This window comes from Phlebotomus papatasi, chromosome 1 (genome assembly GCF_024763615.1).
Source record: "Phlebotomus papatasi isolate M1 chromosome 1, Ppap_2.1, whole genome shotgun sequence".
Lineage (NCBI taxonomy): Eukaryota > Metazoa > Arthropoda > Insecta > Diptera > Psychodidae > Phlebotomus > Phlebotomus papatasi.
The window spans coordinates 54,205,431-54,493,788 of record NC_077222.1 but is presented as its reverse complement, the minus strand read 5'-3'; the positions used below and the strand labels follow the sequence as shown (position 1 = coordinate 54,493,788).

General features: G+C 32.7%; 10 protein-coding genes and 1 long non-coding RNA gene across 23 annotated transcripts; 6 read left to right on the top strand and 5 right to left on the bottom strand.

Annotated features, from left to right (window-relative positions):
* The first annotated feature begins 2,233 nt into the window (after positions 1-2,233).
* On the top strand, positions 2,234-47,152 carry LOC129806975 (uncharacterized). 2 transcript variants are annotated; one of them, XM_055855915.1, is made up of 8 exons: positions 2,234-3,197; positions 21,946-22,139; positions 22,583-22,690; positions 34,056-34,221; positions 34,288-34,340; positions 34,682-35,683; positions 44,634-44,763; positions 45,300-47,152. In XM_055855915.1, the coding sequence occupies exons 2-8, from the start codon at positions 21,987-21,989 to the stop codon at positions 45,659-45,661; spliced, it is 1,974 nt and encodes a 657-aa protein (XP_055711890.1). In that variant the 5' UTR covers positions 2,234-3,197; positions 21,946-21,986; the 3' UTR covers positions 45,662-47,152. The 2 variants fall into 2 exon arrangements, with proteins under 2 accessions (XP_055711890.1, XP_055711881.1); XM_055855906.1 differs by having other exon boundaries at positions 34,056-34,340.
* A 4,900-nt stretch (positions 47,153-52,052) lies between these two features.
* Positions 52,053-86,144, bottom strand: LOC129806937 (proline dehydrogenase 1, mitochondrial). 3 transcript variants are annotated; one of them, XM_055855811.1, is made up of 11 exons: positions 85,007-86,144; positions 73,496-73,617; positions 69,753-69,839; positions 69,401-69,579; positions 64,491-64,555; positions 64,200-64,378; positions 58,897-59,071; positions 58,661-58,822; positions 58,383-58,574; positions 52,913-53,090; positions 52,053-52,802 (listed from the first exon to the last, which is right to left on the bottom strand). In XM_055855811.1, exons 1-11 carry the CDS (start codon positions 85,424-85,426, stop codon positions 52,597-52,599), a joined length of 1,965 nt encoding a protein of 654 aa, XP_055711786.1. In that variant the 5' UTR covers positions 85,427-86,144; the 3' UTR covers positions 52,053-52,596. The 3 variants fall into 3 exon arrangements, with proteins under 3 accessions (XP_055711786.1, XP_055711794.1, XP_055711802.1); XM_055855819.1 differs by lacking the exon at positions 73,496-73,617 and adding an exon at positions 73,684-73,805 and having other exon boundaries at positions 85,007-86,137; XM_055855827.1 differs by lacking the exons at positions 73,496-73,617; positions 85,007-86,144 and adding exons at positions 73,684-73,805; positions 74,011-74,118.
* A 65-nt stretch (positions 86,145-86,209) lies between these two features.
* LOC129806974 (uncharacterized) lies at positions 86,210-86,907 on the top strand. Its single transcript, XR_008752217.1, has 2 exons — positions 86,210-86,268; positions 86,345-86,907. It is a non-coding gene; the product is annotated as an uncharacterized LOC129806974 (long non-coding RNA).
* Positions 86,908-92,174: 5,267 nt separating this feature from the next.
* LOC129806922 (carboxypeptidase D) lies at positions 92,175-130,462 on the bottom strand. Of its 2 annotated transcripts, XM_055855790.1 has the most exons (8): positions 129,789-130,462; positions 123,945-124,180; positions 115,960-116,287; positions 115,729-115,880; positions 115,504-115,595; positions 105,069-106,689; positions 98,178-99,340; positions 92,175-93,164 (listed from the first exon to the last, which is right to left on the bottom strand). In XM_055855790.1, exons 1-8 carry the CDS (start codon positions 130,260-130,262, stop codon positions 93,049-93,051), a joined length of 4,182 nt encoding a protein of 1,393 aa, XP_055711765.1. In that variant the 5' UTR covers positions 130,263-130,462; the 3' UTR covers positions 92,175-93,048. The 2 variants fall into 2 exon arrangements, with proteins under 2 accessions (XP_055711765.1, XP_055711774.1); XM_055855799.1 differs by lacking the exons at positions 92,175-93,164; positions 98,178-99,340; positions 105,069-106,689 and adding an exon at positions 109,784-110,488.
* Positions 123,198-132,892, top strand: LOC129806956 (uncharacterized). 3 transcript variants are annotated; one of them, XM_055855855.1, is made up of 5 exons: positions 123,198-124,011; positions 130,935-131,040; positions 131,126-132,061; positions 132,132-132,394; positions 132,465-132,892. In XM_055855855.1, exons 2-5 carry the CDS (start codon positions 130,960-130,962, stop codon positions 132,811-132,813), a joined length of 1,629 nt encoding a protein of 542 aa, XP_055711830.1. In that variant the 5' UTR covers positions 123,198-124,011; positions 130,935-130,959; the 3' UTR covers positions 132,814-132,892. The 3 variants fall into 3 exon arrangements, with proteins under 3 accessions (XP_055711830.1, XP_055711813.1, XP_055711823.1); XM_055855838.1 differs by having other exon boundaries at positions 123,418-124,011; positions 130,938-131,040; XM_055855848.1 differs by lacking the exon at positions 123,198-124,011 and adding an exon at positions 129,441-129,516.
* Positions 132,893-133,008: 116 nt separating this feature from the next.
* Positions 133,009-139,026, top strand: LOC129806971 (rho GTPase-activating protein 15-like). 2 transcript variants are annotated; one of them, XM_055855880.1, is made up of 5 exons: positions 133,009-133,208; positions 136,414-136,808; positions 136,881-137,053; positions 137,159-137,409; positions 137,489-139,026. In XM_055855880.1, the coding sequence occupies exons 1-5, from the start codon at positions 133,150-133,152 to the stop codon at positions 137,670-137,672; spliced, it is 1,062 nt and encodes a 353-aa protein (XP_055711855.1). In that variant the 5' UTR covers positions 133,009-133,149; the 3' UTR covers positions 137,673-139,026. The 2 variants fall into 2 exon arrangements, with proteins under 2 accessions (XP_055711855.1, XP_055711844.1); XM_055855869.1 differs by having other exon boundaries at positions 136,414-137,053; positions 137,489-138,090.
* A 1,627-nt stretch (positions 139,027-140,653) lies between these two features.
* On the top strand, positions 140,654-155,405 carry LOC129806911 (cytochrome P450 4d1-like). 2 transcript variants are annotated; one of them, XM_055855768.1, is made up of 7 exons: positions 140,654-141,457; positions 149,815-149,905; positions 150,783-150,968; positions 153,753-153,822; positions 153,897-154,240; positions 154,671-154,819; positions 154,881-155,405. In XM_055855768.1, exons 1-7 carry the CDS (start codon positions 141,182-141,184, stop codon positions 155,295-155,297), a joined length of 1,533 nt encoding a protein of 510 aa, XP_055711743.1. In that variant the 5' UTR covers positions 140,654-141,181; the 3' UTR covers positions 155,298-155,405. The 2 variants fall into 2 exon arrangements, with proteins under 2 accessions (XP_055711743.1, XP_055711751.1); XM_055855776.1 differs by lacking the exon at positions 140,654-141,457 and adding an exon at positions 143,132-149,732.
* Positions 155,406-157,203: 1,798 nt separating this feature from the next.
* Positions 157,204-161,874, top strand: LOC129806904 (cytochrome P450 4d10-like). The gene is made up of 7 exons (XM_055855755.1): positions 157,204-157,534; positions 157,618-157,708; positions 158,592-158,777; positions 159,663-159,732; positions 159,800-160,143; positions 161,128-161,276; positions 161,336-161,874. The coding sequence occupies exons 1-7, from the start codon at positions 157,256-157,258 to the stop codon at positions 161,750-161,752; spliced, it is 1,536 nt and encodes a 511-aa protein (XP_055711730.1). The 5' UTR covers positions 157,204-157,255; the 3' UTR covers positions 161,753-161,874.
* Positions 161,875-170,446: 8,572 nt separating this feature from the next.
* On the bottom strand, positions 170,447-187,953 carry LOC129806884 (sex-lethal homolog). 4 transcript variants are annotated; one of them, XM_055855717.1, is made up of 7 exons: positions 187,644-187,953; positions 187,444-187,489; positions 186,818-187,072; positions 186,621-186,728; positions 181,007-181,188; positions 175,467-175,624; positions 170,447-170,918 (listed from the first exon to the last, which is right to left on the bottom strand). In XM_055855717.1, the coding sequence occupies exons 1-7, from the start codon at positions 187,682-187,684 to the stop codon at positions 170,869-170,871; spliced, it is 840 nt and encodes a 279-aa protein (XP_055711692.1). In that variant the 5' UTR covers positions 187,685-187,953; the 3' UTR covers positions 170,447-170,868. The 4 variants fall into 4 exon arrangements, with proteins under 4 accessions (XP_055711692.1, XP_055711702.1, XP_055711717.1 ...); XM_055855727.1 differs by having other exon boundaries at positions 186,818-187,054; XM_055855742.1 differs by lacking the exon at positions 175,467-175,624.
* A 313-nt stretch (positions 187,954-188,266) lies between these two features.
* On the bottom strand, positions 188,267-188,908 carry LOC129806881 (NADH dehydrogenase [ubiquinone] 1 alpha subcomplex subunit 7-like). The gene is made up of 4 exons (XM_055855701.1): positions 188,746-188,908; positions 188,594-188,682; positions 188,439-188,534; positions 188,267-188,382 (listed from the first exon to the last, which is right to left on the bottom strand). The coding sequence occupies exons 1-4, from the start codon at positions 188,809-188,811 to the stop codon at positions 188,328-188,330; spliced, it is 306 nt and encodes a 101-aa protein (XP_055711676.1). The 5' UTR covers positions 188,812-188,908; the 3' UTR covers positions 188,267-188,327.
* Positions 188,909-197,707: 8,799 nt separating this feature from the next.
* Positions 197,708-287,448, bottom strand: LOC129806868 (GAS2-like protein pickled eggs). 2 transcript variants are annotated; one of them, XM_055855680.1, is made up of 10 exons: positions 286,719-287,448; positions 281,383-281,561; positions 235,631-235,827; positions 230,751-230,869; positions 230,311-230,570; positions 214,805-214,912; positions 212,336-212,523; positions 208,882-209,056; positions 208,034-208,403; positions 197,708-199,650 (listed from the first exon to the last, which is right to left on the bottom strand). In XM_055855680.1, exons 2-10 carry the CDS (start codon positions 281,554-281,556, stop codon positions 198,680-198,682), a joined length of 2,562 nt encoding a protein of 853 aa, XP_055711655.1. In that variant the 5' UTR covers positions 281,557-281,561; positions 286,719-287,448; the 3' UTR covers positions 197,708-198,679. The 2 variants fall into 2 exon arrangements, with proteins under 2 accessions (XP_055711655.1, XP_055711663.1); XM_055855688.1 differs by lacking the exon at positions 286,719-287,448 and adding an exon at positions 286,557-286,576.
* Positions 287,449-288,358: the final 910 nt, after the last annotated feature.

Here is a 288,358-nt window from a genome sequence, read left to right as displayed (position 1 = left end):
ACCAGAATGTTCTATATAATTTTGCCGTAGAACTTGAACTCATCGATTACTCAGAAGCCAAGATAAGCGAGGTTTTTTGTTTCTTAACTCGTTTTTTCATCCAGAGTGCCCCAAGTAGTCATTTGTTGAGCTTCAACTATATCAAAGAATTGTTGTATTTTGTGGAACTTTCCATTTAAAACCATATTTTAAGTGTCTTTGTGGAGTAGAGGCAGTCAAATTGGCATCTGAGTGATTTCAAAGCGTTATTATTGGAAAAATCAATTTTTTCACACTTAAACGGCAAAATTGGAGTGATAGCGTAGTCTGAGCGGAAAATGATGTATAGACGAAATGTAGAGACAAATGTGTTCTACAATTGTGTCGAAGTAATCATCAAAATCGGTTTAGCGACAGTCGAGATAATTGAGGTTATGTGATATTGAAATTGGTTTTTCGACTGTGGCGCCCCTGGTGTTGGTCCCACGAAGTTCAAATATTCTAGAAAGTTGTAGCATTTGGTGAGATCTTTCGTTTAAGCCCTCATTCATCAAAATCGGTCACATAGAACCGGAGATATGATTTTTTGAATTTTGTGAACTTTGACCCCTCATATCTCCGGTTCTGTTTTAACCACAGCGCGCATACGCACCATTTTGGAAACGTCCTAGACTGGACTACAACATACTAAAATTTCATTAACTTGCACAATGCCGTTTTTGAGAAAAGTGACTTTGAATTTCGATGAATTTTGACGCTATCACAGCGCCACCTGTGGTGACTTTTTGAACTTCCATCTGAAAGTGCTCATTGAGACGAAACCAAAAAGGTAAAATTTAGGTCGCTATGTTAATTAGAACCTAAGATAGAGGCCGGTCAATGTTCGAACTTTGACCCCTTATAGCTCGGGTCAGGGGTTATGGATCGACTTAAGGTTTTTTTTGTTTGATAGGTATAATCAACGGCTACAACATACTAAATTTTCAGCCCGATGCACAATGGAATTTTTGAGTTATTTAACTTTTAAGATTTAAAAATTTTCTTTTTAAAAAAAGCGCCCCTAGCGGTGGTTTTATGAACTTGCGATGTTAGAAAGGGAAGTGGCATTTCACGAGAGCTTTCCAAAAAGCCCTCACTTTTTAAATTCTGACAATTAGAACCGGAGTTATGGCCATTTTAAGAAATTTTTTTTGGACCCTTATAGCTCGGGTCAGGGGGGTCGGGGGACCTTAAGTTTGGTATTGATGGAAAGCTCTAAGGTCCAGCTATAACATACTAAAATTTGAGTCCGCTGAATGCCATAGGGGCGGAGCTATTGAGAAAACAAAAAAAGGGGGGTCTTCAAAATGGCGGAAGGAGGGGTGGGGGGTGGGGGGTCTATGCACCAAGTTGCAATTTTCACCCGATATATAACCTTTGCCGAAAACCGCAAGTCGATATCTTTTTTAGTTTAGGAGCTATTAAGCTCCAAAGAGCGGCCGGCCGGCCGGCCGGCCGGGAACGTAACTTAGCCACATATATATTCGGAATCAGGAAGTGGCGAAACACATTTTGGCCAAATTTGAGGTCGATCGGACGACATGAAATTTTGTTAGGATTATAGTAGGTGAGATTTTGTTAAGAATCTCACCTAAATACGTTTTTCATTTTGGGTAGACATGTGGACAGCGGAATTTTCGAAAAATCAATACCCCCTCGAGTTTTAGCAATAAAAAATCTTACATGTAGATAATTTTTGGGTTTTCCAAATGAATATTTATAAGAAAGCGAATCATAAATGATTTTAATGACGAACATAAGAATCATGTCTCTTGTGAGCTTCGCAGGATCTCTCATCCACTTGAAGCACACACTGTACCACTCTTCACATTCCGCCAACACACTATTCTCAAAATTTACAGCATTAATTTGAAAATTCAGAGTATTGTGATGTATAAGTGGTGGAGTCATCTTAAAATGCTATGACTGAGGTTTAGATTAATGCTAAAAGACCAACAAATTTTCCAATCCTCAATTTCTTGGCTATACATCAGTATGTGTAAGAGACAAGTGATACATATATCAATCCCAATTTATATTGTTGCGAATTATTTATCTCCCTTTTGCCTTGCACGGGGGAGAGGAGAGAGGATCTATACTGTAACCATATAATAGACAAATCTATGGACATGCGCTATATGCGGAACTCCCAAGCTGGTGGTCTGATGAGCTTTTTGTATGAAAGCCCAACGTTCAGTTGGCTTTCTGAATTCGTCCTGGAGAGCTTCATTGACTCAGTGACTGGCAATTCGTGTGTTGATCCTCTGGCATTTTATATTTATACTGGTGCGACAAGAAGTTGAGTGAGAGTGTGAGATTGTACCTCAAACAGATTTCTGTCTGCAGCAGACAGTCCAAAACTTTTTGCCATCAATACATCAAAAGTAGATAGAGAAAAATGATGAGATAGTGTTGAGCACAGGATATTTGCATGAAAATTCTCTTGCAATACTATACACTCAGTTTGTCTGTCAAATCTGTCTGGTTTATGCCTCGCCATCCATATCCCCCTATACATTTGGAACTCCAAAAGCCAAACCTAAAGACACTTGTGGTAAAAAAGGGGATGTTCACAGGGGAAAAGGCACAAATCAAATAGTACTGTGAAAGCTTGTACAGTCATTTTCGCAGTTGTCGACACAATAAAAACCACCCTCGGAGCATTGATGCTTGCTGGATTCTATGGGAACGGGGAGTAAAGTCGAGAGGATTTTCCTGTGAAGGCAAAGGAAAACGCAAAGCACAACACCTCAGTGTGACAAACATACTAGAGAAGCATTTCATTGATTTTGTGTATTTTTCCCATGTTCACCGCCCCATTCATTGGCCTCTTTTCAACTGCGACTTCATTCTCGGTGGCAGAAGTGTATCAAGTGCTTCTGAGGTGGACACATACAAAAGCTCTGTCATAGCGTCACTATTGTTGTGTATGCGTTTTTGCCACAAAAAAGCAACAATGCACAGAGTAAACACTATTCTCATTTACTGATCACCCAAAGTCAATTGCTGTGAATAAGGCCAAAGGTGCAGAATTGAGACTCTCTGTGACAAATAAATCCAAATATATTGCCTCAAAGCAGAAGGATACCCACAAATGGTGGGTAAAAGCACAAATTGAACTTGGGCATCAAAGCAGCAGCGAGTTAATACTGAGCTTCATGCAGCTTCTCGTCTAACAGGTGAGATGACGAGTCCTATTCAACTCATGTGCTCAAACTGCAATCTACTGTGAATAGTCCCATATAAGCCATCAGACATCCATGCATACCATTTCAAATGTAAATTGGGAAGCTCGATCTTTTGCTTTGAAACTCCCAGATGATGTTGTATAGTGACTTATGAACTTAATATAATGATATTAGATTTTTATCAGCATTAAAGGTGCTTCACCAAAGACTTCACTATAGCGTGTTATAAAGTTCTATAGGAAATTTACCATAGCTAATGTAACATAATTTGCGAAAATTAACTTATATATTTTCCATGTTATTAAGGCCAACGTTAATAAATTTTACTAAAAGGTAGTATATTGTTTTATAGTTTTTTTAGCGTGGTTTTAGGTTTCAATAAAGTTATCATTAAACATTTAGTTAATATTCAAATTAGGTTAAGGGTAACTTAACAAAAGAAAACAACATCAAAATATTTATCATACAAATATTTAAAATTTTGAATAATATATTTAGTAAAATAGGACAATTTTATGCAAATACGTTATCTTATAATTTCAACTAACGGGCAATCCAATTTAAATTGTGCTTTGGTTTAATTAATTTTGACCGTGTTATTATTATTATGAAAGGGAAAGATTTTTAGTAATGTACACATGGAATATTTAAAATATCCTTTCATGGAACAGTTTTCTATTAGTCTGTTAGAGTCTTATAATTGAAATCTACCATGTACGGGGAGACCGGGGCAGACTTATCCAGCGAATAAAACTTTTCATTGCGTATAATTTGTAAAAAAAAAATGTTTGTAACAGGCTGATAAATATTTCAATGAATAGGAAGGGATGTGTTTTCTTCGAATAAGTAGTAGTTCCTTCAATATTCCTTCTACGGCAGGCTATAACATCCCACTGTCTAATACCATGCGTGGCTAATTCTGCTCCGGTCTCCCCTGGAGTGGCAAAGCGTCCCAGGCTTTGCGAAATGCTCGAACTCGTGTCTTAGATGCTATACCTCAAAAGTAGTTTCGCATCATTTACCGTTTACCGGTACACAACCGATTTGAATCGATTCATAAATCACTCAATAGATTTCACAAAATAGTTTAAAGAGTAATAAAAATTATATTCGAACAAAAATTGCTTACCGGTAAATATTTGGATCATTACCGGTTCACAACCGATTTGAATCGACTTATAAATCACTCAAAATATTTCCCAAAATCACCTCAGGAGTAATTTACTTGAATTTCGTATAAAAATTATTTATCAGTTATAAACCGGTTCATTACCGATTCAAAGCCGTTTTGAACCGGTTCAGTTTTAAAGGAAATTCAAGATCTTTTTAACGAGTCCAAACATGAGCCCATTCGCTTGATAAATGCGCACTCTAGTGCCTTTTTAATCTTTGACTTTGAAAAAGCGTTATTAGGAATGATTCAACGGTATTTTCGAAGAGGACGAAAACTCCGCCGGGATAATCTCTAAAACATATCCAAAAATGAAAAAATCGCACGACGCGTTTTCGAGCAATCCCAAAAGAACATGGTTTTGGAGGAGAAAGGAAGGGGTGGGGGGAAAATGAGGGGAATGTTGGCGATCCTTGGGTCGACTTATGGGAGGGTCCCCCGAATTTCCCAAGTCGCTATCTCTAACCGTTTGGCCTCAGGGAGCTGGCGACAGCCGGACGGACAGACGGACAAACAGCGTGACGACAAAAAACTCGAAACTTCAGATTTCCAAAATTCTACCAAAATACAACTCTTTGGGGGGTAAGGAGTCAAAATATATATATAACTCAAAATCGAGGGATTATACTGCTCTCTCCGTGGAGTTCGAGCAGTAAATTACCATAAAGCACATAAAATCATTACTATATTAGAATATACACTTAATCATTAACTGATAAAATTTTCTATTTATCGGTTTAAGACGTTAGTTTGTTCCACTTCTTTTTGATAAAATATAATATTTTAAAACTAAGTAAAAGTATGAAAAAAATAGTGATAACTGATTCATATATTCGCTTCAATCCTCTTATACATTATATTCAATCTGTACGATTTTTGGTAAATTCTTTCTGCGCAATTGATATTAGAATTGCTTCCAGGGATGTTTTTTTTTTAATTATTTTAATTTTTCAATCACGGAGAAGTGAGAAAATAACTCGACAGAGGTAAAAACATATTACCGATTAAACAAAATATCTTGTTGAAAATGAAAAGATTTTACGAGAATCCCTATGGTGACAGTGGTAGTCAAATATCTTGTTACTTTTCCATATAAATCTAGGGGAAGTGCTTATACTTTTGGACAGTCTGCATATAAGCATCGATATCCCAAGTTTGAAGTGCGATATTTTCAATACTAATTGACTTTTTTTTGTTACTCTCTTTTCAGAAGGATTGTTTAGAAACTTGGCAAGCTATTTATCATCTCATTTTTACTAAAATTAGTTTTAATACGTTTAAAAATGAATTGATATGTAGAGGTGAATTTGACTCTTATTTTGGACAACTTGTTTATTAATTTGGCCAACTTGTCTGTAAATTTGGACAGATAATCCGCCTCAACAGGATGCCCATTGTTCTTCATTTTATGAACCAATCTTACCAAGTCCTCTTCCTGTTCATGTAAGGGAAACGTAGAATGTCACAGAAGCCCAGAAACTTCCCATATCATTCATTAAAGTGAGTTGACTTCGATACTCCAAGTACGTGCAGATTCGCTCATTCCCTGACCTTTCCGGGAGCCTTTCAAGGCATTTCTCGCTACATCTCTTTCGTAGAGATGATGCTCCTTTGTTTCTCCAGGCATTTGTCCAACCTAATCATCACAAAAGCTAAAACTTCACGAAATTTCGTGAGAAAAACACCTGTCCAAAATAAGAATCATCACCTCACTGGTGAATGTCTTAAAAAATTTCCCATTTTTCACACGAAAAATATAATTCACAAGGCAAATCTCACTTCAGGTCAAATGTACAAATCATCAGTAACGTGAATCAACACAATATTCAATGAATATTCAATAATATCACTCAAAAACAGCGAACAAACTTTGTTAGTACTTCACCAAAACTAAATAAGACTGAAGTAAGCCACGAAGTTCTGTCATATTTCTCGTAAGCAATTGCTCACACTGAATTTTCAACAAAGCAATTTCAACTCAAATCATATTCAAAATTTAACGTATTTAGTGTCAAAATCTTCCAAAAAGAACAAATATTTAGATAGAATTCATTTTTCATCAAATATTAGAATAAAAATCCATCATTTTAATCAATTTATTTTTAGTGTCCAATTTTACCCTCAAAGTGTCCAAAATAAGAAACTGGACAAAATTATGAGCACTTACCCTATTTATTTTACAATTTTTTTATGGGATTATTTATGAGATATTTTTATAAGAGACGAATAAAACTTTCTCAGTATTCAAAGATTTTTCAAATGTATCAAAACTTGTTCTGGGTAGAATAAGAAATACTTTTCAATTAGTTCTTTATTCTATTAAAAAATGTTAGAAAACAGGTTCGATGTTGTTTTACATAAAACACGTTAAACAAGTTATTTTGCAACCTTTTAGGCAGATTGGATTTGCCTACCCATGAAATCTAAGGAGTTACCTAACCAATCTATAAATATTTTCTGAATTTGTGATTGATTTTTGTAATATTTGGGGTTTGTAGTACCCCTTTAGCAACCTGACTCTGAATTTTTGGAACAGAGATCATTATCAGAGATGCCTATAATACGGTTATCAATCCACAGAGTCGAAACCCTGGGCCTGCCAGTGGCATTTTCGAAATGTACTTGTGTGTAATTTTCATAAACTTTGACGCTTTTATCTGCTGTAGGGATTTCCATAAAATTATACAAATGACAACAAAGATTCTTTCCGGTGCTATCTCTCTGGACGATTTCCTTTGTTCGATTTTTTGTGAATTGCCATTTTAACCTAAATCAAAAATTAACAAAAATTACATTATTTTTATTATTATTTATCATTTTATCATCTTTTTTTATGAGTTTAAATGGATCATTGCAAACTTTAGAAATGTGCAAACCCACCATTTGTCTCTCAAATGATCTTTCTCTTTCCAAAACATAAGAGGATTAAAAGAAGTTAGCTGTCCGTATTTGACTGAGTCACTTTTGGAAAACAGTTATTTTTTTATATGAAATAAAATGAATTAAAATTTTTTAAAATACATAAATAACATCTATATCGATTACCGGCAGCTCATTTGAAAAAGAAAATTAAAAAAAGTATTTTTTCCACTTGATTTCTCGAACATAGATTTGTCAAGAAACTTTTGGCAGACACTGTATATCACTATTTGCATAAAACGTTTCATATCTATATTTTTAAATTTACCAATTTTAATAATTGTTTTTGAATTACTTATTGTATATTCGATATAAAAACATTTTCTACTTTTTTAAACGAATAATAACCGTAGATTGAAACAATGTTACGACCAATACAAGCAATGAGCTTTTATCTTTTGAATTGTTTGATAACGGGAGAAAGATTCAACTAATGTAGTTATGAATCAAATATTTATCATGTTAATTTATGCAACCGATGATGACAAATGTATTATGATAATGTCTTAAAAATATTACTTTACGACTAATGTTTCGGGTTTATGTTTCTAGGTTTATTTCGATAATGCCAAACTTTTCTACTTTTATTGATGATACTTATGATACTACTTATGATATAATATTAAAAGAATTAAATTTTCAATGTCTGTACACAAATATAGTCCTGTGACTTATAATTTATTAATAATATTTGTGGTTAAAAGTACTTAACATATGTTACACATTTTCTCATTACAAAGCTTCTCTTTCTCTTCCTCCCTGTGAAGATTTTATAATTATTCTTTGGTAGAGTCAAGAAACAAGAAAAACATTCATCTCTTCGAACTATTCAGAACTTTTCTAAAGATTTTCCTACACGTGTACCTATATATCATTGATATAGTCTTTACTCTCTCTGGAAGTGACTGAACATGAGTATGGAGATGATATACAAAGGCCACCCATTAACATTAAAACATTGTTCTTGTATTTATTCTAAACAAACCAACTATAGAGGAAAAAGTTGATCCTATTGTTAGCTTGTATACATAGATTCATCTTCTGTCTTTAGGAAAATGAGAAGTTACATAGGGATGAAACAAATGGTGAGGCACAGAACTGGAAAACAGGGAAAATCTCTTTAATGTGCATGACTTTAACTATATCCTCATCGCGAACAGTGACTGAGGAGAGCTTTGTCGTGTAGGTACATACATTTTACCACAAAGCGTACAACAAAAAAAAATGCCAAAGGGAGATCTTTCACCCTCAACTGCGTCCTGCTAATTATGCCAACTTTTTTTTTGTACAACAAGCAAAGAATCTTATCATTTTCTATCAAGGTAAAATTAAACACGTTTTGTGAAGACTTTGGTCATATTTCTTTCTAAATACAGGGTTCTCAGTCTCTTGGCTTTTTAACACCCACACTCCCTCGGAAAGCTTTTAAAATGCACTCTCTCTTGTTCGCGCTAAAAAGTTAAACAAGACGACAATAAATTATAAACATTTTATGTTCAAGTGTGCATTTTATACCACGATACATGACAGTCTGTAGCATTGGATTGTGATCTCACATGGAGATCGTGAGCTTTTGGGGACTTTTGTGAAAGACACCGCGCAACACGAGACTTTCAAGTTCAGAAATGTGTTGATTTATTAATACTCGATGGTGTCTTTTATTGTTAGATGAATTTGTGACCCCGCTTATGACTCAATTAAATCGTGAATTGCCAATTAACGATCATTATCGATGTTTCCCACATTTTTCTTCAATCTCATGATGTTTTCATCAATTACATCCTTCTCGTGACATCAATTAAAATCAGATCACCATTTGTTATGCTGAACACGTTTGGTGTCGAACGGAAACATATTGAAAACATATAATAAGTCTTTCTTTTTTTATTGACAATATTTTATCTGACTATGCGGAAGAATTGAGAACAGAAAGAAAAAAAATTAGGAATATTGAATTGATTGAGTATAGAAATTATTTGTGCGTGTTTAATTTGATATTTATCTTGAAATTGATTAAAACTTCTCAAGGAAATAGAATAAACACGGTGTCTATCTAAAAGAAAAGCCATATAGCACGTTTGAATATGCAGCTTTTCAGCTCCATAAAATGTATTGCAGATAAGATGTTTTCGTTTGACAATATTTTCCCTAAAGATTATACACCTCTAATTGAGAACACACATATGCATTAAAGGTGACAGTCAATTAAATCTTAATTTGTGGAAAGTTTCAGGCATTGTAACATGTTTACAATAAACACTGTTGTACACTCGGAATATTAATCCCGACGAATAGTACCAAAGCAATATCTCGAAAGTGAGTTTTGTCACGTCATATTGGGGTCCCTTTTGCAGGAATATTTGTATACAAATACCCTTCATATGTGGGATGATTTGGGTGGAAATCTGACAACCGATGAGCGACACACATCATCCATTATTTTCATCCCCACGCCCTTCCATCTAAAAACCATAAATGGCGGGAAAGCGCACGAAGGAACAAGACAAAGCGCCCCAGGGAAGAACTGCTGGTGAATGACTATGCTGGTGTGGCCAGGTGCTCCAAATATGAACGAATAGTCTTGTAGGGTTGTCACACGCTTTCATATTTTGTGGCAAAGACTACAGAGAAAATGCGTAAAAGGGCTCCAAAGGTGTGCTGGGGATACTCCGAGCTATAAAGAAAAAAGCACACATGACTCAAAGAGCTTCACACAATTTGTCTTGGAGCTCTCATAACTTTTCACAAGAAAGTATATTTCTATCGTTTTATATCCATGCCTCGATATCGCACGTCTCTTAACGCAGAGTGAGTGGTTTCTGTACTCAATGACGAAAAAGAGGGTGGCAAATGTCGTGGAAAATTTCGCAATATTTCACGCTTAGTTTAATTTTGTGCAATTTTAGAACGATTTTCCGTTAAAACCTCTTGAAAATATGTCCTCCTTCCGACACGCTGTTTTTAAAAAGATGAAAAATCCTTTGAAAAATATTACATAACAAAACTTTAACTATACGGCTTAGAGAATCGTGAAGTATTTTAAATTTTGTTTTTAGATTTCTAAGTTAAATATACAGAAAAAATATATGTAAGATAAGAGCGCCAAATTCCGACCAGCTTGCAATTCCGGTCACATTTTTTGTTCCTCAAATTTCCATGAATTTTTATTTTTGTATACTCCAGAGATTATACAGTGGAAAAATATCAAAAAATATCACTTCGGCGAGCAAGATGATCTGAAAAAGGCATTGGAAGAATTCTGAAAAGGCAAGGAACTATGAGAATGAAGGTGGCCGCAATAGGCCACCTATGCTATGTCTACATTTTTATTCATTTTAAAATGTTTTAGGAATGATTTTAGAGAAAATAAAGACGATAAACTGTCTACAAGGTTCCAAGCAACACTGATTATAAAAAAGTAACAAAAAAAATCATTTTGTATTAAAAATATGTGTCACATTTCAAACTTTAGACTTTGGCGCTTGCACGCAACTATGACGAAATTTGGCACACTTACCCTAACAATTACATGTAACATTTCTATATCGTTCGGGATCTTATATTACTTTTCATACAGCAGTTGGGCTTATGGAAAACTTTATTATCACGCCATACTGCTTTTTACTCGAAATCTAAGAAAAATATTTTATGCACTTTAACTGACTTCTAAAGAATATCATTTTGATTCTATCTGAACCAATTTCATTCTAAACCTCGATATTTTCGATTAAATGATTGTTCACAGAGATGAATATCTTCCTTCAGTCCTTCTTGTTTAACTGTAAGATTCTCTTAATTTTTACTTAAGAAAGTTCTAAAATTGAATTTTTTAAAGCTACATATTTAGTTGAGATGGGATACAAGTAGCTAAAAAAGGTTTAAATTACGTTACTTTTTTATAGTCTCAAATGGCTTAAGTGTATTTTTTTTTTGAAATAAATGAAATGTTTTAGGAATATTTCAATCTTTGATTTCAATATTACGTATCTTTTATTACCAATGAGATCTTTTTCAGCTCATACACAGAAATCCTCCATGGAAAACTTTATTTTGCATGCTTTAAAACGGAATGGTTTCCAATTCTGTTTACAATTCACCATTTGCAATTTTCGCTGATGTCTTCTGCCTTAACTCTATCACTAAAGCCGTCTCCCATTTTTTCCTAGTATATTAGACAGCTTAAAAGTAACTTTCGTTACTCTAATAACATCAAAGTCACGAATTCAAGAATCTCACAAAGCTAAATTGATCTACCACAGGTTACTTATCTCAAATATGTTTTATTTTAATGCGTACTAAATCATCATTCTGAAGAAAAATTTAATTTAAGAAAAAAAAATTAAGAATTAGATCAAACTCCTGTAAACATTTGGATTTAAATATTTCTGCATTTGAACATTTTTTTTGTAAATTTTCAAATAAAATATTAGAAGTCTATTATAGTAAGTTTCTTTTCATTTTTGAGAATTCACTTTTGAGGCATCAATGATTTGAGTTTCAGTCTAAAAGAAGATTTTAAATTTATTTTTTAGACATCGTTAGTTTCTTAAGGACACATTAATTTTATTAAAATCATGGAACATTTCTAATGCCCTCCTAGAGAGGCATACGGCTTAAGCCGCGAGACGGCTTGGTGGCAAGATAATAGGAACGTAGTCTAGGGGGAAGAGACCTACCTTCGGACAACTCAAGCTTCGGACAAACCAATTTTTTCTCTATGTTATGGATTTCACCCATAGCTCTTTTCTAAAAAAAATTGAGGCATTGGACTATCTATTAAAATATAATATTATAACAGGCCAAATTCATATAACACATTGAAAAAAATGATTTGTGCGAAGCATAAATCGTCCGAAGGAAGCGCGCTTTCCCCTAATTGTTATTTTAATTATAATTAGGTGGAAGTGAAGTACCTTTGAATTGGGGCAGCTTTGAAACTGAGCCTTTTTCTTCTAGTTTTAAATGGAATTAATCCCTATCATGATGTAATTTAGCTTTGAAATTAGTTTTTTGAGCAAAATCATATCATAGTAAGGTCCACTTTATTTAAAAATAGGTGAAAAGGCCTAATTTCAAAGCCGCCCCACTACCCACAACGTTAAGCTGTCTTTCGACTTAAGTCGTAAATGTGTCCAGCACATAACAATCTTAAAATATATATTTTTTAAATAATTTCCCTTCACGTCAAACTAGGTAACAATCCTTAGTGTTTAAAAAATATTTAAGTATTTTAATAAAATTTCTGGTTAAAATATTACACTTTCGAAAGTGTAGGTATGTAGGCCCTGATGAAGATCCTAACTTAGAACCGACATTCCCAATATAATAATTTATTGAAGAACAATTGACAATTGACAGTTCTAAGTTTTGCGGTCTCCTATCATTTTTTTGATGCATCATTGAACCTGTGTAGGATTTTACAAAAATTTGAAGTAGGAGGAAGTGGCGTACCTTTGAATTAGGACAGCTTTAAAAATAGGCTTTTCTTCTATTTTTAAACGGAACTGGACCTTACTGTGATATTATTTAGCTTTACAAACTCATTGTAGCTTTACAGACTCATTGAGGAAAAAGTCAATTTTTAAAGTTGGATCAATTCAAGGGTGCTCCACTTTCCCTTAAATAACATGGTACGTCTAATTCTCAAGGAATAAAACCCATATTAACACAACTCAAAAGGCACTGAAGTCGTTATGGTGGAATGAATACTGAAAACCACCCTTATTCACTAAGGGTCGAGGAGACCGATGGGGTTCTACAGATTATGTTATTAATTTGTATTAACTCAAAATACTGTAAAATCTTTTATTAGAGATCTCTGATGTTTTGAATCTCTTGAGCACCATAGAGAAAGTCCTCAAGTCCTCGGGAACTTTTGTGGGCCGAAAATCGGTGAAGATATGAAAAAGCGTTCGTGGAACTGGAATGAGGAAAAGTTTTGTGTACCATTGTGCGTCACATTAGGGATGATAAAGTTGTTAAGAAGTGTGAAAGGCAAAGAAAAAGAGATCAGATTGCGCCAGGTTTCTCGGCCTAGTGTTGATGATGGTAATAAATAGGTAATTTCTTTCATTCTTCCCCTGGGTCTCGGATACTCGTATTGACATGTTATTGAATTTACTTCGAAAGTGAGGTGTGAAATGCATCTCTGAGAACCATAGCTTTCATCAGCAATGGTTGTAACTTACCCGGCCTGTAAATCAGCAATTCTCGCATTTTAATGTGGAAATACTTAGTATAAAATGAGCTTCTTATTTAGATAGCGAGTAAGTTATGACAATTGCTGATGCAAGCGGTGAAACATATATTGAATTTATTCCACCCCCTTTGATATAAGTGCTTTTCTGCTGCACCTGCATTAGACGCACAGTAAAAGTGGTGTACCCATTCAATTTTCCGATCAGGCATTTGATTGTCATCCCCATATTTCTTTGTGAAATGTTGCAAATGCGTGTTCTTGTGACATGAAGTGATGTATTAAAGTTTAAAAAAATTGGATGTATTAAGAGGAAGAGGAAGGGTTTTGAGGGAGTGAAAAAAATATGAATGCTATTCATACATGAGTGGATATATTCTCCGTGTCGTGATCAGATTGATTGAAAATTGTGGCCACGACGGATGCTTTTTATACCCGTTCTTATTGTCTACCTACCTGAAAAAAGTTATATGAAAAACTTTCCATCAATATTAAGCTAGAGTGCTGTATATGGAGATAATAATCGAAAATATTTTCAATTATAAACATTAGGGCTGACTAAATTGCAATTTTAACTTTTTAGCTCATTTGTATGTCTAATAAAATTCTCACAAAAAAAACTGCAATATTGCGAAAATTCATAGAACAAGTTTAGTAATTTAACAAACTACATTAATTAATTAATGAAAGTAAGTGTAATGAAGAAGATTTCTTTTAGTTCTTGCCCATCTGAAGTTTTAGCTGAGATTCTTTACATTTTAATAATAATAGTTTATTTTAATTCACAATAATAGGGTCATCCCTCTTACAATTGTGAAAAAAGAAAAAAAGAAAAAAAAATTACAAAAAATTAATACATCAAAATGAGAAAAAAAATGAAAAATAAACAAAAAGAAAAAAAATTTAGGCGATAATTTCTCAAGGCTCAGCCCGAAAATGCCGCCGAATAGCATTCGCAGAGTTACGGCTATTAGCCGGAATGGAGTTGTGAAGTACTATGCCCTTTACAAACAGTGTGCGATAAAGGCAGTCACTGTTAGATTTAGGTACTATAAGTCCTCGAACCCTTGCCGAACCCCCCCTAACCAGAAGATTCGATAGGTACTCAGGACGTCCAAAAAGCAACAAGTTGAACAAAAAGAGCACTGCTCTCATGTTCAGAAGAGAAGTCAGGTCACAACCAACAAATACATTGCGATGAGGAGTAATGTGGTCACGGCGATTTAAGCCGCAAATATACCTGACACAATTATTAAAAGCGACTGTTAAGCGACGAATTGTGTCACTATCCGCCGCGAAGAAAAGCTCTGCACCGTAATGAAAAAAAGGAAGAAGAAGCGCTCGCGCGAGAATCAAGCGAGTATCATAAGGCGTGATGTCCCGGAATCGTCTGAGGGTATATAGAGAATAGTTGACCTTGCGGCAAATGGATGTGGCATGATCAGACCATGAGAGGGTTGAATTGAAGATGATACCAAGGTTTTTGACCTGATCAACGTAAGGGATAATCTCTCCGTTAAGGAACAAGGGATAAGAAGTAGAGGATAATGATTTCTTTGAGATAATGATTGCTTGAGACTTTTTGGGATTCAAAATCAAGCCGTTTTACAGCTCACCCTGCACCTTAGTGCCTTATAAAAGTGAATTAACTTGCTTGCCAAAATTTTTTTGTTCTAACAAAATTGAGGAGAGCCAAGAAAATTAGATTTTGTTTTCCTTCCTTCCATTTGTCCATCAAAACTCATCCCTATAAATACTCCAATATTTAACGCAATATATTGTTTATAAATAAATGTGAAAATTTTTCTCGCTAAAATAAAAGGAAATGAGGAGAATGCGTGAAAAAAATGTCCAATTTTTTGTCCTATTTTTCAATAACTTCCGATCTCTAAATAAATATAGTCATGCTAAATTGAAAAATTCAATATTGATGGCCTTTACGCACCAGGAAAATTGTGCGTAGTTTTAGTGAATAAATAGGCAGACTGGTAAATTTTGTGATTTCAATTTAAAGTCGTTTAAAGTTTCATGTTCAATATGTCAAATTTTAAGTACTCCCATAGTTTAGTTTTCTTGTAAAACTCTGGTTATTTTTTAGAACCCTTTATTATAAACATAACAACTATAAATATTGTAATACTTAAATTCAAGAGGACTCAAATGGGCTGATATTGACTTACTAAAATGATTTAAATATTCACTGAGAATTTCAAATGTTTTTAGTGTTTCATTATTTTAAATTCATGACTATTATCGGTTTTATCAATAATATTTAGATAACATTTAAAATTACCACTTTTTGTGGGCTTCGAGACCTAGAATCTCAGTAAGTGAAGAACAAAATACTATAATTTGTATGAAATAATTTTATTTAAACTCATTTTAAAGTGACATTCAATAATTTATTGATAAATTTGGTAAAACCGAATAGGAAGTGAAGCAAGGCAGTGATTAATATAATAAATTCAAGAACACATAATATATTTCCGGATGTAGATGCAAATATTGGTAGATGTTCAAATTAATTGAATCACTAATCCGTTCGACTTTCTAAAACGGAATGTGCAAATTTTACATATAATTCCAGGAAGTCACTTAGGGATGTAATTGAGGGCATACATAACTTCCGGCTAGACAGTAATTTGGTATACATATAGCAACACGCAAAAATTGAGTTATTTTCATGGATCTATCTTAACGTTTTATCTAGACGCTGTGCCATTGGGAGCATTGTCAAAATGCTCATACCAATTATAGGCATGTAAAACACGATGCATCAATGCGGAAAATCCATTGAGTGTTTTATGGGAAGTTGCGGTTATGTTATTGGAGATATGAAATACTGTAAATTCATACAATTTCTCGCAAATTTTCACTACAAATCAATTTTGATTCATTAAAAGTTGTCAAGGTCTCTCCATCTTAGCTTTATCTACAGTTTTCAAACAGTTGGATGCCACGGAAAACCTTGTCCCATTTCATTACAATTACACATTCCTTGCAATTCACCTGAATTGGAGTAAAATATGAATTTTCACTGCATGTAGCGAAAATACGTGGAAGTCATCTAAGTGCTGAATACGCTGAATGATGCATTCGACTTGAAAACGATACCATATCACAGAAATGTTTTCCCAATAAATAAACATAATTATATAACATCAATTTTTGTTAAAACTTTTCTGTGTTAAAATGGAATTGTTATGGAAATATGATTCTGTTAAATTTTATATAAATTATTTTGTTTGCAAATAAATTGTCGCAAGTTCGTTTTCCAAGATTGAGTAATTTCTGTAAATGTTCATAAAAATGTTCATAAAATGTTCATTCATAAAAAAACACAAATATTGTTATATTATAGTTTTCTAGAGTTTCAATAACTCAAAATATTTTTATCCATCATTTCATGTAATATGCTTAACGATGTTTACAAAAAAATAGTGTCATACAAATTCCCTTTTCAAAGTTTCATATTACAAGATCTTATTAAAATTTTCACTATTTACTGGTTTTAAAAGTGATTAGTGATAAAACTTAAAATTAAAAACGCTAAGCATTTACAAGAAATTTGATACATATTTTAAAAATGCAATTACGAATCAGATTTGTAAGGTTTTATAACGTCAAAATTTTCCTCAAGAATAATGCCCAACGCACAATAACTTTTGTTTGTAAACGTGTTTTCAAAATTTCCTGTGAGAGAGAGCGAGATGACGAGATCTCTGTTTCATTCACTCTCATTGATATGTCAAAAATATGTTTACAAAACAAATATTATTGTGCGTTGGGCATAATGGAAATCTATTTCCATAAATGACAGGTTTTCCTACAAAAGCATTGGTAATTTGCTTCAATATGGACATAAATTGCTCTAGTGTGTAGAGCCCATTCGATTGTGGACGGATTACAATGATTATTTTAAAGTATCAAAAGGTGTGACTACATTACAGTGTCATACTTAAACTGTACATAGGGGAAATGCTCATAATTTTGTCCAGTTTCTTATTTTGGACACTTTGAAGATAACATTGGACACTAAAAATAAATTGATTAAAATGATGGATTTTTATTCCAATATTTGATGAATAATGAATTCTATCTAAATATGTGTTCTTTTTGGAAGATTTTAACACTAAATACGTTAAAATTTGAATATGATTTGAGTTGAAATTGCTTTGTTGAAAATTCAGTGTGAGCAATTGCTTACGAGAAATATGACAGAACTTCGTGGCTTACTTCAGTCTTATTTAGTTTTGGTGAAGTACTAACAAAGTTTGTTCGCTGTTTTTGAGTGATATTATTGAATATTCATTGAATATTGTGTTGATTCACGTTACTGATGATTTGTACATTTGACCTGAAGTGAGATTTGCCTTGTGAATTATATTTTTCGTGTGAAAAATGGGAAATTTTTTAAGACATTCACCAGTGAGGTGATGATTCTTATTTTGGACAGGTGTTTTTCTCACGAAATTTCGTGAAGTTTTAGCTTTTGTGATGACTAGGTTGGACAAATGCCTGGAGAAACAAAGGAGCATCATCTCTACGAAAGAGATGTAGCGAGAAATGCCTTGAAAGGCTCCCGGAAAGGTCAGGGAATGAGCGAATCCGCACGTACTTGGAGCACCGAAGTCAACTCACTTTAATGAATGATATGGAAAGTTTCCGGGCTTCTTGTGACATTCTACGTTTCCCTTACATGAACAGGAAGAGGACTTGGTAAGATTGGTTCATCAAATGAAGAACAATGGGCATCCTATTGAGGCGGATTACATGTCCAAATTTACAGCCAAGTTGGACAAATTAATAAACAAGTTGTCCAAAATAAGAGGCAAGGTCACCTCTACTTATCAATTCATTTTTAAACGTATTAAAACTAATTTTAATAAAAATAAGACGATAAATAGCTTGCTAAGTTTCTAAACAACCCTTCTGAAAAGAGAGTAACAAGAAATGTCAATTAGTATAGAAAATATCGCACTTCAAACTTGGAACTTCGATGCTTATAAGCAGACTCTCCAAAATTATGAGCACTTCCCCTATATATTTTCTTACAAAAACGAAATCGTGATTTTGTCATTGTATTTTAATTTAAAAGACTCAATCGATCACAAAGAAATAACTTCATTCAAGAGCTTTAAAAATATTCTGCAACATAAACAGATGTTATCAATTTTCAATAACTTTTTGAAGTATTTACTATTTTGTTACATAACCCAGTCCCCCTGATTATAGATAAATATTCTATTACATGAAAATGTTATTTTTAATTTTTTTCATTCGAAAGTTCAAAGGGATGCAAAGCGTCTCAGTTTAGTTAAATGCTCGAACTATAATCAATACTAAATATAATCCCAAATGTACTTTTTAGCATGTTTATTAGACAATTTCCTTTTAAGCTGATTTATTCAAAAGACAAAACAAAATAACTTAAGAGAAATAACAATTGAAATTCGAAAAAAAGTGATTCGTTTAACTCTTTAAGGACGATTGGGTCACCCGTGACTTATAGAGAAAATAATTTTTCCTGACTACCTAAATCTATTTCTTTTAAATGTTTGTTCATAATTGTTAAGTAAGAAGATTGTAGGAATCAGGAAAATCTTTTGCAAATCTTCAACTCTTTGCTTATTCAAACTCCAACTTATTAGTAAATATTTAAGGTTCACATTGATGCGAAGTTTACAACATTAATTTATGATTTTTAATATTATTATATTTCCATTTTTTAAGCAAACCCCTTTTGGGAATAGAAACTGCAAGACTCAAATATAATATTTTTCATTTATTGTGTAAAATTGTCATTTATATTGGTATTGTCAGAAAAATGTGTTAGAGTTTTCTACTATTTTTGTCCTTATCATTCATAAAGGCAAAAAATATACAGAATCAGACTCTGTTGGATTTTCTAAGGTTAGATGTAAGATATTTCACTGAGTTTGTTTATTGGTTTCATTTTTATTGTTGGTTTTCGGTCAGTTAAAAGTATCTCGTCCTTTAACCCTTTAAGGACGATTGGGTCACCGGTGACCCAAAAATGAAACTTTTCCTACACACAGAAAAATGGAAAATTCTTAAACAGAAACACCCAGGAATTTAATTTCAAATCCCATCCAATGAATGCCAATGCCTTAATTCTAAATCCTTGATCATTTAGTTTTAGTTGCAATTTGAAAATCCGTAGACATTTTTCATTTTCCAGCTAACGCAGAACTTAAGTTCCCGATCTCTTAACTTGAAAGAGCTAGGGATTCTAGCCCATTTCTTTCGCACAGAGCTTCTAAACTTAAACGCCTCGGGGATTCACGTCCAATTTAAGTTCCCAGGATCTTATATATTCTTAAATTTAGAGTCAACATTTTTCTGTGTGTACAGCCTTCTGAAGTTGCGTTTTGCTCTAAAAAGTCATAAAAAGTGATTTTTTCTGACCCCCGATTTTTGACCCTCTCGTCCTTAAAAAGTTAAAAACTGTTTATGAACCGTACATTCATATTCACCGTATATTCATCCTATTGGAACTGTTTCAGACTTATAAAACATTCCACACCATTCCAATGAACCTAAACTTGTCCACATAAACTGAAAAATATGCTCTCCAGGGTAGCTTAGCCAGGGTAGCCTTTAGCTTTGAAAAACTGTTATGAGGAACAACATGAGGAGTCGTATAATTGTTTTCAGATGAAAACTATTTCTGGGTTCATAATCGCTTCATTACCGGTTCAGAACCAATTTGAACCAGTTCAGACTTATCAACAATTCTAAGACTTTTTTAAAGAGCCCAAAAGGCCCAAATATTACAGCATTTGGTTGATAAATTCGCTCTCTAGATCTAGAACCTTTTTACTTTTAGACTTTGAAAAATCGTTATTACGAATGATTTAACGGTATTTTCGTATATGGACGAAATGTCCGCCGTAAAACATCCAAAAAACATGTTTTTTTTTTTGGGAAAGAGGAGAGGGGGAATAAGAGGAATGTTAATGATATGGAGGCCGACTTTTGGGGAGCCCATTAAAGGTCCAACCCCAAGTCGCTATCTCTAACCGTTTGGTCTCTAGGTGTCTTAATAGACAGATGGACAAACAACGTGACATTAAAAAACTCAAAAGTTTAGATTTCCAAAATGCTACTAAAAATATGACGACACCTTAGGGGGTAACAAGAGTCTGAATATATACATATAAAGAATATTAATATATAATAATTAAGAATGGAGGAATTATATAGACTGCTCTCTCTGTGGAGTTTGAGTAGTAAAAATCGTAAATAATCGTATGACGCGTTTTGGAGCAGTCCGAAAAATGTAGGAGAAATACATTATAAAGATCATGATAATAGTCCAGAGGTCGACTTTTGTGGAGTGAGTTCCCTAGGATTCCAAAAGTCTCTATCTGTAATCGTTTGGTCTCTAATCAAAAGGATAGGCTGACAGACGCATGAACAAACAGCGTAACATAATTTCTCAGAAATTATCTGATTCGCAAAGATAATGCTGAAGTGGTCCATGGAGACTGGAAGATGAAAAATTTGGGGGGTGCAAAAATCGTGGGATTCTATATATTGATTTCTCTCTAAAATTACTAAAGTTACTCACATTTTTAATCGGTGGTAGTTGTAATTGTATACAGAACCCTAATGGAAATAAATCGAATTAGTGATATGGATTATGACAATTTCGGGACTAATGTTAATTTGATTTTCTCAAAACTCACCCACTAATAAGCTTTATTGCGTATTTGTAAATGGTAGATGCAATTCCGCATGTTAATGCCACGATAATGAGCCTAATTCAATAATATCAGGACAACCAGTGCTCATTAAGTTCTTTAGTGTGAACATACACACACTCAATTCACTGGAGTGGATGCTCGGAAATTATGTTATTTAGCTGCAGAATTTCGTAAAGTCTACAGTTTCACTGAATCAATACATTTTCACAGAATATTGCACATATCAAAAACATATTTCGTTAATATTTAATAATTTTTTAAAGCTTACGGTGTGTATACAAAAACTCAGCTAATAAGGAAAATGAAAGCCAATTATCTCTTGTTAGTTTCTTTATTTGCATAAAATTCTACATCAAATTATTAATAAGATCTAATGAATCGTTTCATTTTCTTAACTTTTATTCTTTTCTTATTGTCATTTCAATGAGATTAATTTTAAGTTATACCTTTTTGGAATTTTTGTACCTTCTATTTCTCTTTGATTCTTCTGGCATCTTATTTGCGACAATCAGAAAATTTGATTTCTATGCCTAATGAGGACAAAGATAAAGTCCTCAGTGACGTCAATTCCACCCACACTTTTTAATGTTACCTTCGTTCTCTTTCTTCTATCATATATTTCTTTACCAATCTCTATTGTACAAGTGATACCTTAATAGCCTAAATACATCATTCACGTGAGACAATTAATCATAATGGTCCTTCTTTTTTTCTTACTTCTAGTGGAGAACAATTGGGTCCCCTTGTGGAGAACTCACCGGGAAATGGGTAGTTTGCCGAATTTGAATGATCTGTACCGGGAGAAGGAGGAGAAGAAAGCACGGGAGAAAGAAAGAGAATTGGCTAGAGAATTGGCAAGAGAACGAGATTTTTCCAGAGACAGAGATCGAGATCGTCTTCCTACATTTACCCATCAGGTGAGTCATTAAATTTTCACATCCCCCCGACAACAGCAATATGTATTCCCTTGTTTGAGGACATCCCTTAAATTATAATATACTGGAATTCTCAATTCGCACAGCGTGAACTGTATTGCAAGAACCTAGAGATTTTCCATGTAAAATTAAAAATCACAGGTAATATGCACGGGCAGTGATTTACGGGTGTTCCATTTTGCATAGAACATTCATAAATTTCAGTAAGATGGAGACGCCGGGTATTTGCAATTCACTCGCGCCACAATATATGCTGAAAAAGAGAATAAATGGTAGAGATGCTCACAGGGTGTAGAGAAAATAATACTTTCACAATCTTTTACCATAATTCAAAGGCTGAACAAATATTTTTTTTCTTATCTCTGAGGGTGTGCTATATTTAATTCCTCTGCCTTGATTAAATGAAAAATCTTTCCCCATTGCAGGCACCACTTCCGAAGCAACACCATAGACATTCATTAACAAGCAGACGGGTTCTACGAACACGAAGCTCAGGTGCAACTTATCACATTTGGGATGATCCCATGATTGAGGTGAGTCTTATCTCATGCTTAACCTTGACACTTTGCTCCGTTTTCCATTCGCTACATCTTGAACATATGTGTGGGATATATTTCTCCCAATAAAAGTATATATACCCCTTACTAAACACTTGACGAAAATGCACCGTCATCCCTAATCTACTGACGCTGGCAAAAAAATTGCCCTTGTCAGAGGGATGAGTCTTCTCTCCTTGTAAAATACAGCTCTAAGCTTCTTTTTTGTCTAAAGCTCGATTTCACGCAAAATTCTTAGAATCCTCACCAATAGATCTTAAGAAATTTATCGACTTTCAAGAAAAACGTGCAAAAAGAATCTCATCTGTGGCTTTCATACCGCAATTACGAACTTTTCCCGACTTTTTTCGCCTTCTTGAGAGAATGGGGAAAAATTGTGATTTTCTTATCGACAGTTCAAGGAAGAAAAATCTTTCAGTGTTAGAACTTTAAGACAAAAGCTATCTTATTCCACGATTTCAAAATTCATGAATTCTTCAGTTTGAGAAACTATAGTTAATCAGCACCAGACAGTTTCATTCAGTGATCTGAATTTGTTCTGGAACAGGATAAAATAGTAAAGCAATCTTCTAGCTAAAATCAGGTCCAACAGATTTACTAGAATCGCATAAAATTACTATAAATAGCGAAAAATACTTGTGAAATTTTCGAACTCTGATTTTAGATTTCAATCATTAAAATCTAAAAACTAAAATAGCAACGGTGTGATATACTCGTACATACACGTGGATTTATAATACGATTGATCCAGTCGCTCATTATTTGATAGATTTTTAGATTTCAAATCCATTTGAAATTGTTCAATGATATTTTAATATTGAATTTCAGAAATTTTCAAATATATATATGTTTATTAACATCAAGGAATAATTCGAAAATTTTAAGCAATAATCAACGTGTAAAGTACACTGAGAAAAGGTTGAGTCTTGCAAAAATACGAAATGAGTGTTATAACAATGTAAATCCAACAATTTATTGATAATAATCCTGTGATCGTCGGATGGGAAATTTCAGCCTAGAATAAAAAACTCTTCTTCCCAAAGCTTTCGGTGCCCTACGCACCTTCTTCAGTGGTCGAAAATGTCAGGTTTTTGGGGCTTTGTCTCTCTTGGGGGCCAAAGAGATTTCTTCATTGGGTACATGGATTCCGAATCACAACACTTCATGAACAATTCTACAGCGATATTCTACTTTTTACAATAATTTCACTGCACAAGTTAAACAAATTAAATGAAATTCTTTCTTTGGCTAATGACTCTCTTTTTCTAAATCCAACAGTCTAATCAACATACCCTTAAGGCGCCAAAAGTCTCAGGCTAATCCTTGAGTCATATTTAGCCTATAAGTTGGTAGTAAAAGATTAAGTAAAGGAAATTTATGCAAGGGATCTGTAATCGATGATACTGAGCACTCAGTAAGGTAAAGTACCCTTACTCGACCGGGTTCCTCTATTCGACTGGTGGGTAAATTTTTGAATATTTGATGGTAAATTTCATCAATTTCTATGAATTTGTCACTGATTCGTATTATTTAAAGAATAATTGACCTATTAATGTTAGATCATACACAAAATATTATAGCAAATATAATTAAATTGAATAAATAAATCTACCGGTCGAATAGAGGAACCGGTCGAATAAAGGGTACTTTACCTTATATGACAGTTTCCGATAAATTTATACTGTCAAATTTTTCAGGCCAAATATTCTCACTAATCAGCCTGAGTCTATTTGGGCCTTTAGATAAAGGTTAGGACTATGCTCTGGGCTTGTATCAACCCTCATTGAGCACGAACCCTATCCCAAGAATGGGAACTTGTTTCAGCATTTAAGTGAAGTATTTTTTGTTAAAATGTTGTTTTTTACAGATTTATTTATTATTTAATTTTCAATACATTGTATTATATTTTTTTCAGTTTCTTTATTTTTTTCTTTTTTTTAATTTCATTTTTCTTTTAATTTCTTTAACTCAAGATTCTTAATTGTGAGACACTTGCATATGCTGCACATGCTTTTATGAAATACACTTAAGCATACATATTTCTATTTGATATTTACGTGCGAATTTTGCTAAGAACGAAAATTATCTCGACTGAATTATATTCTTAAATCGAATACATAACTTCAGTCGAGAGTCAAGATGAAATTTTACATTGAGGTTAATAAAAGTGACCCACTGACATATTTTTAATTTAACATTAGGCTCATTATGTAAATATGAGGCTCGTACTAACCTTCACATCCTTTGACATAAACATGACAAACGTTCAGATAAGTCTTGTTGAGACCAGTTATGTCCTATGCACACTTACGACTTAAGTCAAGAGACGACTTACCCTAATTGTAATAAAAATACTCATTTGAGTAAATTCCTATCAGTTTCCGACTAAACTAAGCCGTCTCTCAGCTTAAATCGAGCGACGGATATTTGAGACGGAATAAAATAAATTTTGATTCAACATTCAAAAAAAATTTTAAGTGTAATATTAAGTCTCATTCCGTACGGAGTTTCATTCCTTTGAGGACATTCTCACAGTGTATAGACCTTGACAGACCTGAGGATTAGTCGAGAGACGGCTTAGCGTAATTATATTAGAAATAATGCTTAAACTACATTTCCATTATTTTTCACTAAGTCATCTCTCGGCTTGAGTCGTTAGTGTGTCTAGGACATATGCAAGGATTAGCCATAAAAACAATTAAATCCTTTCCAGAAATTTTTTTTATTTTTCTGAGTTATGCGGAGGATTTAAATTACCTAAAGCCTTTCTAATATTTTTTATTTGACCTTAAAATATTTTTGTAACAAACCTCCTAGCCGTTTGGTTGGTATTTTATTTTAAACATTATTTTACTTATGAGAGAAAGTGAATTTTCATTAACCAACTTTCAGTAAAACAGTTACAAAGCCAAAATTTAATTTCTTGGTGTGGACCTGTCCCATCCTTCTTTGTATAGTGGTTTTCTAACTAATATAAACGAAATGGGTGTGCTCTTGAAGAATAGGAGTACGATTAATTCCCATTGAAACTTCTTTTGTCCTTTTTATGTTCCTCACGTATGAAAAGTTGGTAAAATCCACATAATGTGTCATCATGACCTTTGTAGACATTTTCAGATGTGTATACGTGTGATGTCGTTTGTTTAGAAAAGGACCAAGAATTGAAGTAATTATTGTGTCTTATACTTTGTGTTTGAGGGCGTAGATTAAACTAGACTAGACCATTTTCATTATATCTCCTTTGATATGGAGGAATTTTCTTACAAAAAGTGCCGCCCAACTTGTCGCCTTTTTCTTCTTTCACCATGGCAATGTTTGTTATATATATATATATAATAAGCAAATTGGTGTCCTCACATAGGAATCATCAGTCTCAAGGCTTCACTTAATCCCACATCACATATAAACTTGTATCTTGTGTTCAGCATTATTTACTCTGCCTCAAGAATTGTTTGTTCACCGCCAAAAGACTTTAGAAGAGGCTTTATACTATCACTTTTGGATCACTTTCGTCTCGTTAAACTTGTGCGTCCAAACACATGAAATAGATATAAGAGAAAATCACTTAAGTCGGGCCAGAAGGGTTAGAGGATATTAATTCTGTGTGTAGAGACGTGACTAATAATTTCTTTTAGTTACGCACAGGCAAAGACACCAAAAAAACTTTCCTCAGCTTTTGCATTTAGTCGGAAAAATTGACTCTGGAATGGGACGAATGGGGTGCCCTAAATGTTGATGTTGCAAAACAGAAAAATATAAGACAAGTGAAAGAAAACAAATCAATGATAATAACAATTTTATTTAATTTTCCCATTTTGTCACCATCGAATTCAACCACACAAGAAATGATGCCAGCAATTCATTTCCTTACCCACATTTTGTCGGTTTTCCACGAAACGGGAAAGCTCTCCCCAATCCACAAGCCATGTCGCAATCGCCATATGAAAGAGAGAATATGAGGATGAATTTTCCACACAGTAAAATTTGAATATGTCCTCGATCTCTTTCACCGAAGCACTTTTTGGGTGAGTGTATCATTTTGGGGAGTATAAATGTGCGATTTAAAGAAAAATTCTCCATGATCCTACAGAGATTTAAATATAAATAGGATCAATGAAGACGAGTATAGACTCAGGCTTAAGGATTCACGAATAAAGAATTTCACAAAGTCTTTTTCACTGTAATATTTTGTTTTTTTTCTCATCAAAACGAAATAAAATTTCTCTTGAAGAATGGATTACAAATTCATTTACCGCAGGCAATGTTATACACTTCTTTCATATACCTAATCAGTTATCCATAATTCAAACACCTCCAATTTTCTCGCATATTTCAATGCTCTCTGGTGTATTCACGAAGTAACATTTTATGGACCAAAATCCCTCGAAGCAGTCTTATTTATTAATTCTCTGTTACATGGGAACAAGAGTAATGATGTGTAGAGTTTTGCATATCTAGAGATTGCTTGAATTTTTTAACAACGTTTTCTTCAAAGGAAAATCTCAGTGCTTGGATTTTCAGTGAAAACGCGTGACTTTCTATTTTTGGGATTCCTAGGAGAGTGATATGACGTTTTCCATCATTTTCTGAATTCTTATCCAATTTTAAAGTAATTTAATATGAACTCAGTAAAGTGTAATTTACACACAAATTCCTTACCAAGTAGACAAGGTAAAAAAGACTGATTTATGAAATATATATAATATTTTTGAAATATACATACACCTTGAAGTTATATCCGTGAATTTCAAATACAATTTAACTTGTTTCCTAAGAAAATAATTTGGTTTTATAAATATCTAAAGCTTTATCATTTGTACATATTCACTATAAATTCAATAGTAGTGAAAATTAAATTTCTTCAAAAGGAATTGCATTTATGTTATTTATTTAATTCTGTATGTTAACTGTATGTTAATTAATTAAATTCTCAATAGCGTCGCATTTATTTATATCCTTCACCTATTCTGGGTGATATTTTGCTTCCTTGACAGAATCTTGGGAATTTGAGGTTTAGGAAGATATAACGTAAAGACCTTCTTATTTATGTTGCCTTTTACGTCTTTTACATACGTAGAGATCAAACGGATAAAGACATTAACCCTTTAACGACGAGACACTTTTTACGGACCGAAAATCAACAATAAAAATTTAGCCGATAAACAAAATTAATGAAACGTCTTATATCTGACATTGGACCATCCAACAGAGTCTGGTTCGGTGCATTTTTTACCTCTACGAGCCATAGGGGCAAAAATAGCCTAAAAATTTAAGTAATTTTTCTGACTATACCAATGAATCACTCTAATGAAAAATATTATGTTTGAAGCATTAATTGAGGAGAAATATATAAATTGAAATTGAAAATTGAGTATTGTAGTTTCCTTTTCCAAAACGGTTTTGCTTAAAAAAAATTGTAAAAAAAAAAAATAATTAAAATACTTTTTCAATATTAGAATTTAATAATACGTCATTTTTAAGATCAAATATTTACTTTATAGCAAATATCTGTTGACTTGCAAAAAATATCCTAGATTCACTTAATCTTCTACTTTGGAAATATGTATAAACATTAAAAAAAATAACTTTAGGTAGTCAGGAAAACTAATTTTCTTTATGGGACACCGGTGTTCCAATCGTCCTTAAAGGATTAAATCTGTTTTTCTGTAATACTCCTCATTGATTGACATTTCAAAGAAATAGAATTTTGCTCCACACTTATAATGCTTTTTTTCAAAATTATCAGATTTATTTTCAAAAACGAATTTGTAATTCTGCTGGTCATCTAGTGAATATAAATATATGGGTCCCGGTCAAAATCCCAAAAGCCAAAATTCCTAACGGGTCAAAATCCCGAAAACCAAGCCCGAATTCTTAAAAGTGTCTTAGCTACTCTTACGATAGTACCCCGCGCTTGTTGGAGACAAAGGGAAATTTTCTGTGTCTTGGAAAATTATTCTGCACATTATCCTCCATATAATTTCATCCTTTTCAGGAGTTTGAACATTCGAAATTTTGGCTTTCGGGATTTTGACTTTCGAGATTTTGGTTACCTCCGATATATATACCTGTCGAACGCCCCCATTCGAAAAAGAACACTAAAAACTAAAAAAAGAACTCTTTACTTAGCTTTAAAAAGATACGCCAAATACAAGGTTTCAGAAGTAAGATGTTCGTTGATTTGCTTCTTCTAATAAATTTTAAGGCTAGGAATCCTATCTCAATTCTATTCGAAGAATTACTAAATAGACAGACTTATTGCTTAAGTCGAGAGACGACTTTTTTGGGAAACTGATGAGAATGTAGCTGTCTCTCGGCTTAAGTTGTAGGTCTGTCTAGCACATTTGTTCTATGCTTATTTGGTCAAACAATGTCTATAGAAGGTCTAGAAATCATACATAAATTACGATCTGTCTGGAATCGATAAAATATACACATAACTATATTTTGAAAAGCTAATTATCATGCTTAAGTTTAAAATTTGATTTATTGAATAATTTAAGTTTGGCAATAGGGGCGGTACATATAGTTAAATCAAGTCAAATCAAGTCAAATCATGTTCATTAATGTTTGTATGACCACCACTGAATTCTTATTTTTTGTACATCATAATAATTCCATTTTGTATTTAAAATCTTGAAGACTCATTATGAGTTGAGAATAAATTAAAAGAAGTTGACATTTTTATCGCCTTCTGCACTTAGATCAGTTAAAAGGGAGAAATTGAGAGAAACCATTAATGAACCACAAGGAAATGGTGATCTCATTGTTCTTACTATTAAATCACAGAGATCTTGAGCAGTGGCTCAAAAGTTATATTAAGATGTAAAAACACAATTTTGGACAGAATAAAGTAGACATCGAAAGAAGCAAGAAGTCTTCTTTATTTTCAACTTTCTCATTTCCCCGCTCGGAAATCATAGGGTAAGTGTGCCAAATTCCGGCCAGCTTGCAATTTCGGCCACCTTTTTTGTTCCTCGAATTTCCATGAACTTTTAGATTTTACGTACTCTAGAGATTATACAATGCTAAAGAATAACAAAAAATGTAGCTTCGACAAATGAGATGACGTGTAAAAGATATTGGAAGAATTCCCGAAGGGTAAGGAACTATGAGAATGAGGGTGGCCGAAATAGGGCACCAAAGCTATGTCTACATTTTTATTCATTTTAAAATGTATTAAGAATAATTTTAAAGTAAATAAAAACGATAAACTGTCTACAAGGTTCTAAGCAACACTCCTTAAGTAGAAGGAATAAAAAAATCAATTTCTATTAAAGATATTACATTTCAAACTTGAGACTTTGGCGCTTGCAGGCAACTATGCCGAAATTTGGCACACTTACCCTAATTATAATGAAATCTATTGGTAGAGTTGAATTCGTGGAATAATGATATTATAATGAGATGTCGGTGATTTTTTGCGCCACTGTTTTCTATGTAAACGTGACTTATACTTTAAGGTAAAAAGAAGTCAAATAAATAAGTAGATTTGATCAGTAAAAAATATAATTCGTCAGTAAAAAATTAAATTTGGTCTAGTAAAAATTTAAATTTGTCATAATGTCTCTGGCATAGCTTTTAGATCAAGTACAATGTCATAAAACTAAAATTCACAAAGGCGTTTTGAATATTTCTATCCCACTCTTTAGCACTCAAAAATAGGTTGAACTAAATTGAAATTGGTGTTATGTTCAAAAAAAAGAAGAAGAGTATGAAAGAATGGAATAGACTTACGAAAAATTTTTGGTGAAGAACGAGATGGGAATTTCGATTTCATAAAAATTTTTGCCAATCTAAACACTGCTTAAAGTGTAAAAATTGAATTTGATCAAAAGAACATTAAACTTTGGTCAGGTAAGATGAAAACTTAGTTTTGCTTTGTCAAAACTTACATGAAAAGGAAACAGCTTGCAAAATAAAATTGAGTACCGATCTAATTTGATTTTTATTATTTGAAAAAAAAAAAATTAGTGTGGATAAATAAAATAAAATTTGTCTTTTGGAAAAAATCCGCGAAGGACACTCCTTGATACCAGACAAGAATCCACATAAAGTGAATTGAATTAGTGTAAATGAGTGCTATCAATTTTATTAAAATGAATGACAAGTGAAAATAATGTATTTAAAAATTGCAAAAACCAAATTGGTATTGAAATTGTTCATTTAATACTCTATCCCACGTATCCAACCACAAATAATGAGATCAAGTATTATTGCATAAGGTATATATAGTATAGTTTTTGAAGAAACAGAAATTGAACAGATGGACAACTAAATGTTGGTTATTGCAAAATAGATTGATTTCTGATATGCTCTTTATTTGGAGAACACTATGGGATGAATTTGAGAGAAAGACAAGAATGTGATATGAATGGTTCATAGAAAGGGCATTCTCAACTTTATTATTTGATCCCTCTTTTCACTCTATTGGCCATTGGTGATTGAAAGAGAATCCTCCATGAGATTAGTTTTCACGCCCGCTTTCAAATAAATAGTTTGGTGTATATTGTTGTTTTCCCCAAGAGAAATCTTCATGCGATTTATTTGTTTATCTCATATATGCTTTTTCCTCTTTGGGACCAATCGCTTTTTGTTGTAGATATAAAATTCTAGCATTATTCAGGAGATTTCTAGTCCCAAACCTCCAGCGTGGAGATTCAGCCTTCTGGCAATTGACAACAGAACAATTCTCCTCACAACCGAAATCTTGATTCTCTCAAACCACAAAAAAAAACATTCATCTAGGGTGAATGACTGGAATATTATATATTATATTTCAAAAGAAATCTGAAGGGTTTGGGGGAGGGGGGAGACAACCCTATGATATGGAACACGTGATAGATGAAAACAAAAAAAAACACTATGATATGATGTGTGAAGGCAATGCCTCGCATACAATCCCATTCTAATATGAAAGGGACAGATAATCCTAACCGGCTTATGTAGGTGAGATTCTTAACGTGAGCTAGCTCGGAGTGCATGCAAATTCGATTTAGAGCTGAAGTTGGGAGACGCCATTCAGTCATCTTGAATCAAATTCGTGAAATTATGCAAATTTTGTATTTAAACCAAAATATCAAGGATTTGGATGAACTGACAGAAAAGTGTTATATGGGAGAAATGTAGACCAGAATGTTCTCTATAATTTTGCCGTAGAACTTGAACTCATCGATTACTCAGAAGCCAAGATAAGCGAGGTTTTTTGTTTCTTAACTCGTTTTTTCATCCGGAGTGTCCCAAGTAGTCATTTGTTGAACTTCAACTATATCAAAGAATTGTTGTATTTTGTGGGACTTTCCATTTAGAACCCTATTTTAAGTGTCTTGGTGGAGTAGAGGCAGTAAAATTGGCATCTGAGTGATTTCAAAGCGTTATTATGGGAAAAATCAATTTTTTCACACTTAAACGGCAAAATTGGAGTGATAGCGTAGTCTGAGCGGAAAATGATGTATGGACGAAATGTAGAGACAAATGTGTTCTACAATTGTGTCAAAGTAATCATCAAAATCGGTTTAGCGACAGTCGAGATAATTGAGGTTATGTGATATTGAAATTGGTTTTTCGACTGTGGCGCCCCTGGTGTTGGTCCCACGAAGTTCAAATATTCTAGAAAGTTATAGCATTTGGTGAGATCTTTCGTTTAAGCCCTCACTCATCAAAATCGGTCACATAGAACCGGAGATATGATTTTTTGAATTTCGTGAACTTTGACCCCTCATATCTCCGGTTCTATTGAAACCACAGCGCGCTTACGCACCATTTTGGAAACGTCCTAGACTGGACTACAACATACTAAAATTTCATTAACTTGCACAATGCCGTTTTTGAGAAAAGTGACTTTGAATTTCGATGAATTTTGACGCTATCACAGCGCCACCTGTGGTGACTTTTTGAACTTCCATCTGAAAGTGCTCATCGAGACGAAACCAAAAAGGTAAAATTTAGGTCGCTATGTTAATTAGAACCGGAGATAGAGGCCGGTCAATGTTCGAACTTTGACCCCTTATAGCTCGGGTCAGGGGTTTTAGATCGACTTAAGGTTTTTTTTGTTTGATAGGTATAATCAACGGCTACAACATACAAAATTTTCAGCCCAATGCACAATGGAATTTTTGAGTTATTTAACTTTTAAGATTTAAAAATTTTCTTTTTAAAAAAAGCGACCCTAGCGGTGGTTTTATGAACTTGCGATGTTAGAAGGGGAAGTGGCATTTCACGAGAGCTTTCCAAAAAGCCCTCACTTTTTAAATTCTGACAATTATAACCGGAGTTATGGCCATTTTAAGAAATTTTTTTTGGACCCTTATAGCTCGGGTCAGGGGGGTCGGGGGACCTTAACTTTGGTATTGATGGAAAGCTCTAAGGCCCAGCTATAACATACTAAAATTTGAGTCCGCTAAATGCCATAGGGGCGGAGCTATTGAGAAAACAAAAAAAGGGGGGTCTTCAAAATGGCGGAAGGAGGGGTGGGGGGTGGGGGGTCTATGCACCAAGTTGCAATTTTCACCCGATATATAACCTTAGCCGAAAACCGCAAGTCGATATCTTTTTTAGTTTAGGAGCTATTAAGCTCCAAAGAGCGGCCGGACGGCCGGCCGGCCGGCCGGGAACGTAACTTAGCCCCCCATATATTCGTGATCAGGAAGTGGCGAAACACATTTTGGCCAAGTTTGAGCGCGATCGGACGACATGAAATTTTGTTAGGATTATAGTAGGTGAGATTGTTAAGAATCTCACCTAATAACAATTGGTTTAACTCTTTAAGGACGATTGGGTCATCCGTGACTCATAGAGAAAATAATTTTTCCTAACTACCTAAATCTATTTTTTTTAAATGTTTGTTCATAAGTGTTAAGTAAGGAGGTTGTAGAAATCAAGAATATTTTTTGCAAATCTTCCGCTATTTGCTTATTCAAACTTCAACTTATTAGTAAATATTTGAGGTCCAGATTGACGAAGTTTTAAAATATCACATTAATTTGTTTTTTAATGTTTTTTTATATTTCCATTTTTTAAGCAAAACCCTTTTGGAAATAGAAACTGCAAGACTCGAATGTAATATTTTTCATTTATTGTGTATAATTGTCATTTATATTGGTATTGTCAGAAAAATGTGTTAGAAAATGTGTTGGCCGGCCGGCCGGCCGGCCGGCCAGCCGGCCGGCCGGGAACGTAAAATAGCCACATATATATTCGTGATCAGGAAGTGGCGAAACACATTTTGGCCAAATTTGAGGTCGATCGGACGACATGAAATTTTGTTAGGATTATAAGTAGGTGAGATTTTGTTAAGAATCTCACCTAATAAATATTCATATTTATGCATCATTTTATTCAGCACATGACTGCCTACTCGCCCATTTCATCTCGAAGTCATCGGGTTGGACCACAAATTCAGCCACCTCTGGGCGGCCTCGGGGGCGTTGTGAATCCTCGGGCCCGCCGGGAGTCCATCAACAGCTCAATCGGTGCCAATTCGGTACGACGCCTCCTGACCGTGAATCGTGGGTGTCGTCATAAGATCCCAGTTCACGTTCGTGCCAAAGTAATAAAGAATTTTATATTACTAGTTATCGCTCATGGATTAACTACAGCTGCCTTAGTGCCTCTCATCGGATTACAGGTGAGTGTCATAACTCAAATCCCACATCCCCAAAGCATAATCCCCTAATACATTTTTAAGTCACCTAATTTGTGCCAGAAACTTTTATATCTGCAGAGTTGGAGGCTTTAGATGAGATTACTTTTGTAAATTATTCCATATAATTTCCAAATTTTATATGGATTCTAGTTAAGCCACCATCCATTTGCACAAATCTGCAAAAACAATCTTAGGCATAATCTATTTAACATCCAACTCTGCAGACTTGGGTATGAGAGATTCATTTATAACATCAGCCTAATTCACTTTTAAATGCCCACAAATGTATGTGGATTTAATTGAGTCTCTTCTCCCCAAAACAGGGATCCAGTTCAGCATGGTTTGAGCAAAATTCATGGATCTATTTCGGACCAGACATTGGTTCAATTTTGCTTAGCCTGAGTTTCTTCATAACTGCAGGCATGTGTCTACTAGCCACACGTCTCATCCGAAGGCTAGGTTACTTTATTGTGATCCTTGTGAGCTATTCCGGACTGTGTTTCTACTTGGCCACGCATTTCTTTCCCTCCATTTACGTACTCCTCCCAGGATATATTGTTCTGGGAATTACACTAGGACCTGCATGGGTTGGGAAGCTGAGCTTGGTGGTATCCATGGCAGGAAAGTTAAGTTGTGGTCAGCATGAGTGTTATCCAGCAGATGCATATGATAGTGGTGAGCACAGAAATCTATGCAGTAGGGAAGAAAATGTTCGAAGATTGGCGAGATGGTATCATGCTGCTCAAGACTTAGGGATTATTTTTGGAGCCCTTCTGGCCTCTACAATACTGTCATGTGTCTCAAGGAATGAATCTGGATGTCTCAGTGGAGCAAATATGACCAATGCTTTCGTTCCGTTCCGAAATAGTCTGGAAATGTCAATGATTCGAGTAATGAATACGACAAGAGCTCCAAATGTTAACGATTCCTCCCAAGTGACGAGCCTGATGAATAGCACAAGTGTCGAGAAATCTCTGATATTCCCACCGGAAGGCTTTTTGGATGCCTTCTTTAACACGAATGAGCATGGAGAGAGAATCTGTGGAGCGGACTTATGTCCCGTTTGGCTCAGACCAACACAATATAGCAATGCCACGGAAATCCTTAGTGGGTCATTTGAGTTGCCCATTGGCACAAAGACCATCATTGGTGTTTTCCTGGGTATGTCACTCCTTGCTCTAGCACTCAGCTCCATGTCAGGTCACATCGATAGCCATTTACGCCTTGAGCCCATCCGTGGAATCTCTGATACACTTCTTTTTGCTGGTCCTATGGCCTATTTTATTGGCACGGAACAAGGATACATCCTGTCGGATTATATGAAGGTAAGACCAAGATTATCTCTGGGTGTGGATAATACACTTTTTGCACCTACTACCCTACGTGATGAACTGTTTGTCCTTGGACAGTGGTTCAGATTGAAAGGGATTATCATTGGAAAAAAGAATGATACACAAATTGCGAAAATTTATGCAAATACCATAATCTTTTTTATAAAGCATTATTGAGAGGGCATTTGGAAATTGAGGCACAAAAGCGATATCCCAGAAATTCGTTCCATTTCCTCAACCACTCTCATGAACTCATGAACATTTTAACAAAGCATTTGAAGGAGTATACAAGAGCTTTTTGGGATCATTTGCAGCATTTGCATAATTGACCAATGTTCTCATAGGAAGGTTCAAAAATTTAATATTCTTATGGGTAGGCTGACTGGTATTTGTGAATTTAATAAAAACTTTGAAGATTGGAAGACCCAACTACCTATGAATATAACCACTACTTCGGCCTGAAAACTTCTGCTTAGAATTTAGGTAAACTCAATATAGGGTAAATGTCCTAATTCAAAACCATTTTCAGACGCTTTAACTTTGACAGAAGATTCAACATATTAAGTTGATATTTTTTCTGAAGAGAATTACATAAATTTGCTCCTTGACTCTTCTAGAATGTTACTGTTCAGTGAAAATTCTTTAGATATAATTTGAAAAGTTCTTAAATACAAGAAAAATACGCGAGCATAAAATGCTTCAATTGGAAACATATTAATCCAAATGAAGACAAGGGAAAGTTTCTAATTGGAGACAAACAGTGTAAGTAAAACCGCTACGAAAGGCTTCCAAAATCTTGTTGAGTTGCTCCTGAGTGCAGGATTTCTTCTTATTCCTAGTCTTTTCTCCTTTCCCATCTAAAACAATAAGAAAATCTCTCCAAAAAAAATCATATTTCCGAGGTTTCCTATTGGAGCATTTGCAGACACTTCAGAAAAACCCTTTTTGTTTACGAAATAGGTAATTATTTCATTTGAAAACCTCATGTATCGTTAACAATAAAGATTAGCACTTAATTTAACTAAAATTAGCCAGAAATATTACATAAATGTTAAACAAAACGAATAAACAACAGTCACCTCATTGTGTTTTTCATTGGAAAACATGGTCTATCAATGAAAAATTCGATAGTGAAAATGTACACTTTAATTTTTTTCTGAGAAATTAACAAATTAAAATTTGTGAATATGAATGGATTTTCGCTTTATTTGTAGCAAAATTAACTAAATAATGAAACTGTGGTATAGAAAATATATAAATATAATAATTTAGTGCTGTATTTATCATAAAAACAATGACGTTTCCATTTGGAGTAGCGAAAAATTCCATTTGGAGCAGGTTTTGAATTAGCTTAATTTACCCGACCAAGAAGAATATTTTAGGCCACAGTCTTAAAGGTGATATAATACACTAAAAAGACATTTCATTTAGTTTTTATTTGTAACTCATTTTTTTATAGAGATAAAAGTATGTTTTAATCAAATTAATATTTATAAGATAAATGGCAAAGAAGAAAAGATTTTGTAAAATGCTCAAATTTGTAAATTAAATGCCATCCCTTGAGATTTAGTTTCGCATTTTTTGTTTCTAATTGAAAGTTTCTTTTAGGTGAGCAAACACATATAATCTGAGATAATCAGATATTCGAGTACTTCGCAAAGTATTTTCCATTTGGCCATTGCTGTATCTACAAATTCACAAGTGATTCAAGTCACTCATAAATCATTGGAATGGTTGCGCTAAATACAAAGTTAATGCTTTTGCCAGATCTCTTTTATTACTCACTAAATTGAATAAAATTATGTCTTGAAAGGGGTAACAAAGAGTTCTTGAACTTTGCAATGTGCTCGAATTCAAGATTTATAGATAGGGGGAGATGGGGCTACTTTGAGCTGTGAGGCTACATTGTTATAGGATTTTTTGCATAGGAAACTGGGTTTCCTCTTGATCTAATTTGAATAGACAAAACAATTGGGGACTTCATTTAGAAATAAGCGAAAAATCGTATTACAATATAGCCCCACAACATATTTTTTTATTAAATAATGACTATTAAATAATAAAAAACTATGACTATTAAATAATGATTATTAAATAATAAAAAAGTTATCTCAAACCATTTGGCCTACAGTAAGTATTTACGGGCATTTAAGCAGTACGATACCATTTTTGCGGAAGTCATATGATTTGCAAAGAAATGTTAAACTGCAACCCTATAGTGGAAGGTGGAAGTTTTGAGAGGATGTACACTGTACACTATAGGGTAAGTGTGCCAAATTCCGGCCAGCTTGCAATTTCGGCCACCTTTTTTGTTCCTCGAATTTCCATGAATTTTTAGTTTTTACATACTCTAGAGATTATACAATGCAAAAGAATAACATAAAATGTAGCTTCGACAAACGAAATGACGTGAAAAAGACATTGAAAGAATTCCCGAAGGGCAAGGAACTATGAGAATGAAGGTGGCCGAAATAGGGTACAACAGCTATGTCTACATTTTTATTCATTTTAAAATGTATTAAGAATGATTTTAAAGTAAAGGGACAGATAATCCTAACCGGCTTATGTAGGTGAGATTCTTAACGTGAGCTAACTCGGAGTGCATGCAAATTCGATTTGATGCTGAAGTAGGGAGACGCCATTCAGTTATCTTGAACCAAATTCGTGAAATTATACAAGTTTTGTATTTGAACCAAAATGTCAAGGATTTGGATGAACTGACAGAAAAGTGTTATATGGGTGAAATGTAGACCAGAATGTTCTCTATAATTTTGCCGTAGAACTTGAACTCATCGATTACTCAGAAGCCAAGATAAGCGAGGTTTTTTGTTTCTTAACTCGTTTTTCATCCAGAGTGCCCCAAGTGTTCATTTGTTGAACTTCAACTAAATCAAAGAATTGTTGTATTTTGCGGGACTTTCCATTTAAACCCCTATTTTAAGTGTCTTGGTGGAGTAGAGGCAGTCAAATTGGCATCTGAGTGATTTCAAAGCGTTATTATGGGAAAAATCAATTTTTTCACACTTAAACGACAAAATCGGAGTGATAGCGTAGTCTGAGCGGAAAATGATGTATGGACGAAATGTAGAGACAAATGTGCTCTACAATTATGTTGAAGTAATCATCAAAATCAGTTCAGCGACAGTCGAGATAATTGAGGTTATGTGATATTGAAATTGGTTTTTCGACTGTGGCACCCCTGGTGTTGGTCCCACGAAGTTCAAATATTCTAGAAAGTTGTAGCATTTGGTGAGATCTTTCGTTTAAGCCCTCATTCATCAAAATCGGCCACATAGAACCGGAGATATGATTTTTTGAATTTCGTGAACTTTGACCCCTCATATCTCCGGTTCTATTGAAACCACAGCGCGCATACGCACCATTTTGGAAACGTCCTAGACTGGACTACAACATACTAAAATTTCATTAACTTGCACAATGCCGTTTTTGAGAAAAATGACTTTGAATTTCGATGAATTTTGACGCTATCACAGCGCCACCTGTGGTGACTTTTTGAACTTCCATCTGAAAGTGCTCATCGAGACGAAACCAAAAAGGTAAAATTTAGGTCGCTATGTTAATTAGAACCGGAGATAGAGGCCGGTCAATGTTCGAACTTTGACCCCTTATAGCTCGGGTCAGGGGTTATGGATCGACTTAAGGTTTTTTTTGTTTGATAGGTATAATCAACGGCTACAACATACTAAATTTTCAGCCCGATGCACAATGGAATTTTTGAGTTATTTAACTTTTAAGATTTAAAAATTTTCTTTTTAAAAAAAGCGCCCCTAGCGGTGGTTTTATGAACTTGCGATGTTAGAAGGGGAAGTGGCATTTCACGAGAGCTTTCCAAAAAGCCCTCACTTTTTAAATTCTGACAATTAGAACCGGAGTTATGGCCATTTTAAGAAATTTTTTTTTGACCCTTATAGCTCGGGTCAGGGGGGTCGGGGGACCTTAAGTTTGGTATTGATGGAAAGCTCTAAGGCCCAGCTATAACATACTAAAATTTGAGTCCGCTGAATGCCATAGGGGCGGAGCTATTGAGAAAACAAAAAAAGGGGGGTCTTCAAAATGGCGGAAGGAGGGGTGGGGGGTGGGGGGTCTATGCACCAAGTTGCAATTTTCACCCGATATATAACCTTTGCCGAAAACCGCAAGTCGATATCTTTTTTAGTTTAGGAGCTATTAAGCTCCAAAGAGCGGCCGGCCGGCCGGCCGGCCGGCCGGGAACGTAAATTAGCCACATATATATTCGTGATCAGGAAGTGCTGAAACACATTTTGGCCAAATTTGAGGTCGATCGGACGACATGAAATTTTGTTAGGATTATAGTAGGTGAGATTGTTAAGAATCTCACCTAATAAAGACGATAAACTATCTGCGAGGTTCTAAGGAACACTCCTTAACTAGAAGGAATGAAAAAAATCAATTTCTATTAAAGATATTACATTTCAAACTCGAGACTTTGGCGCTTGCATGCAACTATGCCGAAATTTGGCACACTTAATGTTCTCTCCACGGAGTTCGAGCTATGAAAATTGAGTGTCTTGCTACCTTGCCAAAACAGATTTCCGCGTGTTATAAATTTTTTAGTGGAATCGCTAATATAAGAGTACAGATCTTTTTATTGGATCCTTAAGAAAAAAAAAATCTACAATTTTCTTTCATTTTATTGGATTATTATTTTAAGACTGATTGAGCTCGTAAAAAAATAATTATTCATAAATCTATATTTTCTAACGTTTCGTATGTGAGAAATTTGCTATATTGCCAAAATAATAAATTTCTGTGTGTTAATAATGTTTTTTTATTGGAATCACTATAAGATTGCAGAATTTTTTTATTAGATCCTTAACGGAAAATTATACTTATGATTTTTTCCTTTTATTGGATTATTATTTTAAGATCGATTCGGCTCTTTAAAAAAATATTCTAAAATCTGTATATTCTAATTTTTAAATGATTGAGATTCTTCGATCATACCATATAATAATTATATATTTGCATCCCTGTATCATTCAAACAAAAGGAAATTTTTTCTCGAAAGCATTTAGTTTAGAAGCTAATTGTTAAAATTGAAATCCTTTTAGGTAAATTACTTTTCTCATAATTTTATTTATTGCTTTTATAAATTGTGAAGGAGATTGCAGATAAAAGTCGTAAATTAAGTGGAAAAAGGCACTTATTTTTATTAAACGGCTTTTGTTGAGTCTTAACAGCAGAATAATTGTTGGGAATTAATTCTCCTTATTCAGTTAGTGTCATCAATTTATTTGGTATCAGCCCCTTGATTGCGGCAGACAGGGTGGAAAGTGTCTCGATCTCCGCAACGAGGATGTTGATGGTAATTCCATCGCATTGCTATTCAAGACACCAGCAATGGAAATGCGCGACAATGAGCTTTCTGGGGTGTGTGTGCAAAAAGTTTTAATCAATGTCAAGATTTCGTGTAAAAGTAAACTGTCAGCGTGTTCGCTTGAGAAAATTTCTGGGGTTTGAGGAGAAAGGGGGTAGAAAACCCCCAATGGTGGGGTTGTTTGTCTCGCCTACACAACAAGCCCGACAAGGGAGAGAAAGAAGTGTGTATGTTCTTTAAACTTATGCTCTCCCCAGTTTCTACGCACCCATTGTTGCACTGTGATTGTATGGCTGGAAGAACAATTTAAATTTTCAATCTTCTGGTTGTTCTTTTCCTTTCAATACTGACTTTAATAATATTAGTGTGTCATTTATACTCCACAATGACGACGATAAATACGTGAAAATTTCATGTATAAACAGCAATTTTTGGGTTAAAATGGTTCTCGATGGAGTGACTAAGGGTGTGCTAAGGGTGGGAAAGTAAGCAGTTTGGGTGTTTAATGGGCAATACAGAAAATCCCCAATGACTTTCTGTCTCTAATAAAAGATTGAGTAGATTTGTAAAAGGGAGCTCTAACATGGGCATTATAGAAGGGACAATAACTATATCAAAACTCTTGTCCCTGGTCGTGAGAAAGTTCCTTTCAATCCTTGTGAAATGATTTCGTGTGAAAGGAACCTCTCTTAAGTGTAAAAAAAATTGTTGCATATATCGGAAAGGTCAAAAGAGTCATAAAGTTTTGTTACTCAAATTCAATCGTCAACTTTGAATCCTGAAAAAACTGACCAAGTGAAAAATACTATTTAAATTCAACTTTTAGAAAATTTGAATATCTTTTTCTCAATAGTTATCTCAGAGTATTTTTTTCACAATATCTCAACAGTTAGTACCCGTTTCCGGACAATTTTTTGTTTGATTTAAAATTAAAAAGTGAGAAATTAAGGAAATTTCACAATTGTTAACCCAGTCGATGGACATAGACAATAATTCACATCCTGTATTCTTATGAGATTCTGTGCCGAGATTCTTATTCATAAGCGGGAGCTCAAGGATCCTAGTAATTTATTTGAAGCAACTCCTTAGGACAGTTCAATTCGATGAAGTTTTTAGTTAATTATAGCTTTCTATCTTTCAAACCTCTTAATATTGATAAAGTGAGCCAAAAAAGAATATAACTTACATTTTTTCCTCGGATTTTTTCAAAATCAATAACAAAGATTTTTTAGATTATCTTGTAATTTATTTGGAATAAATTCTATTAATCCGAAAGATTTTGGAAAAAATGAATTTCATCAATCATTTAATGAAGTAAGAAATCGATTATGCTAACTGTCCTAAATTTCGACCATCTTGCAATTTCGGCTACTTCTTTGCTCCTCAAATTTCTATGATTTTTTTCATACTCTAGGTAGAGATTATACAATGCTAAAATTATCAAAAAAAAATGTCGCTTCTATGAACCAGATGATATCAAAAAGGTTTTGGAAGAATTCCGGAAGGGTAAGAAACTATGAGAATCAAGGTGGCCGAAATATTACACAAAGCTATGTCTATATTTTTATTTATTCTAAAATGTATTAAGAATGATCTTAAGACGATAAACTATCTACAATGTTCCAAGAAACACTCCTTAAAAATAAGTAACAAAAGATTCAATTTGTATTAAAAATATAGACTTTGCTCTGTGTGCAATATCAGATACAACTTATTTACTCTTTGGAAATTCTTTCAGTTCCGAGGTTTTTTCTTTAGCATTGTACTACCATACTACAACCTTTAGAAAATTTTGACAAAAAAAATTAAAAATTTTGGAAATTTGAGAAATATAACAAGTGTCTTGAATTGCAAGCTATTTCGAATATGGTACATGTATCATGTTTATACAAGGTATAAACATATCTGCTCAGTAATTTAGCATTTTGGCCAGTAAAAAAATCAAATCGGTTAGTAAAAAATTCAGGTTTGATCATTGAAAAATTTTAAGTAGGGGAGACTGGAGCAAAAAGTCACAAAACTTTTTTATAAACTACTATAAGTTTTTATAAACTACTCGAACGCCCCAGAAATTTATAATTAGCGCAGTTTTATAGGAAATTTTCCGCTCTACAACTTTGTGATAGTAATTTTTCTCTATTTAGTAAGGAAATATATTTATCGAGCCGTTTTCTAAAAGGTAATTTTGTGACCATTCTCAAACATGCTCAGCTCATGCTGGGGCAAATAGTATCAGGCATGGGATATTATCATATTTTGATTTGGTTTGTTACGGGATCACATAAATTTAAAAAAAAATACCTAGGTAACATATTTTCATAGGAAATTTATTCCTCTACACCTTTGTAAAACATTGTTTTCTCTTTCTGAACGATAAAACGCTTTTCAATGTATTTTATAACAAACATATAAAAAACTGCAAATCGTTTGACCAATGCAAACAACAAGCGGCGACACATGGCATTGAGGTTTTTTTTGCCATGAGACATCATAAATTGTTTCGGTTTTAGCTGAGATTCTTTACAATCTCAGCTTTTTCTTACTTTTTGCTCCATATCTTTTGTTACTTTTTACCCCAAGTGGTCGTTCTTAATAAAAAGATTTCTTGAGAGAAGAATCTTTGTAAAATTCTAAAATAGATAGCGGTTTCGTATTCAAAGAATCCAAATTATTTAGGAAATAATCATCAGTGCATAAATTTTGAATATAAGTAGGTAATAATTGATATATTTTTCAAGGAAAATATTTCAAAAATAGGGCTAAAAATTTTGATATTTTTTTATTTCCTAAATTCCTTGTTCAAATTCTAAGAAACAACATCGAAGAAGGTCTATGTAAGCTATCTATGGAAAAAATTTTAAGCTGCTATCTTATTTATCTTGGAAGATATTCAATTTTGAAATTTTCTATTTGTGATTTTTTGCCCCAGTCTCCCCTAATCCAGAAATCTTTTTGTATCCATGCACAATGCCAAGACGACTCACAACTTCTTATTTACCTTTTGATTGCAGCAGATTGCACAGAACTTAGGTAAAAATGTTCAGTAAAAATATCAGTAAAGGGCTCAGTTCTATTTAAAAATAGGTGAAAAAAGGGTAATTGCAAGAGTGCACCAAATTCAAAGGTGCCCATTCCACCTACCTTTATCAATGTTTTCTTCTTACCAGGGAAATGTTTTACATTCTTCCCATTTTTAATGAAGCTCCCACTTCATATTAGGCGCGGGCATTGCGTGCGATCCCAAAGGAAATTTCATCTTCACATTTTCTTTCAATATAACGATCTCAAGACATCAAATTTAAGCATGATTAATGTGTTCAATTCATCTTTTTCACCTATATATAAAGAAATTTTCAATGGACCCTGGGTCAAAAGGAACTCTTTTGTGTTAGCTAAATACCCCCTTTCTTGTGTCCTTGGTCTATATGGGACAGTGGATGGAGGGAGAGAGCCGTTAAGGAGTGCTCTCGTGAGATGTGGAAAGAATGAAAGTGAAAAGTGTGTGAATTGATTTGATTTTAATGCTCAATCTTGCCTGTCTGAAGGGAATATTGGCGAATAAATTTAGTTGTATTTGCTTTTTAGGCATTTGTATCGTGTTCCTTGGGACCGCATATGGTGGCTGGAGCTCTAGTTGGTATGGGAATAATGCAATCGATTGCTTCCTGTACCCTTAGCATGTTGCTGAGGCATACCAAACGGATTGTTGTTATCGGTGAGAATCAGTTTTCATTATTTGAATTTCAAAAGTTAGGGGGAAATGGGGCACCTTTGGATGTGGGGCAGCTTTGAAATTGGGATTTTTCACCTATTTTGTATAAAATTGAGCTTTATCGTGATATAATTTAGCTGCACAAACAGATCGAGAAGCTAAATTACATTATGATATGGCTCAATTCCATTTAAAAATAGGAGAAAAATCCCAATTTCAAAGCTGCCTCACATTAAAAGGTGCAGCACTTAGGGGAAACTGGGGCACCACCAATCATGGGGTAGCACCAAACACTAATTTTTATTTCTAGACTATTTGGTCTATCCTGATCATTTCTTCAGTGGACAAGCATCCCCCTATAATGCCTAAAAATTTCTATAAGTCTTGTCCTCTGAAGTCGAATATCCTATTAAAAAATTGTAGTGTTTGGTGCTACCCCGTGTTTGGTGGTGCCCCAGTTTCCCCTACCCCTAAGTCTACTGCTTTTGAAATTCGAAGAATATCAATGGTGGAAGCTAATTATTTTTTTCTCACTCCAGTGGCAGGATTCTTCTTCCATGCTTGCCTGTTGCTGGTGCTGTCTCAATGGAAACCCTCCAGCGACGATAGTGCTCTATTCTATGTCATCACAGCCGCTTGGGGAGTGTGCAATGCCGTGTGGGAAACTTTAATTTTTGCCCTGGTTTCCATTACCCACACCAATCACGTGGCGGAAGTAACATCACCACTGCAGGCTCTTCGGTTCCTCGGACTTGGCATTACCTTTGCTGCCCACGGTTTCCTATGTGAAAACCCTAAGATTCTCATTCTCTCGGTGCTACTGGTCGTTTGCGTGCCACCGTATGCGATGCTGGAAATGCGCCTTGAGGCACAGCGGAAGTCTCAAGCGCCCCAATTGTGACGCTAACCTTCTGCCAGGAGCTCGTCTGCGCCCTCGCTCCTGCAGCCAACCGGTAAAGTGCGCAAAATTCGCGACAAGTCCACTTTTGCTCGTCTCTGCATCTCTCCATCTCTAGCCCTGTATTACTACTATAACTCATTCAATATGCGATAGATGTTGTGCTAATTAACTCTTTCGCGTCCATAGGGTCATATACGACCCGGGGAAAAAAGTTTCTTTTTGGCTATTTACATTAATTGAAATCTAACTGGAGTCTTGAGAAAATGAGCCAAGAATCTTACATCCTTCTATTATGATGTCGTGCACGAACAGATAGATTTCAATTAATGTAAATACCCAAAAAAAAATTTTTTCCCCGAGTCATGACATTACCATATGGACGCGAAAGAGTTAAGAGGCTCCCAGTGTGATCTAATATTGCTCATTTAGTGTCTCTCCCGGGGGATGTTCAGCTCAAACAATTCAATTAATCATACACAAAAAATGTAATTACACTTTTTAATTTTCCTTTTCCACATATTGTGACAGTTAAAACTTTTTTATTATTTGTTTGATGGTAGTGGAATAATATTTTTTTCATTTAAAGTGCAACTTTTAAATTGATATATAGATAAAAGGGGTATAATTGCGCACCAGAGAGATGTAAAAGCATATGAATAATTTTTTTCTTAAATTCAGTAATGAAACAGTGTTATTTAATTAAAAAATAAATCATAAAAATGATCAAAATTGTAAGGCAAAATTTTCAAAAACAGAAAAGTGCTAATGGCTCAAATCAAAGATATATTGCTGAACATTCCTTAAATTGCTCCCCTGATAAATTGACGGTATTTGAAGAGTTAAGGAAATAAAACACTGTTTTAAATGTGACTTTACTATTAGGTGTGATAATGAGGTGCAAAAAATTTCCTGCCTATCTGTTTTAGAATATCAGGAAATGTTGATTGTTGAGATATTAAGAGTTATGCATGAAAGAGATATGGACCTAAAAGTGGATGGAACTGTATCAAAAGTTCATAGTTAACAACATTTTATAAACGAGCGAAAATCCATTAAATATAATCTTGGAGATGCTTTTCAAATATGGGAATTAAATGTGATTAACATGAAATCATACAAAAAAATATATATTTCTCTTTTTTGAGCACGCTCAGTCCATTTGGCAAAATTTGCTATATGGTATTTCAAAAGCATTATTAAAGTAAAATTATGGTAGGAAAATCAAAACTACAAGTATTATTTTACATATCAAAGAAGAAAAAAAACAAGATTCATACAATTACTATGATACTCAATTAACATGATAGCTGTATAGAGATAGAAAAATCATTAGTTGTGTACAATGAACGTAAATTATTTGAATGGATTCTGTGTGAAGAGTTTGAATTTAAAAAAAAAATGGCACAAAGTTGTTAACAGAGAATATTGTCGTAGATGAATGAAGAGTTGAAATAAATATAATTAATTGTTGAATTCAGTATATAACGAAGAGTTTTTTCCAACATAACATCACCTGGTATTCCTGAGAAAGCAGAATTATTTCGTTCGTATATTTACATAAGAATTGTGGAATAATTCAAGGTTCAAAACAAATAAAATTGGACAATAAATTAGAAGGTAAGAATAATATAAAAAAAGAACCAAAGGTCTTAGAAAAATGTGTGTATATCGGTGAATCCACGGCTCAAATTCCAGGGTTTAAGTTTGAAAGAGTTCCAGGTGTTCCAGCTATAATAGTTTAGTATACCTGTTTTAAATTCTCTTAGTAAATCATTTTAAAATTAATTTAAATAATATACTTTTATTGATAGAATAATTCACTGATGCTTCTGAATTAGGGGTGACATGATATCTTTTTTTTTTCGATAGTGTCGATTGTCGATTCTGAAAAATTGTGGTGAAAAATGTTTTGTAACGAATATAAATATTTATCAACAGTGACATTCTTTTAAGAATGATACGATAAATTGCTCAAGAATGTTTCAAAATACGTCATTTAATAAATTCAAGAGATACAAATTTATCGATAATATTGATTTTAGAGTATCAAAAAGTTATCATTTCACCCCAGACTACTTCAGGTGATTCACCTTTTTTTGGGTTTACGAGTATATCGTTGAACTCTCCCTTAAGAGTGGTTAACAAATAATATAATAATCTTAAAATCAAACAGATGTTACGTTTATTAATTAAATTAAGAAAAATTGAGTTTTGTGTTTCTAATGTATCAGTAATTTTACGAATCCTTTATCAATTATGACTGATGCAGCAGTATTGAACATTTCATGGATTTTTAATTGAGAAGTTACGTGATTCTTGAAATTATAAAAAGAATTATTTCTTTAACAATTTTGTGGAAAATTCAAATGTTTTTTTGACTTCAGATGAATCTACTATAAGTAATCGTATTTATTGCAAAGATTATTTGTAAAAGGGGCATTTGAATATCAGGCCCTAGCCGAACACTCCGAAAGCTAGAATCCAGAAAACCAAATTCCTGAAAGTTAAGATCTCGAAAAGCCGAAATTCCGAAAGCCAAAATCCCAAAAAGTCAAAAACCCGAAAACCAAAATCCCATAGGCCAAAAAAGTAATAAGTATGGAATATTTCATGAAATTCATTTCTGTGAGGCAGTTTTCTCATGAATGAAGCAGGATCTGATCTGTTCTAGAGGAATGTGAAGGAAGAAGCAGTTGAAATCCAAGAGAAAAAGATTTCCGGGATAGTAATCTTTTCAGGCTTTTCAGGATTTTGTCTATTCGGTAGTTTGGCTTTCAGGATTTTGGCTTCTCTGGATTTTGGGTTTCTGGGTTTTGGCTTTCGGGATTTTGGCTTTCAGGATATTTGCTTTCGGGATTTTGACGTTTCCGGATTTTGACCGATTCGGGATTTGGGCTTTTCAGGATTTCGCCCCATTCGGGATTTTGGCTTATAAGATTTAGATGGTTCAGGATTTTGGCTTTCCGGATTTTGGATTTCGAGAGTTTAGCTTTTCTGTATTTTGACGATTCCGGATTTTGACCCCTACGGGAATTTGGCTTTTCGGGATTTCGACCCATTCCGGATTTTGGCTCTTCGGGATTTTGCCTTTTCGAGATTTTGGCTTTCTGACTTTTGGTCGGCACAGATTTTACCCCGTCAAGGACAAGCGTGTCCAAAATTAGAGGCCAAATTTTTTTTTTATATTTAGAAAAGAGAATATTACATGGCTCTAGCAAAAAATAATTTTTGTCTTACCGTTAACCAAATCGTCCAGGATTATAAACGGTTCGCACATTTCTGATTATCTCGATGTTTGGAAATTGACAGAATATAATGTCGTTCATATACAAGGCTATGTTTATGTCAGAGGGACATCCAGGTCCTGCAAGTTCATTACAATTTTAATCACTATTTTATAACAATTCCGTAAGGTTAAAATTAATCTGCTTTAGATAGCCTACTGCTAAATCGATTGGGATATGCTAGGATCCATTTATTAAAAAAAATCTTTAACTATTAATTTTCTTATCTACTTATTCCAAAATGTTAAGGTTGTATGCTAATAATATTGATAATTTTTAATAAATTTATCTGTCTTGTAAAGTTGAGTCAGACGGGTATGATGGTTTAAAAGTTGTAGATTTTTTAAAATTAACATTAGTTCAAGACTAAAATTTAAATCTCTAACGTATAAGGTCTTTTGCAATTCTTTTCAAGAGAGTAGGGCTCATCGCAATTTTTGTTAGAAGATGATTCCAAAAACCAAAAAATGCGATGCGTTAAGTTAAGGCCATAAGTAAAGACAAAGGTCATAAATAATGCCGCAACCCTATCTTTAGGATAGAACGATGTTCTGTCCTAAAGATGATCGTTTTTAGGGTTTTACATACGAATCCAAAACATTGGATAAAGACTTAGCCCTGTTCTAAAATGTTTCAACAAATATTTAAGTTTTGAATGAATGTTTTTTTTTACTTTTACAGTTCAGATTAAGATTTCTTCAAATCCTTCGTTTGTTTAAAAATTATAGATTTTAAACTTAAACCTTTTAAAACCTGTTAGTAAGCGTTAGAAAAGCCTTTAAATTACATTCACATTTGATTATCGCTACATTGATGCGGTCGAAAGTCAGTATAATATAGTGAGTGTAGCCTTCATTATATTTTACTGCTCGAACTGAAAGGGAGAGAGCAGTTATGTAATCGTCTTTTTTTCAACTTTTGACTGTTCTGGAGCTTAAACGGTAAGAGATATTGACTTCCAGTCTTAGATGACCCCCAATAAAAAAACAATATCTCTCGACGTTTTATTTCCCTCCCCACCACCCCTCTCTATCCCCTCCAAAACCATGTTTTCTCGGTTTTTTTATCCTCGCTTGCAAAATTTATATAAACTCATTTTTTTAATGATTGCCTTTTTAATAAAATATATGGTGGTTTGGGTACTCCACATTCATGTCAAATGCAGTGACTGAAGTTGATTAACTAGGAAAAGGGCTCATCTGGCAATTACTATACTTTCAATGTTGAAAAAAATTACACAATGTCATGCACATTATTTGCATACATATTTAATCCGATGTTCATTCAACATATTTCAATTTTATCACACAAAAAAAAATTAAATTAATTCGAGGATTGTGGGAAAATTGACGGCAGCAATAAGTAAAAAGAATTATTAATCTGTCTTTGTAACGATTTCATTTTATTTCTGTAATAATTAAATTTTACAGCCATTGTTTCACTAATCATCATGTAATATACCTAATTTTAATTGAATTCGTTTGCATGTAGGTTATCTCTCTTTGCCTCTCACATCCACTGAAATCCTCAGTTTTTTCTTTCTTTCATTCATGAGATTTTCCTGCAATTTTGAAACATTTCGTTTTTATTCATCTGTTCAATATCAATGACTTATCTTTATTGAAAATGTACAGTAAGATTGTTCTTTGAATTTTTGTTTTGTTTTTTGTTCTTTTAACACATATCAATAAAGTCACTCGAAAAATCAATTATCTCAATTTATTATTTGTTCCAACTTTAATCTTTTTCAACTCACCAGCTTTTCCTGCTTGATCATCTTGGACAAGGAGCCAACGAATAATTTCCATTTGAAGTGGATAAGAAATTGTCAGCAATTAAACATATCAGTTTAAGCATTTGACTTAATGTCCTCTCACGAGAGTCAAATTAGCATGTGCTATGAGTTTTTTTTTTTAATAGAAGGGCATTAAGTGATATTATCCTGTTTTTTTTTTTTGTTTTCTGTTATAATTCAAATTTAACTTTCACATTGATTAATTTGTTACCGTCTTTCTTGTGTTCATCGCACGCATTCTTTTTAATATTTTTTTTATTTTTAAAATTTATATTATTGTCAAGTGGATAAATATTCATTTTTTCTATCGATACATTTTTTGTATTTTTTCTTTTCATCATATTTTTTTTTTAATTGCTTAGCGCAAACAGCACATCTAATATATTAGTTTTAGTTTACTTTTCAACCCATCATCTGCTCCCCATTTGTCTGCAATATAACATGTATTTTGTATATCTTTTCATCAATAATACGTTAGCATTGTGTGTATTACATCATATTTTTCATCACACTTTAAACTATATATAATTTACAATTACATTAATGGACATGATCCGATGTATACAGCTTGTTCGCTGATGTCTTGGGGTATAAAAGCCATTCACTGCATTCTTCACCATTCACTTTTTTTTATGATGTTTGCGCACTCACTTCTGCAGTCCCGCCCTCAGCAACAATCTTCTTATGCTCCAACTAACCTCTTCACAAACTACCCCTTAAGCTGTCTACACATATGAGCATTTTTTAAAAAAATTCTTTAAAAAAATTTTTAAAAAATAAGAATGGGTCGGTTTTTTTCACAAAATTGCTTACATACTAGGCAAATTTCTGTAAAAAATCCATTTTTTTACAAAAATTTTCACTAGTGTAGAGCCGATTCTTTTTAAAAACCTTTTTAGGGTTATTTTTTAAAGAATTTTTTTAAAAAATGCTCATAGTGTGTAGACAGCCTTACTCAGAGTATCCACAATTGCGAGTTAATTCGTGTTACATTTTGTCAGTGGAATTCCGTGTTGGATGGAATTACAGAGTGTCCCGGAAAAGTGATAAGAGCAAAGCATTTAATTTAGTTAGAGTATAAGCATTGTATTTTTTTTTTTAGTAATTTTCTTTAGGCTGTACTTTTTCCATCAATTCCAAGCCTATCTATTTTACTGATATGCACAAAACATTCAAATAATTTAGGCGCAAAAATTACAAAATCTAAATAAATTATAATTTTTTACATATCTCACAATACCTTGCATTTCGAGCACTTTTACCTGAGACACAATGTAGAGTTTGCATGTGGAACAATTTAAATATAGTAAAATGATAGAGAAAAAACCCTGGATATATTTAATTTTTCAATTTTACATTTTTTTGTTGTTGTTTTTTGTGCTTATAACTTCCATTCAATTGATCTCCTGATCGTGGTGTAAAAAATATTAATATCATCCATCAGATTCAAGTGAGTATAAAGGAGGAGGGTAAAAATAATTAAAAATAATAGATGGAGAATGTGACATTCAAACAATAAACAGAGTCTACAATCAATTTGTAAAAATCACAAAAAATACTCTACAACACTTCTTGATGTTACAAAGTAAGGTTTATAAATAAGAAAAAAAATATTTCCTATAAAATGAAACATCTGCTTCTCTGATGAAGATTGCGGTCTTTTTTTTTCTTTTTTTTTCACACCTATCAGACTCTCTTACTTCATACCTTTACAGATTTACACTTATTATGGTACCTAAAGAACATCCTTGTGTTAATTTGTTTTTCGTATTTTTTAAATATTTTATGTTGTTGTATTTCTTTCCATCCCGTCAATTCCAAGAGGTACATTAGTGTCTATAGCGGTGTAGCGATTTTTAGATTGGAACATAATTTCCTTTCGGTGTATAGAAGAGCTTTCCACTGAGGAGTCTCCGTACAATCTCTGCCCTTAGGAGTTGCTTTTCCTTTTTGATCTTCTTGAGAACACCCTTGTTCTCTTGTGCACGTCGCGATAAATACGGCAGCACCTCTTTTACTGGCCCATAAGGGATGTACTTGTATGCAGAGTATCCAGCTTGACCTATAACACAAGTCAAATAGGAAATTAATCCCAGTTAATCCCATAGTCAAATCCCCAAAAGCACAAATAATATTATGTAATAGAAAAAAAGACATCTTCAATGAACATACCAAGTGGGAATGTTATATAGTCACACATTCCGAGCAATTGACCAAAGCAAATCACTTTGTCCTCCGGCAGGATACCAATCTCTTTCATTTTCTCAATGGCAAAACGTACAGTGTCCTCATTGTGACTTGCCACCATTATTCCTATTTTCTTTGCATCTTCGCCAGAGTCCTTCAAATTCTGCCAGGAAAAAAGAAGAGATAGAAAAAAAAGAAATAGAATCAGAAGAATGAGGTGAATCAACATAGGAGGATTAAGTTAAATGAGATTTTTCTTCATCTATTCTCAATGGAAAGAATCAACAAGAGAACCTGCCTATAAATTAAGAGATACCATTCTATATGCGGAGTATTTGGATTACTCATTGTGTTATATATTCAATATTTCTGATTGAATATGAAAATCAATAGGAATTGGCATTTGTTTTCAGGCTGGTATTCTTCTTGTGGACTTTAAAGAAAGGATTATGGGATATTTTTTTCTGACTTACAGATGATATTAATTCAAAAGTTAAGTACCATTGTTTCATTTAATCGGAAAAAAATCAATTAGTTCTCTCAGAAATACAGAAAACTGTAGTTCTATTAATTTACTTTATTGCTTCCTTAAAATTGTCTTTCATCAGATACTTCATTATATCCATTAGGTACTTAGTTTATAATCTAATGTTAATATTATCTTTCCTACACACTACTAGAATGAAAATTTTCACTATCTCATCATTCTCTGTTTAACTGAATTCTTTTGTCAACGTTCAAGCGCGCCTTATGGTAATTCACTGTATAAATTTATTCTTCTTTAGAGCATTACAAAAGAAAAACTTCCCTCAAATTAAACATTTCAGCAGTAAAATTTAAAGTATGCACATATTAAATAACAAAGAAAAGAGACAGAGTTGAGTAAGTTTAATACAATCATTAGAGTAAAAATGGAGTAGTACTTCACAATTTCCATTTTTGACTCTATTTTCCAAGAATATGAAAATTCTAGGAAAATGTTGCATAGCTTATATTTTATCCTGGGGTATAAGCTTTGCATCGAAACTAATCAGGATGCTGGGAAATAACTTGGTTTCTCAGGAAAATAAAATTTGTCTCACTGTATATTTTAGCTCAGACTCGTCATTGAATATCCTGGAAGAAATCTGCACAGTTCCTGAGGCTGGGCTGATATGAACATATTTTTTGTTCAATTCCATCCAATTTAATTTAGTAATGGATGTATAGGACAGACTTGTCTCTGTACAATGGAAGTCCTTCTTACACAGATAATAAGGGACACGAGAAATTCCTGGTAGTTACAAATATATAAGAATTATCTCCCTCTTCCCTTCGCGTATAAGCAATTCCAAGTAGGAGTTTTCAGAACAAAAGGGAGGTCTAACAAAGTACAGATACTACCTTCTGCAAGCTTAATCCAGCTATAAGGTAGTGGCATTACTTGTGGTCTGTTTTCACTTATGGCCTCATTGCAATTTTTGTGAGAAAATGATTCCAAAAAACTCAAAAAATGTGATGTGTTACCATAAGGCATCAAATATTTTTAATTTTGTGATTTCTCGAAATCATTTTGTGACATTGTAGTATTTTTTGCGAGGAGACCATAATAAGTAATTACAAAGGCCATAAGTAATGCCACCACTCTACCATAAAGTTCGAGCAGTACTCAATAATTGGGAAATGAGTTAAATTAACATCACTATTCCCCAAATAAAGAAAGAAAAGGAAGATCAATGTGATTAAATTTTTGTAATCCAAAGAGATACCGCACACTGAAATTAAATGCCCTGTTTAGTCAACCTTAAGGCTTCAGCCTTGACACTGAAATATAGTTCAGCTCTGTAGGTGATTAGTGGGTGTATAAGAGCCAAAATAAATTCAGGCTGATCATTAAGAATATTTAACTTGTAAAGTTTGGTAATAAGAGATTAGATATTTAAAGGAAATGTATGAAAAGGATCTTTAATCGATGATCATAAGCCAGTGATTCAGTGTGAAACAGTTTGGAATATATCTTTGCTCTCAAATTTTACAAGCTAAATATCCTCGAGGATAAGCCTAAGTCTATTTGAGCCCCAAGCCTGAAAACATTTGACTATATGTAATGTACGGAAAATTTTCCAGTGAACTTTTCCTGCATTATCAAACTAAGTAATTTTAGACGTTTTTTACTATTTATAATTATTATTTTAAGAAAATATTTAAAGAGTATTTCTCAAAAAGAAATAAAAAATAATAATAGATTGCAAAACGAACATATTTTTCAATAGATTTTTTTTTAATTCATTGTGACTCTCTTTGGCTTCTTATTAAAAATATTTCTTATTCTAAGAAATTAATATACAGCGCTACCAAAATTATTCGTGGTAGAGAATATTTTGAAATCTTACAAATTTACCGTTTTTCTTTTGTATTATAGTATTTAATATCTTAAAAATTGGTATGAAAATTATCTGTGCGATTATGCCCCAATAAACACTTTTATCTTATAAATTCTTTAAAACATGAATTTCAATTTTTGTATACATTGATAATATTCTGAAACATGTAGAAATGAACTGAAAATTACATTTTAATTATTTTTTAATTTTTAATTTCCCTGTAAAATACTAAATGACCGAATATGCAAGTTCTCATCATTTTAGGAGATTTTTTTAAATTATAATTTACGTGGAAATACACATATTGTAGAGCTTAAATTTCCCACCTTATAGCAATAAATGCTCTGCTGAGGCAACCCTAAATATTCGAGACGCAATGTCTCCCTTCTAGGCCAACGCCTCTGGTGATGGTGGAGACGACTGTAATTGTAATAGTTTAGTCGATCGTACGATCTCAGTGAGTACGGACGTGAGTTCGTCATGAGTCGTACAAGTTATAGGACATAGTGCGGAGAGCTCGCGGCAGTCCGGAGCCCACACCAGTCGATTGCATAAGCAGGTCACCTCCTAAGTATATTAGATTTAAGAATAGATATTGCTTGCCCCCTATAATATATATAATTTCATCGGTGAACACGTTATCAGTTAATATGTACATACAGTACTCGTCCTTTTGAATTTTATATCTGATGAAATAATCTCAGTATTTGGAACTACCCCTATGCCTGTGACGATCAACACCATTTTGCTTCATACATAATACCTAATATCAATAAAGTAAAATTATAAATTACGTCCATTTTACTGCTCAAACTCAAAGAGAGAGCAGTATATAATTGTTTTTTTCAACTTCACACCGTCCTAGAGCTTAAACGTTAAGAGACATTGATTGCCGGTGTTCGATGACCCCAATAAAAAATATAACATCTCCAGAATTTTTTTTTGTTTCCCTCCCAACCCCCCCCCCACTAACCCTTAAAAACCATGTTTTTCGGTTTTTCTCAAACTCGCCCAAGCTTTTTCAATGATTTTCGGATATGTTTTAGAGGTAGTCCAAGTGAAAATTTCGTCCAAGGATATCTATAACCGGAAAATTTTTCATTTTGAATTATTGAAGGTCAAAGTTCAATCACTTTGGAGCGTTCATTTTTTAACCGATTTCATTGAATTTGGATTTTTTGGACAGGTATCGAAATTTCAAACCCAGCTGCATCGATCTTAATCGGTAATGAATCGGTTTAGTATCTGTATTTTTGATTTTCAAATGCTGTTGTGATTTATGAAACAATTTAATCTCTAGTAAAGCAGTAAACAGCAAAAGATCATGAGGAAAACTAATTCACGGAGAGCTCTATCTCGTGAGTTCGAGCATTCTGCAAAGCTGAGACGCTTTGCCATCTCATTTTCGTACGATTTTACACTAATTTTCTTATCCGTCGGGATAAATAGGTTCTTTAATCGTATCAATCAATTGAAATAAACGTATTAGTGCATTCTTGAGATAAGTAAAATTAAAACTTTATACTGGAATTAGATTTTTTTCTTTAAAAAGGTTTAAAGGTAATGAAAAATTAGTTCGAAGTGGTTAGTAAAGTAGGGGATTCTGCACTTGCTAAATCAATACTTTTGTAGTTGTCACTTGACGAGTTTCAAGATAGTCTACAAAATGTCTGTTCTATCAGCAACTGGGCTATCTGCTTTTCTTCTATATCTGCATTTGTAGAAAATGACTATGTAATGAACCGAAGAAGTGTTAAAGGTGATCCATGATTCGAAAAAAAATACTATTATTTCAATAGAAGACACACGTGTAACTATATACGTTAAATTTCTCATCCATAGACTTCTCAAACAAATAGAAAAGATAACATTTGCTAAAAGAATTATATAGATGTCAAAAAGCTGATTGGAAAAGTAGGTGTACGTTTAAAATTTAACAAAATGTTAGTAGTAGGGGAAAGTGCCCATGCTTGATACGACTGGAAGCTTCGTAATGACTAAATTTTTCCTATGTTTCTCAATAAACATGACTCCACAATATATCTTAAAAAACTGGCCACTTTCTCATAGTTTTTAAAATATGGTTGCGATGAGTCACATATACATATTGTGAAACATAGAAAATTTAGTAATTACGAAGCTTCCAATGGTATCAAGCATGGGCACTTTCCCCTACACGAAATGAAAATTCGCTTATTTGCAGTACTAATTGCTTAATTAACCGTTGTATTTGTATGATTTGGCTTTCAGAGACAGCTACCTTTCCTAGCATTTAAAGCAATTCCTTCTTTGAAAGCTTTTTCTTGTTCAGTAAAGAAAAAGTAATTGCAACCGTCGAAGGATATTTTACAAAACTTTGAAAAACACACTTTCTTGATGGAATAAAATTCTAGACAGTCATTAGTTCACGCATTGAAGTCAAGAGAGATCACTTGAAAGAATAAAATCATTTTTGGATTCTGTTAGTTTTTCTTCGTTTCCAGTTTACGGATTTTTATCCTAACTATACTTTGAAACTTTCGTAATTTAATTTGAGAGGGTCTAAACAGTATTAACTTCCAGTATGGAACTATTTATTATAGATAATTTGAACTGTTATCATAACTTCACAATAGAATATTGTAAAGAATCTAAGCTAAAAGCTATGAAAATTTATGAGTTTGTGAGTTGTATTTGTAAATATTAGACATATATTATAAACATAAGAATCGTAATAATAGTTTACGGTCAACAACTTTACGATGTAATAGAACTTCATATAAGCTGAAGTAAGCAAAAATAATTCTATTGGGATGCATGGAGTAGTTTCATCTATTTACGACTGTGTAAATTCTTTTAGGATAATAAATTTATATATGAGAAATATATTAGATAATATCTCTAAATAGCCTACAGAGAAAAAGTTGTAATATGTGAAACAGCTCCACTCTTCCCTACAAGCAAAATGATTACCCTAATAAATTTGGAATGTCTAAAACTTCTGTGAAATTTAATCAAATGCCTCCACAAAGATATAACTTTCCAATGATATGTGTAGAAAGATAGTTGAATATTCAAATGATTCTGGGATATCATAAATATGAAACACTGACCTTGATTCGCCTAAGGCATTCAGTAAGAGTCTTATGATACATCTCTGTGGTAGCTTCAAAGTTGGGATTTGTAGGATCTGGATAACCCAGGGCAGCAGCACGTGCCCTCTCCTGCTCAATGTAAGCTCCCCTCACCAATTTAGCGCCAAAGTAGAAATTCTGACGCTTGGCTTGTTCCAAATCAGTCGTAACCTGAAACAAATTCAATTCATATCGTCAATTGTAACGAATTCATCACGAAATTCATGAAAAATTCATACAAAGGGACAGTTATTTACCTCTTGAAATGCGTCTTTCAAGTAACATTGGTAAGTATTGAACACAATGGCTTTCTTCGTGTTGTACTTCCTCATCATTTCGAGGGTAATGCGAGAAATTGCCGGTTGGAAGTATGTCTGTTCAGCATCAATCATTATGCGGACATCCAATTCTTCAGCAGTCTGTACAAATATTAAATTGAATTTATTCATAAAAAAAAGAGAAATAAGTTATAAATAAATTTAGACATTCATACCTTAACAATAGTATTTACTCTCCTAATCATATTTCGAAACATCTCCTCTTCTTTGGGTGGAATTTGTGAGATCAGTCGCCTCATTTGGCCAGTATGCGGATCCGGAACACGGAAACTATCGCTCAATTCGAAATTCTCATTTATAATGCCAGACCAGGGGAAGAGATGGAGAATTCTATGGTGAAAAGATAGAAATAAGAGTGAAACTTCAATTAATTATTCAAATAGAGCGCACCAAAATATCTCGATGTTTTTCCTTATTCTACAACTTCATTCATATACCTGAATAATTAATTAGGAAAGTTAAAGAATACTCCATAACAATAAAGTTTATTCAAGTTTAATTTTGAAAATTTACTTTATTCAAGAGGAGAGGGAATAAAACGTTAATACAAATTAAATAAAGATTATTGGATAGCATAACAATTCAGAATAATTTCCAACTCTCAATTTGAAAAGTTTTATAACTTCATTTATTATTATTAATAGCTTTTTATATTCTGAACATAAACATTCATAGAACTTTGTATGTTTTTGAATAAATTTATGATTAATTTCAACAACAATTTCTTTTCAAACTTAAGAAATTCACCAAGACGAATTTATGAATGACATTATAGAAATAATACCCTTTTCAAGTTACAATACTTTACAATTACAGTTTCTGTGATTTTAAATAAAACCTAATCTCGTCAAGTCAATCTATATTTTTTGTGAAAGATTTTTTCCTAATAGAAAAAAAGGGACAGATAATCCTAACCGGCTTATGTAGGTGAGATTCTTAACGTGAGCTAACTTGGAGTGCATGCAAATTCGATTTAGAGCTGAAGTTGGGAGACGCCATTCAGTTATCTTGAATCAAATTCGTGAAATTATGCAAATTTTGTATTTAAACCAAAATATCAAGGATTTGGATGAACTGGCAGAAAAGTGATATATGGGTGAAATGTAGACCAGAATGTTCTCTATAATTTTCCCATAGAACATGATCTCATCGATTACTCAGAAGTCAAGATAAGCGAGGTTTTTTGTTTCTTAACTTGTTTTTTCATCCAGAGTGCCCCAAGTAGTCATTTGTTGAACTTCAACTATATCAAAGAATTGTTGTATTTTGTGGGACTTTCCATTTAAAACCCTATTTTAAGTGTCTTGGTGGAGTAGAGGCAGTCAAATTGGCATCTGAGTGATTTCAAAGCGTTATTATTGGAAAAATCAATTTTTTCACACTTAAACGGCAAAATCGGAGTGATAGCGTAGTCTGAGTGGAAAATGATGTATGGACGAAATGTAGAGACAAATGTGCTCTACAATTATGTCGAAGTAATCATCAAAATCGGTTCAGCGACAGTCGAGATAATTGAGGTTATGTGATATTGAAATTGGTTTTTCGACTGTGGCGCCCCTGGTGTTGGTCCCACGAAGTTCAAATATTCTAGAAAGTTGTAGCATTTGGTGAGATCTTTCGTTTAAGCCCTCCTTTATCAAAATCGGTCACATAGAACCGGAGATATGATATTTTGAATTTCGTGAACTTTGACCCCTCATATCTCCGGTTCTATTGAAACCACAGCGCGCATACGCACCATTTTGGAAACGTCCTAGACTGGACTACAACATACTAAAATTTCATTAACTTGCACAATGCCGTTTTTGAGAAAAGTGACTTTGAATTTCGATGAATTTTGACGCTATCACAGCGCCACCTGTGGTGACTTTTTGAACTTCCTTCTGAAAGTGCTCATCGAGACGAAACCAAAAAGGTAAAATTTAGGTCGCTATGTTAGTTAGAACCGGAGATAGAGGCCGGTCAATGTTCGAACTTTGACCCCTTATAGCTTGGGTCAGGGGTTATGGATCGACTTAAGGTTTTTTTTGTTTGATAGGTATAATCAACGGCTACAACATACTAAAATTTCAGCCCGATTGCATAAGGAATTTTTGAGCTATTTAACTTTTAAGATTTAAAAATTTTCTTTTTAATAATAGCGCCCCTAGCGGTGGTTTTATGAACTTGCGATGTTAGAAGGGAAAGTGGCATTTCACGAGAGCTTTCCAAAAAGCCCTCACTTTTTAAATTCTGACAATTAGAACCGGAGTTATGGCCATTTTAAGAAATTTTTTTTGGACCCTTATAGCTCGGGACAGGGGGGTCGGGGGACCTTAAGTTTGGTATTGATGGAAAGCTCTAAGGCCCAGCTATAACATACTAAAATTTGGGCCCGCTCGATGCCATAGGGGCGGAGCTATTGAGAAAACAAAAAAAGGGGGGTCTTCAAAATGGCGGAAGGAGGGGTGGGGGGTGGGGGGTCAATGCACCAAGTTGCAATTTTCACCCGATATATAACCTTTGCCGAAAACCGCAAGTCGATATCTCTTTTAGTTTAGGAGCTATTAAGCTCCAAAGAGCGGCCGGCCGGGAACGTAAATTAGCCACATATATATTCGTGATCAGGAAGTGCTGAAACACATTTTGGCCAAGTTTGAGGTCGATCGGACGACATGAAATTTTGTTAGGATTATAGTAGGTGAGATTGTTAAGAATCTCACCTAATAGTATTATCATGAATATTCCCTAAAAATAAATTAGTTCAGTTGACCGTTAAACTGCTTGATAACAATTGGATTTACCGATAAAATATATCCCATTTCCGAAACGGCTTAGAAAGGGGTTTTGGTGCCCGAGGAGGTTATTTTAGCTAGTGCTTCTCCCAAGCGAAATATATTATATTTACCAGAATTTTGAAAATTTACCTTTTCTGTTTTGAAAGTTTTATACCACAATGATATGTTAATTTGTTAAAAAAAATATATGCCAAAAAAACATATAAAACTTCCTTCGTCAACTCTGTTCTTAAATTTTAAGAACGGAACCTAAACTGTGGCAGAACCTAACCTGTTAAGAACCTAATTTCTGTTTTTTTATAATCATTCTTTATTTGTTTACGACGTCATAAATTAAAAAGAATTATTATGAAATTTTAGTTCTTGCTTATTTGTTAAAATAAGTAGCGCCTGTGTCTTGTATTTTGTTTAAGGTCTAATGCAAATTTTTATACCAATATTAAAAAAAAATGTATAAAATTGTAGAAATTCTTTTATAGAAAATTAATTTATTATAATAAATTGGTTGGTTACAAAAGTTCAGTTATAAAACTTTGAGATTTTGCTGAAATATTATATTAGAAAGAAATGGAACGCAAACAATAAATATTTTTTATAGTCCCCCAAAGGTATTGAGAAATTTTTACTTCGATTAGTCTTATTCAAAAATTTTCTCTTCTTTAACATCGTTTAAAATCATTTTTTCTCCATCTCAAGAGAAGATGATTTTTCGAACAATTTTGCAAAAGATGATTTAAACGAAATTCAGGAGCTGAGCACTTTTTAATTGGAACACGTTTAAAAATAGAGCATTTTTCTTCTACTTTCAATGGAAGTGAGCCTTATCTTAATGTAACTTAACTTCACAATTGATCGATTTAATTAAATTATATTATGGTAAGGTCCAGTCCCATTTAAAAATAAGACAAAAAATCCCTATTTTGAAGGTTCCCTATATTCTAATTTCAATCAAAAATATAAAATTTTCAAACAAAAAATTTGGATTGTGAAAACTGTTCTCTCTTGGAGTTCGAGCAGTTAAAAATCGTAAGGACTTGTATGAGGTCTATATGGGATTCGTAATAAGAATACGTTATTGTAAGAATCATTTTTTCATCTTTCAAGATTTTTTTCTAGATTTTGCATTAATTTTTCTGAAAATACAAATTTTCATAAATTTCTAGCATCTTCAAGATTCTAGTAAGGCAAGGACCCTAGTCTTCATAGCAATAATTTTTTTTGGGTAAAATTTTTAATATTTTTAAACAGATTTTGAATTTGTTTCGCAAAAGTATAATTGAGGAGAAATATAAAAATTGAATTGAATTGAAAAAGTTCGTGTAAAATTCTAACGCGGCATTTCAAATCTTTAAGCAAAATTACACAACAAACCTAACGAATAGGTACTAAGCAGAAATTCGCTTTTATAAGCTTCATTAAATTTTAAATGCTTGTTTTAGGAACCTTTCAAAATTTTACTTTACATTATGAAAATTTTCTAATACTATTATTTTATGCCGGGCTTTCAGATAATTTTTCCTTTTTTTGTTAAAATAATTTCTAGAAGGAAAACACTTAGAAATATCTTAAACGGACAGTGGATTCGCATTTACGATTTCCTAATAAATTTTAATAAATCAGTTGTTCAAAATTTACATTTTGTGTTAACATAATATTACAAAAAACAACTCTAAAATGTAATATTTTCTATATTCCTTTTATCGTATGAAGAATTTAAGAAAGGTCTTGTACGTTGTATGTTGCAAAAATTTAAAGCCTTGTTTTCTTCATATCTACGACTTGTTGCATTTTACATCTAGTTCGTAAGAGCCCAAGCTTCGTAATGACTAAATTTTTCTGTGTTTCTCGATAAATATGACTTATCGCACCCATATTTTAAAAACTTGAGGAAGATGTTCAGTTTTAAAATATATTTCCGAATTATATTTATTCAGAAACATAGGAAAAATTTAGTCATTACGAAGCTTGGAGTCGTACGAAGCATAGGTACTTTCCCCTATAAGTAAAAGGCTTTCTTGTTTTCAGATTTTCTTGGATTCTAAGTAAGAAAAAATCCTTAAAAAATTTACGATTTGTATCGTTTTTAGTCTGTGAAACTCATTATTTCTCTAAATGAGCGACTTTTGATTTCTCATTACATATTCTTTTTATAGAATATTTTAACTCTTTCCGGACCACAGCATATTCTGCAAGCCAATTTCACCATTTTTTAATCAAAAATATATAAGCTCAGGAATTAATTGAGCTCCTACAAAAAATATCTTACATTTGGACATCCTTATAGTTTGTAATCATCCAGAAGTATAGGATTTTTATCAGTTCTGAATAATTAAAAAACATTGTTTTTCACAGAACATTCATATGTTGCTTTGGGTACTCAGAGTCCCAAAAGAGACGAAAGAGTTAAGCAATTAAATTTCTCTTTCATTCCAATTTAAGTTTTAAAAATCGTTTCATGCTTTTATCACTAAAATTTGATAGGAAAAAAAATTAACTCAACCTTGAAAATCGTCAGCCTCAGAGTGATTTTACTGTGCGAAATTTAGAATGAGAGTACTGAACATAAATATCGATTTTATGGGGCTATAAAGCCCAAAAAAGATTATGTTTGTTTTCGCCTAAGGCTACCCCAAATGCTATAATTTATGTAAATTTGCAGCTTAAAAAAATAAACATCTTACCCTTCCTTATCAGTTGTCATATTCTTTAAGAACTCCTTAACATCTTTATTATCACTTATACCGCTGTAATACTGCTCGAGATCCTTAATTGTTTTGTGGTGTGTCAAAACATTTCCGGCTCCACCACATAACTCCAGCATATACTGTCTTGCTCGCATAATTACTTCGGATAATTGTAGCTGTTGGGCAAATAGAAGAAAAAAAACATTAGTTTTATTATTGGCATTAAGTGAAATCCCCAGTAAAAGGGCAATTAAAATCAATCGGGAAAGTTTCATCCTATTCACTCACCAATAGCTGTGGCCTGCCCAGGGCAGTTAGTTTGATTGCAGTAATACCAGTTCCGAATGTAGCTCCTGTTGAATAGTTCACAGTTCACGAGAAGTGGATAATACAAAGAAATAAGATATAAATTTAATATCAATATATTACAACTATTTTATGGTACTATTAAACTATTTTATGCTATCATTTCATATATATGGCCAATTGATAAACAGCTTTATACAGTGGATAAAGGAACTTAAAATTTAAACATAGCCCAAGAAGTAATTTTGTTAAATCATGCATTTAAACACGCATATTTCAACACATCTACTAACATTGACTTGATTTTCTACACAAGGCAAAAAACATAAGGTATAAGGGGCCAAATTGAAACTTAATATAAAAATAAAGAAAAATTAAAATAATATAGAAAAAAAATATCGGGTAAATAATATATGGAAAGTAACTACAAATATGAACATCCCATATTTAAAGACATTTAATCTTACCATCAGGCTTGGGACTATTCGACTCTCTGTCATATACTTCATTATTTATCAATTTATTTGATTATAGTAGGATTAGACACATTTTGATGGTTGGTTAGTAGAACAGTATTTTGATATTTTTGTTCATTGTTTTTTTTTTGTTATTTGTATGCAAAAGAATTTTTTTTTGATTATTTTGGCAACAAGAACCCCATTTGGAAATTCATTTTTGATTTGGCAACATATTGTTTTAATGTCACAGCCATTCGTCGGTGGAACACACAAGAATTAACAAAGGAATTGAAATGAAAAAGAAAAAGAAAAAAGACAAGATTAAACTGAAATCAAGAAATATTTGTGGGCATATTCAAAAAGGTAATCTACAGGAAAGTGACACTTTTACAATGGAAAAACAATAATATCATGAGCAAATATTGCAATGATATTTGTGAAAAATTAATTGGATATTAACCCTCAATTTTATTGTATACTCTTAGTTCATATATAACTCATATATGAAGCATATATTTATATACTTCATATTGAATTATATTGCGATTTTAACGTCATTGCCAATCATTAAACACAAAAATTAAAAAATGAAATAAACAATAATAATTTGGCTTAATTTAAAAATATAAGAAATCCTAAGAGAAGATTCTAAATACGAAAGTGTAAAAATCAAATCCAGTTTCTAGATTTTCATTTTTTTTTAGATAAGCAATTGAGGGTTAATTGATATTACGCAAGTGAAAGCTTTATTTTGAAAAAATAAATAAACTTTCTTTCAAATCTAAATGAGAAAATTACAGCTTCAGTGCTTCTACTTTATCTGAAAGTGGTTGCAAAGGCTAAAATACACAGTCAGACTTTATATCAAACTCTCTGATACGCACAACCGGAAAATGCGCGTGCAAATAGTATTTGATATGAGAAGCATGACCATGACGTCAGGAACAAGCCTCCAAGAAATTTTCTGGCGCACATGAGCCTCTATCGATCGCGCAGATACAGTTGGTCTAATGGGTGTGAGGGAGATGAATACTACGATATGAATTACGTAAAAGCTCTCCACGAGAGAGACATTTTAATAAAAAAAAAAAATCAACACAGTAAAAAAAGAACGTAAAAGAATTATTTGCATTCTTTCGGCAACCCATTTTCGATGGAAATATACTTTTTATTTACTTGTACTCAATATAACCAAATTAATTTAGAATGTTTTGCCCAATTAAATTCCCTCAAGACAAAGAAGTAGCAAAAAGGAAAAATATCAATTTAGAAAGTCCGCTCTTGTGTGTTGTTTGTTTTTTTTTTTTTGTACAAGTGTGAGAAAAATCATGTCTCATTTGAAATTTGGCCAAAATTTCATTTCACATGTGACACAGAATTAAAGAGACAAGAAGCAAGTGTGAACTCAAATTTACTCATCTACCAGTATTATTTTTGTTTAGTGGGAGTAATTTTTTTCCGAAGCACAGAACATTCTTCGAAATGACAAGTGAAAAATCTTGTTTTGTCTAGATCATACTAGATATTTAATATGTTTATACGTTTCTCAGTCTTTTTTTTTAATATAAATTTATCATTGTAATTAGAACACTTAGCATAGTAAATTTCAATGCCTATTAGAAAATATGTAATAGATTCCACATTAGGTGGAATATAATCTCCTAGGCAAGTTGAACCTATAACCCATGCCCACTTTAGAATTTATTCTATTGGAATTAGTATACGGGAAATTGGAGTACTACCGAACACGGGATAACACCGAACGCTGCGATTTTCTAATTAGAGTTCATTATTTTTTTAATTAATTAATTTACTAATTAAAAAAATAATTTTAATGAAGAGAGGACGAGACCTGTATGATTTCATAGATATTATAAGGATGCTTATCCACTGAAAAACAATCATCACAAATGGTCCAAAAAGTTTAGAAATTACACAGTTTTCATTTTCAAAATCGAATCACTCTTTGGAAATTGCCAACTCGGTTTTTTTTTACAATTTTGAGATTTTTATAAACTAAAAAAAGAGAATTTAATAAATTTTCAGATAATATGAATCACTAAATTTCTTTGCTTATGTAATTAGTTTCAAGTAAACGAGTATAAAATATATTTTTGTCATTGCTGTTTTTGTGAAGTACAGTAACTAAATCAAGAAAAATTAATTTATTATCGTTCATATTTTATAAATGTTTAAACAACATTTGTAATTACAGGAAACCATCTCTAATCTTTTGTACAAAAAAATTATTCCGAATGATGACCGAAAAATGACCAATTTTTGTCCTAACAATTACGGAAGATAACAATTTAATTAAGAAAAAATTAAGAAAAATTGCTCAAGTTGAGTTGGTCCCCTGTAATTTCCAAAAAGAGACAAGCAACAAGGTCTAGGGATCGTTTTTAACAGAATCATTTAAGATAGATTTGCAACCTAAAAGCAATATGTAACAGTTTAAAAATTGGCAAAATCGATATCTTTTAACATAAAAGAGACTGAGGTTTAACATTTTGACCATAAATAACTAGCCTTTAAAAACTTCCTTAGACCCACAAAGTTTAAAGAGTCTAACAAGTATATTGAAACACATATTATTCCTGCCTATGTTAATTTATTTAAAGCATTAAAGCATTTTTGAGAACGTCCATATTCTTAAAAAAAACCCTTTAGGTCGGTAAATTTTCTCTCAAAATTTGGTCGGATTCGAATTTCTCATTTTTCTAAAAGTTCTTGAAAAAATAAAATATTCGCTTTGTCACACTTTACCCCAGAGTCTCTTAATATGTATACGGAGCGGTTCAAATGAACTGTGTACCAGTAATGCTTAAAGGAATGACATTATGAATTTTATTTATTTAACCCTTTAACGACGAGACATTTTTTACGAACTGAAAATCAACAATAAAAATTAAATTGACAAACATAATCAATGATAAGTCTTACATCTAACCTTGGAAAGTCCAACAGAGTCGGATTCGGAGTATTTTTTGTCTCTATGAACGATAGGGACAAAAATAGCCCAAAAATTTAAGTATTTTTTCTGACAATAACAATGAATAATAATTATCGTTTTAATGAAAAATATTACGTATGAGTATTGTAGTTTTTATTGCCATAAGGGTTTTGCTTAAAAAAAATTGAAAGTATGAAAAATAAATAAAATCCATTATGAATTTGAGGATTTAAAAATTCGCCATTTTTGAGCTTAAATATTTACTACGTATGCAAATAGCTGGAGATTTGCAAAAAAATATTCTAAATTCCTTCAACCTTCTACTTTACAATTATGTATAGACATAAGAAAAAAAATAACTTTGGGTAGTCAGGAAAAATTATTTTCTTTATGGGACACCGGCGTTCCAATCGTCCTTAAAGGGTTAAACAATGTTCTGGGCAAAAATATCTTGACTATTTCACAGAGTGCTTTTTATTTAGCCATCCTTATGTATTTTGTAATTTTTAAGCGTTATAAGGGCGTGGTTTCTTTTGCCTTAAAACAATTTAAATTCCTAGCAATACTAAAATTTATTTGTTACAGTCATATCACTTTCACATGAAACATTGTAATTTTATAAATGTTAAATTCAATAGTTAAAAAGTCTCAAAGGGGCATATTCTAAAGTTCAGTACATCTGGAACTAATTCAAAAGGTTAAATACTTAAGTGAGCACAACTCGAGTATTCCTAATTTGCTTATCGGACCATAGTAAAAATAGAAATCTATTTTTCTAGTCATTTGCACAGAGCAGTTGTCAATTCATGTGAAATGAAATTTCAATGTTAATTTTATGATGCAATAAGTGTTTTCGGTGACTAGAAGTCTGATGTAGGATATAAGATAAAAATAAGCCAGATACAATACTCCAAGAATAATTTCAACTGAGCTGATTCTGTCTTCTGCTTTTTATGCAACAAATTTGCAAACAATTGCAATTAGATCATGCTATAAATTATATTCAACTGTGAATCCGCTTTAAACATGAATACATTCTAACGATCAATTAGACTTAATGCTTGTTCTTTATAAACCCATCAACTACGAGAGGAAGAGGTGGAAAATAGAAGGAAAATGAAGATATAAAAAAATGAAATAAGAAGAAAAAAGACATTATAGACAAAATCGGCACAAATTGTATAATTTTGCGCTAAGAACTACAAAAAAGTCAAGAACCCAAGAAAAGTAAATGATCATTCAATTATGCAAAATAGAATGCATTAGAACAAGTGGTGAGAGCATTTTTAAGTCACTAACAGCATTTCAAAATCAAGAGAATAATGTGAGCATGGAAGTTCATTTTTTTTCAAATTGTGGTTATAATAAGGTAAAGTGGCGGTATTTTCTTTCACTCTGATTTTTTTTAGGGCAATTCTTGTAAATTGCTAAACTTACAAAATGAAAATAAAATTCATGCTAAGAGAAATAAATAAATTTACCAGAAACTGCCTCGAGACATTCAATAAATGTCTCCATATTCCTCTCGCAAGTGGCTTCATTCAAGTAGAAGTATGTCCTTGCACTCTGCACTTTGTATCGTCGATCAGCAAAGGTCCTGTCCACTTTATACTGCGGCAGGGTGTTACTGTCCTGTGGCGTGAGCTCAGACACTGACGACCTATCCGTGCGACAAGGCAATCACCAAACGGATTAGGGTACAATGGGATGAAGTGAGGGGGATGCAGAAAGTGACGAAACAAAAAACGAGAAAAAGAAAAGAAAAATTCCTAAACTAAGATATACTGAATAGATAAATTTGACACAAGCTAAAGGTGCCACAAGAAAACTCACTCTACTTCACGCTTCTCTGCCTCCTCCTGCGATATATCCTCCTCCACAGAGTAATCAAGAATGGGCTTAACACCGAATGAACGCAATCTGCAAAGGATGGAATTATCACATTTGTTAGATTTACACATATAACAGCATTTATTGCATCTTTTAGCGAAATTCTTTTTTTTTATAATGACAAAATTAACAAACACATCCAATCATTGCAGTATACAGTGGCATAATTCTTTTTGTTTGTAATGCTTTGCATTGTGGACAAAAGTTATGGGCAATTTAATCGATAAAATGTTTTAAATATTTTATTAAATTCGATTTAGTTTATATAGTGGAAAAAATTAAGAAAATAATGTGCACTTTGATTTTTTCCTATAAAAATCCCATATTTTGTAAAAATAGTGCAGTTCCTCCTAAATAAGCTCGACCCAAAAATAATTTTATATTACGATTCATTCATGAGGTATTGCCAACTAAAGTTGAATTCTTAGAATTTCACTAGTTAACAATGGGATATTTAAATACCACACAAACAAACACAAAAGCCCTATTTTGTGTTGAAATAGTGAGAACACTTTTATAAAATCCCGAAGAGAAGATAATTAGACCACGCCCCCAAATAGATTAAACCAATTAATAAAATTATAATAATAATTTCGAGAAAATATGCCTCTGTAGAGAATTCTAATAATCTTATTAGATAGAAGAAGAAATACAAAGAGCTTTAAGCGGAACTTTACTTTTTACTTCCGAGTGGGCGTGGCTTCACATTAACATTATTTCCAATAGAACTTGAATAAAATTCGATACAAGGGTATAAATATCCCGGTCTTAGAAAAGCTCAGTGAGCTTAGAAGTTGGCAGTAAATAATCGATAGAAGACGATACAATTATTGAAAGGGGGCGCGGTCTATTTTTTTATTAACCCTTTAAGGACGAGAGGGTCAAGAATCGGAGGTCAGAAAAAATCACTTTTTCTGACTTTTTAGGGCAAAATATACTTTTAGACGGCTATAGGAAAAATTTCATTTTTGGGTCACCGGTGACCCAATCGTCCTTAAAGGGTTAAGCGAGATTCTTCCTCAAGCTTAGGTTAATTTTGAAACCATCGAGGTTATATTGTAACAGCGCCCTAATAATAATAATAATTTATTCGCACAACTCTACATTAATCCCACCCATATCATGCGCCCGCATGGCAGGGTTGGTGAATACTTCGAAGCTAAATGGCGGAAATTCTTTGTCTTTGGGTAAATACAATTTTAAGACTGCAGTGAGGACACAGGTTCTTAAAAAAACAAAACTGAAACTAAACTAAAATTAAATTGCAATGAAGTAAAATTACATATAGTGAAATTAAATATTTAACATTAGACGCCACAGTTTCTTGACCGTATTTTTTTGGGTCGAACTTTTTAAGATGTTCAGTGATACCTTTGTACAAAAATAAAGATTAAAAGAAAGTTACAGTTAGTTATAAGATATTTCATTAATTCTGAAGGTGCTCTGATAATTAAAGTTTTTAATATACCGATGTTTTTTTTAGGTCAATCATAAAAAACTTATTTTTATATAAATTTAAATAGACTATTTAGGGCAGAGGTGTGCAAGAACCATTTGAAACCGAACAAACGTTAAATGAACCTTTTACGTCAATGGTCAAATTTCTTTTGAAGTTTATTCGGTTTCAAACGATTCTTGCACATCTCTGATTTAGGGTATCACTTTAAAGATGATCATGTTTTTATGAAAATGATCTTGTTCTACTACTTCAAAGTATTACTATTTTTGTTTATCTATATTCGAAGCAAATATTCATTTTAAAGAAAAATAGTTTAGAAAAATATATACCCAATCAATTCCTTACCAGCCGTGAACCTTATGAAGACCGCGAAATTTTTAGCGAGAAAACAATTTTAAAATATAGAAAATATCTAATATTGTAATACTCGATAATAGGTTTGATAAGTCTAAAATTAAACATTCAAACAAAATACTGCTCCCGATACATAATCTTTTAAAAATATAGAGTTGTCTCAGACAGAGATATTAAATTTAAATAATATTTTAATTTTTCAAAATAAAACCTTTAAAAAGTTATGGATTTTGTTTATCAATGTTAGTTTTCCAGCTTTTGGGGTAAAAATTAAATATGCAAATCATTGAGATTTATTTTAAATATTAACAATAATTAAAAAGTCCTTTAATCGTTAAAAACACTAAAAACCCTGATTAGAGTTCTTAAATTATATATTTTTTTTTAAATTGGATTTCAATTAAATTGTTGCACACTATCAATTATGAAGAAGTGAACTACACGATACGATTAATGTTCACTTATTAGAGCACGATAAATTTTCGTCATTTAAGATACCAAAATGAAATATTCTATCGATGACTGAGTTAACAATTGTCAAATAGGTCAATATAGAGTTTATAAGAAATTCATATAAAAAACCCTCATAAACATCGGTTAGAAACTTTTCTTTTTAGAGTAATTTTTCCACAAAATGAAATATAATTTTAGTTCTTGAATTTAAAATTTTGGGATTAGGGAAATAACATTTACGTTTATAATAATTATTTTATGCCACTGTTACTAGCAAATGAAGACATCACATAGATTTTCTTCTGTAGAATTTCCACGAAAATTGCTATTGCTCCGTCTATTAAATATTGAAAAAAAAAAGATAGAAGTAGTCCCACTCAAAATAACCACCAGTAAGAATTACATTAAAAAATTGGGGACTTTTTAGCAATTCCTGTGCAAATTCCACTGATCACAAGCTTAGCAATATGTTAAACACACGAAAATGTACACGAGATGTATACATTAAATGTATATTATGTATAAATATCTTTTTAGAAAATGCTCTAACAATAGATTTCTATGTAATGCCTTTTAGAAATATACATTTGCATATCTTCCAATTAACATTAGTATACAGAACATGTTTCAGACGAAATAGAAAGAAAAAAAAAACAACAGAAAGAAGAATAATTTAGGTGTACATAATGTATATGACATATGAATTTAGACGAGTTCTTTTCTTGACATTAAATGTAAATCATCGAAATAATCCTATCGCATGCGACATACAATTTTTAACTTGTCTGCCTCAATCTTTCGATCACCCTGAAGATTGTGATCGTATGGGATGTTGTCCCTTGAAGAGACTATACACACATTATAATTGTGTTGAAGTATATCAGAGGCACGGAAAATTCCCATATGAATGGTACAGAGAGGGATATAAGAGGGTGAAATTCTTTCATGAGAACAATTTAGAAATCCCACAATTTTCAACATCATTATTAAAAGTTGAACACTCACATGTCTCAGCCAATTTCCCTACAAAATGCTCAAACATGAAAATTGACTCTAAAGCCACAGAAAATGCGGAAGTTAGTCTTTTTTCATTTCAAGTACATTCAATTTTCATTTTCATTGAAAATTTTTGTAAATTTAGCCAAAATTTGCGCGCACATGACAAGATTTTTTTTTTAACTTTTGCAAAAGCTTTTTCAATAACAATGTTAGTTTTGCATGACATTTGATAAATGTAATTTAATAAGACAAAAAATATAGAATTTTAATCGCAAGACAGTGATTGCTTTTGAAAATTAGACATAGTGTGATTAAACAATCATAGTGATATGTTTTCTTTTTTTTAATTAATTTCTAGTGCTTGCAAAATGATTTTCTTTTCACTTTTAGTTGATCAAAATTTTGTTTTGTTCAAATTAACCTCTCCAAAGTGGGTACGATTTTAAAACGATCTTCTCCAGCAACGAAATGTCCATAAAATGTTGACTGCATTAGCCAAACGAAGAGTTTGTCACCCAGTAAAGCTTTTGCCAATTTCATGAGCTGTTGATAAAAAAGAGAAACAAAAAAACTACATTTTAACAATATTCTGTTTAAAAGGGAAATTACCTTTCAAGAGTTGGAATAATGGCTTTCTGATCTTCACCAGCGACAAAATGACCGTAAAACGTTGATTTCATCAAAGCCGTGAACAGTTTATCGCCCAATATAGTATTCGTCCATTTCATAAGCTACATACGCCGTTATTTTAAGTTTTTTTTTTGGCAATATTTTTTTGCATTTATGTGGGATCCCCATTGGAAGATAAAAGAGAGCAAAAAAGAGAGATAGAAAAAAGTGGTAAGTCTTTTTGAATTAAATAAACTTACATAAGATATAATACATTTCTTTTTCCTTAAACAAAAAAGGGATTGATTGTAAAATGAAAATTATTACTCAAATTTTCGGTGATTGCACGAGCTGTTTAAAGCCCATCCCTCTGAAGCCCGCCAAAACCACTAAAACTCTCGTACAAAAATAACCATGAATTTTACCATGTAACCATCACTTAATATTCTAACATACACAACTCAAAATAGAATATTATATTTTGTTTGCTCATTGTTTCGTGTGGTATAAAATCAATTGAAATTGCTGTGATATTTCCTTGGTGCAAAAAATAAATAAATTGCAATATTATTTATCTTTGGCTTATTTGCAAAACAAGAAATAAAACTGTTGCATAATGCCCAACATCACTCTTCGTAGTTTGGAGAGCAACTCTCAGCAAAAGTTCCTCCAAAGAGTCAAGCTCAAGTTCAATCAAATAGAGTGACACAACTAAAGAGCCTTGACAATACCACAGTCTGTACAAGCAAACAATTTTATGTAAACCAAACGATTCTCTTAAATTTAACGTACACATTTGCATTTAAGATGCTTAGGGCAATGAAATGATTACTCAACACTTTGTGATTAATGGATATAACTTCCAGTGATTGAACACGCGCGACAATCTGCCTTCCATTTTGCCTTTTTGCTATTTTCGATTGAATTTTGGTGTCTTCTGCATAGCTTTAACTCAATATTAACTAAATATCAAAATATATCTATAGATAACAGACTAACATAAAATATGTATTCTGATAAGTTCTAAACATCTTAAAGTTGTAAGGATAGCATAGGGACCCTAAAACGAATAAAAAACTTATTAGATTCCTTTTCAATTTCTGTTAAAATAAATATAGGGGTGCGTGGGGCACCTTTGAAAATGTGATTTTTCACCTATTTTTAAATAAAATTGAGCCTTGTCGTGATATAATTTAGCTGCACAAACAGATTGAGAAGCTAAATTACATTATGATATGGCTCTGTTCTACTTAAATATAGGACCGTCTTCAGATTAGAGGTTTAGCCCAGTTCCCGAGGGTCTCAAAACCTTAAACAGTAACCGATTTTATTGATTTTTCAAAATGTAATAGGTCATTTCCCCTTAATAATCCAATCCTAATTGAAAATTTTCCAAAAAATCTTGACTGATAAGATATTAAAGAAGTTAAGCCATATGGCCAAGCCTTAGGTCTGAAGCCCGTATAGGGCAACAATCCCAATTTCAAAGGTGCCCTACTTCCGCCTATTCATTTATACCAAGTTAATTATTAAAAAAGTGTGTATTCGTTACCGCAACTAAAATAATTTACAATTTTTAAATAAACTTATTAAATTAAAAAATTATAATAAGAAACTCTAAGGGGTGTGACTTATTTATTAGGGGCAGGACTTTTAATGATTCGCCAACGATCGAATTTATAGAGACGGCTTGTTTTGAAGGTTCCACAATATACCTGTATTGAAACAAACTATTAAATATGTAATCCTTCTATTTTTCAGATTTACATTGAATTTTGAATTTCGTATTCTCCAATTTCAAATTCTCCAAAAGTCTAAAATATCTTTAAATAATAAAATAATTATGATACAACGCTCTATAAAGAAATTAGATCTTCTCGCAAGCAAGTATTTCGGATCACATAATATTATTTTTCTTTCAAAGATAGTATTGTCAGTCCCATGCCTAGTAAAAATCAAGTGCAGTAAAGCTCATGGGATGCAATTCAAACACCTAAAATGCCAGAAAAATTCCTGGTGTCTTATGCCGGCTTCAGACTGGAGGTTTAGCCCAGTTCCCGAAAGTCTCAAAAATCTTAATAACAAGCAATTTTATTGATTTTTCAAAATCTAATAAATCCTTTAGTCTTAATATTCCATCCTTAAAAACAATATCCTAAAAAAAACATGCTTGATGAGGAATTAGAGGAGTTAAGCCAGATAGCTAAGATTTAGGTCTGAAGCTCGTATTAGGGAATTTGAACCCGAGCCAACTTGCATCACGAATGTTTGATGCATGGAGTTGAGTGTCCCTCAAAAAATCTTTAAATGAAGCTTTAAACAAAAACGAAACCAATTTCATAATTACTAAGCTGAAATGGTAATATTAAACTTTTAATTTGTATTTAATTTCAAGAGGTTTACATATATATGGATTATAAAAATCTTCTTTTAGAACATTGTATGATTATTTTCCCGAATTTAAATTCAATCAGAATATAGTTCTATGATAAAGAACCTTAAGGAATTGTCATTATTAATTACAGCGTGTAAAAAGCGGAAACTTTAGTCACCATTTTCATTCAAAATCATATTTTAAAAATTTGATTTTACAAGGCAAAGTAGTGCAAGTTTAATCAAAAGTGATGGATTTTTGAATAAAATCTTTCGAAAAAATAAAATTTTGACTTTTCAAAGTCCTCTAATTAAAATCGGGGAATTCTCAGCCATAAACAGAAAATATATTTTTTTTAATTGTAGATAAAACTATTATGAATTATATGCTAACAACTACAAGGATAGTTCTTTTCCGTAGGAGTCTCCAAAAATCAAGTATGAACAGTTTTTTTTTGAAAATTTTTATTAAAACGTTATTTTATTTTATCTTACTACAAATCTTTAATAAAATAATTCTGTAATTATGTATTAAAAATAAAGAATACTTTTTTAGTCTCAAAATCCTTTGTAACGACTTAAAGATCTTTTTATGATGTGGCTCATGTGACTACTTACGAATTTAAAGTTACCTTGCAATTATAATGAAGTTTTATTAACTCAGAATAGGAAATTTGACTGCTCGAACTCCACGGAGAGAGCAGTATATATAATCCCTCGATTTTTTCACCCCCCCCCCCAAATTTCCACCTTCCACTTGAATCGGTAATGAACCGGTTCATAACCGAAAAATAATTTTTATCTGAAAATCAATTCTATTACTTTTAAAACTATTTTGGGGAATCTTTTTGAGATTTATGAATCGGTTCAAATCGGTTGAACCGGTAAACGGTAAATGATGCTAAAGTAATTTTGAGGTATAGTATCTAAGTTACGAGTTCTTTAAATTTGAAATTAAATATTTAATTTAAATGTTCAATTCAATTCAATTTATTTAAAAATACTTAGGACAAACTGTCCTCTAAACAAAAATGGGCCCTACACTATAAGTTAGAACGAGACGTTAATAAAGGCAAAATGTCCTAACTTTTCTCAAAATTAAGAGGATCATAGAAAATACAATAAGAAGTCCGAAGTTAAGTGGGTCTCGAAAACTAAGCGGCAATTTTTTTTTAACACAACGAAATTAACATATAAAAGTCTAAGACTAAAAGTATATTTTTCAAAAACTTCACTTTTAAAATTTTAAAAATTCTGCCATTAGGACTAGATTTCTGAAGACAATGTTGAAAAAAAAAACAATGTTTGCGGTGATCACGTTTCCTCATATAGTAGATTCATTAGAAGACAAAAAACAAATATTTTCTGTAAGCAGATGAACTATAAATTCGCGAACGATAGATCTAAAAAAAAAATGATTTTGGATTTTTGGGAGAATTTAATACAAAAATTACACTTTTGATTGTGTGACACAATTTTTCGTCTTGTAAAATAAGTTGTGACTAAGGGGTTTAAAAAAAAAATCCATCGTCCAAGTACTAAAAATTATTCTGTTTAGAAAATGTTTGTAAAATTTTAATGAAATCGCTCTTAAAAATCTTGATTAAATGATATCAAAAATTGAATTTAAGAAAATGCAATTAACGTTAACGTTTCCTATGGGTAACCCATAGAAATTTCTTAATGCTCTATCACATGCAGAGTTTAATTTCGCATGGCCTTTGCGAACTTTGAGAAAATATTCTTGACATGTAAGTACCATTATGCAAAGATATAAGAAAGAAAGAAGATATAACAAAGGGCACTCGATGGGTCAAATGGTAGAGCACTCGCTCTATGATGCAAGTGTCCCGGGTTCGAATTTGAATCGCCTTTTTAGGTCACCAGGAATTTTTCTGGCGTTAAAGATGTTCGGATTGCATCCAGTGAGCTTCACTGCACTTGATTCCACGGGGCATGGGACTGACAATCTCATCCCGTACAAGAAAAAATAATAATGCATATCTAGAAAATCCCCTTGCGGGAAGGCCTTGTTCCTTCATGGAATGTTGCGCCAGCATTATTTTTATTATTATTATAAGAAGATATATTTCTTTAGGAAAATTGTAAGCCCCACAAACCCCTTAAATTAAACTTTAGCAATTCTGCATTAAATTCTTAATGCATTTTTTATGGAGTTATACAAGCCTATTTGAATTTGGTACACTGATACAATTTTGGCATTTTGCTACACAAAATTCTTCCCTTATAGCGACAAAAAAAATAAATTGCCATAGAAAATTATTCTTAAAGGTCATTTAATTAAAACGACGAGAAGAGCCTAGCCCCTGCACAACACCACCAATTACGTGGTTTTCTCGTGTAATCCCATTCAATATCACTCAAATCATCATAATAGTCCACTTTTGCAAATAGTATACATCAATTTAATCCAACTCTATTGGCACGCTAAAACTATTCCAAATGATTATCCCCACCCCCTCAAAATACATTGTGAACTAAAGTGCCCGAGGTCACAGAACTTAATGATCTTTTGGACTCGATGTCTCCTTTATACCAATTAGTCGTCAATTTGGAGATGTCCCAAATACACACGATCTCTCTACGCTTATATACAGAAATCTCTTGACATTGGCTTCTCCCATAGCATTAAGAAACAGACATAATTATTTAGCTATGGCTAAATATTTGAATTTGGTGTTAATCACTGACCAGCCAAAATCGACTGACAATTTGTTCCGAATTCATCTCATTTTCACCTCTGCAAGAAGTGCTAATACTTTGGCTAAATATAAATTTCTTTTTATTAAATATATTCCACTCCCTGAGATGCTGAGTCTTATTTTTTTTGGGTATTTATTGCCCGCGCAAAGAAGAAAAAAAAACATGCCACGTTCTTGAATCACAATCATGTGTTTCTGATGAAACATTTCTGTTTCCACGAAGCCGGCACAGGTACAATTTTACCGGTGTAGCCAGACGGCAATTTTTTGCCGTGTCTCCTCCAACTGCTTCTCCCATATTGGAGATTTCCATATAAAATGGCAAAAAAGAGGTGTAAGAAGGGGAGGGAAAGTCAACTTTTGCGTGACTAACTTAAGCTAGAAAATACAAAAAAAAAGAAAACTTCCACGGGGAATCATTTTGAATATTTTTGAACTCACGGCAGAGTCGCAATTGGGAAATAACCAAACCAACGTAATTTTGGGGGTGTGTCCAATGGAAAAATTGTATTATAAAAATAGATTTTATATATGTAATGTCTTTAAGGAATTTTCCTCGAGGCTACCAGCAATGCAATTAAACAAAAATACCACTCGATGCGTCTGCGTGCGCGAGAAAAAGTTGAATTCTTAACGATGGGAAAGGTGATAATTGCACCCATTTAGATAACATGAAGTTTTTGGACCTTATATACCAGACACACACGGGGAGAGGCCCATTCATTCAACTTTTATCCACTTATTGATTTGGCATTGAAAGAATTTTCCATGACAATCTTTTGTGCGGGCTGTTTTTGTTGCCGATTAAAAATATCCCGCGTGGTAGAGAACTCGAGACATGTTCCCATCAGACAGATTTATACACAGCGTAAAAATGCAAATAGACGGAATCAAAGAAAATATACATTAAAAAAAATAAAAACCGAGGATGAATGCACTTTCTGACCATTTCAGAATGTGCTTCTTTGGCTTCTCAAAATTCTCCATTCGACAGAGTCATCTTAAAACAGATATATGCACTAAAACTTGTTTAAGTGGCCCCTCTTATAAAATATATAATCGTGAAAATAATTATACGATCGTTAATTAGTCACAACAACTTACAATAATTCAAGGTTCTTCCTTAGAATCATGTAACACCCTCTGAATTTTAACAATGTTGCAAGTTGAAATAGGGCTCATCAAAATAGATTAAAACATGGGCAGGTGGTTCATAAGACGTTATCCTAATATCCCAGAAAAAAAAATCATAGATTAATCTCTCTGCAAACTCCTTGAATATGTTCAGAGATAAATTTTGCAAGTAAAGTCATTAAGATTATCACTATATTTGAGCACATGCGACTGCACTAAGCTAATTAGACATATCTTAGCAAAACGGATTTAGGCAAGCACCCAAGAAAAAAAAAGAATCAGGAGGCAACCATAAGTAAAATCCGCAAGAAGTGATGCAAGAACTCTTACATAAAAGGTGCCTCTCGCAGAACAAACAATTTCTGTAAATTGTAAATCATTTTAGTGCAATATATGAAACAATTTCCAAGTTAAATTAGCACTGTGTCAGTTGACTCTTCTACAGTCTGTAATTTGTAGAGTAAATCTTTCAAGATATTAACTGAAAGAATGGAGAAAAAAAAATCACCTAGACATGCGAGACTGTCTGAAGAATTGCGCAAGTATGAATATTAAAGATATAAAGAAATAAAAATCATCATAGAATACTTTTTCAACAAGAAATAATCGACGAAAATGTATTAGTAACACGTGCTCTGGGTATTTTGTCCTCCAAAGCGAAAATAGATCGTGAAACATGATGAAAATGCTCAAGAAAAGAGATCTCACGTGAGAAATTTTATGTTTTTTTTTTCTTACTATCACAAGCCACACTATGAAAGTATGAGTTTTTTTATTGTCCGACGTCTGGGATAAATTTCAAAAACTTGAGATTAGAGTTGGAGCACGTGGCAGATCAAGATATCAGTAAGATAGAAAATATTCTATTGAAGATATAAGGAGAATTTTTAACTTAGCAAAATGTTGCAGATATTTTACTTTTTAGTTTCCTAATTCTTTTTACTACTGAAGTTGGAGATCAACAACTGGATATCCCAACTAATATTGGTGACTAATTCCTTTTAGTTCTCACAACTAATGCAAATTGATGAGCCTATAGGGTAAAGTGGTACAAGTTGGACAGTGGTACAAGTTGGACAATGGTACAATTTGAACAGCGCTTTTTGTCTTGATAAATTTAGTACTTCATTTTTATTTGTATATTTTTAATGCTTTAGTTTTATAATTTGGTTCCTTGTGCTTCAAAACAAATTTTGTACTATATTTATCAAGAAAAAAGCCATGTCCAACTTGTACCGGCGAATTGTCCAACTTATAACACTAATTCCAAATTATACACTTTACCCTATTTCCATAAAGTTCTGACAACTTTTTCAATAGTAAAGAGTGGTTTTTTACTTATGTGTTGAAGCTTTTTCGAGCTATATAGTAACCACAACTAATATGATATTGTTATTAAAGCCAATAAGATGGGTATTAACCACATTTATATAGTTACTGGAACTATTATGTGCATTATGTGTTATAGTACCCGATACTAATCTAATTTAGTTATGATAACTAAATGAAAAAGATACTGTAACTAATATTGGTCAACTATTTAACTTAGTTACCTTAGCTAAATATATGGATGGGTCTATGCTTACTATATTTTATAGTTTCCATAATTGTATATGAGGTAGTTGGGTCTAAATTTTTCTAAGAGTGTACTTCTCACTTAGAAGTTTAGAGTCTATAGGTCAGTACTCCAAGAAAATACCAATCAGGACCTATGCCGTTGCCTTAATTTTTTGCAAGATCTCTAACAAAGGCAGGATAAAATTGAAAACACTTCTTATAGCAATTAACGATAAGTAACATTTTTCAAGAGCAAATCTAAATCATTTTTTTTAATTATAATATATTATATATAATTATAATATAATTATAATACACTAATGGCCAAAACATTAAATACACCCTTCGTAAACTTAAATACACGTGATTTGGACCGGGAAAACGCTGTAATATCCAGTTCTATTGACTGAAATAGTTTCATATATAAACTTAAGAACAGTTTTAAACAAGATTTGAGAAAATACATGAGCTACAAAATTTATAATTTGAGGATGAGTCAAAAATTAGCTTTTTGGAAAAAAATGCAAAAGTAGCCCCACATTCTAAAACTGATTTAATCTTTTAATAATCATTAATATAAGCTAAATACTATTAGTAAATATTATTAAGAGTCAGAAAAACTGAAAATAATACCGAGGGAATATTTTTGGTACGGATTGTGGTCGGTTTCCGGTGTGATGTGTTCTGAAAGGGGTTTCTTCTTTGAATATTGAATTTTTCAGCCCAAATTCTACTTTTTCATATATTTTTTTTATTATTTTTCAAATTTCTTCTTATTATTGTTGCAATTTCATTTCTTTTACTTCATTATTTTATTTAAATAAACATAAGGTGTAGAACCATTTAAAAAAAGGAAAAAAAGTTTAATTTTACCTGGCGTTCTTATAGATTGCAAAGCAAATAAAGAAATGGAGTTTTATTAATTAGAATTAAGAAAAAATACATATAACTAAAATAAGGTAAAGTACCCTTTATTCGACCGGTTCCTCTATTCGACCGGTAGATTTATTTATTCAATTTAATTATATTTGCTATAATATTTTGTGTATGATCTAACATTAATAGGTCAATTATTCTTTAAATAATACGAATCAGTGACAAATTCATAGAAATTGATGAAATTCACCATCAAATATTCAAAAATTGATCCACCGGTCGAATAGAGGAACCCGGTCGAGTAAGGGTACTTTACCTTATAGAAATCCCAACTTATATATGATATAAACGAAATAAGAAAGACTACAAAAACTACAAAAATTTGTAAGAATAGTCTGCAAAAATCATATATTTGATTAGATAATTAATATGGAAATTGAAAATCTTGAATAATTATGACAAATTCTTGGCAAAGGGTAAGTTAAACAGTATTAAGGATTTCTAATCAATTTTGTGTTATTTACTAATTGTTGTTTTTTACTAAGTTTCGTACAATTATCATCAGGAATATTATATATCTTTAAGCATGAAATAAACTTAAAATTACACATCCACTGACCGAAAATATTTGTTGTAACAAAAAATACGTAATTATTGCCTAAGTAACAAAATGAAGTCTGAATAATGTTATTTTGTATCACTTAGAGTCATGGCATTTTTTAAGTATCCGCACGTTATATTTTCGAATGGCGGAATAACCTCTATGTCACAATGAGGTAAATATTACAATAAGAATTACCATATATTTTACTTAAAAAATAACCATTTTTTCACCTAATTTAAGCCTAAGTCATTTGAATGGCGTTTGAACAATGTTTTCATAAGCTGAGCAAAATATCAAAAAAATACTCTGGTGAAGCATCGGTTACGAATTTGTAAATTTTTAATTTCTAAAAACAAAAGTTAATTAATTTCTCTTTTAAGAAGCTTAAGAATTAGATCAAATTTAAATAAAAAGATAGAGTTTCTAAAGATCAAAAGCTAAACTAATTTTAAATTTAAATAAATTAAAGAATTAACCCAAGTAGCAATTTATGACACTCGATGTAATGCAATACTGTCTTTAGACCTAAGGATCCATATGGGTTAACTGTTCTAATTTTTTAACTGACAAAATGTATGAGATTGTTTTTACGTAGGATTGTTATGTCAAGGGTAACCCATCTATCAGTTCTTGAAAAATCGCTGCAAATACTTGTTTATAATTTTAAGACCTAGAAATAGACTAAAAATGACTAAAACTGTGATCTGAATACCGTTGAATGCTCAAATTTCTGAAATTGATGGTAATGCGTTGTATTTTGGTTTCTCCAAACGAGTTTAAATATAAAGAATGAAAGGTTATTTAATTTCTTTAAAATAAAATAGTGTAAAGATACCTTTGAAATTGAGTTTCCCTAGGCTTAAAATTGACAACCCTAACTAACCGATACTGGTAATTTTTATTAAGATTATTAATAAAAGATCATAAGTCTTTAAATATTAGGGATTAGAATATGTATGAAATAAAAATTCACTTGTTTACATCAATAAAACAGTTTTAAATGAGTTTTGACATGACGCTTAAAGAATATAAAAATCTTAGTACAAATTTTGTACTTGTTGTAAATACTACTTTAAAGTGTTTTCTTGGTTTTCAAATTTTCATATATTTTGAATAATTTTGGAATTGGCGAAAAATAGTACTGAGAAGGCGAAAGGAAGTAGTTCCACGCAATATAATAAAATAAATTATAAACCTATTTAGAAATATAAAAAAAAAATGTCTATCATCTGACCACATTCCAACTCTTTCTCTTTCACCAAAATCAACACACGGGAGTCTTTCCGAAAATACCTCGATGCACCTCTGGTTGAGGCAGCTGAGATGTGAGCTGTTTGAGTCTCACGTTCGCGAAATTTCACTGAAATCATGTGTGACGTGAATGTGGGTGGCCGGGTACCCTACCCCTCGGTCAACATTATCGATTGCAAGAGGGAAATGTGCGTGCTCCATACACCCCACAGCCATCATCAATCACGATCATGGATGTGCGCAGACGCGGCGCCTCTTTTTATGCTTCCTCAGCTATGTGTGTGATTTCTCGCGGAGATGAATGGGGGACCGCGGTGGGTAAGGAAAAAAAGAGGTCGTGCGCCGTACATAGCACACTCACACACATGGACTGAAGCACAAGAGGAAAAATCGATGACGAAAGTATTTTCACACTGACATCCCCGTGCACCTCTTAACCGGGCCAGAAATGCTATGAGGGAGCCTCGGTAGTCTCGGTTATTTTATATGGACACTCCCACGCGATGGAAAAGGTTTATGGAATGTGAGACTTGGAGGAGTTTTTCGGCGGCCGAAATGGATGCCGCAATTTGTTGATTGCATGCTTCCCCCTTTTAGAATTTCCATGGTTCTGTCGCCCACAGAAGCTGTTCACACAAGAGATTGTATGAGTAATGATGAGGTAGCGGGGTGCAGAGTCATCACACAATTGTGTGGAGTTGTCGATTTGGTTACATAACACCCCATCGAAGACACGTTCTAGATGGAAAGGCAAATGGCGGGGAACGCGGTGCAATCACTGGACGGACCACCTCAAAGTGTGTACCTGCATGTTGTGCTCCACAAGATAGCTGGATGAGCAGGTCAAGTAGACAAGGTAGGCGCGGATGAGCTCAAAAGTCGTCTTACTCTTGAATGCAGCATGTGGATCGGAAAATTTTACGTCCAGGGGATCCCTCTGAGGCTGCTCCTCCAAGTGTCCCGCTGCAGCCACTGTCGAATTAGTACGAACACCCTGAACATCCTGCTTAGAATCTACCTGACCAGTCCTGCGTTGGCTATGATGACGAACAAATATGTCCTTAGGGATGGTGCGCTGCTCGAGGATGGAGAATAAGCTCAGAGTTACAGCTGGGGTGACATTGAGACACTGTCCAGAGAGGAAGTCCAAGGCAGACGCTTTCCCAGTTACTTTACGCGTGAACAAGAGATGATTGTAGCGAACGGCCGATCGCAAAAACGCCATTACACAGTGCACAGGAGGACTATAATTTCCTGCCCTATTCACACAGTGCACCAGGTATATCTTCTTTCTCTTTTTCTCCCCTTTTTCACCACGTTTATCTTTCTCACTCTACAACTTCCTTGGCGGAGCGACTTAACTTTAACTTCTTGAGCTTTCCTTCTTGGTCACCAAATAAAAAAACCGTATTCGTGCTTGGGTGGGGGCCTCAAGAGACTTTCTTCCGAGAGTCGATCGACAAAAACGATATTATATATATAAGAGCAGTCAAGTCGTAATTGGGAACAGAGAAAAAAACCACAATTGGCCTTTTCCTGCGTTCTATCTATGAATTTTCACTGAAACACTTTGGAAAAATCACTTTTTTCTTCTTAAGCAATATGGGGATTGATGACACAATCCTCAAGAGAGTGCCTATATATATTTTTTTCCAGAACGCCTCACAGAGCTCAACTTTCTCACCGAATCACCGAGAAAAAGTGGGCAAAAAACCGCGAAATAATTCCAGTGGTCAATTAATGAAATGGCTTTTCTCAATTTAAAATGCCTTATTCTTCTTCTCTTTGCTATAGAAACCCGTAGATTAGATTTTTTTTTATTCAATTCTTCTCTCCAGGTCACAGAGAATAAAAGAACACACGACAAAAATTGAGATCTGTCTCAGTTCACTTTGCTGCGCACACTGCGATACTCAACCGACGAATGAGTCGATGCCGAGCATTGAACAAACGGGTTTCCCCTCGTCAGCGCAATTTTCGCCCCATCCTCCGCCTCAGCTCACACTACCCAAGCATACTACACAGCTACTGGCAATGATGATGACTGCAATTTTGGCCTGCGCGATTGTATGTGTTATACTTCTCGGATTGCCGGCTGCCTCATCTCACTAATTTTTTTACTTTCCTCTGAACACGACTATAGACACTCATCAACAGGCTACGCAGCACACTACCCGAATGCTACCTGACCAGCCCTCATACGCAATCTCCTCGAAGGGATTCACAACCAGAGAGGTACTTATGAAAAGTTTTCTGAGCAGTAAGGTAGCTTATCAGTTAATTTACCACGCTCCATAGAGCTCTTATCAGCAATAAAATTTTAAATTTTCATTGAGAATTTTATAACTTGCTTCTGACTTGACTGAAAAAAATTATGTCGATTTATGCTGCTTGGGGTGCTAAAGACTCAAGCACGAAAGGCACGAAATGTGATTTTGAGAAGATCCAAAGTGTTTCAAAAAAAATTAGATAAAAATGTTCTTACATCGTTCTTTGTCACATCAAAACCCTCGAAGAATATCGTTAATCAAAAATATATCAAAACATTTAAAATGTTCTGCTTATTCATTGAACTTGATGGAATGAAAAGAAATCGCAACACTGTTCGAGAATCACTAAAATTTTTGCATAATTTTCACTGCGAATTTTGCTACTCACTTTTCCAAATGAAAAGATAAAATAAAAAATTATATTTGTTCACCTGAACTACTCTGTTTAATTCCCAATATTCCTTGATAAATTGATAAAATTATTAAAACAATTGTAAAGGAAATTAAAAACCGGGGAGAAAAGCGATTGGTAGAATGGTATAAAATTTTTCTCATGCGTTTTCCAGAATGAAAACTTCGTCCTTCATCTTAAAAATTGAATCACAGCGCATCTTTAATTGTAAACACGTAAAAATCTAAAATTTTAATTTAAAAAAAGTTGGATGAAAGATGCCATATTTTTTAATTATACCTTTATTAAAGCAAAATCTGAAACAACTTTTAACGAGCAAGTTTGCAAGTTACTAACGACACAGCTACAGGTTTAGAAAGGCTGCAGCAACACAATCACCGAGTGATTTTCTTTATTAATTTACTTTTTATAGTACATTAAAGGTGATAGATAACCTCTGGGCGCTCCTAGGAAAGGTAGAAAAGTTCAAATTGATTTTTTTTTTCTTCATTTAAAGCGTTTGTTTGAAGGACTATCTCAAAAGTGAATAAGTCTTGACATAGGACCACCAAAAAAAAATTATTGCAAGGAGATAAATATAAAAATTAACTGTTTCAGTGAATATTATTCTGAGAAAATAACCGGAGAAATGAACCCGAGATGACTTTTCTTGATATTTCTCTTGATATTCTTGATTCTTAATATTTCATAACGTTTAGATTTAAAAGAATTATGTCCTCTTTAGCTGGTACTATTTTTTTTTTCAATTCAAATCCATTTATTTTCATCTCATTTCGTCTTTTTACCGTCCATCCGTTTTAAAATGTCCCTTCATAGGCTGTATGTTATTTCTATAATATCATTGTTACAATATTGCTTTGGGAATAGGCCAGACAGAATTATTGAGAGAGGAAGAAAAACGACTTCCTAGCCAAAGGCTGTTTGTAAAAATGGGTGCTTTTTTATACAAAAAAAACTACAAAAAAATGTAATGTTTAACACTAAACCTAGCGACCGTTTTTGATCGTTTTTCGGTCAAATGACAAACCACGGTAGGGTAGCATGCTCAACAAATTTGTCTTGGAAAAGAGCAAAAAATTATTTAGTATTATTATTATTTATTATTATTATTTATTTAATTTCAAAAAATTAAAATTTAAACACTGAAAAATAAATTACACACATATTTTAAGAAATTAATAAAGTTTGATATAGTGACCTTGCACCATTTAAATTTGTGTTAATTTTAAACCGGTCATTTTGACCTGGTCTTGGTAGGTTTAGTGTTAAGAACTACTAGCTGGTCAAACTAATCACCACACAATAAATAGGACCATTATAAAAACCACGTACAAACATGAAATAGTTATAACTGCTATATTTGGACTAAGATCACATATGTATATGTTAGATCAATGAAATTAGGGGACAGACAGAGAAATTCTTTTATATTGACATTTTATGAATAAAACATCCTGGATATGCCGTGAAAATTAAACAAAAAAATCAAGAAATGATTTTCGGGCTTCCATTCCTGTTACATACTTTAGTTTAGACCAAAATCATTCAAAATGGATCTTAGCACATCCGAAAACCATTGAAATTTCCAGCAGATATTAAGAAGTTAGGGAGGACAATTAAAACAAGAATTTTTCATGTTCACAATTTCTTACCGCTTTGAGGACGATGGGCCAAATCCTTCATGCTAGGGGGAAGTGGAGCACTTCTGCATTAGAACTTTTTTCTCTTATGTTTAAATGCAACTGAGGCTTATCAAAAGGTAATTCATAAATATAATATACGCAGCTATTTGGTGAAGCTAAATTATATCATAAGGCCCAGTTCCATTAAAAAATATAAGAAACATTTTTCAAAAATTCCGAATTCAAAGGTGCCCCACTTCCCTTTACTAAAGAACCTCAACCGCAAATATCCATTAACCCTTTAAGGACGAGAAGGTCAAAAATCGGGGGTCGGAAAACATAATTTTTCTGACTTTTTAGAGCAAAACACAATTTTAGAAATCCATATGAAAAATTTCATTTTTGGGTCACTGGTGACCCAATCGTCCTTAAAGGGTTAAAGTCAACCTCATAAATTTGTTAGTTCTTTAATTTTATAAACTGCATGAAAATATATGAATACGCAACTTTTCAGGATTTCCTATGTTTTCAGTAATTTCCGTAATTTCAGAATCACTGTAATTATTATCTATTGAAGATATAATTACAATAGATTTTTTGTAATGATAAAGAATTTAGCTTTCAAAGTCTTTCAAAATATTACTTGAAAATTTTGCTTTTAGTTCTAGTAGGAGGGACAGTTCGAAGGAGGCCCATTAGGTAGTTTCTGCATAAAGCCAGTACTTAATTGGTTTTACGAGTAATTCTCCCTAATAAAGTTCGAAGCAATAATAAAGACATCTTAGACATTTTTTTTTAAATTGAGAAATAAACAACACGATTTTCTTTTTGATTTTCTGACACACAGGAAGGACAGAGAGTGGTTGGATTTAGTAATTCTTATATGACCAATTCGCAATCTGGTAAAGGTAGTAAATTCTTTTCTCGTTAAGGTTGCGAGAATTTGGGGGGGGGAGGGGAAGGAACTGGAAAAGGTTTTTTTTTATGAATCCTGACACTTTATATATAAACCATTTTTCTTTTTGATAGTGCGGAAATGTTTTGCATAGTATTAAGACATTTTCAAGGAAATATGAAAATCGGTGATATGAGATAGTTGAGATGCGATTTTAACCCATTCAGTCAATGTACCAGAAATACTTAAGATAGAATGTTCATATTTTGGAATTAGTTTCCTACAGATTAATAGACGATTTTTTTGAAAAGAATTTTTTTACCTATTATGGTGGCGCGGGGAGCCCCTGTCAAACATACGTCTTAACGGTCACCGAATTTAAATTCAGTACATTAATTCATTATAAAGTGTATTGCTTTAGATAGAGTAACTATCCAAGAAAACAAATTGGCAATCAGAATTCAAATCAGGAAAGAGGAAAAAGGCCAATTTTAATAATTTCAACGGGATGTCGAATTTCTCGTCCGCCATTTTGATCAAAAATTTTGCATGACCTTCCGCGAATCCAGAAAACAATAACAAAATCTATTTTCATATCTGTCGGACTATTTTTGCTAAGTAATTGAAGAACTAAAGTTACTAAAAATCCATTCCCGACAGCAATTTGAGTAGGGTAAGTGTGCCAAATTTCGGCATAGTTGCATGCAAGCGTCAAAGTCTCAAGTTTGAAATGTTATATTTTAAATACAAATTGATTTTTTTAGTTCTTTCTTTTATAAGAGTGTAGCTTGGAACCTTGTAAAGAGTTTACCGTCTTTATTTACTCTAAAATCATTCTTAATACATTTTAAAATGAATAAAAATGTAGACATAGCTTTGGTGCCCTATTTCGGCCACCTTCATTATCATAGTTTCTTGCCCTTCGGGAATTCTTCCAATGTCTTTTTCACGTCATCTCGTTTATCGTAGCTACATTTTTTGTTATTCTTTAGCATTGTATAATCTCTAGAGTACGTAAAATCTAAAAGTTCATGGAAATTCGAGGAACAAAAAAGGTGTCCGAAATTGCAAGCTGGCCGGAATTTGGCACACTTACCCTATCAGTTGCCCAGGAATAAATCATATAAAATCACTCAATTTGCGTATGATGTATAATACCATGGTAAGAAATGGGTTAAGAGGACATAATTACATATAAGTATACTTCGCATAAAAAATTATGCAAGCCATTATTGTGAGGAGGCGTCGATTTCGAGCCAGACCTAGGACAAGGTGGCTGAATCAAATTCACAACCTTGCCTTGGAGCACCTTGAGACCGAACCCGAACATTAGGGTGTTTCAACAAGAAAAAATTTTTTTTGGCAATATTCTCAGGGTCCTGTATTTGATGAGACAAGAAAGTTTTTCTTCGACGACCTATAATCAGACGCCGTTAAGAGGTGGCTGAACGACCCTCTCTGTAGTGTAAAATCAGAAATATATTCTACAGAGAGGGTCGTTCAGCCACCTCTAAACGGCGTCTGATTATAGGTCGTCGAAGAAAAATTTTCTTGTCTCATCAAATACAGGACCCTGAGAATAGTGCCAAAAATTTTTTTTTCTTGTTGAAACACCCTACCGAACATCTTCCTGAAATGGTGGAGGACCGACAAGCGTGAGCTGCTAATTTGGATGTCTTGGGCCCGCAATCCCAATAGGGATAAGCGGTTGAAAATAATGATGATACTTAGCACAATTTTGAATGATAAATCTTATCTAATTTCTATAGCAAAGGAAAAGAAAGATAGCATTTTGAAAGAATGTTCATTATGGGAAAGTCACTGAAGCCCAGAAGTTAGTATATATTTTACCGTTTGCACGCAGGCTGGAGACAAGCTGAAAAATATGAATTAATACCATGTCCAAATAGCCTATATTTTTGTAAAATGCGTTTTCAAAAACTTTAATTCGAGTTTAATGTCTGGATCTTCCGTACCCTTCCCTACATTTGCCCTTGTTATTCCAATTGTACAAAAGAACATAAAATTACAGAATATTTAACATAAAAAACATAAGTTAAGCAAAAATATCTGAAATTAGAAAAAAACGGGGTAGGGGAAGTGTTTTAGGCTTCGCACATACTCTGACTTCAAAAACACTTCATATTTTTCCCATATTCCTTTTAGACCTAATTTTTTATGTAATATGAGACTTAATAATAGTTATTAAAATATATTTTCACTAGGTCAGATTCAATAAAGGAATATGGGAAAAATATGAAGATGGAGAAAGAAAAAAAAGAAGATTAGGTCCTAAATTTACTTTCTCGAAACCACAAATTCAACAATCTTTTTCTTCTAAAAATATTGAGTTTAAACTATTCAATTTTTAAAGTCTTGCATTACGTCTTTGTATAATCCATAAATTTTAATATTTTGCGTAATTTTCAATGTCCATACGCGCAATTTATTTACAAGCCACTTGTTTTATTCATGAAGAAAATTTTCCAGAATCAATTTGAAGTCTCCTTCTCACTACACGGCTCTAAAATTTGCAAGTGTCTTAAGTTTCCATTGAAAAGTGTCGCCAGTTGCTTGCACAAGAAGCCATAAAAAAGTAAATTAAAATGAGGAGAGACAGTCCGGTCGATGAACTTACTCTATAATTAAAAAATTCTATAAATAAATTGATCTTGGGCAAGTTTCGCTTTTTTTTTTAAAACAAACTCAGAAAAGTGTGATGAAAGAGATGTGATTGATATGGTCGATTCCTTAAATCCGATTGAAAAAAGGGCTTTTGTAAAAAGAAAAACTTCTTTATTTATCTCACTCGCATATTTCATTTTCAACCATTACACGTTATACTTTTCAAATCTCTGTACAAATTAGAGGATAGTTCTTTTTTTTTCTTAAAAATAACATCTCTTATTATTCTCTGTCATTGTGGAAAAAATTCTTTTTAGAATATTGTGGAATATTTTGGGTGGAATGTTAAATGCAGTGTTGTCTTTTTTTTTTAATTGATTCATTTTTTTCTTATTAATCTGATATGATGTTAGAAATTGCTGCCGTAACAACCACTGATTGGTTTCTATATTCTTCCTCTAGAGAAGAAGATATTTTACCTTCTTTGTCTTTTTTTTATTTTTTGCACATTAAAATCACAGACGACAGCCAATGTCTCAGGGAAAAATAATAATTTATCTCTTCTGTATTTTGGTTTCTGGACACTTTTTTGCCATTACCATTAATTTTTATAACCATTGGCCCACAATGTCTTTTGTTTCTTCTCTTTCCATCTACCTGTAACTCTCAGGTGTAACATTTCTAGTAAGTGTTAACTGAATAATATCCTTAAGTACACACTATTTGACTAAAAAAATAAAATGTTAACAAATAAATTCTCTTTTACTGTATAAAAAATCATCTCAATAAAAAAATTCTTCATTAGACAACAATTGACAAATAGATTACTAAAAAATACTACAATTATTTAAATTAACAAATGTTAAATTAAAAAAAATCACAAAATTGTGGTCAGACCTTAGTAAATAAAAAAAGAGGAAATATTTTACCTAGCTTAAGTGGTAATAGCATTAAATTACATCGCCGCTTTCTTTCCTATACTTCTAACGCAATAAATTAAGATTCAAGGGTACATGATCATGATCAGTCACGATACTCACTAGCAGTGTTTAGCATCACAATCTCATCCTCACTTCCGTCGTCTGTGTCTGTGATGGGATCCCTCTCGTCATCGTAATAGGGTTGCACTTTCATACCTTCTGCAAAATACAAAAAAGAACATTGTTCCAAACGTGAAAAAAAATCAATCCAAAGATGAATTAATTTCAGTGAAAATTGATATTATTAGGTTTCGTACATTTTACCAAGGTGCGTAGAAAATTCACGCAATGGAATTGAAAAATAAATAAACAATATGATTCTAAAAATGATTTTTATATCTCTAAAAATAATATCCTTTCGCTTCAAACAACTCGGCCCAATGAATTTCCAATAATGCTGTTCCATCGCGCGGAAGTGTATTTCTGGAAGTTCTGCAAAATATTCTTTTATAACCATTTTTCTTATTCCGATAAAAAAAAATGTTTTCCATGAAGAAATTGTTTTTAAGCGCTATAAAATGATTTTAGTTGAGGTTCTTTACAATCTAATTTTTCGTTGGGATAGATATTAACAAGGGCTTTCAGGTTCTTTATTCTAAGGGTATTTTCTGACGACACTATGATAAAATCATGCCAAGATTCGCAGATATCTTAACGCGGAAATTCTTAACTTTTTCGTATCTTTTGGGACTCTTGGTATACCGGGTATACCCAAGAAGAAAACTTTAGTTTTTAATCTATTTAGAATTATAAAAATATTGTTTTTTTTATGGATAATTTTAATAAAGGAGATCCAAATCCAAGATAATTTTTGCGAGCACCTAGTTAAAGTTTGCAAATGAAGACATTTCTTCAAGATAAGCAATTTTTTCAGTTTTCACGGGATGCATGTGTCACAAAGACCAAAAAACAACATTATTTTGTCTAATTTTTTTTCAACATAATAAAAAAAATAATTTAAGCTCTTAAGCATATGTATTCTATAACATTTTAACTATATATTTCTGAAATTTTTATTTCAAAATGTAAAAAAAATCAATGTTAAAAAGAAATCAAGAACGGATTTTCGAACAGCTTTTTGAATCAAAAAAAATTACTTTGGGGTAGGCAAGATTACTCAAGCAAATTCACCAATTTTTACCTGGTAGCAAATGAGTTAAACTTCTTTTTGAACAGAGTTTTTGAAAAAAATATTTTTTACAAAATGTTAAACATAAATTACCAAAGTTATCATTTTCGGAGAATTTTATACCACATTTATGTCTTTTAAAGAAAACATAAAATCCTTGGTTTGAGTTTGTTTCTTTTGATGAAAGGAAATATTTGTTTTCGTTTTACTTCGGATGAAACAATTAAGGAGTAGCCTTGACCACTTGAAGGTTTTTTTTTTTCAAAAAAGATCTCCGAAAATCAGGTCCGAAAGCCTAAATTTTCAAAATTTTTTATCTAAAATTCCAGAAAATATAATGTAACTGTTAAAGTATGTATGCAATTATTTATTTAAGTAATGTCATATTTTAGCTTTCGAGCTTGAATTAAATACTTTTTTTATTCTGATGAAGAAACAATAATTGTTTTTGAGAAAATATGCTCTTTTTCGGTCTTCGTGATCCACGTAACTTGTTAACACAACCAGTGGTATTTCGTGGAAATTTTCAAGTGCTTTTAATCTATGCTTTTCATTAAGTATTTATTAAACCATGTATATATTAGATGAGTTCATATATTCTGTCAGTAGAAGAGGTCGAAAGTTTGGAGTGGTATATCTCAGCTCCTGATGAACATAATTGGATGAGTGAACTATTGTTGGAAAGCTTTGTTCATTAGCTTTTAGAATCTGGTATATGTAGTCTGCTATGAGTAAACCATGGTTATCCAGAACCATTTATGTCGAAGATGACACTTTTTGCAGCGTCATTTTTGACCATCTACTGCTGGGACCAGGAGTGACCCACAATTCTTGCACTTGGACTGTTCGTTAGAGGAACTCAAAGGGTATAATTTGTAGAAGAAACTTTTTTTTTGGACATCTTACTTTTTTTTATTCATCGACTTTTGCAAGAATTTTGAAGTGTTAAGCGCAAGGAAAAAATTACAGAAATCCTAAAAGAGTGGTTTCTGGAGGGGAAGGATAGACGTGGGAATGAAATTGATGTGATATTTGGATTCCTTGGATCAACTTATGGGGGAGTACTTAGAACATTCCAAGTCGATATCTTCATTAGTTTGTCCAGAAAATGAGATAGAAGGATTTCTGTCATTTTTTCTATGCGTGTAAAATGTTAAAATTCTTGCAAAAGTCGATGAATAAAAAAAAGTAAGATGTCCAAAAAAAAAGTTTCTTCCACAAATTGTACCATTTGAGTTCCTCTAACGAACAGTCCTTGTGCGATAATCGTGGGTCACTCCTGGTCCCAGCAGTAGATGGTCAAAAATGACGCTGCAAAAAGTGTCTTCTTCGACATAAATGGTTCTGGATGACCATGGTTTACTCATAGCAGACTACATATACCAGATTCTAAAAGCTAATGAACCAAGCTTTCCAACAATAGTTCACTCATCCAATTCTGTTCATCAGGAGCTGAGATATACCACTCCAAACTTTCGACCTCTTCTACTGACAGAATATATGAACTCATCCAATATAATATTTTTCATTCTATAATGGCCCTAGACACACTTACGGCTTATGACCAGCGCACAATAACTTTTGTTTGTAAACATGTTTTCAAAATTTCCCATGAGAATGAGCGAGATGACTAGATCTAGATCTCACTCACTCTTAATGAAATGTCAAAAGCATGTTTACTAAACAAAAGTTATTGTGCGTTGGCTATTAAGTTGAGAGACGGCATAACGTAATTAGAATCAAAATATTAATTTGACTAAATTTCCATCAGTTTCCCACTAAGCCGTTTCTCGGCTTAACCCTCTAACAATATTTTCCTTAATATGCGTAAGAAAAAGTTGTAAGAAAATGTTTTCTTGGATAATTATGATCAAATAAAGTCGAAAAAACCATATATTCTTTATTATCTATTTTAGTTTAGGCGCTAGGTGAGAAAATATAATTTTTTTCAAACTCTTTTTGCTTCTAAAATTCACATTTTTACTTTTTTCAAAAAAATTTAAATAAAATACATAAAGTAGAACGACAGAACGACATATCTTCCAGTAAAAAATAAATTTATTTCAGTCAGACTACTTTAAACCGGTATTTTTCTTATAATTGAAAATGAGCTTTTTTTGCGCAAATAATTTTTGTTGGTTTTTCTCCAACCTGTCACACGAAACTGACGACAGCAACCAAACGAAAAGTCTAAATAAACTCAAACCTTCAGAAAAAATATTAGTAAGACTGTGACTACGGGCACTAAAGCATTTTTAAATAAATTAAAATTTTATAATCACAGTAAATGTGATTTTTGTGATGACCATCTTGAGATGGTCTTACCTGACAGAGCATTAAGGTCTAAATAGACTCAGGCTGATCCTCCAAAATATTTAGCCTGTAAAATTCAGCAGTAGATATGTATCCCAAATGTCATACATTGTGTGCTTAGGATCATCAATTAGAACTCTTTTGCATAAAAATCCTTTACCGGATCCTTTACTGCCAGGTTTTGTATGCTAAATATTCTTGAAGATCAGAATGTATCTAAGTGGACCTTTAAGCAGAGCAATGGATTAGTCAAAATCTTATGAAAATGTTATCTAATCATTATTAACTACTCGAACTCCAAGAGACAGCAGTTTTAACAATCGTTTTTTATTATAATTACGTTAAGCCGTCTCTCGACTTAAATCGTCTAGGGCATAACTTTTTAGTAAGGGAATTAGGCATATGAGACGTATGAGGCCCTTGTAAATATCACGAATATAGGGCTGCCTAGAATATAGGGAAGCCTATATTCGCTGTCTTCGGGCGGTAAAGAGAATCACTCATTTATTTCAAATGAGGAACGTAGCTATTCGTGCCACCGAAGTTGTGAGCTCTCAAACCGAAGAAGGAACTCCTCGACTCTTAGCTCCTCACGAACGGCTACGTTCCTCACTCGATCTCGACGAGTGATTCCCTTAATCGCCCGGAGGTACCTCATCTCTGCAGCTTGTACTCGCGATCTTATACTTTCGATTGATGATTTATAGAAAATGAAATCGTTTTCAGGACAATTGGAATATTTATAAAAGCTTATCAATTAAGTGCGACTTTTAAATTACAGTACGACTCCGATAGAGTCAACTCCTAAGAACTTGAAACGCCGTGAAAACAATCTGTAAAATTCCAAGTTTAATGTTAAACTTTTAAACTAATTTTGTTAAGCAAGAACTTGAGAAAATTTTTAACAAGTGAAATAGTATCTAAAACAATTAATAACTTAGAATTTTGCAGATATACAAGAATAAAATGTGTAGACCTTATCGGAGTCGTACTGTCCTCCTAATTTATTTACACATTTTTTTAAGTGAATATGCGTTTGATGATAGAATCTAACAAACCCGTGATCCCACAGCCACAAAACTATTTTTTGTTCATGTTAATTATTCATTTGAGACAAAAAATAATTAAAATTATTTTGATTATTTGTTTTTCTAATTACTGAGTCTAAACTCTGATTGATATTTATTTCAAGTGACATAAAGTGTGAATCTTTATTGTTTTTGAGCTTTGCGACTTCATGAAATTTTTGTTTAGGGTAAATGTGCCTAATTCCGGCATAGTTGCATGCAAGCGTCAAAGTCTCAAGTTTGAAATGTAATATTTTAAATACAAATTGATTTTTTTTATTCTTTCTTTTGTAAGAGTGTTGCTTGGAACCTTGTGAAGAGTTTACCGTCTTTATTTACTCTAAAATCATTCTGAATACATTTTAAAATGAATAAAAATATAGACATAGCTTTGGTGCCCTATTTCGGCCACCTTCATTCTCATAGTTCCTTTCCCTTGGGGAGTTCTTCCAATATCTTTTTCACGTCATCTCGTTTGTCGAAGCTACATTTTTTTGTTATTCTTTTGCATTGTATAATCTCTAGAGTACGTAAAATCTAAAAGTTCATGGAAATTCGAGGAACAAAAGAGGTGGCCGAAATTGCAAGCTGGCCGGAATTTGGCACACTTACCCTAATTGCAGTTTCATTTTATTCTAAGAATTTCTTTTAAGAAAAACTTACTTTTAATTGGAGACCTGAAGAGTTCCGTTTCGTCATTGTCATCATCATCGTCTTCAAAGAGCTTCTTGCTATTATTTGTCCGCAGCAAAGAGAAAGAATAATTTTGGTAGTTGTTTTTCCTATTTTGCCAGGCTGTGATACAAAAAGCACCACAAGCAATAGCTGCCACACATAGAAATCCCGCAAAAAGGACAAAAACCATCCTTGGCATTCCCATAACATGTTCATCAATTTCCAATCGGAAAATTATATTTTTTGTCGGTGTAAAAGCTGCCACATGAACCTTTCTGGAGTCCTGGATATGCCCAGGAGCATTCACAGTAATTGTAATGTCTCCAACAGGAGCCCCTGAGATTTTATAACCCCCAATGGAATCCGTAAAAGCATGGAAAGTGCCTGCAGTGACTTTGGCATTTGCAACTGGATGATTGGATGTATCGAGAACAAATCCAGAAATTTCACCATTTTTCTCCTCTATACTCTCACTTTTGCCAGTCAACTGAAGCTTAACATCTCCCAAATTACTGACTATACCCTCCTTGACGGTCACAGGAATTGTAGACTTCCCATGGGTCTCACAGTAAACATCCAACTTATAATCTCCCGGAGGTAAAATAATGCGAAAGAAAGCAAGATTAGCCGTAACTTTGTGCGTTAAATCTGTCCCTTGAATCTTCACCATAGCCTCTCTGAGTTCCTTCCCATTGACATCCTTTACATATCCCATTACTCCAGTATCCGTCAGATGCAAAAAGTTCACCATTCGCTCAAGATGACCCCTCCATGCCCCAGCAATATTTTCGGGCATCTTGCAGCAGGATACTTGGAGAGTGAACAAAGGCACATCATAGTAGTTGTACAGGAGATTTGTCAGTTTCTCAGACACCTCCAATTGATGCTTCCTGGCTTCAGTAGATGGACAACTAAGATTGATCACTTGCCTCTTTGTATTATCCACCCGTTGGGCCATGCGAGCGTAAATTGGCGTTTGATCCTTCAATTTCGGATACTGCGTTTCACTGCCTCCAGATGTCAGAGTTACAGCAAGATCAAATTTCTCATCCTGCAGCATCTTTATCAGCATATCGCGCTTCTTATCCGACTCGGGGTTCAACAGCTTATCGGCAAGTTCTTCTTTGGCAGTCGGATCGCAAACAGAGGGGCTGGAAAAAGTTGAAAAAAAATCCGATCATTTCAAGTCTGTATCGAAAATAAATAGCAAAGTAATATGGATATAAATTTTAAACTGGAATTTGGAATTGGAGTTCTTGAGTAAAATCTCTTTAGGATTCAAACGCGTAATCACGATTTTAGCAAGAAGGGGACTAAATTGGAGGATTACCTCTCAAAAACGTTTTTAAGTGCCAAGAGCTTTTTTTCTTGGAAAATCGAAAGAAAATAATCCAGAAATTAATCCAAAACTTAGAACTATTTGGGAAAAATCCCACTTTACTCTGTTCTTTGAGTAATTTTTGCACCAATTGTAACGAGTATTACTAGTTTTACGGTTAAAAGCTACAAAGGTACTTAGTCAAAAATATACAATGAACCGACCGCTCAGAATAAGAAAAGAATAACTCGCAGTAGGCAAATTTTACAGAAGAGCGATTTGAAGCTCAGATTTTACATGCAGAGTATAGGATTTTTGAGATTTAAAATCTCTATAAGTTTGAAAATAATTATCTTTCAAGTATAGCGGAGACTGGGGCAAAAAGTAACAAAATCGATATTTTATTTTTTTACAAGCCACCCGAGCACCTTCAAAATTTTTAATTAGCACAGTTTTATAGGAAATTTACCGCTCTACAAGTCTGTGAAAGTAATTTTCTTCTATTTTGTAAGGAAATATATTTATCGAGCCGTTTTCTAAAAGATAATTTTGTGATCGTTCTCCAAAAATACTGGGGCAAATAGTATCAGACATAAGATACTATCACATTTTGATTAACTTTATTACGAAATTCCGTAAATTTAAGTAAAATACCTAGATTACATATTTTCATAGGAAATTTATTCTTCTACACCTTTGTAAAACACCGTTTTCTCTATCTGAGCGAGAAAAGCGCATTTTAAGCTATTTTACAAAAAAACACACAAAAGACTACAAATCGTTTGACCAATGTAAACAACAAGCGGCGACACATAGCATTGACGTTTCTTTTCACCGTGGAACATCAGAAATTATTTCGGTTTTTGTTACTTTTTGCTCCATAGCTTTTGTTACTTTTTACCCCAAGTGGTTGTTTTTAATAAAAGGATTTCTGGAGAAAAGAATTTTTGTAAAATTCTAAAATAGAGAGCGAATTCGTATTCAAAGAATATCCAGATAATTTGCGAAATATTCACCAGTGCATTAAATTTAATATAAATAGCTAATAATTGATATCTTTTGCACGGAAAATATTTCAAAAATAGGGATAAAAATTTCGATATTTTTCATTTTCTAAATTCCTTGTTCAAATTCTAACAAACTTACGACATTGAAGAAGACCTATAGAGGCTATTTATGGAAAAAATTTTAAGCCGCTAACTTAAACTTTAAAAACTTTAAAATTTTCGATTTGTGACTTTTTGCCCCAGTCTCCCCTAATATTCACTGGGAAGGTAGAGGGTATAAAGAAGTATCCAAAAAGCAAATAAAAGGATTTTTTATAAAAAAAAAATCAAGTTGTTCGTCTTATATTCTGAGTAGTCGAAACGTTTTCGTGGATCTGCCTACTTTTTCATTGAAGGAAATTGTACTTAAACATGAAAAAAACGTCTCAAAAGAAGTGTTCTTAAATCAAATTGGCTTTAGACTTTACTTCAAAAAATGGGATAAATCCTATATTAATTTGATTTGGATTTTTATGTCATTCAAATTGCTAAAAACTTTTCATTATTTTTCAGAGTTAATACTAGCTTTATTCTTATTTAAAAAAAAATAATTTTCGCAATCTCAAATATTTGTAAAACCGAGAACATTTACTAATACAATAGAAATCTTAAAAGTCCACAAACGTAAACACGTTTTTCATACACTTTCAGTTCTTCGCACAGAACGGAACTCAAACTCACAACTGCGAAAGTAGAGTCAGGTATTCTTTCGCCAAAGAGCTGATGCTCTTACCTAATGCACCATGAGATCCCCGAATATTAAAAATAAGCAAAAGAAAAAATCGGAAAATTCAATACTCTCTCCGTTTACTCTTTTACCTTAATATTCCGTTTTTCTTACTTAAAATAATTACTTTATAACTGACCCTAGACATATAAACAGTCTTTTAAAAATTTTGCTTGGAGAACTTAAATACTTTTCTTCAGGGTGGGTGTAGGGGAGGGTGGGGCAGTTTCACGCAGAAGAACTTTTCTCAGAACTTAATTGCTAAACGAATATGAATAAAATTCAGGCTATGTTCCGTTAGTTTTTTTGAGTATGAACTATCTGAAAATATACAGGACAATTGCTAAATAATCACAATTCTACTTAAAAATGTTTATATTTGAAAGTAACGCATGCGTGAAACTACCCCATCATCCCGTAAGAGTAAGCTTGTCGTCTATAAAACATAAATTTTACAGACTTGCAGTCTTCTATCGACCTCTATTATATTTTTTTCGGTCGAATTCCATATTTAATTAAAATTAATATGACCATATGAAAGCGTAGAATTGTTTAGTATTAAATTCTGTGATGATTTGAGAGGACTTAAAGATAAAAATTGTTAAAAATGAATTTCCTTTGTACTGAGCTTTTATGAAAAAAATAATTATTCGAATGAAAGACTTCGTTTTGTTTTTGGTGGTATAAAAATGAAAAATTACGTAATACTTATTATATGGTAATTTTTATTAAGATAATTACCACACTGTAATATTGAGATTATTCCCTACTTCAAAATTATGACGTTCGGGTACGTATTTCCTACACTAAGAAAATAAAACTGTAGAGTTATAGTAACTCTATCGCAGAGTTGAATTAACTCGAAGGATATCGATGTAATTGTTACTATTTTTCGTTGTAAATTTTAGTAAATAGAATTGAAATAAACTCTTCGTGCGAGTTGAATTACTTCGCCGGATATCGATGTACTTATTACCATTTTTCGATATAAAATTTCATCTCGACTGAAGTATATGCTTAAGTGTTTACATTTTAAGAATATACTTCAGTCAACAAGATTTTCGTGTGACAAAGTTCATATGGAACATCAACTAGAAATATGTCTAATATCACGTCCTTAGCGGTGTCATCAAAGGGATAATTAACTACCAGAGAACCTCCATTTAAATTGGCCGAAAGTACATGTGCGTGCATCATACAGTGAGTGTCAATAGTTTGTTGCCTAATGGATGTTTGAGAAATCAAGTGAAAAAAATGATAGAAAAAAATACTTTTCCAAATTTTTCTTTTTGCAGATGAGTTCCTTGTAATCCGTAGATATTATTTATAGTTTTCAAAAAAAATAATTAATTTTATTTCATATCAAAAATAATTGTTTTCCAAAAGTTGGTCATTTTTGAAAAATCAAAAGTTTGTTGCCTCATTAAAAAAAACTAATTCAAAATGGTGAAAACGTGCAACCAACTTTATGTAAACTGGTTAAATTTTGAGCTTATGTCATTTGATAGGCAAATGGTGGATTTGTACATTTTTAAGGCTGTCAATGTTAAATATATAGGTGTAAAAGTGATGATAAATAACAAGAAATAATCAGTTTTTTGATAATTCTTAATTTAGGTTATAATGGCAAATTACAAAAAGTTGAAAGGTGGGATATTGTCCAGAGATACTGCTAGAAGGAATCGGCGTCACTTAATTGCCAAATTTTATGGAAATTCATGAAAAGTTATACATAAAATAGTCAAATATTATAGTTATGAGGCACGAGTACATCTGAAAAACGCTACTGGTAGACCCAGGGTTTCGACTCAGAAAGTCGATAACCGCATTCTAGGTATCTCTGATAGTAACCCCATGATGTTTGCTTCAAAAATTCAAAGTCGGCTGGTTACAGAAGGCATACAGGCTTCAAAACCAACCGCAATTTAATGAAAGTGGTAAGAATAATTACTTGGTTTGCAGGTTTCCATTGGTAAACAAAACCAATCTGGTTGAAAGGTTGTAAATTCACTTGGAGCATGCTAAAAACGTAAAAATACAACCTCTTACGCAGTTTGGTTTTGCTTACCAATGAAATCTTGCGAGCCAAGTACCTATTCTTATATTTTCTTTCATTTTGAGTTTGATTTTCGAAGCATTTGAAGCCTGTATGCCTTCTGTAACCAGCCGACTTTGAATTTTTGAAGCAAACATCATGGGGTTACTATCAGAGATACCTAGAATGTGGTTATCGACTTTCTGAGTCGAAACCCTGGGTCTACCAGTAGCGTTTTTCAGATGTACTCGTGCCTCATAACTATAATATTTGACCATTTTATGTATAACTTTTCATGAATTTCCATAAAATTTGGCAATTAAGCGACGCCGATTCCTTCTAGCAGTATCTCTGGACAATATCCCACCTTTCAACTTTTTGTAATTTGCCATTATAACCTAAATTATGAATTATCAAAAAACTAATTATTTCTTGTTATTTATCATCACTCTTACACCTATATATTTAACATTGACAGCCTTAAAAATGCACAAATCCACCATTTGCCTATCAAATGACATAAGCTCAAAATGTAACCGGTTTACATAAAGTTGGTTGCACGTTTTCACCATTTTAAATTAGTTTTTTTAATGAGGCAACAAACTTTTGATTTTTCAAAAATGACCAACTTTTGGAAAACAATTATTTTTGATATGAAATAAAATTAATTATTTTTTTTGAAAACTATAAATAATATCTACGGATTACAAGGAACTCATCTGCAAAAAGAAAAATTTGGAAAAGTATTTTTTTCTATCATTTTTTTCACTTGATTTCTCAAACATCCATTAGGCAACAAACTATTGACACTCACTGTACGTGGTATTTTGCTCGGAACATAGGAAACTTCAGGTCAAGAAAATATGAATAAATAAAATGATAAAATTAAAAAAAAAACATAAAATCGCAAAAGCTATCCACTTTGAGATTTTAAAGTTATTTTTACTCTAAAAAATATTTTTTTAGCTCTTGAAACGAGTTATTTTAACACTTAAAACGAGCTCTTTACACTCTTGTTGTGCCATGTAAATTTTAGGACAAAAAAAGTTTAAAAAAAACTCTTCCGAATATTACACCTAAATAGAAGTAAAATCAACTCTAAAATATAAGCTAATAAATTCTAATAATCGAAAATCACAACGAAAAAGGGTTAATTGAACATCGATTCGAGTATGTTTTACTCGATTATTTTTCTGAGTGTATTAATCTGGGTGACAAACTCAATTCCTAAATGTTCACATTTTCAACCCTTGACAATTATTTTAGGCCATGCCCTCTCGGAAATCACATCTATCGGTTCACACCGGTTTATAACCGTTTTGAACCGATTAAGTCTAATTCCAGAAATTCCAAGACCTTTCCAACGACCCCAAACATGATACTATTTGGATCAGAAATACGCTCTCCAGAATCTTTTAAACCTTTGACCTTGAAAAACCGTTATTAGGAAGGATCCAACGGTATTTTCATATAAAGACGAAATGTTCGCCTGGTGTAATCTCTCAAACATATCTAAAAATGAAAAAAAGCAGCACGACGTGTTTTCGAGCAATCCCAAAAAAATGGTTTGGTTTTGGCCGGACGAACGGACCGACGGACAGACGGTCAAAGACGCGAAGAAATGTTAAGACAGGTGGTTCCTGAGGTGTATAAGACAGATATTTTCGGTGGAGTTCGGGTAGTAAAACCTAGAACTATCCAGCTAAGTGATTAAAAATAAAATTTCTTATATAAATTAATGGAAAAAACTTACTCATTGTAGAACTGATCATAAACATCATTGAAGTTCTCCATTACGGGCACAAAGTGAAGAACTGTGTTATTGATCAAGGTTTCAAGTGGTGGTTCTCCAAGGGCATATCCCTTAATCACATGCCTAGCCAAATTGAGTACCATCTCTCGTCCAATGGGTGCAGAGTCAAAAAGAGATGATAAGACCAGGATGTGTAATTTCTTCTCTTCAGGCGATCCCATGTCCGCTGTGACCTTTAGTGTATGATATTCCATGCTGACATCATTTTCTCCGGCATCGAGACTGGCAATCTTGAAATTGGCTACCTCGAGCTTCTGAAACTCGTCATTGATCTCGGCATCGCTGTGATACTGAACCTTGACAACATTCTCAATAATTCGATAGTCATAGGCCGATGACCAATGTTGCGGATCATCACGCATCAATACGAAATCCTTGACTATTGAACCATTTGCAGGAACTTCTACTTCCTCAAGTATCGCCTCAAAACCATCAGCTTCGATGGTGATATTGTACCGTCCGGGAAGCAAGAGTCTCCAATAGTCACCATCTTTAGCACTGACAGTAGTATGTTGCATTCTATTGACATATATCTTAGCGCCAGCTACAGGATGCCCAATACTGCTACGAATAAATCCATGAATACCAATATGAACTTGCTCGATGTACGTTATAAGAGCCTCTCTATTTTGCTCCCAGAAACCCTCCAGTTCCGTACTAGGTGGGAATTTTTTGCAGCTGACCTCGAGGGTCAATTCCATAGCACCACCTTTCAAATATGACCAATCCTGCATGCCACCTGTAACACTGTACCATGCCGCTCCATTGGTAATACCCTCCGGAAAGTATTCAGATTGAAAATCTACGCAACGAACAGCATTGTGCATGGTGGTGTGAGCATTGGAGTACGTTCGAGCCAGGTACTTGAACAATTCATTCTCCTCAGTTGGATTTTGTTGTGTTCTCCTATCACTACCAGACACAAAGTCCTTGGCGGTATCATCAAATGGATAATTAGCTACTAGAGATCCCCCATGCAAATTGGCCGAAAGGACAAATGGAGTAGATAGTGACCACTTCATTACAGCCAAAGTTTCTGGTTCTTGCTTAGCATTGAACTTATTTGTGCCATATTGATCAGGGAAATTTCTATTGAGATCCACTCCATGAGCATTTGCTCGTCCATAAATCTGCAATCTATCACTATCTCTTGCAGCTTCATACCCATCTGGATTCATACTGGGCAAAAGATGAATCCTTGTACCATCAATCAATTTTGTAATCCTCTCATTGCTCCCATAATTCTCACATAAATATTGTGCCAGCAAGAGTAACAATTCCCTCCCAACAACCTCATTTCCATGCATATTGGCAATGTACTTGAATTCTGGAATACCCGGTGTATGAACTCCTGGATGTTGAGTAATCTCCAACACCCATAAATCTCTTCCTTGAACACTTTTTCCAATGCTATACAAATTTGTAATATTGGGATAAGTACTATTGAGCTCTTGAAGAAATACCACCATATCCTGATATCCATGATGCCTGAATTCGGCTTCTAGGAGAAAATCCTTTTTATTGGCTTTCTCTCGAATGGTCACCAAGTGACGATATGGGCCTGCAAAAATATTCCCATATTTAGTAAAATATCTCATCATACCAAAGGGAAGTTCAATAAATGCAACTTTTAATCGATATTAAAAAGATTATGTGTCATTTACAAACCCCATTATCTCTTTCGTCAATAAACCACAAAAACCACAAAATAAGCACTAAAAACGAACAAAAAAATCATTGTTATATACTCTGAAAATCTCATAGCATGATCATGTACTTCTGCTTTCTTCCAAACTCGAATCGGATGCACTCAAACCAAAACCATCATTTCCCAAAAATGCCTCACATCCTTCATAACAGAATTGGTACAGGAAATTAGTGGAAAAATTTCTTCTTTATAGACCAATTAATTTACAATGAATCTAATTGGATAAAATTTTTAACTTAATAGAATAAGGGAATTCATACACTGAGAGAAATCCGAAAAAGTTAAAATAACATTCCGGAAATGTTAATTTTACCTTGCATTATTGATCCGAAATCGGTGTAAATATTACCCTTTTTAGGTGTATTAGGGGTTAAAGTGACCCTTTTTCATGTTAACTTTACACTTGAAAAGTTGTAAAATTAACATTAAAAAATGTTGATATATTTTTACACACTGAGAGAAATCCGAAAAAGTTAAAATAACATTCCGGAAATGTTAATTTTATCTTGCATTATTGATCCGAAATCGGTGTAAATATTACCCTTTTAAGGTGTATTGGGGGTTAAAGTTACCCTTTTTCATGTTAATTTTACCTTTAAAAAGGTGTAAAATTAACATTCAAATTGTATTATTATTATTAATCGTGGCGAAATTCCTCCTGATATTAGCTTGATGTAAATTTTACCATAAAAGAAATATTTATTCCGTTGCAGTCAAAGAACGGTTTCTAATAGTTCAACGTCCTAAAAAATAGGCCACGCCCTTTCTAGGATATCTATATAGAGAAATGATGCGAACCAAGCTCCAAATAAAATTTATTTTCAGCATGATCTAGGATGAGATAAATTAGATTGATTATTATTTAAAAATATATATATATAACCTCTGATAGGTTTAGCTAAAATTTCTTGTAAAACAAACTAAAACACTCGGACTATCTAATTCTACCCCAGCTAATTCAGCCCCAGTTCAGTTAAAAAATAATTTCAAATTAAGCAAAGAGAAATTTTAGCCACGCCACGCCCTTGAAGAACCACACCCATTCTTATATTTTTTTTGTTTTTAAATAAATCCTTAACGATTAAAATTTAAAAATTCTTATATCTTAACTTTTCGACTTTTTTGTTGTGAAGCTTATTCAAATAATCTATATTACTATCTTCTTACAAAATATTAATCAAAAAACTTTGACTTTTTTAGATCCGCTATGAATTTTTGCCAATCAACGGTTAGAAATTTATTAGAAGTTTAAAAAAGCGCTGAATCTAATTTATTGTTATCTTCTTGAATCATACTAACAGTGAGAGAAATCAGAAAAAGTTAAAATAACATTCCGGAAATGTTAATTTTACAATGCATTATTGTGATCCGAAATCGATGTAAATATTATGCTTTTTACGTATATTATGGGTTAAAGTAACCCTTTTCATGTTAATTTTACACTTAAAAAGGTGTAAAATTAACATTAAAAAATGTTGATATCTTTTTATACCTAAAAAGTGTTAAAGTTACGAAGAAAAAGTTAATCGCACCCCCTTTTTTTCTCAGTGAAGGTTTGCAACACAAGGAGACGTTCGATAAATTTTCACAAAGTGAAAATCACAATATTTTGCACAAAATCGTGTTTTCAGCATTTAAAGAATGCCCAAGTATGGAAAAAATAAATGAATTGTCTGTAATAAGGACGACAGGAAGGTGATAATATCGTCGGTTGCATTAACGGTTGTCGTATTTCCATTTCATTTGTCTCAGCATTTCACACAAGAGGCGACGTCTGTACTGTATTGTAGCTTACACCAAATGCAGATACGACAATGGTCGATGTAATCGACGTTATAGAAATGTTTAAGTTGAATTTAGAAGAAAAACTACGGAAGGAGCAAATAGGGAATTTTGCAAACACGCAAATGAGCCATATTCAAAAACAGAAATTGAATCAAATTTCCATAATAATCGTGTAATTTTTATTGTTTTTAAGTGTAAATGATTTTTTTCTTAACAGTCCGTTAAACCAGAATTTTTTAAAGAACTCAAGTGTCTTGCGATTCGTACTGAGAATACTTTTTGGAATGTCTGTCATCTGCCAGTCATTACAAAAATATGTTTTTTTTATAAAAAGGAATGTTAGAGGAAGCTGGGGCAAAGTATTACAAACTAAAATGTTCAAAATTTGATCTGTTCCAAGACAAAAGCAGACTTCTAATATTTTTCCTAGTTCACCTTCGTGAATCAGGTTAAACGTCCAAAGTTTTAATGAACTCGAGCATGGAATATGATAAAAAAGTTTTTACACAACCATTTTGATCAGACGAACACGAATACGTTCTTTAAAATTTTCCGAAGTAATTTTTTTTTCATAAAAAAAGATCATTTGGGGTAAAAAGTGAGAAAAATCTACAGAGTGTGGTCAGATTATAAATCGCTCAGGTCTTGTAAAAACCAAAAAAAAAATAAATAAATAAATAAATATCAGTTTTGTCGCATTCTGTCTAGGGGTTTCCTGAGACATTAAATTGATAACGATGTATATCAAGAAGAAAAGGTGAGTAAGAACAGCTGTTCCAATGTCGTATACAATATAATTTCCACGTTTTCGTAGCAAATACAGGAATGATTGAAGATCAGAAGTTTGAGAATCGGGACACAGGTTTGAGCATCGCGCAAAAAATTTATTTAAAAAGAACTAATTTTGTATGAAAAGAAGACTTTTTATTCGAGTGCCCTTCCGTAGTATTCTTCCAAGAAGTTGAGCTTCGGTGGCTTGCAAACGTAATTTCATCCACCTCGAGTTATTTTACGTTAAATCTTCAAAAGAAAAGAAACATGATCCAAAGAAGAAACTTTTCCAATAAAAATTACAAAAAAAAAAAAAAAGAATAACAGGGTGAAATAAAGAGATAAATAGAAAATAAATTAGTAAACTAAAGCTTATGTGATAAAAAAGATATTTACAGAAAGTTTGCAATTGCTTTATTCCTTTCATTTTTTTTCTGTCCATTTAATTGAAATATATTTCAGTTTATACTTTATACCCTTTTTAAAACATACAATAAGTTTCATATATATGGATACAGTATTATTTTAAAATTATACATCATTTCAAAGAATAGATAACATGTATTGATAAGAGATATCTGTAACAGTAACTATAGATATTTTCTTTCTATTTTATTCTTTGCACATCTTGCAAATTTGTGATTTTTTACTTCCACTAACATTTGATATTAGTAATGAATGAATTCTCTCTACATATAATAGACATGATTAATTTCTTTTGTATAACATAAGCTTTAGATTTTTTTTATCCCTTCTATCCACCACATCATCTACAGTAAAAGGATTACTTTCTATTTTTGTTCATTAATTGCTGCAAATGAAACCCCTGAATCTCTAAATTGAACCAATCACAAATTAATGTTACAAAACAAAATATCCTTCTTGTTTCTTTCTAACTAAACTAAATAAATTGTTAACAAAAAAAAATATACAGATCCAAATTGTGACTAGAAATTTGTCATTTTACGTTATTCAAAAATTTGATCGAAAATTAATCACAACCAAGGATAAATCAGGAGTTCAGTTTGTGATATTGAATATGCTTAATATGGGATTTATTTTAACCATCTCTAAGATGCTTAGTTACTAATCCAACCTGAAAAAGTTTAAGCAATTGTGTCAGAAAATTACTATCTTTTTTTCTTAAATATCTCATAAAAGATCTTTCATTAACCTTCAAATGGGCTCACCGTTATGCAAAGAAACAAGGGGCTCCATCATAATTGATTCTCAACTATAATCTTGCTATCCAATTTTAATTGTCAACTTCAGTAGGCTTTCAGTAAGATAAAAAAATCAACGTAGTGATTTATCAAAACAATAATATAAATTTAAATAATATTATCACATGGTTATAATATTAAGAAAGTTTGGATTTGAAGCAAATTGGTTCAACCCCGAATTAAGTATTCACTTATCAAATTGCACTGTTTTGTTTTGAAGCTGACCAGACAACACTAAGACGGCAGTGGACGCTATTACGTATCACTCTCGAAAAATCTAATATATGTAAGTATATTTATTTTTAAAATTGTTCTCAATTTCACATGTTCAAAAAGAATATTTTAAATAAATTATAAAAAAAATCAATGCTAAATAAATATCGAAATAATTCATTTCTCTTCCTAAAATGTTTGAGAGTTCTTTATTTCATGCTTCAAACGAATCTTTTTGATCAGGAAAATAACGTGAAATCAAAATTCACATCCTGTTCTTTCTCAATCGTCTTGTGTATAGTTATCATACTCTTTTGTCTTTAAAATCGGATTGAATTAAAATAAATTTGTCAAAATAATATGCAAAGCAAAGCTTTTAAGAAAGAAGGGGATGTAAATTTTGATTTCATGAAATATTCTTGAAATGATGGCGGAGCTATTAAAAATAAAATTAATTTTATAGTTCAATAACATTAAGAGTGAAATGGTCTTCGGATATAAGATTTATCTGGATTTATCTGTATACCTTAACTTCTTTACTTTCTGTAAAAACGATATTTTCGGATTTTTTTTTTACTTAGGATTAAACTAAGGGCAAATTGACCTAATAAATTTCGAAAAATCTTTTGAATTGCTTATTGATTAAAAATTAAAATCATTCGAAAATAAAGCTAAGACTTCAATCATTAAACCTTATTATTCAAATTCTTGATTTATTGATATATTTTTTGATATTTCAATTGGACTTCTCCGTTTGATATGAGCTTTAAATGCAACATAGACGCCGCGCCGTTGAGGAGCCATTTCTGCAACCCTATCTTAAAATAATTAATCTGAATATAATAATAATCTTTTTTTGATCCTACAGAGCGAAAATAATCCCGTAATGAAAGAGCATGGAAGTGACAAAAACATAAACTAACACGAGGAAACTTCAAACTCGGTTCAACATCTGGGAATTCAGGATACCGTGCAGAAATTCATAAAAAATTAATAGTGGAGCACAGACTGTTTTCCCTCACGTGAAAAATATTTTGGAACTCCTCTGTGTTGCTTCCTCTTCTCCGACAGATGCTGAGAAGAGTTTTTCATTATTAGAAAGAATATAAGAACCAGCTCCATATCTCCTTAATCATTTTTGTCTGTGTATGGGATTTTAAATTAAATTCCTGGGTATTTTTGTTAAGGAATTTTTCATTTTTAGCTGAGATTCTTTACAATCCTAGCTTCTGTGGTCCGAGATGAAATGAGATTTCGTCAGATCGGGTTCAAAATTGACATGTACACTGTACAGATTTTGACTCATAGAACACGAATATTCGCTATAAACCGATTTTCTTGACCGCCCGTCCGGTTGATTCAACGTAGTACAGAATGCTTCTAGCGCGAAAACGAAGAGATATGGACAAGCCATTTTCGGCAAAGGTTAAATATTGGGTGGACGACACCAAGTTGATAATATCAGATCCATCTCCCTACTCCTAGTTCCGTCATTTTGGAACACCCACAATTTCATTTTCTCAATAACTCAGCCCCTATGGCATTGATCGGTCTCATAGTTTAGTATGTTATCTCTTTCGTCTCTTTTGGGACTCTGAGTACCCAAAGCAGCAAATGAATGTTTTCTAAAAAACAATGTTTGTTTAATTATTCAGAACTGATAAAAATCCTATTCTTGTGGATGATTACAAACTATAAGGATGTCCAAATGTAAGATATTTTTTGTAGGACCTCAATTAATTCCTGAGCTTAGATATTTTTGATTAAAAAATGGTGAATTTAACTTGCAGCTGTCCGAAAAAAGTTATAGCTGGACCTAATGGTCTCTATACACACTAAAGAAATTTATCTCCATATTTGACAGTTTTTCCTACATAAATGTAAGCAATTTGCTTCAATCTGAACATATTTTTTTTTCTTTTTCTAGTGTGAAAAATGACGATCCCTGAGTTATAAGGGGTCAAACAAAGAATTTTAAACTGACCATATCTTCAGGAATTTTAAAAACTTTTGTGATTTGGAAAGCTCTTATGAAATGCTACAACTCTTCTGAACACCCCACCCACCTTCATATGATTGAATCAAAGGTCCGATTAATAGAAAAATTGATTTTTGAAAATTTTATGTCAAATATCTTGGGACCTCCATTTTCAATTACGATGACATTTTTATATGTCGTAACTTTAGGTCAAGAGCTTTCCGTCGCACTTTACCTTCATTCTACCCTGATCTGAGGTATAAATGAAAAACTTGACCGGACCATTTCTTCAGTGTTTATAAAGCAATTTCGATGATATTATACTACCCTACTTTACCCCGGCCCTTACTATATCCAAATTGACCGGACTCTATCTCTAAAGTTTAAAAACCCGATTTCAATAAAGTTTTTTTCTCTTTTGCTGGTCTTCCTCACTCAGACTACTTAAAATAAAAGGGTGACAAAGCGTCCAAGGCTTTGCGAAATGCTCCAACTCTTGACATAAGATGCTATACCTCAACAGATTTAAATGATTTGTAAATCAAACGAAAGATCCCACAAAATAATTTCAAGAATAATAAAATTGATTTTCGAACAAAAAATACTTATCGGTTCATAGCTGGTCCATTACCGGTTCAAAACCGATTTGAACCGATTTATAGATCACTCAAAACATTGCCCAAAATAACTTTGGTCTAATATAATTGAATTTCGAATGAAAATTAGTTATCGATTATGAATCGATTCATAACTGGTTCAAAACCGATTGGAACAGATTCAGTTTTGTCGGAAATTCCGAGACCTTCGGACGGACAGACGGACAAACAGCGTGACAGAGGGATTATATATACTGCTCTCTCCGTGGAGTTCGAGCAGTAAAAATTAGTTATCGGTTATGAACCGATTCATTACCGGTTCAAAACCGATTGGAACAGGTTCAGTTTTGTCAGAAATTCCAAGACCTTTGGACGGACAGACGGACAAACAGCGTGACAGAGGGATTATATATACTGCCTTCTCTGTGAAGTTCTAGCAGTAAAAATTTGTTATCGGTTATGAACCGATTCATTACCGGTTTAAAACCGATTGGAACTGGTTCAGTTTTGTCGGAAATTCCAAGATCTTCGGACGGACAGATGGACAAACAGCGTGACAGAGGGATATTGTATACTGCTCTCTCCGTGGAGTTCTAGCAGTAAAAATGACCAGTGATAAGTCCATATAAGCTTATGGTAGCTGAGATTCTTTACAGGCCTTGGAGTGCTTGCAACTAGAAATGAGTAAAAAATCGTTTGAAAGTTGAATTTTATGAGTAATCGGGTCGACGCAATTTTATCCATTTCGACTGCCGAGAAAAGTTTACTTAACGCGCTTCTTTACCCCCAAAATTCAACTTACAATCGAATTTTCACACTATCCGAATTGTAGGCATTCCGAGGCTACCTGTAAAAAGTCTCAACTACACTGAGATCCGAAAAAGTTAAAATAACATTCCGGAAATGTTAATTTTACCCTGCAGTATTGATTCGAAATCCGTGTAAATATTATGCTTTTTAGGTGTATTAGGGATTTAAGTTACCCTTTTTCATGTTAATTTTACCCTTAAAAATGTGTAAATTTAACATTAAAAAATATTGATATATTTTTACACCTAAAAAGTGTTAATGTTATGAGAAAAAAATGTTAATCGCACCCCCGTTTTCTTTCTCAATGTACCATGAGCTTATTTGGAGTTGTCTGGTTTGAAACTGGATTTGAGTTACTATGTCCTCAAGATTTTTCGTCTAGACACACATTTATCCGTTCATTTAGGTATTTTGTAAATATATTTCCATCTCTTCCTGAACTCATTTTTAAAAAGATTTGTTACTGCAATATTCCAATAACTTTGAATATTGACCTTGAAACTCTAAATACAAAACTAATAATTAATAGTTTATAGAAATTTTTTTTTAACTTTTCAGTTACTTTGTGTAAATTCTTATATGATTTATCAACCGGTTTAAATCATAAAAAAAACAATAGGTAAAAATTAAAAAAAATATATATATTCAATTCTGATTCGGTTTTGCCCAGTAAACTTATAAGTTATCGGCCACAGTTTAAATATTTTCGAAATATTAAACTATTTCGTAAAACTTTGCATTAGTTAAACAAGTTAAGCATTTTTTTTGCAGGATTAGACCTTTAGTAAAAAGATTTCTTTTTAATTCAAAAATATATCTTATCGAACTTTTGCATTCCAGTTTTTCCATTTGAGGGTTTAAAACGATAAATCGTCAGTGATTAAAAAAAAATAACTTAATTATATTATCGCTCTTCATGAAAGACCCTTTATGAGAATTAACACATATGAAAGAATAACAACGAATAGCAAATAAAAAAAAACGTCACATCAGGCTTTGCTGAAAGTCTAAATAGACACACATGTTTTGCAAATAATATTTCTACTGTTATAAAAATAAATTGTGTAAATGTATTGTTATGTACTTTTACCGTGACAAAAAATTGAAAAAAAAAACACAAAAATAAGCATAATCGGGTGAAATTTGAAATTCTACAGAGTGTCAGGTGCAATAACTGTACAAAAATTTTCTCCCCAAAAAAAAGTGCAATGTGTTAGAAAAAACATAAAATCCCAAAACCACACAAGTACAAATTAGATCACTTTGTAGAAATTCTACTGTACAATTGTACCTTCAGTGTTATCAGATGGTTTCAAATTAAAATCTACTCTCTCAGCACTTCCATTGGTAACTAGAACTTCCTGTATGGTGCTGGGTTCATAGCTAAAAAAAAGGCAATGGAAAAAAAGAAATTATACCATGAATTGTTGAGCAACAATGGGAATCACTCGTTTAGAAAATTCTTCAGAGCTTTAACCAAAAAAAAAAAAAAAAATAAATTGTCGGTGAAACTCACCCAAAAGCTGCAGCTTGTATTTGGTAAACTCCTGGCCTCAGAAGACGCCAGTATTCACCACGTTCTGTCGTTTTGATGGGTTTCCCTGCGTATTTCCGAACAAAAATCTCAGCATTTTTAATCGGGTACCCATTCGTATCTTTGACAATCCCCTAATGATGCAAATAAACATAGAGAAAATTGTCAAACTTGACCAAAATTAATCTTCTAACTCGTCTGCCTGTCACTCACCTTAACACCAATATGCACCAATTTCATGTACTCCAGCAGACTCCGCTTATTCCTTGACCACTCACTGGGCAAGAAACTGGCTTTGGGAAACTTGCAGCAAGACAATTCGAGAGTAACATCGAAGCAATTCGAGAAGACATAGTTAAAATCCTGCATACCCCCATTCAATTCATACCAATAAGCCCCATTTGTAATACCACCCGGGAATGTTTCATTGCAATTGGAACCAGTTTTCATCACAGGATGATTCGAGGAATAGGTGTGTGCCAAGAGCTTGAAAACATCATCATCAGGTGTCAAACTCTCGGAACAGCACTCATGTTGATTGCTAGAAAAAAAAAGAGAAAACCCAGCGAGTTGAAACAACAACCATATTGTTTCTTTTCCTTCATTTTCACTCATGCTTTCTATGCACTTATAGCAGCACTTCAGGTGCGGAGAGACAAATTATGACCAAGCCTTTACTGACATCATCAGAAAATGCGTTGAATTGGCAAGGTCAGTAGAAAAAGTCTCAGCATGTTTGCAAAGTGTTAAAAAAAATCACAATAATTGCCATATTATTTCATTATATTCTAAATGTTGCAAAAAAAAGCGATAAAACAGCTGAAAGAATAATTAAAAAATCATTTTCTTCCAGTATTCTTCCCTCTTCGATCTTTATTGAGATCGAATATAGACCTACTGAAAAGGAAATATCTTTTTGAAAAATAAGCTCCTCGTATGAGAAAGAATTTTTGAAACAGAATAAATATTGTGATAAGAAATTAAAAAATTAACACTTCTCAATTTTATTTGTGGTCACGCACTTTCAACAAAAAAATTAGTAATATGATCAAAATGATAGTTTTACACTTTGAAATTGATAATTTATCTCATTGTTGATGAGATAAATTATCTTCCTATCCAATTTTGGTTTCATAAAGAAATTTGAACAGAAGATTTGTGTCTCGAATTAGAGCAACTTAGTAAACACAATAAGCATGAAATGAATATCTGTCTATCTATTTATCTAAATAATAAAAAGAACGGGTGGCAAAGCGTCCCAGGCTTTGCGAAATGCTCGAACTCGTGACTTAGATGCTATACCGCAAAAGTACTCACGCATCATTTACCGTTTACCGGTACTCAACCGATTTGAACCGATTCATAAATCTCTCAAAATAGTTTCAAAGTAATAGGTTTTATCTTCAGTTAAAAATTTTTCTATCGGTTATAAACCGGTTCATTACTGATCCAAAACCGATTGGAACCGGTTTAGTTTTGTCGGAAATTCCAAGACCTTTCCAACGATGAATCCTTGGGTCGACTTATGGGGGGGGGGTCCCCCGAAGGTCCCAAGTCTCTATCTCTAACCGTTTGGCCTCTAGAGTTGGCGACTGCCGGACAGATAGACGGACAAATAGCGTGTCGACATTTTTCAGTCAGAAATCGTCTGAAACGTGAAGATTTGTTGACAAAAGTGGTCTCCGGGAGGTAGAAGGTGGAAATTTGGGAGGAGTTTTGATGCGACGATGACCCAAGGTCACTTACGAATGCGATTTTGATACAAAACTATCAGCACATACCCAGACAAAACAAAAAGCATGGTTTTACAATCAAATTTCGGCGGAAAAGTCATTTTATCCACTGAAAAACAACACTGTTAGAGGCAAAAAGTTCGTTTGGCCTCTAACAACAGAAGACTTTTTACCCTTGTAATACCTTAAGAGGCATGCATTGTGGATATTATTGAAAAATTTGACGATTATCTGATAAGACCTAGTCATTTTTCTTAGTTTCTGAAATCCATCGCCATCAAAACTTTAATTTTTCCTTTATTTTCGTTAGTTAAACATTTTCCTCATGATATTTGAACAAAAATTAATGCAAAAGTTTATAAAATGGAATTTAATTTATCAATTATTGTTAAACATAAAATTATTGAAAGATATTAACCTTAAATTGGTCAAAAATAAATACTCTAGTGCTAAATTTATTGAGTGGAATTATACTTATTTCCAGCCTAAAAAACAAAATTCTAATATAATTCTAAAAATACTTAGAATAAAAAATCAAATGTCGATTTTTATGTTGGCATGAAAGGATGTTATGATCTACGTATGACTTTTTTCGAGACTTCTTTTCTTGTTGACTTTTTATAAGGATAATGGGGTGGAATTATACTTATTCCCACCACTGTATACTCATATTTATTTTAAATTTCATGAACACCCCTTTATAATGCAAAATTACATCATAACTAAGACAAACCATGGTAAATTTAAGCATATTTGCTTTATTCGATAATAATAATCAAACTTGAAAAATATCAACAAATTTTTTACAAAATTTAATTGTTGCCCAAATTAAACTCAGCTAAAAGTAGCCCAACCTTAACCCTTTAAGGACGATTAGAACACCGATGTCTCCAAAACAATCTCTACGGCTTTCTAAACTTGTGGTTTCCTCTAAATATTCAAAAAAAGTCATTTTTTCTTATCATCAATTTTTGTTTTGACCCTCTCATCCTTAAAGGATTAAAAGAGCCGAATTAGTGAGAGTCTACTGTCATACAAATGATTTTCGATCAAAAATTTTTTATCGGTGCATAATCGGTTTATTACCAATTCATAATCGATTGAAATAGGTTCAATCTTGTCAGAAATTCCAAGACCTTTCGAACTAGCCCCAATATAACCGAATTCGGTTTAGAAATGGCCCAGTCAGCACCAAATGCTAACCAATTTCTAATCAGCTGAAAACACATTTATTTTCTTTTGAATTCTGCTAATTTTAAAACGACACTAACAAGGCAGTGCTATTACTATATATTTGGTTAGCACTTTTTTTCGAGAACTGCTGACCGGTTCAGAATATTTTTGCTGATCAATTTAACAAAAAAAAAAAACTGAAAACGCTGCTTTTTTTAGCTAACTATGCTCGCTGGGAGGTTCCCTGTAGAGCCATTTTGAATTGCTTATCTAAAATCCGTTAATAAAAAAGATTCAAGGGTGTTTTTGTATATGAACGAAGAAATGCCCACCTAAACAATTTCCAAAGTATATTCAAAAATGAAAAAAAAATCGCACGACGCTTTTTTGAGCAATCGAATAAAACAAGATTTTGGAGATAAAAGGGAAGTGGGGGAAAAATATTTTTTAGATGAATCAGTGAATTAATTGATAAGATTTCACATGTATCAGGCTTACTGTCTAAGTAAACACAGGAAAGATTAAGGGCAACAGAAACAATTGATAAAATCATTGAAACATTTTTGCAGCTATTTCTAAACAATAAAAATCAATCAGTAATTATTGAAGAGTGGAGAAGTTATTTGTATAACATTTCAACCAAACAAAATTAGAATTGAAATAAGTAAATAAAATTACTAGAAAATTAACAAATTTCTTATCTTAAAAAAATCAGCTAAATTAATGTTGTTGGCACTTTATGATAATTAATTGCGCTCAAGTGCATTTCTCATGAAATCTGTCACAATTATATTTCTCTACTAAAAAAATTGGACGATGGGAAAATTTTTTCTATTTAAAGAACAGATTTATAATTCATAATATTGCATCAATGATCAAAGTGTTCTTATCTATATTCACTCTGAGAAAATTAAAGAAAAAAACACATTTACACAAACATTCAAAAGAGATGAAAAGCACCACAACGGTTCCAGCTTTTCAGATTTTCAGAATTCGTGACCTATTCAATGCCATAAATTATCACTTCTTTAGACAAATAAAATTGCTAAATTTTACAACACTTTGTCGGTTGGATCAGCAAAGTTGATTAGCAAAACAAATGTAGTAAGCAAAGTTGCTGATCCAACAGACGAGATGAGACGAATTTGTTCGATAAGTTAATGTGCTAATATTATTCACAAATCATTTCCAGTACAATGTAAAATTTAAAGAATATAATTTCAAATAATAAAAAAGCACCTAATAATTATCGGATCACAATTATTTGAAACCTATTCCAATTTGTCCAACTTCTAAGGAGTCTCTTGAATTCACCAAGACGCTATCTATAACGGTTTGGCCATTGGCTCTGGTAGTGATAGATGGACATATGGACAAATATTCGAGACGATCGAGGCATTATTTTCGTAAAACGTCAAATTTTAGTTTTTTTTTATAAAATCCCGAGGGAAAAAACTAGGCCGAAAAATAGTTAAATAGAAATGTTCAATTTCAGCATCGTTGTCGGCAGATCAACGCAGAATTAACCCATTCAGTCAATGTACCAGAAATATTTGAGATAGAATGTTCATATTTTGGGATTAGTTTCCCACAGATTAGTAGATGAATTTTTTGAAAAGAAAAATGTTTTATCTCATATGGGGGCGCGGGAAGCCTCTGTCAAACACACGTCTTAACGGTCACTGAATTTAAATTCTGTGCATTAATTCATTACAAACTCTATTGCTTTAGATAGAGTAACTATCCAAGAACACCAATTGGCAACTAGAATTCAAATCAGAAAAGAGGAAAGAGGCCAATTTTAACAAATTCGACGGAATGTCGTATTTTCCGTCCGCCATTTTGAGCAAAAATTTTGCATGACCTTCCGCGAAGCAACAAAATAATTACAAAATGTATTTTCATCTCTGTCGGACTATTTTTGTCAAGTAACTGAATAACTAACGTTACTAAAAATCCATTCCCGACAGCAATTCAGATAAAAATTTCCCAGAAATAAATCATCAAAAATCACTCAATTTGCGTATGATGTATAATACAATGGTAAGGAATGGGTTAAGAAACCAAACATTGTCAAATAATAAACAAATAGAATCAGAATATTTAGCAAAATTTTTAGATCTTCCTGACTAAGATAAGATAAGAGATAAGATTTTGCCAGGGGTCAGTTCTCCATTTCGGATATTCCGATGCATCCAGGCCACCAAATTGGGCCCCTTATGCTTCCCCACTCCTATTCTATCTTATCCCCCGATACGGGTAGCCGCTCTATATCGCAGCTCTGTGTGGACAATCAGTGCCGTTACTATATCACAGCATCCCTTCTCGGTGTGTGTTTGGGATCAGTGACAGCGAATACTTGTATCGACTGAAGTACCACTTTCACATCGAAACTCGTTCTCGTACCAGCCTCTATTGTTTAGGCGGTTCACTTTTTTGCCAATATGCACCATTGACATTACTATTCATTCATTCACTGGACGAATTCGAAGCCGATATGGCATGAGAAATCTTTTTCTGCTGCCGCTCAGCCACGAACCCACGACCTCGCAGTCACAGAGCCACTGCTCTATCCACTGACCCACTCGAGGCGCATCTTCCTGACTAAATATAAACGCTTTTTTTAGCTTCTAAATATACTTTAAAACTTTTAACAAAAATAACTAATTCACATGATTAATCACTGTTCATATCGAGTGGACCCTTTTCCTCTGGAATTTCCACTTCCTGACGTGGATTTTGAGAGTTACAATTACAGTCTAAATTAGTCTAATAGCAAACATATTACAAAAATATTTATTTTTGTCATATTGCTGTCACTGTAGAATATTCCATTAAGCCTTTTATACAATATTTTATGCATTTTTATTTTTTAGAATCGATAAAATTCCAATTCTTGTGGAGGATTACAAACTGTACTGACCCAGCGAGTACCAAATGCTAACCGATTTCAATTCAGCTGAAAATATATGTATTTTCAGCTGAATTCAGCTAACCTTAATACGAGACTCGCGAGGCAGTGCCTTTGGTTAGCATTTTTGTTCGAGAACTGCTGACCGGTCAGCATATTTTTGCTGTGCCGATCAGCAAAAATATGCTGCACTGCAAACGCATCTTTTTTCAACTGACTGTGCTCGCTGGGAATCTCCAAATCTGGAGATAGATTAATACACTGAAATCCGAAAAAGTTAAAATAACATTCCGGAAATGTTAATTTTACCCTGCAGTATTGATCCAAAATCGGTGTAAATATTACCCTTTTTAGGTGTATTAGGGGTTAAAGGTACCCTTTTTCATGTTAATTTTACCCTTAATAACGTGTACAATTAACATTAAAAAATGTTGATATATTTTTACACATAAAAAGTATTAAATTTCTGAGGAAAAAATGTTAATCGCACCCTCTTTTTTTTCTCAGTGTACCTGCATTAAAATATTTTTGATCAAAAAATTGCCCATTTGGTTTCCTGGATATTACGGTGTTTCAACGGTTTTAACAAGGAAAATTTTTTTTGACACTATTCTCAGGGTGCTCTACATAAATCAGACAAGAAAAGTTTTTCTTTACTTTCTTTTTGTTACGATCCGGAACGGGTTAAAGGAAATCGCCTGAGTAGAGGGAAATGATAAATATCCGTCAAAATTACAATTTTAGACGAAATTTCACTCGTAAAGGTATTTAAACAAAATACAGACCCAATCAGACTAATCGCTGCTATAATTGTGAGTTTTGCTTAAAATTCAGCAAAAGCAAGCCAAAAATTTAGCTTATTTCCGTTAAATTTCTATGGCTTAGTCAAACTTTTTTCGTTTTGATCCATAAAGACACAAAACGCAAATTTCGTTGTTTTCAAAAAAATTATAATGTTCTTTCCCAGCAGATTCAGCAATAAAAAGCCTTAAAATTCGACTCATATAAAACTTAAAATTGTATATGATGAATTCATTGTAGAGAATTTAATGTTTTTGCCCTAGACAAATCAGCATAGGAATGTTGTAAAAGCAATTTGTGAAATATGCAAATATATAAAACTCTGCTAAATTTTACATATAAAAATATGCACATAATGTAGTTTCCAGACAGAGCTTCAAGTTTAATCCAATAGTGTCTATAAAAATGTTAATCACAAAAACTATGAATTATTTAATACTACTCTTGCTTTTATTCAAACAATTTAAAAGCAAAAAATATGATTTAAAAGTCAGATCCAATGAACCTTTTAATGAGATATTTTATCACTGGAAAAAAATAAATTAATTTGACCCAATTGTGAGAGATGGGAGAGATGCATTTATAAGAAATGACTCATTGGCAGAATATATTCTTTAAATCGACCATATAGACTTTTCTATCCCAGCTGTGATTTGAGAGAGAGAGAGAGAAAGACTGAATGAGAAGAAAAGAAATCATCTATGAGACTGGGTCAACGAGTTTACTATCACACATAAAATGAATAAATTATTAATGCATTTTGCCCCACAGAGAGGCCACATGATTGCATGGAATATTTATCCCTGCTGGGAAAAAAACTGCTGGGCAAATTTGCCACAAGGCACAAATCCAGCAAAAACCCCACAACACTCAATGTTGGATACCAAAAAGAAGTGAATGATAGTGTCTGCTATTGACTCTAGTGCTACTTTCTCCCCCTCTCTTATAGCAGCACACATTTTGTACTACCTGTAGATGCTAAAAGAGAGACAGGTATTATGTAATAAAACGAGTTTTTCGAAGATCTGTCTCCATCGGTTCTCCTCAACACCACAATTTTCATAATCATTCTGCTCAGATTTTGAAGTGTGTAGGTCTTTCTCTCTCTCCTAACCAAATCTTCAACAAAAAAAATATCATACTTAAACCTCGTGTAAGAACGTGCTGCATTTCTCAGCGTTAGAACAAATTTTTAACCGCGAAACAATAGCCGGAAAAAAATTATTTGAAGCCTATAACACTCTCGTGCATTTTGATTTACGCGAGTGATTGTTTCCCCTTTATTGGTTTATTGTTAACTTAAAAGAAAACAAGGCATTGTAATATAAATAAGACAATAATTGCAATTAATAACACCAACACATTGCTGCATAGGCATATTTTTCTTTTCCTGCCCAAAAATATATGAATGAAAAACTTAAATTTGTGTGATGTGCCGACAAATTAGAAAGTGCATTATTGCTGACCACATCGACCAAGTAAAATTGTGACAAGTAATTTTAGAGTTATTTGTGGCTTTGGACCGGGGAGTGCCTCTGTAATAAGTGCAATAGAATGCAAAATTTGGATTATATACTCACACAGAATTGTCATAGGGATAGCTAGAGACGACAGCACCACCGTGCAAATTGGCAGAGAGGACGAAGGGTGAGTTGAGGATCCAGGTCATCATGGCCACTGTTTCGGGCTGGCGTGTCATTGCCCTAAAATGCCTCATGAGCGATGAATCAAATCGATCGGGAAAATCACGATTGAGATCAACACCTGCGGCATTGTTGCGTCCAAAGTAATTTTCAGGTGATTCGCAGCTTCCTTCCTGCAAAATGCACCATTGCACCATAGAAAATTGCCCATATTTTTGCACACCATAGAAAATCAAGGGAATATATTTAGTTAAGACTCTCTCAATCTGACGCAATTCTCTCTTCATCCAGTGAAAGTTGATGATGGGCATCTCAATTACAGAGTCGTGCATTATGTCGTGACGCATTACAACTCTTTACAGTTTGCTAAAGAGTTTATTTTATTTTTTTTTTTGTGAGAAATGTGCTCAATTAGAGAAACGCGCAATTACTCTTTATAAACATCCACGATTTATCAATGAAAAAAAAATTATAGCTATCAATTTATCTCGTAAAAATACTAATAAATTAACGCTTTTTATTTAGAGGCTCATTTTAGGACTTGTAAATTTCTCGCACGGTATAATATTTCAATAAAATCATCCAAAATTGTCAGAAGCAAATTTATATCTGTTTATCGTTCAAATATTGGGTCAATTTTTTGAGAAATAACTTGACATACTGTATAGAATTCTGTCAATATTCACAGAATATTAAATAAGTTTCATAACTCTTTACGCGTGATTCAAAAATTAGTGAATAATTTAGAATATGACCAAAATTAGACTAAACGGAAGAAATTGTCAGAAGAATATACTCATCAATTCTTTAATTACTTAAACCCGAAGGTTTAGTTGAAATAGGGAAGACCGGGCAGAATTAGTCAGGAAAAGATTTTTTTTTCTTAGCGTATAATTTATGAAAAGTAGTTTATTCAATTTTTTTTTAAAGAAAACATCATACACGCTACACCCCACTGTCTCATTTTACCGCTGACTAATCTTCTCCGGTCTCTTCTATTTAGTCTCAAAGTTAAAAATTCTGAGTTTATACAAATTGTCAGTAACTTACGTCAAAACACAGTATTACTAAATTATACTGAATTGTTTGTAGAAGCCTTTTAAGGCTAATGACAGCTCATATTCAAGTCAACTTCAAAAGTTTTAGAGAAGTCTTCATAATTACCTAAATATAGTGAATCATAAAAAAATATTTAAAAAAAATAGTTTTACCTTCAGCTCTTTGGTAGCTTTTTTTACGTTTTAACTTAGAGCTTATTAAAAATACAAAATCATTATCGTAAACGTTTTATTATTTTAGAAGATTTAACTTAAAATTTGGATTTTTAATATGTCGTAGACCCAGTGAGCATTAAATATTAACCCTTTAACGACGAGACAGTTTTCGCGGACCGAAAATCAGCAATAAAAATGAAACCGATAAACAAAATCAGTAAAAGGTTTTACATCTAGCTTTAGAAAATCCAACAGAGTCTGATTCGGTGTATTTTTTACCTCTATGAACGATAGGAATAAAAATAGCCCAAAAATTTAAGTAATTTTTCTGACAATACCAATGAATGATAATTTTCACTTTAATGAAAAATGTTTGAGTATTGTAGTCTCTTTTTCCAAAACGGTTTTGCATAAAAAAAATTGGAAACATAAAAAATAATTAAAATTAATTTTCATTATGAGAATTTAAAAATTCGTTATTTTTAGCTTAAAAATTTACTATATAGCAAATAGCTTTAGACTTGCAAAAAATATACTAGATTCCTTCAACCTTCTACTTTGCAATTACGTACAAACATAAGAAAAAAATAACTTTAGGTAGTCAGAAAAATTTATTTTCTTTATGGGACACCGGTGGTGTTTCAATCGTCCTTAAAGGGTTAACCGATTTCAATTCAGCTGAAAACATAGTATTTTCAGCTGTATTCTGATAACCTTAAAACGACACTCGCGAGGCAGTGCCATTTCCATTCAGAGGTTAGCCCTTTTTGTTTGAGAGCTGTTAACTGGTCAGCATATTTTTGCTGACCGATTCAGCAACAATATGCTGAAAACGCTGTTTTTTCAGGTGAATTAGGGTAAAATGAGGTAATTTGGAACTATTTACAATTTGGGACATTTAAGATTTTCTCACTGTTTTAGAGATTCAAAAGGAATAGAAGCTGTTCCTTTTCTTCTTAATCGTCTTTTTCTTTTATTTCGCGGCCTTTGTTTTCTCTTTGCTCATCTGAAACAATAAGAAAATCTCAAATGTCCCAAATTGAAAATTTGGGAAAATTTTACCCAACTGCGTATTAACAAATATTCAACAGATTACCGATATGACCGATATACTGAAATGAATTTTAACATTGAGCCCTTCTTATTGTGTACTTACAATAACATTAATTTAAAATATTTATATCTGAATTTATGATAAGCTATATATATTTAAAAAAAAAAACAAGATAAGAAACTTGTTAATTAAAAAACAATTAAGACTTGAAAAACGAAAAATGACAACGCGACAAATGAAGCCGCAAATGACGATTCATTCTATAGAGAATGGCATAATTAGTATTTGCTTCACAAATAAAACATTATTAATCAATTGAAAAAAGCGTTTGTTTTAAGATACTTCAATATGAAATTTTGCACATTATGTAATGAAACTGGGCAAAATTATTAATGGCTATGAAACAAAAAATAATAATTTAACAAATTATTTCTTTCAAAAAAAAATAAATAAATAATAGTAATTCTTAGTTGAAAATTTTCTGCATAAAAAAAACCTAAAGATTATACGTTCCTGATCTTATTGATCTAATAAAAATGAAAGGTCACAGAAAATATGTGAAACAAAAACAAATAAAAATGGATTGTGACTCGTCACATCAAACAAAAATAATAATTTGTTTTCCAAACATCTTTTTAATGCATATTCATTATTAGTGAATCTCAAATAAGATTTAACCCATTTGAAAATCTTTAAAGCATTCAAAAAATATCTTAACTAACTGTAAAAAAATCGTAATGAACCGGTATGTAACTTTTATTCGAAAATTCAGTTTTCAAATAATGTCATGCACTAATTCTCTCTTCATTGACACATAAAAGTAACAACATTTTCATTAAACTTCTTTTTCATATGAAAAACGAAAATTGCCATCTAAAAACTTATAAAAACTCTACAGAAAAGGTTTATAAATCAGATGGAAGATAGAACTTAATGAAATGATCAAACTATTAAATTACCCAAATTATTTAAACGTGAAATAATTGATTATTGAAAACAAGTAAAGATCCATTAAGCCTTTGGATTTTATGAGCTGTAATACCTCTTTAAAAAATTCATGATTCAAAAAAAAATTTGAACGAATAAAAAAATAGAAAAAATATGTATTTAGAAAATACGAAAAAACTATGTGATATACTATATGTAGTATTTTACCGGATTTTAGGAAGTTTTGAATTAATCAATCATCGTCCCAATTCAGAAATAGAGGAACCTTAAAAGTTTAAGTTTTAGTGTCAAAATCGATAATTTAATATTCTGAGATAAACGCTAACGATCCTTCATCTAATCAAATCCTAAGAACCTAAATAGACTCAAGTTGATTCTCAAAAATACTTAGCTAGTAAAATTTAGATATAAAGGATTAAGTAAAGGAAATGTAGGCAAAGGACATCTAAGTCTATAAAAACCGTCTAATAAAAACAGTCTTTAAAAAATAAGAAAATCGTAAATGAGTTTGATACTTCCATTTCAGCTTCGTTTTTTTTTATTCAGCATAGCAGCTTTAAGAAATTTGACATCCTTTTTATCGGATGAAAAATATGCACTGAAGAGATATTTATTCAACTCTTAAAACCGTCCGAACGTATGAGTCAAGATCTTTAGCCTGTTTGGAAAAATATGCCCTTAATGGACTTTGAAGTTCATGGAAAATGCAAAAAAATTATTAGAAATCCATTTTCAAATTAAGCCAAAAAGCGTCTTTGGAACGCGAAAAATGAAATTTACGTTAATATAAGACAGTTAAATTTAAGAAACCCTCTTGCAGATATATCTTACTGTTTGACCTATAAAAATTTGATAAAAAAAAAACAGAAGAACGAACATTGTTTAATCAGAGTTGGAAAAATTCGGTATATCAGCCAAAATAAACTGGGTACTAGTTTTTACGCATCTTAGCATCTTAGTTGTGCTGCGTCCTAATTATCTAGTTCATTGTATTTTCTCGTTTCGTGGATGGTGATATATGTATTTTCTTGACCAGGGTGCCATTTGTGTCGCTCTGTGAGTTTATTTTTTCCGTTTAAAGTTAAAGATGTTTGTCACTTCAAAAAATTTTCTCATCAATGTTTCGTGTAATTTCTTTGTACAGAGCCTGAGGAAGTGATCAAATAAATCACGAAACGTCGCTAAGATGCGTAAAAACTAGTTCCCAGTTTATTTTGGCTGCTATACCGAATTTTTCCAAATCATATTAACCACAGTCGTCATTCTCCAATTACATTGTTTAATCAATTTTTGCAAATCTCTTATATTCTCAAAACTAAAGCAGTCTTTAGACTAGAGATTTTGCCCAGTTCCGAACGGTCTCAAAATCCTAAATAGCAACTAATTTAATTACTTTTTGAGAACCTAATAGGTTATTTGTCCTTAATAATCCAATCTTAAGTTAAATTTTTCCTAAAAATTTTGATTGTTGAAAAATTAGAGCAGCTAAGACATTTGGCAAGTCTCAGGTCTAAAGCCCGTATAAGTTATACGGGCTTCAGACCTAAGCCTTAGCCATAAGGCTTAACTTCTCTAGATTCTTATCAGTCGAAATTTTTTGGAAAATTTTGACTTAGAAATTGATAATTAAGAGAAATTAATCTATTTGAACCAGAAGAACAAATTAAATTGGTTGCTATTTAGGATTTTGAGACTTTCGGAAACAAGGCTAAACCTCTAGTCTGAAGATAGTTTTAGGATAAGATGAAGTAATTCAGAATCATGTCTATTTTGGAATTTTGAGATTTTATCACTGTTCTAGATGGTCAAATAGAAAAAGAAAACCACGAAGAAGTACAAATCTTTACATCCGATAGTGCTTCTTTGTTGTTTCTTTTTCCCTTTTGCCGAATAAAACCGTTAGGACATCCCAAGATTCCAAATTAGACATAATTCCAAATCACTCCAATACGATTTTGTAATTCAGTGTTATATAAATTCTATTTAGATTAAGAACCAAATTTTTTTTCAAATTATTTTCTAAATAAATAATCCAAAACGAGTAGGGTTTAAATAAATTTATTTTCTTTATTCCCCTGAATGAAAATTTAATTAAATTAAAACGAAAAGTAAAACCAGTTCTGTTTTAAAGCGTCCAATATGTTTTGCACTGCTCTGTAAATGGAGATTTCGCATCTCTCAGTTAAACATTATCTATTTCTGGCGTCAATTGCCCGGAGGAAGAGATAGTGTGGCCCCTGGGGAAAAAGGTGGCCCCGCGACATGGCATTGTGCAAAAGTTATCAGGGACCAAGTGAGTTTGGAGAAGAGGCAGTTATTGATTTTTTGTGTGTTATCTCTTTTGAGTGAGAAACAGACGGCAAGTGTGGGGTTTTTGTGACGTAGGCTGTTGATTCGTGGGTGGATTGAATTGAAGATGTGGATGATTGCTCGGAGGGAGCATTTAGAGGTAGTCAGAGGGGGATCTATTTGTTGGGATGGATGGGTGTTGTAAATGAAAATATGGTAATTGGGGTAGTTTAGAGAGAGTAACCGCAGGTGGTTGAAAGGGAAATTGTTACTGACCTTAGAACGTTCATAACCATCTGGATTGAGGGATGGCATAAGGAAGATGTCCGTGGTATCTACGAGTTTGGTCACTTCTGGCACAATACCGTAGTTTGTGAGCAAGTATTGCGCCAAGTAGACTAGCAGCTGTCTACCAACAGTTTCATCGCCGTGCATGTTGGCGACATACTTAAACATCGGCGTCAGCAGTGATCTCTTGCGAACGTTCTTGTTAATCTCGAGCACTGTGAGCTCCCGTCCTTCCACCGATTTACCAATTGAATGCACCCTGGCCATCGTGGGAAACTCCTTCTGGAGGTGTGCAAACAGATCCTCAATCTCACTGGTGGTGTAGTAGTGTGGTGTAGTGAGGAATTTTTCAGTTTCCAGGGGAAAACCCTGCCCAATACTCTGGGTATAACCATTGCAACACAGTATCCAAAATGACGTGCACAGCACAAAATTGAACGCACTCAATCGACTAAATCCCATCGTGTAGTGTGACTTTTTATTTCACTAAGATTGACCACCCCGGGTGGCCTAAACACTTTGCACAAGATTTCACCCCGAACACGGATGGGATGGTGGACAAAATCGGGGGATGATTACCCTTTCATTCACTGCAAGCAAATAAATAAAAATTGGAGTCGCGACTTGACGTCTCGCACTCTGGTGGTTGTTTTTTGCAACGCAAACTATATAGTTCTGTTCATCACCACGAATAGCACCACCAACACCAAGTGGGAAATTTGAATTTAATTTGTAACGGATAGAGGAACGTGGGTGAAACATCAATGAAACATTATCAAAGAAAAGCTATAATAAAAACTCGCAATAACTTTTGATAAATATTTTTAAAGAAATAATATAAATGTAGAACTAAACAAACTAAGATTATTAGATTATATTAATTCTCAGATCCGCAAAAAGACTTAATCTATTGCAATATAATATATACTATATTTCTAGTGCTTTTTTCTTATCTAATATTGACATGGGTTGAGGTATAAAATTTATCATATAAAATGTGCTATTATCGGACGTATTTCTGAGTGCCCCACTCAGACACTGAAGCCACATTGACCACAAGAAAAAGCACAATTTTCTCACAAGCCAAATCACACTCTGTGAGGAAAGCAATTCACAGTTCAATTTAACTCTCAGCAGGTTGGTGTGAGCTCAAGTAAAAATGCTGGCCGATGAGGAGAAACCACCGTCAGTGGCTGATATCAAACGAAGTCTCTTTGAGCGGGGATTGACGGATCATCAGGTAAAAATACCTTTTTTTATCGCATATGCTCTACAACGCATAAGTTTCTTATCAACACCTGACAAACACCTTCGCACTTCCACAGCTCCTCAGAACAGTGCCAGAGAAGAGGACCTTAGTGTTGGAGAAGAAGCGACGAAGTCGGAGTTTCGGAGACATTGTGGATTTTGATCAGCCCAAAGAAATTCAGCGAAATGCGAGTTTTCGCATCCCGAAGCCAGTAAGTCTGCAGCAACAGAAGAAAGATCTTCTTCTGGAGATCAAAGTGCGTCTAGGAGCACGAAAAGAGCGACTAGAAGATCCACCGAAGGAGGAAGAAGCGAAAAGTGAAAAGCTTGAAGAGGCGGAGGGTGATAAAGAGGCCACTAATGTGACATCACCTGAGATAAGAAAACGCTATTCGCCAGTGTACACAAGAACACGGAGTATTTGTCGGGCATCCGACACTTCATCCACATACTCCAACAATTGGCGAAACAGTGGCAAGGAGGAAATGCATGTGCCAGAGAATACACCTGAACAAGTGCCAGAAGACTCCCAAGAACAGTCCAATCATGTTGTAAAACGAGAATCAAATAATCCCGCCAGGAAGTCTGTGAAGAGTCTCTATTCACCCAGTGAATTTCCCCATTTGGCGGGATTTCAATTTGATGTGATCAAGAGGAATTCTTCAGTGCCAAGACTCTCATCTCATCGCAATACTTACTCTGCCCATCCCAGTCTGTATTTTATTGAAATTGACGCTGGAAGTGATTCGTCGGATGTGGCCAAATCCTCATCAAATGTCAAGATCAAACGACACACAAGCCTCAGGCAGACAATCAAGAAAAAACTTCAGAAGACTTTTAGTCAGCATTCTGTACCAACAACCCTGGAAAATGCCCAGAAATCCCCTGGAACAAATATACCACAATTTGTGGTGTCTTGCATTGAGACACTCACGAAGAAGGATCTTCTCAAAACAGAAGGTATCTACAGATCATCACCATCCCAAATGGAAATACGACGAGTTATGAAACAGGTAATATCATTGCAAATTCTCATAGAACTCAGGAAACATTTTAAGATCATTTTTCCTGTGCAATTTCCAGACACAAAAGGGCAACTTTAAAATCCTCGAGGAGCTCAGTGATCCTGCCCTTTTGGCAGGACTCCTCAAAAATTTCTTTTTCACCATGAAAGAGCATTTAATCAGTGAACAAACCTTCGAGAGACACTTTTCAACCCACACAGAAGATTTCCCAAGAGATTTCCTGATTGAGGAAGAATATGTGGATCGCCTGAAGGTTCTAATATTAGATTTGGATGACATTGCATACGATACACTGTCCTATTTGATGAAGCACCTCAAAGAGTGAGTAACATGCTTTGGGAAGTTCCAAAAACATAGATTAATTAGTGATCTAAAATTAAATTCATTGCAGTGTGGAGGATCAGAGTGAGAGTAATCTGATGAAAGCATCGAATTTAGGTGTTGTCTTCTCACCCTGCCTCTTCACCAACAGCGAAAAGAATTCAAGCACAATGAATGTGGAGCTACTGAACTGTATGGGAATCCAGACTAAAGTCACGGAGTTGATGATTGTCAACTTTGAGGAGTTATTTGGCGAAGGAACCACCCGAAGTCTCCCTGAGAGTCCAGTGGACATCCCGTCGTCAGTGTCTGTTTCAAGGAGAAATTCCGAGAAGGTCAATGGTGAAGCTGCTCAGAAGAAGCGCGAAAAAATCAAGGCAAAGAGGATACGCAGCAAAACTGCTTGTGTTCTAAGTTGATATTTTTTTCACCATGAACAAATCTGTAAGAATTCACTGTACATAGCATAATGGTTCAATTACATTAGCAAAATGTGAATGTTTCTTTTTATCACCCACACACATTGAAAAAAATAAACCCCAAGATCGCATTAACTGAATGTGTATCATATCCACGCCACTGATAACATATCACTCAACCAACTTTGCGAATGAGTAACTGAAAAGTATAAGCAAGTATTCCTTCAGTCCTCATACTTTTACGATACGTTGTGGATATATTTTTTTTTATTTCTGTGATTTTCCTAGATTTAATGACAAAGACTTGTGGTAGCTGTGGTACCTTCTGGTTATACAATGAGTGACAACAAACCGAAGAAATTTGGCGAAGTATTTTCACGTGGAAATTCATCAAAGTGAGTAATATTTAACGCTTTTGTCAAAATCTAGAAAACTTCTATGTACAGGAATATTTAGAAAATTTGTAAAATCATAATAAAAGGTGTCGAATTTTCAAATACGGCCAGAATTCTAAAAGATTGTGAGCTAGAGCATATGCAGGCTATGCAAGTTAAAAAATTGATGCAAATTGCATGGGGTAGTGGAACTATTTAATACTACTTTTAATAAACTGGTGTTTTACAGAAATCATTACGATGGTTTTTGATGGGTATTATCCGTATTATAAAATAAGATTAATTATAAATACTTTAATTTTGCAATAAACAGTGCTGAAATATTGATGTGCTACATTAATACAGTACGATTTCAATATACCCATTGAGTGCTCGAAATTGTGTTGGTCCTAAGCTATTTCGAACGATCTTTTAAGTGAGTTTTAAATATGTTTAGATCGATTGTGAACCGGTAAACGATAAATTATGTGAAAGCACTTTTAATCCTTTAAGGACAAGACACTTTTTACGGATCGAAAATCAACAATAAAAATAAAACTGGTAAACATAATCAATGATAAGTCTTACATCTAATCTTGGAAAGTCCAACCGAGTCTGATTCCGTGTATTTTTGCCTCTATGAACGATAGGGACAAAAATAGCCCAAAAAATAAGTATTTCTTTCTGACAATCCTAATGAATAATAATTCATTCATTCATTCATTCATTTTCAACCGCTTATCCTTATTGGGGTCGCGGGCCCATGACATCAAAATTAGCAGCCCACGCTTGTCGATTCTCCGCCACTTCAGGAAGATGTTCGGGTTCGATCCCAAGGCGTTCCAAGGCAAGATTCTGAATTTGATTCAGCCACCTCATCCTAGGTCTGCCTCGAGGTCGACGCCTTCTCACAATGGCTTGCATAACTTTTCTGGGGAATCGCAATGAATAATAATTTTCGCTCTAATGAAAAATATTACGTATGATAAGGTAAAGTGCCCTCAAGTTGACCGGTTCCTCAATTCGACCGGTGGAGTTATTTATTCAATTTATTTATATTTGAACTAATATTTAGTGTATGATCTAACATTAATAGGCCAATTATTCCATAAATAATATGAATTAGTGAGAAATTCGTGTAAATTTGCCATCAAACATTCAAAAATTGACCCACCGGTCGACTCGAAGAACCGGTCGACTCGAGGGCACTTTACCTTATTGTAGTTTTTATTCTCAAAAAGGATTTTGCTTAAAAAAATTGAAAGTATAAAAAATTAATAAAATGAATTATGAATCTGAGAATTGAAAAAATCGTCATTTTTGAGCTTAAATATTTACTTACATAGCAAGTAGCTAGAAACTTTCAAAAAATATTCTAGATTCCTTCAACATTCTACCTAACAATTATGTACAACATTATAGAAAATAACTTTAGGTAGGACACGTGTACCAAATTTCGGACAGCTTATAATTCCGTCCACTTTTTTGGTGCTCAAATTTCCATGAGTTTTTAGTTTTTGTATACTCTAGAGATTATACAATGCAGAAAAAGTAACAAAAAATGTCGCTCCGACAAACGAGATGATGTGAAAAAGATTTTGAAAGAATTCCGGAAGGGCAAGGAACTATAAGAATGACGGTGCCCGAAATAGGCCGCCAAAGCTATGTCTACATTTTTATTTATTTTAAAATGTATTAAGAATGATTTTAGAGATAATAAAGACGATAAACTGTCTACAAAGTTCCAAGTAACACTCCTTAAAAAGGGGTTATTAAAAAATTCAATTTGTATTAAAAATATTGCATTTCAAACTTGAGACTTTGGCGTTTGCATGCAACTATGCCGAAATTTAGCACACTTACCCTAGTTAGGAAAAATTATTTTTTTTATGGGACACCGGTGATCTAATTGTCCATAAAGGGTTAAGGTAAAGTCTCTAATGTCTTAAACCCCTTAAGCACATTCACGACTTAAACCGAGAGACAGCTTGGACAGCTTAATGTAATAAAAAAAAAACGTAATCAAAACCCATTAAACCATTTAAGCAACAACGGTTAAACTATTTTCGTAAACTAAGAACCTGAACGAATTTGTCACGAGTGAACTATTACTAAAACAAATTATAACTTAGAAATCTGCAGTTAATACAAGAACTAAACATATTCACACTATTGGAGTCATACTGCAGATATTACAAATAAGTTTTTAAAATTCAATGTTAAAAGAAGAAAGAAATGTTAAGTATTGAAAATAAGATTAAAGTATTATTTAAAACATTCATCAACTATTTAGTATTTAATTTTCGAATGTAAAGATTTCTTTAAAAATTCATAAAAAAAATAACAGCTTTGAAAACTATCACTGAAAGTTTTTTTTTAATTTTTATTTGATATTAATTCAATTTAGCAACAATACTAAACGATTATACCATGCTCCGTTATGCAAAATGTAATGTATTTTCAAAAATGTACAAGTTTTCTTGAAAAATTTCTAAATTGAATTACTGTTACTTGTGACTTTTAAGTGACATTAGTTAATTTGTAGTATGAACAATTTTAAGTAATATTTTGTTTTTTAAGAAATAAAAGTTTACATATTTCCTCTTATTTATTTATTTACTTCTCACCGTAAAACTATGTTTTCTTTGCAATTTTTGTTTTATTTATTAATTTATTGTTTTTTTTATGTTTGATAATAAAACCAAAACGTTTATAGATTTCGTAAATTGTCTATTACTATTATTTATTGATTTTTTTTAAGTAAAATTCTTTTTTGAAAAATTAATATTATTCTCATTATTTTTTAATGTAAAAGCAATTTAACGTTTTAAGTCAGTTTAAGCCAAGTCCAAGTCTTCCTTTTTTTACACATTCATCCGCTTGCATTATCGTTAGCAACAACAATTTTGTGAATTATACATTGAAATTAAAAAAAAAAAAACAAGTGTATAATAGGTATATAAGAAAATTAAAGACGTGGCTATTTTTTCGTAAAATATGAACTTTTTTGTGTATGTGATATGAATAATGTCAAAATTCATCTTTTTAATCTGGCCTTACTCAGTAACACAAATCTATTAAACCTAAATTATTTAAATAAAATTAAATAGGATGTCAGTACAAAAAAAACTTCTGAATTCGATTACATATTTTTTGAATATTCTTGTATTTCTTGGAAGCCTGATAAGTGTCTAAATGAGAGCCCTATCTTATCCTAAACACACAGACGTTCAACCAAATCTTATCATCGTAACAACGACAGATACAGCAAGGTAGATGACAATGCTTCAGTCCGATCCTCAACATCCCACCAAAACACAAACAAATACCTCCAATTCTTGGAGCAGGAAAATACGCAGTACAAGAGAGCCAGTAGTGATTTGCAAAAAGCCCATGAAGACCTAAAAAGGGAGTGTGAGTTGTTAAAGACAGAAAACGAAAATTTGAGAAAATTGCTTGATGAAAGAGACGCAGAAATCTTCGATATGTCCCAAAAACTAAATGAATTACACAACAGCAAATTCAAACACTCCCGATTTTCCAGTATAAGGCAGAACTTCCAGAACATCTTCCAGAGAAGGAAAACTAAGGAAGAACTTGTGAAAAAGAAAATACTTCAAAGTATTCCAGAAACTGAAGAAGAAATCCAACATATTGAGGTGTCTAATGGTTATTGTACTATTTATTCAACAGATGAGGCCAATTTTAGGACAACTCTGGAGAAAATGGAAAAAGACGCAGACTTTAAGAATGTACCACGAGTTCTTGTTGAAGCTGTTAAAGTTTTGGAAGCAAAATTCATGAATGTTATCGGTTTATACAGAGTATCCGGGAATTATGCTGTAGTCCAGGATATGCGATTTCATGTAATATTTTTAAAATTCTTAGAAAAAAATTTAATTACAAATATCATACAACTGATTAAGAAAGACAGGCTGACTAATTTCTTGCATTTTTCTTTTCATATATAGATCAACAGCAATAATTTTGAAGTATTACGGACACAAAAAGATGCTCACACAATAACTGGGATTATTAAACTGTTGTTCAGAGAATTGGAGGAACCTATGATATCCCTAAAGCATCTTGACACTCATATCGATGATAGCAACTTTTTGGCATTGAGTCAAGAATATCAAATAATGCAGGTGCAGAAGCTAGTAGGGACTCTCCAACCAATTCACAGAGACACTCTTCAGTTCCTAATGAAGCATCTGAACAAGTAAGTTACCAAACATTCAAAAATAAGCATTATACTAAGATAAGATAAGATAGCACACTAACTTCAACAATCTTCTCAGAGTTATCCAATACCAAGGAAACCAGAACAATGCTCATTCATTATCGGTTGTTGTTGGAGCTTGCATATTCTACGAACTTCTCTCAGATGTAGACTTTCACCAAAACCTGGCCAAGTGCACAGTCTCCAATAAATGTATTGAAATCATGATTGAAGACTATTCCGCAATATTTGAACAAGTGTAGTATCAAAATTTATTTTTAAAGAAAAATTCAAAGAAAAAAATTCTAGCGAGTTTCAGAACGTTATCAACTAATTGTATGATACAATATCAATATTTAAAAAAAATGACAAGCGTATAATTTTTTCACAGCATTTCTTGTCGTTTTGTATACAATTCATAGCAAAGATCGGATGTAATTACCGTTTAATTGGGTTCCAACAATGTGAAGTGAGGTTGCAAATATTGGGTTTACTTGGATATGATAGATTTATATAAAAATTCTCATAAATTATATGACCATTACAATAGAAAGTTCTCAATTTATTCGTTTAAGAAATATAATGTACGAGACTTTATTTAAAAATCACAATGATTCGTATTTTTTTTTGGATAATAACTTGTATTTTTTTTTTTCAAAATAAACCCTAAGAATCCTTTTATTGATCTTCTGATATTCAAAATAAAAAAAAAAGAAATTGTCCATATAAGTGAAAATGGGCAGCTTCCGATGGTCTAAATCTAAATTTCCTAATATTGGATTTTTTTGGATTTCACAAAAAAATATTCTTAAACCATTTCCCTCATGATGATGATCTTAAACCATCATAATTTCTTTTGCGATAATAAACTTAACACCTGCTCCTAAGTTAATAGAATACATAAATAAAATAGAAGTCGCTTTAGGCGCCTTCAAAAGCTGACAATCTTCTCCCTGCCAATATAGGTATTCATTTTATCACGTAGATATGTTTCTTATTTAGAAAATTACTTATCGGTTCATGATTGTCAGGAATTCCAAGACCTTTCCAACTAACCCAAACATGATACCATTCGGTTGAGAAATGCGCTATAGAGCTTTTAAACTTTTGAAATTGAAAAACCGTTATTAGGAATAATTCAATTCAACGCTATTTTCGTATACGGAGGTAATAATGTCCACCTGTGTAATGTCTAAAACACATTCAAAAACGAAAAAATCATATAACGCGTTTTCGAGCAATCCCAAAAAATATAGTTTTGGAACTGTGTCGGGAATAAGGGGCATGTTAATCGTCTCAGGGTTGCCTTATGGGGGGGTCCCCTAGGTCCCAAGTCTCTATCTCTAACCGTTTGGTTTGGGTCTAAGAGTGGTAAAGGCCAGACGCACAGACTGGCGCAGACGAACAAACAACGCGACGTCAAAAAACCAAAACTTCAAATTCTCAAATTTTACTAAGATACGACCTCTTGGGGGGTAAGGAGTCAAAATATATATGACTAAAAATTTGGAGCTTTTATACTGGAAACATTGCGAGTTTTCATCTAAAACAGTTAACCGGATCATACAAAATTAGTCATGTTGGAAACACATAAAATTTTGAAAATAAAAACAAAAATTGACGAAAAAGAAACTACAACATAAAATTACGTTTCTCAATTATACGGAACTTCAAAAAATAAAAATAATAAATATATATAACAAAATCTAAAAATACTTAATACAAACTAAGAATAAGTAAAAAAAAACTCGTACATGAATTAAATTTGTAAATAAATTTAAATTATAATGCTAAATGAACAGGAATTACAGGAAGATTAAGTTGGTTGAGGAAGTTTGGGGCAAGCATCTTATGGATAAACCCCTAATAAATAAAAAAAAAACATTTAAAGTAGAAACGCAGTATCATTTTTTTAATGTTTTCTTACCCCTATGAGTGCGTTGGGCTAAAAGCTTCATGTTAATAAACCAATAACCTCAGCTCCATGTAAAATAAAATCATTGATTACGTAACCTTTATAGTTTGAGGATGCAATTACGCGTTTAAAATAAATTATTCATTACTCTGGAATTACTGATATTTGCTAATTTTATAAGTCTTACAAAATGAAACATATACATAAGCTTTGAAATCTCTAGAACTAAGACGTGTAGCCTAATTCTCTTATTTGGAATAATCGGAATAATAAATCCAGGCTTTGTCCTAGTTTGATTGCATTTCTCTATTATGAAAGAAAAAACGTCTGCATTCTGATCTATTTAACTGTTTTCATTCATTATTCATTATTTAGGGCATGTAATGGAATAATTTCGATCTTATTTGCTTATCATGAAGTATATACATATATTGGGGAAACTACATATAATAGAAAGATGATGCAAAGAATTATCGGAAATAATGTAAGTTCAATGCAAACTACTTCAAATAGATTAAGTAGAGGAGACTGGGGCAAAATTTCCTTAATCGTACAAAGTTTTCAAAGGTTCGAGCAATAAATTTGGAAAATAAAAATAAAAAGTTTTGAGCCCAATTTTTGCAATATTTTATTTTCAGAAAATATCAATATTGACTAACTTAATTTAAGCATATTTCTCGATGAAATCCAGAAAATTGGTCTTCCACAATGTTGTATAGGAAGAAATTTCCTATAAAAATATGACGGTAGGATTTTTTTCAAATTTTCCCGACAATTTTTCAGAATCTCCACAAACTAAACTTTTAGAAAAGAACATCTCCCCTCGAGATAGAGGAAAATGGCATTCAAAAAAGTTGTAGAGCGGTAAATTCTCTGTAAGAAAATCATCAATTAAAATTGATCAAGTTTTAAAGAACTTATGCAAGATTAAAATATACGTTTTAACAATATTGCCCAAGGCTCCCCTATATTATTTAAATAGAGATTCACGACTTACATGTTTTATACAATAAGAAAACTGTGATTATATGTAAAGTGAATCTCTGCTAACTCTTAAATGATTCGTAATCATAAGATGCTAATTTCATAAAATGATTATGTCATATTGGAATGCAAGTGCACAAATTTTCGCACATTTAAATAAACTTTACTTTTAGAATATCTAAATAAAGGAGTATTTTTTTAGCACGTGGTTGAAAATCGTAAGTGATTTGTGCATGTGGTTTGTGTTTAAAATTAAATCAAAATAGAATGGGAACGCACCAGAGTCAAAGACCTTAATGCAAAATTTATTCATTTAGCAACTGTGTAACTTTTTATTAAGGTATTCCAAATAAAAGCGACATGTCGACGCATTGATTTCATCGTCTTAGTGTTAAGGTCATCAAGGTAAATATGTCCATTTAAATAACACAACATTTTCTCATGATACAAAATCAAGGACTTCTGTTAGAACGTAATTATGAAGTATTATATTCAGTCCCAGAAAATTCAACTCAATTCATGTGATCAGTTCCAAGTGATCGTTATTTAAGTAAGCACGTCATGCTGGCTATAGCATGTGCGTCTCATTTATTTTATTACATTTTTTTTTCCTAAAAGACAACTTTTCTGCTGATCAAAAAAAAATACAATATGAACACCCTGTATTTGATGTCACCGAATAAATCTTGCATTGTGTGAATGTGAATACAACGGGCAGTTATTGTTAAACCACGCTAAGCCGCCTGATCGTACGGATCGTCTAAATAAGTAGTTAACAAATGCAGCAGGAACTATTATTGGAATTTAATTAAATATTTGTATATTTTAGAGGATATTGTTTTTAAAGATTGTGTATATAAGAAATTAAGTGCAATGATGAGTATTGAACTAATTTTAATATCAGTGATTTTTTCTGTGATCGCGGCTATTCTATGGTACGAGAAATTTTCAAGGAGAGCTACTTTGGCCGCAAAAATTCGAGGGCCTCCTAAATATCCACTTATTGGCAATGGAAATATTTTTCTTGGTGCTTCACCACCGGAAATTCTTCAAAATATCGGGAAGTTGGTGAAAGAATACGGAAAAGTTTTACGAGTATTTCTCGGACTCGATCTACTGATTTTTGTGACAGATCCAAAACTTACAGAGGTGAGTCAAAAAATACAATTGTGCAGGTGTAGAGTATTTAATATGCAATTGATGTTACATGCTAGGAAATTTCCCCATCAAACATTTGCAACTTTTCTGATGTCTCTGAGTAGTAGAGTGATCAAGCTACTAAAAAATTTTTTGGAACAAATCAAGCAAAACTCCCAAAACAAGTTTTTGTGTTCAAGCTTCATATTTATCAGAAACCAAAAAAAAAAAACAAAATATTGCGCGTACCAATAAAAATAGCCTATTCTATTAACCCTTCAATAAATCGTTTTTTATTTATGTTTGATGTTTTTAAAAAAAAATTAAAGGCATCCATTTTGCCAATAAAGATAGGGATATTGATAACGATACAAAGTGAAATATAAAGAATTGATATTCTACGCATAAGATGGTTAAAGAGTAGAGCAGTATTAGGTGAGATTCTTAACAAAATCTCACCTACTATAATCCTAACAAAATTTCATGTCGTCCGATCGACCTCAAATTTGGCCAAAATGTGTTTCGCCACTTCCTGATTCCGAATATATATGTGGCTAAGTTACGTTCCCGGCCGGCCGGCCGGCCGGCCGCTCTTTGGAGCTTAATAGCTCCTAAACTAAAAAAGATATCGACTTGCGGTTTTCGGCAAAGGTTATATATCGGGTGAAAATTGCAACTTGGTGCATAGACCCCCCACCCCCCACCCCTCCTTCCGCCATTTTGAAGACCCCCCTTTTTTTGTTTTCTCAATAGCTCCGCCCCTATGGCATTCAGCGGACTCAAATTTTAGTATGTTATAGCTGGGCCTTAGAGCTTTCCATCAATACCAAACTTAAGGTCCCCCAACCCCCCTGACCCGAGCTATAAGGGTCCAAAAAAAATTTCTTAAAATGGCCATAACTCCGGTTCTAATTGTCAGAATTTAAAAAGTGAGGGCTTTTTGGAAAGCTCTCGTGAAATGCCACTTCCCCTTCTAACATCGCAAGTTCATAAAACCACCGCTAGGGGCGCTTTTTTTAAAAAGAAAATTTTTAAATCTTAAAAGTTAAATAACTCAAAAATTCCATTGTGCATCGGGCTGAAAATTTAGTATGTTGTAGCCGTTGATTATACCTATCAAACAAAAAAAACCTTAAGTCGATCCATAACCCCTGACCCGAGCTATAAGGGGTCAAAGTTCGAACATTGACCGGCCTCTATCTCCGGTTCTAATTAATATAGCGACCTAAATTTTACCTTTTTGGTTTCGTCTCGATGAGCACTTTCAGATGAAAGTTCAAAAAGTCACCACAGGTGGCGCTGTGATAGCGTCAAAATTCATCGAAATTCAAAGTCACTTTTCTCAAAAACGGCATTGTGCAAGTTAATGAAATTTTAGTATGTTGTAGTCCAGTCTAGGACGTTTCCAAAATGGTGCGTATGCGCGCTGTGGTTAAAACAGAACCGGAGATATGAGGGGTCAAAGTTCACAAAATTCAAAAAATCATATCTCCGGTTCTATGTGACCGATTTTGATGAGTGAGGGCTTAAACGAAAGATCTCACCAAATGCTACAACTTTCTAGAATATTTGAACTTCGTGGGACCAACACCAGGGGCGCCACAGTCGAAAAACCAATTTCAATATCACATAACCTCAATTATCTCGACTGTCGCTAAACCGATTTTGATGATTACTTCGACATAATTGTAGAACACATTTGTCTCTACATTTCGTCCATACATCATTTTCCGCTCAGACTACGCTATCACTCCCATTTTGCCGTTTAAGTGTGAAAAAAATGATTTTTCCCATAAAAACGCTTTGAAATCACTCAGATGCCAATTTGACTGCCTCTACTCCACAAAGACACTTAAAATAGGGTTTTAAATGGAAAGTCCCACAAAATACAACAATTCTTTGAAATTGTTGAAGCTCAACAAATGACTACTTGGGGCACTCTGGATGAAAAAACGAGTTAAGAAACAAAAAACCTCGCTTATCTTGACTTCTGAGTAATCGATGAGATCATGTTCTATGGGAAAATTATAGAGAACATTCTGGTCTACATTTCACCCATATATCACTTTTGTGCCAGTTCATCCAAATCCTTGATATTTTGGTTTAAATACAAAATTTGTATAATTTCACGAATTTGATTCAAGATAACTGAATGGCGTCTCCCAACTTCAGCTCTAAATCGAATTTGCATGCACTCCGAGTTAGCTCACGTTAAGAATCTCACCTACATAAGCCGGTTAGGATTATCTGTCCCTTTAGTGTTCAAAGGATTCAAAGTTAAATTTTTCTAAGCGATCCTAATTTTAATAATAATCTTTATTTTTACTAAAAATTTCAAAAGTAGTCTCGAAATATTTTAATTGATATTTTTTTTCTTTTTTAGTAGATTTCCAAGCCTTTGAAACATTGGACACTTCCTAATTTTGCTAATTATTCGAGATTTGTTTATAATAAGATTGCCATCTTGACGAAATGTGTGTTAAAATGCTTAATTTTGTTTTATTAGAAGGTTAACTCAATTTTCGAAGGTCTTGAAAACTCAGAATAATTAATTTTGGTGTTTTTTTTTAAATTAATAAATCATAAATTAGCCTATAATATCCAATTCTAAATTAACTTCTTCCACCTGAAAAAAATAGAAAAGTTAAGCCTTATGGCTAAATCTTATATCAGAAACCTTTAATACATTAAGAGTTTAGGATTAGGAATTATATTAGAAGTTTTCTAGATAAATGTCCTACTTCTTAATTTTTTACCGCTAAGTTTTACGGACGAAGTATTCATCATCAACCTGAGTATATTTAGGCCTTAGTTCCTAGCACAAAAGCTACAATATTACTTTGTATTGTTTAAATTTTTATTTTCATTTATTCAACAATTTATTCAAAATCGCAGAATATGAAATTTTTGTAATCTGTATTTTGAGTCACATATTAGTAGAATAAAACATAAAGTTGCAATAAGATCCAAATGATTTTAGGCAATTCTTTTTGAAACACAATAAATTGCTATTTTAATTAGTATCAGTCCTGTTCAAAAACACGCACAATAAAATAAAGCGATCGTTTCCTAAATACTCAAATTTCGACACTGACTGTGACAACTATAGCGAAGTTCGATCGTCAACATATTTAAAAATTTGATAAGAAAAATGCCAAAATATGGAGTTGGATGAGTTGGAGGCATGCATAATAAATTCATGAATTTCTTGTAAAACTTGTCGGTTGAAATGTGGCAAAGCATCTCAGCTTCGCGAAATGCTCGAAATCATGACTTTAATAGTGAATCTTTTTTAGAGACCCAACTCATGCGAATAAAACATATGGTTCTCTGAACTTTTCCACTTCCCCATAATTTTTAGCTTCACCGATTCATAAATCGATTGAGCATGTCTGTTTGATCACCTCACAGTTTCTAATAAATAATTTATGCATTTAAGATAATTTAATTTCTGATAAAACCCAATTATATGTTTAACCAGTTGAAACCGGTTCAGATTTAAAAATAATAATTTAGTCTGAAAAAAAAGTTTCGTTGAGCGGTCAAATGAATCTTGTCAATATGTTGCCAAAAGGATGTTGTTTTCCAATTTGACAAAACTTTTTCTCAAATTTAATGTAGAAAAACATTCATTTAACAAACTTTGAAAAAAAAATCAGTTGGCTGCCGATTTGATAAAATATTACTATATTTTATATGGACAACCATCCTTTTGACAAACTTTTCTTGTTAATTTGACAAAAAATTTTTTTAAGTAGTAATTTTAGGATAAATTATGACTCCATTCTTACCCTAATCAGTTAAGAAAAGCATTCTTTAAAGTTGTTAATATCTTTTACCTTGAACAACCCTTGGAATAAAACTTTAACTTCAATTCAATTTGTCTCGAAACTTCAGAATTCTAAAAATTTTCAATATCTATACATGTACTGTACATAACAAAAATCTTGAAATTATAAATTCAATATTGCCTTATCTGGGAGTTCGAGCAATAAAACTATAATAAAATTTTACCTACACAAAAAAATCATTTTAGAAACACCATGTGTGTGAATATTTTGGAGTCTTGAAATAGGTACACAAAATTTAATTGTGAGATCAAAAGCACACATTATGAAACATTAAACACGTAAGTAAATGAGCTTGTAATATATTTTAAACCATTGGCAATGACCTTGACTTTTGCATTTCAACTGGATTTCCTAGATCGTGAAAAATTTCTATTAAATTAATGAAAGTAAACCGAGAAATTTAGATAGAATTGTAAATATTTTGAATAAGCTTTTTTGGAATAATAACAAAGAATAATGCATAATTAAGTAATTGCTCGATTTTCAGTTATTGACTCACCCTTAAAAAAGTAAAATTCAGATATTTTGAGAAAAATAACATAAATCTGCATTTCTGTACATTCATTACCAGTTCTTAAGGTCAAATACTAAAAAAATATATTTATATTGTTTTGGTGTTTTCGAGGAACTCCCCATAAATTAACCATAAGAAACAAACGAAATTCTTATTTTCACTTATGATTGTTCTTTTCTCTAAATTAATTGTGTATGGGGATATCCCGTAATTTTGTATTACGGATCCCTATATCTTCTTCAGACTCAAAGTTTAGTAACAGCGCTCAGATTTAAGTTAAGTTACACTAAGGATGAGGGTAAAATTATTTCAGAATCTAAGAACATTTTAGATAAGCCCCCGGCCTCAAGATCGTATTACAACTCAAAGCTTAAATGAATCAAACTCAGAGCTAACGTCCCAGTCTCAAAAGAATTGTTTTTAAGTTCTGAGCAACACTTAATCATCCTCTTTGAATATAAAAGCATGGTATTGTAATTAATCGATACAAAAATAAAACAAATTATTTGACTTCTCATCTTTGTAAAGCGAAACAATAAAATTCCCAAGATTTTTAATCACGCGTGGTACTTAAATCCAGATATAATCAATACAATACATAAATGTAACTATATCTATTTCATCAAATTAATGAAAAATCACACCCACGTGTTTTAAATGTGCGAAATATAAAAAAAAACGCTGCAATTTCTATTGTGTTCTAAAATTGCCTAGGATGTAGAAATAAAGAAAATCTAAAATAAGTTTCCCTTCTTTGAAATATTTTTTATTTAATTTGATTGTCATTTAGTTTTGATGCATTTTTATCCATATATCAATTACTCTAATTTTTCTTACAAGGGAAAAATTCACAGCTTTTTAAAATGCATATATGTACATGTACAGTGGGAGTCAAAAGTTTGTTTGCTAATGTACCTATGTTAGTGAAACCAAGTGAAAAAAATGATAAGAAAAAATTATTTTTTCAAATTTTTCTTTAAAATTTAGCATAAAATTTGACTATTTTATGCATATACTGTCATGATTTTCTATAAAATATAGCAATTGTCGACGCAGATTTATTTCGCCAATACCTCTAGACGATATTCCTTTTTTTAACTTTTTATAAATTTCAATTTTTAGCCTAAATTTTAAATAATCAAAAACTGATTATTTCTTATTATTTATCATCACTTTTATATAAATAGGGTCGGAGGAACGTCTGTTCGACAAGGAACCCCTATTGACACTTTTGTCAAAATGTTGAAAATTCTTTAATGTTTATAGTAAAATATAAGTAATATAACGTTTTTTCGGTAATATACCTTTTACTATAAACAGAGATGTTCAAATTTCATATCCCAAATGATAAAGAGTAGGGTGTCAAAAGGTGCTGACACGAGTTCTTAAAGTGTCAATAGACGTTCCTTTCACCCTATCTTTAGTATTGACTATTGACAAATGATATAAACTCAAAATATAACTAGGGATTACATTAAGTTGATTGCAATGTTTTTGACTATTTTTTAAATACTTTTCCAAATGAGGCAACAAACTTTTGCAGCATTAAAAATTATTAACTTTTAGAAAACAATTTATTTTTGATATTAAATTAAATGAGTCATTTTTTTAGTACGTAAATAAGATCTGCGAATTGCGGGGAACTAATTTTCAAAAAGGAAAATTTGAAAAAGTAATTTTTTTCTATCTTTTTTACCACCTTGTTTCTCAAACATACATTAGGCAACAAACTTTTGACACTCACTGTATTTAGGTAATTCTTATGAAGCAGCAAAAAAATCTAAAATCTCTAAACAAAACTGAACCGGTTTCATTTGGTAATTATTATTAATCGGATTAATCGTATCGAGGCACTTTATTTGGTATTACAATGTAATCATTACAAGATGCCTCGTGTTGGAAGAATCTGCTGATCATAGATCGCCCAGGAACGCCTTCCCCGTAGTGAATGCTTCTTCCGTGCTCCTGAAGGTTTGTGGGCAGAGGCGGTGAATTTTATTACGTATTATCACAGTGAAAAATGTCTTTTTCTCTACATTCAGTTGATTGCACCGGGCCGGCGGGACTCGAACTCACAACTTTGAGAGTCGAGTCAGAGATCTCGTCCGCCCAAGACTAGCTGTCTTGCCTATTGCACCACTGAGATCCCCAGTTGGTAATGAAATGATTTTTAAGCGTTAATTTAATAACACCAACGTTCTTCAGTATACACGATTCACTTAAGACAAAAGCTTTATGAAGTGTTTAAGCGATCTACGTATTTTCCTTCTCCATAATTTTTTTTAATTATTGGATCTTAACAAAAGTACTTTTTATAATATATAAATTAAAATTTATCGTCATACATTATCGTCATTAAAAAAAAATAACAATTAAATTGTAAACATTATTAGGGTATCAAAAAGTCTATAAAATGACTGGACTGTAAACCATATTATATGGACTATAGTTTGTATTTAATTTAATTTATTTATAATCTTAGAACAATATAAGGTAAATTGTATAATACCTTTTGGTACTAAGGAAACTAGTTTCTGATTCCCCAGAAAAGCTATGCAAGCCATTGTGAGGAGACCTCGGCCTCGAGGCAGACCTAGGACAAGGTGGCTGAATCAAATTCAGGATCTTGCATGGGAACGCCTTGGGATCGAACTCGAACATCTTCCTGAAGTGGCGGAGGACCGACAGGTGTGGGCTGTTAACCTTGGTGTCATGGGCCCGCGACCCCAATAGGGATAACCGGTTGAAAATGAATGAATGAATGAATGAATGAATGGAAACTAGTTTCATGACTTATTAAGAATTCTTTCAGTACCATCTGAAATATAAAATTGGAAAATCTCTCTTTATAGGAAAAGGTAGATTAAAGAAAACACCACAAGCTACTTGCAGTTTATTAGATATATTAAATAAATTTTAATATTTTGACAAAACTATGCCAACAAGTTTTCTCTTCCCAAAAGACCTTCCTCGAAGCCTAAGCTTCGAGGCATTATACTCTGCCAGGCTAAGAAGGGAAATGGAAGGAAGAAAAAACAAACAATAGTCAAGCTTAATAATTACCACAAAGTACTATCCTAGTAATTAAAAGAAAATGCAATAAAATAAAGCAAATGAATACTGTTGTTAACTAGAAAAACGCTCAGTTGTTATAAATAAGTGGAAGTGCATTAGGAGAGTATTTAAGTAAATTTATAGAATTGCATATAACATCTACTGATTTTATCTGACGCAATTTTTCTAAAATAATAATTTACCCTTTACCTCTATAAAATGATGCAAAACGTAAAGCTTGTGTCTGAATCAGTGCCACAATCTCGATAATTGCCGTTCGGTTTATTGAGAAAAAACATACTCCTTCTTCTTAATGATCTTACAAAAAAATTACTCGACACAATGAGATTTGTTTTGCGGAGTCACTCTAAATAGCTGGCACAAAAACATTCTAAATATGTATTTTGTCTGCAAAAATCATAATAATTCACAAATACATTCTTATCAACAATAAATAAGATTATTTTCAAAAAAAAAAAATGTATATATAGTCAAGCATATATACACGCTTATTAATCTCAAATCGTTGAATAAAAGCAAAAGTGTGACTTGCTGTCTGTTTCAGTTCATAAATTGAAATTAAACAAATATGAGTGAGTTATACGCAGAGGTTATTCTTTTCGCGATTCCACTTATTATTTTCTTCCTGATAGTAGATTATCAGAAAAAACAAAATGTGTTTAAGGGTACTAAATTTCGTGGTCCAACACCTCTGCCAATTCTTGGCAATGGATTTGTCTTTTCTGGGAAAAAACCAGCAAAAGTCTTTACTGTTTGTGAAGAACTCGTGAAAACTTACGGGTCATGTGTAAGATTGTGGCTGGGAAGTACTCTTAATGTTATGATATGTGATCCAAAATATGTTGAGGTGTGAGACATTGTCAGAAAAGAATTAGGCTTCCCTTTAAAAATAAGGCAAATATTGCATTAAGTGGTTTATTTCTTTATAGGTATTACTGAGTAGCAATACTCTTATCGATAAATCAAAGGAATACACATTTCTACGCAATTGGTTAGGAGATGGATTACTTCTCAGCACTGGTGAGTCAAAATAAAAATTCTAAAAAAAATCGCTTTAAATGATTGCTCTCAAATGGCAAATCATCTTCAAAGTATCTTTAAAATGATAAGATAAAGAATTAGATAACCCATTAAAAAATAATATTTAATGAGATTTAATGTGAGAAAAATTGTCAAGTAAAAAAAATAAACAGGTATGTTTAATACACCATACATGCAAAAATAAATCATTTAAAATAATTTAAATTGTATTTTGAAATAATGCAAAGTGTTTGATTTTATATCTAAAACTTTTTGAGTGTTTAAGTTTGATTTTCCTCAGGTTCTCTAAAGTTTGTGTTAAAAGCTTGAAGTTTTATCTAAGCCAATAATTGAATTAACGAACTTTGATCTCAGAGTTCAGGTAAATTCATCGTTTAAGTAATCTTGTAGCTATCAAAATCTCATTTAAATTAATATTCTTACCCAAGTAACAATTTTTTCTTAATATAGTGTTGTAGAATTCCTTAAGTAAGGCACTATAGAACCAAAAATCTTTTTATTTGCTTATAGCGCTCTTGGTCCCATCATTGAGATTACTATAAGTAAATTGGCGTACTCTTAAGGATCTTAAGAGCTCCTAAGGAATTTTAACAGAAAATGTTCACTTTAAGTCTTTTAAAAGTGCACTAAAAGACTTGTTTAATACTTGGTTCTATAAGGCAGCTATTTTGCTTCTTGGGTAATTTGTCTTAAGATGGTCTTAATCGAAAATATTTAATACATTATAAGGACTTAACTTATAAAATCCTCAATGTTCAATTCGAAGTCTGGGGAATTAGAATTAAAATTTGAGAGCATCCCCCCCTAAGCTTATATAAAATATATTTCCTTAATATACTGCTATATATTTCACCAGGAAAAAAATGGCACAGCCGGAGAAAAATCATCACTCCTACATTCCACTTCAAGATTCTGGAACAATTTGTGGAAGTATTTGATCGCCAAGGAAATACCTTTGTGGAGACTCTGAAGAAGGTGAAGCCCAACGAGAGTGTCAATATCTACCCTCTGGTTACCCTCTACGCTCTGGACGTGATTTGCGGTATGAAGAATTATTTTTAATCTTATCTCTAGATGATAAAACTGAAATCGCAAACGGGGTCAAAAGTCTTTGAGGAGATTTTACAAAAGAGGGATGCAATGTTAAGAAAAATATCAAATACTTATTACGTAGCGATTTCCAAGTATTTCTATTGATAAAAAACCGTGTTTCTGATATTAAACACTTATCTGAAGATAACAGAAATTAAGTAAGATTTTTAGAGTACATAACATATGTAAATATCTACATAAGCATAGGTTGATAACACTTTTGAGATAACAAAGACGAAAATAAATTTGTTTTACGTGCCGAATCTAAAATGATTTCAGCTTCGTGATCTGAAACTTTTTATCAAATTATATCAGTTTATTCCCCGAACTTAAAGGGGATAAAAACTGTCGGTTGGATCTATAGCAGTGCTTTCTTCTATAATATGTATTCATTATATATGCATCTACAAACGACGACGCATCATTCTGTCAAATGAAACGAAAACCCCAAAATTGCTGATCCAAATATATATATAAGCCATCCATTTTTAGTTATTCTTTATTTGTATATAAAATCCTCAACCTTCAAAAAATTTAATTTTGGAAAAAATAGCTGTTGTTCAAAATCTATTTCTAACTCAGTCAGGACTTATCTGAGGACATTTTTAACCAAAATTTTCCTATAGAATACCTTACGATGATGTGCTAGACTGATTTCGACACATTGAACCATTTGAAAATCCTGAATTGTTGTTGTTTTCTTAATACTATTGGCCCGTGGAACCGGTGGCAGCCAAAAAACACTAAATTGTGTTATGGATTTTTGATTATCGTAATTTAATGTAGTCAGCTATGATATTCACTATCATTCCATATGCTTTCGTAGCCTCAAAAATCTAATATAGCCTCTAATTAGAAAGTTCTACATTTGCTCCAATTTCTCATTTTCCTTTATCCAAACTTGGAAAATTAATTGTCAAGACGGTCAAGATACTAAATAATTATTGACATTACACTAAAAATTTGTTATTTTTAAATGTTTGAAATAAATTTGAGCTTATTACAGTGGTGCTATTTTATTGTCCGAACAGATTATCACTATTCACGTATTATATGTCAAAATAGAGATCTATAATGGCCAATAGAACACTTATTCGACGTATGGATATCATTTGAACATTTCTACATCAAAATTATTTCAACGCATTTTGGGATAAAAATTACAAAAGTTAAAATGTAGGCCTATCAAGCGTGGTCCTATTATTTTTGGCACCACTGTATGTATACTATTATAAATTTTATGTAATTTTTGTATTTCTCAAAAAGTTACGTTAAAAGTTATACAATGTCAACTAATGTTGCCCCCATACTCTTAGAAAAGTTTAGACGTGATTACTAATGAAAATTAGTTGTTCGGGCGATTATTATCAAATCTATTTAAAATAGTTCTTATATTCTTAAAACATTATAGTCATAATAAATTTATTAGTAGTGAGAATATAAGACAATATTTACGTGGATAAGTTGCGGCAATTATTTCATAATGCTTTCATACAATTATATTTGCTTGTGTTAATTAAATGAAATCATTATCCCAACTAATTTTGGTCCTTTTGGTCACTAATTCCTTTTAGTTCTCACAACCAATGTAAATAGATGGGCCTATATTTTCATAAAGTTATGACTACTTTTCCAATAGTAAAGAGTGGTTTTTATTTTAGTAATGCGTTGAAGCTCTTTCGAATTTTAAGCAACTAATAAGAAATATGCATCACAATGAATGCTATATAGTAACCACAACTAATATGATATAGTTATTACAGCCAATAAGATGGGTATCAACCCCATTTATTTAGTAATTGGAACTAATATGTTATAGTACCCAATACTATTTTGATTTAGTTGTGATAACTAAATGAAAAGGATACTTTAACTAACTGTGGTCAACTATTTCATTTAGTTACCCAAACTAAATATATAGTTGGGTCTATATTTACTATATTTCATAGTTCTAATAACTGCATATGAGCTTGTACGAACTAATTTTTTCTAAGAGTGCAGTGATTTTTATTCTGCACTGTCCAAAAAGTCTTATTCATGACAAACCTAATAATTGGTAATCTTTTAATGCTTACCAGAAAATGTAAACGGTTAAATAAAAAAGTATAGAATTTATTTTCCTACTGATAGAGACAAGTTTAGATTGTAAAATCTTTTCAATTCACGTCTAAGGATACAAAGTTTCTTTAAAAAAAAAAACTGAGTCTAGTTCCAATCAATATAGATAGGGTATAATACTAGTAATTGATCCGGTAATTGATTTTTTAGAAATACAGTTGTGGCATTGCTACTATAAACGAATTTAAAGTTATTTCTGAGTTGATTAGAAATTGTTGTTAAAAAGGCAAATTAAAACAAATATATACAGTAACTCTGGGAAAGATTTGAACCCTTTAGCACAATGAAATATTCAATAAGTATTGTAACATTTATGCAAAAGTAATTTTAGCTAATAAGACGTCAAGCGTATAGAAAATCTAGTTTTTAATTTACATGTTTATTATCGTGTGCGAGTAATTACACCATTAATCTCGGGTTTTACACAAAGTATGACATTTCTTATCAAGTTTGTCAATTAAAAGCGTTAACATAAACTAATTACCATACAACTTTTTTTCTAAAGTATAATTTATTAAAATAGCAGAAAAAGTGCTATAGTAAGCAATTAAATATGAGTTAACTACCTAAATAGCTGAGAATTCCCCTGAAATAAGTCTTTTTACTTTTATTTTAGAGTCAGCTATGGGAACTACGGCCAATGCACAGCTCAACAGTGACTCTGAATACGTCAGAGCCGTAAAAGAGTAAGTCGCTTACACAAAATGATCATGACCATGAATATTTCAACTTTTTCACTCTCTTTTTTACTCTCCTGTAGCATTACAAATGTTTTGCATTTGCGAATGTTCGACTTTCTGCTACGGCCAGAACCATTGTTCAAGATATCCGGAAGTGCTCGCCGCGAGAAGAAAGCCATAAAGGTTCTTCATGACTTTACAGACCGCGTGATAGTTGCACGAAGGAATGAGCTTTTGCATAATGGAAAATCGGATGAGAATCGAAACGGACATACTGGAGATGATAGTTTGGGCATTAGGAAAAAAATGGCTTTGCTGGATGTCCTTCTGCAATCTACTGTGGATGGGAAACCTCTCACAAATATGGATATTCGTGAAGAGGTGGACACTTTCATGTTTGAGGGTCACGACACAACAACATCAGGTGAGTTGTATAGGAAAACATTCACATATTTGTAGAAAAAGCAAATTTTTTTAGCATTTTTTCATTGCGGATTCTTACAAGACATCAATAAATAATTACGAATACGTTAAATTGATCAATTAGGCTAATTTTGAAAGTATTTCAATATAAATTGGGTCAAATGTCAGAGAATGTGAGGAAATTATTTAAAGTCAAATATATGTATTCCTACTTAGAATTTCCCATTTATTTATTAAACTAGACGAGTCCAATAAATATTTATTAAAGAAAAACCTGGAATATTTGAAATTCGTTAAAATATATCTTATTTTATATAAATATAATCTTATCTTATTTTATTTAAAAAAAAATCCTGTTTTAAGAAGAAAGGATGGAACGATATTATAATGAAGTTAATTTGATTTATTAACGAGGCTTTTGTTTCCCAAAGGTATTTCATTCCTCTTGTACAACATCGCTCTATATCCAGATGTGCAGAAGAAGATTCTTGAGGAAATAAAAGATGTTTTCGGGAATGATACGAGAGTTCCTACCATCAGTGATCTAAGTAATTTACAGTATTTGGATTTGGTTTTAAAGGTACGTGTTTTTAATTAAGTTATTTTTTAATCGTAAACTAATGGATTTCTACAATGGATAGGAAACCATGAGACTATTTCCTCCTGTACCTATAATTGGGAGACAGTCAGAAGTGGAAGCTAAGCTCAATGATGTAACAATACCAGCTGGGTCCGGAATTGCAATTGGTACCTATTTTATGGGTCGCGACCCTGACTTATTCCCCGACCCAGAAACCTTCAAACCCGAACGTTTCAACGTAGAGCGCAGCGTCGAGACACAGAATCCCTACAGCTATGTACCTTTCAGTGCTGGCCCGAGGAATTGTATCGGTCAAAAATTTGCCATTCTTGAGATGAAGAGCATTGCTGTAAAAATTGTAAGAAATTTTGAACTAAGTGTTCATGAAGAGTACAAAAAACCAATTCTTATGGCTGAACTTGTGCTCAGGCCAGAAAATGGGGTTCACTTGAAATTAAAAGTCCGGGAAAATTATTAGATTTAACAACTTAAGATGTACTTGGGAAATGTGTAAGTGTTACTTAAGATTTTTGTACAAATTGTATAATTTTATGAGGAAAATGCAATAAATTTGATATTAATTGTATTATTCAAAACTTTTCAAGGATATCAAAGTTCGATCAATTTGTAGAAAAATGGAATCTGACGTTCTTGCAGCTACATCAAGTAAGTTTCGTTTTTTTTTTCATTTTAAGGTAAGATTCTTTTATATAATGCACAATTTTGTTATTTTTGGCCATCTTTTTGCTAGCTGAGGTTCTTTGTAATCTCAGCTTGTGTGGCCTAAAGGTTAAAATCGATCTCGTTCAATGAGACTCAAAATTTTAAAATAAAGTTTTAACACTCAAGTATCTAGATTTTTCTAGATACTTTCTAGATTTTGATAGAAATCAATTTTGGTGTGAATCGAAATAGTTACAAAACGATTTTATTTCCTATTTAAATCACTAAAATGAATATTGTTTTATATTATAATTATTTTCCATTAATTGATTTTTTGTTTTTGAAAAACGGTTTATAACTAAAAATGTGTGAGTAATTTAAATAGAAAATAAAATTGCGTAAAATTTAAATAGAAAATAAAATCTTAAAAGTGTCATAGCTACTCCCACGATTGTACCCGCGCTTGCTGGAGGCAAAGGGAAATCTTCTGTGTCTTGGGAAATTATTCTCAACATTTTCCTCCATATAATTTCATCCCTATCAGGATTTTGGCTTTCTGGATTTTGGCCTTTTCGGGATTTTAGCATTCGGGATTTTGGGTTTCGGGATTTTGGCTGCCACCGCTTTTTTGTTAAATTTGAAAATAGTTTCTTGGAATTTTTGGTTTTTTTTTATGATTAATGAAACAAGTCAGTATTGTTCTGTTTAATAGTAAATCACTAAATGATTATAAAATTTAATAAGGAAAAGTAATAAATTGAATCCCTTCTTCTTTAAATAAATATAAAAAAAATACTTTTTTAGTATATTTCTAATTTTCTGGATAACCACTAAGTATTTTACTCTGACAAGACAAATTTTCAAGAAGGACCGATGATCGCTGTAATAATTCAACAATTAACCAGTTTATTTTACTGCCATTGGACACTTAATTCACCAATTTTTTCAAAGTGTAAGAGAGTAGTTCAAAGCAGCCCCCTGGCAAGTTGGCCTTTTTATATGAAGCCATTTGAAGCGGATTCCTAAATTGATCTCGGACTCAGGTCACAGTGCTCCGAGGAAAAAATTTATTTAAACAAAAATTTAGTATATTCATCCCTCCATACGGAAAGGTATCTTATAATACGGAAAAACTTTTCACTTTTTTGTTATTTAGTGTAACGTTCGCGAGTGCAAAAAAATTCCCATTAAGGTTATACTAGACTAGATTTCTGTCTAAATACCTTTTCCCTCTGAGAACTGTGAGCTGATCAATTTCTGCGTGAGCTTCAAATAGCTCCACATAAACAAGAAAAACAATTGGCCAGGGGGTACAGTTTGGTGATTCTGAACATTGTGAGTGACCCTTAAAATAAGAGAGGTGAGTAATAAACGAAAACATATTATTTTTATTGAAAAAGATATAATTTAAATTTAATCACGACGAATCAGCCTGGTTTATTTTTTTTGTTTTGCATAAACCGCTTTTTATTGCATTTTAATGATCAATAAAGTTTGTAACTTGCTTGATATGCTGCAAATACTTCGTTATAAAAACAAACAATTCATTATGATAATACGCTCCGACTGATGATCCGTTATTTCTGTCTTACAAAATCCAATGGATTATGACATAATCATAATAATTCAAACATATAGATTCTTATCAACAATAAATAAGATTGTTTAAAAAAGTATATAATCATACATACGCGCATTAATCTCATATCGTTGAATAAAAGCAAAAGTGCGACTTGCTGTCTGTTTCAGTTCATAAATTGAAATTAAACAAATATGAACGAGTTACTCGCACAGTTGCTAATTTTCGCGATACCACTTATTATTTTTTTCCTGATAGCAGATTATCAGAAAAAACAAAATGTGTTTAAGGGTACCAAATTTTGTGGTCCAACGCCTCTTCCAATTCTTGGCAATGGACTCATCTTATCTGGAAAAAGTTCAGCAGAAATCTTTACTACTTGTGAAGATCTCGTGAAAACTTACGGGTCATGTGTAAGAATGTGGCTGGGAAGTACTCTTAATATTATGATAAGTGACCCAAAATATGTTGAGGTGTGATCTATTAAGAGAGATAAATTAATCATATGACAGAAATTAGAATTCTTTATAAACAATTCTAATTAAATTCTTTATAGATATTACTGAGTAGTAATACGCTTATCGATAAATCAGAAGATTACACATTTCTTCGAAATTGGTTAGGAGATGGACTACTTCTCAGCACTGGTGAGTTAAAATGAAAATCCTAGAAAAAATGTAAGATTCAGGTTTTATAAGCAACTATTCAGGACGTTTGCCTAGGAAATATCACAAATTATCTTCAATATATTTTTAAATCATTAAAAGAAGCAGATAAACCAAAGTAAAATTATAGTTAATGAGATTATGATATGAGCTAAATTAACCCTCTATCAGGTAAGACCCTCTCATAACGTTCACAACACAAATCACATTTACTGCGATTACAAAATTCTTATTAATTTAAAAATTCTTTAGTATATATTTAGTCTTAGTCTTACGGTCTTACTAAATGTTTTTCTAAAGGCAAATGTAATTCATGCAATAAATGTAAATTAGATTGCTGCAAAAGTGTGTTTTCGACGCGTTATTTGACACATAATAACTGTTAGAGGGTTAAAATGAGGTATGAAGTCAAAGTTAAAGAACGCACCTGAGATAGAAATGTTCAATAAGACGTATACCTACCTGCAAACTATACTATTTAAAACAGTTTAAATTGTGACTTGAAATATTGAAAAGTGTTTGATTTTGTTTTTAGGACTTCTTGGGCATGATTTACTTCAGGTTCTAGAAAGCTTGTGTTAGAATCTTAAAACCCTATCTAAGCCAATACTTAAATTAACGAACTTTGATCTCAGACTTCAGGTTTAATTTAATTAATTAGGTCTTTAGTACACATTTAATTTATTATTTCTAATTTGACTTAGATACCCATAATCGAATATATTTAATACATTATAAGGACTTAACTTATAAAATCCTCAATGTTCAATTCGAAGTCTGGGGAATTAAAATTAAAATTGCAGAGCACTCCTCCTAAACTTATATAAAATATATTTGACTAATATACTGCTATATATTTCATCAGGAAAAAAGTGGCACAGCCGGAGAAAAATCATCACTCCTACATTTCATTTCAAGATTCTGGAACAATTTGTGGAAATATTTGACCGGCAGGGAGACACCTTTGTAGAGACTCTGAAGAAGGTGAAGCCCAACGGGAGTGTCAATATCTACCCTCTGGTTACCCTCTACGCTCTGGACGTTATTTGTGGTATGAAGAATATTTTCTTAATCTTTTCTCTAAATTGCAAATTTTAAATCACAAACAGAGTTTTGGAGAAATTTGCAGACGAGATGCAACGTTAATGAAAATATCAAACATTACTTAATGTACATTCAGTATACATCTAATTATAGAGAGCATGTTTTTGATATAAAACTCTTATCTGAAGATAATGAAAATTAAGTATATTTGGAGTACATAGCAATATGTGCAAAAATATTTACATAAATATGGACCGATAATTTTTTTCTTTTTTTTTTTTTTTGATAATAAAACCAAAAATACAATTGTTCTACGTGCCAAAGTTGAAATAATCTCACATGTATACTGCTCTTTCGGTAAAATCTGAACAAGAAGGAAATTAAACATTCAAGATAAATAAATTTGCAGTGTTTAAAGTTTTAGACAGTTTCGCTATTTGTAGGCTACGGATCTTAAATCTTAAAGCTAAACGGTAAAAGTTTAAATCTTCAGTGACCTCATATAAAAAAAATCTTTAGAGTTGTTTCTTTTCCATCTTATAATCTTTTATTACCGCTTGTCACTCATATTCAACATAATTCTTATAGTTTTCGGAACCTAACATATTCGTTTTTATGCCCAAAAGACTCTTATATAAAGAAAATTTTGCAAATCTAAATTTTTGTGAAAAATGACGTTAATTTTTAGTGGTATCTAAAGTACACCAAGTCATACAACTCCTACAAAACTTATTTCTCTACCACAGGAGACAAGTTTAGATTAACATGAAAGGTCTTTCATTTTTAAATTATTATAAGATTCCAATTGATTAATAAAAAACTTATTTGAGCACATCGAACTTACGAGATCAAGCATTCCGTAGAGTCTGAAGCTAATTAATTTAATTTTCAGAATCTGCTATGGGAACTACGGCCAATGCTCAGCTCAACAGTGACTCCGAATACGTCAGAGCTGTACAAGAGTGAGTCACTTACGCCGAATGAGCTTGACCATGAAAATTTCACTTTTTTTTTTTGAATCTCTTCCAGCATTACAAATGTTATACATTTGCGAATGTTCGACTTTTTGTTACGACCAGAACCATTTTTCAAGATATCCAGGATTGCTCGGCGTGAGAAGAAAGCCATAAAGGTGTTGCATGATTTCACAGATCGTGTGATAGTTGCAAGAAGGAATGAGCTTTTACAGAGTGGGAAACAAGATAACAATTACAATAGATACACTGGGGATGATGGTCTGGGTATTAAGAAGAAAATGGCTTTGCTGGATGTCCTTCTGCAATCTACTGTGGATGGGAAACCTCTCACGAATATGGATATTCGTGAGGAGGTTGACACTTTCATGTTTGCGGGTCACGACACCACAACATCAGGTAGTTGCGCAGGAAATCATTCTCATAAAAGCAAAATTCTTTAATTATCGTTTTTTTTTCACGGGAGATCAATAGATAAAATAATATATTATATTAATGCAATTAGTTTATTAATTAAGCTCATTTCAAAAGTATTCCAGTTTAAATAGGGTCAAATAAAATATTGGAGCATGCAAGAAAATTATTTAAAATCAAGTGCATTATGAATGATATTTAATTGAAATGAATTATTTTGCATGTACAGTAGAGTCTCGCTATAGTCCATATTTGGTTTCAAATTTGACACTTGGGTCGCACTATAGTCCATGTAATTTTTAAAATTATCAACGATTTTTAGTATTGAAATTGCTCGACGGTTTCCATTTTCTTTGCGATTGTGGTACTTGTCCTTGCTCTCTTCGTTATGGATCACAATTATCACAACTACTTAATAAGGTTTGCCAAAAATATTAAAATAATTATGCATGTCGCATACTAAAAAACATAACCTAAATTAAAATCAGTGTTTTGAAATCAACGGTCGATAAATTGTGGACTATAGAGCGATGGCCTATAGCGAGACTCTACTGTATAGTCTAAAAGGCTTGAAATTTTTGTTTTATGAAATTGTTAAGCATGATTTGAAATTATATTAAAGAAATGTCTAATTTTATAATTACAACTCTATTTTTTCTGTACAGAGCTATATTTAAGAGTTAATTAACATGGATTCAGACAGCACTAAGAATTAAAACATGAAATATTCGAAATTCATTAAGAACATTTTTTTTTAATTATAGATGAATAATAACCAATTTTGAAGTCAAAATGTAATAGCATATTTTAAATGCTAATACACTTTTGAAGACATTTAATTGTACGATGACACAAGAAAGTTTTGGGCGATTTTAATAAGAATAGATTGGGAATTTTCTAAATTATCCCCTAATATGATACCTATATGAAAATCATTATATTTGTTAACGAGTTATCTGTTTTCAACAGGTATCTCATTCCTCTTATATAACATCGCTCTGTATCCAGATGTGCAGAAGAAGATTGTCGAGGAAATAAAAGAAATTTTTGGGAATGATACGAGAGTTCCTACCATCAGTGACCTAAATAACTTACAATACTTGGATTTGGTGATAAAGGTAGTACATGTTTTCAATGACGTTTTCCAATAGTAATCTTACAAATTTCTATAATACAGGAAAGCATGAGATTGTTTCCCCCTGTGCCTATAGTTGGGAGACAGTCAGATGTGGACACCAAGCTGGGTGATGTAACAATACCAGCTGGATCAGGAATTACAGTTAGCGCCTATTTTTTGGGGCGCGACCCTAATTTGTTCCCTAACCCAGAAACTTTCGATCCCGAACGTTTCAACGTAGAGCGCAGCGTCGAGACACAGAATCCCTACAGCTATGTACCTTTCAGTGCTGGTCCGAGGAATTGTATTGGTCAGAAATATGCCATACTCGAAATGAAGAGCATTGCCGCAAAAATTGTAAAAAATTTTGAACTAAGTGTTCATGAAGACTACAAAAAACCAATTCTTATGGCTGAAATTGTGCTAAGGCCCGAAAATGGGGTTCACTTAAAATTTAAAGTTCGTGAAAATTGTTAGATGTAACTATATTACGATGTACTTATGAAATGTGTAAAATATTATTTAAGATTTTTATACATCATTTTATGATTTTATGAGGAAAATGCAATAAAACTGTTTTAATTATTATTTATATAGAATTTTTCAAGCTATTATTGCTCGTATAATGTCCGTAAAAATATTGGAATTTTATGCCTTAGACACACTTACGACTTAAGCCGAGAGACGGCTGAACTTAATTATAATCAAAATAATGATTTCACTAAATTTCCATCAGTTTCCCACTAACTAAGTCGTTTCTCGGCTTAAGCCGAAAGACGGATCAGACCAAGTCTAATGGAAAAGTAATCTGATCATTATTTTGATAATAATTACGTTAGGCCGTCTTTCGGCTTAAGTCGTAAGTGTGTTTAGGGAGGACATTACTCTATTGCTCCGTTTAAGATTGATCAATTAATTTATACCGTATTTTTTAGCTGAAATTATTTACAATATCATTTATTATTACGTGTTTATTTATTTATTTTACTACATAATAATAAGTTACGAAAGGGTTTATCTGACCCACAGTTTTACAATTTAAGGTCATCATTAATTTTATATAACATGATTTCTTTTATTTTAATATTTATTCGTTTTAAGAAAATAAAAGGCACACTTATCCTTAATAAAACATTAAAATATTGAGAACCATATCATAAAATAGTAGGTGAGATTGTTAAGAATCTCACCTAATAACCTTATTATCAGAGTATTTATTAAACAGTGCGTTAAACGAAAAAAATTGTATGCTAAAAAAAATTCAGAATAATAAAAATCATTGGTACTAGGGTAAGTGTGCCAAATTTCGGCATAGTTGCATGCAAACGTCAAAGTCTCAAGTTTAAAATGTAATATTTAAAGTACAAATTGATTTTTTTTATTTTTTCTTCTGAAAGAGTTTTGCTTGGAACCTTGTAAAGAGTTTACCGTCTTTATTTACTCTAAAATAAACTTTGGTGCCCTATTTCAGCCACCTTCATTCTCATAGTTCCTTGCCCTTCGGGAATTCTTCAAATATCTTTTTCACGTCATCTCGTTTGTCGAAGCTACATTTTTTGCTATTCTTTTGCATTGTATAATCTCTAGAGTACGTAAAATCTAAAAGTTCATGGAAATTCGAGGAACAAAAATTGCAAGCTGGCCGGAATTTGGCACACTTACCCTATTGACTTTACATTAGAATTTTTATCCGAAAAAATCCTCGTAGCTCAACTTAGTTCTACATTTTTTTTTTCAAATCTAAATCCTAAAATTTAATAGTTCATTTAAGAATTGAAGAGAAAAGTCATATTTTAAAGTTCCCCACGGCCCCTAATATCGCACTCTGTCGTGATAAATTTTCAAGAAGTAGTATTAGGTGAGATTCTTAACTTTTTGTAGCAATATTCCAAAACAATTAAATATCTTTTTATCCAGTTTCTTTTACTTTAAGCTATTGCATATTTATTTATAATTACTTCATAAAATTCTTCAAGATGTAGGGAAGTTGTTCAAGTTGTTTGTGACTGACATTAAAGTTAGAAAGGTGAGTAATAAGCAAAATAAAATCAACCTGAAATAATTTAAACTCAATCACGATGAATCAACCTAGTTTAATTTTTTTTCCTAAACCACTTCTATATTACATTTTAATGATCAATAACTCTTGTAATATATTTCCAACACATAAAGCTGAATTATTATAAAATTTTATAGTCATAAAACAAATAATTTATATGATAATAATTCATATCAAACAATCACAAAGATATATTAAATGAGTTGTAATAATTCGCATATCTGAATATGCAGCTTTATTCTCCAAAGCAAGTTAAAATTTAATGTGAGCTTCCTATATGTGACTGAGAACAAAATTTTTATCAATGAAAAACTAAAATGATACTTTTTCTACAATTGAATCGTTAGCTCTTAGCATGTTTAAATAAGCTAGACTTTAAAATCTTCTTAAAATGACTGTTGAAATGGTTTAAATTCATTTCAGCGAGTAAAAAACTTGAATAAACGACAAGAAAATCATCACTCAACGGTGATTTAAATTCCTGGGATTCCCAGAGACATTGTGATGATCTTATGAGAATAATGGTGATTAGTCAATGCTTCATGCTTAATTCAATATAAACTGTATTTGAACACGCTAAAATTGTGAAAGAGGCTCCCTGATCTTGACTAACCCTGAACTTGCTTATTTTTTTAATCTCATGCATGCCATGAATAATTAAAAATATGTTTTGCATTTGCAAAATGTAAAGTCAGGGTTTTATATACGGTTTTCGGATTAGACATTTTAGATCATTACTGAATATATCTAATTACTCAATAAACAGTTGTAGTTATTACTTTAAATTTCTTAAAAATTGTCCCTGGAGTTTAAATTTTCCCCAATTAGACTCTCCGGTTAAAAAATTTACAGAAGTTAAACCGGTTAAACCACATCGATAAATCATAAGATATGAAGATTGTTCCTTAGAAGAAATTTTAAGATTAAGAATTCAACGACGAAAATCTTTTATTGAACTTAAATAAAACGAAGGTTCAGGGACAACAATCGCTAGACTTGTCGCTAGATGTTCTCTTAAAATTTACTATGAATTGATATGATGTCACCAACACCATATAACTTCAGGTAATATTCAATTGAAATGTTGTATGGAAAATGTTAAATTCTTCAGAAATTCAACAAATAAGTAAATTCCTTAAAAAAATGCAAGTGCGATAAATTCATCATTGTATTAATTTATTGAATATTCATTGAAAATACTTATTGAAATGCGGCCAAACGCTTATTAATTTTAAATACAGACAAACTTCTTTCAAATAGGAAGTAGATGTTAATTTTTTTCAAGCATTCAATCTTGATTGAAAACAATTAATAAGACGAATATTTCTAAAAAGAAACAAATTAATATAAAAGAGAAACGTTTTTCTATTGCACAATAGGCTTAATTAAATTGTGTTGAATGCTAGAGAATGTGGAAAAAATAGGTTTTTTAGAATAAATATATTGAGGATCTTGAATTCTTTTCAAAATAATGAACTATCCCTTCGATTCCGAAAACAATCGTTTGGGAAAAATTTGACAATTCAAAAATATCTTTAAGAATTCTTGGTATTGGTAAAAATCTTAAATATTATTCATTTATGACGCGTTTGCACAACATTAAACATTTACGCTAAAAGAATTCTTTTTCTCCCAGATTTAAATGTTATAATTAAGTATTATTATTTTTTATTAATTTTAAGTGCCATAATTAAAGAAAAACTTACGAACAGCAGGGTGGGAGTGGAAGGAGTAATTATACAAGAATCTAATCTGGTATATATTCTCTAATTTACATTTCCCTTTGCCCTTGAAGTCTTGACCTATTTCTTTACCCAAAAAAGTGAGGAAATGGCTAAAATTATAAATTAATAGATACGCAACATACAGCGAACACCAATAGATAGGGGTACATATTTATACATTTTTCCCTACCCGTCTTGTCAGGCTTGTCAAGAAAATAATATGCGGGAGTGATATGCGAATTTCTCTTACCTGTGACCTAGATAATTTGCAGTATTTGGGAACCTGAGAATAGGCAGAGTTGTATTGATTTTTCCAATCGTAAATCAATTGATTTGTAGAGTTGTGTGATTGATTAGACAGGATAGCAAGATAGACATCAAGTATCCTCCACCGTATATCGAGCAACAGTTTCAGACGGGATGGTAAGCTCAATGATGTAACAATCAGCTGAAACGAATATTTGAAATTATTGGATCGTGACCGTGACTTGCTTCCTGACCCAGAAACCTTCAATCCTGAACCTTTTAATATATAGTGCACACCATCCAAGATCCACGACACAGAACAACGTCAGTAACATTTCTTTTTATGGCGGTCTGAAATACGTCATTATCTAAATGAATAGATCTTACCTTTTGGAATAAAGCAAATCAATTCATAAAAAATACCCTTTATGAATTAAAATAAATTATTGACTATACAAAATGTATGGCCTATTGACAAAAGCACCCGTTTGAAAGATTTTACTTTTTAAGAAATTAACGTTTTCCTTATTTTATGTTTACATAGTCTTTTATTTGTTTCTCGAACTAGCAAATAATTAAGTCAAAGTACAAGTGTCAAATAATTAAGTCCACTGAGTCTCAATTATTAAGACCAAAGGATAATTTTCTTATTAGTTTAATTAGTGCAATAGTCCAAAATTGATATTTTTTGTAGTTTTTCTTGTATACCAAAACCCATAAATTTGAATGTAATTTTAGAGATAAAAACTTTTTATATTTTATGATATGGCCTACGAAGAAAATTTTTACGTGTGGTAAATAGGAGGAAGTGGGGCACCTTTGAATGGGGGCAACTTTAAAATCGAGCTTTTCTTGTATTTTTAAATGAAACTCAATCTTATTGTGATATAATTTAGCTCCAGGAACCAATTGTAAAGCTAAATTACATTAAAATAAAGCCTCAATACGTTTTTAACGTTTTGAAGTCCAATTTCAAAAGTAGTCAATTCAAAGGCACCCACTTCCCTCTATAGAATTTTATTGACAAATCATTACGAAAAATAATAGAAACTATCACGAACTACTAATTATCACATATTACAACTAGCACTGATAAAACAAATACTGAAAGATACTTGGACTATTTCCACTTCTGTACTTTTTAGTTATTATTTGTTTTTTTTTATTATTATTTTAACCTTGAAAAGTATAAATTAAAAAAATACTCCATCTCATTAAAAAATGTCAATTAAAATTGATAAAAGATAATAAGTCAGAAAATGAATAAGTCAGAATAAGTCAGAAAATGAAATGGTTCTTACGCGTATTATTTGAAAAGGAATTCTTGAATCAAACTAACAAATAATTACAAAAATATGGAAGAAGCTTTTTTGCTCAATATTCCTTCAGCATACACATTCTTGATTAGTAAATTAGCAAATGAAATAAGCAAAAAACAATCAAGTTGGTCGTTAGTCAGTTGGGGAAAGTGGGGCACTACTGAACACAGGATAGCACCGAACACTGGGTTTTTTTTTTAAATTATATATTAGACTTCAGAGGACGAGACATGTATGAATTCATAGATACTATAGATATGCTTGTCCACTGCTGAAATGTTCATCATAGTCCAAGTAATTGAGAAATAAAAATCACTGTTCGGTGCTACCCCATGTTCGATGGTGCCCCATTTTCCCCTAAATAATACAAAATGGTAAGTAAAAACAACCATTTTGGTAAAGAAATTAAAAATGGTTCAAAACTTATAAAGTTGAAGATCTCGTTGCCTCAGTTGGTAAGAGCGCTGTCTCTTTGATTCAAAGGGAAAAATATCAAGTGTTTGAAGCCAAAGTGTGTGCGAAGCTCAGTGTAATACCACGGAGAGGACGTTCGAATAAAAAATTTGGAATGATATTCCTTTCCTTTTGTGGAAGAACATTTTTTTTATACCGGCCCTCGGTGGTTCTACATAATAATTGTCGAATCTCCTATGTGTCTTATTTGGTAGTTTCCCCTTTCCCATAAATTCCGGTGAGTAGGGGAAAGTCGTCTGCCTTCAAACGAAAAATGGAGTTCCAAATTTAAGATTTTTTTCTGAAGAATCCACAAAATGGATTTTATTTTCTACTACACCAAAAAATTCTCTTGTTCATTCGGCGTATATGATTACCTCATTTAGCACTCGCAAGTCCTCAGTTTTTCCTTTTGAGGAAATTAAAAAAGTGATGTCGATTTGTATGAAGGCAGCTGGCATAGTCTGCCTTCAAACGCGAGGCAGCTGCCTTTAAATGTTTTTTTTTCACTGAGAATATTGAATCAATAAAACTAAATGGGCTATAAATGATTAGATTGAAGCCTAACGCACTCACTAAAATCATCACTGCAGTCAAAAGACATTAAACAATAACTTTTCTTCACATTTTTCTGAAGCACTGTTTTGCACATGAAAATTTGGAAGAAAAAGCCATTGAAGTTGAAAATTGTGAACTTGAAACATCCCGGCCGGAGCAAGATAGCAGGTTATAAGTATTTGTATGACGTTCGTCAGAGAAAAGTAGGAGTTCGATTTCACATGTTTTGATGTATGGAAAGATAGGATTTAAAGGCACACGACATTAGCATTTAAAGGCTGCTGCAGGGTGATATTTGCAAATTTTTGCCACTCACAAAAATTGTGTCATCTGAACCAAAATGTATTAACAGAAATATTAAGCCTGATTAACCTTCTATGTGTCACAATGGAAGATTTATTTGTAAAATGATTTTTACTATGAAAAATCACATGATTTGTGGAACATCAAAATTACAGTTTAGAGCTCATTTTCTTTTTTTTTGATCTAGCATCTAGGAAATAGGAGCTAGGCTCTCCATTTTTTGATGATTTGTGAGGATGATGGATAGCTACCTAATAGTTAATAGAATATAATTTATGCTTTTGAGAACAACGAAAAAATCGCAACATTTGAAGGCTGCTGCATTTAAAGGCAGACGACTTTCCCCTACTTCTTATCAAAGTGCAGAGAAAAGATTGTTTAAAACGACAAAAAATTATACAGCCTGAGAAGGAGCATTTCCGCCGTTTGGCTTTGTAGCCTGGTCATCAACGCTGAGACGGCAGCGGACGCTTGATATAGGGGGGCGGGGGGTGGGGCTAATGTAGAGACACATGTTGGTAATAAAATACAATAACCGGTCAACTCGAGGGCACTTTACCTTACAATACAATACAAATAAAAAGAAAGTTCAAAATGTACTCACTAAAAGAAACCCTCAGATTCAGGTTTTTCACTGATCATAAAAATATATTTTTAAACTCCCTAGCATTGTAGTGGAGACTGGGGCAGAATTAGCCACGTATTGCATTAGATTGTGGTATCTTATAGTTTGCCTTCGAAGGAATATTGAGTAAACCACTCTTTATTCTAAATAATATACTTCCCTTATACTATTCATTGAGATATAGCCTCATACAAACATTTTTTGTACAAATTATACGCAATGAAAAATTTCATTTGGTGGCTAATTCTACTCCGGTCTCTCCTAGTTCATCGCTAAACACCATCCACTCCACTTCTTAGCCAAAAATCATTCTGGCCTTAAAAACTGTTCAATAAATTTTATTTACACTCTGAAAAACAATTAAAAAAACACATGCATTAAGGAAACTCGATTACATTTAAATTTTAAAGGTCACTTCACTTTCCCCTTAAAAAATGTTCCAACGCGTCCTTTCCTTAGTATTACTCTGAGGTGCGAAGTCTGAAGGCCCCTACTATTTAACAAATAATTGAAGACAGAATTTATAGAATTGTGCTGAGATTGATTTAGACATCATTATACTCAATGTAGTTTTATATAACTATTGGTTTAATAAATGATTAATACCCCTCTGGCATTTTGTAGAGAATATGAAATTTGGCATTATTAGGACCCAAATAGACCCAGGCTGATCCTCGAGAATATTTAGCCTGTAAAATTTCGCGATTTATCCCAAAATGTCATAGCTTAGCCTAACTTAGATTAGCATTATCGATTAGAGATCCTTTGCATAAATTTCCTTTACATAATCATTTACTGCCAAATTTTAATTGCTAATTCGAGGATCAGTTTGAATCTATTTGGGCACTTAGATGGTCGTCAGATTAAAGGTTCCTGGAGCAAGGTTTAACCTTGCTCCCGGATGATTCTAATCACTAAATAGGAAGCAGAAAAACTGAATTTTCAGAGTAAGAAGTATTAATATTCTATGTTCAATAAAATTTGTAGTGATCTTTGGGTGAAATGCAATAAAACACATATTATGGTTATTCGGAACTTATCAAAGCCTTTATATTATTAGGTATAATTCATCATATATTCTCTGATTTTTCACGTCGCAATATATAGAGTTTTTCACTTTCTTCTAGTACTTTTACCTTAAATCTCAAGGACTAAACCTATTAACAATAAATTCAACTCTTGTTTCAATTCTTTTTTTTTCTTTATGTATAATATATAATCTGCAACTACACAACGTTTTTTTTCTCGAATACATGTTTATCAATTATGTTCAGTAATCTTATCGGAGAAAGGATCAATCTTATGTAAGGTACTGGGAGATAATCTAAATTTAATTTACGGCCTTTTTATCCTTTAAAGATGTAAATTTAAGAAGTTTTTTTTTACATGACAACCCACCAACTCAATGTCATGGAATACAATGCATTGATTCTCTTATTTTCTCAATGATGAAGACGGGAAAAAAATGAATTTTCACCCCTATACACAATTATACAATAAAATTGATTAGTTTGATAAACTCTGTAATGAGATCGATGTATCATTATTTATCATTTTATTGATGTAACTTTACATTAGATTAGTGATTAAATAAACGTCACCATTATCCTCCTCGCTATTATATATAACATCTCTGGTTTGAGGCTTCTTTTTGCAATATGTATCAGATATTGATGAATTTCATTGTATTTTTAGCTATTTTAGTTGGTTTGTCGGTTGTGTTGAATTTGTTACAGCTATTTTGTGTATGATTTGTTCCTTCATCCTTTGGACTCTCTTTTCCATTTTTGTTGTTAAGATTGTGTACAGTTAATTTGTATATTTTTTCTTCTTCATTAATTTAGCATTATCCTGTTTCTTTAACAATATATAATCTTTTATATATATATATATATATAAATTTGAATTTTAATGTTTTTTGCTTAAACCTTTCAGTAATTGTTATGATTTCATCTGTGTATATCGTTTTGAATTCGTTTGCCGAGCCTATAATTTCATTTTGTGTATATAATATTATAAAATAAAACACAGTATATTCATTAATTTTATACACACACAGTGAGACATTGAACTAAAAAAAAACATTGTCATTCTAAACGAATTCTTTAAGAAATTACTTATTTACACATGAGAAAATAAAATACAATCTGCTCTTAAATATTTCTTTTTTTTTTATACTTATACCAATCACTATCAGTTTTTTTTTATAAGAGTAAAACTCTTCACCAAACAATAATTCGTTTCATTTCTTTTTTTATATTATATGAAAATAAAGATAATATTACAGCTATGTAAGGAAATCCTTCTCAATAAGGGTAGGGATACGATTTTTTCCTACAGTACAAACCATCGAATCCTGCACATAATATGTTGTGTGCATTAAACAAACATTTATTTTGACCATCAGCATGTTGAGAGGAGTCGCATGAAAAAGATATCATTGAATTTTTGCTTATACTTATTTAACACACACATATTTTATTAATATTCTTTCAATATATTGATAAATCAATTTCTTCAAATAAAAAATGATCTCTTAAATGTAAAAAGAAACTCACAACATAGTCATTTTCTCTAGTGATTAAATATTCAAAAATAATGAACTGAACTAAAAGAACGACAGAATATTGAGGATAAAGACATAAAATTTTTAAAGGATGTGCAAAACAATTGATATTGTTCTCGAAATTTATACAGATTTTTTTGTGTTTTCATAAAAAATCATATTCATCCATCAATTTTTCTTGAATATAATTTGTCAACTTATAATGAAATATCGTTGGTTGCATCGACTATTGTCGTATTTCCATATTTATTTTGTATCTGCATTTAATGCAAACGAAGATTCAAACATCACCTCTTCCATCAAATACTAAGACAAAAAAATGTAGTTACGACAATGATCGATCCACCGACCGACGTATGATATATTTAAGTTAATAAAATCATATTTTACCGTAGTGTCATATATAAGATTAATTATTATTTATGTTGCCTCTCACTCGTATTTTACCACTGAAGCGCCTGGCAAGTTGGCCTTTTTATATGGAGCTATTTGAAGCCAATTCCTAAATTGATCTCGGACTCAGCTCACAGTGCTCCGAGGAAAAAAATTATTTAAACAAAAATTTAGTATATTTATCCCTCCATACGGAAAGGTATCTTATAATACGGAAAAACTCCTCACTTTTTAAATATTTAGCATAACGATCACGAGTGCAGAAAAATTCCCATACGCATTTGTATGTGAAAGTAAGAAATTGGCTTCAAATTTGAAGGCCACTCGCCGGGGACTAGTTACCACTGCACTGGGTACAAAGTTGTATTAAATTGCTCGAATACCGACCGAATTACAGTTATCACACGTGAAAAATTGCTCGAATTGCTTTTCAGATGATTCAGAAAGTTCAGAAAACAATTATTACGAAAGGGAAACCATCAACTGGATGACGCCCCGTTGTCAATAAATATAATAATAATAATTACGGACAGTAATATCTTGCTGATTGTATTACTCTACTATAGTGCACTCTTTCTAACACACGTAGTTTTTCATTTGAAATTTTGCGTACTATGCACCTCTCTTTCTGACTTTTCTTATGCCCTAGACACACTTACGACTTAAGCCAAGAGACAGCTTAACGTAATTATAATTAAAATAATGATCAGTAGGGGAATGCTGCAAAAGTATGACAATGTCATATGACAAATTTAAAAATGTTTATGTGGTAAATCTAAAAAAAAATAATCGAAAATTCGATTCGTATAAGTTATTAACAGCTTCATGGGGCTCCTAGCAAGGATCATTCGATGCTCACTGAGCTTTAATGTTATCTTTCTTGCGAATTTACTATGAAAATTTGTCATATGACATTGCCATATCGTTACAGAATTCCCCTGCGGATTCCATTTCCATCAGTCTCTAACTAATCCATCTTTCGGCTTAAGTTAAACGGCCCAGTTAGTGGGAAACAAATGTGAATTTAGTGAAACCTTTATTTTAATAATTATTACATTAAGCCGTCTCTCGGCTTAAGTCATAAGTGGGTCCAGGGAATTACTCTTAATATTATTCTTATAAGTGACACCACGATTAGTCCCCTGAGTTTGCTAACTATTTCTTGAAGGCATTTAAAACATTCAAAAGTGTAGTCATAAACTTGACCATATTAATTTTCTAATCTTTATCTTCTATAAAAATATTTAAGCCTATAAAAGTTTAAAGACTGAGAATTTTTTACTAATAGCAATATTTAATTTCTAAATTTTCAACATGCAGGTTCAGATCTTTGAGAACAAATGCGTTACTGGTATACCTGTGACTCATATAAATTTTGTTTTCTTATTAGCGGAACTTTGCCAAATTTCGGACAGCTTGCAATATTGGACGCTGCAACTAAATTGATTAAAATTACAGATTTATCATAGAGTATTCAATGAAAAATGTTATTTCTCTGAATATTATTTTTTTATATTGCATTAAAATTTTAAAATATTATTGCGGTTTTCCGCAGCTGCCAGTCAGATTTTTTTTTACAAAACGAACCATGAGAAGCTTCTCATCCTTTAACAAATTGTAAAGGACATGACCTATTTTTTAAATATACTATCATTATTATTAAAATATTCCTAGAAAACCCGTCCAATTTTAACTATGAATTAAATTTTATTTATTGGAACGTCAAAGTGAAAAGATTTTTACGAAAAACGTGACAAATCATCATCAAACAGATTCAAATTTCCCTAGTAGATTAGATTTTTTATGTAAAAAGAAAAGACTTTACCAGAGGTTCACCATTCAAATCATGTTCGGCAGAATTGCATGCAAGGTCCTCAATTTAAGTTCGAAATGTCATATTTTTTTTAATACAATTTGAAGTTTTTTTAAACTTATTTTTAAGGAGAATTATATGGAGCCTTGTAGATAGTTTATGGTCTTTGTTTTCTCTAAAAATAATTTTTAATAACATTTTAAAATGAAAAAAAAAACTATAGATATAGTTTTGGGTAATATTTCGGCCACCTCGGTGCTCATAGTCCCTTGCCCTTTCGGAATTCTTACAAAGTCTCTACTACATCATCTCGTTCGTCGTAGCGAAATTTTTCGCATTTTTTTGCATTCTATAGTCATGGAAATTGGTGGAACAAAAGAAGTGGCCGAAATTGTAAGCTGGCCGAAATTTTGTACACTTACCTTAAAAAGAAATATTTGAAAACAAAATAATAAACTAAGTTTCAAACAAAACTCCAGAAAAGGAACTAACACAAAATTAAAAATATGCAGTAGACTCTCTCAAATTCGGGCATTTGGAACCGAAATGTCAACCGAATTAGAGAGAAATTCGGGCAGCAAATTGTTTGAAATTCAACGATTTTTTGTTCATCTGCATACTCATATTGAGTTTACATGCTCATTGCTATTATAAATTTCATGAAAACCTCTTAATAATGCAAAATCACATCAAAGCTAAGACAAATTATGGCAAATTTGAGCATATTTGCTTCATTTGATAATCATAAATCGAACTTGAAAAATGTCAACAAACTTTTTTCGAATTTAACTGCCACCCGAATTAAAAATTAGCCCGATCTTAAAACAGCCGAATTAGCGAGAGTCTACTGTATCGCTTTAAACTTAAAATTTTAGTGTCATATACAATCTGTCCGAAATTTAGCACAGTCCCCTAGTCAGAAAAGATTTTTTGAACACCAGGAACCAGCTCGTCTCATTGCATTAAGAAAAAAAATCATCCTAACTTATTTCAAAGGTTGGTTTTTTTGCTCAAGAAATTTTCCTTCCAAACTTTTGTCAATTAAAAGAATTTTCACTTTAAATCAGTTCTGAAAAACTGTTTTCTTATGAAACAGTAGTATTTTAATGCAAATTATGCTTTTATCAGCACCAATATCACTTGTTTTGCACAAACCTACGTTAATGAAAAAGCAAGCATATCTAAAATTACTAATTCTGAAGTGCATGAACGTCATATAAAACACGCCTAATTTCATTATTATTATATAAAATTTGGTGAATAAACTTGTTTTCCCACAATGACTCATAAATTAATTTCACATCATATATTATCATCTCACAGTTACTATGAAATTTTGCATTGTTCATAGTTTTATATCCTTGTCATCATCAATTTTGAGGTCAAAATAATAATTTTGTCTCACTAGAAAATTGCACACATGCTTTAAAATACGAAAAAATATGAATTTATTATAAGGAAAAAACTATTTTATTAACTTTTTTTGTTATTGTTGTAATTTAAATGTTCTTTCAACAATGCTATTGTAAAGATAAAAGGGCTGTGGCTAACAATCGAGCAAATAAGCATTAAAAACGCGCGGAAAAATAATTACAATAATTGTTAACATTGAAAGGAAAAGTTGAAAATATTGTGCCAATTAATCGTATTAGAAACATGGTACTTTGCAAAAGAAATTTAATTCTACCAAGTAATGTTTATAAATGACTTTAGAAAACTTTCTGCGGAATATCAAATAACATAAATCAAATTGAGGAAAATATAGTATAATAAAGTGGAACAAAAATTAAATTCAAGTATACATAAATATCATTTATTCTTCTGTATATTGTAATTCTATACAACTAAATCATAATTACAAACTAAAAAAAAATATGAATTCAAAAAAAAAATAAAGAGCAAAATTATTATGATTTTATCATTGATAAAATTCAAGTAAAACATAAAACTAACTTTATTTATGGGGATGAATTTGTGAAATTATATTCACACATGTGACAAAACTAATAAGAAGCATAGTAATTATTAAGATTCAATTAATTCGTAAAACGTGAATGAAAATCAAAATGAACGGAGCCACGACTAATATGGTAATGTTCTATTATTCATATTCATTCGCATTCTTTGTCTACCTCTGTGCATCACGGAGTTATATGTTGGCAAGTAGAGTGATCCCTTCGCCTTGCCGTGCTCCTCAGCCACCCGGACCGTCAGGGGTTGATTGCCACCTTGTGGAATCACATTATTCAGGGCAGATATTGCTTCTTGGGCCTCCTCCCGCTTATTAAATCTTTACGCGAAATACAACAAACAAAAGGAAATCACAATTACCACAAATACTGCAGGTTCAATCGTGCTGAAAGAATTATTATTCTAAGCAATAGTAGAGAGGCAGTCGAAATGCTTTGACAATCATTCCCAAGGGGTAACTCATTCCTATGTCTACCGACAAGGGTATATAGTTTCTCGAGTTTCGCGATGCAAAAACTGGGTTTCTCGGGTTACGCGATACAATCCTTCACACAGAAAAAATTTGACTCTATATTAAAGAATATAAAGACTCCGGGAACTTAAATTAGACGTAAATCCCCAAGGACTTTAAGTTTGATACTGTCGAATCAAATTAAATGGGCTAGAAACCCTACCACTTTCACGCTAAGAGATCGGGAACTTAAGTTCAGCATTAGCTTGTCGGCATTAGTCTTGAGATTTCCAAATTCTAATTAAAACTAAATTAGGACATTGGCATTGGCTAGATGAAATTTTAAATTAAATTCCTCTGTGTTTCTCTTTAAGAATTTTCCATTTTTCTGTCCGTTGTGTTTCTCGGGTTTCGCGATGCGTTTCTCGGACAATTGACAAGAGTTTCTCAATATGATTTACCCCTTGGTGGTTCAATTTACTTAAAAATCTCAGAAAAATTACAACAAGCTCTCAATTATAAGATAAAACTTTAAATGCTAAGTCTTTAAATCGATCTTTAGACTTATTCGAATTCTCCGATAGAGATCCTTATCCTTAATACTTAACTGTCAAATTTCTTAAAGGCTTTATGCCCTAGGCAAACTTATGCCATAGAAACACTTAAGACTTAAGCCGAGATGGCTTAACGTAATTATAATCAAATTACTTTCAGATCAACTGATGAAAAGTGTTGCAAATTTAGTCAACATTTTTTAATTATAATTACGTTAAGACGTCTCTAGGCTTAAGTCGTAAGTGTGTCTAGTGCATTACGGCTTAAGCCGAGAGAGAGAGCTTAGTGGAAAACTGACGGGAATATAGCCTAATCATTATTTTGAGCATAATTACGCTAAGCTATCTCTCGGCTTAAGTCGTAAATGTGCTCAGCACATTAGGCTCTAAAAATCAAAAGCTTCACATTAACGAAATTGAAATGAATGTCAAACTTTTTCTTTTATTCAGATTTCTTTTATTTTAAAGCTGGATTGGAGAATTTTTCAAAACTTTAAATACGGAAAATTTATAAGTAATTCGATTTTATTAAGTATCAGTAGCCCCATCAACTTTTTTTTTATAGAATTGGAAATATTTAAGATTTCTTTGTTTCAAAATTTGGAGGAAATTTTACAATAATTAAGCTAAAATGGAAATATTAAAAACCTTTATCTTGTTAATATTCAAAGTAGTTGTGAAGACCCTTAATATCTTTTTTTCTTTAAAGAAGCAAACTTATAATACAAGAAACGTCATTAGCTCTCAACTCAAATTAGAAATTTTAATTTTCCCATTAAATAATTTTTAAGGTTTCCGTACCTCACAAATGAGAGGATTGTTAAAAAAAAATTATATTCCTTCTTCCCATGGATATTGCAATCGTATAATTTTTCTTATTTCTACTTTTTATACCGCTTTGTAAATTTTTCCATTAAGAGAAGGACTTAAGCACATTGAGGATATCTTTCACTTTAATTACTAAGTATTTGCATATTTGTAAGCTTTTGTTTTTTTTATAACTTCTCTAAATAAATTTATAGTGAAAAGCTCTGACATTTCACGATTTTACTGATCAATATTTCAATCGTCGGTCTTTCAGGACGTCTGTCAACATCGAAAGATTATCACAGATATGCCATACAGATTTCATTTTATAAATTTTGTTTTAGTCGGTTTTGATACCATCCTAACAAATAGAAAGATTTTTTTGCATATTTTTTATCTCTGATAACATGCTATGAATTGGTTGTCTTAAATTCTGATAAAATGACGATTTTTAAAGTTTTGTCTGAGTAGTTAACGCATTCAAGTATTGGATAATCCGGGGCAAAATATGTTAAAACGCATAGGGGGAACTGGGGTAGTAGTAAACAGGGGTAGTTGTAAACACTGTGATTTTATTCATTAATTTTAAGACTCCAGAGGATAAAATCCATAAGCATTCATAGATACCATGGAGATGTATGTCCACAGATGAATTGGTCAATATAATCCTAATACTTTAAAAATAAGTCATTTTTCCAGAAAATGTTGATATTTCAATTTTTTTGGTCATTTGGATTTCCACCTGGAAATTAAAAACTATGTAAAATAATCGAAATGTAGCAATACCAGTTCTTCCCTACATCTTTTAGGATTAGATTAATGCATTTACTAGAGAAATTGAGATTCTCATAATTTTAAAAGAATAAATAATTGGTCAGAAAACAGCATTTGGGGTAGATGTAAACAGGCAATTTCCCCGTAATTGTAGATGTCGCGAGTGTAGAATGAATGGCAAAATATTTTGTCTTCTTCTTTTTCATTTCATTCGATTCACAGCTGCATCTCATGGTGGGAAATTTTTCGTTGTGTTCAATAAGAAGTCACATGATGTCAAAATATTGGGAAAATTCATTGAAAAATGTCTTTAATTTGCATGCTTTGAGTTTTTTTTGCTATTTTAATTATTCCTTGTAAAAAGTATAGTAATTTTTTGAAAAATAAACAGTCTTTATGCATATATATATATCTCTTAAGTAATTAATATAATTGAAAGTGGTGAAAAGTTAATTTCAAGGGTGGAAAAAAGGGTGTTTACATCCTCCCCAGAAAGTGTTTACTTCTACCCCAGGTATTTTGTGAAAAGAGAAAAATGCACAGTGACACAAATTTTATTTTTATGGAAAACTGCAGGGGGGTGACATTAGCCCTAAAAAATGCGACCGGTTTTAGTGTAATTTTTTCCCTGTTTTTGTACACATTTCACGAGATATCTCCAAAACTACGTAGATTACCAATTTAGGGTTTTCGGTTGCCTCTTCGTTAGTAAATTGGCTTTTATTTTGTATTAGTATTTTTTGCTAATTCATTCTACAATGACAGAAAACAGCTAATAAACTCAAAAGTTTTTTCGGCTCGCTGGAAACATAGAAAATGTCATGCCCCTGGAAAACTCAATTGTTTTCCACCATTCTCGATGAACTGCCTATACCCAAGGGTAAAACATGAGCTAAGAAATATTTTCCAAAAAATCACTGTGCGCTTGGAAAATCACCTCAAATTCGCATCTATTAAAAATGTTTACATGTGCCCCAGTCTCCCCTAAGGGATACTCTTCAATGGGCTCAAATTAGAATGAAATTATTCACTGATGTAATAATTTTTTGAAAAAAAGTTGATGAAAAGTGATATCTCCTTTAAGAAATATATTTCAAAAAAAGGACACAAACTTAACTTGAACATCTGTGACTTTTAAGAAGGATCGTGAAATTTATATAATAATAAAAACAAAACTTGAAGCGTCAAGGCCTCTACACATTGGGAGCAATTTTCATCAAAAATTGCATTTTTGACAAAATTTTGACGTTTCCACGTACGTGCTGTAAGCAATTTTCTTCAAAAAAGCAATTTTTGACGAAAATTGCTCCCAATGTGTAGACACCTTCAGTCTCTTTTATCTTGGAAAATATTGAATTATAAAATTTTCTGTATCGTATTTTACACTAGGGGCCTTAATTATGATTTCCGAGCGGGGAAATCAGAATTTTTTCTTTCTAGTGATACATGGATATTTATATGATTGCTCTCCCTTCGATCTTCTTTGTCTTTTATCAGATATCTATTCTTAGAATTTTATGATCTTATGCTGATTTGAATTTCGCAAGATGTACATTCCTTTTCAAGGTAATATAAACATTGTGATTCTTTGTCAGTTAAACATCAAAGAGTGATCCATATAAGCCGAAACTTTGAAAGATAAACATTCTCAGAAGAATTAATATAAACATTTCCACATTCTTATGCCGAGTCAAAAATGAGGACACTTAATATATGATTTATGTACGTGAGATCTAACTCCTTGTCCCCTAATTCCAAATAAATGGTATCGAAAAAAAAACTATTTTAAGTGTTTGCTAATTTGTGGACATCTTTTACGAGATTGAGTGTTTTCCTCATATTTCTCAAAGTCGGTATTAAAGAAAGAATTTTTACAACAGCTAACTGAAAAATCCAAAAAGTTCTATTTCGTTAAATTTATAATACTAATCAAAAATTTTTACAATTTTTTCTGGCGAATCCAAAAAACTTATTATGTCCTCAAACCAATCAGTTTTAAAAAATAGTTTCTGCAATTTATCAGAAATCTCTACTTTTAAAAATATCCATTTTATTACAAGTTAAACGCAACATAGCCTCACATTTTAAAATATCCTTTTTGTGTAATATGTAAAAATCAGTGCCATTGTAATATCTGGCAACTTCTTCAATAACCACGGATAATCAGGTCATTCATTGAGTTTGATATATAGCCTTTTATTATTTTTTTTAATCACAGCTAAAAAAATGTAAAATGCCCCAGTACCCTTGGAATCTTCTCCTTGTGCAATTATCCGATTTTTGGCTCAGAAGAAGAAAGAAGGAAAATGCCAGACCTCAACCCACTCTAAAATACTCCCCGTTGAGCACCCCATAACAATTTTCTCAGTGAAAGCGCGCGCGAGGAAATTATATTTCCGTGGGAGGATGTCTCGTCTCTTGCAGAGTGGCTGTCTGTCACACAAAATTGTTAGTGCATAAATATATACCCTCAACTCACAATGCAGTATTAATAGATTTCATGCATTGTTTGTGGTATTTTATATCTCAACATTTTTATCCTCCCCTTGAACTTCCAACATGATGGTCAGAGGAATCGATTTAACCGGCACACACGGATCCCTCCAATCGATTTTCAACTGGTATGGCATTTTGGATATCAACTTTCCCCTTCAGAGACCTCAGACATTGAGACTCCTCGGGGAAACGCATTGTTGGCATACATAAATAATGGCTCGATGTGGCCGAAAAATTTCTCTGAATGCTTTTGGCCAAGAAGACACTCATTGCTGGACTTTTGCCAATATATACATCTTTCCATTTCCATCCTCAATATAACTAAAGTCTCTTCTCTTTTTCCCATCCTCATTGTCAATATTTACATTGCGTCAGTATAGTGGTAAAAATTTGCGGAAAGAGAGGATGTTGTATGATAGGACAAAGGATCTATAGTCACTTTTAAACAATATACATCATATTCTCTCTAGTGTCCGTAAATCTGACCCAGAAGGCGCAAAAAAAAGGGGGGTGGAAGGACTCAGATGGTGAAGATGAGAATTGGAAAAGTTGGACATGTCATATAAAAAAGGGAGCATGATGAAGAAAGAAAGAACAAAAAATGAGGTCAAGGACTTACCGTACAAATGCAACACCACGAGGTTGTCCAGTTATTTTATCCCTAAGTATGTTCTTTTGTACAATGGTTCCGTATTTACCGAAAATTACGTCTAGCATCTCTTCAGTTATGGTGCGTGGAAGATTCGTGACATATAAATTTGTTTCTTTCAGATCATCACCTGATGGTCTGGCATATGAAACCTGAAAAGAATTGAGAGTCGGCTTTAGCTAATGATTAGTCTTCAAATAGTACAGCATGTGTCAGACCAAGTGTTCTTAAAAAAAATAATAATCAACTCTCATTTCTTTATAATAATCTTCAATTTTTTTTCACTGGAAATAAAGATAAAATTCTAAATTATCAAAAGTCTCTACGCATTGGGAGCAATTTTCGTCAAAAATTGCATTTTTGACAGAATTTTGATGTTTCCATCTACAACAGTGCAAGTGTTTTACTTCAAAAATGCAATTTTTGACGAAAATTGCTGCCAGTGTACAGAGGCCTTCACTGAGAAAAAAAGAGGCTCCGATTAACTTTTTTTCGTCATAACCTTAACACTTTTCGGGTGTAAAAATATATCAACATTTTTTAATTATAATTTTACACCTTTTGAGGGTAAAATCAACATGAAAAAAGGGTAACTTTAACCCATAATACACCTAAAAAGGGTAATATTTACACCTATTTGGGATCAATACTGCAGGGGAAAATTAACATTTCCGGAATGTTATTTTAAATTTTTCGGATTTCTCACAGTGTTAAGAGGCCTTACAGTTAAGGAAATGTCTATTGTATCGCTTCTAGAGAAAGAGTGGTCTATTTTAATAGGGAAATGTAAATATGATAGGCCCTCTTGTTCTCTAAATTTGTCTCAAATTTTAGGTAATTTTTCGTTTATATTAATATAAACGTAAGTAGGGGCATAGTAAGGAATTTTGCTCACGTAATACAAAATACAAGTCAGAATAGAAAAAAAGATCTTAATATGAAAAGAAAGAAAAGGAAAAAAAACTGAGTAGAAAAATAAGATGCATAGAAGCTTCTAAGGTTCAGCCAGAAAGAATTCACGAATATCATCCGCGGAATTCCGACTACCGCGCACGGAAGAGAAATAAAACTAGTGATGCCTTTCACAAAAAGCGTCCGATAAAGGCAACCACTGTTAACTTTAGGCACTATGAGATCTAGAACTCCGTTCTTTTTTTTTACTTTTCAAATTTTTCCAAATTATATTCATCCTGAATTCACAATGCATAACGCGGAAGCCTAAATTAGGATTCTGTAACAATGTGCCAATGTCATATGACAAATTTTCGTGGTAAATACGAGAGCAAGATAACATTGAAGACTATTAAGTACCGAATGACCATTGCAAGAAGCTCTATAAAGCTCTGAGTAATTGATATGAATAGCATTTTTAAATAGTTTTCCCGAAATTACGGGATAAAAAAGATTGAATTTGTCATATGACAATGTCATACGATTACAGAATTTTCCTACAGGAATATTATATCTGCTGAAATCGATTTTTCCGGCCGACCGTTTCAACAGAGTACAAACGTTTCTGGAGAAAGAACGGAAATAGAGATCGACAAGCGGTTTTCGGCAAAGGTTGATATCGATTGGTGACTAGAAGTTGACAATGTCAAATCTACTTTCCCACAACCCTTTCCTTCATTTTGAAACACCCCCAAATGTTGTTTTCACAATACAGTAGACGTAGACTCTCGCTAATTCGGCTCTTTTAAGATCGGGCTACTTTTTAATTCGGGTAGCAGTTAAATTTGAAAAAAGTTTGTTGACATTTTTCAAGTTCCAATTATGATTATCGAATGAAGCAAATATGCTCAAATTTTCCATGCTTTGTTTCAGTTATGATGTGATTTTTCATTATTATGCCTAGCGCACAATAACTTTTGTTTTGTAAACATGTTTTTGACATTTCAATGAGAGTGAGTGAGATCTAGATCTAGTCATCTCGCTCATTTTTAAAAACATGTTTACAAACAAGTTATTGTGCGTTGGTCATTAAGAGGCTTTCATGAAATTTACAATTAATATGAGCATGTAAATTTAATAAGAGTATGCAGGTAAACAAAAAATCGTTGTATTTCAAACAATTTGATACCCGAATTTCTCTCTAATTCGGGTGACATTTCGGTCCCAAATACCCGAATTTGAGAGAGTCTACTGTAACTCAGTCTCAATGGTACGGATTGGTCTTATTCATTCATTCATACATTTTCAACCGTTTTTACCTATCATGGTCGTGGACTTAAGACATCCACGTTAGTAGCCCACGCCTGTCGATCCCCCAAAGTGTCCAGAGTCGATTCCAAATTCCAAAACAACTCAAGGCAAAATCTTGAATTTGTTTTTGCAACTTTATTATTCAGTAAAAACTAAGGACTTCTCGTAGACGCGAGAATGCCGATACGTTCCTATAATTATTTACAAACAAACAATGAATAAAAAATCGTTGCATTTCAAGAACTTGTTGCCCGAATTTCTCTGTAATTCGGATGACATTTCGGTCCCAAATGCCCGAATTTGAGAGAGCTACAGTAGTAAATTAGAAAATATGAGAAACAGTGGCATGGATTGCACAAAATAAAGTAAATGAAGCACGTATCGACTATAAATGTTGGATCTTGACTTGAAATTGAAATTTGAAATTATTTGTTGGAATTTCCATTTTTATTGAAATAGCACCTTTAATCGAATTAAATTTGTAAGCAGAAGTAAAGACCTCTACACATTGAGAACAATTTTCGTCAAAAATTGCGTTTTCGAAGTAAATTGCCTGCAGTCCTGTAGGCAAAACGTCAAAATTCTGTCAAAAATCAATTTTTGACGAAAATTGTTCCCAATGTGTAGAGGCCTTTACTTCTGCTTACAAATTTTATCCTTGTGGCCTTAAGACTCAAATTATAACGCAAAATATTATTAAACCAAAATCAATATTGCATAACCCTTTAACGACGAGACACTTTTTACGGACTGAAAATCAACAATAAAAATTAAACTTAGAAACATAATCAATGATAAGTCTTACATCTAACCCTGGAAAGTCCAACAGAGTCTGATTTGGTGTATTTTGTGCTTCTATGAACGATAGGGACAAAAATAGACCAAAAATTTAAGTAATTTTTCTGACAATACCAATGAATAATATTTTTCGCTTTAATGAAAAATATTACGTACGAGTATTGTAGTTTTTATTGCCAAAAGGGTTTTGCTTAAAAAATTGGAAGTATAAAAAATAAATAAAATCTGTAATGAATTTGAGAATTTAAAAATTCGCCATTTTTGAGCTTAAATATTTACTACATAGCAAATAGCTAGAGACTTGCAAAAAATATTTTAGATTCCTTCAACCTTCTACTTTACAATTATGTACAGACATAAAAAAAATAACTTTAGGTTGTCAGGAAAAATTATTTTCTTTATGGGACGACACCGGTGATCCAATCGTCCTTAAAGGGATAATAAACAGATTTCCACATAATGATAAGACGGGGGAGCATAAGACAAGCAGATAAAGTTTTCTGAGACACATTTTTGCTACACGTTTATAAACTATATTCAAACTAAGCTATTCCAATGAGATGTGAAATGGCAAAAATTTTTCTCCTGTACATTTTTTAGTACATGACTGCGTTATCGACTTTTCTTTGTATTGGTTCCTGTCTCGCCAGGTTTCCCCAATCCCAGCCGTGTTCTAAAACCCCGGAACAGTCGAGACAGAAACCAACACAAAGAAAAGACAATTATGTAGCAGCATAAGAGCAATCATGTACTAAAAAAAAGTTTTGAAGAGAAACATTTCACCTTTTCATTTTTTATTGGAATATAGTTGTCTCTCTCTCAATCGGGCATATGGGGCATAATGTTACCCAATCTATTAAGATTCAGCCGTCAGTCATTGTAAATTCCACAAAAAGCGCTCAATTATAAAGAATCACGGTAAAATAAGAGGAACTACAACAAATATGAGCAAATTTGCTTCAAAATCAAATGTGAAAATTGGTAACAAAATTTTTCACGCGATTGAGAAAGAGCCGATTGAGCGACAGTCTATGTACTGTGGCGTGGCACCATTATAGTGATCATAATGTGTGTTCTCAAGTGCACCTGCATAACCGTCTTATCATTTCGCTCCTTGGAATTTACAAGGGGCCAACTTATTTTCAGCCATTTTTCAGAAGACAGCATGAAAGATTTAATTTTGTGTAAATAAGTATCTCAATTTAATGACTGAACAAAAACAATTTATTTTTTTCTATTTGTAGGAGCACTAATATAAACATCGAAACTTTTATATTTTTACCTTTCAAAATATGTTTTTTAAAGAGTTAGCTCCTTGTCGTTCTAAATGATGTGCAAATTTTGCTGAAATTAGTATGACAAGGGATCAACTTGCTTGAGTTAGTCCTCTGCTTCACAAAAATTTGAACGATGAATATATTTTGTGTCCCTTTACTTCAAACAAAATTATACAAGCAATCAAAAAGATTAAAATTTTGAAAAACTTTTCTAATAACGAAATTTAATGACTTATATCATCTGGAAATATTTATAATATTTATTAAATTGTTTTTCTAAGTTCATTAGAATCTCAAAATCGCAAAAAAGTGAGTTGACCCCTTGTAATTTCCAAGGAGCGATTTGTATTGGTTCCTGTCACGACTGTTTTGTGGTTTTAGAACAAGGCGAGAACTATGGGGAAAACAGTCGTGACAGAAACCAACAGAAAAAAGTCGATAACAAAGAAGCGCATAAAAAGTCACGTAGTAAAACAAAAATGTTCAGGAGAAAGATTCCCCCTTTTCATTTCCCTTGAAAATATCACCATAAGTCCAGGTAGTTTCTCGCTAGTATTTGCTATTTGAAAACAGCATTTTTCCCAGAAACAAAAATTTCCAGTCTATAAATTATCAAGTTGGTCAGAAAAACAAACAAAATAAAAATAAAATATTCTATTTTGGCCTAAATTAAAATTTATCAGATTTTTTTAAAACCTTAAGTTTGCAAAATATAATTTTTACCTTCTTCATATTTTTGCATTTCCATAGATATTTTACAATTTTAAAACGTTAAAAATTCACGAACCAATGGTTATTTTTTATTAATTTAATAAAATATTTTTCAAATTTTATGTCTTCAATAATATAAAATAATTTAGTCCGATCATGTTCTCTGATAGGATCTTTGGATGCTTTAAAATGAGAACCAATCAGAAAACGTGAAAGAACTAGAATATTTTATGTGATTCGAGTTTAACTCACTGAGAAAAAAAGAGGCTACGATTAACTTTTTTTCGTCATAACTTTAACACTTTTCGGGTGTAAAAATATATCAACAATTTTTAATGTTAATTTTACACCTTTTGAGGGTAAAATCAACATGAAAAGAGTTATTTTAACCCATAATACACGTAAAAAGGGTAATATTTACACCGATTTCGGATCAATACTGCAGGTAAAATTAACATTTCCGGAATGTTATTTTGACTTTTTCGGATTTCTCTCAGTGTAGATAGACTTTACTCCCAACAAGATTTTGAATTTAGAGGCTAGAGACACTTGGACCGAGCCCTTGGGTATTATCAAAAATGACTCAAATAACTTACCTTCAAACGCTTGTTTCGCACAGTTAAACCATTGAGGCATTTGATTGCTCTGGTAGCCGCCTCTTCCGAACTGTAATTGATAAATCCGAAGCCGTAGCTATATCCAGTCTGAAAAGAGGAAAAAAAAAAGAAAATAGAATGATAGAATGGCCAATAGTAATTAAATTAATGGTTAGATGCCCTGGACATTGACTCACCTTCATGTCTCGCATTATTTTGCAACTCTCAATGGGGCCCATCGTGGAGAACAATGAGTACAATTCTCGCTCAGACATATCCTGAGGTAAGTAATTGATAATGAGATTGGTGCCCGCGACGCCACTCAGTGAACTGGTGCTAGATGAGGATGCATGTCCGACGGCTCCGAACGTACTGCTGGCTGGAAAATTCATTCCGCCTCTCCGGGTGTTGTACATAAGTGAGAAATCCGTGTCCTGATAAGCGTAATGTGACTAAAATAGTTACGAGAATTTCTCTCAACTCGCAAGCGGATTAAAGCTGTCTTCGGGGAAGAATTGTGGGTGATTCTTTTTTTTTTTTTTTTGGTTTTCGTGGATTGATTCACAAGGCAGGAGGCTGATTTCCAATGTCTCCTCTACATCCACTGTGGGTAAGAGATAGAAATCTCTAAGAGTCTCACTTTTGGTATTAGTCATGGTGCGTGTTATAAAAGGAAGCAAAGATCTCTCAGTGGGTTAGTAGAGGAGGAATAATGGTAAGAATCAGCATCTTCCCTTGAAGGCAATCCGAGCAGAGGAAGAGTGTGAACAGTGATCAAAAGTGCAAGGTAAATTAGCCCACAATAATCAACGGCTTTACGTACCATGCCTGATGGGAGTGAATGAGACATTCCCCACATCCTTCCGGAACTGCAAGAGATAGTGTCAGGTCAGTTTGTGTGTTGCAAACAAGGTCCCACAATAGAAGAACTCCCACGGAGAACAGCAAAAGGGGTTATGTTTGATAAACAATGCCAAACACAGTCGTAGGCCAACAAAAATCGATTGACGCTAATTTACTCACCTCGACCTAAATGGGGCATAACCATTCATTTTGTTATACATTTATCATAAAGGAACACACGTATCCAATGGGCAAATCCTCCTTCCGTCACTTCAATTTGGGGAACTCGTTTATCCGAGCAAGTGCCACTATTTACCTCTATCCTCTTGTCACATACTACACTGCATTGCGTTCAGTGAACTTGGGAGAGTCCGCGGACGCCACTTTGAGGATCTATTGCACACAATACACACCGAGAGTGGCAGGAAAAGAGAACGCGCAATTCACAAGGCTTGAGAAGGATTTCCTCTGCTGCCCTGTCAAACTCACCCTCTCAACTCCCTACAGATGGCGCTATTCAAATAACTAACCCAACTGAACTTGCAATTGTTTGCATTCATATTCTTTCACTCCGATTTTTACCTTACCAATCATATTTTATCAGCAATTGAGATATTTCCATATCCAGTCCTTATAAAGCCAATATACGAATCCTACAAAGTTTTCTCCCAAGATTGCTAATGAATAACAAAATTTCAATTTTGTAGGCATAATTTCAAAAGGCCTACTTTATAGGCTTCTATTGTCTTCCACCACAATATCCTCCACAGATGGCGCTTCGCAGAAACACTTCAACAGCAATATAAAATTCAATTTTCCTCAATGTATTTTCGCGGTTATCTACAGATATTCACATAAATTCAACTAATCCCAAGCATAGGCTTTTCCAGGAGTTGGTAGTTTCGCAGCACTCGTCGAACTGTAAGGTAAAATTTATCAGAAAGTTTAAAAAAAAACCAAACTCCATTTTCATACCCCTTCTCGCCTTCGGTGAGCAAAACCCGAGTACAATCCGAAGGTGGTTTTACCAGACGACGAGCATCACGATTCACATAGTAGTTGGCAGACAATCTACAAAAACAAAATCCTCAATTTTACAAGGAAATAAACCCAATTTTCCACGATATTACTTATGAGCAGGACCTCCAGGAATGTCTGGAGGTGGCTGAGTTCGAGCAGCAACTCCATCCTCAAAGCGAAGAGCATTGGTGTGTTTGCGCTGCAGAGACCGTGGGAATTATGTAATAACATGCAGTTTTTCTATGAATAATGTATTACTTACTCCAAGAAGGAAGCTCCTCACTTCACGTAGAATTGGGGAAATGTCCCGTCTAGCGGCATTTGCCATTTTCAACCCCGATTTTCACAAGAAATCACACTCCAAAAATTTGCACGCAAATCAAAACAAACATGCGAAATGTCAGTTTGTATTTCTCGGTTCAGTTGGTAGAGGAGCCACTTTAATAGGAAAATGCCAATAGATGGCCCCAGTGTGGTTATTTCCCGCCAAATTACAATTCTAACCAAAAGCGGGATTGTGTCTCGGATAAGAAATATCGTTAAAATTTGAAATATATTTCGTGCGTCACGACTAAAAAACACTGAGAAAAATTATTATGGTTAAAAAGAAAGTGAAGGTTCGTCATGATGACACGACAGATAGTTAAACTGGATTACGAAAAGGAAACTTAAAAAAATAAATTGAGTTATTATTATTAGTAGTCGCGTATTATTACTATTAGCATCGTGGTATCAATTTAAGAGCATTGTGGCGTCAATTTAAGAGAATCGTGGCATCAATTTAAGAGCACCGTGGTATCAATTTAAGAGCATTGTGGCATCAATTTAAGAGCATCGTGGCATCCAATTTAAGAGCATTGTGGCATCAATTTAAGAGCATCGTGGCATCAATTTAAGAGAATCGTGGCATCAATTTAAGAGCACCGTGGTATCAATTTAAGAGCATTGTGGCATCAATTTAAGAGCATCGTGGCATCCAATTTAAGAGCATTGTGGCATCAATTTAAGAGCATTGTGGCATCAATTTAAGAGCACCGTGGTATCAATTTAAGAGCATTGTGGCATCAATTTAAGAGCATCGTGGTATCAATTTAAGAGCATTGTGGCGTCAATTTAAGAGAATCGTGGCATCAATTTAAGAGCATCGTGGTATAAATTTAAGAGCATCGTGGCATCAATTTAAGAGTATTGTGGCGTCAATTTAAGAGAGTCGTGGCATCAATTCAAGAGCATCGTGGTATCAATTTAAGAGCATCGTCGTATCAATTTAAGAGCATCGTGGTATCAATTTAAGAGCATTGTGGCGTAAATTTAAGAGAATCGTGGCATCAATTTAAGAGCATCGTGGCATCCAATTTAAGAGCATTGTGGCATCAATTTAAGAGCATTGTGGCATCAACTCAAGAGCATCGTGATATCAATTTAAGAGCATTGTAGCGTCAATTTAAGAGAATCGTGGCATCAATTTAAGAGCATCGTGGTATCAATTTAAGAGCATCGTGGCATCAATTTAAAAGTATTATGGCGTCAATTTAAGAGAGTCGTGGCATCAATTCAAGAGCATCGTGGTATCAATTTAAGAGCATCGTCGTATCAATTTAAGAGCATCGTGGTATCAATTTAAGAGCATTGTGGCGTCAATTTAAGAGAATCGTGGCATCAATTTAAGAGCATCGTGGCATCCAATTTAAGAGCTTTGTGGCGTCAATTTAAGAGAATCGTGGCATCAACTCAAGAGCATCGTGATATCAATTTAAGAGCATTGTAGCGTCAATTTAAGAGAATCGTGGCATCAATTCAAGAGCATCGTGGCATCAATTTAAGAGCATCGTGGTATCAATTTAAGAGCATTGTAGCGTCAATTTAAGAGAATCGTGGCATCAACTCAAGAGCATCGTGATATCAATTTAAGAGCATTGTAGCGTCAATTTAAGAGAATCGTGGCATCAATTCAAGAGCATCGTGGCATCAATTTAAGAGCATCGTGGTATCAATTTAAGAGCATTGTGGCGTCAATTTAAGAGAATCGTGGCATCAATTTAAGAGCATCGTGGCATCCAATTTAAGAGCATTGTGGCATCCAATTTAAGAGCATTGTGGCATCAATTTAAGAGCATCGTGGCATCAATTTAAGAGCATTGTGGCATCAATTTAAGAGCACCGTGGTATCAATTTAAGAGCATTGTGGCATAATTTAAGAGCATCGTGGTATCAATTTAAGAGCATTGCGGCGTCAATTTAAGAGAATCGTGGCATCAATTTAAGAGCATCGTGGTATCCATTTAAGAGCATTGTGGCGTCAATTTAAGAGAATCGTGGCATCAACTCAAGAGCATCGTGATATCAATTTAAGAGCATTGTAGCGTCAATTTAAGAGAATCGTGGCATCAATTTAAGAGCATCGTGGTATCAATTTAAGAGCATCGTGGCGTCAATTTAAGAGAATCTTGGCATCAATTTAAGAGCATCGTGGTATCCATTTAAGAGCATTGTGGCGTCAATTTAAGAGAATCGTGGCATCAATTTAAGAGCATCGTGGTATCAATTTAAGAGCATTGTGGCGTAAATTTAAGAGAATCGTGGCATCAATTTAAGAGCATCGTGGTATCAATTTAAGAGCATCGTGGCATCACTTTTAGAGCGTCGTGGTATCAATTTAAGAGCATCGTGGTATCAATTTAAGAGCATCGTGGCATCAATTTAAGAGCATCGTGGTATCAATTTAAGAGCATTGTGGCATCAATTTAAGAGCATCGTGGCATCAATTTAAGAGCATCGTGGTATCAATTTAAGAGCATTGTGGCATCAATTTAAGAGCATCGTGGTATCAATTTAAGAGCATTGTGGCATCAATTTAAGAGCATCGTGGTATCAATTTAAGAGCATCGTGGCATCAATTTAAGAGCATGGTGGTATCAATTTAAGAGCATCGTGGTATCAATTTAAGAGCATTGTGGCATCAATTTAAGAGCATCGTGGCATCAATTTAAGAGCATCGTGGTATCAATTTAAGAGCATTGTGGCATCAATTTAAGAGCATCGTGGTATCAATTTAAGAGCATTGTGGCATCAATTTAAGAGCATCGTGGTATCAATTTAAGAGCATCGTGGCATCAATTTAAGAGCATGGTGGTATCAATTTAAGAGCATCGTGGTATCAATTTAAGAGCATCGTGGCATCAATTTAAGAGCATCGTGGTATCAATTTAAGAGCATCGTGGCATCAATTTAAGAGCATCGTGGCATCAATTTAAGAGCATCGTGGTATCAATTTAAGAGCATTGTGGCATCAATTTAAGAGCATCGTGGCATCAATTTAAGAGCATCGTGGTATCAATTTAAGAGCATTGTGGCATCAATTTAAGAGCATCGTGGTATCAATTTAAGAGCATTGTGGCATCAATTTAAGAGCATCGTGGTATCAATTTAAGAGCATTGTGGCATCAATTTAAGAGCATCGTGGTATCAATTTAAGAGCATTGTGGCATCAATTTAAGAGCATCGTGGCATCAATTTAAGAGCATCGTGGTATCAATTTAAGAGCATCGTGGCATCAATTTAAGAGCATCGTGGTATCAATTTAAGAGCATCGTGGCATCAATTTAAGAGCATGGTGGTATCAATTTAAGAGCATCGTGGTATCAATTTAAGAGCATCGTGGCATCAATTTAAGAGCATCGTGGTATCAATTTAAGAGCATCGTGGCATCAATTTAAGAGCATGGTGGTATCAATTTAAGAGCATCGTGGTATCAATTTAAGAGCATCGTGGCATCAATTTAAGAGCATCGTGGCATCAATTTAAGAGCATCGTGGTATCAATTTAAGAGCATCGTGGCATCAATTTAAGAGCATCGTGGCATCAATTTAAGAGCATCGTGGTATCAATTTAAGAGCATTGTGGCATCAATTTAAGAGCATCGTGGCATCAATTTAAGAGCATCGTGGTATCAATTTAAGAGCATTGTGGCATCAATTTAAGAGCATCGTGGTATCAATTTAAGAGCATTGTGGCATCAATTTAAGAGCATCGTGGTATCAATTTAAGAGCATTGTGGCATCAATTTAAGAGCATCGTGGTATCAATTTAAGAGCATTGTGGCATCAATTTAAGAGCATCGTGGCATCAATTTAAGAGCATCGTGGTATCAATTTAAGAGCATCGTGGTATCAATTTAAGAGCATCGTGGCATCACTTTTAGAGCGTCGTGGCATCAATTTAAGAGCATCGTGGTATCAATTTAAGAGCATCGTGGCATCAATTTAAGAGCATCGTGGTATCAATTTAAGAGCATCGTGGTATCAATTTAAGAGCATCGTGGCATCAATTTAAGAGCATCGTGGCATCAATTTAAGAGCATCGTGGTATCAATTTAAGAGCATTGTGGCATCAATTTAAGAGCATCGTGGCATCAATTTAAGAGCATCGTGGTATCAATTTAAGAGCATCGTGGTATCAATTTAAGAGCATCGTGGCATCACTTTTAGAGCGTCGTGGTATCAATTTAAGAGCATCGTGGTATCAATTTAAGAGCATCGTGGCATCAATTTAAGAGCATCGTGGTATCAATTTAAGAGCATCGTGGTATCAATTTAAGAGCATCGTGGCATCACTTTTAGAGCGTCGTGGTATCAATTTAAGAGCATCGTGGTATCAATTTAAGAGAATCGTGGCATCAATTCAAAAGCATCGTGGCATCAATTTAAGAGCATCGTGGCATCAATTCAAGAGCATTGTGGCATCAATTTAAGAGCATCGTGGTATCAACTTTAGAGCATTGTGGTATCAATTTAAGAGCATTGTGGTATCAATTTAAGAGCATCGTGGTATCAATTTAAGAGCTTCGTGGTATCAATTTAAGAGCATCGTGGCATCAATTTAAGAGCATCTTGGTATCAATTTAAGAGAATTGTGGCATCAATTTAAGAGCATCGTGGTATCAAATTTAGAGCATTGTGGTATCAATTTTAGAGCATCGTGGTATCAAATTTAGAGCATTGTGGTATCAATTTAAGAGCATTGTGGCGTCAATTTAAGAGAATCGTGGCATCAATTCAAGAGCATCGTGGTATCAAATTTAGAGCATTGTGGTATCAATTTTAGAGCATCGTGGTATCAAATTTAGAGCATTGTGGTATCAATTTAAGAGCATTGTGGCGTCAATTTAAGAGAATCGTGGCATCAATTCAAGAGCATCGTGGTATCAAATTTAGAGCATTGTGGCATCAATTTAAGAGCATCGTGGTATCAAATTTAGAGCATTGTGGTATCAATTTAAGAGCATCGTGGTATCAATTTAAGAGCATCGTGGTAACAATTTAAGAGCATCGTGGTATCAATTTAAGAGCATCGTGGCATCAATTCAGGAGCATCGTGGCATCAATTTAAGAGCATCGTGGTATCAATTTAAGAGCATCGTGGCATCACTTTTAGAGCGTCGTGGTATCAATTTAAGAGCATCGTGGCATCAATTTAAGAGCATCGTGGTATCAATTTAAGAGCATCGTGGTATCAATTTAAGAGCATCGTAGTATCAATTTAAGAGCATTGTGGCGTCAATTTAAGAGCATCGTGGTATCAATTTTAGAGCATCGTGGTTGTGGGGCACCTTTGAAAGTGGGGAACCTTTGAAATTGAGATTTTTCACCTAGGGTAAATGTCCTAATTCAAAACCATTTCCAGACGCTTTAACTTTGACAGAAGATTCAACACATTAAGTTCATATTTTTTTCTGAAGAGAATTACATAAATTTGCTCCTTGACTCTTCTAGAATGTTACTGTTCAGTGAAAATTCTTTAGACATAATTTGAAAACTTCTTAAATACAAGAAAAATACGCGAGCATAAAATGCTTCTATTGGAAACAAATTAATCCAAATGGAGACAAGGGAAAGTTTCTAATTGGAGACAAACAGTGTAAGTGAAACCGCGACGAAAGGCTTCCAAAACCTTGTTGAGTTGCTCTTGAGTGCAGGATTTGTTCTTATTCCTGAGGGGCAATTCACGAAATAACCAGTCAAAATAGACAGGGCGGCGAATATGGCGGAGACATATTTGGTGTGGCGAATAGTGAAATAATCCTAATTAATGCATTTTTCAGTCTGTCTTTATTCGCCGAAAAGTAGGCAAAACGCAATTGCCAGGTAATTTATAGCGCGTATTTAAAATTTGGAGTCGTTATAATATTTTAAGAATTTGAATATGCCTCGAGAAGCATTCTAATTCTAATTCAAATACCAATATAATTTATATTTTGGTGTAGTTTGTTGATGATTGAATGGTGTACTTATATTGCTTCATATCCATCATATTAAATAAAATAAATATCGCAATATTGGTTTAGTGCAAATATATATGTTTATATAATATTTTAATCCATTTTTCCAAACTAACTTTGAGTTCGTCTTAAATTCTAAATACAATTTAAACTTTAATGGCGCTGGCACACCTTTTCAATTGAGTGAAATTCAACCGACTGAAATTCTACCTCTTACTCTTTCAAACTTAAATTTAGATGTGGCTGTCTCTTTCTGCCAAATGAAAATTGAAATTTCAATTTCATTTTCAATTTTCGTTTGACAAAAAGGGACAACAATATCTAATTTTAAGTTTGAAAGAGTAAGTGGTAAAATTTCAATCGATTGAATTTCACTCAATTGAAGAGGTGTGCCAGCGCCATAAATATTAAAATGTTAAAAAATTATTTGGGTATTGAAGATGTCGTCACATATATTTTCTAAGAATTATGATAAATGTTGTAGTTTGTAAAGATCAATTACCTCTCGAGAGTCAGGAGTAGTATCGGAAAAATTTTATTTATTCTGATAATAAAAATTTTATTCATTTTGTACTTAAATGTGGTAAATGGTACTTCAAACGATGCAAATATAATATATTAGATGAGTACATATATTCTGTCAGTAGAAGACGTTGAAAGTTTGGAGTGGTATATCTCAACTCAACTCCTGATGAACATAATTGAATTAGTGAACTATTGTTGGAAAGCTTGGCTCATTAGCTCTTAGAATCTGGTATAAGCAATATGCTATGGGTAAACCATGGTCATCCAGAACCATTTATGTCGAAGAAGACATTTTTTGCAACGTCATTTTTGGTCATCCACTGTTGGGACCAGGAGTGATCCACAATTCTTGCACATGGACTGTTTGTTAGAGGAACTCAAAGGGTATAATTTGTGGAAGAAACTTTGTTTTTGGACATCACACTTTCTTTTATTCATCGACTTTTGCAAGAATTTTGAAATGTTAAACGCAAGGAAAAAATTACAGAAATCCTTCTATCCCATTTTCTGGACAAACTGATGAAGATATCGACTTGGAATGTTCTGAGTATCCCCCCATAAGTTGATCCAAGGAATCCAAATGTCACTTCAATTTCATCCCCACGTCTATCCTTCCCCTCCAGAAACCACTCTTTTAGGAATATCTCAAGAACCAGACCATCGATGCATTTCATTTTTGGATATGTATTAGAGAGTGTCCTAGCAGACATTTCATCCATACATCTCAAAGACGCCCGACCTATTCTTCTTGCTCATTCTAATAATCTGGTCAGAAGAGCAGAATTTCTTCTGATCAATTTTCTGACCAAAGAGACAAAGTTAGCGACTTTAATTGTTCTGGGTACCCCCCAAAAGTCAACCTAACGAATCGAAACAACACATGCATTTGCCTTTCATCCCACTCCATGTCCTCCAGAAACCACTCTTTTGGGAATATCTCCAGAAATAAACCATCGATCCTTTCCATTTTTGGATATGTTTTTGACATGGCCAAGGCGGACATTTTGTCCTCAGACACCAATATCATCCAGGAATTCCTTTTTGGGATTTAGAAAATAAGTGTTTAAACTTTTAAACAAAATTGAACCTTATCGTGATATAATTCAGGTGCACAAACAGATTTAGATGCTAAATTACATTGTGATATGGCTTAGTTCCACTTATATATAGGAGAAAAATCCCAATTTTAAAGGTGCCCCACTTTCAAAGGTGCGCCCACTTCCCCCTACTGGTTTTGACCTCTGACCTAGAGGGAGATATTGTGAGAACAATGAGAACTTCCGATGTGATATGTCCCTCCTCTCCTTTGACTTGTGGTTTTTATTTTTTCTCTCTCTAAAATCAATTTCAGGAATTTCGGGGCTGCTCGTTCTATTTCTCCTGGAAATTTCAAGTAAAATATCTGCAATGTATTTTTGAAAAGTAATTAAAACACATGATTCTCATTTATGCCTTTTATTCCACATAAATGCGAAAAAAAATCAACATAACTGGAGAAATACAATAATTTGAAAAGGTATAGCTTTTAAAGGATATATATTATATAATAAATGTATTGGTATAATGTTCTTCTGCCCAGCCTAACAAATTGCACTATGGTCACAATAAACTGGATTATATGGCGTCAAAAGTCATTATTTGTCGGTTGAAATTAATCCTAGTGATGAAATCTAAATAGTTTTTCGATAAATACAATAATCTTAAATGTTTTTGTTTTTAAGAGACAGTTTGCATGTTTAATAGCGTGTAAAGGGTCTTTATAATAGTATTGAGTACACATATTTTGGCCTTAATATTCTATTTACTATCATCTCATGTTAAATTTCCTCAAAAAATGGTTCCATTAGATAGAAAACTATATATTTTCTACTACATCTATCATGGTTATACACCACCTACAGATATTTCTTTTTTTTTAAGGAAAAATAGAGTGTTTTCTTTAAATTCTTGATGATCAAGGCCGTTTCATCTTTTGCCATGGATTTTATATATATTTTTTTTTTCATTTCTTCACCTCCAGACAATAAATTCCCTTTTAAAAAAAAAACACTACCAATTTGCAAATGAATGCCAGTCATTGATTTCTTTTTTTTCTTCAAATTCAATCGTCTTTTCTAGAGTACAAAAAAAACGTCCTAGAGGTATATAAATGTAAAGTTATATCAGTTGAAAAAAAAAGAGAGAGGAAAATATTGATCAAATTGTAGAAAGTAAATATATTTTTCACACCTAACATGAATATTCTAAATTGAAAATATTCAAACAATTCAGCACCAATCCTTCAATCTACAAAGTTACAACCCTTCTAATTAATTATTCAGTCCAATTAACAATAAAAAGTTGCTAATCTTTTTGTTTTTAGCTTAAATCCTTCTCCTTCTCTATAAATCCTTTTGATCTTTCTCTCTCTTTTCATTATAGATTTCTTTCTTTTTTTTTGTTTTGCTGCAACAACTCTTTGATTTGTTGCAAAAGTGGAAATGAAGATATGCACACAAAATGCTATGGATATCTTTTTCTCTTTTTTAATTTTAGAATTTGCATGGTTCAACTACTCAATATAAAATATCGAAATTTTTGCATATTTTTTTTTCATTCAATTAATTTATAAGTAATAAAAATATTTCAGGTGAAAATCACTTGAAGTGAATTGCTGTGATATAATAAAAATCATTGTATGATCAAGTTTTTCTTTTTTTTAAACTCTTATAGAAGAAATGCCAAAAAATTAACCATCTCCTCTCCTTGCAAAGCACACAATTAACGTGACTTCTTTTTCTTACTTATATTTTTAATGATCTGCGCCTCCAGGCGGTATCTTTTCTGCGCCCACTTGCCGCCAAAAAAACCTCCTCCTCCTCCTCCTCATCTCGACCATTGGGAAAATAATACACGATCAAGATGTCAAGATCACTATCATTTGCAATCGCACACGAACCAATTTTTGACTGCCTTTATGGTCAATGGGATTTTTAATTATCAGCAAAAGACAACTTAAGCAGTTGCTGCTACTTTGCCAGCAGTGAAATTTCTTCAATTGCAAACAAAAGGATTTTTTTTGCAGCATAAAATGGAATTTTCATAAGGTCAGCGCAGGTGCGAGGGAGTATCTTTTAGGCTTTTACCAATGTCGGCTTCTGGTATTGCAGCTTTTCTCTTTTTCTTTTTCTTTTTTTTTCAATTAAATTTGGAGCATTTCTTGCGGGAAGAAATTGATTTCACCCATCATTGGCAGATTCAGACGGCTCTCAGTTTCCTTTTGTTTTTTCACTCAAACTCCTCCGGGATGGCATTTTGTGCGGACTAATGAGAGAAAACTTTTAAACTTCTTTCTCTCTCTCTCCTTCTCAACCAATATTCAACCCCCGGCACTTTATCAGTGACACACTCTCGGTCAGTAGAGATCTGTGGTCTGTCTGACAGGAGCCGGAATTCGGCTGATTCCACGATCACGGCGTGGTGTTGGTGATGCAACACCCGAGGCACTCTCAGTGGACGAGATTGTAGACCCAGTGGATTTCTTTGATGTTACAGTGACCTTGGTTGGGCCACTTCCGGCACGATCCAATGCTCCATTGCTATTTACCCATGCTGTAGTGAGATCCAAACTCTCATACTCACCCGTAACACTATTTTCCCTCTCATACTTGAGCAGAAGCTGACGCATCTTCTCCAAAATCTGCGAATCACTCTTAGCACTACCCGCCGCCTGTAGGATCTGCTGTGCCAATGGTGATGTAGCAGTCTTCACTGGGGATGTCGTAAGGGATGTCGATTTCATTCGACGTCCATTCTTATCATACTGTCCAGATACCCTCGTTCCCGTTGAATTCCTGTGAAACGGACTTGTGCTGCTGGCCGATCTCGAAGGTGGTGTAAAAGTTTCTGTTGTCAAAGATGACCTCTTCTTCGTCTCACGCCCATTCCATGTATTCTTCTCTGTGGCTGTAGTCTCCTTCACTGGCGTTGTCTTCCTCACACTCCGATATACTGGAGTTTTTCTGGCTACCAGAGGCAATCCTGTGACAATTTCACCACTATTTTCAGCACTCTTTCGCCTCGTGGCCATTGGTGATCGCGGAATTCGACTCACAGGCTTCTTCTGACCATCATCATAGAGATTATCCGAAAAGCCAGTCTTTCTGAGGCCAGTTGCACTGGCAATGTCTACTGTTATCTCGTCTTCGGTGATAAAAATGCCCGATTTCTCAAAGCTATTGCGTCCATCGGGAGTTGTAGCTGGTGTCCTGGTGTCCAGTTCATCAGCAACTGGGGCAGTGGCAGATTCGCTGCTTTCAGCTGTCTTTGTACTGGGTTCCTCACTAGGGGAGACTTGGGAGTCATTGGATGCCTGATCGAAACGCGCTGTACAGAATTCAATTAAAGAATTTTAATTCAATAAGTAAAAGATCATTTTCTGCAGGAAATATGGGCGTAGCGAATTTTTGAATTATTTTATAGAATGCTAAGACAGTTTTCAGTCTAGAGGTTAAGCCCAATTCCCTAGGGTCACAAAACCTTAAACAGCAACCGATAGGTCATTTGCCATTAATAATAATAAAATCCTAAGTCAAAATTTTCCAAAAAATCATGACTGATAAGATGTTAGAGAAGTTAAGCCATATGGCTAAGCCTTAGGTCTGAAGCCCGTATAACACTACCTAATGCGGTCTTCAGACTAGAGGTTTAGCCCAGTTGCTGAAGGTCTCGAAATCCTAAATAGTAATCTTTATTGCTTTTTCAGAATTTAATAGGTCATTTGTCTTTAATAATCCAATCCTAAGTTAAATTTTCCCAAAAAATCTTGATTGTTGAAGATTTATAGAAGTTAATCCTTTAAGGACGATTGGAACACCGGTGTCCCATAAAAAAAATAATTTTTCCTGACTACCTAAAGTTATTTTTTCTTATGTTTGTGCGTAATTTGCAAAGTAGGAAGTTGAAGGAAACTAGGATATTTTTTGGAAGTCTCCAGTTATTTGTTAGATAGTAAATTTTTAAAGTCAAAAATGACGAATTTTTAAATTCTTATAATGAAAATTAATTTAAAAGGGACAGATAATCCTAACCGGCTTATGCAGGTGAGATTCTTAACGTGAGCTAACTCGGAGTGCATGCAAATTCGATTTGATGCTGAAGTAGGGAGACGCCATTCAGTTATCTTAAATCAAATTCGTGAAATTATACAAGTTTTGTATTTGAACCAAAATGTCAAGGATTTGGATGAACTGACAGAAAAGTGTTATATGGGTGAAATGTAGACCAGAATGTTCTCTATAATTTTGCCGTAGAACTTGAACTCATCGATTACTCAGAAGCCAAGATAAGCGAGGTTTTTTGTTTCTTAACTCGTTTTTTCATCCAGAGTGCCCCAAGTGTTCATTTGTTGAACTTCAACTAAATCAAAGAATTGCTGTATTTTGCGGGAATTTCCATTTAAACCCCTATTTTAAGTGTCTTGGTGGAGTAGAGGCAGTCAAATTGGCATCTGAGTGATTTCAAAGCGTTATTATGGGAAAAATCAATTTTTTCACACTTAAACGGCAAAATCGGAGTGATAGCGTAGTCTGAGCGGAAAATGATGTATGGACGAAATGTAGAGACAAATGTGCTCTACAATTATGTTGAAGTAATCATCAAAATCGGTTCAGCGACAGTCGAGATAATTGAGGTTATGTGATATTGAAATTGGTTTTTCGACTGTGGCGCCCCTGGTGTTGGTTCCACGAAGTTCAAATATTCTAGAAACTTGTAGCATTTGGTGAGATCTTTCGTTTAAGCCCTCATTCATCAAAATCGGTCACATAGGACCGGAGATATGATTTTTTGAATTTCGTGAACTTTGACCCCTCATATCTCCGGTTCTGTTTTAACCACAGCGCGCATACGCACCATTTTGGAAACGTCCTAGACTGGACTACAACATACTAAAATTTCATTAACTTGCACAATGCCGTTTTTGAGAAAAGTGACTTTGAATTTCGATGAATTTTGACGCTATCACAGCGCCACCTGTGGTGACTTTTTGAACTTCCATCTGAAAGTGCTCATCGAGACGAAACCAAAAAGGTAAAATTTAGGTCGCTATGTTAATTAGAACCGGAGATAGAGGCCGGTCAATGTTCGAACTTTGACCCCTTATAGCTCGGGTCAGGGGTTATGGATCGACTTAAGGTTTTTTTTGTTTGATAGGTATAATCAACGGCTACAACATACTAAATTTTCAGCCCGATGCACAATGGAATTTTTGAGTTATTTAACTTTTAAGATTTTAAAATTTTCTTTTTAAAAAAAGCGCCCCTAGCGGTGGTTTTATGAACTTGCGATGTTAGAAGGAGAAGTGGCATTTCACGAGAGCTTTCCAAAAAGCCCTCACTTTTTAAATTCTGACAATTAGAACCGGAGTTATGGTCATTTTAAGAAATTTTTTTTGGACCCTTATAGCTCGGGTCAGGGGGGTCGGGGGACCTTAAGTTTGGTATTGATGGAAAGCTCTAAGGCCCAGCTATAACATACTAAAATTTGAGTCCGCTGAATGCCATAGGGGCGGAGCTATTGAGAAAACAAAAAAAGGGGGGTCTTCAAAATGGCGGAAGGAGGGGTGGGGGGTGGGGGGTCTATGCACCAAGTTGCAATTTTCACCCGATATATAACCTTTGCCGAAAACCGCAAGTCGATATCTTTTTTAGTTTAGGAGCTATTAAGCTCCAAAGAGCGGCCGGCCGGCCGGCCGGGAACGTAAATTAGCCACATATATATTCGGAATCAGGAAGTGGCGAAACACATTTTGGCCAAATTTGAGGTCGATCGGACGACATGAAATTTTGTTAGGATTATAGTAGGTGAGATTTTGTTAAGAATCTCACCTAATACAGGGTGGCTGAAAAAAAATGCAACAAACTAAAGCGCTATATTATCCTCATTTTTTGTTCAACTTTTTTTTAAATAAAGAAAAATGATAGTAAATACATCAAAATTTTAGAATATTATCGGTTTTGTTCAATAAGATCTTATTTTGACTTAATTATGGTCTTAAATCTATCGGAAGCGCAACGCAGTTTGCACGAATGTCAGCCTTCTGATTGTCCTGCTATTCACGAGGAAGGGCTGCCTTCAGCTCATCGATACTTTGCTACTTTTTAGTCCTAACCTTGACCAACAAAATGCCTCTTTTGGAGTAGTCAAACGATTTTACATCCATATAATTGTGGAGGTCATTGTTTTCCCAAAATAAAGTGCAAAACGTTTTTTTTTAGCCAAATCTTGTTCGAAGTGTGATTTCTGCGACGTTGTCGAGTCTTGATCAAACTTACATGGTTTCTTACTAGAATTTTTGTTTGTCCACAACTCCAACACTCCTTCTTCCAGGACAATTTCCAGAAACACATTACCATTCATTTTGACGGGATAGCCTCTAAACCCCCATGAAAAGCAATAATTTGTCTTCAAGGAAGTGCAGACCTTCAAATGAGGTGGTCCTTGACTTCCGGTGGTCATTCGAACGTTTAAATTATCGTATGATCTTTCCTTCAGATAGACACAATCATTTTGTTTGCACATCTATTGCTCAATTGAAAATTTTTCTTATCAGAAAAAGTGACATTCTGGAACTGACCATGAACGTGCAAGCGAATTTACTCCTTCGTCGATCGAGCATAACTTCTTTATGTCTCTTCCTTTTCAGGATTTTTAAGGCTTCATATAGAAGTCCTTTAGCAATATTTATTTCATAGATATTTGAGATCTATGCGTCTCAGAGATCGTTTGTTTGCAGATGTGACGCAGATTTTGTTCAATTTACTTCTTCACTTTAAGAACGATGACTACCGATGAAGCAATTTTTTTTATACCTCTACCAAAGCATTTTAAAATGCTACTAGTATCCCTGTACCAAGTTATGTTTCGATAAACAGAAAATTTAATTAGATTCAGGGTTTCACAGAGCCTTAAATATAGCTGCTTCCGCATTTCCTGCAAAATATATCGACATTAAATTTTCGCGTTTGAGTTCCATTACGGTTTAAAAAAGGTTTAGGAAATATTATCGAAAATGCTTTTGTAGGCTTTTAACCAATAAAATGAACTAGCACTATGCGAAATATGAAACCGCTATCACCAGTGGTTTAACAGCTATACGCTCTGAAAGTTGTTGCATTTTTTTTCAGCCACCCTGTATTTTTTATACTTCCAATTTTTTTTTAAGCAAAACCGTTTTGGAAAAAGAAACTACAATACTCAAACATAATATTTTTCATTAGATTGAAAATTATTTGTTTTTGGTATTGTTAGAAAAATTATTTAAATTTTTGGGCTATTTTTGTCCCTATCGTTAATAGAGACAAAAACTACACCAAATCAGACTCTGTTGACTTTTCGAAGATCAGATATAAGACATTTTACTGGTTTTGTTCATTTGTTTCATTTTTATTGCTGATTTTCGGTCCGCGAAAACTGTCTCGTCGTTAAAGGGTTAAGTCATATGGCTAAAGCCCTTCACAGATTTGAGTATTAGTCAAGACACGACTTAACGCAATAATGGTTAAACTACATTTACATAATTTTCCAATAAGCTGTCTCTCGGCTTAAGTCGTAGGTGCGTCCTGGGCATAATCCTCGGGTCTGAAGGCCGTATAAGATATTACGTGAGTCAAAAAGATTGAAAAACAGCGTATTTTCTCAATTTTTTTTGGCATAATTAAAAGTTCACTTAAACTTATACTTTATATTTTCTGAAATTTTAATTTAAAAATTTTAAAAAAAATCCGCTGCTGGCACCTGATTTTCTAAGATATTTTTGAAAAAAAAAACTTACTTTGTGGTGGACAAGATTACTCAGAGTAAATTCACATGTACTTGAATGGTAAGTTTTAGAAAAAATGAAATTTCAATTTCTAGAAGATTTTTGTAACGGAAAACGCCGAGATGGTTCATAACTTCCTTATTTTTTTTACCAAGAACATTTCACTATTTTATGTATAGTCATTCGAGGAGAGTTGGAACAGTAGTGGGAGAGATGGACCACTTCTCTTCCTGCCTACACCCTATTCACGATCTCCACCTCATTTGGTCTATTTGTGCACTTCAACATTCTCATGAAAACCCCCAAGTTACAGCTTTCTACCTTTAAAATTGTACGAGAAAATTGAAATTGAATTTTTTAGATGTCTGAAAAATGGCCAAAAATTTTTATTTCGCCATAAGAATACGTGTATTTGGGGTTGAGGAGAGATGGAACTTAATAGTTTTGGCAACACTTCCGGTGTGAATTTTGGTCAATGTTCTTCAAAATCTTTTCAAGTAAATCTTAGAAATTATTTTCCCTAAATTTCTGGTAAGACTGAACTGAAAAAATAAAATAAACTCCAGTAAATTCAATGAAATAGTGTTCATGTCTAAAATCACTTCCCTCTTATTCTAAATTAATAAAATAAACTATAAATATTTTGCTAAAATTAGGGGTGTTCCATCTCACCCGCACTTTTTTTTGAGTGCCTCAAAATGCAACTTTTTTTGAATCCTCTTTTTCGAAGTGACTATTTTCATCTAGGCTTTTCTAATATTGATATCTCAAATTTAGATTCTTCAAATGATAAACCAGTGAGATTCGTCTTTGTCTCGCATTCGAAACGTATCCGCAATATTGAATATAAAAAAGATGTTCCATCTTTCCTCGAATGACTATATATTTACAATTTATTATTTTCGTTTTAATTATATGCATATTAAACAAATTAAATTTTTTGCTGAGCGCAATTAGGGAAAATGGGGTACCACCTAACACGTGGTAACACTGAACGCTGCGATTTTTTATTTAACTCTTAGACTTCAGAGAACGAGACCTGTATATAGTCATAGATACTATAAAATGCTTGTTCACTGAAGAAATGGTCATCATATTCTAAGTAGTAGAAATAAAAATCAGTATTCGGTGCTACCCCATGTTCAGTGGTGTTCCAGTTTCCCCTATAATTTTATTGACAAAGTGATGAAATAAATTAAAAATTTGTGTTTGCAATACACAAAAACCTAAAAAAGTATACCTAACCCAATATTGATTAGGATATTTGAAAAAAAAAGTTGACAGTAATACTGAAAAGATAAAGTCACTTTTTTTTGTACTTAGAATGGCATACAGGAACATGAATAAACAAATGAATATTTTATTTGTCATTTTTTTGCTATGTTATTAAACTAAATCAGTACCGTAGATGTGAATGACTTTGCACTTCTACTTTTCATAAACAATTAATTATAGCACTTAAAGATAGTCAACAAATCCTAAGGGCTCTTAAGGATGCTCTAAAGATCATTTTCAAGTGCTACAATTAATGAAAAACAGAGGTGCAAAGTCATCTGCATCTGCGGTAGCAGTATATTTATCTCGTTTTAGTGACACCTTTTTTGTTTCAGTGCTCTCCTTTAAACAATTTGAAGGAAATTAAGTCATTCTTTTTCTTCAATATTACGATGTTTGAGAATGATTATACAACATACTAATCACTAAACAGATTCTTTAATTTTCTAAATTACTATTTATTAAATGGAGCTCTGGAATTAAGGGGTTATGTGAATAAAAAAAAGTAAAAAACAACATATTTCTTCAATTTTTTTCAACATAATAAAAAGGTATTTAATTTAAGCTCTTGAACATATAGAAGTCCAACATTTCAATTGTTTTTTTTTTTTTTTGATAATTTCCGACGATTAATTCAATAGGTGTGAAAACTGGTGAGCGTCGGGTAAGAAGAAGCAAAGAAAATTTCAAATTCTTCCCAAAGATTTCGGCTCGGACTCCAAGCCTTTCTCATCAGTGGCTGGGGCGGGAAAGAGCACTTTTTATTCATAAAATCATATTACAATAATTTAATTTACTTACTTAAATTTTTAGTCTTTTCTTGCTTTGTCAAAGGGTCTTTTGATTCACAGGGCATGGGATTTGGGGCACTCGAGAAGTTAGCAGCAGTATATGCCGCCCTAATTGATCGGGAATGCGACTTCTAGTCCCAATCCAATGATAACCATTTCTTCAGTGAACAAGCATTCTATAGTATTTATGACTTTATACAGGTCTCGTTCTATTAAGAGTTAATTAAAAAATCGCACTGTTCAGTGCTACCACGTGTCAGATGGTACCACATTTTCCCTAATTGCGTAAAGTTATGAACCATCTTGGCGTTTTCGGTTATAGGTTTATAAAGATTTATGATAATCTTTTCTTTTTTTACTGAAAGAAATAGGAGTGTGTTTAATTCATTTCTTTTTGTTAGGTAATATTTTTGAAGTATTTGTTTTTCAACAATTTTTACTATATTTAATTTTCTTTATGACTATGATATATCTTGCAAAACTCGTTGTTCAATATGAAAAAAATAGGCGAAAACAGAGACAAAGCCGTCGCAGCAGAAAAGGTTTAAAAAATAAAGTTTATCAATTATATCAAATATGAAAAAAAGAGAGTCGGCGTCAAGATTTGATATCAAGTTTTTTGAGTGCAAAATAGTTCAAAATAGAATTGTTTATATAATGCCTAGCGCACAATAACTTTTGTTTGTAAACATGTTTTCAAAATTTCCCATGAGAATTAGCGAAATAGCTAGATTTAGATCTCACTCACTCTCATTGAAGTGTCAAAAACATTTTTACTAAAAAGTTATTGTGCGTTGGCCATTACACAGAAAAAAAATATTTTGCAAAATTGTTCGTAAATGTTTGTGAAATCATATGACAGACTTATGAAATGCTCGTGAATTGTATAACCCACAAACAAGTTCGTAAAATTTTGTACTTTTTTCACAAACATTGTTCGTAAAATGATCATTTGACGAACATTTTTTATACTTTTACAAACATTTGTTCGTAAATGGTTGTAAACACACAAAAAATGTTCGTAAAATTTTGTCATTTGTTCGTACATTTTTGCCAAACAAAAATTTACGAACAAATATTTACGAACAAATGACAAAATTTTACGAACATTTTATGTGTGTTTACGAACAAATGTTTGTAAAAGTACAAAAAATGCTGATCAAGTGATCATGTTACGAGCAATGTTTGTGAAAAAGTACAAACTTTTACCAACTTGTTTGTTTATTTGTTTGTCGATTTACGAGCATTTCGTAAGTCTGCCATACGATTTCACAAACATTTACTAACAATTTTACAATATATTTTTTTTCTGTGTATAAATACATTTCCATCTTTATGTCGGCTTCAGACTGGAGGTTTAGCCTATTTCCCAACGGTCCCAAAGATCTAAATAACAAGCAATTTTATTGATTTTTCAAAATCTAATGGAACATTTGCCCTTAATATCCAATTCGAAACAACAATTTCCTAAAAAATCGTGCCTGATAAGGAATTAGAGGAGTTAAGCCAGATGGCTCAGCCTTAGGTCTGAAGCCCGTATTACCATGCAATACAATTAATAATTTTATCAAGCAAACATATCTGCACTGAGCTACAAAAATTCGAATCATATAATGTCAGAACTTTAATTCTCTATTGATATTATAAATATTTTCAAGTTTTATTAAAAGGACTGAATACCGAATTTCAAAAGTTCAAGAGTATTTAATTAAAATAATAATGAACTAAAAAAATCTTCAAAGTCTACCATAAAATTATTCAATTGAAAAACAATTTTACTTTTTTATTTGGATACAAAAATTATTTACTTGAGGGTGGGACTTTTCTAAAATTGTGACTACGCCCTTGGCTATATATAATACAAAAGAAATATGTTACTTACCACTAAGCTCTGCGTCTTCATTCGACACTTGACTGTGGAGCGATGTCCTCTTCGAGACTCCACCATTGCCATTAGTCCCCTGAATGAGTCCCAAACTACGGTAACCTTCATCACTGATCTCACTCCCGTTGTCGCTGATATTCTCAAACTTCACCGACGAATCCGTCCCACTATTACCCCCACTGCTCTCCACTGATCCACTTTTGGTATCGTCTTTCTGATCATCCAGCTCAATGATCGGGGATGCTGTTCCCACTGGTGATTGACACGAGTCCAGCGATGTCTGCTTTCGCCGCATGTCCGTAAGACGCCTTGCCCCAGGTGACATTGATCGCCTGGTCTCAGGTGACACCACGAATTTTTCAGGTGACTGAACAACAGAGTGAGATAGAGAAAATAATTTTACCCGGAAATTAATTACATGTATTGAGTTCTCGCTCAATTAGAAGACAATGATCACTTTAAAAGATTACACTCTTTATACAATCTATTTATGGATATTGGAGTGGACAAAGTGTTGTTTTTGCCTTCTTTTCTTCTGGGTTAGGAGGAGGATTTATTATTCGTTGTTCTTTCACTTTTCATCTTGCTCATTTTTTTTTGTTTTTTGGTTCCAAAAACCCACAAAAACTATGCAATATCAGAGAGATCATCTTGCCTAATTTTCTTAACGAGTTTCTTTTTGTAATTGTTTGCCACATTTTCAACGACCGATCATTATTAAATTTTGCAATTGCTCTCTGATCAAACAATAAATCATTCTGTGACTTCTATTGGGCAAATACACCACCGATAACCACTCCAAGCCATACTTGAGCAATATTTGCACTCCCGCTATATTGATTTACCTGTGAATTCTCCACCAAGTTCTTCTTCTGTGGTGTCGGACTCCGGCTGCGATTGTGATTCCCTCCGGGCGGCGATAATGTGCTAATGAATCCATTTGACGGTGTATGCGATGGCTGCTGTGCTTGGCCAGAACTGGAGATAGCTGTGGCCTGCTTGCGAACAACTGGCGGTGATCTGAAAACAATCATGAGACGCATAAAAAAAATAACTAATTGCCCACCAATTTTCCACAGCTGAGAAGCTTGGGCATAGGAAATGCCCTAGGTCACGTCGATCACCATCAATATATACCCAATACATAATAATACTAATTATTTAATATTTGATTGGAAGTGAGAAAACGTGCGAGAAAATTGCGACACTCTTTCCCCCAAACCATTTTTGATTACCTCTATATATATTATAATGTACATATATATTGGAAAATTGCTCAGCTCCCTGAGCATTTGCATTTGCAATTAGAGCGAAGGTGATTTTTGCAAATTTCTGCAATACTTGCTAATGTTTCATTATTTAGAGGTTGTTTTATCTATTACAGATATCTATTGCATTAAAAAGTGAAAATAGAGGAATTCAAGGATTTTGCCAACCAACGTGAAATATTGATCAAAAAATATTTAAAATTGTTTAACCAATTAATCTACTGAAAATCGCAGTTATTGTATAATAAATTACATTTTACAAAATAAACAAATAATCTTTAGAATAATTTTTTTTAACAAATAAATTATTCAAAATATTCACAGAGAATAGCTGCACACTAAAGAAAATGATAATGTTTAAAGCTTATGGAAGGTATTCAAATTTAACCTGCAACATATTTGAAAGGTTCGAAATAATTAATGTAGAAAAAAATCTAAGAAAACTATTCAGTCACAGAAGACTTCGAGGGATTTACGAAGTTTCCAGTTTCCATCGCTTTTAATTAAATTATGGCATTAAATGAGTATTTCGTAATAAAAATAATAAATTGGTCGGTTTAAAAAGCAAATTTGATCAGTGCTATTTTCAAGTAAATTTTGGTAAAGGGAAAATAAAGAGTTTTTCATACAAGCCTTTTAGATGCTAATTTTATACAAATTATACCCGTTTTCTGACGATTTATGTTTCTTATGGTTCCGGCACAGCTTTTAGATCAGGAAAATTTCATGAAGTCGAAATTCGAATCCTTTCTTTCTCATATGCTTTGCATATGTCTATCTCATTCTCTCATACTCTTCTTCTTTTTTAAACATCACACCAAATTCAATTTAGTTTAACCGAATTTGGTATGCGAAGGAATGAGATAGTCATATGCAAAACATGTGAGAACGAAAGGGATGCGAATTTCGACTTCATGAAATTTTCCTGATCTAAAAGGTGTGCCGGAGCCATTACTAACCAAAATTTAATATTTTACTAACTAAATTTAATTTATTACTGCTCATTTATTTTTTGCCTTAAATTACATCGTAATTATGTTAAGTTTAAACTGATTCATGATCAATCAAAAATCAATGAACTTAATACAATTTATTTAAATTTTTAAATAAAGTGAACACTATCGATTGACAACATTTCGAGATTAATTAAATATTTTTATATATATTGATAAAACTCGAGCGGAAATTAAGCCCTATACTCATGAGATTTATATCTTGATCTTAAAACTCTTCAGATTGAATGAAGAGAAATTAATAGCTTATACAGACGAAATATTCAACCGGGAAATCTGTAGAATATATCCAAAAGAATGGCAAAATATCACTGGTCTCAAATTCAAAAATGTACCAAAATTAAATTTTTGCCTGAAGTTATTTCAAGACATAAAAAGTTCTAAAGAATATCAAATTATTAAGTTCTGAAAATACAAATTCGATATTTATAAAATTCTTTAGTCCGCAGAAAAATAATACAAAATCGTAATACCTAAGACGTAATTCTTCCCGTAAGCTTCGAATTTTTCAAAACTTATCAATTAATTTAGAGGTATAAGGGGTTGATATTAATGTATTATGAATAAATAAATATTGGGCTATGATAAATATTGCTCTACGCAAGTTAAAGATTTTAATAAAAATAACAAAAAAAGAAAATTACCGAGTTCAAGTTGATTAAAAGAATCATCTCACCTACTGCTATAAAATACTGATTAGAAATCATCCAGAAAGCTCCCAAAATAATTTTAAGAGTTATAAAATTGATTTTCGGACAAAAATTACTTAAAGGTTCATAACCGATTCATTACTGGTTCACAACCGATTGGAACCGGTTCAGTTTTATCGGAAATTCCAAGACCTTTCCAACGAGCCCAAATATGATACCATTCGGATTAGAAATATGCTCTCTAGAGTCTTTTTTAATCTTTAACCTTGAAAACCCCTTAGGGGAATGTTGGCAAGGTTCGCAGAGAGTGAACCTTCAAACAACGCAAATTTTCTCTTTGTTTGCAAAGAGCTAGTTTATCATTTCTTAGCCATAGGATAGTTAATTATTAAGCTCATGAAACGAGATGAGAAATAGTAAGTCAGCTCTTTCCAAACAAAGAAATAATTCACATTGTTTAAAGGTTCACTCTGTGCGAATCATGCCTTCATTCCCCTATAAAGAATGGATCAACGGTATTCTCGTATTATGGTGTCTACACACTAAAAGCAATTTTCGTCAAAAATTGCCTTTTCCAAAAAAAATCTGACGCTTCTGCGTACAAGGATAGGGGAAATTTTCTTTAAAAATGCATTTTTTTTAAAGAAATTGCTCTTAGTGTGTAGAGACCTTAAGGACAAATTGTCCGCCTGGACAACCTTTAAAACATATTTAAAAATGAAAAAAACTCTACAGAAAGGAGGACTGTGGGACAAATACAAGAAATATTAAATGGTTTGTATCCCCCTACATACACAAGTAACATCACCATCCTCGGATGTTCCATCTTATTGATAAATAAGTAGATAAATCTATGGAAAAGATATAAATAATTAAATAGAGGTTTGCGCTGTATTCTTTTAAGGACAAGCAAGACCATCGTAATGATGTCTAATAGGCTAATTTAATCTCAGTTCTCCTTACCAAAGTAAAACTAGCGGTGGGTGAGGTAGTTTTACGCATGCAAGACTTTCGAAAATATAAAATTTTGGGAAAAAAATTTAGGGAAATTTTCAGTATATTTTTAAATATCTAATACTCAAGGGAATAACAAAACATAGTTAACTTGAATATAGCTCATAAATATTTGGTAAATGAGTATTGAAAAAAACTTCAGGTGCGTGAAACTGCCCCACTCTACCCTACTCCAATTTTCAAATCACAAAAAGCTCAAAATCATTGGTGTCAGACGTGGGATTTAATTATTTCTAATTTTCCTAAATGAAATAATTGAATGAAACATTCATAATTTTTGCTAGAAGCATAAAACCTAACACATGAATATGTAGTTTACACTAGTAATTTTAATGATTTGTTAAGTGTTCTCACCTCTCGTAAAAGACTTGAGCACGATGAAGCTCTATTCCGTTGGTTGCGGCATTAGTTCTCGTGATCAAGCGCGCTGCCACAGATGATCGATGCTGTGCGCGGCACCGGCAGGGATCATGCTTGTCGAGGTAGTGAGAAAGGGTGTCCCATCCGCCACCCACGCGCACCATCACATGAGACCGGAGAATCTGTTTGGAAAAAGATTAAAATTCATGGATTTTTTTTAGAGAAAGAAGGATGTGAGGAGTTCATTTTGGAACAAGTCCAATTTGACCCAATTTTTTCCTCGTGCTCCTCCTTTTGCCACAATTTCGTATAATATGACTAGATGACATGAAAAGGTTCACGAGGCGCCAGTCCACTAGACGCCAACAATGCTGGAAAATGCGGTTGCGGTTTTGTCCACAAACACACGCTCTCTTTCTCTTCGCGTCATCCCGAATGCACTACTTCATTTTTTATTGGTTTAGTGCACGGAAGAGTTGAAAATTATATAGAAATTCATTGAAATATAATTAATTAATTAAATAATTAATTAATACCTATCTGTTGCATAATTGAGCATTAATATTTTGAAAAGTTTACGGAATTGAAGTTCTAATCATTATGATTTTCTTTAAATGTAATAATCCAATGGAAAATGCTGATTTTCCCAAAGGATGATTTTTTTGCATTCTATTGGATAAGATGTTCTTTTAAAAATTTATTTTAATTTCTCATTACTATATAAAATAAACAGGTTAATTGACTTTTAAAATACCGTTTAAAGAAAAAGTTAGAATCATTTTTCGTTTCCTAAGTTCAACTTAGGAGGTGTTCGGCCAAAACCCCTAATAGCTTTTTTACCGTTTAGCCTTATATTTCAGTCTGTAGTAGGGGAGACTGGGGCAAAAAGTCACAAATCGAAAAATTCAAAATTCAATATTTTCCAAGGTAAAAAAGATAGCGGTTAATTTTTTTTTCATAAATAGCCTCCATAGACGTTCTTCAATGTCGTAAGTTTCTTAAAAATCGAACAAGGACTTTAGAAAACAAAAAATATCGAAATTTTTAGCCCTATTTTTGAAATATTTTCCTTGCATAAGATAACAATTATTACCTATACTTATTTTCCAAAATTGATGCACTGGTGAATATTTTCTAAATAATTTGGATTTTTTGAATACGAATGCGCTATCTATTTTAGAATTTCACAAAGATCCTTTTCTCCAGAAATCCTTTTATTAAAAATGGCCACTTGGGGCAAAAAGTAACAAAAAAGCGAAGCAATTTCTGATGTCTCATGGCGAAAAGAAACGTCATTATCATGTCTCGCCGCTTGTTGTTTGCATTGGTCAAACGATTTGCAGTCTTTTCTGTGTTTTTTTTTTCTAAAATAGCTTGAAAAGCGCTTTTCTCGCATAGAAAACGGTGTTTTACAAAGGTGTAGATAAATAAATTTTCTATGAAAATATGTCCTCTAGGTATTTTTTTTTAAATTTATGGAAGCCTGTAATGAAGCGAATCAAATATATGATAATAACCAATGTCTGGTACTATTTTCCCCAGCATTTTTGAGAAATTTCACAAAATTACCTATTGGCTCGATAAACGTATTTCCTTACAAAATAGAGGAAAATTACTTTCACAAAGTTGTAGAGCGGTAAATTTCCTATAAAATTGCTCTAATTTGAAATTTTTGCTCGAGTAGCTTGTAAAAAAATAAAATATCCGTTTTGTGACTTTTTGCCCAAGCCTCTCCTACTAATATCAGATAAAATATGTAAATTAAAAAAAGCAAAAGATCACCTTTTATACAAATTGCAGATTTGCAAATTTTGTTCAAAATTTGATCCCTCGAGAAAATTAATATTAATTACTCAGTTTTTGAATTAGTAACAAACTTCTATTACACTTTTCAAACAATTTTGTATATAATTTATCACTATATGAAATATAAGATATAAAAATGAAAAGCTAGTGTTTTAAAGTTTGAATGATTTAGGAGAACTTCAGAAAATTTAAAGAATATTTAAAAAATGTAAATTTTAATGTTCAATATTCATTTAAAAAAATTTAAAATGATTAACGAATAAACATGATAATTTTAACAAATATTATATTGCGATATAAATTTAATTTTATACCGAAATTTAAAGAGCTGAAACAAAAGCATCTAATAGCAAAAATACGAAAGATATATGTGTGTATTATCTCGATCTAATAGACTTAACGTAAGATGTGACTTTCAACTCTGACGGAAAATATCATATTTTGTATATGCAAAACAAGATGATAAAGTGTGTTACATCTCTCGGAAATTGGAACATTATTTTGCGAGAATTTTCACACTCACAAGACAGGACAATTCATTTTGCAAAATTATTCTTCATCATCCAATTGAAACTAAAGTCATGTTAAGAATATGTGGGGGAAGGGGGAATTGTATGCCAAATGGAGCCCTACTTTTGCATCAAAGAGAAAACTCACCCGGACGAAAATGAGCACTTTGGTGTCTCCAATGCGATATTTGCCCTCTGACACTCTCACCATTGGAAATTGCGATGGACATGTGCATTTCTCCACGAGATCTCGAACCTGAAATAAAATGAGAGGATAGGTTTTCATTAAGATGCATATCCCTGATCTTTTGTGATTATGCAGAAATCAATCCTAACACACCCGGTCATCAATCTCTTGAGCCAACAACCGGCTCTCTTACTCTTGAGATTACTTTTTTTTTCTACTTCATCATCCACCAGATTCAGTCTATAATACGCAATGGATACTTCCTACGACAATTTGCCACGATTGTGGAGTGTCTAGAAGCGTGGATTGAACTCCAGATCACGGTGAACAACTGGAGCAAATGCTCCAGGGGTCGATCAGTCAAACGGGAAGGGAGGTGGGGTCAATATAAAAAAAAGAACACAGAAACTGTTCACATCATGAGTTATTTCCTTAGTGAGCAAATCACTGTCTTACAATTGGCAGAACATCGAGGGACACCGTGAGGTGAGATAATCCACACCGTTCACCAGTACAATCCCCCACCTCCATGTGCAAAAGATCAATCGATTGCGGAGCATAAAAAAAAGGAACTTCATGGTTTCACTGCTCTAGCAACTGATTCTTGGGTCACAATCTGTTCAGGATGGATGAGTCAGCCCCAATGCCGAGTTACGCGTCTCTTGGTGTGATCAAGTGGGTGTCACACGGGGACCAGTTCTTCGATCTCTTCCACTCAAAACTGTTTCCCACATGATCAACACCCAGAGAATGGACACAGACACGAATTTGCCAATATGCTGATGACAATTGTGGAGTCTTGATGGTACTCCTTTTCTTTAGGTAATTTTCAGTGATTGTTTTCCGCAAATACACAATTAGAAATAGTTGGACACACAGAATACGATAAAGGTTAATAAATCATTGTATAAAAAACTTTGTGAGTTTTGAAGGAAGAACCAAGTGACTAAAAACCTTTCGAATTTTGATCGATTAGGAACTATACCGGAATAAATATGATACAAAATTAATATCGAACTATATGATTTGATAATCTTTCTCTCGCCTTTTATACCTAATGAACTGTTATTTAAATTTAAGATGGAAGTTCCGGTTTTAGCAAAGAGTCAACAATTTTATTTTGATGAACTACAAATTTTCCGAAAGCCACCAATATGCCTCAGAGTTTTTCCCTATATCTAAAACACTGAATAACTGGAATAACCATAAAAATATCATTGTTTAAAGCTGTGCTAAATTTTCCATAAAACTTTCAAATATACCTAATTCTTCAAAAGTGTTAAAAAATAAATAATGCAAGAGTGTTATAAAAAAAAGAAAAATAGAAACCTTACTGCTTTATCAAGGAATTTTTTGAACAAGAAAACCAAGTAAAACATTGAAAAATGTAAGATTGACTCAGAAAAAAGTTCACTAAAAGCAATTAGAACTGATTTTAAATGCGTTCCTAGAGAATTTTACACAGAAATATTCTAAATTTAAACATTCAAATTTTCTTAGTCTTTCAGATTAAAGAAGAGTAAAACAATAAACCACGAAGAAGTACAAGTTCTACTTTTAATAACACTATTTTGTGGTGTTTTCTGTTAGCCATCTGAAAAAAGGAGAAAATCTCAAAGCTTTTATTTAGATTCTGTTCAAAATTACCCCAATGTACCATACTACATCATGTATACCGTACTACAATACACGATGTCTGATAAAATAAACAGATTTTTTTTAGAGAAGCAGTTGTTTTAATTGAGTGGCGAATAGTGGAAAAACAGTTCTGTAAAATAACCTCTATTCGCCATACCTAAATCCAATTTAAAAATCATATCAATTTTTTATAAAAAAGCTTTATTTATTATTTAAAATCTGACCTTAACTTTTCTCACACACATAATAAAATCCAAAACTGCTGTACAATTTTATTTTGCTATTATTGAAATAAGACATAAAGCTTTGGAGTCTTAGTATAGGAATGTTTAAATGTTTTACTAATTCGGTTAGGTCTTTCAAGCTTCGCAATGAATGAATTTAATGAATCTGACCTAGTGGCAATACATTTTAATAGTTAATCATAAATCCTTAAGTCACATACCCCAAAAAAATTAGGTCAGATTCCTTAAAGAAAAATGGAATAAATATGAGGAGTTTGAAGGTAGAGCAGTGAGGAGTCTGAAAGATTTCCCCTAATCTTATTGGAATAAACGTTCGCTTGCATAATCTTCGCAACAATGCCTTTTTGCGAACTATTTCTAATCGTGTACAAAATTTTATAGGAGCCAATCATGCGTGAAAATTCACAAGTGGAGGTGTCTGTGACCAGTAAAACTGTGAAATTCCCGCACATTTTTAGCTCACTAGAGAACCACAAAATAGGAAATGAGAGACATCTTCAAACCTTAAAAATTTAAAACACTTTCTCCCCGTCGATAGTGACCACAGGAATGGCAGAAACATGGACTGATTGGAAATTTGAGTCGTGATCCATTCACATTAAATACGATTACCATATTTAATATTGAATTTGAGACGATGGGTATTATACATAAGAATACTCTTAGGAGGAAGCTGGATGGTATCATTGGCAAAAATCAGCCATATAAAGAAGCGTGATGTGGAATAAAAAATTGATAGTGCACAATATTTGCTGCGCACTTTGGGAAGTTTTATATTATATATTATGGGGGGCTTTGAAAATCCGCAGACGCCACTCGTGATGCACCAAAATCACTTTCCCATATGCCAGTATACCTTCTTTGTCATTATGGTGGGCCCAAGGTATATATAGACAAAAGAGGAGAGAGATACCCTTTTATGACAATTTGCCTCTATGTCCAGCCGACGGCACATTCTCACGATCATTGCTCGATTTATCGATTTCCGTCTCCCCCGGATGGACTAACATTAAGGACACGATGTGACCATCACGACTCTCTTCGCTTAGATTATTAATTCACATAATTCCCGGTAAATCGTCGTCTCTTGGTGGAGAAGCACCGAAAGTGGCCTCAAGGTGTCTTCAATACAATGCACACATGTACACTGTGCAAACACTGTATTATGATCGAGAGATTTTCATCTTATTCCTCCACCTTCATGTTGTTCGGGCATCGGGTAGAAAAAAAAAAGCATCGCCTCTCTTTATATGGAATATCACCATTTTCTTTACACATATCCCACCAATTAGACGCTATTCATGTTAAATGAGAATTGGAACAATGACGACTACCGGCGTCATTCGAATTTGTCACGACAATCTCAATAAAATCGAGAGGCAAAAAGATCGCCCTGATGCAACTACCTCCAACTTGGCGGACAATTTCAATGGAGATCTCTATAAATCCCTCGGCATCATATATAATAGTCTCCTCCACCAGTAAGACACTCTCGCTCTTGTTACTTGTACCATACTGCCAAGAAGTCACGTCTAATGTAGATCGGCGGAGGATCACCACGGTTTCTCAAACTTTATCTCATATACGGATTTATTCCTATAGGTACTAAAAAGGAGGTTCACATTTTAAGATAACTTTTCTTTGTAAGACGAGCCTCAATTTTACATAATCCCATCCGAAAAAGGCATAAAAGATCACACACCAACAGTGATGTTAAATCACAAGGGATTTTCATTAGCATTTGAGCATCAAAGGTTTAATGCAATCATTTGACTTTCGATTATAGCTCACACATCTCACCGGAAGCAACATCAGTCTTGACTTTAGTGAACTTTTGCAATTTAAATGTACAAAATGCATTTAAACTGTTACATCGGGGAGCATGAAGAAATGTCATTGCCTATTAATTTTGATGAATTATTAAAACAGGGATTACTACAATATCAAAACATAATATTTTCTACAAAAAAATATACTTTCCTAGCTCATCAATCTTTTAAATACTTGCTTTTAATGTTAATTTTCTCTTTTATCATGTTGTCTATTATAAGATGCTCTTTTTGAACACCAAAACTAACATACTACAAAAAAAAATCTTCTATATGTCTGTTTTCAATTACTAATAATTAAATTAATACAGTAGGGTGGAGGAGTAACCACTTATCGCCATGTTTATGAAAAAGAGGGATTCATTTTATTATTTTCTGAACCCTTATTACAAGATAACTCAAATTTGACATAAAGTTACTTAGATGTATTAGCTTTGAAAACTGATTTTTATTAACAATGCAAAAATAACCACTTCGTCGCCACTTTTTACCACTTTTCGCCAGTTCTGTAACCACTTCTCGCCACCCACTTAAAAAGGTCCGAAATCGAGTTTTTCAGGCAATGTTATGAAAAGAATACATTCAGCATTTCTTTTTCCTCATGAACACCTTATTTATTACTCACTTCAAATGATTTTTCTTAACTTTTATTTGAGAAGTCAAATTATAGGACTATTGTAAAAGGTAAACAATGCAGATTTGACAACTGAGAATCTACGAAGTGAAGTTAGCGTCGCCTATTGAAAAGAGATGGCGACAGGCGGTAAAATCAACTCCAGAATATTACCACTTTTCGCCATGCCTCATTTTTATATAAAAATAATGTAAAATGAAATATTAATTAACTAAATACAAATTTCATGTATTCCACAATTGTAATTAAATATTCAATAATCAAATTATTTATCCAAAAAGGTATATTTTGCTTGATAAAAATTTGATGACACTTAATATATTTGGTAAGAAATATTAGATTCGATGCAATTGCTTAAAATATTGCGCTTAAAAATGCTCAAAATCGTCAATCCAAAACGAATAATTAATATTTTTCGACTTTATACGTAGCAGCAGTAAAAATACAAATAACTTTGCGGCTCATTCATTTCATAAATCGCGAAAAATAGCGATTTCAATATAGGTGGCGAAAAGTGGGGCACTGGCGAGAAATGGTAATTCCACCCTACGACTCTAATAGTGTCAACATGTATCATTCTTATGTTCATTTGAGATTTCTAAGTTATTATTTGTCGAAATTACTAGTTAACTCATTAAAAATCCTCTCAGACCCAGGTTTTGAATAGTGTTTAAAAATTTTATGCGTTGACATCATTGGTGTCGTACTGTATTATATTTATTAACTTGGGAATCTTTACGAAAAACGTAATGTAGAGGCACAATGAAAAAATTTTCCACTTCGAAAATGACGAAAAATGTCTTGGAATTTGACTCAAATATTTCACAATGCGTATTTCTACATATTAATTTTTTACATTGGATATTTCTAGGAAAAACTTGAGAATGATACTCACGCAATAAAAAGGAGTTTAGAAAATCTAGAATTGTGAAAAAGCTTTAGAACACAGGGGTTACGTAAGTCAAGAAGATTAAAAAGAAACATATTTCCACCGCGTATCTTCCTTAAACCTTTAAGGACGAATGGGACACCGATGTCTCAAAATTAAAAACTAATTTTACAGACTATTTAGAGAACAAAATAACTTTTTATAGTCAAAAAAAATATGTTTTCGTTTTTGGGACAACGGTTTGCCACTCGTCATTAAAGGGTTACTGTAAAATTAGATTGGGAAAGTACACAAATGAAAGAAAAAATTCTCAAAACTTCACTAAAATATTCACAGTTCGATTAATTTATTTTTAAAAATGTTTTCTTTCATTCTTTCACTCTACTCAAAATACTTCACGACGATAGAACAAAATTCACATCAATTCACTAGACTCACTATATCCTCCATTTAATAAAACTCGATAATTTTACCGGGGCAATTTTTATAAGGGAAAAAGTAGATTTCATCCAAAAAAGGATCATTTCGATGATACTTTAAGAAGGATCCCCTAGTGATCTTATTTTTTTTCTATATTCTCCTTAACTCTCTAATTATTATTGCGCAGTATTCTATTTCCTACTGATCAAATATAAATGACCATTATATTGCACAAGCATAAATCCTGTGCTATTATAAAGTTTAAAAACAAATGTAATAAATTTTACCAACATTAAAATGAAATAAATTAAAAGAAATCGGTAACTCTTCCAATCCAATTTGAGTTTTATCAAGAAACACTCCATAAAGTCAATTGCAAAATTTCATGCATGTGAATTAGAAATTTAATTTATTAAATTAAGTATGCAACTTCTTGTGTAACTTCTCCTTGAGATGTGCCAAGACAATTCTTGCGAAATCAATCAAGTTCCTTCTGTACTGATCACAATCACCTCAAAGTGCATATTACAAGTAGGTGGAAATTGATGGATATATAATTGAAGAGGTTCTTCTTCCTTGATCATCCTCACACCATACATACAAATGGGGAAACAACATACAATTGAATTTGGTGATAGGTTAAATTGCGAAATTTGCTATGTTCTTTTTTTTATTATATACACACGCGCACACTATATATTCCCGATTGGGGCATAAAGAAAATTCAATTGTCCATTCGCGCGCGCATAATTCTCAAAGGTAAAATTTACGATTCTTATCATTTCACCCAATCTATGGGTCCATTGAATGTAATCATATTTACAACGGTGCACATCCACCTGGTATATTCTGTCTTGAAATCTATTATATGCTGCTATATTGGATAAAACTCCCATAATATGGAATGTTTGGATGCAGGAGTTCAACATCTCATGCTGCACCATTGATCATTGTATGTTAAACACAGAACCTAACAAGATTCGTATTTGCCTTCTGATCGCGCAGCCACAAATTGTTATACCCGATCGGTGTTATATTTGGCGGGAGCCCCGGGGGGGTATACCGCACCATTCGATGGACATTCCATTCAATTAGCCAAAAAGCTCCCTGTGCGTGTGCACAAATTAATGGAGAACATGACTGAAGCAACATTGTACGTATTATAATATCCATATCTTATAACCCATGCTTCCAACATTATATTGCGCAAAGGCGATCGTGGCAGCATAATTCTGAATTAATGTGTAATTGCAATTTCAATATCAAATGCTCCATTTGTTTGCTGTTTGTCGTGCGTCGACATGGGCAACACACTTTGAGGTCATTTGCATGTTTTTTTTTCTTTCATCTTACAGCCACCACAACCATTTCTGGTGAAATTGGAATTTTATTAACTGACTCAATCGATTTTATATAGAGAGAGAAACAAAAAGGAAATCTCCATCCAACCCACAAGGTCAGCAATTTGCAATATCACATCAAACAATAGTCAAATGTCAATTTTATATAGCTTGAGATAAGATATTGCGAAAGCGCAGAATGATTGAGTGACACAGCTATTCATAAGGTTGGTAATTTATATGGCACTGATCATATTTTTGTTGATGTCTTCATAAGGAAAGACGATGAGCTACTTTCCCAAATGCGTTTAGAGACGAATATATCTATGTTAGACGATCATCTGAGAAGTTTCTATAGTTATTTTTCATCTGTTTTTTTTGCAATTAATGCTATTGGGAAATGATCGAGTGTAAGACATTCTTTTATTTAGGCTTTGTTTTCTCAACAACACCAAATCAACACGACACGCCAAAATGAAAAATATAGGTGAGTTGGTTAGGCACGTATCGCTTATTTATTGATCACTATCGATTTCGTGAAAATGTACATAATAAGTAAAGGGAAAATGCACTGGAGGTAAGTTATTAAAATTATTGAAATAATTGAGTATATGCGACATTTCATGGCTTCCAGGAATATTCAATTGTAAGTAATTGCCCGTATATTGGCATTTTTGCATAATAAAAACACATGTTGAATGTCTTCGATGGAAATTGCAAAAACTCAACAAGAAACGACACTCATGATGAGATGAGTATACGCACAGTTATGTTGCATTAAATTACCATCAAATGTGACACATTAATCAACTATTTAACGACTCTATTAAAAAGTCATCGAGACTTTGAGACAACTTGCACAATGTATGTATATATTTCTGTTGGAGGACAAAAAATCATCAACAACCAAACCATTTTGTATTTATTTTCCTTAACATTGAATATCCATCAACAAATCCTCTTTCGATCGCATGTTCCACACAACCAAATGATCAACCCACTCGAGAAATTTTATGTTATATTCTTTAATGAAGTAAAATTTTGGAGTTTACTTCCCATTGTCCCATACGAAGGTAGGGCTATAAATCACGAAATTATTAAATTTTCATATATTACACACATTTGCAGTAAAAACTGCCTAATTTATACTCTCAATCTTTCGTAATTGCTTTGTTTCACATCTTTAAAAGAACTCGAACTCGCACAAAAGTTAAAGTAAGAGAAGCACAGCACTACAATTAAAAGCTTTAATGGCATCTAAAAGTATAATTAGAAAAATAGGAACTTTAAAAATGCTGAATATAACTTTTAAATACTTAAACGACTCTAACTGTGCTTTGGATTTTTCAAATTAATTTTTTTAATTAAATTGCTCATTAAGAGTTTGAGAACTACGTGAAATTTACTATCTATCAATTTGGATTTTTAATTTGAAAAATTCTATTGTAAATGTTTTCGAATCCTTTCAAGTAATAACAAAGAAATAAATACAATTTACGATTTAAACAAACCCTTAGAACTTTTAATTTAAGTACAATTTTCCAGCTTTTATTGGTGATTGGGATTTCTGATATCCTAAAAAAGTTTTTTCGAGGAAAAATAGCTACAAAATATTCCGGACCACTTTTGAAAGCTCCCATTGCTACCAAGTCTGAAAACAGTAAAATTTTGTGGCTGAAAGCATTTATAGTAATATTGATAGGACAATATACAGATAATTGAAGATTGGACAGTTTCACGCAGGTATAATTTTTGAAAATTTTAAAATTTAATGCATTGGAATTATTATACCTTTACAGACAAAAAAAAAGATTAACATCGAGAATTGTAAGTGTCCCTCCATACCTTGATTGCTATCGTATAATTGAACAAGAACACATTTTCTAACCTTTCAAAAACCTGAAATTCGGGTTAACCTTTTAAGAAAGATAGGAACACCGGTCTCCCATAAAGAAAATAATTTTTCCTGACAACCTTAAGTTATTTTTATTTTATGCTTGTACGTAATTGCACGATTTTGGTACAAATTATTTTTGTACCAATAAATCTTTATTTTCAAAAATAATAAATGCGTGAAACTACCCCACCCTCCCCTCTATCAGGCCTTTGTAATTCAACTTTTTGTAATTCTTCCAGAACTAATCAAAATTTTAATTTTACACTTAAAAGGTGTAAAATCAACATTAAAAAATGTTAATATATTTTTACACCTAAAAAGTGTTAAAGTTACGAGGAAAAAAAGTTAATCGCACCCCCTTTTTTTCTCAGTGTAGTTTTATCGTAGAGAAAATTTGAATCAATACAAAAAATTATTGGCTGTTAATCATGCAGAGACCGACTTATTGCACTTCGGGGGGGGGGGGGGTCCCGAAATGTCCTAAATCTTTATCTATAACCGTTTGACGTCTAGACGTGGTAACGGCCGTGCACACAGACGGACAGATTGAAAAGTGATCCCGGAGGAATGGAAGGTGAAATGTTCAGTGGCATTCACGCAGGAAAACTGATTAATTGGAAGGTTTCATTTTGGGAAATAATTTTTTTTTATTTTTGATAAGTTCTTTAATCAAAAGAAGTAGATGAAACTCGTATTTTATTCGAATATCAAATTGAATTTTCTCTTTATATACATTGCTGTGGAAAATAGAAGCGTTTTTGCATTTCAAAATCTTAACATTTACACTAAAATATTACAAGTAAAAAATAAATCTAACTAACAGGTTGCAAGGATCAAAGTCAATTCCATAAAATTTTCTTAAATAAAAAAAATCCAGAATCCCAAAAGTGATTTTAAAAAGACAAATCCGAGTAATTTTAAAAGCGTCCCACCTTGTTTTATTATTTTACACGTATCACATCGTTACGCTTATCTCATTTAAAAAAAAAAATACATTCACCAATATTGTGCAAAGTCCCTGAAATTCCGACACCATGTATTCAATTTCTTCACACGCCCTGTATTCCATGAGAAATTATTAAATTTAATCCCTTTTCAATTAACTCTGCAATCACTTTATTTTTCGTCATAATCGTCATAATGACCCAATTTCCCACACACTGTGCACTCTTCCCAGTATTTTGATGTGATTAGAGTGGAATTTGTAATGTTAGCAAATTGCATAAGATCCCTATAACAACATGCAGCACTGACTGCAACACACATTTAATTATAAATTCAATCAATTTGTTAACATCACATTTTAAATAACCATTTATGAAGATAAAACAGTCTCTCGTTTGCTTCTAGTCATTTTAATATTAAATTTATTAATATTAATACGATAACTTGCTACTCAACTTCATCATGATCATTTCTCACATTTTGACTTATTTTTGCATTTCCATGGGCAAAACAATTTTATGAGGCTCTTATATGGATATTTGCAATAAATTTAATCCGAAAAAACATTTTGCTGACTCTATACTCACCGATTGTTTGTTAACAATTTATATATAAATTTCCTCATTCGATAATTTGCTAAATAATAAGTATTTGCCCATCGTCTCTATATGTGAATATAGTTTGAAATTGAATAAATGCAAACATGATGTGGAGAATGCAAGAAATGCTTTTAATATGATGCCGAGCATGAATGGACACTTAAGTGAATAAGATGAGAGTCACGTAAATGTCATGTTAATATCACAAAATATTGGTTGAAAATTGTTTAAAGTATATGATCACCTATGAAAAGGTAAAATGGGTTTGGAAGGCATATTATAGCATAGAGGGTGATCTCTCAGGTGATCTTGTGCACATGAATGTATAATAATAAGATGATTATTTAATCAAGCTTTATCCATCAATCTCACCATTAGATCTCTTAAGAGTGCAAAATGGTATCACGCCTTGTAAATTGTCTTATGGAAATACCATTGTGTTTGGTGCCACGTTAAAACACCCAATTACCCCATTGTGGGTTAAAGACTACTAAGCTTAAGAAGGTGCTCCTTCAACATCACTGACTGGCCACTAATTCCGATAATTTGATTAAAAGACTCTCTAGAAGTGAGTCTTGGCGTTGATTATGCAATGACACAGCGTTCCCCATTCTCATTACAATTAATGTACATATACTATACAAGCTCATGTAATATTATTACACTACTGAGCATAATTATAGAGTATTCTTGAAATTTTATGCACAAGCTATAGTTATTAACATAGAAATAAAGAAGTACTAATACTTTTGACAAAAAAAATCTGAAAGCTTGATTCAAAAGCTCAGCAAGTAAAGCCTTGGCTTTATCATGCAAGTGTTTTCGGTTTGATTTTTGATCGAACCATGGTTTGATGAAAAAGAATAAATATTTCTGATCAGCAAATTGGTAGGTTTTTCTTAAAAAAAAAATAGAAATAGAAAAATAGACAAGCAAATACTCCACTTTGGTCAGTTAAACGTTTTACTTTGGTCAGAAATTGATGTAAAATCTCGTAGCTAAGTGGATATTGTAACTGGTTTTATGGTGCAGAGATACCTAAAAATTCATAAGCCGGACACATAGTATCAGGCGCCCTGTCCTGATCCAGCACCAGCTGATCACTTGCAGCACTGCCACTGACCGATCATACACCGATTGCTTCAAGTATTCTCTACTACTTGGTCTGTGTGGAATGTGCAAGCCCAAAGTGCTTCCAAAGAAAATCCTAAAATTTCCCTGTTGTTCCTCAGTAGGAGTGTAGGAAAACGAATTTTAGAGACAAAGAATCACAGTTTTAACCACTAAAGACGGTGCACTGTCGCGTCGAAAGTTTTGGCGAAAAAACATTGTTGTTTGGTCTCTGAAAGGATCAGTCCCTGACGCACCCGGAAGGAGGTCATCTCCCTATTGAATCATATATATTTTTTGTCGGTTATTCTATTGACAACTCTTTCTAGCCCGTCAAATAATCGACTATGAGGAGCCAATCTTTCCAATGAACATTTCTTTCACGTCTTCGCCCCGACAAACTGTTGATCAGCAAGTCCTCAGAGAGCACCAAGTGCTAACCGATTTCAATTCAGATGAAAACATAGGTATTTTCAGCTGCATTCTGCTGACACTCGCAGTGCCATTTTCATTATTTGGTTAGCACTTTTTGTTCGAGAACTGCTGACCGGTCAGTTGATCGATTCGGCAAAAATATGCTGAAAACGCTGCTTTTTTCAGCTAACTATGCTCGCTGGGTTTTCACAGCAACATTCAAAAATATGTGAAAAATCTCTACCCGTTCTACCACTCTAATCTTGGTTGTATATATAGAGGTTACAAGCCTAAGTTACAAATAAATAATTAATTATAAACAGATCTGTCATTCACGGTTAACTTTGGCTGCCGCAAACCGCCTATGAAGAATGATCAGTACTGATTAGCTGATTCTAAAGGCTGATCGACATAGATCAGGCGACTATAGGGACTGATCGACATAGGTTAGCCGTTCATGGAGATTGATCGGCGCTGATTAGGCAATCATATGGACTTATCGACGCCAATCTGCCATTTACGATTCATTCCCTAACTTTACTTATTCATTATCACCCCTTATTAATTTTAATAACAAAAATATTGTTGTAATATTATTTTATAAATTGCAATAGCTAAATTAAAAAAAAAATATTCTTTTTGAATTAGCATTAAATTTTCTAAATAAACTATAATTATTCTTAGAAGTGTATATTGAACCACTCAGGCAATTTCCATCACTTGCCCTCTTGTGATCATATCCAACGGCCACTCAGCATGATCACCCGATCTAATAGGCAAGTGAGTGAGAATTGTATCGCGGCATGTATAAGATGTATCAAGAGAACCATTTATTTCGGTGTCTTGAGAAAAATCACCATAAATTTATAATCGACAATATGAAGTTAATTGAACAATGGATTCATAATCAGTATATCCACCAACATATATGGCTATAACACAGAAAATTTTAAGTGAATTCATCAATGAGATCACTTTTCAATATCAACAAACCACGCTTCCTGATTCACGCTTGCAATTACGTGGAGTGTCTGGGTGGGATGACTAGACACATGGGAAAGGTCAAACAATTAAGGAATGATCATCATTAATCACATGAGAAAATCTATATTCTCACTTTTTTAGGATTGTCTCTACTATGTGTCTCTGCATTTTCTCACAAAAATTTTACGATCATTTTAAAGTCGCATGACCATTCATCAGGCATTTAAATGGCAACGATTTTTCCACTCTAGGCATTGAAAATAAATAATATAAATAGTAAAATCATATAAACAAAGAAATTGGGTGGAGACCACCCAAATAGCATTTTGATACGTTGACACCTCATCGTTCTTTTTTTATTGTCCATCCATTAATGTCTTCCTGGATTGTTAAAGAACTGACTGAGCCTATTCATGGAAGTAGACATACTACACACACAGTATGTAATTGACATAATTTGATAACTCAAGGTTGAAGGCAGGTAACATAAATTTCACGCTTAATTATTTCCATAAAACCACATATTCAATTACATTATACATTGAGGGGGAAGTATAGCAAAAGAATCCAACTGATGCATATTGAAGCATTTTCTTCACATTCCAACTAACTCTTTCTTTTGTTGCTTCTCTTTTCACAGCTCATCTAATGCAAGTAATGCCAAGTTGGTCTTAAAAAGTTTTGGGTACTCTTTTGATGTCAACTTCGAAGCGTGAGAAAAAGATTAATGGAACTTTGTTTGAGTGGCACAAAATGGTCATTAAGATAGGAAATCAAATAAAAATGTAGTGTGAACATTAAAAATTATTTCTTCATAATAATTGAATGTATTAAATGAGATTAAAAAAAATGAAATTATGTATGATTTGTAGTTTAAAAGCTATTTATTTTCAATTAGGAATTTTTGAGAATTATTTTACGCAAAGTTCACACGGTGTTTAAATAGCTAATGTATAAAATTGGGAATTTTATGTGTATTTCATCAGCTTTGTACTGTGTTATTCCTGTACGATTTTTAGATTTCCTTTTTTAAATTCTTCATGAATACGAAATCAAGGGTTCATTTCATACATTGTTTCTCAAAATCTATTATTTTGCATTTAAAAACTTTCAATTTTTTATGTAAAATACAAAATTTATTTCTTTTATTTGAGATTGTGAAATTAGTTTATTTCTTTATTCATAAACCATGATTGGCATTATGCAATCTTAGAAAGAGCTTTCGCACTATTTTGTTCTAAGAGGTAGCTAGCAACTGTAAGACGGCGGTGGTCCCGAAAGAAAACCTATACTCCCTAATTAAATTAAATTTTAATTTCAAAGCATTGTTATTGAATAGGTAGGGTAAGTGTGTCAAATTTCGGCATAGTTGCATATAAGCACCGAAGTCCTAAGTTTGAAAAGCAATAATTTTAATTCATATTGATATTTCTTGTTACTTCCTTTTCGGGAGGGTTGTGTGGAACCTTGAAAACTAGTTTATCATCTTTGTTTTCTTTAAATCACTTTCTAAAATATTGAAAAATTAATAAAAATATGGGCATTGCTTTGGGTAGTATTCCGGCCACTTCGAAGATTACATACATAATTTTAATTAATTTATTTGCATGGCCGAAATTACACTCAAAGTAGCCGAAATTAGAAGCTGGCCGAAATTTGGCACACTTCCCCTAAATCTATGCTTGTATAATCTTTTTGAAAAATATGGAATGTATTTCACCTTCAACTGTTGCGAAAGACAAAATTTTGCAAAAATAATTGATAATTTGTAAATTCTTCGATGGCAGCAAAAATACCGAATAAGCAAAATCCCGAAGAGGCAAAATCTCAAATAAGTCATAGGGATTTTTCTTTTTCTGAGCAATATTGAAATATTTACTGAAAATTAGAAGATTTGATAAAGAAAATAGAAGTCACATGGGATTCCACACAATAAACATTTTCCGGGATTTTAGCGTTCGGGCTTTTGACTTCTATTTCCCAAATGCTTAAAAGTGGAATAGGCTTGAATATTTCCAAAATTTGTCTTTACTGAACTTTCCCTACATAAATTTAGAATAGGTCATAAAATTGTTCTTGAAACAGTATCCTACGGATAGGCAACGACAAATTTTAAATGCAAATATTCAATTTTGACTACAAATATGCTCATATCATAGTTATTTTAATTTTAACGACCTTGAAAAACCTTGGCGTTGAATTGTTCAAAATTTACAACTTTCAATGAGTATAGGGTCCCCTGTGAAGCGGAAACGCAACACTGCAATTATAAGGAGGTGTAACCAAGACAATAAGCTGAAGCTGCAAGAGAACCCCGAGGCACCAAAAGGTGACCAAATGTGCGAGATGCGCAACCACCTTATTTGTACGAGAGTGAATTCACCGCATGAGTGAAGTCAGGTGTGTTGGCGGCTGTGAAATTGCAACTTCATGGACTGTGATTTACACACTTAATTATTGCATAAGAACCGAAAAAATTCACACTAATAAAAAACAAGATATTGTGTGAAAAGTATTACTTACCATCTCATCCAGGCTCTTCAAGTCATTGGTGATAATTTGTGGCTGTGGACCATACATCAACATTGGTCCGCTGTTTTCATCCTCATCCTCAGAGTCTGAGTCAAACATATCGTTTCCATCCGTGCCAACTGATATTGAATTGACACCATTCTCTGTTTGCGTACCACATCCCACCGATGACATTCCCATCGCCTTGTTATCAGCCGCAATCTCTCGATCGATCTGGCGTTCCATTTGAACCAACATGGGAGCCAGCATTCCTGCCAAGTGAATACCAGCCATAACTTTTTGCTCTTATGCACAAATAAAACCACTCTTTACGATCGTGCCATCTTCCAAATCCTAAATTGATGTCTCTATTTTCAGTGACTTGACTCTTGTGATTGAATTCAATTTGGATAGTGTATTGTATAGAGAGGTGAGATGAGCATAAAACTTACCGAATTTAGCACCACGTCTTGCCACTTCCAACAAGCACAGTATCACGTGCTTCTCGTTCTTTCGCATTATTAGGTCGTCCGTTTCGAATAGGAGGCACTCAAAGATTTGAAGGCTTTTTCTGCCAATTGAAAGAATTAAAGATACATACGTGAAAACATCTAAAAAAAATTGTTATTTTCTCTTGGGACAACAGAGATGTGCTTGCAATGAGTCAGAAAAAAAATCCATTGGAGTGTCACTCCACTTCGAATTGTTCACCATCCCAGCCCAACTAGTAAAAAAAAGTGTGAATAGTTAAAAGAAAAAATTTCTTGTCCATACCTCACTGTAAACATTGAGTTTTACCATTATCATCTTGAATTTTAATTACCATCAAGATACTTCAGGAGGCTTTATATTTTTTTGTCATTGTATAAGTATGACTACTAAATAGACATACTAAACTCACTGAATAGTCCTCTGATTGAATTAAATCTATGTCAAAGAATAAAGATACCTCCTTTATACTATATTTAACCGCCTCGTATCCCTTTATTAAAACGAAAAATCCGAAAAATCTTAATATTTTAAAATATCAAATTATAAAAAAAATATTGAATTTAAGTTTTAGTATAGTTAGATTCCTTTTTATAGTTGTGCTGATTTAGATTAAAAAAGAGAATAGCAACTTCTTCGGACTTTTTGAATGCAGTTGGGGAAAGTGCCCAAACTTCGCACGATCCCAAGCTTCGTAATGACACATTTTTCCTATATTTCTCAAAAAAAAAGAGACTTATCGCACCCATACTTAAAAAACAAGAGGAAGTGCCCAGTATTTACTGCTCGAATCCCACGGAGACAGCAGTAGGGGAAAGTGGTCTGCCTTTGAACGTAAAATGATGTTCAAAATTTCAGATTTTTTGCAGAGTAAACTACAACATGAGTTTTACTTTGCACTACACCAAAAAATTCTCTTGTTCATTGAGCTTCTATGCTGACCCCATTCAGGACTCGCAAGTCCTCAGTTTTTCCTGGTGAGAAACTTGAAAATGTGATGTCGATATATTCAAAGGCAGCCTGCATGGTCTGCCTTTGAATGTGGTTAGGCAGCCTTTGAATCTTAATCTTTCACTGAGAATATTAGGTCTGTAACATTAAACGGCCCATAATTAATTAGCATGAACCCTAATGCACTCAATAAAACAATCACTGTAGTCAAGAGTCATTATACAACAACATTTTTTACATTTTTCTGAAGCACTGTTTTTCACTAGAAAATTTGTAATAAAATAAAACGCAATTGAAGTTGACAATTGTCAGTTTGAAACATCCTGGCCGGAGCAAGATAGCATGTTATAAGTATTTGTATGACATTCGTCAGACCAAAAGTAGGAGTTCTATTCTGCTTCCGGACAGGAAGCTGTCAGATGTTTCAATGTATGGAAAGAGAGGATTCAAAGGCACACAACATTAAGATTCAAAGGCTGCCGCAGAGCAATATTTGCAAACTTTTATCACCCACAAAAATTGTCTCATCTGAATCAAAATGTATTTGGAGAAATACCATCCAAGAATAACCTTCTATGATTCACAATAGAAGATTTGTTCGAAAAATTATTTTGATAGTGAAAAAACACATGAATTGTGGAACATCAAAATTACAGTTTAGAGCACAGTTTCGTTTTCTTGCCCTAGCACCTACAAAATAAGAGCTAGGGTCTGCATTTTTTGATGACTTGTGAGGATTATGAATAGCTATCTAATAGTTAATAGAAAAGAATTTATGCTTTAAAGAAAAATGAAAAAATTACAATATTCAAAGGCTGCCGCATTCAAAGGCAGACCACTTTCCCCTATAATCCCTCGATTTTGAGTTTTTTTTTTTTTACATATTTCGATTCCTTACCCCCCAAGGGGTCGCATTTTTGTAGAATTTTGGAAATTTGAAGTTTCGAGTTTTTGACGTAACGCTGTTTGTCCATTTGACGCCGATTGTCGCCAGATCTAGAGGCCAAACGGTTAGAGATAGCGACTTGGGATATATAAGGGACCTCCTCATAAGTCGACCCAAGGATCGTTAACATGCCCTTTAATTTCCCCCCGCCCCTCCCCATCCTATTCAAAACCATATTTTTGGGATTATTCAAAACCACGTCGTGCGATTTTTCTTCATTTTCGGATATGTTTTAGAGATTACCCAGGCGGACATTTCGTCCTTAGTCGAAAAGACTGTTGATTTATTCCTAATAACACTTTTTCAAGCTCAAAAGTTAAAAAGACTCTCTAGAGAGTGTATTTCTCATCCAAATAGTATCATATTTGGGCTCTTTGGAAAGGTTTTGGATTTTCCGATAAAACTGAACCGATTCCAATAGGTTCTGAACCGGTAATGACCCGGTTCATAACCGAAAACTAATTTTTATTAGAAATTCAATTATATTGCTTTAGATGTATATTTTTTTGCAATGTTTTAAGTGATTTATAAATTGGTTCAAATCGGTTCTGAACCGGTAATGTACCGCTTATGAACCGATAAGTAATTTTCGTCAGAAAATCAGTTCGATTACACTTAAAACTATTTTGGGGGATCTTTTGAGTGATTTGTGAATAGATTTAAATCAGTTGAGGACCGGTAAACAGTAAGTTATGCGAAAGTACTTTTAAGGTATAGCATCTAAGTCACGACTTCGAGCACTTCGCAAAGCCTGGGATGCTTTGCCACCCCCTTTTAAAATATATTATGGAGTTACACTTATTCAGAAATAGGAAAAAATTAGTCATTACGAAGATTTTGGTACTGTACGAATCATGAGCACTTTCTCCTATATAGCTACTCAAAAAAGCGCTTAACTCGCGATAAGAAATTTTAAATATCCTTTATATTTTTAAAATGAAACCACTACTGAAAATTCTCAAAATTAGGATTTGAATAATCTGCATTTATTCAAAAATTGAAATTATAATTCCATCATTGCTTCCTTAAATTTTTAATTCAAAATTTAGGCTTACGACTCAATTTTTCCAAAATTGTTTTAAGACTAGATTATACATATTACAAAGTAATTAGAAATGTTTAGGAAAACCTCATGGCCCATCACGAAAAATAACGGATTGTAGAATACTATTGAATTTTCTTAAAATTAAAGTATCCTTCTCTTACTAAATTTCTTAAATGGACTACAAATTTAACTGTAAGGGCAGAATCACATTGACAGTAAAATGCTCACCATGTTTCGTTAATTTACGCATTTTCATTGCAATTCTTACGCAAATTTTCCATTACCGTATTATCTTATCTCATACTCGGTGGCACTAGGTGAAAATAATATAAGAAAATTGAAGAAATAAAACGAAAATTCGATAAACGGTGAGCAAAAAAAAACTGTACGATTAATTTCTCTTACAGTTTTTTTGCTCACCGTTTATCGAATTTTTGTTTTATTTCTTCAATTTTCTTACATTATTTTCACCTAGTGCCACCGAGTACGAGATAAGGTAATACGGTAATGGAAAATTTGCGTAAGAATAGCAATGAAAATGCGTAAATTAACGAAATACAGTGATTTTACGACGAGCATTTTATAATCAATGTGATTCTGCCCTAAATTCAGTTTGGTCTAAAAGTATTAAAAGTACATGATCTACATTTTGGATAAAATTAGGATCTTTTGGGTAGTCAAATCATGACAAAAAAAAGTTTAAAATACTTTGGAAATAAATGCAATTGTAAGAGGCAAAAGCGCCTTGCACAACTTTACTGTTTAAGTTTCGTATGTATATTCACGTACAGTTGTACACAGAGGTGTGTGCAAAAAGACTAAAAAAAATACCATGAAAAAAATCAAAATACAGGTGACAATCGTAAAAGAGCACCTTGACACCTGGAAGTTAAGTAATTCATACAATGTACCTTCGGTGGACTTTTGAAAACAATAAAAAAGAAGTGACGAATTGAATAAGATTTCGCTGTGTACTCGAATTCATAATCTATTCTACACTATATATTTTACAAGATAGTTTCGCCTATATGAACGACAAATACGGTGTTACACGAAACTAAGTAAAAAAAGTATCAAACTCAGAAGATCATTCAAAAATTTAGTGACTGTTCTATCTTTCTATATTTAATTACAAGAAATTTGAAATAATTTCTTCATTTTGTAAAAATAAACGATTGTTAATCTATTTTACTGGCCAAGACTTATCTCATTTTAATTTATAAAAGGATATATCAAATACTTTAAATTATTTAAAGTTAGTTGGATTACATTGTCAGAGAACTAGTAAATTTTTGATCATGCAAAATAATAACTGAAAGGAATAATTTGAGGTCAATGAAAGGTCGAACAGGAAAACATTTAAAATCAAAAAATTAAAAAAATAGACAACGTTTTTTTATAATTAAAAAATAATAATAGGATATGCAATGGATTAATAGTTTGGATTTTAATTCTCTTTTAGGTCACTATAAAAATTTTGTCATTAGGGGAAAGTACTCTCCCTTCGAACGTTCTTGCCTTCGAATGATGTGAATTTCTTTTACTTTTCCAAAGAGACTTACACATGATTATCACGTAATTATCAATACTTGATGATAAGCTAACTAATATTTAATAGAAATTTGTAAGTCTTTAAGGAAAATTAAAAGAAAATTCACATTATTCGAAGGCATGAACGTTCGAAGGGAGAGTACTTTCCCCTATAAGTATTATTATCAAGAAATATGATTCTTTAAGTCCAATACTCCGTATACCGTTTCCTTTAACAAGTTCGAGCAACTAAATCGTATATTATCTTCTTGGACACCTTCTCTGCTTCACACATTTTTTTTTTAAATCTGTCGTCATAAGAAGACTCATGGAGAGGAACAATGAATGGTTAACAAATTTATCACACTCACCGGCACCATGCAATAAAATTGGAAACATTGTCGCGGGCGAAGAAGGTCCCACTCTTTGCTGCTGGTAGAAAGTGAACATTTCCCATGGCCAGGATGGGTCCAGCCAATCCTGAAGTCATTGATTTTGTCATGGACTTATTTCGCGCCTGTCGTCTCGCCAGGTACTCTTCGGCTGCACTCCGTACATTATTGGCATGCTGCAAGAGATGATAAATTGATTGCATTTAAAATACCATGTGTAATTAATTAAATATTAATTTATTGTAATAAATTCACGTTCACAGTACTTCGTGTATCAATTCAGGAAAGTAATTGAGTTAAACAATTATTTATTGTAAGGAGAGATACTATATTGCCATCATGTGTAACATGGTTCAATAACTATAGTCCCACGCTTCTCTCTTATGAGGCACACCAAAAAAAAAACATGTTAAGCTTCATGTTGTCTTGCAAAAAAAAAATGAATGTGTTTACTAGCGACACACGCTAAGTTGAAAATTGCAAAATCCAGCTATAAATTAATTTAATTGTAAATAAATGGTTTTTTTTTTCTGCGAAAATTGCATTCTCTTACCAATTGGGCTTACGATACGGCCTATTTGATATTGAGAATTTACAGAGAAATCTCATAAAGACGGCTTAATACTTTGCAACATGCTGATAGAATTCTTGGGTGGTTTTGGTGATTAATTTATTTGTTTTAAATTTTTCATTTCCGGGAGTTATTTGACCTATATAAAGATACAAATCTTTTAACTATTTGCAATTTTATGCAATGTAATTATACCCGTACCTTGTGATTAGGCTATCTTATACCAAATAGGAGGTTACAAGGAAGTGAGTGGGACAGTTGATATTTTGCCTAATTGAAACCCCAATGGATTATCGTGTTTCTCTTTTGGCAAAAGGCACTTAGAGAGCAAGCAATAAAATCTGTGCAAAAACACCAAGACATATTTCATTGGTTTTCTTTTTTTTCTTATACTAAAATACTAATTAATGTGATTGTACCCATTCACTGTAGCTAACAAAATTGACGATGGAATCTGCAAAGAAAAAATGTGTTACATAGTGCGTAATGTCTTACATTACTCTCACTTTCTGCCTATATGCATGAACCTAATGCAAATTTAACGAGGAAACTGTCCAAACATTGAAAACAATACAAACATTTTTTTCTGACTCTGCGATCACGGCATTGAGCACATGAGAAATTGATCTTTTTTTTCTCCCATTCATATAAGAAAGATCTTCCTTAGTTCATCCAACTGTGAAAACATGCACAACATTATGTGCATTTGGGTTTACAACATAATTTAGAGAAAAAAAAACTCCGCTGAACCATCATTGAGAAAAGAAATGCATTCCAGTAAAGGTATTCTTATCAATGAAAGATCGTCTCATAGTAAAACATCTCAATAAATATTTAATCTGAAGGCAAATGATGATGATGAGAAAACGCCCTAGAGGTTAGTCTTTCTTATCATTTCCTCCCGTTTTATGGACCATGGGTTTTCTGAGTGATAGAGCGTTCAAAATTCGAAACGATTATGTTTTTTTTTTCAGACACATAAAATCTATCTCTATGAACATTTTACAGCATTCATACAAATCTTTTAAACCAAATTTGGGCAAGATCACTAGAAGCGACGAAAAGAGCAAATTTTTGGGGCAATGATCCGTTTTCATCAATAATGCATTTGTTTAGGCGCGACTTAAAAAAAATGTGATTTTTTTTTACAAAATCTTGACAACAAGAGGAGTTAATACAAAATGTAAGGTTGTCTTTTATTTTTAGCATTTCACAGGCATTAAATCTCTGCTACACGGGCGTTCATGCCATAAATGGAGGTCTCAAGTACGTCCACGTTGACAGGTTGCTGGTCATATGAAGACAACAGCATGCGTTTAATCGAGAATAGCACAATATTATCATACCATTTTGCCAGCTAATATCGATGCATTCAACATTCTTGCATATAGCACACAATAATATAATTGTATTATTAAAATCGTATTTGAGCACTGATTATAAGATCATGTCAACGACGTGACGTGAGAAATGGCAGCTGCATTTCTGTCTCGATCATATATATGTATATTTCAATGATTTTCATATATTTTTGTCCCTATATCCAAAGAGAGATCACTTTTGCCACTTATACACCCGCCACAACATATTTAAATTCAAACCATACACAGCATACATATAATATGAAGCACAAGAGCGAAAGGGAGATCTTGATCGTGAATGCGGGTGGCACTGTGATAGGTTACAAGGTGTCATAAATATTGCAGGACATCTCGAGAGCATTGGCAAGTTGGAGGTAAGAAATAGAAGAAAGAGAAGACAATGTAACCCTTGAAACGAGATCATGCGCGATTGTTGGAAACAATGAGGTCATTTTCCTATAGAATTTCTGTTTTTATTTTCATTACCAAACAGACATTTGGAATTTGTGTGACTCAAAAACAACCCTTTTACCCGCCCCCACTGAACCCCTCCGACCTCATTGACTTAATCTAGTGCGGAGGAGAATAACAAAGTATTCTCTTGTATATTATTATCACAATTTCCTACCTTACAAAATGATCTTCTAGGAGGATTATTCAAATAGGATTCTTGTTTATACATTAGCTTTTGTGTGTAAAATTCTACTCAAAGAACTGTTAACCTTATTAATTCCAACAACTTTTCTGTTGTTGTATTTTTAGGGTCATACACAGTAACAATCTAACAAAAGTAGTGTTCCTTCAAATAATCTAGTTTAGAATTGAATAAAAAAAAGCTCAAAAGCTTCCATTTAATATGATTCCGATCTAAAATAGTGAACTGGAATTTTTTGTGTGTAGGAAACTGCTCGACAAAGGCAAAAACAAATAAGCCATAAAAAATAAATTTGGTTAGTAAAATTATTAAATTTTGGTTTGTAAAAAAATCTGAATCTTTACAAAGATGGATTTAATAATTATATAAAATAATTATGTGAAACAGTCTTCAGATATTAGATTTATCTAGTTTAACGTCTTCAGTTTCTTAATAAGTGATTTTATAAATTAAGTTTACCTTCAACATACCTTAGAGATCAAGAAAATTTCATAAAATAAAAATTCACATCTCACTGTTGAGTCAAATTTTGAAACTGAAAGTGAGGAATAGACTTATGCATTTCTTTTGGGAAAGAAAGAGAAGTGAATTTTGACTTTATGAAATTTTCTTGATCTAAAAGGTGTGCCGGAGCCATTACTACTTATTTGTAATATGCTCTTGCAAAAAATATAATATCAGATAATATCGTTTTGTCAACATATTTTCTTAAGTGCATAAGATTCAACTTATGACCAGCGCACAATAACTTTTGATTGTAAACATGTTTTAAAATTTCCCATGAGAATGAGCGAAATGAATAGATCTAGATCTCACTCACTCTCATTCAAGTATCAAAAAAATGTTTACTAAAAAGTTATTGTGGATTGGGCATTATGCTCAATGCATAATAATTTTTGTTTGTAAACATATTTTCAAAATTTCCTATGAGAGTGAAGGAAATGTAGATCGAGTTATCTCGGTCTCTCTCTCTAATAGAAAATTTTGAAACACTGTTTACAAACAAAAGTTATTGTGCGCTGGTCATTATGCCCAACGCACAATAACTTGTTTGTAAATATGTTTTCAAAAATTTCCAATGAAAGTGAAAGAAATAACTACATCTAGATCTCACTCGCTCTCATTGAAATGTCAAAAACTTTTTTACTAAACAAAAATGATTGTGCGTTGGACATTATACCCAACACACAATAACTTTTGTTTTGTAAACATATTTTCAAACCAGCTTATATGAGACTGAGCAAGATGACTAGATTTAGATCTCACTCACTCTCACTGAAATGTATAAAACATGTTTACAAAACAAGAGTTATTGTGCGATGTACATAAAGAGCAACAAACAATAACTTTTGTTTTACAAACATGTTTTTAACATTCGAGCTAGACATTTCTATTTGTCTCGTTCACCCTCATACGCAATTCCTAAAACATTATTTACAAAATGAGTATGATTGAGATGCAAATTTTGTTATTTTTTACCTCTCATATGCATTTTTAAAAATATATTTAAAAAACAAGAGATAATTGTGTTTTTCTAAAATGTGTGTTATTAATTTATATATTTTTTAATTAATAAATATTGTGTTTCACCTAAGTCCCAATTTTGAAACTATATTGAATTGTCCTTGGGTAATTCCCTATTGAATACCTAAAAGTTGCTTACACTACCAAAATTTTTCAGTGAAGCAGAAAGTTGAAGAAAAAAAAATTTCATCATCACACCATTCGCCATCAATAGTATTCTCTGAGTTCTATAGAAATTGTAATTTAAATTTCTTGTCTACACATTTATATGCCCTAATGGTGGACGAGAATTTCGACACACTCCTCCACGATGCATTTTAAAAGCAAATTCTGACCAATATTGTGCTCACTCCCATGTGGTGGCCTCAATCTCTGTCGCTTGAGAGCTTATCTGTCGCCCATGAGCTTTATGCACTCCACTGTTTACATTTTTTTTCTTTTATTTCTTCCTCACTCAATTAAAAACACCACGATCTGTCGCGATATCATCATCGCTGTGCCAGCTGACAAATGGATCGAGCTGTGGAATACCCTCTCATCTGGGTTTGTGCCTTAAAGGCACTGACACAAGATCAATTCATGGGTGACACAATCATTTATTTAAACTAAAAAACTATATATTTATTTATTTTATATTCCTTCTTGGACATACAATCAGTGATCATGCAATATACAGTCAGACATCGTGATCAACAGTATTTGTTTTGATATGAAATTAAAATGGGTGATGAAATAGTTAATAATTTCATTTAGTTGTAATATTTTTAAAAGTCATTTGAATCCCTTTGTATATTGTTCTACTTTATTGTCCTCAAGATTGTCCTCTTAGATCATTTAATAAAGGGAAACTGGGGCTAAATTCGCTATGTAAATAATACTTTATTTTAGCGGATAATTCATAAAAAAAAGAATATAAATAAAAGAATATGAAGTAATGTGTCAGACTTGTTTAAATTTGTTAGGGTTTTAAGATATACTAGAAAATATCACTCTCTAATTTAGCCCCGGTTCTCCCTATTCTGTCACTAGCCTATTAATTTTCGAGACTCCAGCAATAAATTCCCTCACCAAATGATTTAATTCAGTTCACTCAAGATCACAAATGATCACGATCACGAACAAATATGGATAGTTTTTTTTCCTCAACAGAAATCGCAAAATACATATTTCAAGATGAAGAGTGCAACAATCGCTTTAAATATTGACAAGCAAGGTCGAATGAATAAATGGCTGAAAAGATATTTTGGGCAGAATTGATTTCTTCACTGCTTTCTCGCGTAACGATCGCAAGAATATGAGCACAATGATCGATATTCAAACCAGTGATCGCCATTGATACTGCGGGGCGTCTCACAATAAATATACGGGTATTGATTTCAAATGAGATACAAAACATTTACAATGTGTGATTCGAGTCACAATATTTACAATGCCTTTTTGCACAAGATCATTATAAGAGATCGACAGGTAATATATTTCAAGTTATAGAAAGTGTTAATTGGTTAATTGATGGTGCAATGAGGCTTATTGCCTCAGTATACAGGTAAAAAGAAAAATTATGGAAGATTTCCCTCAAAAGAACAAACATGGAATAATCATATAAAGGCAATAGTGAGTTTCAACCTCCCACACTCAATCACACTTGTGCCACTTTTTACTGCATTTTTGTAAGGAATTTTAGGCCACAGATAAAGAAGGTGTCATATTTCGTCGATTTTCACGTCAAGATCAATTTTTGCAAATTGCAACTCAACCGCCCAAAAGCATTTTAAAACGTGTGCACGGGTAAAATTAAAGCAAAAATAAGGAACGTCTGATTAGCATTCATGAAAAGACAGTGAATTGGTGGTAATCTGATCACCATTCTCGACACCACAGAGTCCACCAGGAGTAAGAGAGAAACTTGTGCACAATCACCACAATATTCGCAAATTAATTCATTCAGCAAGATCACTCCACCACATCCATAACTTTATGTAAATTGCGATTTTATGAATGAAAAAGTTCTGCAATATTTTTTTTGCCCCAATAGCACGCACGCATATCACCAGTCTTTTTGCCCCAGAATGAATGATACTTTGTACACAATCGAGGATCACTTGCTCTATAAATGGATAAATTCGATATAAAATGAACAGTTATCCCCAGAAATCACCCACGCTAATTGGCAATTTTGAAACAAATTTGGACAGAACGAGGTGGTGCCCAAAAAAAAAACTACCCAATGTCCATTTTATGTCTCGAGATACGATGTAAATTGAAAATACTAAATTCAACGGCAGATAATGGTGTCCAGCATCATGTTAATTTTTATGGTATACCAAGTTGAATGTCTTATTTAATTGATTGATAGATCCATTCTCAAGGTATTCTCACGGGAAGATCTAATGTTAACAGCTACGTCCAAGAAATGTTAGCACTTACAGTAACGTCTTATTAGCACTTTGTAAATTTATAGAGAAAATATAGTCATACATTACTATGCTCGAAGTCTACAGAGAGCGCGAAATAATATCGTTTAGTAGATCAAGTTTTAGTAAACTTTTGCGTATTTGTTACTTAAAAGACTAATAATGCTCGACTGTTTGTCATTAGCATATATACATAAAGACCAAACATAGATAGATATCGCTTTTTAATCTGCAATAACCGTCTCAAAAAATTTCATTTTAAATGAGATTTTTATTTTTGCTCACCCCATCTATCTCTATGAAAAATAAAATATTTAATAGTTCGAAAAGTACTCTTATGTTCACACAATCACAATCACTGTGCTCACAAGCCGGATATTGATTTGTATCGGCTTAAAGGTAAATTTATTCGCACAAAATATTGGTGTTCAAAAAATGTAAACCGAATTTCGAATTTTCATCCTAATGCCAAACGCCCAATAACATTTGTTTGGAAATTGTTTTCAAAATTTCCAATAAGAGTGAGGGAGTATCTCACTCACTCTCATTGAAAAGTCAAACACATATTTACAAAATAAAAGTTATTGTGCGTCCGGCATAATGCCCAGCGCACAATAACTTTTGTTTGTAAACATGTTTTCAACATTTTCTATAAGAGTGAGCGAGATAACTAGATCTAGATCTCACTCACTGACATTTAAATGTCAAAAACATATTTACAAAACAAAAGTTATTGTGCGCTGGTCATAATGCTCAGCACACAATAACTTTTGTTTTGTAAACATGGTTTTGATATTTCAGTGAGAGCGAATGAAACGTAGATCTAGTCATCTCGCTCACTCTCATAGTAAATTTTGAAAAGATTTTTATAAACAAAACTTATTGTTCCTTGGGCATAAAACTCGCGCAAGATTATAAAAATGTATGAAATTTATAACATTAAGAATATATTAAAAAAAAGTCATTGTCATGAATGTAAATTTTTTTTTTTCTGGCATCGAAACCTATCTTCGAATTATTTTTTCCCTATAAACTACAGCTGTCAAGGATCGAAATAATTTTTGTCTTATAAACATGTATATGACATTTCAATGAGAGTAAGTGAAATATAATTCTAGTCGTCTGGCTCACTCCTACACAAAATTTAGAAAACTTGTTTACAAAACAAAATTTGCTGTGCGCATGGCATTAAAGTTCAAGCTCTTTAATGTAAAACAAAAATATTTTACCATTATAGTGTGGGATAATAGAGATGAATATTAATGAATAACATTTCTTGCATTACATTTGAGAATTCTTGAGAGAAATGCACCTGTAAAAATTTCAGCTAATAAACGATAATTTGCCAAACGATTATCTCCATTGTCGCATTCTTTTTGCGGTATTTCTTCCTTGAGAAAACATCACCTGACAAATTGTACACGATAAATTCACATCACAGTGCAATAATTTTAACAATTCCCAATTACTGATTTATTGCAATGAGTCTCTCTTAACTCTGCAAACAATATACAATTTCACACTTTGCTATTCATCGCGAAATATTACTCGTTCGCAAGAAAATTCCGACAAACCTCGTCGTTTCTCAGGTTCAAAGTAATATTCGAAAAAAAAAATGTATATATAAAGTTTAGTGACGATGTGCAACAAATTCATTATTATATCTTTTCAAAAGTCGTAAAATAATATACACACTATTGTGGGCAATAAAATAATTTGTGTCGCAAATTCTTTTCATCTTTTCAAACATTTCACCATGTCTTTTAACCAAATTCAATAGGGTGTCTCTATTCTTATTACCATCGGCACGATATTCAATTCTGCATAGCAAAAAGCATTAACAAATTGTCGTGTGAATAAATTGTGAAAAAGTCTTTCTCCATCTTCCAAGGTAAATATGCATTTGACGAAAAAAATGATCATTGAAATTTCCACAGTTCAATGATTTAATGTTTGGATTTTTGCATAAAACTTCCAAAAGGCAACTTACTTCTCCAATTTCCTCAAACAACTTTTATACTTTCCCATCAGTTTAGAAGAGATTGGGTTAAATAAAGGGTCATGATACTTTTAATATTGTTCCGACTATATCCATGAAGTGACTTTTTTTTAATTCTTTCCCACTATTCACGTGTCTCATTCCTTATTTTTACTTCACTTTTTCTCCTGAGTTTCACTTTCAATATATGGTAAGACAATTATCAGTTATTAGTCATCGCCCTTGATTTTATTACCAATACCGCGGCGGCACGTTTTGTTCACCGCAGACTCTTCATGTAGTTCAAATAGTAAATTCATTTTCATTTTGAATTTCCAGTATGGAAATAAGGCAGTAAAAAGATTTCTGACTGACATGTGATAGGAAGTTTCTTATAAGAAACATGCTTCAGAAGATGTGATGTTCTTGCTTTCGGAAGATTATTAGAACAAAGGTACAAATCTATCATATCATTACTACCTAGAGCTTGTACTAAACATAAAAAATGTCATGTTCATCGCTATGACTATAAAATTTCAGAGATGAAGCACATTTTTTAAGAGCTAGATTTTAGTTGATTTAAGCTTAAATCTACACAACGTAAAGTTCTTGTGTTATGGCTTTATCATTCATATGCCTCAATTGGACTGGAACATATACCCTGAGGGGTGAGATGGGGGTAGTTCGGAATCATGTCTATTTTGGAATTTCAAGATTTTCTCACTGTTTCTGATCAAAGAAAAAAAAAAAAGAAAATCATGAAGAAGTACAAGACCTCACTCGAGAGTAACTTCTTCGTTGTTTTATTTTCATTTGTCATCTAAAACTGTTAAGAAATCTCAAAGTTCCAAATTAAACATGATTTCAAATTACCCAATTTTACCTGATATCCTTTGACACTAATAGGGTGGAGTCTACAATTATGGACGTTATACACTTATCGACAGCTTGCAAAAATCTTAAGTTCTTACGTAAAACCCGTAAAACAGATTTCGAAAAGTTATAAAATTATTAGTTTATGATGTGATTAACAATTTTGTTGAATGTTCAAAATCTGTTTAATGTAATAACTTAGGATTTTGCAAGTTGTCCATAAGTGTATAACATCTATAAGTGTAGACTCCACCCTATAACTTTTAAATGAAGTAGCTAATGGAGTACTCGAGTACTCATTGCAAGTGTTCTGAGTTAGAATCCTCAGAAGATTATCAGAAATTCTCTGACATTAAGTGTTCGAAAGGCATCCAGGGTATGAATTCTGAGAGGCGTGAGTTACTCACGTGAGAAATTCACGGCTCTGAGATCGCCTTTAGTTAGCCTTTTGTAAAGCTTTCATAAGAACTATACTGTAAAGTTTAAATTCTTAGGTGCATTAAGTGTTTCACATGATGACACTTAACATGAAAACTTAACGAAACTCTTACAAAAGATGATCCAAAAGTCATGAGTTTCTCACGTGAAAAACTCGCGTATCTCAGAATTCATACCCAGGGGTGCCACAACAAACACTGTTGGTGTTTCGAACCAACAGAAAAGAATGCAAAAATATTGTTTTATGATTTCGGTAAATTCCTTTTCATCCTTAAATTACAAATAAACAAGTACCAATTGTTTACATTGCAAGAATCAAGCTGTATAAAAATTGTTAAAAGGCAATAATTCCACAGTTTTCAATAACAAATGATTTTAGTCTTGTCCGGAATTCGAAAGGAAAAACTGAGAGATACTTTCGGTTTTAAAATTAAAAATAAATCATATTAAAATCATAAAGTTCCATCACCTATCTCAATGAACTAAAAGCAGATAATTCATATGTCTCCTTGCATATTCCCATAACTCCAGATTCAATATCAAGATTATTTTCAGTGTACACAATTTTGTCGTGGCTCTTAGATAGTAATCTTCTACACCAGAAAATCCATTGTAAAGGTATTCAACTGCTAATTGTTGAAAGTTATAACGTAAGTGTCTGCGCGTATCGAATTAATCAATGACGGCATCTTCTGTACACATCAATTAAAGCCCATAAAATATTTTTTTCACCTCCTCACATCTCATATCTCTAAATGCTGCGCTAAATCTACACATATTTTATTACACTGCACTATTTTATGGACAAAAGGCATATACGATGAGATAGAGAAAAACATCCTTCAAATGAGTGAGAGTTTGAAGAATGAGAGTCATTTTACACTCAAATGTAACTTTTTATTTCACTCTATAATTTGATTAATCGCATATACTGGTGGAATTCACAGGCAATGAATATTATGGGTGGATAGGAAAAAAAGAGCAAACTCCTTAAAGCCAACAAGTGAAATTGATGTGTGGCAAGTATTTGAGTTCACCTACAATTTCTTTCATGCTGTGCAACAACAGTATTTGGCCTAACATACATAATTTCACCTGATCCCTTCATTCACTTCATTTCTATGGCTTCAAGTCAGCTGGGGTTTTCTCTACCACAAATTAACCACCCACCCTCGGGCATACTTTTTTATGTCTTTCCTCACAATTTAAATATTGATTTAGAGCGTATTTTTCTCAGAACACCCAACTAAATCCTCTTAGCTGCACCACAAATTTCCAATATTAACCCCTTTCCCATACAAAATCTACCTCAATCTCTTTCATTCATAATGTTCTTTAGTTTCTCTTTTTCCTTTCATTTGCTTCCCATTTTTTTCTGCATACACATTTTAGATATATATATTTAAAAAAAATAAAGTAAAATCCCAAAGGCTCAGATGAGAAAAAAAGGAAAGAGAATAAAAATCAGATAATATTTGAAAAAACTCCCGACTGATATTTTCGTATATGGATATAAAATTATAGGGCTTTTTTCTTTAAACTCGATTTGTTGCTCCCAAAGGTGATCCCTTCCCTGAGATGATTTACGATCACCCAATGCGATTTTCAGTTTCTCTCATGTCATGTTGGTTTGGGATACATTTAAAAAGGTCTCCCTCCATGAATCAAACATATAGCATGGAGCCACACAATTAAAGAAACCATCTCACATTCGCTAATTGTAGGAAAACATGACACACAAGAATTGGATGCACTTCTTGAAACCGAATGGTAAGAAAAAAAAATAACGCAGGAGAATTGCAATTGCTTGTTATAATAAAAAAGGGACAGATAATCCTAACCGGCTTATGTAGGTGAGATTCTTAACGTGAGCTAACTCGGAGTGCATGCAAATTCGATTTAGAGCTGAAGTTGGGAGACGCCATTCAGTTATCTTGAATAAAATTCGTGAAATTATACAAATTTTGTATTTAAACCAAAATATCAAGGATTTGGATGAACTGACAGAAAAGTGTTATATGGGTGAAATGTAGACCAGAATGTTCTCTATAATTTTTCCATAGAACATGATCTCATCGATTACTCAGAAGTCAAGATAATCGAGGTTTTTTGTTTCTTAACTCGTTTTTTCATCCAGAGTTCCCCAAGTAGTCATTTGTTGAACTTCAACTATATCAAAGAATTGTTGTCTTTTGTGGGACTTTCCATTTAAAACCCTATTTTAAGTGTCTTGGTGGAGTAGAGGCAGTCAAATTGGCATCTGAGTGATTTCAAAGCGTTATTATGGGAAAAATCAATTTTTTCACACTTAAACGGCAAAATCGGAGTGATAGCTTAGTCTGAGTGGAAAATGATGTATGGACGAAATGTAGAGATAAATGTGCTCTACAATTATGTTGAAGTAATCATCAAAATCGGTTCAGCGACAGTCGAGATAATTGAGGTTATGTGATATTGAAATTCGTTTTTCGACTGTGGCGCCCCTGGTGTTGGTCCCACGAAGTTCAAATGTTCTAGAAAGTTGTAGTATTTGGTGAGGTCTTTCGTTTAAGCCCTCATTCATCAAAATCGGTCACATAGAACCGGAGATATGATTTTTTAAATTTTGTGAACTTTGACCCCTCATATCTCCGGTTCTATTGAAACCACAGCGCACATTTGCACCATTTTGGAAACGTCCTAGACTGGACTACAACATACTAAAATTTCATTAACTTGCACAATGCCGTTTTTGAGAAAAGTGACTTTGAATTTCGATGAATTTTGACGCTATCACAGCGCCACCTGTGGTGACTTTTTGAACTTCCATCTGAAAGTGCTCATCGAGACGAAACCAAAAAGGTAAAATTTAGGTCGCTATGTTAATTAGAACCGGAGATAGAGGCCGGTCAATGTTCGAACTTTGACCCCTTATAGCTCGAGTCAGGGGTTATGGATCGACTTAAGGTTTTTTTTGTTTGATAGGTATAATCAACGGCTACAACATACTAAAATTTCAGCCCGATTGCATAAGGAATTTTTGAGTTATTTAACTTTTAAGATTTAAAAATTTTCTTTTTAATAATAGCGCCCCTAGCGGTGGTTTTATGAACTTGCGATGTTAGAAGAGGAAGTGGCATTTCACGAGAGCTTTCCAAAAAGCCCTCATTTTTTAAATTCTGACAATTATAACCGGAGTTATGGCCATTTTAAGAAAATTTTTTTGGACCCTTATAGCTCGGGTCAGGGGGGTCGGGGGACCTTAAGTTTGGTATTGATGGAAAGCTCTAAGGCCCAGCTATAACATACTAAAATTTGAGCCCGCTCGATGCCATAGGGCCGGAGCTATTGAGAAAACAAAAAAAGGGGGGTCTTCAAAATGTCGGAAGGAGGGGTGGGGGGTGGGGGGTCAATGCACCAAGTTGCAATTTTCATACGATATTTAACCTTTGCCGAAAACCGCAAGTCGATATCTTTTTTAGTTTAGGAGCTATTAAGCTCCAAAGAGCGGCCGGACGGCCGGCCGGCCGGGAACGTAACTTAGCCCCCCATATATTCGTGATCAGGAAGTGGCGAAACACATTTTGGCCAAGTTTGAGCGCGATCGGAGGACATGAAATTTTGTTAGGATTATAGTAGGTGAGATTGTTAAGAATCTCACCTAATATCATGTCGTGATATATCTTTTTTGTATTATTGGCTTTAATATTTTCATAAAACATACCTAAGGGGATTTTTTTTGTAAAAATCACAACTCAGCACCATAGATACATTCAGAAATCGAAATTGGAAATTGTCACGAATAACGAAAGACAATTGGGGTCTAAAATATATTTATGCAGATATATTTGGTGTTATTTGTTTATATTGCCTGTGATAAAAATTTAGGACAGAGAAGTATTTTTTGGCCCAATTTCTTGGATTTGTTTTATTTATATTTTTTTAGTAAGGAATACTGGAATCTGGAATTATGCCCGACGCTTAACAACTTTTGTTTTGTTAACATGTTTTTGATATTACAGAGAGAGTGAGTGAGATCTAAATATAGTTATCCCACTCACTCTCATACAGTTGTCAAAACATGTTTGCAAAACAAAAGTTAGTGTGCGTTGGACAATGGATATTATAACCAACGCACAATAACTTTTGTTTGTAAACATGTTTTCAAAATTTCCTATAAGAGAGAGCGAGATGACTAGATCTACATCTCACTCACTCTCATTGAAATTTCAAAAACATATTTACAAAACAAAAGTTATTGTGCGCTGGAAATTATGTCCTACGCACAATTGTTTTTGTTTACAAACATGTTTTCGAAACAGCCAGTGAGTAACTTGGAGATGACTAAATCTAGTTAACCTTCTAACGGGTAAGACCACCTCCAGGCGGTCTTCACAAAAATCACATTTACACCGACAATAAAGGTTTTATTTATTTAAAAGTGCTATAGTGTTCTCGGTAATAGTCTTATAAACATCTCTTGAAAGTTTGAACTCATTTTGACTCTTCATTTTGTTGCTATTCCCAGTTTTGTATGACAGGTCAGAGAAAAAGCAACAAAAAATATTTGTGCAAAAAAACTCATTTCCAATTTCCATAAAAATACCGATTTAAAGTTATCTGAGTAAAATAAATTTATTTTTTACTGAAAGATATGTCATTCTACTTTGTGTATTTTATTTAAAAAAAAATTGAAAAAAACCAAAAATGTGAATTTTAGAAGTAAAAAGAGTTTCAAAAATTTTTTATATTTTCTCACGTAGCGCCTAAACTAAAAGAGATAATGAAGAATGGATGGTTTTTTCGACTTTATTGGATCATAATTATCCTAGAAAACATTGTTTTAGAACTTTTTTTTCGCATATTAAAGAAAACACCGTTAGAGGGTTAACACTCACTCTTACTGAAATGTTAATAATATGTTTACTAAAACAAAATAATTGTGTGTTGAATATTATATCAGTTTTTTTTTAACCCCTAATTCTAATTTCGATTTCAACATTGATAAAAGTACTCGGAAATTTTTAAAAGTTTCACTTTAGAACAATTGAATGAATTCATATCTTTTTATCTGAAAACTGTGAAATTTTTTATGAGAAATTAAATTGTTGGAGTTAAGCGTTATCCATATGTAATTATATACATTTAAACCCATAAAATATTTTAGTCACGCTGCGTTCTCCGATTTGCTGAAGCTCTGATTGCTTTCAAGCTCTATCCAATCAAAGAACGTGATAGGACTAAGATATTTTATGATCACCAAATTTGGCACTTTTTTTTCTAGTGCAATAATAAAACTGCCGACAAAGCTGTCTTCAGGCTCTGTTCAAATAAGATAAAGATGCTGTGAGTATCTAATTGATGTAACTCACGTGCTATCGTGATAAAATACGTATGCAAAATTTCAACAGAAATGACTTTAGTTTATGCTTTTGAAAGCAAGTTTGAAAGGATCAAATAAAACTTTTTGTGACATGGATAATAATACTTCAGTGAGTAAAATTTCCCAAAAAAAAACAACTCATGGTTTTTAGTCTAGACAATGAACAATTCGGGATTCCCTCAAAACTGACCAAGAATTCTAAAATTATTTTTCTTTGCACTCCTAATCCTTGTATGGAAATAATTATAGAAGTATGAAAATGAAAAATCTTATTAGACATCGCGATAGACTCAATCAATTAAAGATTAAAACTATCTATTAAGTTGAGTTAAGCAAAAACTACTTTTAAAATGTAGTTGATCCAAATACGTCAAGATATATTTAAAAATGTTGTAAATGTCTTAATTAAAAAAAATAATCATTGGAAATAATGAAATTTTAAAAATCTTTTTATAGCACGATCTTTTTGATGCATTCCTTCTCCTTATTTCCTCTGGTTCCGAAACTGTTTTTTTTTATTTGTTTTTCATTATGTCTGTTCTGAGATTAGAGGTCAAAGCGTTAAAGATATCTATACATTAGGATTTCGATAACCCTTGCATAAGTCAACATTCCCTGGAGACATTTTGTCTTCTGTATAGTCTCTATCGCCTTTCTATATAGGGGGAGGCTTTGAACTTTCGCATACAAAAATGATGTTCAAGTTCAGTGATTTTTTCTGACTACCATGCAAACTGTATGGATTCTCCAACTATGCCAAAAAAATGTCTTACTTATAAGGTTTATAATCCCACCAAACAAAATTCCAGGAAATCCTTAGATTTTCCTCCAGAGGAAAATGAAAATTTAATGGCGATTTATCCGATAGATGAATCAAGTTTCTATTATCGCACACGATTCACGCCATCATTGAACACCCCATTTTCACCGTAAATTTTGCACCGGACACTAAAAGTTGCACATCATTGTTTAAAGGGAACTCTAATCTACTTGATTAAACCATTTTTATATAGAATAAAACATTTTAATATCACTTTTTTGGAACTTTTCTGAGAGATGTTTTATTGACATTAAAAACCATTTTTTTGATTGGTTCTACGAGAATTTCACTCCGGAAACGGTTAAATCTGATGAATACTTTCTTAAAAAGTCCAAATATCACCAAATTTACACGAATCAATAAGTTTTTAAAGCTAAAAATTGACTAAAACTCTGCAAGCGAGAAGACCACACAAGATTCCACCATTCCTCCACGGAGCCGGATATACACAAAAACGTTTGAATGCGCATCATTGAAGATTTCTCTGTTCCTGCAGCTGCAGGAATCGGGATTTAGCACAGATATTGAGCTTCAGCAGGTGAACAAGCTAAAATTTTCACAAAACAGCTTCTCACGGACAATTTCTTTCCTTTGTCATGCAAAACAACACAATAGTGAGGTTATGTCAAAGATTGTCAAAAAACCAGTTGTAAACTGTATGAACTTATTGCAGATGTGATTCTTTCATTGCACATTCAGTTTGTGCAAGCTTGAAAAATATTTTTATATCAAAGAAATGCAAAATTGCTTAATAATTACTCAACTGCAGCCTATTTGAGTCAAATTACTTCTTGTTTATCAACTTTACGATTTTTAAGTTTTCCTTTTTAGTGGTGGATCAAATCGGTAGATTACAATAGATGTGAATATGAGGGATCGTATCTAAAATGAAGTTTCCTGGAAAATATCTGAAAGAAGCAGTCTTCTATATGCGATCGATGAATCTGAGTCAAGTTTGTGAATTTTGTTCCACCCACAAAAAGTGCCTGTTCAGCCTAAAAGATTTTTACATAAATCTGATTCCTAATAACCCTTCTACCCTTTGTGATAGTAGTTTTTCAGAAAAGTGATATTAATTCTGCACAATCGTATGAAATATTGCACAGCAAAATTACAGTTTTGGACCTGTTTTTATTTTTTGTTTCCTGAAACTAGGAAAAAAGGATTAGACTCTCAATTTTTTCAGGAAAGATGGGATTTAAGGTTAGCTATTACAATATATAGCCATATGTGAGATTCATAAAGGAATATGGGAGAAATATGAAGTGTCTGAAGGTAGCGTATGTGCGAACGATCAAAGCCTCCCCCTAGATTTAATTCTATGTATAAACTATAGTTCAAAAAGACAGAAAATGGATGTTTAAAATTTGTAAGAAGCATTCATTCTCTGATGATCTGTCGACGACTAAAATCGACAAAAGGTATATTTTAGAGCGCTAAAATAAATAAAGGCATTTTTATTAGTTTTCCAGGATTTTTATCCACATTTTCAGCACATGTGCATTTAATAGCTTTTGAAACAAAAATAAAATGAATATTCTTTCATCACGTGTACGTCTGGGATCATCCTCATTTTGAATGGTGAGTGAAATTCCCTTTATCTTTGCCTGCACATTTCCTTTCAGTTATAGATCTTTAATGTTGATTTTGTTTGCTTAACGCCCATTGTGCCTTTTCACTGAGAAATCATGCATTTCCCCCCTTCATCTCCTCTGACCATCTGGGGTGGTGAATGGAGTTCAAAAATACAAAAGAGATTCACCAGTTTACCTATCATTTCCCCAAGCATCAAGATCATCAAATTGATGTTGAGATCTTCGAGTAACGTATCTATTCTTTGGTGAATTGAAATTTTCACATTTTGATTTATCCAGCAGCCGATCGAGTTATGAGCCTCTGGGTGGCAGACACCCATCAATATCAAGATGAAAGCTTGTAAAAAAAAAACTAACAAATAACATCCCATTTCTATTCAACCATCATAAGTTTTTAGGCTTTCATTTGTCGTGGTGTGTATTTCGAATATTTGTCTCGCGACATGGCTATTCAATTGATCATAATAGGAAATTTCTGGGTAATATTAACCTTGTACACCTATTGTGGGTGTTGAGAAAATTACAAAATCAAATTTGCTACACACGTTTTCATCTTATTCTCATGCGGTTTAACTGTGACTAGTGCTCAAGACGGGTATTTCAAGTGGCACAACACAAAGCCCCTTGTTTTGGTCCATTGGATTTTGGCGCCAAATATGTAGGACTGCCTTATGGTTCACTCACACTGTATGTTTTCAAAAATATGATAATTATTTCCTCATCATTAAATTGAGTGATTTGTCATTATAAATTTCGAGAGATACAGGCAATGAACAACAATTGTTTCAACTCTCACTGAAGCTTTAAGTTTTTTTTTTCGAAGATCTCACTTGCGCAGGTGATATTTTGTAATTCCACCTGGTGAAATGACCCATAAAATGTTACACAAAAATTCAAAGAACTGCAATCATGTAACCAATTAGAATACTTCTCGTGAATTTGAAAGAAAACTAAATTTAAACGAATTAAGTAACAATAGCATAACAAACAGTTCACAATGTTAATTTTCAGTATAATATTGTGATTTCGGTATTTTAAAAATTCCATCCCAAAAATATCTCCTTTCCGGACTATTTTACACAATGAAATGGAGACTTTCTTGCTGCCATACTAATGAACTCATTTCATCTGTCACTATTTAATTATATTCTTGAGTTACTTTTTTTAATCATTCTTCCCCCACCTCCTCATCAACATGCACGCAGCATTTCCGCAAAAAACACCAATGGTACTACAAAATTCCCAGCGGGCGCTAATTTATTACCAATTATCTTCATGAAGTATGTGATCTTACGTGCAAGTGTAATAAATATAATACAATCATGAGATGGGAATATTTCAACTAGATTTTGTGCAATTTTTTACACATTCAGATGAGAGAGACCAAGACAAATCTCTCAATATAATCTCATGTCTCGATGGTGTACCGTCAATTTTGACCAACTTGCTGAATTATACACTTCATGACGTGAATAAATTATTTCTTCTGAGTAAATATTTATGGGCAGGTTGAAAGGTCATCAGCTATAGTAGATTACATGTTAATTTACGATTATTTGGATGTTTTTTCTGAACCCTCCTCAGCTATAAAGTTACACTTATTCTCTTCCAAGTAAATATATAACTTTCAATCAAGAGATCTCTACAAAAACCGTCTATAACAATTAGGAAGACCATAAATTCTGAAGCAGAGATATAAATATTTTGCATGTTATATATTCACACAACAACGTCCCTTTAGATGTTACACCGCAAAAATGAAATGCATAACACATAACCGTGAAGAATTGATAAGTTGTAGAATCATATACCGATTAAAATAGAGGCATCTCGGTGAGACATGTGATTTTATGTGTTGTCTCTTACTTGCTTCTTTTACTTTTGCTTTAACTGCTTTTGGCCATAAGATCCACAAGACCTCAAGCATAAAGTGTCAGGTATCAACTTCTTACATTCATTCTTAACAACCATGGCAATGCGTTCTTTTTTTCGTGGTATGTGCCCTGGCACATAAAAGTTACTCGCACCATTATTTATGGTTTTAATTTAAACCCGTGCATTGGAGCACTCTGGCAGTAAGTCGTAAAGTCACAGACGACGACGACCGTGCAAAAATGATGCATTTCCCTTTCAATATCAGCCACCGTGTGTGGGTTTTATATTTAGTAATGTACAGTAGAGTCTCCTAAATTCGAACGCTCGGGGGGTATTTTTGACATTTCTCACCTCCCAAATTCGAACGATTTTTTCAAAACTAACGAAATTTGTGTGAGATTAAATTGTACTTTGAATCAAATTCCCGTACTTTCTCGCAAGTCTTAGTGGTAACATACTTCCTTTTCATTTTACACGACCATAATGTATGTAAACATTCAGGAAGAAGCACATAAATATGATTTTCATTCACCAAGAAATATGAACTTTCTAACATAACCTCACAATTGACGTTTTGAATCCAAACGGCGTTCGAATTTGAGAGATTCAGATTTGAGAGACTCTACTGTATAATGCCACTGAAGAACGTTTTTTTTCGATGCTATCGCACCGGCACGCCGTACAAATTTTCATTTTATGAATCACATGTACCTCCACATCCATAAACAGATAAATATATTTATTTCATAATACGATATACTCACTGATTAATATCTTATGTAATTGAAAATGAAATATTTTGAATGTGGGAGAAAAAAAATCCAACAATCATCATTCAACTAACTTTAAGATTTATATGGGAATTTCTTTATTATTAAATGATACGACATACCTTTTATATTTGATTAATGAGAATAACCGTAATTTAAAAAGTAGGAGAGATTATTAAAAATCTCATCTAATAAACTTCAAGTAGAATCAATTTAGAGTCAGGTTCTAAACCCTTTCAGGATAAGAGTCAGGCTAGTAAATTCTTAAGCATCCTTAAACATCTTGAACCCTTTAAAAACGAGTGGGGTCAGTGGGGCATTGATCGTGACCCTTATAGAAAATTATTTTTTCTAACTGAAGTTATTATTTCCTAATATTTGTATTAATCACAAATTAGAAGGTTGTAGCAATACTCCTCATTATTAAAGGGTGAAACGGGTTAAACAATGAATTTAAAGTCTAAATCTTTAATTATTCTACACATTCGTGTATAAGAAAGAATTATTTTAAGTAAACATAAAAAAAAGTTTTATAATGATTCAATTATATCGCACCATTCGTACCATCCCTTAAGGGTTAAGGAACATCGACTAAACTCGTAATGTTTGTTTTAATAGCATGACAAGTTGGACAGAGGATTGCAGCAAAATACTTCCAATATGATATGGATTAACATTGTGATCCTTCTAGATAAATTAGATCAACAAGTAGAATCATGTTATAGTGCATAGAATTAATCTTGCATATGCGCGTCTCTTCAAAACTAATCCGCTTAGAAATTGACGAACGTAAATTATTCCGGGACTCAAACTTTGCCCTCCAGCTGAGTTATTAAAGTAACTTCAAGTAACAAATAATATGCAGAAGCTGTAGGTTCTTCGACCCATGTGAATCAATCAAGAAAATATGCACACAGGAGTTCACACAATAACAAAATGTTTATCTTTTAATTACACAATAAAATCTCAGCTGGATATTTAGCCTAGATTACTCCAAACATTATTTAATTTACATATCACTCAAATAATAGCCATATATTATTGTTCATTTTATACTTAAACTCGTAAAATTGTCAATTGGCAATGCAGTGTCGTATTAACCAGTCCCTCCTTTGCAATTATCACCAATTCCATCTTTAATCACCACCTCCTTCTTCTTTGTCCATTTCGCCAGAAAAATCCATATATTTCCAATCCCCAAGATATATGGTAACTATACCGGTGGTGTGTCCCTGAACAACAAATTATTATTCGCTCATCTGCATACAAATTACATCAATTGTTTGCCTTTTATAAAACCACTCTACAGGTTATACATTTCCACCAGTAATTTTTCACTCACGAAATCTAATTGTAAGAAGTGTATTAATGTGGAAATACAATTTGATTTATTGATTTGAAAATTTACATACCGCATTATGGTCTAATAGAAAGAGGTTGTACCCACATGATGGGTGACTTTTAGTATGGATATAGAAGGGAGAAGAATCACCGATCATGACCCACAATAATTCACAATTTATGCCCTACATTTTATGCGAAAATTCCACCAACGAAGATCATACAAAAGAAACTTGACACTATATCTCAACCCATGATTGCAATTCATAAAATTAACAATGCAATAAATTCTAATTGACTCTGGGCGCCGAAAAAAACAGACATTAGAATCTATCATGGCATGAAGAGAACATCCAATGAATATTCTAAAATTATGTCGAGACACATTGTAATGGCATTTACCTAAATGCTGCATTGCCAGCAACTTGAGAGAAGCCCACATTAATGAATTATTAAAATATAGTTGATCGTACTGCTGAGAATGCGTGTACATTATTGGATCCGGGCATCCCATTATTTTCCAACCGCGTCACAATTCGCATACATTAACATTTTCGACGGCATGATGCTGTGCTGGGGCGCCACAACAATGCCATCGAGAGAAAGATTGTTATTTATTTTCACAGACATCACTTCCACTGCCCAAAGATACATAGCACTATACCTCACACTTTTTAGCATCCCAAACACCCGGTCATGGAAGTGCAAACCACGGATCCCCCATATCATTATTTCAAATGCGATAACATTTTGTGTAACACCTTCAACTATGGCTATATAGACAGTAAATTGCAATGCTGCAATCCGATGACAACAAATGCTGGTGACTTATGCAAAATTTGTAAGTAAATTTCAACTCTATTTCCTTCTGCATTTCTCACAATAATTGTTTTCCGCTTTTGTATTTTGCTTCCCAATTTAATAATTTTTCTTAACATTTCCATTTAATTAAAATCCCATTGAAATCCCAATTGTTTTCTTAGTTAGGAAAATTTAGAAACTTATGATGAACAACCGCACAGAACTTTTTTATGCTACATTCAGTAACATTTGCTCTTATCTAAGGTTATAAAAATCTATTTGCAATTTTTGTACCAAAAAATTACAGTAGTTTGTAGAAATTAGAAAAAAAATGAAATACAATATTGAAGCTTATTTTATATTTTAATTTATTCGCGATCTTTGCCAAAGTTCTTGCTTTGAAAGCTTTAACGTTCTGTCTTATCAAAGGACGCTATCGGACTAAAATATTTGAAGAAAGTTTTCTGTGATTTGTTGTTTCAAACTTTAAAGAAATACAATTAAATATTTAAATGTTTCAAGTAATTATTTAATTACTCGAGGTTTTACTCGTTTTTCTCAAAATAACATGTTAAGGATTTTACTATATCTCTCAAACAGAAACTACTTTTGAAAAGAAACAAAAACCTAACAGGATTTTTTACTTAGATTAATATAGAACCGTTGTAATCAAACCTTCTTTGTTAATGCACAGATTATTTTCAAGAAATTGTAACGAAAAACGTAATTGAAAAATTTACAAGTTTTGTAGTGGAATAATATTTATCTTTCCAAGTAAGATCTATCCAAAAATATTTTTTGATCACATCCCTTTCAAGGAGTCATGGTTACAGATGGAGCTTTTGTTTGTAATACAAATAGGATAGCTTTACAGATACCGTACACTGACAAAGAGGCCACGCCTCCAAAAAGGCTTATGTAAACCAGGAAAACCAGGAAAAAATTATTTTGCCGAAAAAAAATTTACAATTTTTGAATATTTTGAAGCTCTTCTAACTAATCTCAAGAGAAGATGAATAAAAATTATGCGTTAGCTTTCTTTATTTCCAATAAAACTTAGGTAGAAGTTCATATATTATTTTATACTCTTTTTTTTTCAGCACAAAAACGATAGACGGTGTCGGTTATTATATTAAGAGACAATGCTCTTTAAGCCTCACTCACAATTAATTTTGTAAATGACGATTTACTCTGAACTACTGCAATATGTTTTTATTAAGCATTAGAAATAATAATAATGCTGGCACAGCATTCCATGAAGGAACTAGGCCTTCCCGCAAGGGGATTTCTAGACATGCATTATTATTATTTTCTTGTACGGGATGAGGTTGTTAGGCCCATGCCCGTGGAATCAAGTGCAATGAAGCTCACTGGATGCAATCCGAACACCTTTAACGCCAGAAAAATTCCTGGTGACTTAAAGGGGATTCGAACCCGGGACAATTGCATCATAGAGCGAGTACTTTACCACTTGACCCATTGAGTGCCCATTTATTAAGCTTTAAGAATTGCAAAAAACCAACTTTGGTCAAGATTTGCTGAAGAAGGCGTGACTTAAAATTACTTTTGGATTCAGCTTAATAAAGAAATCCAAATTATCATTCTTATAGAATATTGACTACTATTATGAAGAAGCTTCAATTTGTTATTTTATAATAATAGGAAAGTCTTTTAATTGAGACTTCTTAATCAAAGTCATTTGCATTTTATTCTTTAATTAGACGATTAAGAAAACACTTGTATAATTTTCTAGTTTTCGATAACACTTATCTCCATGTTGTGTTTTACTTCTTCAGTCAATTTACAGGTTTTAAATATTGGTAGTCTTGAGGTAGAGAGACAAAGAAACTCAAAGCCGACGATAAAAAAAAATTATGGGCAGGGTATCATTTTAAAATTTTCCAAATCATGTCTAGAATTCAAGTTGAAAGGACTTTGAAAATAGATTGTTTGATATGGGGAATGAAAATGCACATGTACACACGATTTTCTTGTTAAACTCCAAGACTTTTTCGTGCCTTTTTTCCCCGCGTCATGTAAATTATCAATTGTTGTCTCTATTTCATTTGTATTAATAACATGCACCAATCACAATAAACTCAATCCTTTCGAATTATTAAACAAATTCAAGGGATTGTCAATTCTAATAGAATTTGGTAAATTTATTCAGTGCTAGTACCCCAATGTGTGGCAGTTTATCGTTAACTAAAGAGACACCAATGCTAATTGAAACAATGCACATATAACAGGAGTTTAGAGTAAAAAGTGAGAAACAAATAAATTACAACTCATTTATAACAATGTATTCAACAAACTCCACTTAATTAAGAAGACTTTCTTCTCACCAGCAATTGTCTTTGGCCTTTTGCTTGTAGTTTAGGCTTAGATACTTCAGAGTGAGCATTAATTGAAACATTTTCGCGTTTTTCGCGTGTGCATCACACTATTCAATCTCCACCATCCCTAAACTGAATTCTATACATGAACCATTAGGTGTTTATTGTGAACAAGTAAAAAAAAAACAAAGATCTGTATAATTTACAATAATGGATATGTGGTGTGAGACTGATGTAATGTCGCTATAAAATGCGGAAATTATTTATAAAGTCATTCCAAGAAGGTATATTTACTACAAGAGACAGAGAAAAATGGCTTATCTTTCAGCACCAGTGTCATAAATAGTCGGATTATTGAATACAAATATCTATAGCCCATAAAGTCTGAAAATGTTAAAACGTTTTTGCCAATAACAACGTTCGAGATAAGTGTTCTTGTGATATAGAACATATATATGTATATGGGTATTTTTGCTTTGTTGAGGCGATACAAAATCGTACGATATGGATTAAGTAAAATTACTTAATTAGCATTATACCGAATTAGTTAGTGGCTAGTTCTTTTTTTTTCTCTTTCACAACCATTACACCTCTAACAAACAGCGCAATCATGTCGAATAAATTTATACAAAAATAGCTAAATAAAAAGAGATTTAATCTCGCGATCAATTTGTGAATCGTGTTTTGCCATTTTGGACTTCAGACAGTAACTCGAGGAGTGTGTTGTGTGGATCAAAGTGTCTTAAGTAATGGAAATCATATTCAATTTTGTATTTAAATTGGGCGGTCAAGTATGATACAAAAGTGGAAGTGTATGACCAAAAATGCATGCTTATCGATGCATTTTTTCAGTGACATTTTTTTTTCTATTTCGACTAACGAGATCAACATCTTGCAGACACACTGAGAAAAATTATAAATAAAACACAACTACTTGTAAATAATGAGTCAGCATATTTTAGGGGACTCCTTGTACATATCGTAATCTTTTTTTTCTTTTAAAACCCTTAAACCTTAAAACCCTTAAAACCCTTTTAGGTAACAGAACTTTTACAAGTTACCTATTTAAAATTTAAAAGTTAATTTTGTTTAATGGACTAAAGACTAAAGGGATCAAATACTGCAACGAACGCCATAAAAATCCCAATCAAAAGAGCCTGAATGGTTTGTTAAAAAATAGGCCACGCCCCTTTTAGTTTTGCAATAGAAACGTAAATGAAATTATAAAAAATTTCAACTAAAATTATTGTGAAATGATTGATGAAAATTATCGGAATAATAAATCTTATTTTAAGCATTAGACAAAAAAAAATATTAATACCATTGCCAAGTCTTCTTGGACCATAGAAACCACGTTTAGTTCTGTGTATTGATTTTACCCAAAGTATCGAAATTCTATTCGAGATCTCGCTTGATTGTTAAAGGTAATAATTTTTGAAAAACACGAAATGATGAGTTTAAGAATTTTTTAATTTGTGCACTTGCGATTAATATTCATTTTTACTATACATTCTATAGAAAACTTATACAGAGCTTCTATACTGATAATTTAGATTTTAGCTGTGAAATATTTTAGAGAATCGCAGTTTAAATTTGGTTTAACTTCCACGTGTTATTATTGCACACATGTGTAATCTTAATAGTATTATTTAAGGCCCCTTCTATGTAGTATTTGCAGTTTAATATAAACAATATTTAGTAGTGCTAAATTTACACATATATACATGAATTTGTGTAAAAAAAACACTTGAAATTTACTTGAAATTGACATTGCAAAGAATTTCAGCCAAACTAAATCATCACTATGAACTTTATGATTTTTTTTATAAAAGCCATAGAAAAAATACTATTAAATTTACACATGCACACGTCAAATAAGTGTAAAAATTACACTTGAAAAATACACAGAATTTAAAATCAAAATTATTACAGACCAAAGAATATTTTAATAAATCAGTTGGATTTTAAGGATTTTGAATTACAAAACACGTGTAAATCAATTATATACGTAATTTCTCAAAGTATTTTCAATTTATGCTGTCTTTTCCATCGAATGCGCCATTTAAACACCTTACATGGAAAAATGTAGTTAATTCCTTTATATTTTTCTTGCCATCGGTATATGCCATCAAGTCGCAGCCAATAAAGATATCACGAGTAAATTGCTTTTTGCAATATTCATTTTGCCAATATAATATTTAATTTCAATCAGTTAGATTAATGTTGACTCCGAAGCGCTATAATGCCTTTGATGTACAATTAATATTTTTTCAAGGTTCTTGGTCAAGCATTATGATTTTGCAAATATTATTTTAAATGAATTTGTTTTATTTATTGTCGTCATTCATTTTATTGATTGTCGTGAGACAAAGACCATCTATTGATGCTTTTTATTATCATCTTTCTTTTTTTTTACCACGATTAAATCATGAAGTCATGATCATGCTGTATTTTATGTGCTAAGTATGTATGTATGTATATAATAATACTACTCCTCAAGCTATACCCACCATCCAATATCCCAGGATGACTCACAAAAAGCACAACACTCTTGTTTATCCAAATATGTCAAAAGGTTGATAGAATAAGCTAAATTTAACATGTACAATTTATAAAATACTTCTTTCTGTCTTACTTCACTGTTAGACAAATAAAAATACCTCCACTATTTGCAAGTTGTACCACGTTCTGTTTTTTTGCTCTTATGATCAGAAGAATCTCTTTATATGCTCAAGTGCTGTGCTTCTCAATTTGGTGATCTTTCAAATTAATTAATGTCACGAAAGACAGGACATTTTTTTCAAGACAACAACAATCTTATTTTCTGAGACTATTTTTCGCATATCTGAGCACTCCCAAGCAATTCATATTGCCATCTTGATTGATTTATGGTGAGTGATCCAGTTACCAGAAAATTATAATCTGATAGTTGTAAGATTGTAATTCCAGTTTTTTTATAATATGCATACTCATTAATTATTAATATTATGTTTAAAAAAAAAAAACACTTTTATGTGATCGAGAACGAGAGTGATTGCTGTCTGATCCACTCAATCACTTTTATAGTCATCGAGATTTTTCATAAATCTTTTTCTCAATCGCCATTTAGCGGCATTATTTCAGTGCTTCTCTCTTTTTTTTATACAATAATTTTTCCTCTCGATTACTATATGTGCAAGACAGGAGGTCGCCCATCGTTGTCACCGTCAATATTGCTTACGATCGCACATCAGTATTACATGGATTGTTGACGAAAGAAACAGGTAATATACGATCATCGCGGTAGGGACTAATTGAAATTGGTGAATTGAGCGATCGCAAGTGGTGTGTATATAAAAAATTACAACTTTAGCATCATTATCGATGATAATAACAGAGTACATCCGACAAAGCATATAAAATTTAATGTATAATCATAATTTATTGTGCAAACTTATTGTGTGTTGTATGCAACAGAAAAAAAATCAAAATTCGCACTGCAGCATTATCAATTAGAGAGATTGCATAAAAATTCTCGTACGATTACTTTCCAACAAAAAAATCTGTTGGATTTTTCTTTTTGGTCATTTCGCCTCTTAAAACTTAGGGATAATAAAATATATCATATATTATTGATATGCTTTTTTACCTTGTATACGCGTGCCAGTAAAAAAATATGTTATTTATTTACAAAAATATAAAAAAAAAAAACAAAAAAACCTGTGTGTGTTCATTTAGCAAAATAAACAAGAGTGTAAAAAAGTGGCGGTGAGAGGCACAAAAATACAAAACAAAAATCAGATCTTTTAGTTCAGACACAATCTGTATATAGCAAAATGTTAATGACCGTGACAATTATACACATCATATGTGGCTGTAATGCAAGCGGTACAATAAATCTTGCAAACTTATTCCTCTTGTTGTATATACATTTTATTTTACGACAGGCATTTGCACAATTAGCAATTTCATTCATTAGCAGAATGGTGCACATTTTCACGCTGATTCCTTCGTCCATTCATACAATATCTGCAATGATCTGGTATGTACTTATCATTATAGTTAATTGATTTTTTTTTTGACAAAAAGCTCATAATTGGAAGTATGAATTTTACAGTAAATAAGAGATCTTACATTATCTTAGCATTTGGAATTCAATCAATTCAAATAATTTCTTTTAGTGCGGAAGAAAATGAGATGATCGCGATCGTGGCTAAGAGGAATAAGTGGAAGATAGAGGTGATACAAAACATGGAAAATGTCTCAATACGATCGCATTCAATTGATTAGAGATCTGTAGAACACACTTAATCATTTATTTATATGATGTATAGTGGTAGTAAATGCTAGCACATGATCATTTATCATCCACAAACGTTTTCCAACCTCTCATTCAAATCTATTCCATCTGTTAGATTATACGTCAAAACCTCACAGATATTGCAATTGAAATTATATGTTGTTTGCAGTTTCCTTAATTAATAACATATATAAGAATTAATAGTGTAATAGAGTAGGTATACTTTGTAAAATCTTGATCTGAAAGCAAATCATTAGAACGCATAAACGTTTTGGTACTTTAGCAACCCTAAAATATTTTATTGATACAAAGCACTAACTTAATGATGCAAATGGTGTAGGTTCGATTCTTTTTTCCGGGAATAAAATTGTCAAAAAATATGTCTTTCTGCAATTAATTTATAAATAAAATCTTTGAATTAAACTGATAAATATTGCAGTAAAAATGCGAATTCTATGGTTAATTTTATTATCACAACAATATACTAGAAGTACTAAAGATAGAAAGTTATTATTTAAGAATCAGCTGTTATCAGATCATTACAGATTAATAGATGATTGTTGTGAAAAAAAATATCCATACTGCACTGAGAGAAATCCGAAAAAGTTAAAATAACATTTCGAAAATCTTTATTTTACCCTGCTGTATTGATCCGAAATCGGTGTAAATATTACCCATTTTAGGTGTATTAGGGGTTAAATTAACCCTTTTTCATGTTAATTTTACCCTTAAAAAGGTGTAAAATTAACATTAAAAAATGTTGATATATTTTTACACCTAAAAAGTGTTAAAGTTACGAGGAAAAAAAGTTAACCGCATCCTCTTTTTTTTTCTCAGTGTGTGAGAGGGGAGAGGCCATTAAATACATGTTTTAACGGTTTTAACAGACACTAAACTTTACTTCTTTGCATTAAATCACTATAAACACCTTCTAATTATAAAGTGTAACTATCTAAGAAAATAATTTGTCACCCAGAATAAAAATCAAAAAAATTAAAGAAGGAAAATATAATAAAAATCGGTGCGATGTCAAATTTTCCCTGCGTAACTTCGTACATAAACTATATAACTTTCTGCGAAGTCGCATAAAAATACAACAATATTATTTTTCTATTTTTGTTGAGCTACTTTTTCACCAAAGTAAATAAAAATCCTTTTCCAGCAGCAATTTTCTATATCGTTTGTATAGAACAATTAAAGTATAATAAATTAACTAAAATCATCTAATTGCCTATGATATGCGATATTGCGTATTATATCATAGTCACTATCGGATTAAATCAGATTTTGCTGAACATTCCATTAAAAAAAATCCAAGACATTTGGAAACATTTAAAATTTGTCAATTGATTTTTTTCTTTAAATTAAATATTAACATTAAATTTATAAAACGAACTTCTAACATTAATTTGTCCACTCGCTTTTCATATGGTTGACATAAAAATCACAATTTTCCTAAATACTACAGATTAATATGAGATTCCCTTATTCTGTTAAAGTCTATATCATTTTTTATTTCTTTGTTTTTTTCTCTTCCCGTATCTATAGCTCTCTAAATGCCTATCACGACACAAACGCCCACAAATGCTGAATGATCACATCAACATTAAAAGCTACTTTAGCAAATAAACGATCATCGGTCCATTACAATTTATCTTATATGATATTATTTATATAGTCATTGGAGGTGCACAGCACAAAAGACAGCTGTGTAGACAGATTTATAAAGAATAGTATTATTTGTATTATATTAGTGACTAAAGGTATGTTATTATTTGTGAGTGTGTAGTTATTAAAAGATCCCAATGAAATTCACATGTGCAAGAGGAATTTCCAGTGGTGGCAAAACGACGACAAATAAATTGTGTGAACATATCATTTCGCTACCCATATGATATATATTTCAACTTCAAACAACATCCGTCAGCAGTGGAACGATAAATATAATATGAAATATTATTCGCCTTATGAAACCATAGAGGACAATCTGAACTGTAAATTGCATATCCAAATGATTGTGTGTGAGACCCTTTAAATGCTGTTTTTGTTTCTTTTTCTTAAACAGTTCTCTGGGATGCCGCGGAATCGGGGGAAGTCAGCAGCCTTAATGTGTTCATGAATAAGATAAACAGAGATTGGAAGAAATATGCTTTTGCTCTCCTTTTGGGAAGTATTTCAGAACCGTTACTAAATTCCATGTTGAATTTATATTTTAAAACATCTCACAGCATTTTCACACATTCCTGCGAAATATCTACTTTCATCACTGCACAACATCTCAAATATACTCATAAGCTTCCAGAAAAAAAAAACCCAAGATATCATACAAAAGACACCGTCAAGAAATTATGCCATATAGGACGGAGAAAATTAAATTGACAAGATGTGAACTTCAAAAAGACATCTTCATCGAACGGTGTTAAAGCACGGTGTGCATCCTCATCTTTCCATCTTATAGTAAAATCTCGGAAGAATTAATTATCTTGAAAATTCTAAACACGCAGCACAATATAAAATTGATAGAGATTATAGACTGTTGTATATGAGGACAAAAAACATTAACTCTTCACATGTAAATCAGTTTTATTGACGCGCACACAACACAACATCCGGTGGCTGGAAGTCACATCATATGGGAAGTCGAATGGGGCAAAATTACAAGCATTACTCTTGACATTTTGTACATCCATACATCTTCCAAATGCACACACCATGTGCATCCAAAAATTTCACATCGCACGGAACGCACAAGAAGCTTTGATGTGTCTGACCGGAAAATATGAAGATCGAGTGCGAGAGAGCGCAAAAGAGATTGATGGCAAGTGTTGACAGGCGAAACGTTCCAAATGCGATAACAAGGCTGACTACATGTAAGGTTGAGAACTTAGCAGTGAGCACGAAATGCCAATAAATTTAGTTAAAGTAGAATGCGTTTTTGCAAAATAAAAAGTATAAATTAAAAGCAGTCAATAGGAAGTGTTCATTGTTCATAACTGAAAATTTCTTTCATCCTAATTGCTAAAATTTATCATTTTATTTTTGGTAAATGAATTATTTTGCTTTAGTTTTCTATATAAAATTATAGAGCAGGGTAATCAATGAATAAAGTGCTAGAATACTCGCCCTATATGATGGAAATGTTTCGGGTTCGAATTCACTTTAGGTCACTAGGAATTTTCTGGCGTTAGAGGTCTTCAAATCGAATTGCATCCAGTAAGCGCCTTGACAGACCTGAGGATTAGCTAGGAGTCGGCTTAGCGTAATTATATTAGAAATAATGGTCAAACTACATTTCCATCATTTTCTGCTAAGTCGTCTATCGGCTTAAGTCGTAAGTGTGTCTAGGGCATAAACTTCACTATACTCGAATCCACAGGGCATGTAAGTGACAACTTCATCTTTATATACTAAATAGATTAATACTTAATTAGAGAGGTACTAAATAGACTAATATGTACAGTATAAAGCTAAAATCCCGAGGAGACGAAATCCCGAATGGTTCAAAATTTCCTAAAAGCCAAAATCAAGAATAGCCAAAATTCCGAAAGCCAAAATCCCAAAATCTCAAAATCTCGAAAACCATAATCCCGAACTCCAACATCTCGAAAGCCAAAATTCCTAAATCCAAAATCCCGAAAGCCTTCGTTAGGCTTTAGGAATGGTAATGGGATAGTGCGACGTCAAAAAAAACTCTAAATTTCAGATTTCCAAATTTCTACCAAAGTATGACCTATTATGGTGTCTACACAATAGAAGCAAATTTTGTCAAAAATTGCCTTTTTTAAAAAAATCTGACGTTTCTCCCTACAAGGATAGGGGAAATTTTCTTTAAAAATGCATTTTTTAATGAAATTTCTACCATTGAGGCCATTAGGGAATAAGAAGTCGAAATATACGGTGGCAGCCAAAATCCCGAAAGCTAAAATCCCGAACGCCAAAATCCCGAAAGCCAAAATCCCGAAAGCCATAATCCCGAATGTTCAAAATCATGAAAGGGATGAAATTATATGGGGGAAAATGTTTAGAATAATTTCACAAGACATAGAAAGTTTCCCTTTGCCTCTAGCAAGCTCGGGTGCAATCGTGGGAGTAGCTATGACACTTTAAGGTATTCGAGATTTTGGCTTTCGGGATTTTGACCATGATCCGAAATATATACCTAACTGAAAATCGAGGAATTCAGCACATTTCGTCTTGGAAAATATAAATTGTTATCAAGACAAGAAAAAAACCCTTCTTTAGAAAACAACCTTCGTGTGGCCGACCATTAGCGACAGAAATTTTGAAAAACTTCCTCTCTTAGAACTTTATTTCGAATGACTTGAGGAAATATTCTTTACCTGTTATACTATTATTTTTTTTTAAATGAATGTCCCATGTCACTCCTTAACCCCTTAAGGACGAATGCGATACCGGTGTCCCAAAAAAAAAATCTGATTTTTCAGACTTTTTAGAGAACAAAATAACTTTCCATAGACAGAAAAATTGTTTTTGTTTTTGGGGCACCGGTATCCCACTCGTCCTTAAAGGGATAATAAAAATGAAATTAAAAAATACCAAGTATTTGAGGTATAGTATAGAGTGAAAATGAAGTATCACTTAGTTCCAAATTGTATATTGCTTTTAATATTCCATAAGTTGTGTGTCAAACACCCAATTTACATGAATGGTGTTGGCTTACCCTTTTTTTCCCATTACAACAAAATACTTCTAACTATTGATAATAAGATCTCAATTACGTGAAAATACCGAAAAGGGGTGAATCATCGTAAGTTAATATTCATTCATTAAACTACAATACTCTGACTATTTTCTTAGCACTGAAGGCAAATTCAAGCGGTAAAAGATACCATTGAATAAATCCACAAGAAACAACTGAGGTAATTAGGAGAAGGTCCATCACAAAATTTCCATATTTTTGAAAAATTGTCCACAAACATCCAAATGAGTGTACTACAGTGTGTAAATATCATGTGTGAAAGTTGCCCTTTGTCATATTGCGTTTCTATTTACCAAAAATACTCCACATTGAGCACAAGATGACTAATGGGTACAATTTTATACTTTGCCTAAGAGTAAGAAAAGATCTTATGGCTCTTGTGGTGTCAAGGTATGAATTTATGATCTTAATTAAAGTGTCTTCACCCTTAGTGCAGGCAAAACCTAAAAAACAAAAAAAAAGTGATCACCAAGAAGTTTATTTATAAATCAACTTCTTCTCCATCACATCCAACAAATGTTGTGTGAAATGAACAAAAAAAATCCATAGTACAAACTTATGTATTTTGAAAAACAAACGTTTCAACCTTCTGAACTTTTTAATAGGTTTTCACCATCACTGTGAAATTACACAGCAGCCACTGCATAACAAGATAGTAAAATATGACTTCGTCATAATAATTAGGGATAAGAAACATTATAGAGAAAATTTACGACGACAACTGGAGCTTCAGCATTAGAAGATCCATTGCCATCAGATGAAAAAGAGGATGGTGCCATGTGTTTCAATTTATTCACAATCTTCCCAGTAAGTTTCACTAATTAAATCTCACCTTGGGATAGTGTGCATCAGATGGCGGAGTAATTGGTTAAAATTTGATTAACATGGTATAAATAGTGTTCAAATGGGAAACGATCAGATATCAATTGGCTCACATTCCCACGCTACACGACGATCGACAGACTACCAACCAGTCAGTGGGGTAAATAAATTATTGACTTCTTATGAGCGTAGGAGTGTCCTTATTTTTTTTTTTAATATTCAAGAAGAAAAAGATTGCAGCAAAAAAATACCCAATTCGAGAGGAAATTTATATATAAAGACTCACTCAAGGATGAAATTGATATTGCCACTAATTTCATCACTTGCCCACATTTTATCAACAAACTTGGACTCAGAATGCAAGAATAATTGGGGTTAAGCACAAAAGGCACATCCTGAAAAAAAAAATAGAAAAAAAACATTCTGGACAAAAACCTTAAGACGCAGTCATTCGACCAACAGTTAGAAGAATAAAAATAATCATTATATTAATTTTAAAGCTCACCACAATGTAAGTCATTGTGAAATGCACAATTTCATCACACAAATGACACTATAATTTTCCCCATTTTGGAGAAGGTCATCTCAAAAAATGGATATAATTGTTTATTTTGTAGTGTTGGTCAAATTGGATGGAAAAAGAGGTAGTCAATTATGACTAAAAATTCTATTCATAGACCGCAGAAAAGTGCCTAAAAAGATTTCTTTGTCATGGGAGGGCATGGAAAAAAAAACGAAGATGCTCAAACCTTCGTCATTGAGAGAGCCTTTTTGAAAATCCCATTGCAAACACAAGAGAATTGTGTGAGGGATTATTTATAGAGCGGTGTGACTCTAATTTAAAATTCTAACTTCTTTTCAAGAAGGCAACCTCTCCGGAGATGCATAAGGAATTCACATACCTATACGTATAGAGAATGAGGGAGAAAAAATATGAGGCTAGAAAAAGGGCATTCTATCTAACTTCTTGGAAAATTTCACAGCTAAACTTAGAAACTCTTCTTATTCTTAAACACAACCGTGCCAATAATAACAACGCACTGATTTTCTTTAGTTTTTTTTAATAAGTTAAGTTTTAACGTTTAAAACTCTCATATTTTTTGTAAAGTTAAGAATATTAAAAATGTTTCATAAACACTGGCCTTATATCATCTTTCACATCTTTGAAATATATAACTGATATTAGAAATTTTTTAATTAATTTATTATTTCAAAATGCCAAATTTAAAAAAAAAATTTAAAATTTAAAATTTTCTTTGTAGAATATTTACGTTTCATTGTTTTCTTTCTTTATTAGCAGAATAGTTGTAAATTGCTATATTAACTGTTCAATTACATGGTTCAATGAGAATTATTTAATTAGCATTGTATTTATATTTAAACACTATCGATAAAAGCCGCAAATATTAGTTTAAAAGATTAGTCATTTGTGGAGAAGTGAACAAACTTTAAGAAATATATTTTATATAAAAATGAAAATCATTTTTCAAGGAATATTTATATTATTGCTTCTGATTAAAGGTGAAACGTGATCTTTTTCGATATGTGGTTTAGTTTGAATACTGTAGTGAGATTATGTAAATACGGAAAGACACCTATGCTAGATGAATAGATATTTTTTAAGTTATCGCTCATATATTTCCCTAGTATGCAATAAAAGTAGATATTTTTGAAAATAATTTAATTAATAAACTTTATAAAATTATTTGAAATGTACAATTATTTTATTTCTATAAACATCTCACTTTGTAAATTATAATCATGACTAATTCATATTTAATACAAATTTCTTTTCTATTTCCACATGTGTTCTCTTTGCAGGATATTACTCAATAGCAGGTATTTAAAAATGTCATAAGGATTTTCGTATACACCAATAATAAAATTGTTGTTTCAGATCCGCACCCACTTCCAAAGCCTTATTTGCCTAAATGGCCAACAACAAAGCGGACTCCATCAAGTGAAATTCCATGTAAACGAACAGAATGTCCTTGGAGATATGAGTAAAAGGGTATACTAAATTTTATATTATGATTGGTTAGAAATGCAATGTTGTCCAATTTCAATTTTTAAAAAGCATTTTTTTGTTGATCTCGTAAATTGTTATGTAAGATTAGAATCACCGGTAACCCGTAGAAAAATTATTTTTATCTCATACTAATCTCTTTTCACTTCCTCTTCTAAGCAAAAATATATTCTTAAAGGGTTGACAACTCAAAAAATAAATGTCTATCAAATTCCTTGTTCATTTTAAGTATTCAAAATAGTATAATGTTTTTTAGAGAAAAACAGATTTAAGCATAATCCTCTATTCAATCCTATTTGCATAGTCATAGTAAATTTATTGAAAAGGTATATTTCACTAGTAAAATATGGAAACAATTTAATGTTCTAAAGATATTACCTTCCTCATATTTTTCTGTAAATTTGGTAAAATATATTTAATCTATTTCCATTACAGAACCATGAATAATACAGCTTTTTGACAATAAATTTCATTATAATTTTTTATCGTCCTTAAAGAAATAATTTAACAATAAGAGAACTGTACAAAATTTCGGACATTCGGACATCTTGCAATATCGAACATTTCATTTTTTTTCCTCAAAATTCCATAAATTTTTAGTTTTTCTTTAATTTCTAAAGGTTATTATTATTAAAATGTTAAAGAAATAAAAGAGAGTTGTCTCCACAATCTAGTTGCTGTAAAAAAATCTTGGGAAGACTTCTGAAAGGGCATGAGAATCCTAAAAATTTAGTGTCCGGTATAAGACACAAAGCTTATATTTATATTTCTGTTCAATTTTGAATGTATTATAAAAAATAAAGAAAACATATAGGGTAAGTGTACCAAATTTCGGCATAATTGTATGTAAGCGCCAAGGTCTTAAGTTTGAAATGTAATACTTTTAATACAGATTGATTTTTTTGTTAATTCTTTTTAAGAAGTGTTGCTTGGAACCTTCTACGTAGTTTAACATCTTTGTTTTCTCTAAAATCAATCTAACACATTTTAAAATGAATATAAATATAAACATAGCTTTGGGTGGTATTTCGGTCACCTCGATTTTCATAGTTCCTTGCCGTTCCGAAATTCTTAGTCTTTTCATATCATCTCGTTCCTAGAAGCGACATTTTTTGTTTGTTTTTGCACTGTATAATCTCTAAAGGGTGTAAAAACTAAAAATTTATGGAAAATTAAGGAACATAAGAAGTGGCCAAAATTGCAAACTGGTCTAAATTTGGCACAATTCCCCTGAAGTACTATTAAAGGTTCTGAACACACTTTTAAAATCTTAAGGTCACCTAAATAGTTTTCTAAACACTTGTAAAACTCTCTGGATTTTTGGATATCACGGTGAAGATTAGACAGATTTGATTTTTTGCGAAGGATTACTTTTTCTGTGATTGTGATAGTCCTGCTTTCTACAATGTTTCTTAGACGATGACCGATTCTGTCAATGTAGACGTTGCTCAATTCTGAGCAAGTATATTAAAATATTTTATGTTTCTAATCTTTCTAATAATAATAGAAATTTTCAGTTGAGTTATGAATTCTAATTGCTTGCAAATCCAATTAATTTTAACGACTTCTCACCAGAAACTAATTACACGTCTCAATATACTTATTGAATTTTGAGATTAACATTTAAAATAATGAATTACTTAGAAAGAATTAAATTTACATAAAAGTATGGAGCTGTCTAGAATCTTTGCCGTAAATCGAATTAAGTGCATTCATTTATATGGCACAGTGATGCGATCACTTTATAGCTTTTTAAATATTCTGGATTATTATTATTCAATATGATACAATGCAATGAAGGTGAGAAGCTATAAACACTTGTTTTCGATTTTTAAATTTCTGGCTATTTAATGAGTTAAATTGAAAATTATATGCGGTGCAATTGGGAAGATACGTAGACAATATTTTATCGCATAATTCAAGAATACAACTTCTGAAGGTCTCTTTTTCAGCATAAAAAATACATACTTAAACATCAGTAGTTGAAGTAACTTGGTTGACAAAGAAGCCACTTGAATGGCAAAATGCATAGATAAATGGTTCTCGATGGTGAAAGAATTGTGCTCCCATCATCGACTTGGCTAAAGTGGTACATCCTCAATTATCAATCACATTTTCACTGTTGCATGCTACAAAATGAGGGAAAGGGAAGATGGAGAAGAGTGTGCAAGGAGGGCCCTCAAGTCAATCTACCAATTCCTCACATAAAATCATCAACCAGCATAATTTAAATCTAATTCAATTGACTGCATCCCAATATAAGAAAGTAACTCAAGACACCCCGATTGCACACTCTGAAGATTTCTAATGTGCACTTTTGGTCTATATTAAGATTATGATCAACGACCCAATCTTTGGTGTTTGTTTGGCTTTTTCAAAAGACATTGGGCAGAATTTTGTTACAAAATGCAATAAAAACCAATCAACAATGTCTTTACAGTGGATTCCCAATAAACATTTTATATATATACATTCGCTTTATATATTGCAGAGATGGTTCTAGTTCAAATAACAAAAACAAACTGAACTGTATGCATTCCAAATAGGCCAAAAATAAATCGTCATAGGACACGCAAGACAACTTTCTCTCAAAAAAAAATTAAATAAAAGGAGATGTGGCCCTTCTATAAATGTAAAAGATGATGAAGTTGAGATGCTCCAAGACGTGTGGCGTTTAGTTATCTCCGGCATCTCAATTAATTTGCTTTAATTAGGCAAAACTACAAATTAATAAATTGTCTCTTCTGCTCTTCACTTTCAATTGCATGCCCCTCTTTTTGTCTCTCCATGCCACAATTCATGGAATTTAGATAAATTTTCACTTTGCTGAAAGATTTACACGCCACTTCATCATGTCATGTGGAAAAATCAAGAAATTCTCTTACCAATGCATCAAGAATACATATAACATCCAATTTTCTTCCCCTATTTATCCCCCAAAACTAAATAAATGAGAAAAATATCTATTCAACCCACACAATTTCCATACAAAATACCAATTGTCTTCAACAAACGGGATGTTTCCCAATACAATATAGACATTTCTAGTGTGAGACAAACATATCCACAAGACCTACATCAATTCGAATATGTTGAGTTTCCGCTTTTTGGTTGAATTGTATTGAGACATCAATTGCAGTCTCTCTTATGGCCAAAAAATATTGACATTCAGAGAGTGTCATCACAAGTGAAACAAGAAAAAAAACCACATCCACTCCAGAGACAACGTTGACCAGTAAATAAACTTCCTTTTCAATTTCTAGAACCTATAACTTTTCATATAAATAAAAATTTCTCAGTCAAGTCTCCCCAGAAACCCAGATGATTCAGAGCGAAAGTAAATTTTCAGACGGACGTTTTTTCTTTAGAATATATACTTTGGCATAGAATACACTCTGACGACACCATAAGATACACCCCATCCAATTAAAACTTATTCATTCTCTTTTGTTTCACACTCACAGTATAGCATTCCAATTGCATCAAACATCTGGAGAGATATTTATGCAATAAACTGACTCATATCCTCCCATGTTATCAAATACGGAATTGAAGGCAAGGGGTAATTGAGCTAAAAGAAAAATGTACACTACATATTTTTTCTTCAATTAATACGTGAGTAACTGCATAATTATATTAGCAACCTGAATAATGCCGCAAAATCGTAAATGAAAAATTTTATTTTGGATTTCCTATAGCACAATAAACCTGAATGAAGAGTTATGGGTTAAGGGGCTCTTAACAAGAAATTTAGCCACAAGATTTAACCATTATATTATAATAACTTCTTTGTTTTGTTTCTTATAATGGCAGAGGAATATGTACTTGCCTACACAATTACATAGGGGACAGTGGGGCTCCTTGAAATGGAGTATTTTTGATATCGTGCTTTTTTCTCCTATTTTTAAATGGAATTGAATAATACCATGATATAATTCATCTAGACAATCCAATTGTGAATAAGCTAAATTGCATTAGGATAAGCCTCAATTCCTTATAAGGTTAGGAGAGAAAAGCCCAATTTCAAAGGTCCCCATTTCCAAAGTGCCTCACTTCCCCCTATAATAGCTTTTCAAAGTTTAACTGATTTTACTTATAGTTTAGAAATCAAATATATTTGTATTTAATATAATTAGGTGTGATTCCTTCTAATCATACCTATTAATAACATTGAAAAAATATTTTAGGCTATATTTCGCATAGGAATGTAATTTTTGAAGATTAATGTTTTTTTTTCTAAAAAAATACGCAAATACTAGAAGGTTTTAGCACACGTATACGAGTATAATAATAAGTTATACAGTACCCGCTCTCTAATCCGGATCGCCGTAATCCGGACGAGTTATCGACGGTTACATTTAAAATCAGTTTGAGGTCATGTATGCATGTGTGTTCAACAATGAAAATGAATTATCCTGTGATGTTTTTGTTTAATAAATGAAGTATAATAGCGTAGAATTTTAAGCTTCTTTAAAACTTTTATTCTAATTCTACAAAACAAACTTGCATTATATTTTCAAGACGTTAAACAAATTCAAAAAATCCATCCGGATTACGAAGCGGACATCTGTCATTTTGTGTTCCAATCATCCGGATTACAAAGCGAGCACTGTAGTTAACTTAAAGCTTCGTCCGATATTAAACTTTTTTATTCATGACGAGAAAATAGAATAAAACTTAATTATTGTTCATTAGTAAAAATAAAGGGGGCAAATTGATCCAATTATTAAAAATGAAAGGATCATCGAGGATCCTTTAAAAGTGTCCCTGTTTTGACACTTATTAACCTCCGGAATAAACGAACAAAAACACTGATAAAGTCATCTTTGGTGTTCGCTCAGATGAGAGAAATATGGTATCAGTAATAAGTTTGTGATAAAACATAATCTGACGTAATAAATTTTCATACAAAATTTCAAGAGATACTAGTGATCCTTTCAAAGGTTCAAATACTATCCATCCTTTCGAAAAGGATCAATTTGACACTTTTACTTTTACCAGTGCAGTGTTCTTTTTCTCTTCACTTTTTTGTAATCTATTTTCCAGAAAAAAATGATACTTATACTTTTAATGCCTTGGCCATTTTAATACTGCATATATCTCTTTTCGGACCGTAACATATCAATAGCTAGTCAATTTCACGATTCTTTGACAAAAAATACCTTAGTTCAGGAATTAATCAGGCTCCTGCTAAGAATATTTTAGATTTGGACGTCCTTATATTTTGTAATCATCCACAAAAATCGGATTTTTGTTGATTCTAAATAGTCAAAAAAAATTTTTTCCCAAAGTGCCTGTATTTTCCTTTGGGTAACTGGAGACCCAAAGGATGCGAAAGATTTAAATCGTTTAGGTTGGCCCTAGAATTGACAAAAAAACGCACAAACCATCAGCAAGTTGGGCATATGTATCATATATAACAAATTGCAGTACTTCCATCAGTTAATTAATTTCTTTTAAATTTTAAATCGTCCTTACAACAAAAGTTTAATCTATTTTTTATCAATTTATTTGTATATTCTGAATTTGTCTTGATTTAGGGGGTGATCACGATAATATTTTGATTTCGTTAAATCCCTCAAAACCATTTCCTCTATTAAATTGTACATTTCATCTCAACTATTATCTCCCCCTTGGTGGCCACAACAATAAACTTTGAAGACAAAGAATGTGAGAAAAGTATCAGTGTAGTTGGAAGAGATATGTGAAATGAAATAGTGCAAAGGGAAATAAAAAAAATTCATGGCAAAAGAGGGATTCTCGGAAAGGATCACAATATTCCTTTTAGGAAGGTTTATGAAAAAAAGCAACATCTACAGTTTAAATCAGTTGGGAGAGTGTATCAATAAACACACGGCATATAGAACTGCATACAACTTCTTTGCTTCTTTTTTTTTGTAACTGAGCACCCTCAAAAAAGAAAGAGACTCACTAAAAATGTATAGCATTTAACAATAGAAATCTCTATGGACACAATAAAAGCACCCCTATAGTCATCAAGAGACATTCCTAAATGGCCGGGAAAATATTAATCTCTGAATGGTTTCTCGGCTTTTCCGTTTGGCAAATTTAGCTAAAGTCAGTGTGAAAAATGGTTTTCCCCTCTTGGCAAATTTTATGTCCTCAAGATTTTTCACCCTCAACCTTTTTTTCCTCAACATCCCTCTGCCCTCCCCCATGTGACATTTCCCACTTGTCTTCATTCAACAAATTTATTTATCCTTTAGCCTCATCTCGAACCCTCATTGAAAGTGCATGTTTAATTTTTGTGCACGGAAATCCTTCCATATGGAGTAAATTACGGGGCTTTTCCCTCAATATCCTACATATACATGTGATTGCAATGAGATGGAGAAATATGCGGGAGGTGGCAATAACCTTTCTTTCTTCATCTTATACAATTCTTCAGTTAATCTCTTTTTCATTATATTCAGTTAGTTTCCCCTTCTATGCCCTGTTTCACTTGTCTCTCTGCACAAAATTTTCCCCCACGGCATTTTTCACTTTTTTTTTCCATGCCACACATTTCACAAGATGCATAGTCTCTGTACCACACATCATGAAAAATCCACAAGATTTGTTCCCTCTTAGTAAAGTTTCTTGCACCATCCGGGAGTACCCCATTTCAACAGTCATCTACGTATAGGAAGTTCTTTTTTGCATTCTTCCAAAAACTAATGCATATTGATGAAAAGCTATTTTTATATTCTCATCCCAAAACTACAGGGTGTCCCAAAGAAAGTGTCTAAATTCTCTAAATATTAGTTGTATTATAAAAAGACATACTTCATAAATATTTATAGATAGTGATGAACAATTTAAATTTTAATAATGTATCGAGTAATGAGTAATTTTCTTCTCATATTGGAAAAAGGCAGTGATAAGCTTATCAGGACGTGTAGTAGCTGTGATTCCAAAAATCAGATCAATGAACTGCCAGAGATCGTCAACATATAAATATGATGCTTTTTATAACTAGTGAGTTTTCTTTGTTAAAGTTAAAGCTTTTCTTGGGCGGCAAAGATTATTTTTAAAAAGGGGTGGCAAAGTGTCCCAGGCTTTGCGAAATGTTCGAGCTCATGACTTAGATAATATGCCTCAAAAGTACTTTTTGCATCATTTATCATTTATCAGTTCACAACCGATCTAAACCGATTCATAAATCACTAAATTGCTAAAAATATCTTAGGGGTAATATAAGTTGAATTTTAGATGAAAATTCGGATAAATATTTTAAAAAAAAAGCGATAAGAATCGATTTAGGCTTGTCAGGAATTCCTTTTCAACTTTCAAAACCTTATCAACTATCCATCACATTATATGAATCGGTTTAGAAATACGCTCTCTAGAGCCTTTTTAAACTTTGACCTTGAAAAACCATTAGGGTAAGTGTGCCAAATTTCGGTCAGCTTCTAATTTCGGCCACTTTGAGTGTAATTTCAATGAATTAATTTTGATTTTAAATTTTTATTCATTTTAGGACGTATTAACACAAAAATCATTAAATTTTAGGTATAATTTGAATTTAAATTGCGTTGTAACTCAGTGTGAAAAGTCTTACAAAAAATGTGACAGATCGATTGTATTTCTAGTAGTCTTACGATTTGTGGTGAAGTGCAGAAGGTTTTCCTTCGGTGTTTTTCATGAAAATTGATTACTTTTCAAAGTATATACGGTGAGGTAGTGTTGCCTATTCCGGCAACATCTTTTGCTTTCCTAAATTTCTTATTCATTTTATGTTTTCTTTTTCAATTTCTGAGTTCTACAATGTCCAGAGAAAAAAACCATCGCTTCTATGAAAAAGATGATGTGGAAAAGGCATTGGAAGAGTTCATGAAGGGCAAATTGCTACGGGAATCTGCGCGTAAATTTGAGATGCTACTCTTCAGGTCTTCAGGACAAATTACACAGAAGATCTCATGTATTGTGGGTCATATAAACGTATTAAACTAAATATTAAACTCGTTCCGTTTGACGTTTTGAAATTTTCTGTCCATTGAGTCACAAAAAGTGGTCAGAAAAAAGGTGGCCGGAATTTCACACAAAATGGCCCGAATACTACCCAAAGCAATGTTCATATTTTTATTAATTTTTCAATATTTTAGGAAGTGATTTAAAGAAAAGGATGATAAACCAGTCTTCAAGGTTCCAAACAACCCTCCCGAAAAGGAAGTAACAAAAAATAACAATAAGAATTAAAAATAATGCATTTCAAACTTAGGACTTCGGTGCTTATATGCAACTATGCCGAAATTTGGCACATTTACCCTATTAGGAATGATCCAACGGCATTTTCATATAAGTACGAAATGTCCGTCTGGGTATCTCTAAAACCGGAGGCAGTTAAAATCCCGAACACCAAAATCCCGAACGGATCAAAATCCCGAAAGCCAAAATCCCGAATTTAAAAATCCTTAAAGGGATGAAATTATACGGCGGATAATGTGTAGAATAATTTCTCAAGACACAGAAAATTTCCCTTTTGCGAGTTATTCGTTTCTTATTCTGAGCCATCGAAATTTAGTAAATAAGCGGAAGTCCAAAAAATTCTTAATGGATAAAAATTGTGAAATATTCTTTAAAACACAAATATTAAGAAAAAAAAGGTCCTTCTTCTTCCAGGAATTGCTTAATCGAATTTACTAACTTCCTTAAAGGATTAATCCCTAAGCCTAAAGCCAATATAGCACTAAAACACAATTGAGATCATTTCATCCAAGCCACTCTGTAATGTATACAAAATATGAAATTCTCAATATGTGCAAGACATTCAAAAATCATCACTTATGGTTATTTTTTTGCTTTTAGCCCTATTGTAAGAAGTAAGTTTACTTTCAATATTCAAATATTCAAAGCAGTGTGAAGTTGTAAATTGATTTAACACGATGCAAATGTATTTGGACGCAGAGAGTCTCAGAGGCACTAACTTTGAATCAATAGAATTCTACTTGAGATTAAAATCATCCTACTGCCCATAAACCACTGTTTCCATTTTCAATAAAGCCCACTCGACATAGTACAAAAAAAAATAAGAAGTGGTGTGCAATTCTCAAGGGCTCATTCATCAATTTCGCACAGAAAATTCCATCATCTTGAGACGTCCTCAAGAAATGAATATATATGTAGAAAAAACCCATGTAGGGGCTAGACAATAAAGGAAAAAGTCTACTCACTTTGCAGAGAGCCACTCCTGTATCCAGACGATCCATAAAGTTGTCCACATTTATTCGCAATTCCGGATACATGGTATTTAGCCATTCAGCTAAATCTTCCCGCATAGCGTAGAGGTATTCCTCACTGGATTTGAAAGGGCGATATGGACGTGCCTCGAGTAGTACAGTGGCCATTTTTGCTGCAATACCAAAGAAAGGAAGGAGTTAAAATTCCTGAATCCTAATTCCCCACGTGGTTGCAGGACTCAGAGCGCATTCGCCTGACTGCAACTCCCCGATAAAAGTGGAACAGGAGGAATGTCTGTGATATTGCGGGTGTTCAACCAGACACTTTACATTATGGAAATTTAGCTTAAACTGCAAATGGCAGGGAAATCATTTCTCATTTGCCACAATTTACCTAATGCAGAAATGGGATTAAAATCACTCAGGCTGATGGGAAAAGGCTAAGGGGTTGATGTAATATGAACAAATGATTTATGAGAATTTGATACAGAACATTACTGAACGTTATGCTCTACCAAATCAGTGAAATCCTACAGATTTTGAACGTTTCAGTTCATAAAATGTTTATTTTTTCTTCAGTTTTCCGTGCAATACTTGAAAATTTCTTAATAAAATATTAAATAATGTAGGGGAATCTTTAAAATATGGCTTTTTTCTCCTATTATTAAACGGAACTGGGCCTTATTGTAATTAAATTTAGCTTCATAATTGATTCGTGCGATTCGTGGAACTAAATTACATCATGGTAAGGTTCAATTTTATTTAAGAATATGAGAAAAAAGCCCTATTTCAAAAGTGCCCCAATTCAAAGGTGCCCCACTCCCCCTCTAGTAGGCAAAATCTGAAGTTTTTGAATTTAAAAAAATATATATAGACAAAAATAGGATTTAAAAAAAATCCAATATTTTCTTCCAACCAAATTTTACTGAAACATTACAAACTATTTTCTATAATATTAAAAATAATAAATATTTCAATAAAACAAAGTTTTAAAGGCATGAATTGGGAAGTTTTAATATTTGATAGATTTCATTGAACTTTTGCTAACTTATTTATGAAGCTTTTTAAATTGTTATTGCTCAAACTCCACAGAGAGAACAAAATCCTTTGAGGTGTCATATTTTAGTATAATTTCAGACTTTCATCAAACTTGTTATTAAAAGTAAAATTAATTAACTTTTTATGGATCAGATAAGAAAAATCATAGCAAAAAAGACAGTTTTAAAGTTTTCCCAAAAATTCTAAAATTTTAAAACCATTTTGAACAAATTTTGACATTTTAAGGTATTTTCTTCTTAGAGCTTTTCTTAACATTTCAGTTTCATAATATCTTGAAAAATGCAGCGCTTTAGCAATCTTTCTGGTGTTACATATCTGACCGATATTAAAAAATATATAGTAGGGGAGACTGGGGCGAAAAGTCACAAATTGAAAATTTTAAAATTCAATATCTTCCAAGATAAAAGAGATAGCGGCTTAAAATTTTTTTATGGATAGCCTCCATAGACCTTCTTCAAAGTCACAAGTTTCTTAGAATTCGAACAAGAATTTCAGAAAATAAAAAAAATATTGAAATTTTTAGCCCATTTTTTAAAATGTTTTGCTTACAGCAGATATCAATTTTGACCTATTTATTTTCCAAAATTGATGCACTGGTAAATATTTCCTAAATGATTTGGACTCTTTGAATACGAAACCACTATTTATTTTAGGATTTTACAAAGATTCTTTTCTCCAGGATTCCTTTTATTAAAAATGACGACTTGGGGTAAAAAGTAACAAAAGGTATGGAGCAAAAAGTAACAAAGACCGAAGCAATTTCTGATGTGTCACCGCAAGAAGAAACGTCATTTCCATGTTTCGCCGATTTTTGTTTGCATTGGTCAAACGATTAGCAGTCTCTTGTGTGTTTTTTCTAAAATAGCTTGAAAATCACTTTTCTCGTTCAGATAGAGAAAACTGTGTTTTAAAACTGTGTATGTAGAGGAATAAATTTTCTATAAAAATATGTCACCTAGCTATTTTTTTTCAAATTTACGAAAGCCCAAAATATCAAAATATGATAACATCCCATACCTGGTATTATTTGCCCCAGCATTTTTGAGAATGGTCACAAAATTACCTTTTAGAAAACAGCTCGATAAATGTATTTCCTTACACAATAGAGGAAAATGACTTTCACAAAGTTGTAGAGCAGTAAATTACCAATAAAACTGCACTGATTAGAAATTTCTAGGGCGCTAGGGTAGCTTGTAAAAAAATAAAATATCCGTTTTGTGACTTTTTGCCCCAGTCTCCCCTACAAATAAAACTGAAAGGTTAAACGAGCCTTAATCCTTTACTTTAAGTCGCAAAATCAATTTTTATTATATCTTTAAATATTTCTAATTTCGATTAATCGATTTTGATGTTCTCTTCAGTGAATCTATATTACTCAGAAAAAAATATTTCGTAAAATTTTTCGTAAATGTTTGTGAATTCATATTGTGGACTTACTAAATGCTCGTAAATTGTATAACTCACTAAAAAATTCGTAAAAGTTTGTAGGTATTTTTGCACAAAGATTATTCGTAACATGGTCATTTGACAAGCATTTTTTGTTATTCTTTTAATAAAAAATACTTGCTTTCTTTTAAAAATCTGTTCGTAGGGTAAGTGTGCCAAATTTCGGCATAGTTGCATGCAAGCGTCAAAGTCTCAAGTTTGAAATGTAATATTTTAAATACAAATTGATTTTTTTTTATTCTTTCTTTTGTAAGAGTGTTGCTTGGAACCTTGTAAAGAGTTTACCGTCTTTATTTATTCTAAAATCATTCTTAATACATTTTAAAATGAATAAAAATATAGGCATAGCTTTGGTGCCCTATTTCGACCACCTTCATTCTCATAGTTCTTTGCCCTTCGGGAATTCTTCCAATGTCTTTTTCACGTCATCTCGTTTGTCGAAGCAACATTTTTTGTTATAACCCCTAGAGTACGTAAAATCTAAAAGTTCATGGAAATTCGAGGAACAAAGAAGGTGGCCGAAATTGCAAGCTGGCCGGAATTTGGCACACTTACCCTATATTTTTATTTGTCTGATAAAATTTTACGAACAAATGACAAGTTTGTACTTTTTTCACAAATATTGTTCGTAACATGATCATTTAACGAGCATTTTTTGTACTTTTGCAAACATTTGTTCGTAAATGTTCGTAAAGACACTGGGTAAACAAAAAATGTTCGTAAAATTTCATCATTTGTTCGTAGAATGTTCGTCAGACAAACAGAAATTTACAAACAAATGACAAAATGCTACAAACGTGTTTTTGTGTGTTTACGAACATATGTTTGTAAAAGTACAAAAAATGTTCGTCAAGTGATCATGTTACGAACAATGTTGGTGAAAAAAACAAACTTTTACGAGCTTGTTTGTGGGTTATACGATTTACGAGCATTTCGTAAGTCTCCAATAGGAATTCTTTAACTTTAAAATTTTGAATTTAATTTTTTTCCAATAAAACTTTCACTGATTGGAAATATTTGCAACAATTAAGCTGACTAATCAGAAATGGTATAAGAAGTCTTGTTCATCATCAATCAGAAAATGATTGGGTCAAATTTGAATTTCACTTTAAAATTATTTTAATCACTTTATATAACAATCGACCTAACCACTGATTCATAGGCCATCTGATAAGAATTTCTTCTATGGGAAACAATTAACTTGTTTCCTTTACGTATTAATCATCATTGAGAGAAAGAGAGAGTGAAACCACTGAATATGACCAATATGACTATGAAAATCCATCATTAAAAATGTGAATCTTATAATGACATAATGAGCAATTTTTCATTTAAAAATCTATTAATTTTACCTAGAGGTTTTTGTACAGAGTCTATGAATTGAATATCTCCGGCAAAAACCTGAAGAAGTATCCTGAAAGTTTTGTTTTTTATTAGTGTAAGTTAATTAAGATATTATTACCTGGTTTTGGGACTGGCACTAAATCCGCCCCCCAAAATTCAAATTAGATAATAAATGAAGGGGTGTAAACCTCTGATCAGACAAGTATTAATGGATTTCTCTCTCATAAAATTGACTGACTAGACAGCTGTCTTCGTATAGTCCAAACTTTAAAAAATAAAATTATTTTATGAAAGTCAACTTGAGACCAAATTAAGTTGAAAAATTGCGATATGCGCTGCTTTATAGGAATGTCACCTTTAAAAATAAGTGTTCAGGTGAAATGCAGAAATAGAAGTGATTTTAACTAAAACATATACTCGTTTGAGTTGTTCACCCTCGAGGAGTGGAATAAATTACCATATTCCATTTAATCACCCAGGGAGGTATTTTGATGAATTTCACTAATAAAATATTGAAAAAAAAATTCCGGGAATGCAAGTTTTGCACAAAACTTGAGGATTTCCCTTTTTTATAAAATAAAATTGAACTTACAATGGGGAAAAAATTCTTCTTGTGGTATTGAAATTAACAAACGATAGAGAAACGCGAAATTCCTCAATTTCAGTGGCATGGACTATCGATTCAGCATTTTCATGTTACCAACTTGTGGTTGAAGGTGACATGAATAAATTGTTGAAGTTCTTAGAAGGTGGATGATTTTCTTGGAGTTGTATGTGTGTGGAAAAAATAGAGAAAACTATCGTCTGTCTAGACGATTTTCACCATTTCCCCATCAGACTTCTGGGGGATGACGCTACTGGAAAAACTCCAATTCATTGGAAATGGACAGAGATCAGAGGAGCATTTTGCATGGAAAAATTCCCAAGACAGCATTATGTGACCCATTTCGTTTCTATTTCATGTTTTTGATGGTACTGCTGAAATTCTAACTGAGCAAGAGGAGCAGGTATTTTGGCCTGGCGTCTCATGCTGACCGCCCGGCAATGTGCAATTGAGTAATTTCCACCATGTAACGCGTTTGTGTTTAATTTTGTGCTTGAAATGTGTGTTTAAATTTAATAGTGATTCTCCCCAAGTTCCTGGTTATATGACCCACATTCCTTGCCTGTCTCACTTTTGGCACTATCTGGTGCAAGGAGAGTTTGGCCAAGGCGACAAAAAAAACCCTCAAACTTCTTATCACTTCACTGAATAATCACAAAGAGTATGTGGCAGTTGAAACAATGGAACAAAAGGAACAAAACATCATTTTGCTTACTCTAATCACTCAGTGGGTTTTTCAACTTAAACGACTGTTAATTATTTCTTGGCACGTTCTTTTAGCATTTCGCCAGGAAATCAATTAATTTTCGGCATTGGATTGTGGAACTAATATTGTCTAGTATTGCTCAGGTGGTAATAAAATAAACTCAATTATTACCTTATTTTCGCAGATCCTTATCAACCAATCAATCTCGCAAGTCTCGTCACTGATAGTGACTTATCGTGTTTGGTGAATGGTCGACGAAAAAAAAAGTAAGTGAGAAGAATAGCACTTTTCTGTCCACACAATTGATAAGCTCTATGATAAAAATTCAGGTTGTTTTACCCAAAAAATTTCTCCACAAAAATTACACTATTTCTTCTTTTTTTTTCAATAGTTGGGTGTGCAAGGCAAAATGACTCATTCGTCGGCACTTTTGCGCGTTTTTGCCAGACGGAAGGAAAAATGTGCGAATCCGTAGAATAATTAATAATATCACTCATCCAAAGTTTTGTCTCACAGTCATTCGATATGAACAGTTTGTTACGCGTCGACGACAAAAAAAATATATAATAGAGAATTTGCAGGGAGCAAAAGTGATTATAGGCGCCTCCAAACGAAAATAAAACGCTCTGGCAAAAATAAATCTGAGAGCCGGCGCTCAATCTGGTGGCTTTCTTAGCGCTGAATTACATGCGATTACCACATTATGCATAAGGCAGATTTATCAAATAGTCCAAAAGATTATACAGAGTATATGAATTATTTTGTGACTTTGACACACCACAAGGGAGATAATATTTCTTGCAATCAGAGTGTTAAATGCGCGCATGCGCACAGAAACACTTGCTAAAACCGTCTTCACCAAACCGGAGACTGCAGTTGACTGAAGTCGGAGAACTCTCGCTGCACGGTGTCTAGTCTCTCGGCTGTTGGCTATCGCTCCTACCCCGGAGAGACGCACAATTGGCCAGAGTGGGACAACCTTCAATGGCTCCACAGACCTAAGAGGAACAACAACACTCTCTACAGTCGCGTTGCTGGAGAAGTTATTGGCATACACTGAATGTTCCTTTTTTCTGGCGGGAGAGATACCCAGCTCCATGACCTCCCTGCGCGCCCAAATCAACATAGCCCTCGTCCACGGAGATGGCAGAAAAGATTCTAAATTCTAGCCAAAAATAAAAAGAACAAATTTGCTCTCCATTTCATTCGCAATCAAATTCACATCAAAGCTAATGATGGACTTTAAAATTTAAAGGGTTTGTTCAAATTGGAATCCTATTGTTAATTCTTTCGCATCCTTTGGGAGTCTGAGTACCCAAAGAAAAAAAAAAGAATCTCACTTAATTCTGAAAAAAAAAACAATTTTCATCTATTTAGAATTGAATCCGATGTTTGTGGATGATTGCAAACGGATATTCAAATTTAGGATATTTTTAGTATAGGAGCCTGAATCAGGCTGCCTGATCAATTCCTGAGCTAAGATATTTTTGATCAAAAAATCGCGAAATTGGTTCGCTGGATAAATGTTATGGTCCGGAAAGAGTTAACAGCGATAGTCTCAGAAATCTGTTGAATATTTTTTCAATACTTGTTCTTAAAATGCATAAAGTTAAAAATAAACAATAAGTACTCTTGATTTCTTAAATAAAAAATCTTAGAATATGCAAAAAAGTGAAAAAAAAATGTAAAATTCAAACATAAAATATTTCAAAAATCGTCAGTGAACCTATGAATAAAAAAAATGTTTGTTAAAGAATATTAAAGGAAGACGCCTAACGTAGCAAATTTTGGAAAATATTGTAAACTTATAA

Coding starts and splice junctions, on each gene's coding strand:
- LOC129806922 (XM_055855790.1), bottom strand. CDS start 130,262: ATGGGATTTAGTCGATTGAGTGCGTTCAATTTTGTGCTGTGCACGTCA. Junction 106,690..115,503: donor ACCATCTGATAACACTGAAG/GTACAATTGTAC, acceptor ATATTTTTGCAG/GCCCATATCGTCACTTGGTG. Junction 93,165..98,177: donor CTTCAGGTCTCCAATTAAAA/GTAAGTTTTTCT, acceptor TGTATTTTGCAG/AAGGTATGAAAGTGCAACCC.
- LOC129806956 (XM_055855855.1), top strand. CDS start 130,960: ATGCTGGCCGATGAGGAGAAACCACCGTCAGTGGCTGATATCAAACGA. Junction 132,062..132,131: donor TACGACGAGTTATGAAACAG/GTAATATCATTG, acceptor TGCAATTTCCAG/ACACAAAAGGGCAACTTTAA. Junction 132,395..132,464: donor TTGATGAAGCACCTCAAAGA/GTGAGTAACATG, acceptor AATTCATTGCAG/TGTGGAGGATCAGAGTGAGA.
- LOC129806881 (XM_055855701.1), bottom strand. CDS start 188,811: ATGGCAAATGCCGCTAGACGGGACATTTCCCCAATTCTACGTGAAGTG. Junction 188,535..188,593: donor CCTGGAGGTCCTGCTCATAA/GTAATATCGTGG, acceptor TTGTTTTTGTAG/ATTGTCTGCCAACTACTATG. Junction 188,383..188,438: donor CTCACCGAAGGCGAGAAGGG/GTATGAAAATGG, acceptor TTTACCTTACAG/TTCGACGAGTGCTGCGAAAC.
- LOC129806904 (XM_055855755.1), top strand. CDS start 157,256: ATGAACGAGTTACTCGCACAGTTGCTAATTTTCGCGATACCACTTATT. Junction 157,709..158,591: donor TGGACTACTTCTCAGCACTG/GTGAGTTAAAAT, acceptor ATATTTCATCAG/GAAAAAAGTGGCACAGCCGG. Junction 161,277..161,335: donor ACTTGGATTTGGTGATAAAG/GTAGTACATGTT, acceptor TCTATAATACAG/GAAAGCATGAGATTGTTTCC.
- LOC129806868 (XM_055855680.1), bottom strand. CDS start 281,556: ATGGCCACTGTACTACTCGAGGCACGTCCATATCGCCCTTTCAAATCC. Junction 230,870..235,630: donor AATTTTATTGCATGGTGCCG/GTGAGTGTGATA, acceptor TTCAATTGGCAG/AAAAAGCCTTCAAATCTTTG. Junction 199,651..208,033: donor TGAAGACGCAGAGCTTAGTG/GTAAGTAACATA, acceptor AATTCTGTACAG/CGCGTTTCGATCAGGCATCC.
- LOC129806937 (XM_055855811.1), bottom strand. CDS start 85,426: ATGGCGTTTTTGCGATCGGCCGTTCGCTACAATCATCTCTTGTTCACG. Junction 73,618..85,006: donor TTGTGGAGCACAACATGCAG/GTACACACTTTG, acceptor TTTTATCAACAG/CTCATGAAATTGGCAAAAGC. Junction 69,580..69,752: donor GCAGAGAAGCGTGAAGTAGA/GTGAGTTTTCTT, acceptor TCGCACGGATAG/GTCGTCAGTGTCTGAGCTCA.
- LOC129806911 (XM_055855776.1), top strand. CDS start 149,454: ATGAGTGAGTTATACGCAGAGGTTATTCTTTTCGCGATTCCACTTATT. Junction 150,969..153,752: donor CGCTCTGGACGTGATTTGCG/GTATGAAGAATT, acceptor CTTTTATTTTAG/AGTCAGCTATGGGAACTACG. Junction 154,820..154,880: donor ATTTGGATTTGGTTTTAAAG/GTACGTGTTTTT, acceptor TACAATGGATAG/GAAACCATGAGACTATTTCC.
- LOC129806884 (XM_055855717.1), bottom strand. CDS start 187,684: ATGTATAACAAAATGAATGGTTATGCCCCATTTAGGTCGAG. Junction 175,625..181,006: donor CGTGGTGTTGCATTTGTACG/GTAAGTCCTTGA, acceptor TTTCGCGTAAAG/ATTTAATAAGCGGGAGGAGG. Junction 170,919..175,466: donor TAACTCCGTGATGCACAGAG/GTAGACAAAGAA, acceptor TATTATGTGCAG/GATTCGATGGTTTGTACTGT.
- LOC129806975 (XM_055855906.1), top strand. CDS start 21,987: ATGGGTAGTTTGCCGAATTTGAATGATCTGTACCGGGAGAAGGAGGAG. Junction 22,691..34,055: donor GGGATGATCCCATGATTGAG/GTGAGTCTTATC, acceptor CATTTTATTCAG/CACATGACTGCCTACTCGCC. Junction 44,764..45,299: donor CAAACGGATTGTTGTTATCG/GTGAGAATCAGT, acceptor TTCTCACTCCAG/TGGCAGGATTCTTCTTCCAT.
- LOC129806971 (XM_055855869.1), top strand. CDS start 133,150: ATGAGTGACAACAAACCGAAGAAATTTGGCGAAGTATTTTCACGTGGA. Junction 133,209..136,413: donor TCACGTGGAAATTCATCAAA/GTGAGTAATATT, acceptor CTAAACACACAG/ACGTTCAACCAAATCTTATC. Junction 137,054..137,158: donor TCCAGGATATGCGATTTCAT/GTAATATTTTTA, acceptor TTTCATATATAG/ATCAACAGCAATAATTTTGA.